This window comes from Mauremys reevesii, linkage group 2 (assembly GCF_016161935.1).
Source record: "Mauremys reevesii isolate NIE-2019 linkage group 2, ASM1616193v1, whole genome shotgun sequence".
Taxonomy (NCBI): Eukaryota; Metazoa; Chordata; order Testudines; family Geoemydidae; genus Mauremys; species Mauremys reevesii.
In genome coordinates this window covers 68,524,855-68,813,212 of record NC_052624.1, presented here as the reverse complement: position 1 = coordinate 68,813,212, position 288,358 = coordinate 68,524,855, and the positions used below count along the sequence as shown (strand labels likewise).

At 43.2% G+C, this 288,358-nt stretch overlaps 1 protein-coding gene, 1 long non-coding RNA gene and 1 pseudogene across 13 annotated transcripts; 1 reads left to right on the top strand and 2 right to left on the bottom strand.

The window, feature by feature from the left end:
- Positions 1–84,707: 84,707 nt before the first annotated feature.
- Positions 84,708–261,046, bottom strand: LOC120396900. Of its 2 annotated transcripts, none has more exons than XR_005593516.1 (7): positions 260,922–261,046; positions 238,054–238,202; positions 237,482–237,587; positions 222,034–222,157; positions 156,680–156,801; positions 156,425–156,582; positions 84,708–85,083 (listed from the first exon to the last, which is right to left on the bottom strand). It is a non-coding gene; the product is annotated as an uncharacterized LOC120396900 (long non-coding RNA). The 2 variants fall into 2 exon arrangements; XR_005593515.1 differs by lacking the exon at positions 84,708–85,083 and adding an exon at positions 155,542–156,331.
- Positions 180,147–180,212, bottom strand: LOC120399718 (annotated as a pseudogene).
- A 59-nt stretch (positions 261,047–261,105) lies between the features above and the next one.
- SGO1 (shugoshin 1) lies at positions 261,106–283,682 on the top strand. Of its 11 annotated transcripts, XM_039522117.1 has the most exons (11): positions 261,298–261,312; positions 263,691–263,794; positions 266,918–267,066; positions 267,150–267,346; positions 269,254–269,358; positions 271,197–271,270; positions 272,358–272,524; positions 275,224–276,084; positions 278,454–278,633; positions 282,524–282,710; positions 282,932–283,682. In XM_039522117.1, exons 3-11 carry the CDS (start codon positions 266,925–266,927, stop codon positions 283,071–283,073), a joined length of 2,055 nt encoding a protein of 684 aa, XP_039378051.1. In that variant the 5' UTR covers positions 261,298–261,312; positions 263,691–263,794; positions 266,918–266,924; the 3' UTR covers positions 283,074–283,682. The 11 variants fall into 11 exon arrangements, with proteins under 11 accessions (XP_039378050.1, XP_039378057.1, XP_039378056.1 ...); XM_039522116.1 differs by lacking the exons at positions 261,298–261,312; positions 263,691–263,794 and adding an exon at positions 261,106–261,237; XM_039522123.1 differs by lacking the exon at positions 263,691–263,794 and having other exon boundaries at positions 261,182–261,312; positions 271,203–271,270.
- Positions 283,683–288,358: the final 4,676 nt, after the last annotated feature.

Here is a 288,358-nt window from a genome sequence, read left to right as displayed (position 1 = left end):
GCAGGGTTGAGCAGCAGTTCAGTTTATAAAGCCCAAGCCCTAGCTCAGGGCGGGGCAGCAACAGATACAGGGCTCAGACCCTCAGGCAGGGCTGAGCAACAGCAACAGTTCAGGGTTCAGGTCCTTGGCAGGAGCTGAGCAACAGCAACAGTTCAGGGCTCAGGTCCTTGGCAGGAGCTGAGCAACAGCAACAGTTCAGGGCTCAGGTCCTTGGCAGGAGCTGAGCAACCAGTTGGTAAGTCCAGACTTCTCCGTCTGAGCGCTGGGATGAGGGGGAGACTGCCACCCGTGAGTGGGGTGGCAGGGGGGGACACAGGCCCACCCACTCCACTGTGTCCCAGCCCGGGGCCCTAACAGCAGCAGTCAGTCTGCTGCTGTGTCGGCGACGGTGGGGTCCTGACCGCAACACACCGACATCGGCTCACAGTCTGCTGTAGCCAGACTGGGGTCAGCTACCCCCGGGCTACTTTCCATTTCCCCCTCCATGGGTACCTGCTCATTATTGGTGTCCGGCGCTGGGTCCCACACCATGGGCTCCTCATCGTGCTGAGAGCTGGCTAGCTCGGGCTGCTCTTCAGGACGCGGGTCAGGGTTACACTCGGGCAGCTCCTCGGGGTACCGGGCTTGGGGAAGGCTCGGCCAGTTCACTTCAGGATACCGGGCTCGGGGAAGGCTCGGCCAGCCTTCTTCAGGGTACCGGGCTCGGGGAAGGCTCGGTCCCGCAGGAGCTCGGTCAGGAGCGTCTGTCCTCTCCGGCCGCCGGGCTGCAACTGAGCGCTGGGCCAGGGCTCTTATACTTCCTGTCCCGCCCCTTGACTTCCGGGGGGCGGGGACAGGTGGCAGTGGCTCCGCCCACTGTGGCGGCTGTTCTGGCTCCTCCCTCGCAGGAGCGGCCGGGAGCCAGGCCGCCTCACTACAGTACCCTAACTGTACATTACCATACCTTGTCATGTTTGAATTTCTTTTACATTTAACCTTAACTATGAATTTGCTGGGTTTATAATGCTTGGTTCTGGGATAAGAGCAATATCCTTGTAATTAATTCACCCTACATTACTGATAAGCGCACTCAGCCTTAACTGCATCTTAGCATAGTTTCTGTCTGGAAATACATATACTGACGGAGAGAGAATGAGCATCTATCTTAAACACTAAACACCATAATTTATACAAATTTAGACCATCCTGTTAGAGAGATAAAGCGTGTGAGGTAATGTCTTTTACTGGATCAACTTCTGTTGGTGAGACAAGCTTTCAAGCTACCCAGAGCTCTTCTAGAGACCTGAAGAAGAGCTCTGTGTAGCTTCAAAGCTTGTCTCTTTCACCAGCAGAAGTTGGTTCATTAAAAGATATTACCTCACCCACCTTGTCTCTCTAATATCCTGGGACCAACATGGCTACAATACTGCAAACAAACTTTACTGTTTTTCTCACTACTGCTCTTCCCCAGGCACCCCGTCAGCATGTAAATTACACCCATTGCTCACAATCACTGAATTCAAATTGGTGCAAGTTTTGCATATACAGCTTTACCGCACTCACCCACAGACATGCATTTTCTGAATAATTCAGATGAACAAAATGAACATGAGTTTTATGTTCTCTCCCACAGGTTTCTCCATGGGTGGGGATGATCTTGCCGTAAGTGAAAACAAGTACATCACTGAAGTCACCACATGGATTGTAAACCTGTCAGTACACCCAGAACTTCTGTGCTTCACTTTTACTGTTTTGTAATAATGTTAGTAAAATATTCAGGCAAAGGCTACAGAAAAAAGTACACAAGAATAAGTAGGTCAGGTTTGTAATGCATTCCAACTGAGGTTCAGGGTTTCATGTACATTTAAGGCTAGATCTTCCAGTCATGTAAATCAGCATAGCTCTATTGGTATTATGATCTAAATTTCTAGAAGTGAATAGTGATTTTGGGTGTCTCAATTTTTGGGGGAGGGGGTCAGAATGAGATCCATTACAAAGGCTTGGTTTTCAGAAAATGCTGACCTCGGAAAATCAGGTCTCTTTAATGTGCCCCAAATTGAGAACCCAAAGATTGAGGAACCCAAAATCATTAGTCTCTTTTGGAAAGTTAGACCAAAATTTAGGTGGGGGAGAAGGGTTGTCTGGTTTTTTTAATACACAGTGCACTGTTTCACTGAATTTTTAGATACGTCGTGTTAAAAATCTATCACATCTTTACTGCTTGAAAGTCAACATTTGTTTGTTTCTCTGAACTGAACCATATGATTATATATGTTCCTACAACAAACTGTTCATTCTCCTTTCCTTTATATTTAACAAAGGGAATATTAAAAATGCTTTTATAGTAAAAATCCTCAAAAGTCTCAGCAACTCCAGCACACTAAAAATAAATATACTCTGAGATGCTATTATACACATGGAGAAAGGCAATATATCATAGTTTTCAATTTTGAAATTCTAATAAAAACATATAGTGTAAAGCAAAATAAATCTAGCTGTGTAAATTATCTCTTAGCAAATGTTATTTTTCAATTTTGCTTTTAAATTATCCAAAACGAATTAGGTCTTCATATTAAATTGTCAAAGTGATATTCCTCTTCCTGAAATATATATTGGATTGTAGATATAAAGAAAACACAAAAAGAGCTGGGCACATAGTTATTTTTACCACCTCCAGAACACTGCATGTCTTCGTCACTTTCACCAATATTTATCCAAGCTGAAGGATCAGTGTATAATCACCAAGGACTCTCTTGCTGGATGATTCTTTCTTTCTGATATTTTAGAGAAGAAAGAAAGAAGCTGTTCTGAAAAGAGTATAGCACACAGATCCAGAATTTGATTCACTTGCTACAACTATACAAAGTCATAATGTCCTTGAAAAACAAGTAAAGTTATAATTCAATGTTATCAACAATGTGCAACTGATTAAAATGAAATTACTGGATTCTATGCGGATTATGTATCATAATGACATCTTCCATAAACCTGTCTTATTTAACTTTAAGATTAAACTAGGAAGGCATCTTCTGATCTTGGATAACTGGGTTGACACCCCAATTAACATGAAGACAAACATACTACTCTTCTATGAGTAAAATAGGTACTAATGCAATCTTAGAGGAACTCCTTTTTATGCAACCAATAAACAAATTAATGATAACAGGACTTAAAAGGGCATATATTGATTTGGAGGCTGGATTCATCTGTAGTAATGTGTACAATATGAATAACAAACTAGGTAAAATACCAAATTCTGTTTTAAATTGTAAAAGGTTCAGATTATACGAATTGGCATTTCAAGTCCTCACAGTTAAAGCTGGATTTGTGAGACAGAGAGTTAAATATAATTTCCATTAACCTCTCTAAAATGTTCTGATCATCTACCAATCCATGGTAGGAGAACACAGTGTGTCAAGTAACTGTTAAGATTGAGAAATGAAGTGCTCACACAAGTCAGAAAATACAGTTAAAGTTGAAAGCTCAGCCTTAACTCTGCCCTCTTGTGCTTAGGCCTTAAAACATAGTCCTTCTAATAGATAATTATGATAATAGTAATATAGTTCTGTATAATGTAATACAAACTGGCATCTCTTTTAAATCTTTACATATAGTTAGTTACATTGAAGTGCATGCAGTCTTGAGACTCAGTTTGATTTTAAACTCCAGTGAGATATAAGAAATCAAGAGTGAAGAAAATCAATTCAGTAGGTCATGGTAAGACAAAGTATAGGTATCTCTCTTTTATGGTTGGGGAAAAGGCAACATAGTCCTGTTAAATAGAGCCGTCTAGAAATTTCAATTGAAATTTTATTTCTATGAAAAAAATGGCAAAAATACTTTGTTAAAATTTTCATTGCCATTTCTTCCTGTTTCTCACCCAGCTGTACTGATGTGTGTTTTCCAACATCATACAAGTTAGCGTCAGAGCAGGGATTAAAAAGTAATGTCTTCTGATGCTAGTCATATCGCTAATCCACTCCACCACGGTGCCTCTTCAGCATATAATTAATACTCTTATCTCAATTTCCCAGTGGAAATCCTATACTCCACAGAATCATAGGACTGGAGGGAACTTTGAGAGGATTTCTACTCCAGTCCCCTGGACTCATGGCAGGACTAAGTATTATCTAGACCATCCTTGACAAGTGTTTGTCTAGCCTGCTCTTAAATATCTCCAGTGATAGAGATTCCACAACTTCCCTAGGCAATTTATTCCAGTGATTAACCATCCTGACAGGAAGTTTTTCCTACTGTACAACCTAAACCGCCCTTGCTGAAATTTTAGCCCTGCTTCTTGTCCTATCCTCAGAAGTTAAGGAGAATAATTTTTCTCCCTCCTCCTTGTAACAACCTTGTATGTACTGGAAAACTGTTATGTCCCCTTTCAGTCTTCTCTTCTCCAGATTAAACAAACCCTTTTTTTTTTCAATCTTCCCTCATAGGTCATGTTTTCTAGACCTTTCATCATTTTTGTTGTTCTTTAGACTTTCTCCAATTTGTCCACATCTTTCCTGAAATGTGGTGCCCAGAACTGGACACGACACTCCAGTTGAAGTCTTATCAGTGCAGAGTAGAGTGGAAGAATTACTCCTTGTGTCTTGCTTACAATACTCCTGCTAATGCATCCCAGAATGATATTTGCTTTTTTTGCAAAAGTATTACATTGTTGACTCATATTTAGTTTGTGATCCACTATAACCCCCAATCCCTTTTTGCAGTACTCCTTCCTAGGCAGTCATTTCCCATTTTGTAAGGTGTGCAATTGATTGTTCCTTCCTAACTGGAGTACTTTGCATTTGTCCTTATTGAATTTCATCCTATTTACTTCAGACCATTTCTCCAGTTTGTCCAGATCATTTTGAATTTTAATCCTATCCTCCAAAGCACTTACCCCTCCTAGCTTGGTATTGTCCACAAACTTTATAAGTGTACTCCCACATTTTCAAAGGTGTTGTCTAATTCTGTATGTCTGAAATTCTGTATGCCTAACATGAGAAACTGAGGGTGTGAGAGTCCATTGGCTTGCTCTTTGTCTAGTCACACTCACCTATGCAATATGGGCGATAAAGGCTACCAAATCAGAATAGTAATTTGTATCATGTCCAATTCTTTCCACTGCAACGAACTCGAGGGGCTTCCTAATCCTGTACTCTGAATTGCCTTCATACTTTCCTCTGTGTCTTTCAGTAAATGAGTAGTTATCGATACAGCAGAGCATACTGCCCAGTTTTTCTCATCAGTGTTAGCAAAATCAGTTTTTAAAGGGAGTTGCTTTTAATCAGCAACTGGCTGCTTAATAAATGTCTAAATTGCAGATATTAGCAAAATCAGCTGCACAGAGCAGGTCTTGGGTCTTCCCAAATGATTTCTTTTCAACACGTGGCATCTTTTTTGAGCACTGTTGCAATATTAATAATAATTATTATGAACATATTGTAGATCTCAACTGTTTGTATTGAATGTTGTCTTCTTATTGTATGTGAAGTTCTTAAGGTATGAGATGGGTGCACTTGAGGCAAAAGGAGTGCATCCCTAGTGGAAGGGCTCTGCTGAATGGTCCTGCGTGTCACTAATTCCCCTCCACTGTTTTTCTGAAGGAGGATGGTCCAGTTTTTAGGGAACTAGTCAGGGACTGGGGAAACCTGGGTTCAAGTTCCTGTTCTGCCACAGATTTCTTGTGTCATCCTGGGTAAGGCACTTAGTCTCCTTGGCTTTAGTTTCCTATCTGTAAAATGGGAGCAATAAGCTTTTCTACTCACAGGGGTGTTGGGTGAGTAAATATATAAAAGTTGTGAGGTGCTCAGCTACTATGATGATGGAAGGGGGCACTTAAGTACCAAAGAAAGAAATTTTAATCCTTCCTTAAACTACACTGCTTGGCAGAGAACAATAATTTTCCACAATGAGACTCACTTTTCCATAGTATCCTCTCCCTACACTCAGCACCAGGCTTCCCTCTAATCTGGATCTAGCTGGGACCCTTCTCCCATTTAGCATTATGGAAAGGATATGGTGGTAGTGACCTTTGACACTGTCCATGAGCCCCAGGTTGAGAACCCCAGTATAAAAAATTCCTCTGGAATGATACTAGAATGGTATGATTGTTCTCCTCTCATCATTAATATTTAACTAGTGAATTATCATGTGCCAAGCATTTTCCATCATGTAATCAGATGATGCTGTGAGGCACTGAGGTATGCTACGACCCCTTCTACACTATGAATACAACTGTAAATCAACTGGAAAAAGGGGTAAATAGCGAGTTGTCAAAATTTGCAAACAATACAAAATTACTCAAAATATTTAAGTCCAAAGCAGACTGCAAAGAGTTACAAAGGGATCTCACAAAACTGGGTGACTGGAAAACAATATGGCAGAGAAATTCAATGTTGATAAATGCAAAGTAATGCACATTGGAAAACATAATCCCAACCATACATACAGAATGATGGGATCTAAATTAGTTGTTACCACTCAAGAAGAGATCTTGACGTCGCTGTGGCTAGTTCTCTGAAAACATCCGCTCAGTGTGCAGCAGAAGTCAAAAAAGCTAACAGAATGTTAGGAACCATTAGGAAAGGTGTAGATAATAAGGCAGAAAATATCACAATGCCACAAATATAAATCCATGGCACACCCACACCTTCAATAGTGTATGTAGTTCTGGGGGCCCCATCTCAAAAAAAGATATATTAGAATTGGAAAAGGTACAGAGAAAGGCAAAAGATGATTAAGGGTATAGAACAGTTTCTATATGAGGAGAGCTTAAAAGAGACTGACCGTTAAGTTTGGGGAAAAGACAACTAAAAGGTGAGATGATAGAGGTCTATAAAATCATGAATGGTGTGGAAAAAGTAAATGTTATTTACTCCTTCACATAACACAAGAACCAGGGATTACCCAATGAAAATAATAGGCAGTGGGTTTAAAACAAACAAAAGAAAGTACTTCTTCATACAACTCACAGTTAACCTGTGGAACTCGTTGCCAGGGTATGTTGTGAAAGCCGAAACTACAATGGTGTTCAAAAAAGAATTAGATACGTTCCTAGAGGATAGGTCCATCAATGGAATTGGCCAACATGGTCAAGGATGCACCAATGAAGCTGGGAATGGACAAAAGAGGTTGGATCACTCAATGATTGCTTATTCTGTCCATTCCTTCTGAAACACCTGGCATTGGTCACTGTCGCTAGACAGGATACTGGGCTAGATTAAATTGGTCTGACCCAGTATTGACGTTCTTATGACCAGATCATGACACCCTTTTCTGATCTGGATACAACAAACTCAGTTGTGTTTCATCCACAAAGTAGCTGCTTTCACAACAGAACTGTTTGTCAGCTGTGTTTCTGCATCCACGCTTACCATTCTGTTTAACTGCTTCTGTATCAGTGCATTCTGGGCAGCCAGTCAGCCGGGGACAATGCCTAGAGGACATTCACACAGAGCAGTATCAGCAGCTCATCAGGCAATGCTGAGATGTCCTAGTAACTCAGGGAGGAAGGACAACCAACCATCACAGTGACATAGGTGCACTTTTGGTAAGACGCGTCTTTGAAGCAACCTGGTAGTAGGCATGAGATCACCATGTAGTAGGCATGAGAGTGACATGTCATTATCTACCACAATTACTAAATATGCGTTAACCATATTGTGCATGGACAAAAGACATTTAAGTAACTGGTTACAAACTAGTAGAGACAGGAGAGAGAGTGTGTGTGTGCATGCGCACACACATGTGTGTTCTTTCCACTAGCTGAGCTACATTTTTGTTGTTGTTTGTGTTTAACTGAAAGGCTTAAACCTTCAATTCTGATCGTGACATTTCCCACTGTTATTTGTATGTGTACTCATGGCACAAATGCTTAACAAATGATTGCTAGATTTTTTTTAAACCAACCCTTCCCATATGTGTTAGGAATGGGCTCCAGTTTGTATTTACGGCTAAAGAGCTAGGATCTAGATGTTTTAATTTTTTGGAAGTACACATTGCTATCAGCAATATTTCCATGACCATTGCCATGGTCCCCAATAGCCTCTTTGTCAACTGTTCACAAAACAAAAGGAAAATGCTGGCATGACAGTCTTTATAATTAAAACAATACAAGCATTTGCTTCACAGAATTTTTCACAGAATTCTTCTTCTTGATACTCGATCACATTTGCTTGCAAAACACTAACCGCTTCAAATGGCATATTGCAGAGTAACAACACTGCTTGAAATGGAAACATTTAGCAACTGGCCATGCTTTGTTCCATGACTGTTTTAGATGTGTTTACTTAAAATTGCAACTATCAAACAGAATATGTCCATTTAAAATGATATAGGCTATTAAGAATCAGAACAAAAATACCTGCTCATAAAAGGTTATTTGTCTCATGCTTCTGAGCTCTGACATACATTATTCTGGAAAACACAAAATACATTCTTTACCTCAAGGAAACATTTAATAAAGCTTTTTATCACTGTTCATGAGTGGCTGCCTCTAAGTTACAGTACAGTGAGGGAGACTAATCTAGTGCTTAGATCATATGATGGCGTGTCAGATTCTAGGTTCCATTCCTAGTTCTGTCACGGACTTACTCTCTGATCTTGGAAAAATCATAGTCCTTCTGTACGTTAGTTTCCCCATCTGTAAAATGAGAAGAATAATGCTTACCTACTTCACAAGAGTATTGATGCATTAATTAACATTTTCAGTGCTTGAGAAGCTCAAGATGAAAAGTGCTATATTAATGCAAATTATTACCATTGTTATGTGGTTGAATGAAACACTTCTAAAGGAGTCTAGCTAGCAAAACAAGTAGGTCTGCAACTACAAGTTGCACATTTAGATCCAGATCATTCCTCCACTGAAGCCAATATCCAAACTCCCATTGTCCTCAACAGAACAGGAGAGAGCCCCAAGTTCCAAAACTTGGACCATGGTTACATTGGAATAAGGAGCATATTAATTTCTTTCTCCCACATAAGTGAGCTCTGCTCAAGTTTGACCAAACATAATCACATTTGGCTCAGCCTAAAATAGGCATGGAACCATTTAGATAGCTGGAGAGGCCATAAGAACTGGTGTCTTCCTTTCCAAAGATTTTGGTTGCCTCACAGCTGACTGATAATTAGATATAAAGCCCCAATGCCACAGTGTAACCAGGGAGGAACTATGCATGTGTCATACTGCCTCCTTGACAACACCTCCAAGGTCTGAAGGAGAGTGGAGTCATGATCAACTGGACACAGTTCAGGGTGCTGTGATAACAAGGGAGTTATGTGATCACTCCCAAGAGGAGAGATGTGTATTGTCATTCCAGAGTCTGCAAACCACCAGCTAAGCTTCATGCCACTGAAGGATCAACCTTTTGGATTTCAAAAAAATCATATTACTAAATTCATGCCATTAGTTGTGCACGCATGTCTGAATTGCGGGTGCAAATTAGAGTGCTACTTCTGTAATTACTGTATTTGCACCTGCAATCAGGCCAATAGATGGGCAAGAACTCTCTCTTGGGTTTGCAATTCATTTTGCAAAGTCAGAAGTAGTGGTTCAGATTGCATTTACTAAAAGGGAGGTCTGGCATCAGCCTATCCGAAAACATATACCTATGGGTCAGCCCAGTTGCATCACCTTAAATTATTGACAGACTAGTGTCAGCACTGCAGAGACAGAGACACAACCGTCTGTCTGACATTATCAGAAACATCCTCCAGTACAGCAGGCAGGATTTCACACAAAGAGGAACTGCTGTGACCAAGTAGCTTTACTCACTGGCTACACTGAGGCAGGATTCCAACATAAGTTGAAGACCAGGATCACCCTTGTTGATTTTTCCTCAGCATATGGCACCATCTGGAAACAGAGCCTCCTCGAGATCTCCCGCATCATTCACTGCAGGTGAACAATCAGTCTCTTGGTGGCAATGACCACAGACCACGGCTTTAAGGTACACCTTAATGGCCAGATCAGTAGACCAAGAACTCTTAATTCAGGCATCCCACAGGACTCCATCCTAGCCCTAATACTTATTAATCTATACACTGCAGATATACCAGCAATGGAGTCGAGGAAATTCGTGTACGCAGATGAGCTGTTCAGCATACAAGTCTCCATACCATCAGCTGCATGCTAACCCAAGATCTTAGCACAATGGCTGATTATTTCTGACATTAGAAACTTAGGCCTAACCCAAAAAAATCCATGGTAGCCACTTTCCATCTGAACAATAAAATGGCTAATACCAAACTCAATGTGCACGTCTGTGACAAGAGCGTCAGCCATAAGGCTAACCCAACGTATCTTGGCATTACTATTGAGTGGAATTTGACCTTTCAACAACACCTCAAGAACACCCATGATAAGGTCAGGTCTCATGTCGTGCTTATCAGAAAATTGACTGGAACATCATGGGGCTCCAGTCCACGGACCTTACAAACTGCAACAATTGCCTTGGCATATTCTGTAGCTGAATACTGTGCCCCAGTGTAGTCTCACAGCAGTCACACTAAACTCCTTGACACTCAACTCAATAACACCATGAGCATGGTGTCAGGGACATCCAAATCGACCCAAGTCAACTGGCTCCCGGTCCTATCGCACATCCAGCCCCCACAGATTAGAAGAGCTGCTCAGACATCTTGCTTTTTCAACCATGTCAAGGCAAATGCGAGGCTCCCACTGCACAATGAGCTGCAGAACCTGCTGTGATAAATGAACGGCGGGGCATTTCCCTTTTATGGACACCCAGCCAGCCAGTAGCTATAAAATCCCTCTTAGTAGCTGTTCTCTAATTCCTCTACCTGTAAAGGCTTAAAAAGTCTCACTGCTATGCATAGGTAAAAGGAACTGAGTGGGCACCTGGCCAAAAGAGCCAATGGGAAAATTGAAGAAAGACTCCCCTTTTGTCTGTCTATTGTTCTCCCAGGGAGAGGCAGATGGGGCAACAGCTATGCTGTAGGAAGCTATGGGCCCGGTATGAAAAATCCTCAGTATCATACCTGGAAACTATTCATTTGAACCCCCAGACATGTAAGTAGATCAGGAGATGTCTAGAAAGATGGATTAGGTTTATCTCTTTTTATTTCTTTATGGCTTGTGGACTCCTCTTTGCTAACCCCAGGTGCTTTTGTTTTGCTTGTAACCTTTAAGCTGGACCTCAAGAAAGCTATTCTTGGGGCTTAATCCTTGTAGGTGCTCTTTTAAAAACTAGCAATAGCCTGAGTTCCAAGATGTATTTTCTTTCCTTTTATTAATAAAAAACATACCTTTTTTGAGAACAGGATTGGATTTTTGTGTATTAAGAGGTTTGTGCACATGTTGTTTAATTAGCTGGTGGTAACAGCTGATTTCCTTTTGTTTTCTTTCTCAGCTGTTCCCCAGAGGGAGGGGTGGGGGTGAAAGGGCTTGAGGGTACCCCACAGGGAGGAATTCCCAAGTGCGCCTTCCTGGGCTCTCAAACGAGTTCTGCACTTGGGTGGTGGCAGCATCTACCAATCCAAGGTCAAAGAGAAGCTGTAACCTTGGGAGTTTAATACAAGCCTGCAGTGGCCAGTATTAATTTTTAGAATCCACACAGGCTCCCGCCTTCTGCACTTGAAGTGCCAGAATGGGGAATCAGCCTTGACACCTGCCAAAGATGAGATTAAAATCCTGCAATCCTTTATGGAACCACATCAAGACCCTTACTCCCAACTTTGACGCTGAGGCTCAATGGAGAGCCACATGGAGCATTTCAACTGCTCAAAACAAACAGCTTATGGTTGGCCCTGCCAAGGAACCACTGGGTTTTGATGTATGTTGGAAAAATTGGTGCAGATTGAATCACATCAGGACATCTCCTGACTGATGTGGACAAACCCTCTTTAAATGGAAAATGAGGCAAACACCTGTATGCGACTATGGTCACCAGGCACAAACTATGGAGCACATCATATCTGAGTGTCCCCTTCATTCTTTCGCCGGGGACATGAAGGACTAGATATACATTTGTAATTGTTGCCACATATCCAAATTATGCACAATAAGTAGTAATGCTGGAAAAGGGTAGGTATTCTTTTCTGCCTTATGAATCATCAGCAAAATTGCCAGTCAAATTCTTCTTTTGGAATCTTTATTGATGATAGTGGCCAGTAAAAATGCATGAAGAGTTTGATCTGATTTTCAGATACCAAGATGAGACATTGCTGGCAATTAGAACAATAATCTCTAGATTGACACTAGAAGGTAGAGTAGAGCCCCGAGAGATGCTAGACAAACTCTCAGCAGGAACTATCACTACTGCAAAATGATAGAAGGAGACAACTTAGAAGAAGCAGCTAAACTATCCCTTATGGAAAAAGCCCTATGGAATGTAAAAGAAATTAACCATCTTTCTATAGATTTGTTGAACCATCCTATAGAATTCTATGACTAGAAAATGCATTCTTTATTATATTCTACATATTTTAGAGTCATTTCTATAGATCCCTATTGGTTTCAGACCTATTAAGTTCTATATGACTTTTCTATTAAAGCAGTCTACAGAGGGACATGCTAACAAATCTCAGTTCAAAGACCCAAGCTGTTTACAAGTTCTGCAAATACAACAATGTAAAATCATGCCATCATAGCTCAATATGACAACACCAGCAATTCCACATTGTATTCTGGTATAGTCTCAACACTTACGCTATGTCCACACTGTGAGCTAGAGGTGTGATTCTCCTTCCCATGTGCACACACTTGTACTAGCTCTCAAAGTAGTGCGAGGATAAATGGCAGTGTAGCTGTGGTGGCATGGATTGTGGCGGTGGAGGATGGCTAAACCATGCTTAATACAAACCTGCCTGAAGCTGGGGGGTACATACTTGGCCTGGCTAAGCCATGCGTCCACTGCTGCTACCTGTGCTACCATGGCTACACTGCTATTTATACTCTTGCTAGCTCGATGAGTGAGAGTACGTGTACACAAGCATGGGAATCACACAGCTAGCTCTTAGTGTAGCTGTATCATTAATGGGCAAGTGAGTCTGGATTTGGATTTTTATTTTCTCCAGAACTTAATCTTGGAAATAATGGGTCCAATACTGACTGTTGCACTGAGCTGGAATTTTTGTTATTGACTCCAGTGAGAGCAGGGCTGGTTCCAATGACTTCTAATATTTGCCAATAACTTATCAGATTTCTGAACGGGAGTCATACTTTCTTTGGGCTACATTCTGACATCTTTCAGAAAGACACTCAGCTTTGATTAAAGGTAAGATCTATCTCAGCTAAAAGCTATGGTTTTGATGCAGGAATATTTGAAATTCTGGGCCTGTGTTCTGCAGGTCAGACTACGTGATCTTAATGGTCTCTCCTGGCCTTAAAATCTATGAATCTGCAGTAAGTAATAGGTTTCAAGGATACTACTTGAGCAGTAAGGCCCAACTCAGCACCAGAATCAGAACATGTTCCTTCTGGAGTCAGAATCTTCATAAAGGAGGGAATGGAGATCCTGACTTTTCCATTCAATGTTTTTAACTGAGGCATTCCTGAGACAAGAATGGAAAGATACACACATGGAAAAGCCAAAATATCCAGAAAGTTGGTAAGTCAGAATACACACGCACCCAATTCTGCAGCAGGAGTCAATTAGGAATTTAGCATAGTCCAATGGTAGCGACATAAACCAGGCACAGTTCAGCAATATCCAGAGGTGTGTCAGAAATGATAGGCAAGCTCACGCCTCAGCTCAGTCCTGTGGTAACCCCTAGCAAACCAGGCCTGGCTCCAAACAAATAGAGAAGAAGAAATTACAACAACACTTTGAAAGAGGTAACAGCAATTTGGAATTTCAGAAATTAACAAAATCAGTATAAAAATGAGTGAGCAAGTAAAAATAACCAAATACGGATGGGATGACTACTAAAATCAGAGCTGAAAACAGTTTAGAGGATTAGTTATCAACTTGATTTTGCACAGCCATTCCCCTTCAACTTTTTGCTGTCTAACAACTTTATTTAAAAAGGCCTAGGTGGTATGTCATTAGGACATCTGTACATGTTTTGGCTTAACAATTGGAAAGTAAGCCTTGTATTTCAGCAAGTAACAATACATCCAGTTCTTGCATAGTATGGGGGCTTTGGGGAAGAGAAAGGGGAATTTTCAATTGCATAAAATTCTCTCTTTCTTTGCTGGTCTTTAAAAGAAACGATGAAGACAGAAGGAAAAAAGAGAATGAATTATTACATCTGAAAGTTCTCTGTTCAATAGCGTTCCATGGGAAGGCAGCTGCTTCCATTCTATTTGTGAGATGCTAGATAAGCTCCCATAGATGGCCACTGGATCAGTTCACCTATCGGCAAATCTGAATGCTTCCACAAACCAGTGTTTGATTTCTGCATACAAATGTGACCTGACATAAACAACATGTTGACATTGGTCAACATCCACTTAAAAGACATTATTTCCTGCAAGCGTGCAGCTCACATGGCAGATTGGGAATAAAAAAAAATCTGCAAAAAAGTTTGAGGGAACTCCCCCCTCCCCCGCCCCAACACACACCATCTTATGTGCTTTTATTTCTTAATGAACAAAAAACAAAGTACACTAACAGTAAAACTGTGTGAACTTTCTCAGACGAAACCCCAAATCAGGTATGTCTATTGCAATTTATTGTAACAGAACCACCCTCCTTGCCTTAGATAGGCATGAGCTTGATCCCTTCAGAGCAGTGGTGCGCAGATACCCTGGTTGGTAGCTGTAATGACCACAACACAAACCCTGACTACAAGTGCTGTAAACTCTCCAGCTATTACAACCATGTGGGCATCTGATAACACTGCTCTACAGCCAAAATGCTTCTGAAATAAATGTAGTCAAACTTTACTAATTCTGGGTCACTGAGAACAAAAATGATGCTTAAAATTGTTGATTGGCTCTAGTTTTTCTGTTTAGCCAAAGTGAGCAGAGATGCCTCGTACTTGTGTGAACAGTGCAGATAACTTCTGCTATGTTTTTGGTGAAGTGACTTTTGCATCACAAAAGCGCAGTATAACCACTATGGTTAAGAAAACCTATCACCTTTATTTTGGCTGCAAAATTGGAGACCAGGACAAGAGGTGGGCCCCACACAAATGCTGCAACACTTGTGCAACAATTTTTCACCAGTGGTTGAACAGGAAAAGGAAATCTATGCCTTTTGCAGTGCCAATGATTTGGAGAGAGCCAACAGATCATACCAACAATTGTTACTTCTGCATGGTGCCTCCAGTTGGGAAAGGTGTGTCAAAGAAGAAAAAGTGGACTGTGCATTATCCAAACATTCCATCAGCTATACGCCCAGTACCCCACGGAGAAGGACTGCCGGTTCCTGATGCACCTGAATCATTCTCACTTGAGTCAGACGAGGAAGAGGAAGAGGATGAAACTTCTGGTCCTGAACCATCAATGTCACAGGACCCACATTTTCTCCCATCTGAACCACACCTCATAACACAAGGTGAACTGAATGACCTTGTCAGGGATTTGGAACTACCCAAGAGTAAGGCAGAGCTGTTGGGCTCCAGACTACAGCAGTGGAATCTCCTGGCAGGTGATGTTAGGGTTTCCATGTTCCGTGACCGTCAAAAGGATCTTGTCCCATTCTTCTTCATGGAAGGTGATCTTGTAGCCTGCAACAACATTGATGGTGTGATGGCAGCCCTCAACATCGTTCACGATCCAGATGAGTGGAGACTGTTAATTGATTCATCGAAGACGAGTCTTAAAGCTGTTTTACTGCATAATGGCAATGTTTTGCCATCAATTCCAGTTGGTCATGCAGTCCATATGAAGGAAACCTATGACAACATGAAACAACTTTTGAGGTGCATAAACTATGACCAACATCAGTGGCAGTTTTGTGGCGATTTGAAGGTTGTTGCTCTCTTGCTTGGTCTGCAGATTGGATACACAAAGTACTGCTGTTTTCTCTGTGAATGGGATAGTCGTGCAAGAGATTCCCACTACATCAAGAAAGATTGGCCACTCCGACAGTCATTGGCGCCTGGGAGGAAAAGTGTTCAGCATCCACCACTTGTTGAATCAAGGAAGATTTTGTTACCACCCTTACACATCAAGCTGGGTCTGATGAAGAACTTTGTCAAGGCCATTAACAAAACACAAGCAGCTTTCACGTACCTCCGTGGAAAATTTCCAAGGTTAAGTGAAGCTAAGATAAAGGAAGGTGTCTTTGTTGGTCCTCAGATTCGTGAACTTCTTCAAGATGATGCATTTGACCATGCACTGCGTGGCAAGGAAAAGACGGCATGGAAAGCCTTCCAGTTAGTGGCAATAAATTTTCTCGGAAACAACAAGGCAGACAACTACAGGTTGTTGGTGGAAAACCTCCTCAAGAAATACAAAAGCCTTGGTTGCAACATGTCACTAAAGATACATTTTTTGCACTCTCATCTACATTTTTTTTCAACGAACTGCGGAGCAGTGAGCGACGAGCACGGCGAGCGATTTCACCAGGACATTGCAACAATGGAGAAACACTATCAGGGCAAATGGAGCCCATCAATGCTTGCAGACTATTGCTGGATAGTGACAAGAGATGCTCCATTCAATGAATACAAGAGACAAGCCAAGAAGCGCCAAGTAGACACTGAATAGGACTAAACTATGTACATAATAGTTTTTTGCCTTTTGTTTCATAATAAATTTTAGTTATATAACCCTTTTGCTGATTTTTAAAGTGTTACATAAACAGGACAGGTGAAATATTATCATGTAAAGCAACCATAAACACATGAAAAGACCTAGGTTTACAATTTATGATTAAAACTCTACTATCTACACAATATACATAGACATAAAATGTAAAAACTTAAACATCTTAGAAACAGTAGCCAGTTGTTTTAATTGTCATATTTGAATTCAGCACATCAAAATACATAATAAATACCACATTTTATCTCTGAAGCAGACGACTTCTCAAAAATTGTAGACCAGTGTAATTGGTGTCTTGACCCAAGAATGAAACCTGACTGGGGCACAAAATAAATGACTCTGAGTTTGGCAGGGATAAGGTGAAAGATATTGTTTAGTGAGAAGGTAGACTGGCTTAATTAAAGGAATTGCACTAAACAAAAGTAAACAATAACTAACAACACACAACACAACCTGGGATGTCCAAGGGCAAAAAACCTTTTGACTGTTCACTTTTATAGGCAAAATTCTAAAAATGTCAGTATTTGTACTCTGTTTTGACCTTTTAGGTGACAGGATGGGTACATTGACTTAATACTGTAATAATAATTTTACCCACAAGCATAAAAATTAATTAGCCATCCTCTGGCTGGGGGTTAGCCAAATACAAATGTCCAATGGGGGTATGTCGATTCTTTTTAAACACAAGGATCTGAAAAACTATCAAAGTATCACTGCCTTTAGTAGAGAATGCCGTGCTAATTCTACAAAGCATACCACAAACTCCAGGTGTCTGATTTTTAGTGCTGTGCAGATTTTCAAAAGTGGCAGTGTACGTTTTTTAGAAAATCAACTTCGTGTTCTTGCTTCACTACAATGACTGTATCGTTGGCAGGGGAAGAAAGTGAATTTGGATTTTTTTTTTTTAATGGAAGAGGATTTTGTGAAGATTAAAGCAACCTGGCTTGGATTTTCAAAAGGCTTAAATCTGAGGTTACCTCATGATTGTTTTAATTCCATTTTAAGCAGCTGCAGAAATCCATAAACCCAAAGCACTCATTACACCTTTACATCCCCAAACCAGGACTGACTGCTAAGCAGAGATATAAGCATAACAGATAACAATGCTGACAGGGAGTGGAGTTGCTGCCATGAAGTGGAAATGGCTTGGAAAGGAAATACAGTTTCTTGCTTGTTGTCTTCTCCATGAAGAACTCAGTAACAAACATAATGAATCAACTCACTCCACCATAACTCAGTCTAAATGTGGCTTCTTTTTTACTGAGACAGCATATGTCTGTGCTACAAAAATATTACTTGGGACAGAGTAGAAAGGATTAAACAAAATCTTCTTAGAATTATTCAAAATAATTGACATTTGCTGCCAAATTTATGGCTGGAAGCCTATCACTCCCATACAAGTGATGAAGTCAGCCATGAGGGAAGGATGTAGAGGAAAGGCTGTTCATCTTCTCTGTAGAAAGACCTTGTACAAAGTCTTCACTGCTAGTAAGAATGAGCATATCACCCAATCTCCTCTAGCACCTCTCCCAGTGGCACAGAGTGGCAAGGTTGAATTACCCTGGGTCCCTGCCAAAGCCTTTTACTTTGCTTTTCCTATAAAAAGAATAAGGGGAGATTTGACAGGAGATGCTGAGAAAACAAAACCTATTGCTCAGCATAAACTAACTGTGACTGTAGAGGTTAATGGCTGTAAGACACCAATGCTGAGGTTTCCACTTGAAAGTTAATGGAAAATAAAAATAATTTCAGTTTTATTAGGAATCACGTGTCAAAGAATTTACATTAATTGTATGCATGCTGAGAAATAATGTCAATAAGTGATCTGAAAGCAAACTGTTAGGTAGATATCATAATAGCAGGGCATTTTCTAAAACTTTGCCATTATTGATTAGATTGATTTTCTCCTAACAAGAAAATCTGCAAAATGAAAGTGGATTTAATTTTTTCTACCTGCAAAATATTGATCCCAGGATATTCACACTGAAACCATACTTCTGACTGGAAAAGAAAAATAATTTTAAAATAGAAGATCTGTTGGGTTGAATGGGGAGCCAATCCAGGATAACAGCTCTCATGTAAACATCTGAAATGTCCAACAAAGTTGGAGGGTTTATTTAAAGAAAACAATGTTCTTTATAAAATCAGTAGAAGCCACACAAATAGGAAAATAATTACTGCCTCTATATCTAAAGGAGCAGTTATGTAGACTGTCTCCATTCTTCTTATACTCCCCCAATGCTGCGTTGAGATGCTATCCTAAAGTTCTCACTCATTCCTTATAAAGGCAAAGTTCACACTAATGTTAGAGGGATTTCATTTGAAAACAACAGACCGCTCTCCATAATATCATTAAAATGCCTGAATTCCCTGGGGCTATATGAGCGTACTACAGAATAGAATTTAGTCCAATATCAGTTCTGAATAAGGACTGAATAACAATTTTATAATTGTGCCCAGTGACTATAGGCTTGTAATAAGCGGGAAAGAATCAACCTGTTTAGGGGAAAGAAATAGAAATGCCAGAAATCTTATAAGAAAGCCTGTTCTTACAAGATAGCTCGGTCTATTTTGCAGACAGGAGGGTTTTGAATAAGTCCCAGATATACATCCAAAGGTTGGGGTGCTTATCCAAACCTGAACTCCAAACTTCTTAAGATTCAACCATCCCTAGTTCAGAATGGCACAAAAATTGATACTTACAGGTTGCTATTTACTGTATGTCATCCATTGGTTCTAAAACTTCCCTGTGCCACAAAAACGGTGGTGGTGATGTGAGGGGTGAGTTCCTATTTTTAATCTCCCCTAGCAATCAGAAGTTCAAAGGCAATTTAAATGTAGGTTTTCAACTAGACTCCCAGCTGGAATCTGAACTTTACTTAATCCAAAATGAGGTCATGTTCAGTGTTATAAAAGCTATAATCTGACATAATTAGCAGTTCTTTGCCACAGTTTGTGTCACCTTAACTGTGATCTTTTAAAACTGGTAAAATTAAGTTTATGAGGGTCCTTCTATATTTCAAACTATTTTCTCCTAATCAAGGAAACCAAGAGGAAATTAAGATAAGGGAAGAATATTAAAGTTGGCTTTGTCATCTTCCACTTGAAAATTGGTTCCTCCCTCCCTTCACTCCCTCCCTCCACACATACTCTGTTTAATGAAGGCAATCCTTGAATGTATTCTGCTTGAACTCTAGAGAAGGAAATTTGGAACACTGAACAATCTAGACCTGAGTGTCAAATCCTGATCCAGCTCCCAAAGAAATGGAGATAGAGAAGAAAAACAATATTAATTTAGTGCCAGGCTCTGCTACGCCTACAGTGAGTGATATTCTACTCCATGTGTAGTCCTATTGACACTGACAGGGCTTCTTATGGAGAAAGGTACCATTCAACATTAACAAGGGGGGAAAGAATCTGGCCGTTAGTGAACAGCAAAAGAGACAGGCAATATTAAGGAGAATCAGAGATAACATTTGCACTGTTAATTCAACACCATTAAAATTAGATGTATTTTCGCATGTGCAAATAATGAAAGACCAGCAAAAAAGACAATAGAGCTTTTTAAAGAAGGCTGGGCTAATGAAGAGGGTATTTCTAAAAAACAATACATATTGCTTGCTCTGGAATTTACAAAGAAGTAACAAGAAAAGATTCCAGAAGCAGACAGATATTAGCTAGGGAATCCGTAAGGATTATTGAGGGGAAATTAAGATTGTGCCAGAACAGAAGTGTCTGAACTCAGATATGAAGTGGTGAATGCAACAAGAAGAACCTGTTTTAAAAGATAGACTCAAAACAACTTTAACAATTAGGGAGATGGCAAGTAACATTGGAAAAGCTGACTGAAAATACAGCAAATGTTAAGGATTAAAGAGGACCACACAGCAAATCAAGACAATCATTTCATTATTAATTTTAATAATGGAGATATCCTATCTCCTAGAGCTGGAAGGGAGGTCATCAAGTCCAGCCCCCTGCCTTCACTAGCAGGACCAAGTACTTATTTTGCCCCAGATCCCTAAGTGGTTCCCCTCAAGGATTAGACTCACAACTCTTGGTTTAGCAGGCCAATCCTCAAACCACTGAGCTATCCCTCCCTCATGTTGAGTTAGCATTACTATTCCCAATTTCCCCACCCCATGTACTATTTTTATTATTTATATCGTGGTAGTACCTAGCAGTCTCAGTGTTAGACCAGAGCCATATTGTGGTAGCCACTGTACAAACACAGAACAGAAAGATGGTCTCTGGCCCAAAGAGTTTACACTCCAATTATAAGATAAAAGAGACTACTGGTGAATGTATGCATCTAACATGGTGTATGCCATATCATGTATAGAGAAAAAAAGTGTACCTTTGGTATTGCCCAATGTACATTACATCCTCTGAGAAGTACCTATATTCCCTGGGGATTAATGCTTACTGCTGCTACCACACACAAACTGCAAAGAGTCCTGTGGCACCTTATAGACTAACAGACGTTTTGGAGCATGATCTTTCGTGGGTGAATACATGCATCCGACGAAGTGGGTATTCACCCACAAAAGCTCATGCTCCAAAACGTCTGTTAGTCTATAAGGTGCCACAGGACTCTTTGCTGCTTTTACAGATCCAGACTAACACGGCTACCCCTCTGATACTTCACACACAAACTGTGACAGTATTCCAAAGCACAGGGCTTGAACACTGTATACCAGTTGTTCCTGTTGCTGCCATCTGGGTTTTCTCTGAGTGAAAAAGAGAGTACAGAGGACCAGTGTAAGGCTGTGGACATTTTCAGAACTGATGTTTATTTGTGGAAAGTATAATGATAATCAGACCACTATTAAAATAGGAGATATATTTCCAAACTGGACCACTGGGGGAGCTGTTCATTGTAACTCCTATCTGGAGATAAGCACAGTAGGTGGGGACAGGAAAGCCAAATCTAGAAGGTTAAAAGATAAATGGGGTTAGATGCAGGAGCTTGTGTTGTAGTGGGGAGATGACTGAGCCTTTCAGCATGAGGGGTGACTGTTAGACAGTCAGGGATGCCCAATCCAAACCATGTTCAGGACGAATCAAGGGTGGGAAGAGCCGTGGGAAACTAAGGAGATATTCCGAGAAGTTACTGTATGTAACTGTACGGTTTCAGTGTGATTGCAAAACGTTTCTGTTCAGCTTCCCAAGCATGAGTTTCTGTGCCTGTACACTCCTCCCACTCCACACAACCATTCATACTGCAACATCAGCCCAAAAGGTCTCTCCACCAACTGTGCATAGGCTGGCAGGGTACTGGGGGATGATTGACATGTAAATCCAACACGCTGTGCAAGTAGCATGGAGGATCTATCTATGGACATTGGTAGTGGGCAGTGCTAGGGCTGTGCTGCATCCTAGAGCCCATGCCAGGGAGTAAGGATGGTGGATTTTGCCTGCATAATAAACCGAGTTATTTGAGCATTATGCAAGTGAAGGGAATTTCACCCTCTGTGAACAAATCCCACATTCCTTTAATACCAAATTAATATGTGAAGCTAGTGTCCCAAGTTCACATATACCTTCCAATAGATATTTATGCCTAAGAGAATATTGTACCCAGCCCTGCTCCTTGAAATCAATGGATGGTTGTTGTTGATTTGAATAAGAGTATGATTGGGCCCTTAGATTCTTTTTTTCTAAACACTGATCTGTCGAATACAATTCAAGTTCACTTTCTTTGACTTTTCATTTTCTGACAGGTAACTTCTAGGAGACAGACATGAAGCGACTATATCTATATAAGCCGCTTCTCTGTCGATATGTGAGTCAGGTGTAGCCGTTTTTAAGCTGGCTGTCTTCCCTGTACACTGTCCCCTGATTTATAGCTCCTGAAAATTAATGTGAACGTCACTGAAATTCTGAAGGCAATGCAGAGGTTTGAACATTAACTTAAGCTAATGGCCAGACTTTGGAGGAATTTTAAATGAATATATCTGCCTCCAGAGACAATATTGCTACAAGAGAAAAAAAAACATCAAAAGAAACAAGGGTAAAAACTACTGAAAACATTTGGGTGGGAGGTATTTAGTCCTTCTGCTAGCTCACAGAGGGCTAAGGAATGAGACTTTCTGGCCTTATGTTTTTCAGTGTTTTAGGAATTAAACTAACATGAAGAGTCTTTTAAATTTGTCACCAAAGAGGTAATTTTCTGTGAGTTTTAGACAACATCATATATTTAAGTCACTAGAAGGGAGGTAAAGGGAAAACTGACAAATGGTTCTTTATGCCATTTGGAATGAATATAAAGTTGTCTTCTGGCATCAATGCAGAGGAGATTTCCAGGTCCCCATATGGCTATTCTCCTGGCTGGAGCCTGCCGAGCAGATGTGCAACACATGGAAAGGAAAGAAAATGATACACAGAAAAAAAAATAAAACTGGAAAATAAAGAAGGGAACTTCAGAAATCACTGAAGTCTGTGCCTCAAAAGATGCCATTTTCACTAACCGTACCACCCCTAAACTCCTGTGTTTTATAACTGTGGTTGTTTTCTGAAGCCAGATATGCTGCCAAAATCCTGCCGCTCTTCGCAAAATTATCCATGGAGAGAGGGCTCAGTGCTGCTTATGCTTTTGTTTTTCTGTGACTCAAAATGGATGAAATACAGATTCTGTTTTCCATACAAAACACATTAAATCTTCATTTATGGATACTATTGAACGGTCATAAGAAGGACAGCTTCTTAGGGAATATCACTCCTTCAGTGCCCCTTGACAATGAGCCTGCATTTGATAAGCGCACTCGATAGCAAAAATAGAGTTTCCAGCTAATAATAAGCTCCAGCAAATACAGCCACTGTGACCTTCCAAAGTTACATCAGCCACATATCGCTTCAGCTATGTTCAGCCCAGACAACATTACTACTCTCTGTGCAGTGAACTAGAGCTCTTTCAAGAAGCATCTGTGGATTTTGAGCAATCCCTAAGCGTTTAGCCTTTAATGGTATATGCTTAACTACTTTTGTTAACTGATGAATTCCAGCTAAGCATAAAAGGATTAGTGGGAAATCTGCAGTGCAATGCAAATCAGTACCCAAAATGGTTAATCAAAGGATGTTTTTTTGGTATCCAGTCTATAAGAGCACCTGATAGGACACCTGGAGGGCAATTTTCTGATAGCAGTTCCTTGTGCTGGAAGGAATCAAATTAGGGATAGACTCTGGACAGCTGCAGTCTACAAAAATATCCAAATTGTGATGGCTTTTAGGAAAAGAGCTTGCAGTGATTCATTTTCTTTAGGATTTGCTGGGATGCAAAAGTCCCATTTCCTCTTACAAAAAAGTCTCTAGAGATGGATGGAAACTTTCAAAAATAGTCCTAATTTGAAAGGCAAATGATCAAGTGCTTAGAAAAACATGGGTTAATGCAATTGCCTGCCCTTCACTTCTGGAGACCTGGATTCAAAGTAGGTTGCAAGTAAAATAACTCTGGTAAGTTCAGTCTAGTCCCTACTGAACATTTGTCTACTTCTCAAAACTACCATCACCTAATTAAACAATGTCTTGCACCACCATCACCTAATTAAGCAGTGACTTGCTGAGGAGAGGCCCAGTTCTGGACTAGATATGATGAACTTGGAAATCATGATGGAGGTGCATTTTGAGGCAATTTGCAGAGCAGAGTTGGCTGCTTTTTCCAACTTTATCCTCCAGGTCCACATCATTTTGTCACAATGTTGAATCATTTGTGCTGTGATATCTTGGTATTTGCTGCAGCACAGAGCGGTGATGCATCACAATTTCACAATGCAAATATCACTATGTTGTAACCCGACATTGCTGTTTGGTAACACTGTGTTATGATGATGATGATGATATTTCATAGAACTGACCAAATGATTGACCAGGAATAATTTATTCAGTGAATTTAGCCCCTTTTTCTGCTTGCAGAACACCCATGGAACTGCCAATTGCAGTTTTCTATAATTTATTCACTCTTCAGTATTATACACCAAATATTATATTTTATGAATTGATCATGAATATTCAAAAGTAAAGATGGGTGTTCATGAATGGTCAGATCAATCCTTTTCTGATCCCTGAATGGACAATCACTTCTGGCCTGAATATTGCCATGTGCAAATTCAGGTTGAGAGTACATATGTGCATATAGGAATTAGTTGGCTCCATCTCCACAATATCTGAGCTCCTCCCACATATTAACAAATATATCCTTACAGTACTCCAGGAAAGGTAGGCAAGTATTATTATCCTTATTTTACAGAGGAGAAACAGAGAGATTCTATCATTTGCCCAAGGCCACACAGGAAGCCTCGGGCAGAACTGAGAACTGAACCCATATCTCCTGCATCCCAGTGCTTTAACGAGAAGACCTTCTCTTGCAGACAACTCTGACATTTGCTTTCTGCAAATATGTGTGCCAGTAAAACTTACTGCTCAACTTTGCAGACTGCAAAACAGAAATAGGGGTCAAGCATGGCCCACTTAATATCTTCTTTAGAAGATCACCACTGTGAAAACAAAACAAAACATCAAAGTTTAGCTTTCATCCCTTTTATACAATGATATTATACAGTGAAGGTGAAAGTATCAGCATGACAAACACTGAAGTATCAACATTTGAATGTCCAATGCTACTGTCTTTTAAATCTTTACTATTTTGAGCTGGGTTCTATTTACAGTGGTAATATTATTTAAGAGTAGCAATGAACCCAAGTGGAAAAGCCCAGATCCACAATCACATCTAAATCCAAACTTCCCCAAAGCATGAGTTGTTCGGATTCTGTATAGCAATTCAGCCCATTACAGAGACAGACCCAAGTCCTGAAGTTCTAATCAGAAATGAATCAAGACATCTCCAAAGTTTGGGCAGGTGTTGGGACAAGTTCGGATGCAGTGCCTGTTGAAGACCTCAAATGAATCCTGTGCAATGGGACCAAAATCTTGACGACATCATTGTGTGGAGTGTTCAATTTAACAAAAAAAATATTATATTTTCAGTTTATTGGGCTAGGAAGGAGAAAAATAATATATATATATTATATCTCAGGGCAAAAATCTGTTCTCTCATGTTTTGTGATTCAGTTCTTTTTTCCATCTTAAACCACATCGTTCCCCTAAAGTCTCCACTACCATATACCATGCCTTAATATTTATTCTATACTTTCAGTCTTGACTCTTGTCCTTCATACAAATCTCCATGCCCCTACTGCAGGTGACCTACCCTTTCTATTGGGAACAACAAAACAGCAAAGAGGAATGGATGTCAGCAAAATTTGGAAGACAAAGATATGTTAAGAAGTGAAAAATAACTCTTTCTGCCAAGCTGCTTTAACCAAATATATTGCACATTTCATTGACTAGCTTTGCTAACACAACAATGATATTCCTTCCTCCATGTCCTGCCTGCCCTCTTGGGGTATGTCTACACAGCAATGTAAGCCTAAGGTTAGTAGGACTCGAGTCAGCTGACCTGTGTCAGGGAACCCTGGGTTCAAGCATCTACATTGCATTTTAACCCTAAGTTAAATATTTTATAACCCGTGCTCAAACCTAGGGCTCTGGCGTCCACATTGCAGTGCACAGACCCAAATCTGTCTACGTGAGCATGTAGAGCAGTGTTTCTCAAACTGGGGTCACCGCTTGTGTAGGGAAAGCCCCTGGCAGGCCGGGCCAGTTTGTTTCCCTGCCCTGTCTGCAGGTCCGGCCGATTGCGGTTCCCACTGGCCGTGGTTCGCCGCTGCAGGCCAATGGGAGCTGCTGGAAGCAGCAGCCAGTATGTCCCTCGGCCCGCACTGCTTCCAGCAGCTCCCACTGGCCTGCAGCAGCGAATCATGGCCAGTGGGAGCCGCGATCGGCCGGACCTGCCAACGGGGCAGGTAAACAAACTGGTCCGGCCTGCCAGGGGCTTTCCCTACACAAGCGGCGACCCCAGTTTGAGAAACACTGGTGTAGAGACAAAAATCAGGAAAGCAAAGGTAAAGAATGAGTTACAGCTGGCAATAATGTTAGAGACAACAGGAAGGGGTTCTACAAATATGTCAGACAAAAAAGAAAGACCAGGGATGATGTGGGTCCTCTGCTCAATGGAGAAGGTGAGCAGGTAATGGAAGATGATAGGAAGGCACAGCTGCTCAATGCCTACTTTGCTTGTCTTCTCACAAAAAATAACAGGTGATTGGGTGACTAGCAATGTTACCATAGACAATAAAGAGGAAGGGATGCAGATCAGGATAAGTAAAGAACACCTCATAGATCTTCTAACTAATTTGAATTAATTCAAGTCAGCAGAGCCTGATGCTATTCACCTCAGGGTGCTGAAGGAATTAGCTGAAGAAATGTCGGCGCCACTAGCAATAATATTCACAAATTCATAGATGACAGGAGAGGTCCCAGAAGACTGGAGAAGAACTAACATAGTGCCCATCTTTAAAAAAGGAGGAGCCAGTGTACTATAGACCTGTCAGCCTGACTTCAATATGTGGGAAGCTACTAGAGCAATGTATAAAACATTCTATTTCTGAATACCTGGAGGACAAAGGGGTAATCACTTGCAGCCAGCATGGATTTACTGAGAACAATTATGCCAAACTAATGTGATTTCCTCCTTTGACAGGGTAAATGGTTTGCTGGATAGAGGGAATGTGGTGGACATAATATACCTGGACTTCAGCAAGGCATTTGACACAATTCCACATGACATTCAAATAAGCTGGAGAAATGTGGGCTCAACAGAACTACCGTTAACTAGATACATAATTAGTTAAACAGCAGCAAACAGCAATTATTAATGGAATGATCTCAAATTGGAAGGCAGTCTCAAGTGGGATTCTACAGGGATCTGTTCTGGATCCAGTGTTATTTAACATCTTTATTAATGTCCTGGATGTAAGTCTAGAAAGCATACTGATCATATCTGCAGATGACATAAAGCTGGGGGTGGGGGTGTGCAAACTCTTTGGAGCACAGAGCTAAAATTCAAAGATTTCTTGATAAATTGGAGAACTGAGCTATAGACAACAAAATGAAATTCAACAAAGACAAATGTAAGGTGCTACACTTAGGGAAGAAAAACCAAATGCACAAATACAGAATGGGGGAAAACTGGTGTGACAACAACATTGCTGAGAAGGATCTGTGAGCTGTGGTGGATCACAACCTCAACATGAGTCAACAGTGCAATGCTATTATTAAAAAAAGCAAATGCAATTTCAGGTTGAATTAACAGAGGCATAGAATGCAAGTCACAGGCGGTGATAGTACCGCTCTATTTGGTGCTGGTTAGGCCTCAGCTGGAGTACTGTGTACAGTTTTGGTCACCAATCTATAGAGCAACTGGAAAGGATCCAGAGGCGAGTGGCAAAGATGATTAAAGGGATGCCATATGAGCCATATGAGCAAAGGCTGAAGAAACTGGTTATGTTTACTTTGGAAAAGAGGAGATTAAGGGGCTATATGATAATGGTCTTCAAATACTTGAAAGGCTGCCATAAAAAAGATAAAGATAATTTGTTCTCTCTTGCCATAGAGAGCAGGACAAGAGGCAATGGTTTCAAACTACAGCATAGCAGACTCAAATTAAACCTCAGGAAAAACTTCCCAACTGTAAGAATAGGAGGAAAATGGAACAGACTGTCTACGGACGGGAAGCCGTAGAAGCTCCTTCACTAGAGGTTTTCAAAAGGAGACTGGATAGCCATTTGTCTTGGTGGTTCTTAACCTTTACTGCAGCCTGTACCCATTTGGTTCTCAAAATATGTTCTCACACCCCTTAAACCTAGATATATTTGTTTGTATATTACAGTAATAGTTAAAAATGTATAATGTTAATGAATACATAGGATTGATGAAACAAAGTAGTTGTACTTATGTGCCTGTGCTTAACTTGTGTTTTCGATGATTTACCTTCTAAAAATATCTGGCATGTCACACACCCCCAAAAAGGGCATCTCACAGCCCCAGGGGGTGCATGCACCCCAGGTTAAGAACCACTGCATTAGACTCAACAAATCCTGCATTTTGGCAGGTGGTTAGACTAGATGCAGTCCCTTGCAGTCCCTTCTAACCCTATGATTCTATGATTCTAAGTCGAAGGAACCCTTTCCCAGAGTGCCTAGGGCCCCTTCCTCCCGGGTGTCGACACTCTAGCCCTATGAATGTGTTGCACTGTGGGGAAAACTCTACTGCCCCCCTCCCCATTTCCTAATTGAGGCAGTGCTATTGATGGGACTCGGGTGCCCATAAGGAGCACATGAGTGCATAATTAGCTCCTTTAGTGGCTGTCTCAGTAGAATGGCTGCAGTTTAAGGATGCTTTATACTGAACTACCATCTAATCTGAGAACAGGGCTCTCCACCACTCGGCTGAGTCACATGGGCAGGAAAACACCCTGTGCACCTGTTCTGAGGATAATTAGCAGGTCAGTCTCCAGGGCTGTCAGACTATTAAAATGAAACTTTGCAATTGTTAACTTTTACCATGGGATGTTCAGTGCAGGAGTTTTTGTTTGGTTGGTGTTTTTATTTATTTGTGTCAGTTTGTGATAAAGTTTGACATAAAATGTAGGGTTCAGAGGAAAAACACACACGCCCCAGCCTGGCTGCTGCTGGCTGTGCAGGGGTGAGGTGCGTCCTAGGGCTTGGGGTGCAGTGTGCTCCAGCCCCCCGCAGGATCCATTACTCCTGCCCCTGCCACAGCCCGGGAGGCTGTGGGGAGGTTTTGGGGCTGGCTCCCACTCACCTCCCTGACAGTGCATGCTGCCAAGGCACCTTTGCATACACAGCTCCAGGGAGGGAACGGGGAGGGCAAGACACCAGAGCAGGGACCAAGTGGCTGCCCCTCAGGGAGCGGGAGTAGCCAGGCTGTTGCGTGGTCATCCCTTCCCCGGCCATGCTGAGCTGGGAGCTCTGTTGTTCCCCCTCCCTGCAAGGCAGCCGTTTAGTCCCCGCCCTGCTCTCTGGCTCTTGCTCCCAGGCGCCCACTTCCCTCCCTGGCACTGCATGCACTGTGAGGGCAGTGAGTGGGAGCCTGCCCCAAAACTTCCCTGCAGCCAGGGGCTCTGGCATCTCCTCACTGTGGGGAAGTTTTGGGGCTGGCTGCAGGAGGGGAAGCGGCAGAGCTCCTAGCTCAGCACAGCCAGGGAAGGGATGACCCCCACCATACCCGTGGCCAGGAGCTGCCTCCCACCTGTCAGCTTGGCTCCCTGCTCCAGGCAAGCTCCATGCAGCAGCAAGGAGGAGCCAGAGCCAGAGGGAGGAGCGTGCTTGATCAGGCAGTAGCGGCACTTCCAGACACTGCGCTGGTTGTCTGCAGCACTTCCCCTCTGCCGCTGGGAACACTGAGATACATCCCGAGGACTTCTGGGACCCAAATCAAGCTGGGGCTGAGTGCACACAGGAAAGCAATAGGGCTTGGACATGGGGTCCCAGCTTAACATGGGCTTGCCCTCCAGCCATGCAGGGTCCTGGGTCCTAAGTCTGAGCCCTAGGTTAGCATAATGGTGTGTGGATATGAGAGGGGTTAGATTTGAGCCCAAGCTCAAGCCCAGGCTTACTTTGCTGTGCAGACATACCCTTGCTTTGTATGTGCAAATTGCACATTTGTTTCCTTTAAAACTCATTCAAGGCCAAATCCTGAAGTCTTTACTAAGGCCAAACTCCCAGTGAAGTCACTGAGTAGGGAATGTGAAAAGACTGACTAAGCATTCAGTCTTCTAGAACATATATTTTAACTTAGTGTGGAAGTGCTGGCGGTCTAATACACTAATATTTGCAGGATTCTTTTTTCTATGCAGCTAATAGCATGGCTTGTGTATTTGTACATTATGTAGGTCAGCATTAGATTACAGACTTTTCTACAAATACAAAATCTACTCTAACATTTGTATAAAGTTCTTGTTAATTATTGTAATGTTCATACAGCAAACTATCATTGAGCAGCCAGAAATTATGGATATTTAATAACAACTTGAGTCCTCGCTTTCTTCGAAACCATAGCCTGGAAGTGTGGGTGTAATAGAAGACAGCTTGATGCAGCTCTGGAGGAAGGGGTGCAAAGATGGCTGCAAATGATCAGAAGGGGACTATTACATGCACCCGGGACATCCTGATCTAGGGCTCAGAGACATCCTTGCTCTGCCCTTTGTTAAGCAGACTTTTAAGGCAACTTTGCACGGTGGAATAGCACAAAGCAGGGGAAATGTTGGCCCTGTCTCTATCCCTGCATGATACTGTGGCTATTGTGGGGCTTCCCTGGTTTAGAGGGGATGGATACAGTGGCAGGGTGTTTTTGGTGAGTATGCCTTTACAGCTCTTTTATAAGAACATAAGAAAGGCCATACAGGGTCAGACCAAAGGTCCATCTAGCCCAGTATCTGTCTACCGACAGTGGCCAATGCCAGGTGCCCCTGAGGGAGTGAACCTAACAGGCAATGATCAAGTGATCTCTCTCCTGCCATCCATCTCCATCCTCTGACGAACAGAGGCTAGGGACACCATTCTTACCCATCCTGGCTAATAGCCATTTATGGACTTAGCCACCATGAATTTATCCAGTCCCCTTTTAAACATTGTTATAGTCCTAGCCTTCACAACCTCCTCAGGTAAGGAGTTCCACAAGTTGACTGTGCGCTGCGTGAAGAAGAACTTCCTTTTATTTGTTTTAAACCTGCTGCCTATTAATTTCATTTGGTGACCCCTAGTTCTTGTATTATGGGAATAAGTAAATAACTTTTCCTTATCCACTTTCTCAACATCACTCATGATTTTATATACCTCTATCATGTCCCCCCTTAGTCTCCTCTTTTCCAAACTGAAGAGTCCTAGCCTCTTTAATCTTTCCTCATATGGGACCCTCTCTAAACCCCTAATCATTTTAGTTGCTCTTTTCTGAACCTTTTCTAGTGCTAGAATATCTTTTTGAGGTGAGGAGACCACATCTGTACACAGTATTCGAGATGTGGGCGTACCATGGATTTATATAAGGGCAATAATATATTCTCAGTCTTATTCTCTATCCCCTTTTAATGATTCCTAACATCCTGTTTGCTTTTTGACCGCCTCTGCACACTGCGTGGACATCTTCAGAGAACTATCCACGATAACTCCAAGATCTTTTTCCTGACTCGTTGTAGCTAAATTAGCCCCCATCATGTTGTATGTATAGTTGGGGTTATTTTTTCCAATGTGCATTACTTTACATTTCTCCACATTAAATTTCATTTGCCATTTTGTTGCCCAATCACTTAGTTTTGTGAGATCTTTTTGAAGTTCTTCACAATCTGCTTTGGTCTTAACTATCTTGAGTAGTTTAGTGTCATCTGCAAACTTTGCCACCTCACTGTTTACCCCTTTCTACAGATCATTTATGAATAAATTGAATAGGATTGGTCCTAGGACTGACCCTTGGGGAACACCACTAGTTACCCCTCTCCATTCTGAGAATTTACCATTAATTCCTACCCTTTGTTCCCTGTCCTTTAACCAGTTCTCAATCCATGAAAGGACCTTCCCTTTTATCCCATGACAGCTTAATTTACGTAAGAGCCTTTGGTGAGGGACCTTGTCAAAGGCTTTCTGGAAATCTAAGTACACTATGTCCACCGGATCCCCCTTGTCCACATGTTTGTTGACCCCTTCAAAGAACTCTTAATAGATTAGTAAGACACGATTTCCCTTTACAGAAACCATGTTGACTATTGCTCAAGAGTTTATGTTTTTCTATGTGTCTGACAATTTTATTCTTTACTATTGTTTCAACTAATTTGCCCGGTACCGACGTTAGACTTACCGGTCTGTAATTGCCAGGATCACCCCTAGAGCCCTTTTTAAATATTGGCGTTACATTAGCTAACTTCCAGTCATTGGGTACCGAAGCCGATTTAAAGGACAGGTTACAAACCTTGGTTAATAGTTCACATTTGAGTTCTTTCAGAACTCTTGGGTGAATGCCATCTGGTCCCGGTGACTTGTTAATGTTGAGTTTATCAATTAATTCCAAAACCTCCTCTAGTGACACTTCAATCTGTGACAGTTCCTCAGATTTGTCACCTACAAAAGCCAGCTCAGGTTTGGGAATCTCCCTAACATCCTCAGCCGTGAAGACTGAAGCAAAGAATCCATTTAGTTTCTCCGCAATGACTTTATCATCTTTAAGCGCTCCTTTTGTATTTCGATCGTCAAGGGACCCCACTGGTTGTTTAGCAGGCTTCCTGCTTCTGATGTACTTAAAAAACATTTTGTTATTACCTTTGGAGTTTTTGGCTAGCCGTTCTTCAAACTCCTCTTTGGCTTTTCTTATTACACTCTTGCACTTAAGTTGGCAGTGTTTGTGCTCCTTTCTATTTGCCTCACTGGGATTTGACTTCCACTTTTTAAAGGAAGTCTTTTTATCTCTCACTGCTTCTTTTACATGGTTGTTAAGCCACGGTGGCTCTTTTTTAGTTCTTTTACTGTTTTTCTTAATTTGGGGTATACATTGAAGTTGGGCCTCTATTATGGTGTCTTTAAAAAGGGCCCACACAACTTGCAGGGATTTCACTTTAGTCACTGTACCTTTTAACTTTTGTCTAACTAACCCCCTCATTTTTGTATAGTTCCCCCTTTTGAAATGCAGGGAAACTGACCAGCATTGTTACATTGGAATATTTTTACCTCGATAGTCACGTTGGTATAACTCCCCTGTGACATTCAATTAAAAATGACTTTATTCTAACATGATTTCTCCACTATAGCTGTGCTAATCAATTTCCCCATGTAGAAAAGTCCTGATTCTACAATGGTTTTTCACTCTGGGTCCAACCAAAGCTAGGTAGGATTGGGGGACCTTCAGGACATGCTGTAAGTTTCATCTATTTTCCCCACCCACACTTTTTGTGTGAGAGTGTCAAGGTGGGGAAAATGGAGGTTACTAAGGGATGTGCAGTGGGTGGATATGGAGCAGTTTGTTTTGGTGGATGGAAAGACTTTTTTAAATGATGTTTGGGATCTAGTAATACTTACTTTAGAATGCTTATAAAATGCCCCAGAACAGTATATGGCACTTTTAGACATTTAAATAAGCAAGACAAGTTCTGTTAGGCCTGGTCTATACTACAGGGGAAAGTTACTCAACTCCAGCTACGTGAATAATATAGCTGGAGTCAATGTACCTTAGGTCAACGTACTGCGGTGTGTACACTATGCTGGGTCAATGGGAAAAACTCTCCCGTCGACTTACCTTACATTTCTAGTTCCAGTGGAGTACCAAAGTGGATGAGAGAGTGATCTGTGGTCGATTTAGCGGGTCTTCACTAGACCCACTAAATCGACCCCCAGTACATCAATCTCCTCAGCATCGATCCCCAGTAAGTGTAGACATGGCCTTAGTTACTTTAATTCTTCAAATAGCTACTAAAATAGCTATCCGAGGCACTTCAACAGGATCCTGATAGATGACCCTCTTGAGGTCAACAGTGATCCATGCATGCTCCCAGCATGAATCCTATGGCAGGACCTCATACTCACTGAAGTAGCAATGTAAGATTTTCACCAGGTGTCTGTTTGAGGAAGCAATGCACAATTTAAAACTATTTTCTTAAAGAAATAAAATAACCCAATGAAGATACAAATCTATCTCCACTCACATGATTATTAAATTGTGCATACAGTGGTATTTGGTTTCGAGTACTTGTGTATTACTCTATCCTTTCCATTGCTAACACTTGTCCCAGCCTGCCCTTGTGTTTGCTCATCTGATCAAAAAAAATTCTTGAATTTGAGCACTGTTTAAAAAAAAAAACAGGGCTAGTCTGGCAGCCTCTCATCTGATGCTTCACTTCCAGCACACCAGCAAGGGCTGGGAACCTTTGTGGATGAACTGCCCTTGAGAGGATGAAGAGCCTTTTGTCTGTCTCAAGAAGCCCCTCTGGGAGACTCAGAGCAACACTGACAGGCCTCAGATTTCTTCCTCGGGCAAGCTGGGAGCTATTGAAAGGTGTGAGTAAAGCAGAAAAAAAATGAGACACTTCTGAAAGACCGCCTTCTCAGAAAATCTACAAGTCACAAGCCAGTGTAATTTTCTTCCTTCCGTCTCCAGGACACATCTCCAGGGGAACAGGGATTCTATTTAACAGATTGGCTAAAAACACACATACAAAACCAAAGCTACCACCAAAAAAAAATTAGAATGAAGCAAGATTAGGATTTTTTTTTTTTTCAGAAAACCATAGTGCGACTTCTCCTCAAGGAAACCCAGCCTGACACTCCAGCTGTTAAGTAATATAACAGGTTATTTCCGATTGCTTTCTCCCTCCAAGCCACCCTAAATATTAGGTAGTGCATGGTCCCTCCTTGATACTCTACTTATGAAACAGGGTCCAGATGAAAGCAGTAACACAGTAAACAAAGAGATGCCTTTTATTCACCTTTGTTAGTGTTTTCACTGTGATGTTTGTCTTCTCATTAATGACCCTGACATGATATCAACGAAGTTAAACAGAAAGATTCCAGAAATGTGGAGACCCTCTAAAATCACAAGTGTAAACCCTTTGGGGTTTAGACAGCATGACTTCTTTTAAAACCTTGTCCTGAGGGCAAGGAAGTGCTGATGGTTGCAGGAAGAGAAAGTGCTGGTTATTGCGGGAGTGTGGAAAGGAGAGTGAATGGATGTATGTCTTTACCTCCAGACAGAAGGGTTACAGCAAGCAGGCCCTCACAGAGTGAAGGAGCCAAGAACCTGCCCAAAGCCTGGGAGGTACAGAGTGGCCAAAAAGGATGCCCAATGACAGGAGCCAGGAGGAGCACTGTGCCAGGGAGAAATTGCCCGAGAACGACAAACCGGAACTGGACCCAGTATCACTGCTGCCCAGAGCTGTATGGGGCTGTGAGTACTGGGACTTGTGACTTTGAATTGGAATAAGGAGGGAGACTGTAGCTAGCTAAGTATGGAGGTTGTCACTCTGTGTGGCTTTGCAGAACGCAGCAGAAGAGGGCACCAGAGGGGTTTGTTGGAGAAAGTTTATTGGTGTCAAAGACAACCAGGATCATACAAGACTCACTGCCAGACTGGAACTTTGCCCCAAACTCCGAAACTCTGAGTGTAGCCGCATTGCTCGGTGTCTGCCCTTTCATATTGTGGTACCACTGGGCCTGTGGGGCCTCGTGGTGGATGTAACCCTGCTGTCTTGCTCACCCTAACTTCCCCCCTGTTTTTTTCTCCATCCATCCCTCTGTAAATAAATATTTCCCTTTCCTATATTCACTGTACTACTCCGGTGTGTGTGTGTTTACTCCAGGGGGTGTGGAACAGCTGCCTCTGGGGTGGAAGGAAATTCTTCTGCTGCACTCCTGCAACCACCTTTTCTTGGCCTGAGCTGCCGGCAGAGCAGACTCCATCTCAGCCATGAGGGCGCTAGAGTTACATGAGTAAGGAAGGGGGCAAGGGGAAGGTATTTTTCTATGACCAGCGAGTCTGACTTAACTAAAACCTAGGAACCTCACTAACAAGCAGTTAGGAGGAACTCTAGAGAAGGCTCCCATTTACTTTTACGTGTTTCCCAGTTATTACTTTGCCTATGTGCAGGAGAGCTGGTTGAAAAATGCCCATTTTTTTAGTTTCTACAATGAGGGACAATCCTGAAAGACTGACAATGAAAAACCAAAACAAGAAAAAAGTTTTGGAAACCCAAAAGTATTCCATGTCAATACACATTTTTGGGTTTTGGTAAAAGTTCTCAGTTTGCCAAAATTGAAAACTAACATTTTTGTTGTTTCCTCAAATCAAAAACTGAAACTTTTCCAGTAAATATTATCAATTTTCGAAAACTAAATCATTTTCAGGTCTCAATTTTTCATTAAAAAAATCACTTGGAAAGCCAGTCTGCTTCATAAATTTTCTATTAAAATTTTCCAACCACATTGAATATGCAGCTATGTCTGGGACAATGCACAGTAATTGCCAAAGAGTTTGAAACACAAATATAGGCTTAGAATCATAAATCAGTCTCCACATTTCTTCTTTAATTCATCTTTATTTTGGGGTACAAAATACAAACCCAATCCAGACACTGCCCATATGAAAGTCCCATTGGTATGAGCAGAAGTTCTGCATGCAATGGTCTTGCAGGATTGGACCCCAACTAAATCAAAGACAGATGCTAAATGTCTCTGATCCTAGAGAAGTTCCTGATTTGACCCAAAGTCTGTGGAGTGGGAACAGCTTTAACTATGTAAGTATTAATTTGCATCCAGACATGAAGATTTTGCATGAGAATAATTATAATAAGCAACTTGAGGAAATGAAGATGGATTTAAATAGATGGCTTGTCCACCTCCTCTTTCTGAAAGGAAGAAGTGGATGATTAAAATGAATGTTTTAAGTCTCCTTTCCTTGTTTCATGATTTACCGCTGTCTGCTATGAAGGATTTTGTTTTAAACTATTGTTTGAATATTTTTATTTAAAGCTTTATGTCAGAAGGTCATTTATCATCCTATCAATATGTCTGAAGGCCCCATGCCAAAGCCTATAAGAACTATTCTTGGTAACATCCACAATATATATTAGTTAGAAGTAATATTAGTTGATGTAAAAATGAAAGGACAGTGTATCCTAGAGCAGTGGTTCTCAACCAGGGGTCCTGGGCCCTCGGTGGGGGGGGGGGCGCAAGCAAGTTTCAGGGGGTCCTTGAAACATGGCCAGCATTAGGCTTGCTGGGGCCCAAGGCAGAAAGCCAAAGCCCCAGTGCATGGGTCTGAAGCCTGGGGCTGAGCCCTGCCACCTGGCCTCAGAAAGAAAAAGGTTGAGAACCTCTGCTATACAGAATAATTTCCACAAAAAAGCCCTGGGCCGAGTAAGCCTCATCCACTCCAAAGCCTACACCTGCAGCACTCACCACTGTCTGCAATTCAATTCCCTGAAGCTACACAGATTATATTTTTAGGAAATATAATTACTTGTTCCCAGAGATGGGCCAACAAGTTATTTGAATAATTTAAATTTAACTCTTTAGGCCACTCACACCAAATCCTGCAGCCATTAAAATGAGTTGAAATTCGGTCATTAATTTCAAGGAGGAGGAGGGTTTGGCCCTGCCTGAATTCTCTGTGATTTGATCAGGTTTGTTCGTTATTCAATAAATAGTTCATGGGGACAAATTTCAGAGCACGAGTTCTTCATGAGATGTTTGCGTGACTCCCACGTTTGATACCCATTATTTATAATTCACTATTTACATTGGGGGGGGGGGGGTTGATCCAAAGGCCATTAAGGTGAATGGGCAGACTCCCACTGACGGCAGTAGGCTCTGGAATAGGCCCTGCTTGACTAGTCAGATGATATTTCAGCTTCTTAATAGGATCACTCACAAACCCACACAGAGATTTCCAGAACGTGGCAAATATTGGTAGAAATATTACCGTGAATACATGGTTGCACAAATATTCTGAAACGCTTCCACTTTCCATCAAAATTCTTCTTCTTATATTATGAGAGCACCTTGGAAGCCCAGTCAGGGCCCTATTATGCTAGGCACTGTGCAGACAAGCATTAAAAAAGACAGTCCCTGCCCCAGAAAGCTTGCAGTCCAGACAAGGTCAGACAGGTGGACAAGACAGAGAAATGGGGACAAAGATAATGATAACGCTGATCTTAGCAGAAAAATAGTCTCAGAACAAGCAGAATTCTTGTGACCAAAAATTTGGTTGTATGTGCAGCAGGTCAAAAGCTAAATGGCAAAATTAATCAAATAATGAAGTCAACTAATAGTATTTGATATGAAAATACTGATAAAATATAACCTAAGGCAATAAAGGGGATTCTGGATACCATCTAGGCATTTTATTTGTGGATTTTATTCATATAACTGTTTACCAACATTAATTTTTTTTGGCAGCACTTGCCCAGATGTACTAATTACTCTTACTCGTATGCAAATTTTTAACATTTACAAGCTGTCAGGAGCCATTACTATCAGAATGAGATCTTAGATTAAACATCACTCATATGGTATTGGGATAACACTACTAAGATTCAAATATCATTCATGGACCCGCATTTGAGTATAAGAATTATCCAATGTATATATGTGCAGGTTCATTTGTTCAGTCTTTCTTAAATTGGGGCTAGACCAGGGGTGGGCAAACTACGGCCCGCGGGCCACATCCGGCCCGCGGGACTGTCCTGCCCAGCCCCCGAGCTCCTGACCCAGGAGGCTCACCCTTGGCCCCTCCCTTGCTATCCGCCATCCCCCGCAGCCTCAGCTCGCTCGCTCCGCCGCTGGCGCAATGCTCTGGGCAACGGGGCTGTGAGCTCCTGGGGCAGCGAGCTGCGGAGCCCGGCCTGACCCAGTCTCTGTGCTGCACGGTGGCGGCGGCTGCGTGGCTGTAGCGCTGCCAGCCAGCGATGCTCCAGACAGTGTGGTAAGGGGGCAGGGGACAGGGGGGGTTGGATAGAGGGCAGAGGAGTTCGGGGTGGTGGTCAGAGGGCGGGGGTGTGGATAGGGCAGAGGTGGGCAAATTACGGACCGCGAGCCACATCTGGCCTGCGGGGCCATCCTGCCCAGCCCCTGAGCTCCCAGCTGGCCCCGGCCCCTCCCCGGCTGTCCTTCCTCCCCCGCAGCCTCAGCTTGCTGTGCTGGCAGCACGGCATCCTGGCTGGCTCCGGGGCTGGGCGGCGCAGTGCAGGGGCAGATTTACAAGTGAACACAGGGTGCCCTGGCAAAGACCCCCCAACAACAGGGGGACCCAGGGCCGGGCACTCGGGCAACTCAACACTGGCTGCACTGAAATCATATGCAGGCGGGCGGTGCAGATGGCGGGAGCGCAGGGAACGCAGGCGGAGGACTCAGGGGGAGCACTGGGAGGCCACGCAGCCGGCCAGAGAGAAGCGGCCCTTTGAAGGGGAAACCGCCGCTTCTCTCTGGCTGTGCGGCTGCCCCTGCTCCTGTTGAGTCCTCCGCCCATGTTTGCGGGCCACATTCCGAAAGGGCTGGGGAAGATGGATAAGGGTAGGGTCCTGGAAGGCGGTCAGGGGCAGGGGTCCTGGAAGGGGTGGTCAGGGGTGGGGGTGGATGGAGGGGGTCGGTTGGGGACAAGGAGCAGAGGGGTTGGATGGGTGTGGAGATTCTTAGGGGGGCAGTCAGGGGGCAGGAAGTGGGAGGGGGTGGATAAGGGGTGGGGGGTAGGCTGTTTGGGAGGGGGCACAGTCTTCCCTACCTGGCCCTCCATACTGTTTTGCAACCCCAATGTGGCCCTTGGGCCAAAAAGTTTGCCCACCCCTGGGCTAGACTGTGACTAAACTTGTGCAAGGGTTGATGTGTAAACTGTATTAATCCAGGAGCAGCACTAGAAAGCATTAAGATCTAGAGACACACTTATGAATCACAGTTCCTCCTCTGCTTTATCCTTGCTCCCAGAAGGTAGCACATCTGCTCCTAGTCTATACCAGCAGCAGGGGCGGCTCTAGGCACCAGCGCGGCCGCGCCCGCTGGCGCGGCCTCCTGGGGGGGCATTTTTTCCCTGGTGAGCTCGCGCCATGCCGCGCGGCAGGGTCACCCGGAGCTGACGACGAGCGGCGAGACCGCATGCTGCCTGCGGCGCCGGTCTTCCCTTCCCTCGGTTGGCTTTCTCCTCCTCCCCGCCCGCTGCCCGAGCTCCTCAGCGCCGGCGCGCGCCGCCCCGCCGCCCTCCCCGGGCCGGTGACCTGCCGCAGCCATGCGGCGCGCGGCTCCACAAACACGCGCCGCCGCCCCAGGATGCTGCGGGGCGGGAGGAGGGGACCGGGCCGACTGGGAAAGGCGGCGCTCGCGCGCGCTGCGGCAGCGGGCAGGGTTGACCAGCAGTAAATCATTAACCATCTCCCAGCTCTGGTTCAGCTACTCAAGCCAGTAAAAAAGGAGGAGGTATACGGTGGTGCCAATGCTTTGTTTATTCCCTTCCCATTCCATGCCCACCTACTCTGGGGTGAGAAATAAGCAGACACCTGGATTCAAAGTCCATTTATCACACATAAGAATGTAAAATGGCCTCGTACTCCCTTTTGTGGGCACATAATAGGAGTCAGAATCTAGCCCTTAGATTGTAACCTCTTCAGGTCAGGGACCATGTCTCCCATTGTACAACACCCAGCACAATGGGGCCTCAGGGTGTTATTAAAACAATAAATAAAATAATACCAATAATAATTCAATCCTTGGATACATAAACAGGGGAATCTCAAGTAAGAGTAGAAAGGTTATTTTACCCCTGCATTTAACATTGGTGTGACCGCTGCTGGAATACTGCGTCCAGTTCTGGTGCCCACTATTCAAAAAGGATGTTGATAAATTGGAGAGGGTTCAGAGATGAGCCTCAAGAATGATTAAAGGATTAGAAAACATGCCTTAGAGTAACAGACTCAAGGCGCTCAATCTATTTAGTTTATCAAAAAGAACGTTAAGGGGTGACTTCTGTACAGTCTATAACTACCTGTGCGGAGAACAAATATTTAATAATGGGCTCTTCAATCTAGCAGAGAAAGATATAACATGACCCAATAGCTGGAAGTTGTAGTTAGCCAAATTCTAACTTGGAAATAAGGTGTAATTATTAACAGTGAGTAATTAACTATTGGAACCAAGTTACCAAGGGTGGTCTGGATTCTCCATCACTGACCGTTTTTAAATCAAAACTGGATGTTTTTCTAAAAGATCTACTCTAGGAATTATTTTGAGGGAGGTTGTATGGCCTGTATCATACACAAGGTCAGACTAGATGATCACAGTTGTCCCTGCACACAAGGGGGAACAAATTAAGGTTGCAAAGGCAACCTTAATTCTGACATTTCCTAACTTTAGACTGCTTGACTTTGCAGCCTTAATAATATTTTAATGTAATTTATTCTGTGCAATACAGTACATATGCCACTCAGTGATTTGTCAGTATGCTTAATTGATTATTCAATGGATAGTTTTTAGTATGCTTGTTATGTTGGTTTTAGTGTAACAAATTGTGCTGAAAATAGAATCAAATATAACAGAAAATCTCATTCACTCATAATATAAACATAAACCTAAGTAAAAGGAATTAAAATATTTCTTCCTTACTTTTGTTGAAGATATAATTTCAAATAAACATTCTTCAAACATATTGAGTAACAATTAAATCTCTTTTCACTTCCTAGAGTCAGATTTGAAGTAGGAGACATTACAGTTTTGGACCTGGGCCCAATCTGCCACGAAGAAGAGGGGAGGGGAGAGAATAGGAATCCTACTCTCAGGAGAGATCAACAAAGTGTAACTCTTAGAGCAGAGATTTAGATAAGAATTTGGACAGAAAGAGGCAGGATTAATCTTCAGCTTTTTTACAACACACAGTTTGTGATGGTGTTTGCCAAGGCTGTAGAACGAAATTCAGACTTTTTCTCCATTGCTGCCACAAGCTCTTCAGTACATTACACAATGTCGTCATGTCACTGAAGCAGCTTCCAAGCTGGCACTAATATTCAGCACGAGCGAGATTGAATCCATATTTTTTTTTATACACAAAAACAGGAAGCAGTTTTTCCACTGCCATTTGAAAAATGGCAGTGTCTGAGAAATCCACTAATGCCTGAATCTGAAGGATAATGTGAGATTCACATTTCTTTGCTATGTGTGTTATGGGAGAGCTGTACATTCTTGGAGTTGGATGAAATGTTTTTTTGAACATAAACCACTGAAGAACCACTTAATGATGTGTTTCCCCTGGAGATACAGATTGTCAGATGTTATCTGAGTGTTTTGGTTGAATCTCCTCCAATCTGAAACATTCCCAGTTTAATTACGTATTTAATATCCATTATTTGTAGCGTTAGTAGAAATGGCTTCAAGTCAAACCTGCTCTAATACACTTAACTGCTGCCTCCGTGACAAAATGACACATGCTGATGAAGGTCTAACACAGCTTAGGTAAGAGCACCTGGTAAGATGGTCTAATGGCTCAGACTTAGACCTGGTCTATGCTACAGAGTTAGGTTGACATAAGGCAGCACATGTCAACCTAACTCTGTAAGCATCTACGTTACAGTGTAGCTCCTACCAGTGTAAGTTTCCCACTCCATAAGAGGCGCAGTGCTTAGGTTGATGTAGTTAGGGCAATTCAATGTCCGTGTAGACACTGCATTACTTACAGCACATGTTGGTTCTCAGGCCTGCCCCGGGGCTCACAGCTGGAGCCCTACCCCACCCCACACCGGGGCTGACACCTTGGGCTGTCGGTCCCTGGCGGTGGGGCTCTGTCAATGCCCCACAGAGTTAAGTCGGTGGAAGTGCTCCAGATGAGGACACACACCTCCAATGGGGTTGGAGTAGGGGCATAGTGTGGATGTGAACCATCACTTTAATTACCGTGGTGGCTGTATGCCGACTTGTCAACTTAATTTTGTAGTGTAGACAAGCCCTTTGAGATCCACCTTTATCTTTACAAGAGCAACATAATCCAGCAAAAGAAGGCTAGAAACAGACAGAGCTGCCTGCTGAGAAAAGCTGTGTGCAATGAAACCCAGACCATTAAGTGGACACAGAGCTCAGACCAGATCATCAAAAATGTTCCTGACATTCACAAATCTTTTGGGTGAAACTTTGTCCAATTTCATGTCAACTTGGGCACATTTTGGTTTCATGCTGAAGTCACTATATCACATTCATAGTTTTAATGTGAAGCCAGTGGGAGAAGCTGGGAATGCTAGAAATGCAGGCCACTTATGAGGCAATACAATCTTGCCCAACAATAATAACACATTTTCAATCATGATCTCTTATATTTCATACAAAATATTGTTTTCATATTAGGTAGGTTACAGCAGGGCCAAGGTCTCAGCGGTTGAACAGAAAATTTGCAATTTGAAATTTCTAAAACACCCTATTTGCAGTTTCAGGCTTATTTTACAGAGGATGGCCATAAATGTAGTCTAAATCCCTAAACCCTAATAAAAAGCCATATATAAACACCAAGGAAAACAATATAAACAAGACAGCTGCCTGTCTTCTAGGCACACAGCCACATAGAAGATTAGGGTTAGAAGAGACCTCAGGAGGTCATCTAGTCCAACCCCCTGCTCAAAGCAGGACCGACATCAACTAAATCATCCCAGCCAGGGCTTTGTCAAGCCGGGCCTTAAAAACCTCTAATGATGGAGATTCCATCACCTCCATAACTAACCCATTCCAGTGCTTCACCACCCTCCTAGTGAAATAGTGTTTCTTAATATCCAGCCTAGACCTCCCCCATTGCAACTTGAGACCATTGCTCCTTGTTTTGTCATCTGCCACTACTGAGAACAGCTGAGCTCCATCCTCTTTGGAACCCCTGTTCAGGTAGTTGAAGGCTGCTATCAAATCCCCCCTCACTCTTCTCTTTTGCAGACAAAAAAATCCCAGTTCCCTCAGCCTCTCCTCGTAAGTCATGCCCCAGCCACCTAATCATTTTCCTTGCCCTGCGCTGGACTCTCTCCAATTTGTCAACATCCTTTCTGTAGTGGGGGGCCCAAAACTGGATGCAATACTCCAGATGTGGTCTCACCAGTGCCGAATAGAGGGGAATAATCACTTCACTGGATCTGCTGGCAACGCTCCTACTAATGCAGCCCAGTATGCCGTTAGCTTTCTTGGCAACAAGGGCACACTGATAATTTATATCCAGCTTCTCATCCACTGTAATCCCCTACCTCCAGTTGTTTCCTCTCTGATAAAAGCCCGGCTTAACTAGACTCAGATGCATCTGATTCACTAAGCTCAGGGAGCCACTCCTAGATGGAAAAACTCTTCTGGAATTTAAACCCAAAAGCCGTGCCACTCTTTGGCTCATCAGGGCTTCTCTGTATTGCCACCACTATAAGGCATTCTGGCTGTGAAACCTATCCAGAGAATGCCAAAAATACATGTAAGATGTTTGTATCGACCACATTACTGCAATATCGGAACAGCTCACTATTTCCAACACATTTATCTTCACAACACCCCAGTGAGGTAGGCAAGCACTATCGTCCCTATTTTACATAGGGAGAGAGAAACTGTGGGCTTGCCTACACAAACACTTAGTTTGCAGCAAGCTGGGGTGTAAATCTACCCCACACTTGCCTGCCTCACACTAGGTGTCATTGTAGACCCTGCTACTGCTTCACACTAACAATTCCTTAATGCACTTTAATCTACTCCCATTTCAAAGCAGTGTAGATTGAAGTGCACTACAGAACTTCTAGCATGCGGCAGCAGGGTCCACACAGATACTTGTGCAGCAGACTAGTGTGGGGTAGATTTACCCCCCACCCCACCCCAGCTCACCATGAACTAAGTGTTCATGAAGTCAAGCCCTAATTGACTTACACAAGGTCACACAGGACATTTGTGGAGGAGCAAGGAATTGAATTCAGGTGTCCCAAGTCCCAGGCTAATGCCCTGAGCACTGCACCATCCTTCCTCTCTAAGGAAGACTTATAATCCCTGTCACAGCTACCAAAAATATCCCAGGGGAAGGTGGAAAGTTCTGCTAGGAGTTACCAGAGTTCCAGTTACCAAGGAAGACTGGGTCCATCAACACAGTCTTTTGAAAATATATTCATATTGTCCTACTATTGAAATGAGTGTGTATGACCTAGACAGTGTTATACTGCCAGCCGGCCAGAAGACAGGGAAACTCACAGGATATACATTCTAGAAATTTTAATGGAGAAGTGAAAAAAAACCAGATCATCCAGCTGTACATTACTGAATATAGTATCATGAGGGAGAGAGGCTAACCATTGAATCTTGTACTCAATATTATGGAGGGACCTAAAGAGAACACCTTAACCTGGTAAATTTAAACACCATGGCCTACATTTTCAAAAGGGATAGTGACGTGGGGAGCCCAGTTTGAGACACCCATCACCCCAAAAAAACAGGCCCCTTTCTGGTGTCTCAAGTTGGCTACCCACAAAGTGTGGCGCCCAAACTCACAAGTCACTGTTGAACATTTTTATGCCTTCAAAGTAAGGACAGTTGGATGACAGCAAAAGCCTCATTTATTTTAGCCTCCACTGAAAAGGTTCAACAAGTTTCATTGTGTAGCTGGCTAATCAGGTGACCCATGTCTCCACTAGGGAATTGTTTGAATAATTACCCACTGGCATGAACACTGGTTCAGCTGAACCTGTGTTAGCACCATTGGGAGCTCTAGTGTGGACAGTCCACTGACTGTCAGCACATTTTTCAGCACCACATAGATTAGACATTTTCCCAGAAGGAATACATACCTGTGTATTGAAAACTGTGTTGGCAGCCAGAGGACTGTCTAATCTAGGTCTCCTTAAGTTGCCAAAACTAGTTCAGCTGAAATGATGTTAGCAGCAGTGGCCTGGCATAGACAAGGGCCTTAGGGATCAAGAGTCATCACACATTAAAATAAATGCACTGTGTGGAAAATAAGATATTATTGGGTTACTAATTCTACTGACAGGAGAAAGTTTATGCAATGAGTATGCACAGATAAATCCCACAGTAAAAACAGCTATATACATAACCTTTCAACAGAGAATAGAGAAGATAACACATTTTCCTCCAAATACTTTCCACTGACCCTGTGTGTTCAAACACCCTGTGCATTATTGCAACACAGACTTGGTGTAGCAGAGTCATCCTTCAAAGCTGAGCTGTTGGATACTCAAATGTTCCATTTCTACTACAGCCTGTTTCTCCATTGTCAATGCAAGGATCCTAAACTGCAAGCGCTGTAGAGAATAAGCATCTTCTGATATATTTCTATACTCTAGACTGCTCATAAGAATGGAATTAACAAACAGAAGTACAATGTCAGGGGTGCAGAAACAATGCGAGGGCTAGGCCATGGGTAGCCTGCATGCATTGGTCAGCTGCTAAGTTGCAGTCAGGTGATGATTAGTGGGGTCAGGTTTGAGCCAGATCAAAACACCAGGAAGACAGGGTCAGGCACCAAGGTGCAGGTGACAGGCAGATAGCAGGGTCATGGTAAAGCTGGGTCAGGAAGTCAAGGTCAGGCACCAGGTTATAGACAGCAATCAAATAGCAAAGTTGAGGACAAACCAGGCTCAGAAGCCAGCATCTAGAGACTACAGCAAGCAGAGGCAGGCAGTCTGCATTGTTGCTCAGACAATGCCCCTTGATGGCTTCCTGGTTTAATTACTAGCTTCAGCCAATCAGTGGGCTGTGGGGGACCACCACTCAGGTTCTGATGGGCGGTACTTCCTGCTGAGCCTAGGTTCACAGGATCCTCTAGCAAAAAGGCAGCCTAAGCTTCCAGTGGCAATGTGGAAGTGTCAGCGGCCCAGCCCCCATGATCCCAGGTTCTTACAGATAACCACAAAAAACTTAAGCTCCTCTAGAGTTGCGACTGTAGAGTTGACCTGGCAAAGCAAATTCAGTTTTACGTAGACTGCGGCTTTCATTTGGTTGAATGGATTTATTTCAAGCAATCAGGGAAGTGAGAATATAATTATGGTATTTTAAAAACTGATTAAAACTTGACATACCAGTTTTGGCAGCCTGCCTTTAAACACATAGCAAGCTATAGAGCTAAGAAGAGCAACACCTACTGGAGAAAACCTCCCATGTTTATTAAATCAAGCCATCACCTAGAAACAACTAAACAAGTAGTAGATATAACTGAAATCTTGTCTTCCCTTGGCTTCCATGACTCTGATCTCTCCTGCCTCTCCTCTTACCTCTGTAGTGGCTCCTTCAGCATGTCCTTCAGAGAATCCTCCTCCAACTTTCTCTTTCCATAGGGCTCTGTCCTTGGTCCCTTTCTCTTTTCCTGATATAATTATCTCTGGGTAGTCTCACCCACAAACACAAACACAAATTCAGATTCACAAATGCTAACTAGTCACAGACCTACTTTTTTGCTCAAGACCTGTCTCCTTCTGTCCAAACTTAATCTTGGCCTGTCTCTCTGACTCTCCTCATAGATATCTAGCCTTCAGCTCAAGCTCAATGTGGCTAAAACAGAGCATTTAATGTTTCCCCTGAGGCTCTTCCTGCCACCTCCTGGCTTGATCACTGTGGACACCATCACCATCCTGCCTGTCACTCAGGCCAGTAACCCGGACATTATCTTCAACTCAAACTTCTTTCTAGGTCCTCATATCTAGGCTATATCTCAATATTGGAGATTCTTTCTGTATATCATCTCTGAGATGCACTCTTTCATATCCATCTATATGACTAAAACTCTCTGCCAGGCTCTGATCAGCTCACATCTCAATTACTGCAATATCATTCTCTCTGACCTTGACCAATGCAATCTTGCCTCTCTCATATCCCTACAAAATACAGCAAAGTTTACTCTTCTAGACCATCACTTTGTTCATACCATCCCTATCTTTGCATCCCTCCACTGGTTTCCCCTTCTGTATTGCATCAAACATAAGATGTTTGCCTTACAAAGCCCTTCGCAGACTATCCCCATTCTACTTGTTATCTCTCATTCACTATCAAAATGGTGACACCCATCTTCAATCAGCCAATGATGACAGCCTCCATCACCCACTTTTTAAATTTCCAAACAAGCACTTTTGTGCTTCCTCCCAAACTGCCCCTTGTGGTTGAGAGGCACTCCCAGAAACATCTACAAAGCTATCTCATTATCCACCTCCCAATCCCTCCTCAAAATTCCTTTGCTGTGATGCCTACAAAAAGTCTGGATGGTTAGGTGAATGGAGTGCTGATGCCACTGCCTATCATGCTGACCAATATTGTCTCACTGTTTCCTTGTACTCCCCCATCTGTCTATTTGTATCCATTTGTTGTCTCTTGTCTAATACTTAAATTGTAAGATCGCTGAGGCAAGGACTGTCTTTTTTGTTCAGTGTTTGTACAGCACCTAGCACAAAGGGGTTGGGGTCAGTTACTGGGATTCCTAGGTGCTATAGTAATACAAATAGTAATAATAAGTATAAAAATTATAATATTTATATTGAACATATCAAGGGAAATACCTCAATTGACAAAACACTGAAGAACAAATACTTCTAAATTAGACAAAATGCTACACAACTCTTTCCTGAGCACATCCTCACAAGAAGAATCTGAACCACTCCCAAATCCATATAATGGACTTGAATGCTACATTTGGATTTCTGATTTGTCTGACAGATGTGAAACAAAAAACCATCACGAAACTACTAAGTCCCTAGTGATGGCACACATGCAGATGCTGAAAAGCACAAGTTATTCCAGCTAGGGTGGCATTCAATTTACTCAGCCTTTTCCCTCCCACCTCATCTTTTGCCAATGGTATAATGTAACTGAGAATTGCATACAACTAATAATTTCACCAACATTTGGTCAGACCTCATTCCAGTTTTGAGGCTCTCCCAAACCCAACAATAATTAATAAACAATGATAACTGTCACAGAGTAGTCGGTAGTATGTAACCTATCACTTAAATCAGGCTCTGTACCAGATGACTGCAGGTAGCTAATGTAATGCCAATTTTTTAAAAAAGGCTCCAGAGGCGATCCTGGCAATTACAGGCCAGTTAGCCTAACTTCAGTGCCAGGAAAATTGATTGAAATATAGTAAAGAACAGAATCATCAGACACACAGATGAACACAATGTGTTGGGGAAGAGTCAATACTGAGCTTGGAAAAGAGGCGACTAAGTGGAGATATGATAGAGTTCTACAAAATTATGACTGGTGTGGAGATAATGAATAAGAAAGTGTTATTTGCCCCTTCACATAAAATACAAACCAGGGTCGTCCAATGAAATTAATAGGAAGCAGGTTTAAAACAAAAACAAGGGAGTACTTCTTCACACAACACACAGTCAACCTTTGGAACTCGTTGCCAGGGGTGCTGTCAAGGCCAAAAGTATAACTAGGTTCAAAAAAGAATTAGATAAATTCATGGAGGATAGGTCTATCAATGGCTATTAGCCAACATGGTCAGGAATGCTCCAGGAGACCCTAAGCCTCTGACTGCCAGATGCTGGGACTGGACAACAGGGGATGGATCACTCGATAATTGCCCTCTTCTGTTCATTCCCTCTGAAGCATCTGGCATTGGCCACTGTCAGAAGACAGGATACTGGGCTAGCTGGATTGTTGATCTGACCCAGCATGGCCATTCTTATGTCCCTGTAAGTCAAACTGGGCTCAGCTCCCTTTTGCCAGAGCAAGTGAGCCCAATCCAGACAGTTAAAGGGGGCTGGGCTACACCTGGGCATATAAAGGGCTGTCAGAGGGCAGGAAATAAGGAGGTGGAAGGGACTAATTGAGACAGGCTGTACCTGGGAAAGGGAAGCCACATGGAATAGAGCTAACTCCTGTGCTGGATCCCTAGAGCAAGGGACCTTGTGCTCAAGGACCCAGCTCTGGGGCTACTGCTCCAGGAAGGAAGCAGAGCTGATCAGAACTGGGAAGCAGGAAGGAACAGGGCAGGTGGCTCTGGTGCCTGAGAGCAAGGAGTGAGTTAAAAGCCCATTTCTGTTTGTTTACATGCCTGTATTAAAGAACAAATCTGCTTAAGGAGACTGGGTGTGGCAGCCCAGTGACAACAATCATAATAATTTGCACTTCTGTCAAATATTTAATTGAAACCCCTACATTTCAAAGCCCTTTACAAATATGAATTAAACCTCACGGGAAGCAGGTGAGATAATGAGGATGACATAAGGACATGGAGATCCAACCTTTTTGAAAAACAACACCAAAATAGCAGAGCTAAAAGGCCACAGTAAGTCCTGTGTGAGAAAAAGAGAGAGAGAGAGAGATTGCCACACTTTGGAATTGCTCGGTGCAGCTCTGAAAATAGGTGATAGAGCGCCGGATTTTCCTCTCTCTTACATTAGTTTTACCAGAGGGCAACTTGACCAATCTCAGGGGATGAGCTACTCCTGATTTACACTTGCACCAGGGCTTTCTCCAAAGCTCACTGACATCAATGGAAGACTTCAGTGGCTTCAGACCAGACCACATTGACTCCATGCTAACAATACAGAGTTGGCTGTACAGAACAGATTCTGTATTCACTGATGTCATTGTAAGCCTACAGAGGCAGCATGCTGTCATTCCTCTGTCTCAAAGTCATTTAGTAATTCCTCTGCATATTTCACAAACGTGGACACATGCTGTGAAAACAAACACAATCTGCTTTCAATTAATGCTCCTCAACATAAAATGTATAATGAGACCTGGGTTCATTTCACATTGAATTTTTTTCCTCCTCCCCTCATCCTCCCTCCTACTGTTTATTACATCCAATGGTGGTCTCTGGTCTTTAGATTAAATGCTCTTTGGCCCAGGGACAAAATCTAACTACGTGTTTGTACAGCACAATGGGGTCTTGATCCTGAGTGAGCACTTTGGACATTACTGCAATCATAATCGTTTGGAATTACACTACTAAATAACAACCACATGATTTACAAAATGTCCCTGATGTTATGTCTAATTAGCCTTACATGCTACGCACAGAAAAAAAAAAAGCCTTATCTTCTAAAGTCATCTTTGGTATCAAAAGTGGGTTCCTTCTTTACTTTGAAACATTGACAATTAGTAGTATATCTGCAAGGTAAGAAGGAAGACTCGGCATAGGTAAGAGATAACATTGTGCTCACTGAAGTCAGTCAATACCATATTCTTTTTCAATATTTTACAGGAAAATGTGCTTCATTTTCAGAAGGGCGTGTGGTTTTCTGGTTAAAATACATGACTGGGAGTCACAAGAGCTGTCTCCGTCTTTCTGGCTTGGCCATTTACTTGCTGTACAACTGTGGAGAAGTCACTTAACCGGATCTATGCCTCAGTTTCCCCCATCTGGAAAACGAGGATACTACAGGTTGAACCTCTCTAGTCCAGCACTCTCTGGTCCAGCAACAGGCACTGGTCAGGTCCCAAGGGTGTCGGACTAGAGAGGTCCAACCAGTACTACTTCACAAGAGTGCACTGTTTTTTAATTCATTACTGAGACAGTAAGTTCTTCGGGGCAGAGACCTAGAGCAATGGCATCATGGTCCATCACTGCGGCTCCTGGGTGCTACAGAAATACAAATAATACCACTGCTGTTTGCAGAGTCCTTTGATATCCTGGAAGGCTCTATGTAAAGTACAATATTACTATATCTACTATAAATATATTAAAGCATAGTATAATATTCTTTTGTGATTTTGGGGGATAATAGACAGGCAATACAAAGCAAGGGAGGGGTCAATTCCTTTTAAACATTCAACATTTAAGCAAGTAGCAGCAGCTTGTCACTTAATAAAAAGCAACTGCAGGGAAAATGTCACTTACTGGAGGTCACGATGCTCTTTGAAAGCTGTGGTGGTCAATTCACCATGATGTACATCAATCCAGTAACCAGATAGCATATCACCTTATTTTAAGGGATATGATCAGACTTTCTGAGATGGCTGGATTTGCTGGTTCAGCAGTCTTACGACTAAAAATAGGGATGAAATACTTTTAGTGCCCGCTTTTAAATTACGGAGCCACAAGGAGGCTGAATCTTGATTAAGTGACAGGCAGGCAGTTGTACCTTGAATGACTAGTCTGATGTGTGATTTCCTATCATCCTGCTCAGTGAACCAGTAAGGTGAATGTAATCAAGAATGGTGTCTTGCATGGTGAGTTTACAGCAGAATAATTGTCTGAAATGAATACAAATTAAAGTCTCTAAAAGATAGATCCACTGCAGGTCACTCTATCCAACATATTGCATGCATATTTTTAAGAACAGGAACATCAAGCACTACATGAAAAAGCAAAGTCTGCTTCTTTCAGATAAAGTAAAGCCATGCATCATAATCCTCACACTGGTTAACTTGGGAGTTGCACTTTTAGGGCTTGATTCAGATCTTACTTACACTGGTTTTACACCTGATTGACTTCATTATAGTCATTCCTCATTTACAGTGGTGTTAACAAGAGCAGAATCAGGCCCTTTAAATCTCTGCTAGTATAAACTGGCACAGCTCCATTGACTTTGATGGAGCTGTGCCAATATATAGCAGTAGAGAATTTAGCTCTACCTTTCTAAAAGGCCTGGATTTTCCTTTATAAGGTGATCTAATTCAAAAGAGGTTTTTTTTCCCCTCCAAGATATTTTAGGAAAACAGCACTGCATCACATGTCTATCAGCTCTCTCTAATTACCACTGTAGTACTATAATTATAATCAAAAATAGGATTTTTTTTTTAGAGTGAAAGATGTAAAAAGTTCTCTTCCCTTCCTGCAGCTTCTGAGGTGGGCATTTTTTTAAATCAAAAAGCTAAATTTAGAAAGCAACCATTCTCCATTTTAGAGTAATTTTCTTATAGAATAAAGATTATCTAGATTATTTTCCAGCAAGACATAAACATGCTTTGTAAAAGACTGAACATGGACTGAGCAACAACATCTACTGTATTTACATTACAGACTGAGAGTCTAAAACAGATCTTCAGTGATGCTCTATTTTAAGAATCCCGGCAAATGGAAATTAGGCCTTAGCAAAACAAAGTGTGCAATCAAGGAAGGAATAAATAAGCACTCTGAAAATATATGATCAGGTGAGAACCAGTGTGAGTGATTAGTATGATGAAGAGATAAGGCAGTGAGAATATTTTAACCAATTTGCGACCAGGCAATCAACATAGTTTTTCTGGTGAGAAAAGTGCATATAATAATACATTACTGACCCTTGGGTGAATTTGTCCAATTGGAAAAACAACCATTTGTTCAGCCAGTTTAGTCTTGTTTGCAAATCATTTTCATTCGAGTCACTGCATGGATAATACAATGCATTATTCATTATTCTCTAATCTGACTTCTTGAAGGATATTATGGACAAAACTTTCAGTTGATGGACTCTAAAGCCTCTCTACATTATGGATCCAACTCTGCAGTACTTATTCACGTTGGTCAGCACATATACATGTGCATAGTCTCATTGATATACTCATGAGCATATGTCTATTGGCTTCAGTGGGACTATTCACACATTGCATGCTCATCCCGTTCCAGGCAGATACACCCCAGCTGCTGGGTGAGTACTGTGCCTCTCTCCACCACTAGGGTGACCAGACAGCAAGTGTGAAAAATCAGGACAGGGTGGGGGGGTAATAGGAGCCTATAGAAGAAAAAGACCCCAAAATCAGGACTGTCCCTATAAAATCAGGACATCTGGTCACTCTATCCACCACACTGACAAGAGGGAGGGCTAACGCTAGCTTTACTTCTCACATGGGAAGGTGGGTCCCTGCTGCTACTGGAAGGGAGAAGGAAAGCTCATGCTGCTAATCATGCCTCTCTGGGAAAGGAGCTGGACCACTGCCACCATCACTCCAAGTGGTAGGTAGGGCCAGAGGGCAGACCCACCAGGGTAGAACTGTGCCCTGGTGTACCTAGGCCCCACGCTGCCTTAATCCAACACTGAATACAAAGTTGGCCTATGACAGCTGCTCAGTAGCTACATGACTGAGTGAACACCAAGTATGCTGGTGACTTACTTATAAGACAAGGGTATTGCACACATGTTGCCAATTTTTCAGATCTTTCCCTAAGAGAAAACAATTAACCAATCTGCGAAGGAGATCTCATGCGCATCCATTTAGCTACAGTGCCAGTTCCAGTTCATGCAGTTACTGTACACTATGTCCCAGTCTGTTGAATCATATAACAGTGACACAATGCCTAACCCTGGAAGATTTTTCCTAATTAGTGTTCCATGACTAATGCAAAAATTAAGAGAGATAATTGTGTTAGTTATACTTTGGGGGCAAAGCTTTCACGAACAAAGCCTGATGAACAGCATGATTCCCAAATGCATGCCTGCATAAAAGGCTTTCACAAAATGGAATCACAGAGAACTTTGAGGGAACTTTTATTTTCATCTTTTGTCCTCAGTCTCTCATTTTTAGATGTCACCTTCCTGAATCTTTAAGAGCCCCCTATACATCTAGACAGATATAGAAAACTTATAACAATTGTACAGTTTTATTTCTGGTTTGGGTTTTCTTGTGATTTTGTCCCAGGCCCAACATTTACTTTAACCCCTAGAGTTAACAAGAAATTAAAAATCTCAGCCCTTAACAATAAGTGTCTTTTTACGTATTCATGAAGGGGGGCTCCCATTAAGTTTGGTACTTAAATAGATATTCAGATAAATAGAATGTACAAGCTGAAGGTCAGCAATAAACTCTTTTACTGTATTGTTTTTACTAAAAGACAGACTTAAAATGGTGTTGTATCAACCAGGCAAGGTACTAACAAACTTCAACAGGACTTTATTTTTAAAGTGGAAACCTCTTTACCAAGCTGCTGCTGCACCCTCTGTAACTCTCACTCTGCCTCCTCAACTCCTCCCTCCTCCTTCCTGTTTCCTGTCCTGTCAGACTCCCAACAGCCAGTGCTCCCAGTTCTAATAATTTCAAGCAACCTCTAAACACCACAAATGGTCATTGCCTTTCTATAGTTTTTAAAGCAGACAATTGAGGCGAACTACTCATTCATGGGGCATTTGTTCAGAAATTCTTCTTCAAGGTGGCCTATGAAGAGGTTGCCATATTGGGGAGCTATCCTAGTACCCGTGGCTGTTCCCATGGTTTGGACATGGAAACAGTCAGAGAGGTGACTGATAGCTAAGTCAATTTGCTTCAGGGCATCTCAGGAGGGTGGCTTTCCCCTTGGAACACTAAACAACTTCCTCATCTAGGAATCCAACGTAAAACCAAGGCAGCTGGGTTTTTAAGGAGTTCAATTAATGCTTAATGGGTTTCAGTTTCAGGTACTCTTACAATGCAGCAATTGATAATTCATTTAATTTAATGTTCCATCATTTACAGCAGTGGCAGGTTCCATTACAGTTTCTTGGCACAGGTGTGCTTGGGAAGGGAGGGGTTAGGCTGCAAGGCACCTCATCTCTCAGTCCAGCACATCCACCCAGACCCTACAGGAGAACATCCAACAACCTGCTTCTGTGGTGGCTATGACAATCCATTCTATGCTGTCAGTTTTTCAGAGAATGAAGGACATGAAAGCCTTACTGCTGAGCCACTATCTGAGAGTCACAGTCACAAGCAAACAGGCTTCAAATAAGTGTTGCTTAATTTGCCAAATGGAAACAGGTATAATGAAGCTCATCCTCAGCTCTGTAGAAAAACTGTTCAGAAAGCAGGTTCCCTTGCCGAGAGGGAACCCAACAGTGGGATTAGAAGTGTTTTGAACATCCAAAAGTGGCACTGGGAAGCATAGTAGGATAAACCATAGGATTCCAGACTTGATGGACCAGTCTCCAGCAAAGGGCAATACCAGTTGCTTTAGAGGAACAAAGGAAGATGTAAACCCCCCATAATTCACCTAACACTGCAATATTGTAAAATGGGGGTAAATTTCTTCCTGTCCCCAATTCCAGACCAGTTTCTTCAATAAAGCATGCTGATGTCTCTTAGCAGGTAGAACTGCAGATGCTATTCATGTTCATACTAATAATCCCATTTTTGAATTTTACTGTGCTATTTGGCTCAATATCATATCTGAATTTGAATCTAATAATAATAGCATTGATTCCATAGCCTTAGTTTAGAAAAGCACTTAATCTTTTTGTTTCAGTCTACCCTTATTCAGGACAGCACCTACTTAATCTTAATCCCGAACAGGGATGCATTCCTGAATCAGGACTATATTAATAAAGTAATACACAACAATTCATCATATTCTGCCTGTATTTCACCTTGAAGGGAGAGCCATTATTGATAAATTTAAGCTAACCTAGGCTGACAGAACAATTCTATAGGATAGCATCAAGTTTCCGCTAAATGCTGTGTCCCAGTGAGCATTCAGCTTGTGTTCCACACACCAGTGTGAGACAGTGTGACAAAGATTCAGTGTAGAGGACAGATGACTTGCCTGTGAAGGAAACTCAAAATGCTGTGGGACCCATTGCTTTAATGGAAATAACTTTAACCTCAATTCTGTGATGTTTTATTTCTGCTGTAAACAACAAGGAGCAACAAATTTGTGGGCAGCATAGGTAATTTGGGGAGTTGGCAGGCACAGATGAGATAGGCAGCTATGTAGAGTGGGATTTTCAAAAGCACTCAATAACAGCCTAAAGCTGCTCCCATTGAAGGAAGGAGGGTGCGGGGGGTTGGGGTACCATGGACTTCAGTAGAGGCAGAATTAGGCCAAAGGTGAGTGTTTTTGAAATTCTAACTACTAACGACCCAGTTAGTACATGTAACTATTGTTTGCACTGTCCCAATTGTGGATGCCAATTTTGAGGCTGAGATGATAAAGCTTGAAAATGTGACTCTTTAGCCCAGGTTTTTGTGAATTACACTTTTCACCAGAAAATGTCACAATTTTATGTGTAAATTACAGTGGTGGCATGCATAAATTAAGCATAAATTTTTGCTAGCACACAGGGCCGGCTCCAGGGTTTTTGCCGCCCCAAGCCGCCGGGGGTGGGGGGGGAGACACGATCAGCGGCACTTCAGCGGCAGCTCTTCTGAGGGACCCGCCACCAAATTGCCACCGAAGAGCTGCTTGGCTGCCCCAAGCACCTGCTGCGGCGCTGGGTGCATGGAGCCAGCCCTGCTAGCACAGCTTCATGCAGAATTCTGCAAGTCAGACTTAAGAGTGCAAGGTCTGAATTCTGCCATCAGATACATGCATATAGCTCCCAATGAAGACTTCAATAGGAGTTTTGGGTGCATATATCAGATTTAGACTTAAACTTTTGTCTATCAGATAAATGTCCTGTTGGGTGGGCTATTGTGATGAAATAGCCAGTTGGAAGCATCCCACTTTTCTATTCCCTATGGAGAGCAATGAGACAGATTTATCAAAGAGCAACAGAGATAAATTATTTTGTTTTTCAAATATTAGCTAGTGAAGGGCAAAATTTGTATCCAAAATTCCACTTAAAATATATTCAGGGATTTTCAGACCCAGGTCGTGGATTCAACCTATTAGAGAGGCAAAATTCAGAATTAGATTTTGAACTGCCACCACCCTGATGGGGAAAAAAGGGGGCTGTTTGGATCGCGGATTTAGATTCAGGACCATCTCTAATTTTAGCGTACAAATAGCATTTATTAGTTAAAATAAAAGGCAGACAAATGAACACTTCTAATGATAAGTACCAAATGTCTGCATTTAAGCAAAATTAGTGCTATGTTAATAGAATCCCAGCACATATGTAGATAATAGCACAATCCAGTATTTATGAAGTGCTGTTTTTCTGTTACACAAGTACCTCTCTCCTTCCTTCCTGCTGAACTCCAGCAGACTGTCTGCTTTGGCTGACTTCCATCTCAGTACTTCAGCAGGTCTGGCAATCAACATTGGGCCAGTTACTGATATCAGGAAAGGCTTGGCTTCCCCTGTGACACAGAGCGTGAGTAAGTGAGTTAAATCCTATTTCCCTCTCTCAGGGGATTTTTTTTTTATTCCCTTAAGGCTCTTTTATGCTTTTAAGGTGCAACTATCCTTCAGTGGGGGCACAATACCTCCCAGTGCTCAATGCCACAATTTTAGAGGGGACAGCATATGTTCTCCTCCTCTGAGCTTGATTACTGACCAACATGGAGAAGAGTTGGAAGCACAAACTTGCCTCCTCCTGCTGTCTCCAGTGGCACTAGCCAGGAACAGTCAATATGCTCAGGAGAATGGGAGGACTGTAATTAGTCCTGACTGCTTCCATTCTGCACAGGGATGCAGGAGGTTAGAGAAGAGGATCCTTGCATCCTTCTCCCCATATATGTGCAGGAACCCTACATTATTACCTGGTTAATGTTCTTTGTTAAAGCTGTTAATAATTAAGACCATATGCGGTTACTTTTGGCAAATCGTAAATAATGTATCAAAAGTGACCAACTTCAGAGCAGAGCTTCCACTGATTTAGATCAGCATAGCTCCACTGACTTCCGCAAAGCTACACTGATTTCCAGCTGAGGATTTCACCCTTTGCACAATATATATACACACACCAGAAAAGAAAGGCAGACCAAGCAGGGATCTGTGAAGGCAACGAGCATGCTGTCTTGTGGGAAGTAAATCCAGAGGCGCACACAGGAACAGGTCCAACACTGTTATGCTGGCAAAGTCCAGCAGTCTGCTTTACACTGACAGATTGTGCTCTAATGACTGATTCTACCAGCAGTTCTGGGGTTCTTAGCTTACAGTCATGTGGTGGCCTTAGAGGGACTCACCATTAAAACAAGCAGCATAATTAAATGTAAATCTGTACCATTCCATTCCAGGGTGCTGAGTTATTAGTTTGCCTATTAAAAAAAGTTAGGGAGCCTAATGAGTAATGTCTTTGTCATCTGTATTTTGGGCCAGAGCCTCACCTGGCACAAATCAGCATAGCTCCACTGACTTGTAATTGAGCTCCCCTGACTTACACCAGCTACGAATCTGGCCCTTTGTGTCCAGTATAAAGCATATTCAACATCTTAAATCTAAGGCTAGATCCGTAGGTCCATTGCAGTTGGCTTTGAAGCCAAAAGAAGCCACACAGAATTCCAATACTGGAGATGCAGCCCTGATTTTATAAAACGTGAATAGTCCCCCAGGAGGAGCAGAGCATGGTGCTGTTGGTCAGGAAGTTGTTGAGAAGGCTACGGACAGGCCTGCTTTGGTAACAAAGCTATCTGAAAAGAGAACTAGACTGTCTGATGTTATTTTTAATAATAACAGGGTTTAGTGATAGTTTGTCAAAACATTTACCTTGTGCGACAGCCAACAGAGTAAAAGAAAATAATACAAGAGATTTTATTTTGTTTGTTTACAACAATTTAGGGCTTGTCTGCATGGGGAAAAAGCCCACAGTAGCTGGTGAGCACTAGCTACTCCACTCTAACTCCCCGTGTGGACACACTTACTGCGCAGAGTGCCATCTGGTGGTTTAGCTTAATACACTTCCAAAGGGCATTAAGCGAATGTACACAAAGGCACTCTTTAGGCTATGTCTACACTTACAACACAGGTAGAGTACATACAAAGCACACCCAGCTAGCACTGGTATAAAGAGCAGTGTAGAGAATGAGGCATTGCTTAGACAAGTAGAGTAGAGACAGACATGCCCAGAAACTTAGGGTATATGCCCTACACGACTCTCCGCACACCCAAGCAATGCCTCCCAGATCTACGCTGTAATATTTAGCAGTGTAGTGTCCCGCTCCCTCCCCCTACCAGAGCCCTTCACTGCCAAGTGTAGCTACACATAGCTATACATTGTGGTGTGGATGCAAGCTGCTTTTCACTGCCGCTTTAAACATAGCCAACACACTGCCCCCAGCGTTGACAAAGCCTGAGTGTGTAGGAAGAGTGTTCACCTGGGGAGTTAGTGTGGAGTAGTTAGTGTACTTTAAATTCACACTCCAGCTTACTGCACACTGTTTCTTTTGGGATTTTTGCAAGGCATGTCTCAAGAGTTTGTGGAATGAGTCCAAAGGATGCACATTTTGTTGTTGCACACGTTTGCTGATATAGTTTCAGCTAGGAAGGGTTGTTTTACGCCCAGCTCATGAGACAGCTCATGGTGTCCGACACCATCAGGTGGTCCAGAGACATTTATACCGAACACATCACCGGACACTGCCAATACCACACTGAGTAATTGAGACAGCCGACCAGGGAAATAACCCACTTCCTTCCCTGAGGGACCAAGGGACACACCCCACCCATGTACCTATCCGCTCCACTGATACTGACTTGGACTCCTTATTCATTCCATGGGTGGCGAACCCGAGCCCACTTATTCACTGACACTTTAAAAACCCTTGCACCCCAATCTGGGTCTATGCCGGTTATGCGATATGTATGTATCTTTTCATCCTTGCAAACGATATCTGTAACCCCCCATAACCCAAGCCTGACCCCAGATGTACAGTACCTTCCCTCTCAACCTGTGTATATTTCATTTTAAACATTTACTTTAATAAAATTTTTATTAAAGTCAAAATTGTCAAACTTGGCAGCCCAAAGTAATGCCCCAAAAATCCATATATAGGTACTTACGTAAGTGGCCTGATTTTCAGAAGCCCTGAGGACCTCCAAGCTCCTATTGAACTCAATGCCCAGCACCTCTGAAAAGCAGGTCACTTATTTTAAGTGCCTAAATATGCAAAAATCCACGTTTGAAAAAGGTTGGCCTTAATTTTTGTGTTGGAAATGATACAATGTGTTGGGGAAGAGCAGCTGTGGAAGACTGTGATCACACCTTTTGGGGATCTTAATTCCTTCTGTAAATCTCTTTCAGAAGTAATACACTCCTAATTAAATGTATCATTGATCCCTTTCATCTAGACTGAATACAATCTGACTAGAGGATTGATAGATAATGCATTGAAAAGACCCTAGTGATTTGACTCACTTTCTTCTCATTGCAACATTGTGTAAATCTCACCCATTGTCTCTGAGTTGATTGTCTAGAGCTAGTGCACAGCTGAAGAACTTGCCTTCAGTTAATTTGTACAATAGCATGTTAATTGCAGTACTGAGATCTGCTTATGGCATATTGATTTCTCAATGACCTTCTGTAGTTCCTGTCTCCCATACTATCAAAACATCCAAGTAAAATCTTTAAAGGTGAACTGAAATGCCTGTAAAAAAAGGCTTAATTTATTGTCAACATAGAAATGTGATCCTAGCTGTTATTGATAGGATCAAAGTTTTATGATACCTGCTGCTTCACCTGCCACTGGCTCCCACTCCTCTGAAATCCTGCACATTGGGTAGACACCTCAGCACCCCTAAACTGACTCCCACTCTCTCCTTGGTTCCAAACACATTTTTAATCAATGGGAGTTAGATGCCTAGCTACCTTTGAGAATATGAACCACATAATTTCTCTATGGGGGCTTGACTTCTGACCAGCTCTCAGTGAGCTACCAGGATATGAGCAAGAAGAATTGCAGCCATTGTAATATAACTGTACTTTATACTTAAGATATATATAGCACTTTTCATCCTTAGATCTCAAAGTCCTTTGGGTAACTGTATTATCCCCATTTTGTAGATGAGGAAACTGAGGCAAGGAGTGGTTAGGTGACAGCCAAGCAGTGGCATAGCACAGGTTTCTTGACTCATACTCCAGTACTTTATCTAATAAACTGGGCTATACTTTCTCCATTCTACTGACCTTCCATGGTGTTATGTACCAATGAAAAGAGCTGCACAGAAGAAGCCAGTTACAGAGCACCAGATGTTTTTTTCACTATATTCCAAGAGAGGGAATTTAATCAGGAACTATGCTATATATTCTAGAGTGCCATCAACAGGCACTTTAGTTATTAACTAGTTCCATATCTATTATCGTTATGTATTTATTATTGGTATTACCATAGATTCTAGGAGATGCAGTCAAGACTCAGAACTCCCATTGTGCTAGGCAGTGTACAAAAACACAGAACAAAGAGAGGTCCCCTGCCCCAAAGTGATTGCAGATATAGAGCACTCCCATAACATAAAGATTACATCACACCCCTCAAAAATACAAAAGACCCAACCTGATGAAGTTCCAAATAATTCCCAGAATGCATATGTAGATTTTTTTTTGAATCACAAATAAAATAGTTGAAAATCTGTTCTTCCTAGAACATGTGCCTGCCAAGACCTACGTTCAGACTTCCATTTTCCCTTTGTAACGTTAGGTGATTAAATTATTAATAGTTGAAGAAGGGAGGGCCTGCAGCTCTGCACTGTTTAGGTATTAATGAGATTACAAGCTACTGAAAGGGAAGTATAGAACCTTGAACTCAGGTCTTGCAAATAAAATCTCACCTGGTTCCTCTTAAGGAAAGTTAGCCCATGCAGCACTTGTTTTTATTAACATCACATGTATGGTGTTATAATCCAAGTTCAAAACCTTTGTTTATTAAGTGTTATTCACTACACAATCCATTTAAAGAATTGGAAATACTACACTGAAGAAATAGCCATATAATTTAGATTGAGCAATGCTCCTAGGCAGCTACCAGTTCAAATAGAGTTTCACCACAGTGGAGTATAAATATGAGCAGACAAATGCATGGCTGCCTTGGGACTGCACAAGATGTAGAGCAGTGATAAATTTGGTCCAGGGGACAGACTTCCGAATTCATGTAGCCCCATTGAGCTCCACGGGGTCACATTGAACTCAGAGAGTTTACATGGGTGTAACTGAGGGAAGAATTTGGCCTATGATATCGTTTCTTCATTGATAGTTACCAAATCTTTCTACTTTTATTGTAAGACTGTTTCAAATTATGATACTTTTATTAAGTTGTAACTTAACTGGCAGTCTCAGCTCATGAAAAGTTCAAGACTGGAAAAAGTAGAGATGTTAGAAGTCAGGACTGAAAGGCATTGACAGAGTAGTGCAGAAGAAGCTTCCATAAAGACCTGCTAAAACCAAACTCGGTTCATATAATTCATGTTTGTTAGGGAGAGAGGGAGGACCAGTTCTTATAAATGTTTGAGGTTCATTTAAAAAAGGCTGGGCTGAGATATAGCCACACAACACTAGAAGAAGAATAGAAGTTGGGGAAAGAAAAGATCTATTTCTCTCATCTGTTGCAGTAGCTTTCATTTACTCTTTGGTTTTCTGACCATTCTGCTACTGCCTGTTCTCTTCTCCTTTGAGATAGTTTCCTCCACTAGCAGCCTTGGGACAGCATCAGTTGCCTGTGGTCATGGTGGTGTGTTTCCCGGATAATTGATCTGGGTATCCAATGATCTTGTATCTGACAGGTCTACATCCCTTGCAGTCACAGCAGGCAGTATCATTTTGGTGTGGGTTGCTGTTATTACTGGGATGTCCCTACTTTAATGTGTAGGTGTTTTTACTGGTAACTGCTACACTCCATGTGGAGTGTGGAAGTAAACAAAAAGTGCAGACATCTTTGTCGTCTAGGAAAAGCAAGAGTCAGGCTAACTCTAACAGCTAATAATGCAAGGCTTCCAGGCAGGGCCTGGGCAAGTAAAAAATAACTGTAAGAGAAGTTGTTTTGACCTTGTGTTCAATAAAAATAAAATGCAGACTACAGCAAAAACTGCTAAGAAAAGTAAAGTATCAGAGGGGTAGCCGTGTTAGTCTGGATCTGTAAAAGCAGCAAAGAGTCTTGTGGCACCTTATAGACTAACAGACGTTTTGGAGCATGAGCTTTCGTGGGTGAATACCCACTTCGTCGGATGCATGTCATCCACATGACATGCATCCGACGAAGTGGGTATTCACCCACGAAAGCTCATGCTCCAAAACGTCTGTTAAGAAAAGTAAAGTATCAAAAAAGGAATATGCATAAACAAAATGCAGTTGTTGATCATTACTGTATGTAACAAATGGTATAAATGCTTGCCTTAACTGTTTATCATTTGGGAAGACCTGCCGTTGTGCACTCTCCCCGTTACAATATTGCTTAATAAACTGCCTCTGACATGTTGCAACCAACCTAAGAGCAAAAACTGTGTTATTCTTCCACAGGAGGTAGCTCATCTAGGACGGTTTTTACTGGTATCAATAAAGAGACATTTACTTTACCTTCTCAACAGAAATTTGTTTTGTTTTCATCTCATATGTAGGGCCCTACCAAATTCATGGTCCATTTTGGTCAATTTCATGGTCATAAGATTTTAAAAATTGTAAATTTCATTATTTCACTATTTAAATGTGAAATTTCAGTGTTGTAATTTTAGGGGTCTTGATCCATAAAGGAGTTGTGCGGGGGTCTCCCAGTTATTGTAGTGGGAGTTGCGGTATTACTACCTTTACTCCTGTGCTGCTGCTGGTGGCGGCGCTGCCTTCAGAGCTGGGCAGCTGGAGAGTGGCGGCTGCAGGCCAGGAGCCCAGCTCTGAAGGCAGAGCTGTTGCCAGCAGCAGTGGAAAAGTGAGGATGATATGGTATTGTCACCCTTACTTCTTGTGACATCATTGACATGAATTGTGACCTATAGATCATTGTTGCAACCAAGGTCCTGTAGTGGCACCAAATCTTGTACGTAGTAGGTCAAATAAGGTGTCTATCACAAGTTTATGATTTGCTGGTTATGATTATGCTATCTGTATGCACATATCATTTTTGTATTTAAAGTTTAAGTACTGGCTCTATATTGTCTGTATTTCAAACTTGTGCTATGCTTCTGGGTGACATCCCAGACAATTTGGCATCAGCACTGCCTAGCCTGCTTGATGGCCCATTAAGGACCATCAGCTATACAATTGACCCACTGAGAGAAGGCAGATACACCTTGTGACTCAGCAAGGCAGGCAGGGACATGCCTATGGAGAGAACGCTGAGGTTTTTCCATGCCCATGTGCTGGGCAGTTTATATTTGGAACAAAGGAAGCACAAGCCACATGGCAAAAGGAGTATAAAAGGCAGCTGCATCATCTCCATTTTGTATTCAGTCCTGCTTCTTACCTCTGGAGGAACTTTGCTACAAACTGAAGCTCTGAACAAAGGACTGAATGACCCATCCAAGCTGTGGATGTACTCCAGAGACGTGATTTGAATATGCAGTTTATTCCATCACTGCTACAAGCCTGAACCAATTACTTTGCCCTTACTGTATGTAATTGATTCTATTTAACCAATTTTAGCTCTCATCTATATTTCTTCCTTTTTATGAATAAACCTTTCAATTTTAGATTCTAAAGGATTGGCAACAACATGATATGTGGGTAAGATATATTGACCTGGTTCTCAGGATTGGTCCTTTGGGATTGGGAGAACTTGTTTTTCTTTTACTGGGGTATTGGTTTTCATAGCCATTCATCCCCATAAGGAGCCGTGCTACTGGTGATACTGGGAAACTAGAGTCCCCAACGTGGTGCCCGGGGACAAGGAAGCACCCCACCACAGAGGAGCGCGGCCGCTGGACAAGCAGCCGCCGAAATTCTGCCAAGAAGCGGCAACATCAAGAAGCGTCGCCGCCGAAATGCTACAGCTTCTCAGCAGCATTTTGGTGGCAACGCTTCTTGGTGTTGCCGCTTCTTGGCGGCTGCTTGTCCAGCAGCTATGCACCTCGGCAGCATTTCGGCGGCTAGTCATCAGGTGCCCACCACACTGAAAGGTTGTGGACCACTGATCTAAGGGAATTGCCTGAATGACTTCTGGTTAGCTAGTGGAGTAAAACTGAAGTCCTCTGTCTGGCTGATTTGGTGTGCAAGGGACCCCCAGCCTTCAGCTGTAACTGCCCTGCTCTAAGCAATTTGTCCTGAATTGATACTCTCAGTAGTGTCCCCCACAAGGCAGCCTCATTACACTTCTGCACTGCTGTCTGTAGAGCTGGGCCCTCAGTCAGCAGTTGCCACTCTCCAGCCTCCCAGCTCTGAAGGCAGCAGCGCCGAAGTAATGGTGGCATGGTATGGCATTGGCACCCTTACTTCTGCACTGCTGCTGGCAGGGCGTCGCCTTCAAAGCTGGGTGCCTGGCTAGCAGCCACTGCTCTCCAGCTGCCCAGATCTGAAGGCAGCGCAGAAGTAAGGGTTGCAATACTGCAACTTCCCTAAAATAACCTTGTGATCCTTCTGCAACTCCCTTTTGGGTCAGGACCCCCAATTTAAGAAACACTGTTCTCCCACATGAAATCTGTATAGTGTAAAAGCATACAAAAGACCAGATTTCACAGTCTGTGACGTGTTTTTCATGGCTGTGAACTTGGTAGGGCCCTATATGATCTTGTAGCAACCCGATGAAGCACCTCAGCCTTATGTCCCCAACAAATTTTAATAGATTCACGAGAGTGTATTTCCCCAGCATGGCTTTATGCCTTACTTCTGCACCCGTTTGTGCGTTTGTTCATGAGCTGCACCCTGTTTCATCTTCAGCTGAGGATGTTTAGTTCATGTCTGACCTAGTAGCAGAAGCTCCTCAGGTGACACGCCACATTCTAAAGGTGCTGGTCTGTAATTCAGCAATGCAACAAGAGAAGGTCTTCCATAGCCTGTATTGTTAACAGTCTCTTAACAATGTTTACACCACATTCAGCAAGCTCATTACTTTGCAGATATCTAGGACTAAAAATAAAACATTCCAATCTATATTCATCTGCAAAAGTATTGAAGTCTCTATTAGCAAACTGGGGTCTATTGTCAGCCCTCACTACTTGTGGGATCCCAAATCTGGGGGTGGGGGAAAGCTTTGAGTTTCAGGATGACCTGGTTTCATGCGGCAATCATCAATATTTCTACCTCTGGGTAGTGCCAGGATTAATCAAATATAGTGAAATAATCTTTGTCCTCTAAGGTAAAAGTATTTACTCTCTCAGTGTCCCAAAACACCAGCTGACAGATCCGTATTTAATAATGATTCTTTGGGTATGGCTGGCCTATAGATTTGGCATGTGGCAAAGGTATTTATCACATCAATGGTGTCATCATTCATGCCTGGCCAATAGAGTGCTTACTGTGCTCTTCTTTTGCACTTCTCTGTACCCAAGTGTCCTTCGTTAATGGCCCTTAGCATGTTTTTCTGAGTTCAAATGGAATCACAATGCACTTTCTTTTGAGAAGTACACCACAACCCAGAGACATCTCATGCCTGTTTAGGCATTAATTGTTTTTTTCTATCCAGAATAGAGCATGAATCACTGACTGCAGCATCTCATCCTTTACTGTAGCATTTTTTAACTGTGCCCACCTGTGAGATGAAACAGGTTCTGAATATTTTGCATCTTGATGTGAATATCTATATCTAGATATCAGTATTTAGACCCTCAGCTCTCTTAAATTCATCCCAGATACTGTATAGGGTAACTACTATGGATTAAATGATTTTCTGGAACAAATTTGATGGTATAGACATATTTTAGAAGCTTCATTAGGAGTCTGAATTCTAGGTGGTGTTTTCCTCAGGTCCCTTTTAAAAATGGTTATCAACAGTTTATGATCGGTGTTAATTACAAAAGATATTCCATGAACTTAGTTGTGAAAAGCATCACAGCCATATGTAGTTCCTAGAGTTTCCTTTTCAATCTGTGAATATTTGTACTCTGTATTTGTGAAATCTCTCAGTGCATATGCTACTGGTCTCCAGGCACAGCCTCTCTTTTGAAGTTGCACTGCATCTAATCCTCCTTTGAAGCATCTGTAAATAACTCTGTATTGTAGCATGGGAGCATTCATGTCCATGCTTCTAGTTCAGTTCTATTCCACACCATTAAGTAATATCTTTGTCGTATATTTTTTAATCACCCATGTTATCTATGAATTTGCCCAGCCAAGTCACCATGCCAATAAACCTTTGTAAGTCTTTTTTTCTGTTTTGGGCTTGCCATCCTAAGAATAGCTTGCACTTTTGCTGGATCTGACTTCACACCACTTTCTGATAGGATTTACCCAAACAGATACATTCTTTTGTCAAGAACTGGCACTTTTCTTTGTTCAACTTCATCCTTTATCCCTGGCAATCTGCAGAACTGTGGCCAGTCCCACATTGTATTCCTGTTCTGTAATGCCCCAGATGAGAATATCATCCATTTACACCTTGACACCTTCAATAAGTGTTGCATAGTTCTGTGGAATACTTCAGGTGCAAAGCAAATTCTGAAAGGTAGACGTTTGAAGCAGTATCTGTTAAGAGCGTTAAGAGTACATAGCTATACGCTCTCTGAAGTCAAAGGGATTTGACAAAACAAATTAGATGAATCTAGAACCATGAAAAATGTGGCACCCGCTGTCTCTCCCAAGATTTTTTTTCTCATCGGTACATGCTAACACTCATTTCTTATGTTAGCATTTAATTCCTTGGGATCGAGACAAAAGCACAACAATCCAGATTTCTTTTGTGCTATCACGAGCTAGTGCACCCAATCTGCATGTTCCTCAACACTTTCTATTACTTCCATGGCTAGGAGATGTTGCAGTTCTTACCAGAGTCCACCTCTCATGGCCTCAGGTACCTTTCTGGCTGCATGTATGACGTGGTGTGCATACTTCAAAGTTATTTTATGCATGACTGGCAGTTTTCCCAAGCCTTTGAACACATTGTATATTCCTCTACTAAATGTCAATGCCTTGTGACAAGTTGTGTTCTATATTAAATCGCTTGTATATCAGTCCCAATTGTTGATTGGATTCCAGGCCCAAAACAGGGGTTCTATCTCTTATAACAACAACAAAGGTGTTTTTAGACTTTTCTTTCTTATGTGTGAGACTGAGTGGACATCTGCCCATCACAGATCTGTAAACTGTCAGGACTTTTGCCTGTTTCTCCAGTACGGGCTTGTATTTTAAAGTTCACCACAGTCGTTCTAGAATTACATTGGTGTCAGGACCCAAATCTACTCTACATGTGATTTGTGAGCCATTAGTATTAAAAGTAACAAACTAGTTCTTGTCTACGGGCAGCTATTGCTGTGTGGCATTAACATACACTGCACATAACATATACTCACTACAGCGATCGCCATATTCCTGTATTGCATTCATGGCATTCTGTTGTCTGCACTGGTTAGCAAAACAGTTGTATTAGTGACAAACATTGTACTTTTGTCCAAATGCTGGGCACTGTCTGCAAGCATGTTTGGTTCAACGCTTCCCACACATTTGTTTGGGCTGGCCCTTCCATACAGTGATATTTTGCCTTTCCTTTGTCCTTGCCAGTGTATTGCTTTTTTGTGCGCATTTCCTTCTTGTCCTGCTGTGTAGTGCAGGGCCGGTGCAACCATTTAGGTGACCTAGGCGGTTGCCTAGGGCACTGGGATTTGGGGGGCGCCATTTTCTTCAGCAGCGACCGCGGCGGCCGGATCTTCAGCCGCCCCTGGCGCCACCGGCATTTAGGCAGAGGGAGCTGGGGTGGGAAGCACGGGGAGGGCCGCTTGCAGCAAGTAAGGGGGGGGCCAGCATGCAGGGGAATTCCCCGCCCCAGCTCACCCCTGCCCTGCCTCCTCCCCGAGCACGCCGTGGCTGCTTCACTTCTCCAACCTCCCAGGCTTGCAGCGCCAATCAGCTTAGGAGCCGCAAGCCTGGGAGGTGGGAGAAGTGAAGCAGCCATGGCGTGCTCGGGGTGCGCGTGGTCATGCGTGGCGCGGCGCAGGGGTGAGCTGGGGCGGGATGGGTGCCTCAGGGCGGAGGGTAGGGGGTGGGGAGTTGCTGCGGGGGCACCTCAGGGTGAGGGGGAGATGTCGCGGGGGGGCGCCTCAGGGCAGGGGTGCGGGGAGGGGGGTGCAAGGTGGAAGTTTTGCCTAGGGCACAAAACATCCTTGCACTGGCCCTGGTGTAGTGACCTCCTGCACAGTGCCCCTGGTATCCTCTTTGCTTAAAACCCTGCATTTCCAGTTTTGCCTGTTCTCCTGCTTTGCAGACGTTTATGGCTTTTTCCAAAATCAAGTCACAATCTCTCAGTAGACGCTCCTGTACCTTTGCATGATTATAGCCTACATCAGCCTAGCTCTAATCAAGGAATCTCATAGGGATCCAAAGTTGCAAGACTGTGTCTTACACTGCAAGTCTGAGGTAATCCTCACTGCCTTCATGTTCCTCTTTCACAAGTTTCAATTTTCTAGGAATGCAAGAAGTCTCAGACCGTGCTAAGACCTTATCAAAATCTTCACAGTCCTCAGGGGAGAGCAGGAAGCTCTTAAAAAGATCTAGAGCTTCCCCACCCGCTATAGTTAGCAGTAAAGTTGCTTTCTGGGCTCCACTCAAGGAACCTGCATCTATTGCCATCATGTGCAGCAAAGAACCCCACTGTTTAAAGTTCTTCCAGGATTCCTCCATAATCCCCAGTAACTTGAGTTCTGGTGGAGGCTTTATACGATCCATCTTTATGCAATCTATCTTGATGCGTCTCTGATCCGCTCTCTGCTGTAATGGCTGCTTGAAACAGTCCCTCTCTCCTTCCCATGCTGCCATTAAGTGTTCTCCAAACAGCGCTCTCCCAGCCAGCCACTCCTGGTGTTATTGTGCCATTTTTATGAGGCTTGTGTTGTTTAATACAGAGGGTTTCTATTTTAATATGTATAACATAACAACTGTTAGTAGTAGCTGTGTTGCTGGTTGTTGCACTGTGTGGGGGAACTGACTTGCTCTCTGTGCCTACAAGATGTCTGACCACTACATCCTGGATCCATGACCCTTCCTATGCATACATATTAGTTCATTAGCATAATCAGGACAATGATGACAACCGTGGGAAACAATGGAAGCTTGTGTTCACCACCCCACTCCCCTGTCTCCATTTTTTAAAACTTTCATTTTCATTCCAGAAAAATTGCAACATGGAAAAATCACATTAATAAGGGAGAATAAAAGTCCCACTTTAATTTTCAAAGTAAAATAAATGTTCTTGGTCTGGAAAATGTAGGTGCTTTTTAAAAATACTGTCACAGTAAGGATTAGACACATGTCACTTTTCCTGGTGTAATTGTTAATGAGGCAGAACGGCACCCATTGTTGCGATGCAATCTATCTGTCTGGTATTGTTAGTATTCAATTGGTTCTGATGACTAGATGTTAGCACTGGGAAAGTTCCTGGCTAAGAAAGTTTCCAAGCTGATTGCACAGATATTTTTCAGTGAAATTAACTTTTTTTCCACTGGTGTGGTTCTTGCTATTTGTAGAGCTCCTAGCATTTCTGCAGAACATTAGAGATTTTCCAAAAACTGCACCATAGGGAATGTTAATAGGTACTCATTTAATAATTCAAATTCTTCCTCCTTAAAGGAGAGGTCACCACGCATACAGAATAAGCTGGGAAACAGATATGTGTATATTCCACTCTCATGCACATAGTTACTCAAGGTTCAGTCACACTGAGTACAAGTTCAGCCATTCACCTACCTTCCTGCTAGTACTTGCCTGACCATCCCCAGACTGGTATATGAATAGCTTCTACTGAGAGGGAATGTAAAATCTCATTCCCCTTGTCCCCAGCTTCCAAATTATATAAGGGAAACCCACTCACCAGCCCCCACCTTAAATCAGGGGAGAGCTACTCCCTCCTCCAGTTCCTTACATCAACTAGGAGAGACCATCAACAGCAGTGAAAGTCCTGTCATTCCTCAACTGACCCCTCTCCCCCCCAGCACCAGCTGTCCACCAGAACTACCACCACTCCACAGACGGAGACTTCAGGGCCACCTTCCTCACCAATTCTGCAGCCAACTGAAGCACCCGGGCACACACCTTCTTGTAATTCTGCTGCTGTGGTGAGGAACAGGTGCCAGACAGAGGTCCCACCTTAGAAGAATCTTTATGAAGTTATGGGGAAGGGGAATCATGGTGGACAGAGAGGTGGAAGTGATCATGGCATTTTTAGCAGAGGGAAATAGTATGGAATCAGTGGATCTGGGAGGAAGAAGTGTTAAGATTTTACTCAGCCATAGCTACATGTATTGGCAATTAAAGCAGAAAATTGAGGAAGGCCCTTGTTAAAATGTTTGGAGCACATCCGTATTTCCCTTTGCTCCTGAAAGTCCTTCCTATATATACACACATTTCCCCCATGGAGAGTTTCCTTGATATCTGAAGATGATCATCCAGTGAGTTATATGTCTTCCTCTATGTACAGTGCTGAGCACACTATTGGTGCTCACTAAACAACAGATATGAATCGTCTCAAGTGATTACAATTGTTCGCAGTTAAATACTGGAGAGGTTTAAATAAGGAAACTCACAGTGTGCAAGTTAAGTATATGCCTAGCTCATTCCATGACTGGAGCCTTATAGGTGTGACATGTTTTTATTATTAGCAAGTAAAATGCTAATGCATCATTGTTGATTATCTTACACACACACACACACACACACTGTAGCGGGCCGGTGTGGCTCCCCTCCTCCCCGGAGAGGGTTGAGCCCCGGACACAGGAAGGGGCGGGGCTACAGCATGGTGAGCCCGCCCCCCCTCAGAGGCAGGCGCGGCGACCGAGGGCTAGCCGCAGCTCCTCAGTCAGCGCAGCGCCAGACCAGAGAGCAGGAGACCTGCCTGAGGGCCTACCGAGAACCACAGTAGCCCCGCGACTGAACCCTGAACTGGAGAGAGGAGCACACCTGCGCTCTCCTGGGCCTCGCCAGCGCGCTCGAGCGCCCACGCCCGGCCGGGGCCGGGTGCTGTCAGCTGTCTGTTTGCCGCCCCCCCCCGACCCCCGACTCCTACCTCCCAGCCACCCCCTACTCCAGCCCGCGCGGGCCAGCCCCATGCAGTGGGGGACCCCGGCAGACGGCGTGGACCAGGGGGGGTGGGGGGGATAGGGGGGGTGGAGCGGGCTGAGGAAGACTGCAGTGCACTGCGGTCAGGACCAGTCAGTGTGCTGCGTCCACTAGGATCATCAGGATCCGGGATCCCGATCCCACTAGGATCCCGCTGCCTGTGGCCCCTGTGGCCCACACACCCCCCCTGTGTGGCCACCCCCCTCCCCACTCCGTCCAGTGCTGAGCCTCTCACACTCAGCCTAGCCTGTGCCCCTAGCTCCTGCTGCCCCTGCTCCTGAGCCCTACCTGACTAGCCTGCTAGCCTGTGCCTACTACAGCAGCCTGTACTGTGTGCCTGAAGAGGCCCACTGTTGCCTGAGCTGGAGCCCTGTACCCCTGCCTGTGGCTCCCTAGCCTACTGCTGGGCTAGCCTGAGCCCTGCTACTGGAGCCCTGTGCCCCTGCTACCTGCTGGAGCCTGTGCCTGTGAGCCAGCTGCCCCCCTGTGCTTTGCTACTGGCTCAGCCCCCCCTGCCCTAGCCTGCCTAGCTGCTACAGAGGCTACCAGCTCCCCCTGCTGAGACTGCCTGAGCAGCCTGCCTGTGAGCTCTGCCTGCTGCACTAGGCTCCTGAGCCCACAACTGCTGCCACCCTGCTCAGCCTGCTGCCAAGAGGCCTGAGCTACTGAGGCCTGAGGCCCTCTGAGCTGCTGCTGTTGTGCCCTGCCCTGCCTGCCCTGTGCTGGCCTGCCCCCACACTGTTGCTACCCTGCCACTGCCCCCCCTAGCCTTTGCTACTGGCAGCCTGCCCCCTGACCCATGCCCTGTGGGCAGCCCAGCCCCAGCAGCTGATCCAGAGGCCCTGGCTGACTCCAGACCCTTTTACCTGCTTGACAGATCACCAGAGACCAGCGGCCCCCTCCTCCCCTCCTCAGAGGTGTCTCGGGCCTCCCCGGACCGGGTGGCCGGAGTGGCACCCCCTGGAGGACCTGGCCTGACCTTGCCCCTCCCCCTGCTGGCGACCCCCCGCTGACCTGTGAGAGATGAGAGGACAGGCGGACAGCCGGCTGTTCCGGGAAGATGGAGAAGGAGAAGGCAACAGCCAGCTCAGCTCCTTAAGCAGCAAGAGCCCAGCTGCAGCAGCAGCCAGCTGCCAGCGGCAGCAGCGGCGGTGAGCAGCAGCAGCAGCAGCAGCAGCAGCGCAGACAGCAGCGCAGCAGCAGCAGCAGCAGCACAGCAGCAGCAGCAGCTCAGCTGCAGCCCAGCCGCAGCAGGAGCAACCCCGCGCAGCACAGCAGCAGCCCGAGGGCCAGGGGGCGAGGCCCCAGCCGCCTGCAGCCCCCCCGCCAGAGGGGTTTATTCCGCAGTTCGCGCCAAATTTGCACCTAACCGAGCTCCTTAAAAAAATAGTCCCCGACAGGCGGCTGGGCGGGACGGCCGGTGGCCTTCCAGAGGACCCTGGACCGGAGACCTTTGCCAGGAACCAGACTCGGACAGCCCCAGACGACACACCGCTTATTCAGACAGGGAGCGTAGCGGCGGGCTTGGGACGGAAGACCTGGAGGGAGACCTGGGAGGAGGATATACGTGATATGAGCTATTCCCGTCGTGGCCGTACTCGAGGCGTGACTAAGAGCGAAGAAAGGTGAAGGCCTGTACACACACACACACACACACACACACACACACACCTTATTGCCCTTGGAAGGCTCTGGCTTGGAGATCATTTTAATTTGCCTTCAGAGAACTGAAAGCACCAAAAAACATTTTATTTTTTGTGGCTTTTAAAATCAATTTGTTCTCTTGAGACCAGTGCTGCAGCATATAAAAGTCTTTTCATAACACAGTGGTTGGCTGAGAACTCTATTTGGTAGTAAAAGACATGATAGTCATGTCTGAAGAGAAATATGTTGAGCACTTATGACATATCCATGACAGATCATGTTTTTATCTACATTAGTGTGAAGAAAAAGTAGACAAAGGAGATAATGCAATGCCTTCTCTTGCACCATCATCTGTCAAGGTCAAACAAGTCCCTTCATGTCTTGTCAGTGAATGCAAAAGCCATACTACAAGGTTTTTTAAAAAAAACAACAACATAGGAGCAGAAAATCCACACAGAGGCACAAACAATGGACTGATTTAATAGGAGCTGATGGGTGCTCAGTACTTATGAAAGTCAGGCAACTTTAGGTACCTAAATGTTGGTTTCCAGTCTAATTTTAGGCTACCATTTCTCCAAATCTCAGCCATATTTTAGTTTTTAGAATAGCACACTTTTGTAATTGGTCATTATAGAACCAATTTCTAGAAATATGTACATGCAACTGCATGTAATTATGTATCTTATTTGTACATAAAATTCCTTTACTTGAACACAGAAATCATGTAACCAGTAGATTCATGACTGATGGAGAGTTAGACACAGTAATTACACAAAGTAGCCGGGTAATTGTGTGTCACACACAGACCAAGAAGAGGAATCTAGTTATCCTGTATGGAAATATAAAATACACAATGAAACCTAATTTATGTAATTACTTAGGAGATAGACAATAAATGGTTACTTAACCAAGATAGTCTTCTAACCAAGATGGAACAGAATTGCATGTATTTAATATATTTAGGAATAACTTGTCTCAGACTCTTAAAATAGTAGGTTGACACCTTCAACTGTACAGGTTGCACAGGATATGAATAGAATTACATTATTTAAAACACAAAGGGTTGAAAAATAGATTGTCCCTGAGATTCGATACCCTCCTGTCAGGGTTCCCTCCCCACTCTGAACTTTAGGGTACAGACGTGGGGACCTGCATGAAGACCCCCTAAGCTTATTTCTACCAGCTTAGGTTAAAAACTCCAAGGCACAAATCCTTTCTTGTACTTTGGATTAGGTAACACTGCCACCACCAAGTGATTTAAACAAACATTTAGGGAGGGCCACTTGGAGCCCCACCTTCCCCAAATATCCCCCCAAGCTCCTACACCCCTTTTCCTGGGCAGGTTTGAGAACAATATCCTCACCAATTGATACAGGTGAACACAGACCCAAACCCTTGGATATTAAAACAATGAAAAATCAAGAAGGTTCTTAAAAGAAGAATTTTAATTAAAGAAAAGGTAAAAGAATTACCTCTGTAAAATCGGGATGGCAAGTACTTTACAGAATAACAAAAGACTCAAGAACACAGAAGATCTCCCCTCTAGGCAAAACGTTAAAGTTACAAAACCAGGTATAAACCTCCCTCTTAGACAAAGGAAGCCAAAATAAAAGTAAGCTAACATTTTTTCACTAGTACTTACTAATACTAATGGAGTTGCATTGCTTGCTTTCTTGATCTGTCTCCAGCAAGCACACAGAACAGACAGACAAAGAAAAAACAAAACAAAGCTTTCCCCCCCGAACTCCACAAATTTGAAAGTATCTTAGTCCTCTTATTGGTCCTTTTGGTCAGGTGCCATCTAGGTTACCTGAGCTTCTTAGCCCTTTACAAGTAAAAGGATTTTGTGCCTCTGGCCAGGAGGGATTTTATAGTACTGTATTCAGGAAGGTTGTTACCCTTCCCTTTATATTTATGACACCTCCATCTATTGTCTACAAGAGATCACTTTTTCAAACAATGAGATACGTTTGCCAATGTGTTACAAATAAGGCTGTCAATTAATCACAGTTAACTCACCCAAGTAACTCAAAAATATTAAAAAAAATAATTCTGATTAATCACACTTTTAAAAATATTTAATACATTTCAATTGGTATTCTATTTTCAAATATATTGATTTCAATTACAACACAGAATACTAAGTGTACAGTGCTCACTTTATATTATTTTACTATAAATATTTGCACTGTAAAAGTGATAAACACAAGAAATATTTTTTCTATTCACCTTACACAAGTACTGTAGTGCAATCTCTTTGCTGTGAAAGTGCAACTTACAAATGTAGAGTTTTTTGTTACATAACTGCACACAAAAACAAAAAATGTAAAACTTTAGAGCCTACAAGTCGATTCAGTCCTACTTCTTGTTCAGCCAATCGCTAAGAGAAACAAGTTTGTTTACATTTACGGAAGATAATGTTCTTATTTACAATGTCACCTGAAAGTGAGAACAGGTGTCTTTGAATAGCACTTTTATAGGTGACATTGCAAGGTATTCATGTGCCAGACAGACTAAACATTTGTATGCCCCTTCATGCTTTGGCCACCTGTCCCGAGGGCATGCTTCCATGCTGATGACGCTCATTTAAAAAAAAAGTGTTAATTAAATTTGTGACTGAACTCCTTGGGGGAGAATTGCATGTCTCCTGCTCTGTTTTACTCACATTCGGCCATATATTTAATGTTATAGCAGTCTCAGATGATGACCCAGCACATGTTCATTTTAAGAACACTTTCACTGCAGATTTGACAAAACACAGAGAAGGTACCAATGTAAGATTTCTAAAGATAGCTACAGCACTTGACCCAAGGTTTAAGAATCTGAAGTGCCATCCAAAATCTGTGAGGGAGGAGGTGTGGAGCATGCTTTCAGAAGAGTTAAAAGAGCAACACTCTGATGCAGAAACTACAGAACCTGAACCACCAAAAAAAGAAAATCAACCTTCTGCTGGTGGCATCTGACTCAGATAATGAAAATGAACGTGCATCGGTCTGCACCGCTTTGGATCATTATTGAGCAGAACCAGTCATCGGGATGGACGCAAGTCCTCTGGAATGGTTGAAGCATGAAGGGACATATGAATATTTAGTGCATCTGGCACGTAAATATCTTGCGACACCAGCTATAACAGTGCCATGCGGATGCCTGCTGTCACTTTCGGGTGACGTAAACAAGAAGCGGGAAGCATTATCGCCTGCAAATGTAAACAAACTTGTTTGAGCAATTGGCTGAACAAGAAGTAGGACTGAGTGGCTTTGTAGGCTCTAAAGTTTTACATTGTTTTATTTTTGAGTACAGTTATTTTTTTGTACATAATTCTACATTTGTAAGTTCAAGTTTCATTATAAAGAGATTGCACTACAGGATTTGTATTAGGTAAATTGAAAAATATTTATTTTGTTTTGTACAGTGCAAGTATTTGTATTAAAAATACAAAGTAAGCACTGTACACTTTGTATTCTATGTTGTAACTGAAATCAATAAATTTGAAAAAATAGAAAATATCCAAAAATATTTAAATAAATGGTATTCTATTATTTAACAGTGTGATTAATTGCACGATTAATTTTTTAATTGCGCAATTAATCACGATTAATTTTTAATCGCTTGACAGCCCTAGTTAAAAATGCTACTCTATTTTATTTGTTGATGTATTTAATTAAATACATTCACATGTTACTCCTGGGGGAATTCTACACTACTGCATGCGCATAATTAATGAGCCATGCATAATTTTAATTTTTTGCGCAGAAAAAAGCTTCTGCTGAAATGTTGCTGCAGTTCCGCCTTTTGTCCACCAGAGGTCGCAGAGAGAAGCTCCCCGCAAGCGAGAGAAGAGAAACAGCCTGCCTTCTTCACAGCTCCTGTCAGGCCAGGTCAGGAGACAATGCTCTGGGGAGACAGACAGCGTGGAGTGCTGGGGGGAGGGGCGGGGTCAGACAGGGGCTCATAAGGGCTAGTGGGGGAGGATAGATTGGGGCACGGGGATGGGGGGGGAGTGGGTGCAGGGCCACATGGGGATGGGGAGAGTGGGTATCTGAGTGGGGGTGGAGGGACACATAGGGGGTGCAAGGACACATGGGGGTGCAGGAACACATGGGGACAGAGCCAGATGTGCCTGACTGAATGGGAGAGGCTAGGGGTCAGGAAGGTTCTCTATGGGGGAAGCTCCCTAACAACTCCTCCCTACATCCCCCGCAAAAAACACCTGTTCCATACTTTTCCCACTCATACCCAACAACCCTCCAAGTTCACACCCAGGCTTCTTCCCAGCAATTTACTTCACTCTCTCTCAGCTCCTCTATTACCCCTGACTCCCCCAAGCCTTTCCACTGCTTCTGTGGGGCGCAGAAAATATGGTTCTGTATTGTAGTTTTAAATTAATTATTACTCTGTTCTGTATTAATATGCCTAGTAAGGAATCTATTTGTCAAAAAACATTTCCTGAATCTTTTTTGTTGTCTGTATTATTAGACATACTTGCTGACAGGTATTTTGAAATAAATGACCAAAAATAATTGAAACTGGTGTGATTAGATTGTGTTATTTTGAGAAATAAAATATGCAGAATTTTAAAATATTGTGCACAGAATTTTTATTTTTTATGCAGAATATTTAATTTTTTGGCACAGAATTCCCCCAGGAGTAATATGTATACATACTGACCAATTTTTGTGATGTGAACTTTTCCAGCATAGGGTGAACTAAGTTCTTCTCCAACATCAACCTCCTTAGGGAAAATCCTGCACAAAAAGATGACATTATACTGTACCCAGAAGGTCAACAAACTCAGGCTTTGGCAGGCAAACAAAGAAAGTACATTTCAGAGTCAAAGGCCCCTGCCCCCGGACCAGAATTCCCTGCACCCAGACCCCAGAATTAAGATATGGAAACTGTTAGCAAAGTGCCACTTACTGATCTCAAATGTTGTGATGGAACATAGAGTTTACTTCTAAGGTTACCTGGGGACAAACAATTAGGGCCAGACTTTCAAGTGAGCTCAGCACCCCACATCACACTGCGCTCTTTTGAGCATCTGGCCAGTAGGCTCTTGTGCCTAAATGGGATCTGAGCTCCTCTGGCCCCATGTGTGAGTGCCGAGTATTTCTCAACTCTGACAAAGTTCTAAGGGCCAATTAAAATCAATACTTGGAACTGCACCCAGAAGGAAACTCCAGCCCCCTTATACACTTCTACCAATATGCTCCCCACACCTAACCATTCAGGGTGAACTGTTATGTTCTGCATTTTCTGAAACTTATGAAGGATCTTCAAAAGTTGCTTGTTATAGAACACATAGTAGTAATGTAATCTACAGATCACAAATGCAGGGATGACTGTGTAGAGGTCTGAATCAAAAGAAGAAAGTTCTCAATATTCCAACCAAACACAGATGGGAAAAAAAGCAAGTCTAACCTCTACCGTTATCTGAAAATCCAGAAACAAACGTGGTCTCAAAATCATTCCCAGTTTGTGAACATCAGTTACACAAGCCCTCAGTAACAAGAGCTCACTCTGCCTACCAGCATCTTGCTTGACCTTCAGCCAAAATACTATCTAGGTCAAGTAATGGACATGACAGATTACCACCACCACCATCCTGGTCTGCTGAAAATGAAACTTACAGATGAATGGCATCAATACAGTATCTTAATGACACAGCAGCCCAAACTCTCACTAGCACCCCTAGTGGCATTCCATGCACATTTGACAAAATGTAGCCCTGGGTTCCTCCAGCCACAGCAGAGGCACATAATGGATTACTTCTTCAACTGTGCTTTGGAGATGCTTCACCTCCTGGATTAAGAATTCTAGTACTAATCATGCATTTGCCAAGCAACCAGTTCAATTACTCGTGCTAACACAAGGATTTAAGCCCTAAACAGGATCAAAATATAAATGTTACTGATTCAATGCCTTTTAACCCTAAATGTGCTGAAACACAGTTTATGGGATACTTTTCTGAATTAAAGTGCGTGACTGTAAAATAATGTCACGCCCAAAAGGCAAAAGTGCAAAAAGTTTCAGCCAATTGCAAATCTAATTGCACTCATCTCAGACAATTGACAGTCCAAAAAACAAACAAACAGATTTATTGCATTCCTGCATTTATACATATGTACAGTTATACAGATAGCTGAATGCAGGAATAGCTTCATACATATCCATACTATATTGTATATACATATACATGCACACAGGCAGTTAAATAATGCATATGGTATTCATCCATATACTGTACTAAGGAATATATAGAGCTACAACAGGCATCTTTCAAACTTGATACTTCTCAATACAGCCATTTAAAAAGGTATTTGCTGTAATTCCCCATCCTGGGCTGATTTAGGTGGGGATTGATCCTGCTTTGAGCAGGGGGTTGGACTAGATGACCTCCTGAGGTCTCTTCCAACCCTAATATTCTATGATTGTATGAAAAGCAGTACACAGTTAAGGATGACAACTATATTACTGTACATATGCATCAGTCAAGGCAGGCCCAGGTTATTTAAAAAGTTCCCAACAAGCAAGTGAAAAAAGCAGTGAAAAGTAGTTATAGAAAAGACTTGGCAATGTGCACACAGTATTTTACTGAGGATTTTTATACACAGGCACTGAAAGTTATCCCCAGCCACAAGTGATCTTAAATATATAGATTTTTTAAACCACGTAGTTAAACTCCTAAGATGGAAAGTTGAGATATAGGCCTCCTCCACTCTTGTGAGACCCAGCTAGAGTCATAGGAAAAATTATGGCTTCCTCTGTTTAGTTCTATTGATTCATTAATTTCTTTTTACAATTTAGCAAAATGAAGCACACCAAAATGGTCCCTGGCATAATTCCACTAAAGGCAATAGAGGCTAGCCTTGGGCCCAGGCCCTGAAATCCATAGCTACCTGAAGTTCTGTAACTACCTACTATGAATGTTGTAATAAGATCCTCCTACTGCAGAACATTTAGTTTTACATTATTGGCTTAATAGTTTGGGGGGAGGGGGTTCAGTTAACCCAGTGCAAACCTGTCCTCAAGTAATAAGGTAATAATTGGAGATATACCAATCTCCTAGAACTGGAAGGGACCTTGAAAGGTCATCAAGTCCAGCCCCCTGCCTTCACTAGCAGGACCAATTTTTTTTCCTAACCTAAGTGGCCTCTCTCAAGGATTGAACCACAACCAACCCTGGGGGCAGCCATGGCTCAAACCACTGAGGTACTCATGTGCCAAAATAAAAGCGAGGCTGCCAAAGCTGTGTCACCTTTACTAGGACACAAAACTGCAAGTTAATAATGGCCCCCAAAACTCCTCGTTTTGTGAGACCCTTCGGAAATTATCATCAGTGTTTTTAAGCTGTTTATTAGTGTCAGTGTCAGACTGCAAATCTGTGAAGGCAGACATATCAATCACATATAGCAATGATGACAGTAGCTGCAAATCAGGGAAAGGTGCATTCACTGCCAAGGCCTCCCACCCATGGAAAAACATTTAACAAAGACAGCTGATTAACTCATTCTCACAGTCATTTACACTGTGCTGCAGAGTGCATTTCAAGAATAATTTCCATTACTATAATAAGTGAGCCATACAACTTGCTAATAGAACAGCTCAAAGTCTCTTTCCAGCATTCCAACATTATCATATTAAGCGCCATAGGTGAGGAAGAAGATATGGCTCTGCAAAATGTTCCAGGTTCCATTTCAAAAATTGATACCAAAATCATTTAAAAAAAAAATCTTTTGGAGGTAAGTGGAAATGTTATAAATACCTCTACTTTCCTACTGCAGAGAAATGCTCAGAGGGGCCAAGCAAAGATATCATCTGAGTCCATATTACATTGCCCAGCTTCTTTTCTCTTCTGCATTAAATCTCTTAGTGATTCACCTGACCAATTTACAGTGTGTAAGGTCTCCCACCTGGTACTACTTCAGCTTGCTTGCCTATTATTCTACCCTCCAGAGGAAAAAAAAACCAAAAAACAACAACCATTTGCTAGGTAGTTATAACTCTGTGCTTATTACTCTCCCTCAGTCTCAGCTCCCTTTCCTATATGAATCTGAAGAATGGGTTTGGTTTCTAAGGGGAAAGTTTACATCTTTTCACTGTTTCATATTCAGTAGTATATATAATATATATTTATATATTGTGCTAGCATCCAAAATGTGCTTGGAGCTGGGAGCAGGGCTGGCGCTTCCATTAGGCGACTCTAGGTGGTCACCTAGGGGGCCAGGATTCGGGGGGCAGCATTTTGTGCGCTCCCCACAGGGCGCACAGGAGCTTCCGGTTCTGCTCCTGTCGCGCCGCTGAAGAAGGACCTTCTGCCGACGTGCTACGGAAAACAGCGGCAGGCAATTGAGCAGCTCAATGACTGCCGCTGTCACCTGCGGCATTTCGGCAGAGGGTCCTTCTTTGGTGGTGCGATGGGAGCGGAACCGGAAGCTCCCGTGCGCCCTGTGGGGAGTGCACAAAATGCCGCCCCCCGAATTCTGCCTAGGGCGCCAGAAACTCTGGTGCCGCTCCTGGCTGGGAGCACTCATAGGAAGCGCTAATTCCTGCTCTGAGCAGCTTACAACCTAGAAGACAAAATAACTCTAGGGCTGTCAATTAATCGCAGTTAACTCAAGCAATTAACTCAAAACAAATTAATGCAATTAAAAAAATTAATGGCGATTAATTGCAGTTTTAATTCCACTGTTAATCAATAATAAAATACCAATTGAAATATTTTTGGATGTTTTTCAACATTTTCAAATATATTGATTTCAATTACAACACAATACAAAGTGTACAGTGCTCACTTTATTTTTTTATTACAACTATCTGCACTGTAAAAAAGATAAAAGTTCTGTAGTGCAATCTCTATCGTGAAAGTGCAACTTACAAATGTAGAATTATTTTGACATAACTACACTCAAAAACAAAAGAGTGTAAAACTTTAGAGTCTACAAGTCCGCGCAGTCCCACTTCTTGTTCAGCCAATCGCTCGGACAAACAAATTTGTTTACATTTATGGGAGATAATGCTGCCCACTTCTTATTTACAATATCACCAGAAAGTGAGAACAGGCATTCGCATGGGACTTTTGTAGCCAGAATTGCAAGGTATTTACGTGCCAGATATGCTAAACATTGATATGCCCCTTCATGCTTCACCTTGTAAATTGCACTATCCAGTATGTCCCTCAGCCCACGCCGCTTCCAGCAGCTCTCATTGGTCCGGAGCAGTGAACCGCGGCCAGTGGGAGCCGCAATCAGCCGGACCTGCAGACGGGGCAGGTAAACAAACCAGCCCAGCCCGCCAGGGGCTTTCCCTACACGAGCGGTGACCCCAGTTTGAGAAGCACTGCTCTATTGTACACTCAATATCGCCAACCATAAATTCTCTGAAGTCCCTCAAGTATTCTAAGCATATTTGTCATGAGCTCTATGGAGAATAGGAATAAGAATAACATTATAGCAGGCAGTATTACTATCTTCTACTTTCAAGAACAAAGAAGGAAATATTTAGTTACTAAGTAACCTAATATTTAGTTAGTAGTTACTAAAGACAACATATAATACTTATGTCCATCTCACAATATGTTCCTTGGAAGCATACTTCAGCAATGCTGATTATACAGTTAGTGTTATGGATGATAACAAAAGAATGTAGCTATGTGAAATGCCCGAAATATGCATGGAAACTATTTTAAAAACACCACAACAGAGGCTCAAAATAAATGTATACCTGAAATTAAAAAAACAAAAACAACAACAAAAAAACAGTAAGACGACGAAAAAAATGCCACCATGGCTTACCAGCAGAGTAAAAGAGGAGGTTAGAGGCAAAAAGGCATTGTAGGGGTGTAGGCTTACATGGCCACCTCTCACTGCCAATCTCTGATGCCTCTTCACTGTCACACACCTGGAACAACAGTCTGTACAGGGGGAAATTAGCTGTCTCTAGGGCTCAAGCCCTCAGGCAGGGTAGAGTAGTGACCAGTTCGCAGGCCCAGGCCCTTAGGCAGGACAGAGCACCAAGCAGTCTAGAACTCCAATCCTCAAGCAGCGTAAAGCAGATAAGGGTCTAGGAGCCCAGCCTTCAGGCAGGGGTGAGCACCCCCAACACAGTCTAGGGGACTCCAGCAAGGGGTGAGCGCCCCAGCAAGCACAGGTGTCCTGACCTAAGGGGTAGGCGGAGTACTGCCACTCCAGGGGAAGGGTGGCAGGGGGCACATGCACCTGCCCAACTCCACTGCATCCCAGCCCAGGGCCCAAACAGCAGCAGAGTGGTCTGCCACTGGGTCAGTGGGGAATCCACTCACAACACACTGACCAAGTCTCCGGTGGTGCCACAGGCAGATGGTAGTCTGGTTCTCCTAGGCTGCTTCCTATCCTTCCAAGGACCAGCTTCTGTCTCCCCAGGGTACACTGCAAGTGGCTGTCGCAGCAACTCTTCAGCGTCCGGCGTATCTGGTTGTACAGGTACCTCGGGGCCCTCCTTGGGACAACAGAAGTCTTCTGCGGGCTCCTGCATCCACAGCAGGGAGAACACATCTGTCTCCCTTGGCATCTGCTTCCCAACTGAACTACAGGGCCCGCCTTTTATACTTCCTGTTCCTGTCCTGCCCTCTGTTTCTGGCATGGAGAGCATGGCCTTCCAGGTTCTGCCCAACAGGGGTTGTCTGGCTGCCTCTCACTGCCAATCTCTGAGAGTGGCCACGCCTCTTCGCTACAGGCATCCTTTAAAAACTGGAAGTCAGACCTGACTGAGGAAAAAGAAAGGAGTATAAACTCAGGTAAATCAAGTGTAAAAGTATATTTAGGCAGGCCAAAAAAGAATTTGAACTAGCAAAAGGCACAAAAACTAACAGCAATTTTTTTGAAGTACACCAGAAGCAAGAAGCCTCCTCCAAATGATTAGTTGGGGTCATTGGGCGATCAAGGTTCTAATGGAGTACTAAAGGAAGACAAGGCCATTGCAGAGAAGCTACATGAATTCTTTGCATTGGTCTTCATTGCAGAGGATATGAGGGAGATTCCCACATCTGAGCCATTCTTTTTATGTGACAAATCTGAGGAAGTTGTCTCAAATTGTGGTGTCAATAGAGGAGGTTTTGGAACAAATTGATAAATTAACAGTAATAAGTCAATAGGACCAGATGGTACTGACCCAAGATTTCTGTAATTTCATATGTGAATTCCTTCAGAACACCATTTTTTTAAAAAGGCTCCAGAGGCAATCTTGGCAATTAGAGGCTGATAAACTCTATGTCAGTACCAGACAGAAAAATTGGTTGAAACTATAATAAAGAACAGAATTGTCAGACACATAGATGAACACAATTTGTTGGAGAAGATCAACACAGCTTTTATAAAGGGAAATTATGCCTCACCAAACAATTAGAGTTCTGTGAGAGTGCCAACAAATATGTTGATACAGTTGATATAGAGTACTTGGACTTTCAGAAAGACTTTCACAAGGTCCTACACAAAAGGCTATTAAGCAAAATAGGTATTCATAGGATAAGAAGGATGGTCCTCTCGTGGATCAGTAACTGGTTAAAAGATAGAAAACAAAGGGTAGGAATAAATGGTCAGTTTTCACAATGGAAAGTGGTAAATACAGTAACTCTTCACTTAACGTCCTCCCGCTTAACATTGTTTCAAAGTTACATCTTATAACGTCGTTTGGCTGCCTGCTCTGTCCTCTGCTTGTAAGATTCTGTGGAAGAGCAGCAATTTTACACGGGAGAATTGCACAAGTTCTTCTTCTCAGCCTCCTCCCCCTCCCTCCCTCCCAGTGCTTCCCCCACTGCCAAACAGCTGTTTGGCAATGCTTAGGATTTTCTGGGAGGGAGGGGGAGGAGCAGAGAAGCGTTGCATCTCCACTCCTCCTCCTCCCTCCCAGAAAATCCTAAGCACCGCTAAACAGCTGTTTGGCAGCACTTAGGACTTTCGGGGGGGAAGGAGCAGGGATGTGGCCTGCTCTGGAGAGGAGGTGGAGAGAGTGGAGGTGGGAAGAGGTGGGCCTGGAGCATTCCCTGCAAAGTTGGCACCTGTTCTTCTCCAGGGAAGCTGCAGCTGCTGCGAAGGTGCTTCCTAGTGTCCTTGCCTGCAGCAGGCTGTGCCTATGTGGGGTAAGCCGGGGCACTTCCCAACCACAGTACAGCACAGTACTGTATAGTATATAATGCCTTTTGTCTGCCCCCCAAAAATTTCCTTGGAATCTAACCCCCTGCATTTACATTAAATCTTATGGGAAAATTGGATTAGTTTAACATCATTTCACTTAAAGTTGCATTTTTCAGGAACATAACTACAACATTAAGTGAGGAGTTACTGTAGCAGGGTCCCCCAAGAATCTGTACTTGGACCAGTGCTCTTCAACATATTCATAAATGATCTGGAAAAGGGGTAAGCAGTGAGGTGACAGTTTGCAGATGATACAAAATTACTCAAAATAGTTAAGGCCAAAGCACACAGTGAAGTGTTATAAAGGGATCTCAGTAAACTGGGTGACAGAGCAACAAAATGGCAGAAGTAGTACAAAGTAATGCATATTGGAAAAAAATTAACCCCAACTGTACTGGGGTGTAAATTAGCTTGGTGACATCATGGATAGTGTCCTGAAAATATCTGCTCAGCATGCAGCAGCATTCAAAAAAAGCTAAACAATGTTAGGAACCATTAGGAAAGGGACAGATAATCAGAAAGAAAATAAATATCATAGTGTCACTATGGTAAATACATGGTATGCCCACACCTTGAATACCGCATGCAGTTCTGGTCACGCCATCTCAAAAAAAGATATATTAGAATTGGAAAAGGTTCAGAGGAGGGCAACAAAAATGATTAAGGATTTGGAACAGCTTCCACATGAGGAGAGAGAAAAAAAAGACTGGGACTGTCCAACTTAAGAGAAACAACTAAGGGGGATATCATAAAATCATGCCTGGTGTGGAGAAAGTGAATAAGGAAGCATTATTTACCCTTTCACATATCACAATAACCAGGGGTCACCTGATGAAATTAAGAGGTAACAGGATTAAAACAAACATAAGGAAGTAGTTCTTCACACAGTGCACAGTTAACCTGTGGGATATGTTGCCTGGGGAAGTTGTGAGGGCCAAATGTATAACTGGGGTCAAAAAAACAATCAGATAAGTTCCTGGAGGATAGGTCCATCAGTGTCTGTTAGCCAAGATGGTTAGCCATGCAGCCCCATGTTCTGGGTGTCCCTAGGTCTGACTGCCAGAAATTGATACTGGATAACAGGGGATGGATCACTTGGTACTTGCCCTGTTCTGTTCATTCCCTCTTAAGCATCTGGTACTGGCCATGGTCAGAAGATAGGATGCTGGGATAGACGGACCATTGGTCTGCCCTCGTGGCCATTCTTATATACTGGTGACAACTAGATTTGCCCTTCTCCCAGCTATTCTGCTTATAAAAAGCTAGTCTAAAAATGCACATACAGTGGGATTACAGCTGTGAGAATAGTATTTATGTACTTTGTGGGAGACAACTCTCAGAACTAGCTCAGTTAGGGAATTTGAAAGGTAATTTTTAGTGTTTAGGTTTAGAGAGTCTTCCTGTATAAAGGAGACTCACTCCAGCTCTCTAAAACAATTAAGGGTTATTGATGGAGATGGATCTAAGGTGAAAAATTCAGATTGAAATTTCAACTCCACCCAAAATTCAAGGTGGTTCAGATATAGGGATTTGGCTGAGGCCCATCTCTATTCATTGATAACAACAAATGCAAGAACCATAGTATACCACACTCAGCATGAGTCAGAAATGTAATTCAATTAAATGCAAAAACAAAAAGGAAAAGGAAAAAACAGGGGAGGAAAGATGGCATTGCCAGGTGAAAGAACACAGTCATTTCTAGAGCTGATAAGCATTTCTAAAAGATAAAAGCTCCTGAAATACAAAAGATATATGAGGACTCGATAGGACATCAGAGATTCAGCCAAATACATGCAATAATACTGAATTTACATCAATCATTTATAAACTGAGCAGAGGCTGGGTTTTTGTTAGCACTTAAGCAGGATATTTTGGGCATTTTTTTTCTTTTAAAGAGACAAAAAAGGTATAAGCCATATATACCTGTCATGTCTGTGTAAACTTGCATTTGTGCAGGCAAAATGTGTAACTGCATGAGCAAAAGGGCATTTCTGCTCACAAAAGACAGAGTATATATCAAACCTTTGAATTTGTGGTCCCTTATGCTTTTAGGCTGTGTGCCCAAATCTCATTGAATGGGATTTGGATGCTTAACTCCCTCAGGCTCCTTTGAAAACCCCAGCCTCAAATCTTGTCATAGCAGACTGCATCCTCCTCAAAGGACAGCTGTGGTAGCCTCTTCTAGGTCACTACAGATTCTATTCACTCTGACCTTGAGAATGGCATTGGGGACAAAAGCTTATTTGGCAGATGTGTTCACATGTAAGGAATGCAGCTGCTTTTCAGTATCTGCTCCTTATAATTCTTGAATTAAAAATACGTAATTACAAATATGTGAAGCCCAGACTACTATATCAGTGTTTTAGACTGTGGACAAATCCTGCACATGATTACACCAATCCAATGGTGACTTCTATTGTGTTACACGGGTATTACTGAGGGAAGAATTTGACCCTTTGTTCTTTAATTCAGTTTTGTGAGGCACTGAGGTTGTCTCATAGCACTCCATTAAAATGAATCTCAGAGACTTTAAGGAAGAAGTGAGCAAACTACGGCCTGCGGGACCGTCCTGCCCAGCCCCCGAGTTCCTGGCCTGGGAGGCTTGCTCCCAGCCCCTCCCCTGCTGTCCCTCCTCCCCCACAGCCTCCGCTCTCTAGCTCCGCCATCGGTGCAATGCTTTGGGCGGCGGGGCAGCGAGCTCCCAGGGCAGCGCAGCTGCAGAGCCAGGCCTGAACCAGTGCTCTGTGCTGTGCGGTGGCGGCATGGTGGCCCGGCCTAGTACCGCCAGCCACTGGTGCTCCAAGCAGCGCGGTAAGGGGTGGGAGCAGGGAAGGTTGGACAGAGGGCGGGGGAGTTTGGGGTGGTGGTTAGGGGGTGGGGGAGGAACAGGGGATTGAATGGGGGTAGGGGTCCCGGAGGGGCAGTCACGAAGAAGGGGGGGTTGGATGGGGCAGCAGAGGGCAGTCAGGGGCAGGGGTTCTGGGGGCAGAGGACAGGGAGAAGGGGTGGTTGGATGGGACAGGGGTCCTGGGGGGGGGCTGTCAGGAATGAGAGGAAGGGTTGAATGGGGTGGTGGGGTCCAGGGGTGGTCTGGGGACAGGGAGCAGGGGGAGATGGGGCAAGGGTCCCAGAGGGGCCATCAGGGAACAGGGGGGTTGGATGGGGCAGGAGTCCCAGGGAGGGCAGATAGGAGGTGGGGGCCAGGCCACGACCCCCTCCCCTAACCGGCCCTCCATAAAATTTACGAAACCCGATGAGGCCCTCAGGCCAAAAAGTTTGCCCACCCCTGCTTTAAGGCCAGAAGAGACCATTGTGGTAGTCTAATCTGACCTCCTGTACATGGCAGGTCACGGAGCCTCACCCACCCTCTCCTATAATAGACCCATTACCTCTGGCTGAGTTACTGAAGTCCTCAAATCATGTCTTAAAGACCGCAAGTTACAGAGAATCCACCATTTATACTAGTTTGAATGTGCAAGTGACTCATGCTGCAGAAGAAAGTGATACTGCCCTCCTCCCCACCCCCACCCCACCCCTGCCCTGGCTGGGTCTCTGCCAATCTGACCTGGAGGGAAATTCCTTCCTGATCCCAAATATGGCAATCAGTTGAACCCTGAGCATGTGGGCAAGACTCACCAACCAGAAACCTGGGAAAGAATTCTCTGTAGTAACTCAGAGCTTCCTCATCTACTGCCCCCTCTCTGGCCATTGAGGATATATTTCTAGAGAACAATATATCCCTTCAGCCTTCATTTGGTTATGCTAATCAAGCCAAGTTCCTTGAGTTTCCTCTTGTATGGTAAGTTTTCAATTACTCTGATCATCCTCACAGCCCTTCTCTGCACCTGTTCCAGTTTGAATTCATCTTTCTTAAACATGGGAGACCAGAATTGCACACAGCATTCCAGATGAGGTCTCATCAATGCCTCGTACAACTTCCCTATCTCCTCTGGAAATACCTCTCTTAATGCATCCTAGGATTGAATTAGCCTTTTTCATGGCTGCATCACATTGGCAGCTCATAGTCATTCTGTGATCAACCTGTGCACCCAGGTCTTTCTACTCCTCTATCACATCCAACTGAGAAGTCCCCATCTTATAGCAAAAATTGATGCTGTTGGTCCCTAAGTACATGACCTTACACGTTGCATTATTAAATTTCATCCCATTGCTATTACTCCAGTTTTCAAGGTCCTTCAGATCTTCTTGTATTCCGGTCCTCCTCTGTATTGGCAATACCTTCCATTTTGTTTCATCCACAAATTTTATTAGTGCACACCCACTTTTTATGCCAAGGCCTTGAATGAAAATGTTAAATAAGATTGGTCCCAAGACCAATCCCTGAGGAACTCCATTAATAACCTCCCTCCTGCCTGACAGTTTACCTTTCAGTATGACTCTTTGTAGTGTCCTCTTTAACCAGTTCCTTACTCACCTTTCAAGTCTCCTATCAATCCCCATCTTCTCCAATTTAACTAATAATTTCCCATGTGGAACTGTATCAAATGCCTTATTGACATCCAGCTAGATTAGATCTACTGCATTTCTTTTGACTAAAAAATCAGTTATCTTCTCAAAGAAAGAGATCGGGTTTGTCTGGCACAATCTACCATTTGTAAAACCGTGTTGTATTTTATGCCAATTACCCTTTACCTCTATGTCCTTAACTACTTCCTCTTTCAAAATTTTCATTCAACTGAGGTAAAACTAACAGACCTGTACTTTCCTGGATCACTTTTTCCCCTTTCTTAAAAATTGGTACTATATTAGCAGTGCTCCTGTCAGAGTATGACCCCCAAGTTTATGAATTCATCTCATATTTTGGCCAGTGCTATTCATTTACCTCATGGAGGGAGATGAGTTGTACTAAATACCCTGCTGAGTTTTGCTACATCTTCTCACCAATATTGACTTAATTTATTGTATCCCTGTGACACACTGTACCTCAGAGTTGCACCCTGTAGCCCCTATATTCATCTTTGCTGGTGTCTTCCTCTGTATAATTCTTGAATGGCTTAGAGAGCATTCATGCAGTTTACCTGGGTGGGTTTCTGCATGTTTGTTCCCTAACTGATCAAAGAATCTGGAATAGTTTGCTGCTTGTGTGACGGTGCTGCACGTGGGAGCCAGCTGAGGTCACTCAATCAGGGTGAACTGCAAACAAAACGGGGCAGACAAACCCCAAATGCTGGTGGTTATTCCAATACTTAGATTTACCAACCAGCACAAAACAGCTTCTCTAGTACCTCACTGGTCACTTAGAAGTCCAAACCACGCAGTTCCCTTAAAATACCCAGCCTCAGGCCTCCGTCCAGACACACCTGTCATATACGATGATGATTCCTGAAAATCTGATCTCATCATATAAAAGAAAAGGTTCTTCCAATCCCAAAGGATCAGTCACATACCCAGGTCCAATTATAACTTAGATCTTACCCAAAATACATGCTATAGTCAATTCTTATTAGCTAAGCTAAAATTTATTTAAAAAGAAAAGAGAGTGAGTGTTGGTTAAAAGATCAATATACATACAGACTTGAATTCAATTCTTGAGGTTCAGATACATAGTAGAGGTGAGCTTGTAGTTGCCAAAAGTCCTTTTAGAAATAGTCCATAGGTTATAGTCCAATTTCCATATTCAGGGTGGCTCCAGTCAATGACTGGGGATCTCAATCCTTGTGGCTTAAGGTTTCCCCCTCTTGAAACCCAAAGCAGATTTGAGATGAAGAAGGATCATAGAATCATAGAATCTCAGGGTTGGAAGGGACTTCAGGAGGTCATCTAGTCCAACCCCCTGCTCAAAGCAGGACCAAACCAAACTAAATCATCCCAGCAAGGGCTTTGTCAAGCCTGACCTTAAAAACCTCTAAGGAAGGAGATTCCACCACCTCCCTAGGTAACCCATTCCAGTTCTTCACCACCCTACTAGTGAAAAAGTTTTTCCTAATGTCCAACCTAAACCTCCCCCTCTGCAACTTGAGACCATTACTCCTTGTTCTGTCATCTTCTACCACTGAGAAGAAGTCTAGATCCATCCTCTTTGGAACCCCCTTTCAGGTAGTTGAAAGCAGCTATCAAATCCCCCCTCATTCTTCTCTTCTGCAGGCTAAACAATCCCAGTTCCCTCAGCCTCTCCTCATAAGTCATGTGCTCCAGCCCCCTAATCATTTTTGTTGCCCTCCGCTGGACTCTCTCTAATTTATCCACATCCTTCTTGTAGTGTGGGGCCCAAAACTGGACACAGTACTCCAAATGAGGCCTCACCAGTGCTGAATACAGGGGAATGATCACATCCCTCGATCTGCTGGAAATGCCCCTACTTATACAACCCAAAATGCCATTAGCCTTCTTGGCAACAAGGGCACACTGTTGACTCATATTCAGCTTTTCGTCCACCGTAACCCCTAGGTCCTTTTCTGCAGAACTGCTGCCCAGCCATTCGGTCCCTAGTCTGTAGCAGTGCATGGGATTCTTCCATCCTAAGTGCAGGACTCTGCACTTGTCCTTGTTGAACCTCATCATATTTCTTTTGGTCCAATCCTCTAATTTGTCTAGGTCCCTCTGTATCCTATCCCTACCCTCCAGCGTATCAAACACTCCTCCCAGTTTAGTGTCATCTGCAAACTTGCTAAGGGTGCAGTCCACACCATCCTCCAGATCGTTAATGAAGATATTGAACAAAACTGGCCCCAGCACCGACCCTTGGGGCACTCCACTTGATACCAGCTGCCAACTAGACATGGAACCATTGATCACTACCCGTTGAGCCCGACCATCTAGCCAGTTTTCTATCCACCTTACCATCCATTCATCCAGCCCAGACTTCTTTAACTTGCTGGCAAGAATAGTGTGGGAGACTGTATCAAAAGCTTTGCTAAAGTCCAGAAATAGCACATCCACTGCTTTCCCCTCATCCACAGAGCCGGTTATCTCATCATAGAAGGCAATTAGGTTAGTCGGGCATGACTTGCCCTTGGTGAATCCATGCTGACTGTTCCTGATCACTTTCCCCTCCTTTAAGTGGTTCAGAATTGATTCCTTGAGGACCTGTTCCATGATTTTTCCAGGGACTGAGGTGAGACTGACTGGCCTGTAGTTCCCTGGATCTTCCTTCTTCCCTTTTTTAAAGATGGGCACTACATTAGCTTTTTTCCAGTCATCCGGGACCCCCTCCCGATCGCCATGATTTTTCAAAGATAATGGCCAATGGCTCTGCAATCTCATCGGCCAACTCCTTTAGCACCCTCGGATGCAGTGCATCCGGCCCCATGGACTTGTACTCTTCCAGCTTTTCTAAATAGTCTCGAACTACTTCTTTCTCCACAGAGAGCTGGTCACCTCCTCCCCATACCGTGCTGCAGAGTGCAGCTGTCTGGGAGCTGACCTTGTCTGTGAAGACAGAGGCAAAAAAAGCACTGAGTACACTAGCTTTCTCCACATCCTCTGTCACTAGGTTCCCTCCCTCATTCTGTAAGGGGCCCACACTTTCCTTGACTTTCTTCTTGTTGCTAACATACCTGAAAAAACCCTTCTTGTTACTCCTAACATCTCCGGCTAGCTGCAACTCCAAGTGTGATTTGGCCTTCCTAATTTCACTCCTGCATGCCTGAACAATACTTTTATACTCCTCCCTGGTTATTTGTCCAATCTTCCACTTCTTGTAAGCTGTTTTTTTGTGTTTAAGACGAGCAAGGATTTCACTGTTAAGCCAAGCTGGTCGCCTGCCATATTTACTTTTCTTCCTACACATCGGGATGGTTTGTTCCTGCAACCTCAATAAGGATTCTTTAAAATACAGCCAGCTTTCCTCGACTCCTTTCCCCGTCATGTTATTCATGTTATTCTCCCATGACCTTGCCCATCAGTTCCCTGAGGGAGTCGAAGTCTGCTTTTCTGAAGTCCAAGGTCTCTGTTCTACTGCTTAACTCCTTCTCCCAAATCTCCTGGCAATTAGCACAGAGTAATTTATCTATTAAACAGTTCAGATACAGGTTACCACAACCTTCAAAGAGACACATAGACAATAATACTATTTGACTTAAGTATCATCATAAATGTTAATATTCCTTTTTTGGCCTTTGAATTAAAACTATAGCAATAGACAAGACTTGTTTGCTTACATCACAAGACCTGAACAAACATCTACCCTTCTACCTCTAACAATGCAGACTTGCATTTTAAAGCTCTATTCATTTACATATCTTCCTAACCAGTTCTTAAGGTTCACCCATGGGTCGGGTCAGTCTGTGAGTTGATTAACTCTTTCTGGCCCTGTCACCTTTTAATGAAATATTATATTACACTCATAATGTCACAGCTTGTCACTAGCATAGCATCATAAGACACAGCCCAGGCCTGAAAGTTAAGGGGGCACAGTGGTCCTACAGTTCCAGGTTGTATCCCAGGGATTCGTCACTATCCCTTGTGTTTTTTTGTTCTTAACACCACATTGTAATTCCCTTTCCACATGTCTCAGCATAATTTTGATGAACAGTTTGGAGCCATCCATCATTGCTAAAAAGTAATGGAAGGCCCACTGTTTCCAGCTCAATGCATTCATCATGTCATTCATTTTCTTGACTATGTTGCAGCCCAGCCTACTTCTACTCTTGGCTTTCTTCTTGTGCTGTCTATATGACTGGAGCAGCTGTCCAAGGTAGCTGTGTTACTTATTTTAGGATCTGCCTCCATGTGCTATAGGGTTGCTTCTCTGTTTATCTGCTGCACACAAACCGTATTTGTGCTCAAATCCATTTTTAACTATCCTTTCTTGTGTTCACGATTGTCAGTTTTGTGAGGTCACACCAGCTTCAGTAACACACTTCACTATCTGCCTTGTTAACTACGTGAAACAACACACACAATGGAAGTCTTTTTTTGGATGAAACACCTTCCACCACCCCACCACCCCCCGCCCATCTTGCAAATATCTTCCCCCATCTCGAACATCTGAAAATCATAGGAATTTTCCTACTGTTTATTTTTCCCCTGCTAGTCTCTCAGGGTCTGATTTTGAAAACTAGCCTCCCATTAATTGCAGACTCAATTAACTGCAGGTGCAACTGATGGAAGATAGACATCTGTCTAGCTGACTGCACTCATAGAAGTCATTTAGTCTGAATGTGGCCTGTAATCACAAAATCAATAACCACCTCCTTCTAACAAGTTCTCCTGTGTGTGGAAGCCCTTCAATAATTTCCTCCATTTCTTGTATTATGTTTATCTGAATAGTCAGAGTTTTTCAAGGGGGGATCTGATTTGAGTGTTAGAACATTTTGCGTGAGCTACACTAACAGACTCTTCATATTACCCTGATTAACAAACATTTTTTATTCCCAAAGGCCCATGAGCTATTTTTAATATGCTGCAGATGAACAATCCGTAAGATGGCTGCTGCCATTTCGAATATCACATAATAGAAATTGTGGATCAGTGTGGGTCATTTGAAAAGAAAATCAGCTGGAAACCACCCCCAAAATGTTCCATTTCTGTGCAATAAGCAATTCAGTTCAACTCCTTTAACAACTCCATCCTTGCCCTTCTCCAATTTTTATTGTGTTTCTTAAATGAAATGGTAATCCAATAATAACAAAATAGGAGTCAGCCTTTTGAATTAACAATGTTTATGTGAATCCAAAGTTAGGCAAGGGGAGTTTGCCCATCCCTACTAAGCACAGGGTGCATAGCAGCAGAAGCAATACTGATCTGAGTTGACAAAGAACATGCAAATTCTAAATTAGATTGGCCTTACAAACATCTTTCCTCCTCTTGACACAATTATGCTTATAAGTGCCTTCTTGTCATTGTTAGACTATCTAGATGCTTTTGTGTGTCTTATCTTCTTTATTATTCTTATGCATGTTTGTGTTTATAGTCATTGTTCAGTTACTGTAATCTTTCAGCTAAACTAAAACTCTGCAATATTGCTGTATTAAGGAAAATTATAATCACCTATCAACTGCAGTTTAGTCAATGATCCATTCATTATTATTGTGTCTTGGAGCTTTTGGCTATCTTGGGGATTAGCTCTCTCAGCCTGCATGCCCTCTCCTGATGGTGCCTCTCCCATCATTGTGTCCCCCTGCAGACCCGCTCAGTCCAAATTCCACAGCATCCCCTTCATGACTTGGCCCTCCGGCCATGCCACCATCCATGTTTTCCCCCTTCCAGGGGGTGGGGAGGAGTATATCCCAGTTCTACAGTCCAGCCACTTCCCCAGTGGCAAGTTGGGAAGAACCAGGCCTGCCCTCTACTCTGGGTCCCAGCTGAGGGACCCTGTGCATTGCAGCCTGCTGCTGCACCTCAAATTCCTCTCACTGCTGCTATATCTTCCTGGCCCACTTCCCCATGGTTCTAGCACCTTCTTCTCCTTTCCTCAGGACCTGCAACTACCCAGCCTCGGCCACCAGCCAGGAGTGCCTCTTGCTCCCCTGGTCTCTGCCAGCAGTTACTCTGTCCAAGGTGCTGCAGGTTTCTCAGCCTGTTAAAGGCAGTCTTCACTCCTTGAGCTCCCAGTAGCTGCTGGCCCTGCTCTGTCCTGTGGCTCTTTTTATCTAGGCCTGCTAGGCTCTGACTGGCTGCTCCTAACCACACCTCTCCTATTGGCTGCTTCTTGTGCAGCCTCCCTAAGGCTCTAACAGCCACTTCCTTGCCAGTGTGGGGCAAATGCCCCATCACAATTATCTCAAAAGTCAATATAAGCATAATTGTGAGAGTGTGATTAAGCCAACCAGTTAAGATAATGAAGAGACCAATCTACATATCCTCACTGATCATGTCTAAACTTCTTAGGGATGATGATTAGTTTGGATTACTTTCCAAATCTAATGCCCACAAAACATCAGCTTGAGTAATAAAGGTATGTGCCCCTCAATGGGAGATGTTGCTGAAAGTTTTGTTTGTTTTTTTAAAAAAGAAGATTTGTCACTCCATATATACACACCTATACAGTACATGATGTAAATGCCCAGTTTCAGTGTCACTGTGGAACATGGCAATGTCTTTTGAAATGCCAATTTTAACATGCTTCTACCAATCCCCACTGAACCCTATCTCAGGTTTCAATCATTGGTATAATACTTTGGAGAAAACTAGAGATTAAGGGCAGAGAACATGAATTCAATGCAGTTTAAAAACAAAAACAAAAAAACCACAATGTAACGGAGTAAAGAAGTAGACTCCAAATCTTCATTTTCTCTGTAAAGCCACATTTGACAACCCCTCCAGAATCAATACACCACATAAACGACTGAGAAGTCAGTTTAGATGAAATCAAACATTCTAGTAGATTCACATGACAGGCTTGTGCCATTTTCATTTAAAGGGTCTCAGATGTGTGAGGATGGGCAGAATCAAAGCCAACTACAAATAACTTTTTATCCTAACTCTAGAAGAACCTCACTCCTAAGTCACAAAGAATTTCTGTACCTCCTGCAGCCATATCACTTCAACTGCACCATCTAGTAAACATTGGGTTTTCATACAAACAATGGGGAAGGAGAAGAAAAAAAATATCTCTCCTGTTGAGGTAAATGGCAAAGCTCTCATACAACAGGATCAGCTCTAGAGCTTTTCAAAAGCAACATGCAAACTGCAGCCCTGTCTTCTCATTTCAAGAAGTCAGAATCCCTTGCCAAAATAACTCTGAAAGTAACATTCATATAATTTTAATGATATTTTCTTTGCAATTGAAAATATTTCTTCTAACCGGTGCACCATTTTAAGAACTACAACTCTACCCCGATATAACGTGACCCGATATACAAGGACGGCTCTAGGCACCAGCAAAGCAAGCACCTGCTTGGGGCAGCCCATTTGCAGGGGCGGCATGGGAGCTGAGAAACAACAGGGGGTTCTGGGAGCTGTAGTTCCTTGGTTAGCTCCCTGCCTATAGAGCCAGCCCTGGAGCAGGGAAAGAACTACATTTCCCAGCATTCCCTTGGCCACTACCAACTGGAAAGGAAGGAGGGGGACCTCATGTGGCAGTGTGCTGGGAGTGCTGTGGATGGTAGGGAGACCATATTTTAACATTCAAAAAACAGGACACTCCAGGGGGAGGGAAGCCCCACCCTGCCACCATCCACTCCCTCCAACTGCCCCCCACAGAAACCCCAACCCATCCAACTCCTCCCCCACTCCCTGATCACCCCCTCCCAGGACCCCTGCCCCTAACTGCCCCCCAGGATCCCACTCCCTACCTGTCCCCTGACACACCCCGGGACTCCCATGCCTATCCAACCACTGCCTGTCCCCTGACTGCTTCCCCGCACCCCTGACCCCTCTAATCCCCCTCTCCCTGCCGCTGACTGCCCCCCCAAACCTCTGCCCCATCCAACCCCCCCTGCTCTCTGTCCCTTGGCTGCCCCCTGGAACTCCCTACCCCTTCTCCAACCCCCAGCCCTCTTACCGTGCCACTCAGACCAGCGTGTCTGGCTCCGCGCAGCTCCAGACACGCTGCTGCATACATCCTGCCATGCTCCCCCACGGAGCCCACAGCCCCACCCCCACCCCAGCACCTGCCTTCCAGATTTGAACACCTCAAAATTCAGGAGTGCTCATGCTCAGTTTGGGCAGCTGTTACTTCATTTCTCCCAAATATACTGATCCACTGTAACTTGCTGTAGAAAAAGTAGGATAAAATTGAGCAAGAAATGCTTCCCAGTGGTTGTCAGGACTGGAATTGCTATTTTCAACAGCCATTGCCTTTTGTTTGTTTGTTTGTTTAAAAGGAAGACAGTGATATTGCATTGGCAAATTCCCCACAGAAAGAAAGAGTGGAACAAAAGAATAATAAAGGCACCTCAACTTTTCCTCATTTATGGAGGACAGTCTTATAATATGCATCCAGATATCCTCCAATCACACAAGCTGAAAATTGTTCCATTTTACCGCAGCTCTGTAACCATATGGGAACCAATCCTGTTTGTGTTTTGTGCACATCCAAAATTCCTGCTGAATGACCCGCCCTGGGAGCGAGTAACCAGTGACCCAGGGCAGTGGCGGAAGGAGGGTGCGGGGGGGGGGGGGGAGAGCCCAGGGCTGGGGCGGCAGTGAGGTGGGGGGAAGGCACTGGTTGGGGGGAAAAGGAGGAAGCCCAGCGCTGGGGCGGCAGGGGGTGTGGGTGGGAGAGCCCAGGGCTGTGGCAGCAGGGGGGTGCGGGGGGGGGAGCCCAAGGCTGGGATGGGGGGCAGCCAAAAATTTTTTTGCTTGGAGCGGCAAAAAACCTAGAGCCGGCCCTGCCTATATAACACGAATTTGGATATAACGCGGTATAGCAGCGCTCGGGGGGGGGGGGCACACTGTGCTTTCCGGCGGATCAAAGCAAGTTCGATATAATGTGGTTTCACCTATAACACGGTAAGGTTTTTTTTGGCTCCCGAGGACAGCGTTATATCAGGGTAGAGGTGTACTCACCTAAATCCAAGTCTTCTCTTTTCATCTAGAACCATGCGGAATTTTTTGGTTTTTGTTTTTTAACCTGGCAGTCATACAATTCAGTAATCTTTAATAACATTGCATTTTCCCCCTATAAAGACTGTTCCAACAACATTTCAAAATACAGTAGAACCCTGTTATGTCGCCGGCCTAGGGGTTTGCCAAAAATAGTCGAGATAACCGATGATCGAGATAAACCCCTATCCACCCCCCCACCCCTGAACTCCCCTGCCCTCTCTCCAACACCCCCTCCCTGCCCCCTTACCGCGGTGCCTGCACGTGGCTGGATCCGGCGAAGCGGGACGGGGAAGCGGGGCCGGGCGGCCGTGGACGGGGACCCGGAGCCGGGCAGCCAAAGAAGCGGGACCGGGTAAGCGGGGCCGGGCGGCAGGCAAAGCGGGACCGGGTAAGCGGGGCCGGGCGGCAGGCAAAGCGGGGACCGGGTAAGCGGGGCCGGGCGGGCGGGCGGCAGGTGAAGCGGGGACCGGGCGGGCGGGCGGCAGGCGAAGCGGGGACCGGGGATGCGGGGCCGGGCGGGCGGGGCCCGGGGAAGCGGGGCCGGGCGGGGCCCGGGAAGCGGGGCCGGGCGGGACCGGGAAGCGGGCCGGGCGGGCGGGCGCGGCGGGACCGCGGCGGGGCCGGGCGGGCAGGCGGTGGCGAGGACCGGGTATGCGGGCCGGGCGGGCGGGCGGGCCGGCGGGACCGGGTATGCGGGCCGGGCGGGCGGGTGGCGGCGAGGACCAGTGAAGCGGGGCCGGGCGGACGGGCGGGCGGCGGCGGGACCGCGAAGCGGGCCGGGCGGACGGGCGGCGCGGCGAGGACCGCGGCGGGGCCGGGCGGACGGGCGGCGGCGGGACCGGGTATGCGGGACGGGCGGGCGGGCGGCGGCAGGGACCGCGGCGGGCCGGGCGGCGGGCGGCGGCGCGGGCGGCGGCGGCGCGGCGAGGGCGGCGGGCGAAGCGGGGCGGGCGGGGGGGCCGGGCGGCGAGGCGGGCGGGCGGGCGGCTGGGGACACGGTGGGTCGGGGACGCGGGGAGCTGGGCGGCTGGGGAACCGCGGGGCTGGGGAGCCGGGGCTAGGGCAGGAATCGCGTGGCCGGGGAGGGATGCGGCAGGAGCCGGGAAGGGTTACAGAGTTACAGAGTTACAGTCGAACCCATTTATCTCGACCTCGGTTAGTGGCAAAAGCTCTTCTGTGCTCGAGATATTAGGGTTCGGCGAGATTAAAGAATCCACATAACCGATGAGAACCCGATAAGACAAAGAGGGAGTTTGGCGGTTCCACTACTAAAACGTCGACTTAATAGGATTGGCAAGTTAACCGAGGTCGAGATAAATGCGTTCAACTGTATTCATCTCCAGATGACCTCTGTTCCATAATAACTTGATTTAGGTTTCCAAACTGCATTTTCCCCCAAGGGAAAATGGCTTGTGTCTTCAATTATTTATATGAAGTTATATAAAAACTGTTTTAAGCATACTCCATTTCAGTTTGAAGTATTTTTAAAGCTAAACAGATATAGTGGAAAGTGTCAAGTTCAGGTATACATCCTTATAACAGCACCACCTACATATCTATCTATCAGAGTTGGGTAAATACAGAAAAATAGTGTATTCCAACACACATTCCAATTTGGAACAGCTGTTTACTTGAACCATGTTTGGGCTCTTTTTTATTTGCTACTCAAAAATGCTTGTGCAAATTATTTGTTGTTCATATGAATGTCTGGAAAAAACAGCCATGCCTCACACACAGACAGGTTTTTGTGCATGCAACAAAATTGCAACTGCTCATGCTTATATTGTAGGCACACTTTATGTTCCCATTTTTTTAAAATTTGGCCATGGGGAATTGAACTGCTTTTATTTCACATCCCTTCGTGCTACCTTTTGTTTTCATGTTTCTGCATTTTTGGTGGCAAATTAATCCCTTCTGAGTGCATTGCCAGGATTTCTCTAAAGGCATTCCTGGGCATATTTAGTATTCTTCTGCAGCCAACCAACCAACTCTGATATTTTGGGCCAAGTGTGTCACCTTCACTTATCCTGTTAATATTTCCACTCTGCCCACAAGACCTTTTTTATTATTATTATTTCTGAACACATCCAATCGAAGCACAGTTAAACTGTGGCTGGGCTGGATTAAGCAGAAGGTCTAATGGGTTTAGCCATTATGACTAGTTGCACTACATTTTTCACTTGATTTTTAATCCTATTTTTCCTCCCTCTTTGGATGTAGTTTAAGTGAATTGAGCATTATGATTTTAGTCAGAATGAAGGCTCTAGAAACTAAACTCCTGCCAGTGTACTTCAATCCAATTGTGCAAAGACCACCGCTAGGTGCAAAAGGTTAGTTCAATCATTATCCCATTCAGTGTTCAGGCTTCCTGCAGACTGCTAACAGATGTGCTAATTCTGATGCAGCTACCTGTCTACTAGGAAGTGGCCTGAAAACACTAACTATATGACACCATTGGCCAGCAATGCCCCTCTGCCCTGTACATTGGCCAAACCAGACAGTCTCTATGCAAAAGAATAAATGGACACAAATCAGATGTCAGGAATTATAACATTCAAAAACCAGTAGGAGAACACTTCAACCTCTCTGGTCACTCGATTACAGACCTCAAAGTCGCAATACTCCAACAACAAAAAAACTTCAAAAACAGACTCCAACAAGAAACTGCAGAATTGGAATTAGTTTGCAAACTTGACACCATTAAATTAGGCTTGAATAAAGACTGGGAGTGGATGGGTATTACACAAAGTAAAACCTATTTCCCCATGCTAATGTTTTCCCCCTACTGTTACTCATAACTTCTTGTCAACTGTTGGAAATGGGTCATCCTGATTATCATTACAAAGGTTTTTTTCTCCTGCTGATAATAGCTCACCTTAACTGATTACCCTCATTATAGTTAGTATGGCAACACTCATTTTTTCATGTCATCTGTGTGTGTGTGTATATATATATCTGCCTACTGTATTTTCCACTGCATGCATCTGATGAAGTGGGTTTTAGCCCATGAAAGCTTATGCTCAAAGAAATTTGTAAGTCTTTTAGGTGCCACAAGTACTCCTCGTTAATTTCACACAGAATGCTGACTAGTAGTAGCTATCAGATAATGATTTCCATTTGCTTAGGCCAGTTTCAAAGCTGTAACCTAGAGATGAAAGGGTCTAAATTCCATTGCACAGGATTGCTATACTAGATCTGATCAGCTGCCTTTCTCATCCAGTATCCTGCCTCTGAGGCCGAGCAGTAGCAGCTGCTTCAGAAAAAGGTGCGAGAAAACATGCAGTCGACAATTACTGAATAACTCTGCTGATAGGGGAAATTTCTACCCAACCCCATTAAGTAATATTTGGATTATGCCCTGAAGCATGAAGGACTATATCCCTATTCTTTTAAAAGGTCCATCTAGCATAACTGTCCATGAGTGTAGTAGGATTCAAAGGATTGGTCTCACTGATACCTTGTGGCAATGAATACCATTGGTTAATTATGCAATGTGGAAAAATCCTTGTATTAGATTTAAATGTGTTGTGTTTCAATTTAGTTGAATCTCTCCTTATTCTTGTATGATAGGGGCAAGTAGGGGGCACTCAATTTACTTTCTGCATACTAGTCATTATTCTGTAATCTCTATCATGTCCCCTCTTGTTGGTCTCATCTCTAATTAAATAGTCCCAGTCTTTTCTGTCTCTTTTTATACAGAAATCTTTCCACACCTCTAATCATTTTCATCCCCTATCTCTAGACTCCTGCTGTTTTCACATCTTTTCTGAGATGAGGTTAACAAGACTTGAACACAGTATTCATGGCATGATAATATTTTCAGTATTATTTTCTATCCCATTCCTTACATAGCCTGTTTGCTTTTTTTTTTTTGGTACTGGTGCCGCACACTAAGTAGAGGCTTTCATTGAACTGCCGGTAGTAGGTTCTTTGTCCAACCTGAGCATTTCTTGGCACCTGTCAGTTTTCCCTTACCTCCAAGTTTAAATAATTCCCCAAACCCTGGCAGTTCTCCATGCCGGTAGTCTTGTCCCACATTATTTAAAATAGAACCTACTCTTTGCTGTCTAGGCAATCCCTTTCCCAAAATATCCTAATACCTAATCTGTTAGAACCCCTCTGCTCTATGCCATCCCTGGATTGAAACCATGGTGTTCCCCTATCAAGTTTCTCCTAGATGTTGAACCCAAGATATTTTAGATTAAGATATACTAAAGAGCTTGGATTTAAATTGTCTTCTTTGTAGTCTAAATTTAGCATCCATGCACCTGTCTTACACTTCCCAATTGGTACTAGTATGTACCACAACCATGGTCTCCTTTTGAATACTCAGCAGAAGTTTGCCTAAAGGTCTCATGAGATCTTGCAATTTTGTAACCAATCACATGTCACTGAATGGTTCTCATTATCACCACATACCCAGCTATTGATATTTTTAATGATCACCACAGCCAGTCGGCATCCCACAATTGTGACTTCATCTCCGGCATTAAACTCCCTAGCACTTGAGAAGAACTCAGTCTCCTTTACCTCTAGTGGAAGTTTGGTCCTATGTAACTGGGTTTCTCTTTCCATTCCATTTTGATTCCTTTCCTCAATGGGTGGATAGAGGAAGTCAGTTCTGAGGTAGTCCCTTAGATACTACAGAGATAGGTGCTACTGAACCTAAGACAGCCAGAACAACCTATTCTATAACATACCTGTACTCTATCTCCATAAACAATTTTGTCTCTCCTTCACTTCATCAATTCTGGCCTCATGAGGCTTTTCTTGGGGTCTCAGGATTCACTCTAGGCAGGGGTGTCTCTAGCTTTTTTGCTGCCCCAAGCCCAGCAGCCAGGCGGCATTCGGCGGCTTGCCTGCGGAAGGTCCCCGGTCCCATGGATTCGGCAGCTTGCCTGCAGGAGGTCCGCCAGTCCCGCAGATTCGGTGTACCCACTGCCGAATTGCTGCCAAATCTGCAGGACTGGCGGACCTCCCACAGGTGTGCCACCGAAGGCAGCCTGACTGCCGCCCTTGCAGGGACCGGCAGGTTGCCCCCCGCAGCTTGCCGCCCCAGGCACACGCTTGGAGCGCTGGTGCCTGGAGCCGCCGCTGACTCTAGGCTTTATCGTATTCCTGCTGAATTCAGTGAGAATCTTTTTACTAACTTCATTGGGAGCTTCATTTTGAAATGATCCAGATGCTTTTTATTTTTATTTTGCCTTTTCCCTCTCTGTACACACTACCTGAATTCCTTTTCCTACCCACCAACCAACCCCTTACACTTTCCTTCTAGTCCACCATGGGAAATGGTGCCTGGAATTTTGTCCCACCTGAGATGCTGTGTCAGCAAACACGTGCTGCCATTTTCTGTTATATAAATGGCACGTGTTACTTATGCCATGCTCATCTCAATGACCCTCTCACACTTTTGATTGTAGAAAATCTATTAATTAGGAGTTCTGTGTGCCAAAAAAAACCCTTTCTAAGAGGGAAAAAACCCTCAGCAGGTTATTTCTTTGATTAATATTATTCTGAAAATAGCTAATGCAGAATATGAAAATTCAATAATTTGATTTGCAGTGGAAATGTTCTTTCTTCTAAGATCTGAAATAAATCACCAAAGGCTTTCAAAGCTGACATTTAATCCATGAATTCAAATCATTTCTAAGATTTATGATCCATTAGAAAGACAGTTTCAATTTCCCTTGCCCTTGCGAGATTTTAATGTATTGCTAGCAGAAAATGCATTTACTCTACATGTTTTTCATAGCAACAATATCACTTATTGATAAGGCTTTTTCAAGTTTTAAAAAAAGATATAGCTGGTTATGTTCTTTTTGATTTGTTTATCTACAAATAAATGCAAAACAGAGGCTGCGCCAACACAGTTATCATGCAAAAACCTATTGGATATTATTTCCGCTGAGCAAGGAAATAGCCACAAACAATAAGGCTCTATCCAATGGAAAATTTGATTTGTACAAGATAGAAGATTATACTGACTGATGTATATACAAGCAAGTTCACGTTGACAAAAAGATTAGCCCAGCTCCCACTGATTCAGCCAGAAAAAAACAACAAAAAATGCTTCTTGTTTGCTCACCTGTTTGGGGACAAAACCTGGTCTTTTAAGTCTCATCTAGGACAATGTGCATGTCAATACACAGGGAAGCCGGACAAGGAATGAAGTGACTCCATTGAGGCTGCAAAATGTTTCTAACAGCCACTAGCAGTGCAACAGGCTGGCCTGGCCTGTAAGAACTGGAGCCTGCCCCATTCAATTAGCTCTGCCCACCACGCCTGGAATGAGGTTTGGGGTTTAATTAGCAGAACCAGCTGAGTAGGCAGCAGCTGATTCCCCTGTAAAGAGCAGCAGGAAGAGGGATGTTCAGGGAAAGAGACAACCCAAGTGAAGAGGAGTGAGAGATTATAGGAACTGCTGAGAATGTGTGCTCCTGTAGAGTACCTTGAGGCTTCAGAGGAAAGGCATCAGGCAAGGAAGGCCTGGTAAACCCGCACTGGGAAAGACTGGGCATAAGGACTTGATGGGGATCTTGAGAATTTTGTTTGGGAATCATTTTGTTATTTTAATAAATCCAGCCCCAAGGAAGGGTGTGGCTGAACCTTGCAAAAATTTGATTTGGTAGTTTGACTCAAGTGGCCTTTTGCTGCAGTAGAGGGAAACTGAGGCTAGGTTGCTGCATAGTAACCTCAGGCCACAAGGGGTGCTTGGGAGGCAGCTGATCCATTCACAAGCAGTTATAACTATTGCAAACCTGAACCTCAATTTATTTTAAGTTATCTTACATTCCCCCTCAATGTCTTGATATACATAGAATCAGAGAAATTAGAGATTGAGAATACTAATTATGCCATCTCAGTCATTTTTGATTGCTCCCTATAGTATACTGTCTGATTAAGTATTTTATCCTTTCTAGTGTTTAAAAAACTCCTACAAAGGGGCTCCTACCACTTCCTTTAAAAGATTATTCCATACTCACTTGGATCTCAGCATAAAGAGAGCTTTCTGATAGGCAGCTCGCTCTTTCTTGTGCTTAATGTGGAATGTTTATATACAAAGGATTGGGAGTTGGTCTAAAGAAATGGGTGTCAGCAATGCAGAGATACAGTGGCTGTGAGCAAAGCAAATAAGAGAACAGGGACCTTACTAGGTCAGAATCTCCTCAAGTCATACCAATGCAACTACACACTCAGCCAGATCCTGTTTTTCCTAGTTAGTCAACTGCACCTCTAGACCTTTAACCCTTGGGAAACACTTGACTAGTGAACAGAGCTCAGTTTCCTAGGGAGAAATCATACTGAGGCTATACTTTCAGGGCTGGTCTACACTGGGAGGGGGTATCGATCTAAGATATGCAACTTCAGCTACGTGAATAGCGTAGCTGAAGTCGAAGTATCTTAGATCAATTTACCTTGGGTCCTCACGGCACGGGATCAACGTCCGCGGCTCCCCGTGTCGACTCCACTACCGCCGTTCGCTCCGGTGGAGTTCCAGAGTCGACGTGAGCGCGTTCGGGGATCGATATATCGCGTCTAGATGAGACGCAATATATCGATCCCTGAAAAATCGATCGCTGCCCACCAATACGGTGGGTAGTCTGGACGTACCCACAGCAAGTCCCTCTGAAGAATAGAACTTTATCTCCAGGTAGTCTACTTTGATATATTTATCCAGGAGGACACATGTAGATCTAAAGTCCTCTTGCCCTTAGTCCTTTCAACGGTTACAGAGATCACTGTAAAATGAAGGTATAGTACATAAAAAAAGAATAAGACTTCCTCTGAGGATCTGATATAAGGAGTCAGGTCTTTCAACCACAAGTGTGACTGATATAGCCAAAGCTTACAGACTTCCAGCATGCCTTCACTAAATAGGACAGTTATTTTCACCACTTGCCTCCGTTCTAAAACAACAAAAAGCTTATGCAGCTTTTCCTAAAATCAAGAGAAAAGAGTTATCCAGATATGTTGTTATATCCTTTGGGATCATCTGGGTAAGAGGCAGAACTGGTGAGAACAAAATCATCTAGAAGAATAAAGGACAGGGATAATGTTTGTCATCTGTCCCTCCTGTTCTTTCTTTGCCTCCAACTTGACAACCTTATCCCTTCATGCCACAGACACAAAAAATCACCCATGAGGAGATGAGAGAGCCTGAGAAGCTCTAAGATACTCAAGAGAAGGGAACAGTGATGTATAGCCATCTACTTGTGATGTCCTTGAAGGCTGTTCCCCCCCGATTTGGTAGAATGAGATAGGATTTGGAACCAATAATCCACCTGGCCTCAAGAGCTATAAAGAAGAAGCATTCCCTGACCTGGCATTTCAGAAGAGCAAGCAGCAATAGAAGGCCAAAGCTACAAAGGCAGCCTTGAACCAGGAGACCAAGTATGAGAAGGAGCAAATCTATAAAGAGAGAAATCTAGGAGAACTGACAAGAGCCTTCTCTTAGTTGAACAGCCTATTGGAAAGAGACCTTCAGTTATATCTTTATTAGTACACAATGCCATTGGATCTGAGGGCTTCATTCCAGAATGGAAAAGGAAGATGGTTAAATTCCCTCCAGGAATAACACCTAGTCAGCTAACAACTGGAACTATTTGAATCCAAAGATGCTTACAAGCCCCAGAATCCAGAATCCCCATTGGTCTGATTAAATTCCTCTTAAATCCTCAAATCACAGTCTATTTGCTAGATCCAAGAAACCAAATGGCAGTGGCACATGTCAGTATCTGGACCTCCCCTTATTTAGAGATGGGACTGCTTCTATCTATCTTACCCAACTGAGTGCTTCTTCACCTCACTCCCACTAAAACATTTGCTGTGCTGCTTCCTTTGAGCACAGAAGATTAAGGAACCAGCTGCTACTGGCATTAAGATCCACACCTAGGCTACATTCATTCTCCCTTAACTTGAGTTATAAAAGCCACACAGACTGAGCAACCAGGAAGAGAGTGCTGCTCATCAGGAATATCAGGCAGGAAATATATTGGTAGAGTATTGATATCTAATGCACAAAGTGCACTTCTTGAACCTCAATCCACTGCTCTGAGGAACTACAATGTATTCTGATGTCCAGAGTCAATAAGCAGTTGACTTTAAACTATTCTATGACCACAACAGCTACTGAAAATAGAGGAACTCAATCAAATTGGCTAAGGAGGCAGGATCATTTATAATTGCATTCTGGAACATTCAGATTCACGAGTGATGAATGTGTGCCTTCTAACACTGGCATTGCTTTCAGTTGATCCAAATTTTCTGAAGCACAACATGCAATCCCCTACAATGGTGATATACTAAGGGGCTATACAGAAACTACCATAAAAATAACAAATATATAATTGATAATTTCTTATTTATTAAAATCTTTATTGAGTAATATATATTTCCAGTGAGACCATTTTAGGGTAGCATGTCCATCTTAGTTTCACTTTTTTGCCATTCCTAGGCAGAACTGTACTGATATCGGAGAACAATTGCTCTTCCTGAAATAATGGGAATTCTAGAGATTTTACTCAGGCCTTGGACACTGCAATTTCATTTCACTATCAAAAAGTGGTAAGTGCTATGTCTCCAGGGGAGACTAATTTGGGATGCTGGATGCAGTACTCTTATTAACGATATAATGGCCCTGGTGATATGCCCTCTGCGTGAAGTTTTCTATTAAGGCATAATGAGATCATTGATCAATCAAAAAGGTTCCAAACAACATACAAGATTTTTAAAAAATTAACTGTGTTTGAGGCATCTATAGAAATTTCACATTTCTGCTGGAAAACTACAGGTCTAGAGAAAAGGCTATTTTTAAGTTAAAAAGCTTTCCATCACTACCTCAAAATAGGTTTCCCACCTTTTATGTGATACCACAGGGTTTTTAAAACAATTTATTCACAAGCCGTCCCAGATGTAGACTCTCTAACGTGCCAAATTGGATGCTTTTCCCTTTTGTTTCAGTTCTTCTTAATAGCTTAATTCTGCTTACATTTTTCCCTAGAATATCCAGTGATTCTTTCAGGGCTAAGGGCTACATGGTGTAGTTGATTAGTGTAGGCATAATTCAAAGAGTATATGTTAGCAGGTCCTCAATTAACTAAACATCTAAGACCTTTCTTCCAACATAACATATATATAATGATTTAGATTCACTTTGATACGTAAATTATAGAACTCCCCCATTGCTGAAATAAACCTTTTCAGAATTCAGGTCAGTGGGCCAGTTCCTGAGGCTCTTAATCAGGTCTGACTTATTTTTACTCAGTCAAACTGGCAGTAAAGTCAGTGGTCATTTTCTTGTGTAAGGAATGAATAAAAACTGAGAACTCAACATATAACACTACATATTACAGTATTTCTCCCAATGTCATTAAAAAGCCAACATATTCATAGGTCTCTTTACTGGACAGCCATCCAGCCTTCCCTATTGCCTGCTTCAGGAAATGGAGGCACTGTGCAGGAAATCTGTCCAGGGGGTAGTCAGGAATGGAAAGACAAGAGGGAAAGTCTGCACATACATGGATGAGCTGGAGAGTATTGTATGAACTAGGCTGGTTGGACGGGGCCACCATAGGTTTGCGGGTTCAAATAAACATTCAGATTTCAGAATAAGTATCATAACCCCTCTACATTTTCCCTAGCACAAATAGATCCTCTGCCTTGTCCCCTACTTCTAATAGAGCTTGATGAGCCCTATAGCGAAGTCTGTCAGGGATTGGTTTTGCATGCTGCTGTTGGCGATTCTCATATGGTCTGGTTCTTTCCTGACTCAAAGGCATTATTCTGAGCTGACCACAAAACAGAACACTTCAGAACATACATGATTTAAGCACTGGCCTAACAGAGAATGTACTAGGCCTGACAGTGACCTCCACAGTACTACATAGCAGTGAAATGCTATGTAGAGTGGGGAGTGGGGAGTGGGGGGAGACTATGTCACCTGCTATGGCTTGTAGTAAGGAGAGGGCCTGTTGATATCCACTGAGGTAGGGTGGTTACAGTGCTTGTTGTAAGACAGGGAAACAGAAGGATGGGGAACATGAAGAATTAGGGACAAAGCCAGAACTTACTGGTGAAGACAAAAGTCCAAGAGCATCTCTGAAAGGGAGGTCAAAAGATAATGGTGCCTGCAGAAATAGAGGAAGGGCTGAGGACTGTACAGACTGAGGACTGAGGGCTGAGGACTGAACTTACAGACATCATCCCCTACATTTTCAAAGTGATTAATGGGGGATATAAGCCATGTGAATCCCAATGATTTCAATGGGAATTGTCTAGATAAAACCATAGCAACATACAAAGACCCACATTGTGCCATGAAGACATGTAGACATACAAGACCCACTTTGTGCCATGAAGAGACTGGCATCTTTACTGGTTGGCTGAGAGCTGATACCACAGTATAACTGTTACAAGGTTGTTAAGAGGAAAATCCAAAAAAGGACTTTGAACATAATTCAGGGGTCAGGTGAAATAAGGTAGGGAGGAAATTCCTTTGAGATTATTTGGTGGAAGCTGTCTGCAGGCCCATAAGAGTCGCATCTTGAATCTGAGTTCATAGGCAAGGACATGTATTAGACAGACACAGTAAGCCTCCCCACAGCATATGGGTGCTTTCTCTAATGCTTAAGAGGCGTAATTCTGTCCAGGGAATTTGTGATTTGCCATAGTGGGACTGGGCCAACATTTTTAAAAAATGGATGCCCTGAGGTTAGGCTCCTAAATCCATATTTAGCACCCATATAAGGAGCCTCATTTTCAAAACTGGCAAGTACCCAGCAACTGCTATCTAAAAAACAACAACAAAAGCTCTTGGAAAATGTTAACCACTATGCAGGGTCCTTTCCTGGGATCCTGATCTCACTTCTACTGCTGTAAATCTGGAATAACTCTTATGATTTGACTAGAGTTACTCCAGTTTTACACCAGTCTCAGTGAAATCAGAATCTGGCCTTTCACTATTATAGATGAAAGAGATGAAGTTTTGAAAAAAAATAAAAAAATACTAAGTACTCTGGATGAGTGGAGAAGATCCATGCATAGCCTTTGACTACTGCAGATGCACAAACAATGATAAACAAACAGAGGTTAAATAGGGGACTCATTTAAATTCTCTTTTGCTCTATTTCATCTCTTCTGCTGTTTTGCATTTAAATATTTGAACTGCAGTATTACAGCAACAGTACAAATAATAAAATAAACAACCCAAACCAGTGTGCTGGAAAGCATTCCCTGTAATGTATTCATTAGATCAGAATATCCACACAGTCAATGTGTCTTTAATTTGTGCATGATTATGAAAGCAGGCGTCTATTTGTGAGCAAAATCCAAGCTTGTTGTCAATGCGTCCTTTGAAAGGGGAAAGCGAATGTCAGTGTGCAGAAACTGTTTTTCCCTCTGAAACTGTGCAGTATCTAAGAATCAATTAATAAAATGTGCAAGCCCTGTCCTGCTTTTGTGTCGAATGGATCTGAAGGAAAGTGGTCAGATTAAAAGAAAGTGCAAACAAACAAAAAAGAAGCAACAAAAGATGAGTCACAGAAAGCCTGGGGTTGTTTTCTTTTCCGTATAACTCAGGAAGAGAGACAGACATTTAATATGGAATACACTGGAGAAGAAGGGTCAGCTTGAGAGTTGGGGTTACTAGACAATCATTTGCTTCTTGAAATTCACAGCCTGTTCCCTTGTTGTACTGCTGCTGGATGCTGGTGAAGGGAATTACAAAGCTTTATATGAGAGATACCTATCAAAGTAACACATGTCCTGGGTTTCTTTAAGGTTTTCCAGCTTGGAGGTATTGGTCTAGATTTGTCTTGTGTTGGTGATTGATGCATTGTTTGTGGAAGCAAGTCAATACATCTTTCTGTATGATCATTACTGACCCAGCCATATTGCTCAGATTGTTTTTAATGCATTGAATTAGAGCAATGCAACCTTTTTCATTGATTAACTAATTATTGTTTATCTTTAAAATATAGTGCAATAAAAAATCCTTTACCTTCCACACCAGGGCAGTTTGAGGTCCTGGTGAGGAAGAATGTTTCCCATAAGTAGGTCTAAAATAACAACAATAAATGATAGAAGAGGAAAGAACTTGATAGCATTTTTTAAACAGCAATATCACTTTCAAGTCAGACTAACAATGTCTGCCCCTTTCCTCTGGCTGCAGCAAAAGAGAATTCCAAAGATTCTCATGGGATGTGATGGCAGGAAGCACAGACAGAAAAAATCCAGAAAGTGAGAGGTGCATTAGATCTGAAATAGCTGCCACCTTCTGGCCAAAATGCTCAAAACAGAAATAAACCATGCTGCTAAGTAAGGTAATAATCTGAGATATACTAATCTGCTAGAACTGGAAGGGACCTTGAAGGGTCATTGAGTCCAGCCCCCTGCCTTCACTAGCAGGACCCATTTTTGCCCCAGATCCCTAAGTGGCCCCCCTCAAGGATTGAACTCACAACCCTGGGTTTAGCAGGCCAATGCTCAAACCACTGAGCTATCCTTCCCCCGATATATATGCTCTTATATATAGTTATATATAGTTTTAGGTGGAGACAAGCCAGTTTAGATACAATATTAATCAGCACCGAATCAATCTTTTTTTGAGGCTCAGATAAAGTACAGTTAATATTTCCCTTTATTTTTCAGGACTTCAGCCAGGCAAGATTAGAAGCAGCAGTACTAAAATACCGCAAGAAAGGCGGCTTTTACAATATTTCCACCCTGACAGAAGCCAATAAATACCCCATCAATTTATGAGAGGGCCTATTCTTGGAAGATTTCCAGCTTAACTTCGCAAATATGTGAAAAGACCTGAAAAGGAATCCAAAGATTTCAGTGTTTATCTATGTAAGTCCCAGCGCTAGAGAGCTTATATAGAGATGGAACTCTCTGTGCCCTCTATAGGGGGAAAGGGAGCTCTAGCCAATCTCATTTAAATTTGCAGTGTTGCATGCTTACCCATAGTTCCCTCTACTGTGTTTTGTTGTTTGTTGGTATTTGCCTGTGTTCTGCTTCTATACATGATAAGTGATTGTTACTGTGACTGTATTCACAGAAGGGCATGATATACCATGGAGTGAGTGGGAGACTCTGAGCTGAGAGATAATGGACATTGATTTGCAAAGATGATTTACACTCAACTGGAGCGCAGAGGAGTCTAACCAGAAACTCATTCCCAGGGACCAGCGACTCTATCCTGTTTTGCTCTGGTTTTCCCATCTGGAAATTCTGAATGTGTATAGTGTGATTTGGTAAGGCCTGACTGGACCAGCAGCGGCAGCACAGAGCTGACTTCACAGTGCCCCATCATGGTGGCACTACATGAGGACTGACCAGACCAGTGGCAGACAGCTGATGTCACAGAACTGGACTAGATAGTTGCACCTCGGAATGGAACCTAGTGGTGTGGAGCAGACAAGCAGAGGAGAGCCACTTCCTCATGTCCCCTGAATCTAAATGGACCTGTCTGGGGCGGGGGATTAGGTGGGTGGCAATGATTTGTTACTAGGACACCTGGACCTCAATAAATGGAACAATTAATACTTAAACTGCAGGGCTGGCCAGACTCCTGACACTGATTAGGATTTGCTTTGTGATTTCATCTCCAAAGGACTCCTAAATGCTTGTGAGTGGGGAAGTAGCGCCTGCAAAGGTGACAGGGAAGTTATATATATTAACTTCCCAGAGTGACAAATAGGGGCATGTCTCTGGGTGGGGTCTTCAAACCATTGTTTTATTGACTTTTTTTGTTAGTAAAGAACCTCTAGACCAGGGGTCGGCAACCTTTCAGAAGTGATGTGCCGAGTCTTCATTTATTCATTCTTATTTAAGGTTTCACATTCCGGCAATACATTTTAATGTTTTTAGACAGTCTCTTTCTCCAAGTCTATAATATATAACTAAACTATTGTTGTAGGTACAGTAAATAAGGTTTTTAAAATGTTTAAGAAGCTTCATTTAAAATTAAATTAAAATGCGGAGCCCCCCAGACCGGTGGCCAGGACCCAGGCAGTGTGAGTGCCACTGAAAATCAGCTTGCGTGCCGCCTTCGGCACACATGCCATAGGTTGCCTACCCCTGCTCTAGACAGACTGAACCTGGCCTTTATTACCGCCATTGGCACCTAATAGAAGTAAGCAAGTGAACCTTTAGATGTTTGGTGGTGTTGCCTTCACTCTTTAATGCCTGGAAATGGGTTCTGGGTCATGTGATATGAGCCCACTATCAGTTCTGATACTGCAGTGTCATACCCTCAGTGAAGGTGATGAGGGGAAAGTATATCTAAAACCTACAGTTCCATCTACAGTACCTCAAGGATCTACAGATCATTGCAAGTGTCTGCTTCACAAAAAGTTTAACAAGTGAAAGCAAACTCTATTGGATATGGGGATTTTTTATGGCATGAGAGCTCTATGACTATGAAAGACAAAACACAACCGCAACTACCCACAGCCCATAGTGGCCCAGTGACAGAAACACCAAAACTAGATTAGTGAGACAGATTCTACTGGGTAAGGAAGAAGCATTCCAAGTAGAAAGGTGTAGGGTCTAATTTTCAGACACCCTTAAAACCAGCCTCCAAGTTATAAATGCAAAATTGTGCATGTAAATTGATGACTGCACACACACACACACAAAAAGCGGAAGGAGCAATCGTGTATGCGACACTGGCACCAAGATGAAAAATGTAGCGCTTAGGTGTATGAAAAGAGACATTCTGATTTGTGAATTAAATACTTAAGTTTATGGAAAGCATATATTATTTAGTTTGATTTACACACAAAAATAGATAAGTGCCCACCCATGGCATTTGAGCTCTTTACAAGGTTTAGAAATACAGAGGAATAATGATACAGCACTCACAACCTAGAAAATTATGGAAGGATCATATAGTCTTCTGCCAAGAATACAAAAAATTAGGTCTCACTCCTGATACAATAAGAGAATTCTGAACTGAAGAGGAAATGTACCTCCTAAAATTGCAATACAATTATAGGAGCAAGAATTTAACTTAAATAAGAATGAAATACAATTCTCATGTGTAGAGATAAATGCATTTTGATTACTTTAACCATTAAAATGTGTGCAGTCACCCCACAATCTTCCCATGAGCACCATAAAAGTTCACTGGTGATAAGAGTTAAGTGTACATTTAGAGCACAGATAATTTCTGTAGACATTTCTGCTTTTTTTTAAAGCCTTGCTCCTTAATTTCCATAGGAATCAATAGCTCACTGCAAAGTTAATAAGCACTAAAAACATTAATGAGCCATGTTAACAGGCAATAATAACACTATCAGTGTCAGTGCTTAACACCCCTATATCTGTGGGTAATCTGGTAACCAGACAGCTGAAAAAGGAATGTGGCATTGATGTGTAAATTAGAGGTGCAGAGGCATTATCTGGGATGATTTCCCAATGTATCTACTTTTAAAACCTCTCTCGTGATTACATATAAACAAAATAGCAATGTATCATGCAAACAGCATAGCTCTTGTAACTATGGACTATCTATTACATGTTCACAGAATTTTGAAAGTCTGTCTGCCCTATCTTTTTTTTAAAGCATTCACAATGATGTAGGCCATCTCTCCATAAGTAAGACTGCAGCTAGCTTTCCATTGTAAGCCTGATTTTAATTCCCCTACTGTCTTCACCAAAACAAAAAAAAAAGTGTCTGAAATTTCCCAGGTTTGATCTTCTGCTAAGGCAGAATTTCCTGGTAAATGTAGGGTTAAAAATAATAATAATAATGAGATGGTTTCACTTCCGTATTTTTCCGTAGCCTTTGTATGTCTCATCATAACTCCCACAGAGCATGGTCTAGATTTCATATTTATTTTAATCTGTTGGTTTTGATGAGAACTGACATCTTTGACTAGTCTGAGGGACTGAGGGTTAGTTGTGAAGTTATTAAAAGCAGTTTATTCATACATTAGGAAATCTGTGGGGATTTTCAGTCTATTGCCTCTCACAGAGCCTAGGCCCTCCTCGCCAACCTGATACAACTGTAACTCTTCTGTCACGTTGGTGATGTTGGCAGTGGCAAGGGCCAGGTTCAATATATCTCATCCCCTCTTGACAAATAAATAAACCAGGAAAACTAAATGCACCTTCCCTAAATTACTTTAACAGACAATGCTTCTGTACTCACAAGCAATGAGACTATATATGAAGTAATGAAACTTTATTAGGGAAAAAGGAACACAGCAACAATATATCTATCTGAATAACAAATAAAACATTTCCCCATACTAACTTTGGCAGTAGTCTGTTAACTCAGTTCCCCACCCACTTGTGTGAATGTCCAGTAAGTGAATGTTCTTTTACCACATCCCTTCCCCATCCCTATTGACAGGATAGCTGGCCTAGTGGATAGAGGGAAGCTGTAGACGTGATCTAGCTTGATTTTAGTAAAGCTTTTGACACAGTCTCAAGTGACATTCTCTTAAGCAAACTAGGGAAAGGTGGGCTAGATGAAATTACTATAAAGTATGTACTCAAATACTAATCATTAATGGTTCACTGTCAAACCTGGGGGACATATCTAGAGGAGTCCCACAGGGGACATATCTAGTAGAATTCAATACTATTCAGTATTTTCATTAATGACTTGGATAATGGAGTGGAGAGTATACTTATAAAAATTTGTTGATGACACCAAGCTGGGAGGAGTTGCAGGTACTTTGGAGGGCATGATTACAATTCAAAACAGTCTGAAATCAATCAGATGAAATTCAGTATAGATAAATTCAAAGTACTGCATTTAGAAAGAAAAAAATCAAATGCACAGCTACAAAATGGGAAAAACTGGGTAGGCAATAGTACTGCTGAAAAAGATTTGGAGATTATAGGGATCACAAATTGAATGAGAGTCAACAATGTGATGCAATTTTGAAAAAAGCTAAAATCATTCTGGGGTGTATTAACAGGAGTGTCATATGTAAAACATGGGAAGTAATTGTCCCACTCTACTCAGCACTGGTGAGGCTTCAGCTGAAGTACTGTGTCAAATTCTGAGTTCCACACTTTAGGAAAGATGTGGCTAAACTGAAGAGTCCACAGTAGAGCAACAAAAATGATTAAAGTTTTTGAAAACCTGACCTATGAGGAAAGGTTAAAAAAGGTAGGACAAGAAGTAATCAGCTTAATCTGCAGCAAGGAAGATATAGGTTAGATATTAGGAAAAAAATTCCAACTATAAGGATAGTTAAGGACTAGAATAGACTTCCAAAGGTGACTGAAGCTTGTTAAGAACAGATTAGACAAACACCAGCAGAGATAGTCTTGATATACTTGGTCCTGCCTCAGCTCAGGGGTATGGTTGATGACCTTTCAAGATCCCTTCCAGACCATATTTCTATGATTCTATGCACTGTGAATAGCCTCATCTACTTCAATGGGACCATTCACAGTGCCTAAAGTTAAGCAAGTGTATAAATCTTTTCAGGATGTGGGACTGAAATAAAGGGATGCAAAATATTTTGTTTCAACTTTAACTTATTTATATTATTGCTATGCAGTTAGGTCCCAGTCCTGCAATACACTCTGTCTCCTGAACCCATGTTTTCCTGTATCGTTCCAAATATTATTTACGTATATAGCACCAGAACTGTGCTAGGGAGATTAGAGGGGACAAAATCTTCAAAAAGACCCAAAGACCTTAAAATTAAGTGAATAATCTAAAGAAATTTTTTACATTCAACAAATATCAGCCTCTTTTCCTTTTTTGTCCACTAGAAGTTTACAATTTTCTTATATTATTTCTTATTCAGAGTTTGACAAATAAATTTTGAACCCTAGATTGTTAATATGAAGCTTGTTGCATGTGTTTGAAATTCAAACTGTGCGGGTTAGCTTTCATTGAATGCACAGGTCACAGGACATTGATTCTAATTAACTATTAGATGAGCAAAATTCTTAGAATTAGGTTTCTAGTGAGTACACTCAAGTGTATACATTCACAAATTAATAGTCATTTAAAATGTATTGTTTCTGAACCTCTCGAAACACTCTCATGTGAGAATATTGATGAGCAGCAAACAAAAGAGACCTAATTACAGCCAATGTGAATTTTAATTCTGATTGGAGTGAATAGCCACAGAAAATGGAGATATTCATCCAGCACCGCCTACAATGTAAGGCCCAGTCCTTCATCGGGATCAAGTAGTACCTATGGCTGGGCAATGGGACTCCACACAGATGGTAGCAGATCCTGATGCAGGACTGGGCCCTAACAGACAATCTATACATGAACGGTGAAGATGGGACTGCGGAGTGATGCTGAGCACATCTTGTTAGTTTGAGTTTCCTTATGGCATGTTTGGAGCTTTCAGTCATCTATCTTTAGGGCTAGTCCTCTCTTCACAGAAACGTTAGCACTTCTTCGAAAGGAAGACTAGCTTTGCTCCTCCCTTTCTACTCACCTCACCATATTATGATTGTCTACAGTCTAACTCACCTTTTGTATTTTATTCCCAAATTTTCTGAAAAGCAACGAGGAGGGAAATGAGCATATTCTTTGTGAGAGTCCATGTAATGCTGGTGGAGTACAGTAGAGAGGAAGAGCCATTGTTATAGTAACCTTTGAAGTTACCTCAGTGTGCCTGGATAATTCACATTTCTTCCAGCAAGGTGAATGCCTTAGTGATTTCTATAGGCTGGGAAATGACTGTGGAGTACAGAACTGAGTGAAAAGTCTCTGAAACTATGAAGCTACGGTGGCTCCAGCCTTTCTGTCGGGACTTGCAAGCATCTCAAGGCATATGGAGATATGGGGAGGGGTAGAAATGTTTCTCGTTTTTGCTTGGAACCTGGCAAAATCTGAAAACAGTCTTAGTTATACCAAGCATGTGTGCGCTCTGATACTCTTCTTCCCCATTGGGGTACAATATAGTATCAAAAATGCCATATCACTTTCTATTACAATGGTTATATTGAAAGACAGAAGACTCATTTTCAGATAAAATACAGATTATGAAAATGTGCAATAAGTACTTTAAAATATGTATAGAACAAATTACTAAAACCATACTCCTCCATTTATTTTTAACTAGCCAGTCTGAGCAGAAATTCATATACAGCATCAACAAAGGGACAGCTGTTTAGAATATTAAAATGTAATAAAAATGCAAACACAAATGAGCCGGTTAGGATTACATTGTGCTGAAGTTCACCAGTATTAATTATTTAGAGCTCTCCAAATGTGTGTAAAATTAAGCCAAGAATTTTTTTTGAGGCCACTGAAAAAATCAGCTTTTTATGAAATTTCCTCAAAATGGCCATTTTCATAATGAAAAGATGCAAAATTTGAAATGTCAGAATTTCAGTATAAATTGATTTTGTCTGAATTTGTATATTTATTTATTGCTAGCCCATAGGAACATTTATGAGTGGAAATAAGTCAACTTTATTTTTAAAAATATAGTGGTATTTTTGAGTGAAAAGCACAAGAGTATGCACATTTTTTGGTAAAGTTTTTGTTTTTCAAAACAATCAAACTGATTTCTGGGATGTTCTAATTTCATTTTGAATTTATTTGCATGCCTCTACATAATAAATAAATACATAGATAATATGTAGATAAATATGAACCCTTGTTTGTTGATCTAAAACTGATAATATGCCTTCATGATACTACACAACCTCCCTAATTCACCCAGATTGGAAAGTCATTCTGCATTAATGAATTTTGCAGATTATCTAATAAGTGAACAAACAGCATAAAAGTACAGACATTTCCTCATTTGGTTTTACAAATATGACGTAATTCACATTATATAAGGTACTAGTAAAATGTACTAGAGCAGATATTGAAGACTTAATCTGATTTCAGTAAAGTGAGTCCTTAATCCCAATTAAATCTTTCGTGAGAAGTGAGGAGAGGTTGCCATTTGGGGGCATTTGTATTAAAAAGCATGCAGATTAACAAATTTCTACCATATGCAAAAATCCACAAATTAAAATGGTTTCACACACTGAAGAGAGGGAAATGAAAATACAGATGAACAGGAAATTAAATCATATAGAATCATAGAATTGTAGTACTAGAAGGGACCTCGAGAGAGCTTCCAGACCAGTACCCTTTACTCAAGGCAGGAGTAAGTATTATCTAGACCATCACTGACAGGTGTTTGTCTAACCTGCTCTTAAAAATCTCCAGTGAGGAGATTCCACAACCTTCCTGGGCAATTTATTCCAGTGCTTAACCACCCTGACAGTTGGGAAGTTCTTCCTAATGTCAAACCTAAACCTCAGTTGCTGCAATTTAAACCCATTGATTCTTGTCCTATCCTCAGAGGCTAAGAACAATTTTCTCCCTCCTCCTTGTAACAACCTTTTACATGCTTGAAAACTGTTATGTCCCCTCTTGGTGTTCTCTTCTCCAGACTAACCAAATCCAATTTTTTTCAATCTTCCCTCGTAGATCATGTTTTTTAGACCTTTAATCATTTTTGTTGCTCTTCTCTGGACTTTGTCCACATCTTTCTTGAAATGTGGTGCTCAGAATTGGACACAATATTCTACCTGAGGCCTAATCAGCACAGAGTAGAGCAGAATTACTTCTCTCAATTATTTGTCTTACAACACTCTTGTTAATGCAGCCCAGAATGATGTTTGTTTGTTTGCACCAGTGTTACACTGTTGACTCATATTTAGCTTGTGATCCACTATGACCCCCAGATTCCTTTCTGCAGTACTCCTTCCTAGGCAGTCATTTCCCATTTTGTATGTGTGCAACTGATTGTTCCTTCCAAAGTGGAGTACTTTGCATTTGTTCTTATTGAATTTCATCCTATTTATTTCAGACTATTTCTCCAGTTTGTCCAGATCATTTTGAATTTTAATCATATCCGCCAAAGCACTTGCAACCCCTCCCAGCTTGGTATCATCCACAAACTTTATAAGTGTACTCTCTATGCCATTATCTAAATCATTGAAGAAGATATTGAACAGAACTGGACCCACAACCAATCCCTGTGGGACCCCACTCGTTATGCCCCGACAGCTTGACTGTGAACCACTGATAACTACTATCTGAGAATGGTTTTCCAACCAGTTATGCACCCACTTTATAGAAGCTCCATGTAGGTTGTATTTCCCTAGTTTGTGTATGAGAAGGTCATGCCAGACAGTATCAAAAGCCTTTCTAAAGTCAAGATATACCACATCTATTGTTTACCCCCATCCACAAAGCTTGTTACCCTGTCAAAGAAAGCTACTAGGCTGTTTTTACACAATTTGTTCTTGACAAATCTATGATGACTGTTATTTATCGCCTTACTATCTTCTATGTGAAGGTAAGATATATACCAGAATGAATGCTCAGCAGTGTTCCTTTCCTTGTGGGTTTCCAAAGGAACTCCATCTATTTTGCAACCTATTTCTCAATAGCTGGAGGGCAGAGCCAGCTCCTCTAGCCCCTTAGATGCTGCCCCATTTGAACTCAATATAGAAAAATGTTGGCATTACGGTTTAAATGTGGCGCTGGGAGCCCATTCTATTCCCTGCTTTGCCAGAGAACTGATGTGTGGCCTTTGGCAAGTCAGAGATGCCATCATTTCAGCAGTGGCATTTGGATAAAAGGGAGACCTGAATCCAAGCCAACCCTTGTTATGGGTTTCATATTTCCAAACAAAAACCGACTAACCAGGCATTGTCACTTGAAAGCAGGCCTGGGTTGATCCTGTCATATTTAAAAGAAAATCTATTCCATGATGGTCAGAAAATACTTAAAACAAGCAAAAAACAGATCCTGCACAATGGAAATAAATAGCAGAATTCCTCTGGTGCAGGACTAAGGAAAAAGGTCAAAACCACCTAAATGTAGACAGCTTCTAGCCTGGCAGAATCTCAGATGTAGGTTCTGAGATTCCCAAGGTTTCCTCTCTTGGTACAAGTAGGATGATATATCATATCCTCCTATATACAGAGGGCTTTAAAGAGCACAATGAACTGTGTCATAATAAAGACTGATATAATATGACAGTTTAAAAATTGGATATTCTAATTGGTTGTGATATTGCTATTCAGGTAATTATGCTGATCACTCTCCATTACTTGATTAGGAGTGTGATATTGATGAGTGTGACATTCCTGCAATTAATATTGTACTAAAATACTTAAGATATTGGCAAAGAACCCCCTCTCATTAACATTATGTGGATAAAAGTCTGCCACATTAATGTTAAAAGATATTCACTAAAAATTATATTATTAGAATCATTGTTGCATCTTTCATCACTTGAGAGAAAGTAAGAAACTCTAAGGCTCTAGTCCTGCAAGATCTTCATAGACAGACCCATGCACCCAAGAGTAGAATCCAGGCATATCAGCTCTCAGGCCACTGCTCTATCCAGTAACACACATTAGACTATGTGTTTTGCAACCATACTCTTATGACAGCCAGGGAGACATTACACACAAATATTTAAGTTCACTACACAAGTAGTTGGCAACTGAATGCACCATTATAAAAATCCTTTTTTAATCTCAGTTCAGGGTTATCAGGAAGGAATATTTACTTAAAGATGGATAATTTTAAGTAGCTAGTGTTTATGTAAAGTGAGCAGAAGGGCTTGATAATCCATTACAACAAGCTAAAGAAAGCCTTAAAGGGCCCAATCTTGCAGTTGTCACTCAGACAAAGCTCCAACTGACTTTTTTATGAACACTGATGTATCAGTGAAATATATTCATTAAGATCAAGAATCATAAGGGGAATACAGATTACAGCACAACCCATCAGGGAAGATTCGATGCACAAGATGTTATGTGTTTGAAGTGAAATACATGATGTTTCACAGTGGGACTTGTAATAAACTCTCTTCCTCCTGCTTTTTCTTCTTTTTCTCTACTCTATTATATGGCATTTCTTTCTCTGCCTGTTACACTAGCCAGCAATATAACACATCTTTTCTCTAGACTCCCTTTCTCTTTATACATCCTGTTATGGTGTTTACTATAAAGGATGATAAACAAGAGTAAAATTCACCTTATGCATAGAGCCATTAAAAGGCCTTTGTACCACTGAAGCCCCATTTACTGTTACAAAACAGAGCTAAGAAGGACATAGACCTTTTGATGCATGAGGGTTAATTCCATCCTAAAAGCATTATTTGTCCTTTCTAAATATGGTCATTTATTTTCATCCTTATTGTGACCCACTCAATTAAATGGGACTCTACTATTCTGAGATGCGTGACCTCAGTCTGACTGTGAAGTGGTTAGATGGAAAAAGCCATCCTTTCAAAACCAAGTTCACAAGGTTAATATCTGCCCCTCAGCTCCAGCTCCCGATGACACTGCCCAGAATTAGCCAGTAGCTGATTCTGCTGCTAGCACACAAAGTGTTTGCAGTCAAAGTAATAAAGGTGACATAAAGGAGACTCCGCTCTCCTACCCCAATGCGAAACACAAGCTACCTTGACCGTTCTCCAGCCCTCAGACTGCTGCTGCCATTTATCTCTTTTGATAGCGGGTACTGCAAATGGGCTTGCTGTGGAGGGTGCCAGGTATCAACTGGCTACATTGGAAAATGAAAAACTGCACATTTGCCTCATCTCTGGATGACTTACTGTCTGAACGATATGGAAACAAACAGGGAGCTGCGCCAGTGCATAGGCTGCAAAATTAGACAAAGGGTCGATAAAATGGAAGACAGAACAGGAAAATAAGATGAAAGTGATATTTTAAGACAACAGGCTTCCTCTAAGCTGGGAGCAAAAGCAGAGCAGCCAGCCATGCTAGGGGCCAAGCCTGCGAGGTGTTGAGCTTCCTCAGTTCCCATTGACTTCAGTGAGCACTCAGCACCTTGCAGAACTAGGGTCCTAGATTGTTTTCACCATGATCTGGAAAATGGCTCTAAATCAAATTAACACCTCTAATCTTATATCCTACTGCTGGCTATTGGGACACCCATCACAAACCTGTTTATGCAGTACTTTGCTAGTCAGCACAGTAAAACACATTCTATTTAGCAGCAGACAACAATAAATTGAAAGCATGTATTGAAAACATTTTCAGCTCTGAAGTTTCAATGTCATTTTCAGGTAGTAGCTAATGAAGAAAGTCTTATCTGTTTCAAAATGGCAAGTTCAGCACAATTTTTTCCAGGGCTGTGAGTGTCTGAAGATTAGGAGATATGTTTAATTAACACAGGTTCAGTGTTGCTTTGGAATAGATTAATTTGCCTGGGTAAAATGTTAAAAATCAACTTTGGTCCCAGCAGAGAAAACGTGCCTGTTCCAAACACTTCAGAAGGTCCAGCATGGGTCAGTGACACATCCACCCACCCACACTCATATATATATATACACACACACACACACACCCCAAAGGAAATGATAAATCATAGCTTACTCCCAGTGTTTTTAGCACAGCTTCCCCCATCTACACATACACAGAGCTGTAAATCTCTTTCTTCACTTATTATGCAGTGTGCTGGAGGGGATTGCAAGCACCCCTCAATGAAATTCTGCCACCAAATTGAAGATTTAAACTGGGTAGATTTCCCTGTCTCTAGTGGAATCACCCACTGCTAATTAATGGTTATCCATGGAGCTTAGACAAGTATTGCTGAAGAGCAATTTTTTCCCTTTAGAATGGGACAGATTTCCCCAAATGGCTAGTATTATGATAGTTATGAGAAAGGAGTTTTGTTCCCATGGGAAAGCAAATGTGTACATTCTGCAGCCCCTCAGTCCTTCCCTCACGGAGCTCAGATCCACCTGGTACACCAGGGTTTATCAGAGGGGATTCAACACCATTTCGAAAAAAGGGTAGGGAAGGTAAATGGTTGAAGAGTATTTTACACCTGAGAAAGAAACACACAGCAGCTCTGTGCAGACAATCCCAAGGAGACTGAGCTTCCAAAACCAAATCAACCAACCATAAAGGGAATCCTCCATCAAAATGTTGGAATCCATCAGCTAATTTAATGCTTATTCAGGAGCTAGTAATATACACTGGATGAAACCAAAATCCCAGCAGGATAAGAGAGAATGAAGCCATCAAGGATCTGGTCAGTGGCTGGGGTGGGGGGATGCAGGGCACTCTCTTTTTGAACTTGTTGAATTATTTTATTTTCATACCACAACGGCCATTCCATCTAACCCTGAATGCGCTTTCCTGGGCTGTAAAGCATCAAATATAATTACAGTGTTTCTTTTTAACACAGAACTCTGCTGAGCTCATGTAAAGGAAGACAGATGAGGCCTGAACCTGGGAGATATTTCAGTGCCTGTATGACATCAGCACTGAAGGAAGGATTTAGTCTCCTGAGACATGACTCAATGTATTGCCTTTGAAACTCACTAGTTATAGATACAAATAATGGTGAATTATGAAGTATTCAACGAGACAAAAACTATACTGTAGTGGTATTAGTGGTCCTGAGACAGCAATGTATTAATGTACACAAACTGACAACAATAGCTCAATGAAAGCTTCAGTGCGTCCCGTCTGTGATAGTAAAGAAACAAATTGCAGAAGCTCAGTTTAATAACCAGAGTGGGTGGCAGCCAGCCAGTTATCGTTGGTATGGAGTCTTCAGAATCACATTTGTTAGACTTGAGTTAGTATTTGCTCAAGACCACATACAGAAATTATGCTAAATAAATTTACTATCATGTTTTTCCTATTGTGCCATGTGCCACAGCAGTTTCACTCAAACATTTCTTTTTAAGGGTATCAATTCTTTGAGCAGGTCAGTGGAGTTAACCTTTCATGCTGACGCTGACCCAGAAAGAACAAACTATTATTTCTTGACTCTTCAGTTCATTTCTTTATTCCTGTACCTTGGGTTGTGATCTTGACAGATTTTACAAGCTAACCAGGGCAAATAGGGCCACTGGTTAAAGGAGAGATCTCACGGAACACCCAGTTGATGCAGAAGTGGGGTTGGTGACATTCTTTCCCGAGTCAGAGTTAAAGATGCCTTGAGGCATAAGGTTTAAATCTGGATCTGAACTTCCAAAAGCTTGGGGGGGAGGAGGTGTTGGGATCAGGGGTCTTGGTCTGGATTCATTACTGGGTGAGGACTAAACCACTGCCCCAGCATGGCGTTTGGGGACAGAATGATGCTGGAGGTGCACTCTGCACAAGATGTAAAGTTGAGGTCCTGATAGTGAACACTTGCATCCATTCAGATTCCCATGAGTCTCTTGGACAAGCAACATTTTCTTCCTCACTTCCTTCCAAAATGGATCTATATGACATTACTGTCTGCTGCACAGCTCTCAAATTGCGTCCCAAAGGTGGCTGCACTTCATTCATTAATGATATGGTAGTAATCTCTGGATCTATATGTATTAGTCTGTAAACTACTCTGGGAGACTTCTGGATGAGAAATTCTAAAGAAATATAAAATATCACTATTCTCTACAAAATCGGGTTCTGGACATTAACTCCATGTCCTTATTAAAAGCAAAATGTTTTGTAGTTTTAAAATACTAATTAAAATATTTTAAAATCCAATGGGTGTACAGCTAAGTGACACCACTGGTTTGAAATCTAGCAGAATGGCCATAAAATAAGATGCAATAACAATTTCAAGGTGGTCCAGAGCACTCTGGATTTAACAATTAATGAGACCTGTCATTCACAATTTACATTGGAGCTTTTCTTTTTTTTTCATGACAAGCAAAAGGTCTTAGACTCTATATTAAAAAATTAAAACAAGCTTCCAACCACAAAGGGAATTTCCAGTGGCTTATTATTTTTGAGATTGTGGCAGGACTTCAAATGATTATTTAATATTCTTGTTATAAAGGTTGTAATGGAAGTTCAGTTACCTGTAGAGTTTGATGAGCCCATTTGGGTAGAATAAGAATCAGCATTAACTCAGATATCCCAAGAACTGAACCTTTGTTTGGAAATGGAAAATCTTTGTTTGAAATAAAGTTTTTAACTGGTTGAAAGGCTATTGAAATGATTTAGGTCTAATAGTGTGAGTGAAAAGGCATAAGTCTGAATTGAATGTAGATATTTCCATCAAAAGCTACAGGCAATAAAAATGTTTTCTGAAAAGAATGAGCTGGGTTCCCTGACCCACCACTATCTATAAGCCTTCCCCTTTTAATGCTATGATGTTCAAAGGGTGAGAAAAATATTTATTTAAAAATAAAAACAACTTGAACCAATCAGAATCTTAAAGGTTCAGATTTAGTAGCTTGGTTCAGACAGACTCCAAATAGAAGGTTTTAGGATGATCTGGATTTCTCACAATTATTCAATGTCTGTACTCCCCAAAGGCTGTAGAAGAATGTTGCATCTTTCAAGATAAACAGTCAGACAACTTTAATCTGCCACAAATTATGCATTTGTCTTTGCTTTAGTTGCATATCACACACAGGCCTAACATTAGAGACAAATATCCATTTGTTCCAATGCACGCATCCAAGCACTCTCAGCGGCTAGGATCACCAATCTAAAATTTAAATTATCCCGATAGCAGCATTTGTGTATCACTATATGCATTTGTGAAGAAGAGCCCAACACTTCTATGGACACTTGCTGATTTATGTGCAGGTTTATGCCATGTGAGGCAGGCTGTTGATTTCCCAAAGAAACCACATTGAGTAAAATGAATGAATGCCTAATACAACGTAGGCAGTCTGAAGGTTAGCATGGAGGTTTATCAGTAATGCTAGTAGTCAAGGAATGCCTAGCTTAAATCATATGTGGAATAGGGTAGCGACTTCAAACAGGGTCTGAAAAAGAAAAATCTACAGTTATTGAAAATACAGTGAAATCATAACACTGGACAACCTAGTCATACAAACTTCTTAAGAAATGCAATTCCAAATATGAGAAGGGTCCAACAGAGAAAATATATCAATTTGTTCCCTTTACCAAACAAGTGAGTTTTGGGAAGTGGGGGATGCAGGGAGACACTAGAGTGGGACGAGCTTCTAGCCAGGATTCTAACCATATTACAACTCATTCCGCTGCACTGTGTCACCATCCAAGACTTATCCAACCGGTACGTGTGGTGCTATTTTAATTGAGGCATGTATTAACCTTTATCTTACCTTTATATTCACCATGTCAAGGATGTACATTAATTAACAAAGTGCAATTGAAGACACCTATTAGTGAAAACAGTTAAAATATATGTCTGGAACAAAACCTGAAGTCTGAACACTCCTGAGCTTTGAAATCTGAGTCTGAATTGAAACCAAATTTTGCAGCTTGGACCCCACTGGTTAAAACCCATGCCCTCAAGCAAATATAGCAAAGATTCTTGGACTTTGGTGAAAGGTGGATAAAAAAAGAGAAGGATGGACCTGGACTCCACCAGCCTCCGCATTCATTTAGTTACAGCTTGCATAAAGGGCCTGCTCCTACACCAGTGAAGTCAATGGGAGTTTTGTTATTGACTTCAAAGGATGCGAGTTCAGGTCCTTCAGGCGCAAATTAATACTGTTGCTGACCTGAAACAGTGTGTTTTATTTGAATGTATTAAGGTTCCAGACTTTGACATCTACAACACCCTGTAGAACAAATGAGTCACTGGAGTGAATTTAAAACAAAAACTTATAGGGGATAAACAAAATATTTTGAAAAACAGAATTTATGCCACTGTTTACTGCCTTACAAATATGTCATCAGTTTCCAGAAAGTAAATAAGTCATTACAGAGTCCTTTTAACTTGATTTAACATTGGGAGAGAGAAAAGCAATGAAAAAATATTTCTGCATTGACTCACTATTGTGTTAGTGAAGAGTGCTAGTACAGAAAAATTATGAATGCAAAGCAGAACTGTGATGAGTTAGTGGAGAAGTGTCATTTAAGGCTGTCTTTTGTAGTTCCAGTGCATCACTGAGAGTGAGCAGAAATAGAAAACAGGGCTTGAAGATAAACAAAATGACTCAAGAGGTTCCTTCCAACCTTAATATCTATGTGAAACCAGGATTTTAAAAATTCCTCCCTCCCTGAATTAGATAATACTTAATATCTTTCATCCAGAAATCTCCAAGCAAGCCCCTGCAAAGACCTGAGCAGGGCTGAAATTGGGGGTGGAGGGATTGTGAACCCTTTACCCCGCCACACACACACACACACACACACACACACGCTGGCATATTGTGTTCCAGAATCTAAGGCCTTGCCCACACCAATTTAAGTAAATCCCTTTAGAAAAAGATTTAGTTAAATCAGTAAAATGTTTTCATGTAGACAAGGCCTAAAATTTCAGTTTCAAAAAGTAAACCTCTAGCTCTTATTGTTGCCAACAAAGGCTCAGAATATGAACAAAGTGTGATGGTACAATGATGTCTGCAGAGAGTCTGAAACAATAACTCTGAATAGAGCCCTGCACGGATACAAAATATGTATCCACATCCAATCCGCGATTCCTAAACATGGTCCGCAGATGCAGAGAGCTGCAGATTTGCAGGGCTCTAATTCAGAGGTGTGACTGCCCCATCCATCTCTATAGCATGTCAACACAAGTGCCCAATTATGATGATTTAAATGTTAACATTGTTAACTACTTTGCTGCCATCAAAGCACATAACAGAGGAAAGAAAGAATCACCAAATCAAAACAAAATGTCTGGTTTCAATTTTCCCAATGGAAAATTCCAACAGAATCAATCTTTATTTGCAGAAAATTTAGATTTAGAAAAAACTCCATCTTCTGATGGGAAAATGCTTAGTTCTAAATTTTTCAACCAGTCCTACTAAATACACATGGCAACAAAGGATGGAAGGGGACACTGAGGCACACAGAGTGAAGTGACTTGCCCAACATCACCCAGCAGTTCAGTGGCAGAGCTTACCACAGAACTCAGGTCTTCTGAGGCCCCTTCTGAGACTCTCGACTGCTCAAAGGCCTACATAAAATGAGCTGGTATCTGAATAGTTCCTTGTGGACAGGTAACCATATCACAGTATCAGAGGGGTAGCCGTATTAGTCTGGATCTGTAAAAGCAGCAGAGAGTCCTGTGGCACCTTATAGACTAACAGACGTATTGGAGCATGAGCTTTTGTGAGTGAATACCCACTTCATCGGATCCTGTTCCAATACATCTGTTAGTCTATAAGGTGCCACAGGACTCTTTGCTGCATATCACAATTAACTCCATTACAGTTAGCACTAATTGTCCCCAAGCAAGGAGAAAAATTTCTTAGGGAAGGGCTGCAGACCCAACTTGATGAACAAGCATCTCAAACAGGTTATTAAGAGAAAACAGAACGTTTACAAGGAATGGAAGAAGGGATGGATCAGCAAGGAAACTACCTTCTGGAGGCCAGAAAGTGTAGGGGAAAAGTGAGAACTGTCAAAATCCAAGCAGAACTGGACCTCTCAAAGGAAATTAAAACCAACAGTAAAAGGTTCCTTAGCTATACATAAAAAGACAACTAGGAAACAAGAAGTGGGACCACTAGGCACTGAGCATGGGAGGTTAAAGAGAATCTAGGTATGGCTCAACACCTCAAGGAATACTCAGTTTTTAATAAGAGTAAAGAGGAGCTTGGGGACAGTGGCAGGGTGGCTAACAGGAACAAGGATATGGAAATAAAAATTACCACATCTGAGGCGGAAGCCAAACGCAAACACCCTAATAGGAGCAAATCAGGGGGCCCAGATAATCTTTATCCCAGAATATTAAAGGAACTGGCGGATGAAATTGCAAGTCAAATAACATGGATTTTTAATGAATCTGTAAATGTGGGGGTCATGCCCTACGATTGGAGAATTGCAAATAGAGCGTCTACATTTAAAAAGAAAAAAAAGCAATCCAGGAAACTACAGGCCCATTAATTTGACCTCAGTTGTATGCAAGGTCTTAGAACAAATTTTGAAAGAGAGAGTAATTAAAGACACAGAGGTAAATGGTAGTTGGGATAAAATACAACATGGTTTTACAAAAGGTAGATTGTGCCAGATCAACCTGATCTCTTTCTTCAAGAAGCTATTTTCTAGACAAAGGAAACGCAGTAGATCTTCTCTGCCTGGATTTCAGTAACGCATTTGACACAGTTCCACATGGGAAATTATTAGATAAACTAGAGAACGCAGGGATTAATGCAAGAATTGAAAGATGGGTAAAGAACTGGTTAAAGGGGAGACTACAAAAGGTCATGCTGAAAAGTCTTGGGACCAATCTCATGTAACATTTTCATTAATGACCTTGGCACAAAAAATGGGAGCGTGCTAATAAAATTTGTGATGACACAAAGTTGGGAGGTATTGCCAGAGGAGGACTGGATACCATACCATACAAGAAGATATGGATGACCTTGAAAATGGGAATAACGGCAATAGGATGAAATTCAATAGTGCAAAGTGCAAGGTCATGCACTTAGGGACTGACAAGAATTTTTGCTATAAGCTGGGGATGTATCAGTTGGAGACAAAAGGGAAAGAGAAAGACCTGGATGTATTTGTCAATCACATGATGACTATGAATCACCAATGTGATATGGCCATGAAAAAGGTTAATGCGATCCTAGGATGCATCAGGGGAGATATTGCCAGTAGAGATAGGGATGTGTTAGTACCATTATACAAGGCAGTGGTGAGACCTTATCTGGAATACTGTGTGCAATTCTGGTTCCCATATTTAAGAAAGGTGAATTCAAACTGGAACAGGTACAGAGAAGGGCTACTATGATGATCAGAGGAATGGAAAACCTGTCTTATGAGAGGAGACTTAAGGAGCTTGGCTTGTTTAGCCTACAAAATATAGGCTAATATAGGGGTACAAAATATATCGGAAGGACAGAACAGGTCATGCAGGGGGAGGAGTGGCACTATATGTGAAAGAAAGTGTAGATTCAAATGAAGTAAAAATCTTAAGCGAATCCACATGTTCCATAGAATCTCTATGGATTGAAATTTCATGCTCTAGTAAAAATATAACATTAGGGATCTATTATCGACCACCTGACCAGGACAGTAATAGTGATGATGAAATGCTAAGGGAAATTAGAGAGGCTATCAAAATTAAGAACCCCATAATAGTGGGGGATTTCAATTATCCCCATATTGACTGGGAACATTTCACTTCAGGACAATATGCAGAGATAAAATTTCTCGATACTTTAAATGACTGCTTCATGGAGCAATTGGTACGGGAACCCACAAGGGGAGAGGCAACTCTAGATTTAATCCTGAGTGGAGCGCAGGAGCTGGTCCAAGAGGTAACTATAGCAGGACCGCTTGGAAATAGTGACCATAATACAATAGCATTCAACATCCCTGTGGTGGGAAGAACATCTCAACTGCCCAACACTGTGGCCTTTAATTTCAAAAGGGGGAACTATACAAAAATGAGGGGGTTAGTTAGACAAAAGTTAAAAGGTACAGTGACTAAAGTGAAATCCCTGCAAGTTGCATGGGCCCTTTTTAAAGACACCATAATAGAGGCCCAACTTCAATGTATACCCCAAATTAAGAAAAACAGTAAAAGAACTAAAAAAGAGCCACCGTGGCTTAACAACCATGTAAAAGAAGCAGTGAGAGATAAAAAGACTTCCTTTAAAAAGTGGAAGTCAAATCCTAGTGAGGCAAATAGAAAGGAGCACAAACACTGCCAACTTAAGTGCAAGAGTGTAATAAGAAAAGCCAAAGAGGAGTTTGAAGAACGGCTAGCCAAAAACTCTAAAGGTAATAACAAAATGTTTTTTAAGTACATCAGAAGCAGGAAGCCTGCTAAACAACCAGTGAGGCCCCTTTACGACCAAAATACAAAAGGAGCGCTTAAAGACGATAAAGTCATTGCAGAGAAACTAAATGGATTCTTTGCTTCAGTCTTCACGGCTGAGGATGTTAGGGAGATTCCCAAACCTGAGCTGGCTTTTGTAGGTGACAAATCTGAGGAACTGTCACAGATTGAAGTGTCACTAGAGGAGGTTTTGGAATTAATTGATAAACTCAACATTAACAAGTCATCGGGACCAGATGGCATTCACCCGAGAGTTCTGAAAGAACTCAAATGTGAAGTTGTGGAACTATTAACTAAGGTTTGTAACCTGTCCTTTAAATCGGCTTCAGTACCCAATGACTGGAAGTTAGCTAATGTAACGCCAATATTTAAAAAGGGCTCTAGGGGTGATCCCGGCAATTACAGACCGGTAAGTCTAACATCGGTACCGGGCAAATTAGTCGAAACAATAGTTAAGAATAAAATAGACACATAGAAAAATAAACTGTTGAGCAATAGTCAACATGGTTTCTGTAAAGGGAAATCATGTCTTACTAATCTATTAGAGTTCTTTGAAGGGGTCAACAAACATGTGGACAAGGGGGATCCAGTGGACATAGTGTACTTAGATTTCCAGAAAGCCTTTGACAAGTTCCCTCACCAAAGGCTCTTACGTAAATTAAGCTGTCATGGGATAAAAGGGAAGGTCCTTTCATGGATTGAGAACTGGTTAAAGGACAGGGAACAAAGGGTAGGAATTAATGGTAAATACTCAGAATGGAGAGGGGTAACTAGTGGTGTTCCCCAAGGGTCAGTCCTAGGACCAATCCTATTCAATTTATTCATAAATGATCTGGAGAAAGGGGTAAACAGTGAGGTGGCAAAGTTTGCAGATGATACTAAACTACTCAAGATAGTTAAGACCAAAGCAGATTGTGAAGAACTTCAAAAAGATCTCACAAAACTAAGTGATTGGGCAACAAAATGGCAAATGAAATTTAATGTGGATAAATGTAAAGTAATGCACATTGGAAAAAATAATCCCAGCTATACATACAACATGATGGGGGCTAATTTAGCTACAACGAGTCAGGAAAAAGATCTTGGAGTCATCGTGGATAGTTCTCTGAAGATGTCAACGCAGTGTGCAGAGGCAGTCAAAAAAGCAAACAGGATGTTAGGAATCATTAAAAAGGGGATAGAGAATAAGACTGAGAATATATTATTGCCCTTATATAAATCCATGGTATGCCCACATCTCGAATATTGTGTACAGATGTGGTCTCCTCACCTCAAAAAAGATATTCTAGCACTAGAAAAGGTTCAGAAAAGGGCAACTAAAATGATTAGGGGTTTAGAGAGGGTCCCATACGAGGAAAGATTAAAGAGGCTAGGACTCTTCAGCTTGGAAAAGAGAAGACTAAGGGGGGATATGATAGAGGTATATAAAATCATGAGTGATGTTGAGAAAGTGGATAAGGAAAAGTTATTTACTTATTCCCATAATATAAGAACTAGGGGTCACCAAATGAAATTAATAGGCAGCAAGTTTAAAACAAATAAAAGGAAGTTCTTCTTCACGCAGCGCACAGTCAACTTGTGCAACTCCTTACCTGAGGAGGTTGTGAAGGCTAGGACTATAACAATGTTTAAAAGGGGACTGGATAAATTCATGGTGGCTAAGTCCATAAATGGCTATTAGCTAGGATGGGTAAGAATGGTGTCCCTAGCCTCTGTTCGTCAGAGGATGGAGATGGATGGCAGGAGAGAGATCACTTGATCATTGCCTGTTAGGTTCACTCCCTCTGGGGCACCTGGCATTGGCCACTGTTGGTAGACAGATACTGGGCTAGATGGACCTTTGGTCTGACCCGGTACGGCCATTCATATGTTCTTATGTATGTTCTTATGTTCTAACCAAATGAAGACTGAGGAGAGATATAGAGTGCCCTCTATGAATACATCAGAGGGATAACACCAGGGAGGGAGAAGAGTTACTTAAGGGCCCACGTTGGCACAAGAACAAATGGATATAAACTGGTCACCGAGTTTAGGCTTAAAATGAAGGTTTCTAACCATCAGAGGAGTGACATTCTGGAACAGCCTTCAAAGGGAAGCAGTGGGGACAGAAAACCTAACTGGCTTCAGTATTAAATGTCATGAAGCAGAGAACTGCCAGCCAAAACAGCAGGGGTTAAAGAGAGCTAGGGGCCCAGCTAGCCTGACCCTGTTATCCTTCAGCCAATGCCAGGCCTGGACAGGAGAGAAAAGAAGAGAGCCTGGCTCAGTTTGGAGCTGACTGGGAAAGAGGTAGGAGCCAGCTGTCCCCTTACCTAAAGCCCTATCCTGCCAGCTAAGGCAGCCAGCAGGGAATAAGCACTGTCTCCCCAGCCAAGGGAGACTGTGAAGGGAACCAAGGTGCTTCCAGCCCCTGAGACAACTGAAGGAGTGAACCCCAGAGACACTGTGGGGAGCCTGGGACCATGGCAAGGTGCCACCCAAGAGGGGATCCTACGGAAGGCAAGCCATCCAGCAAACTTGACTATAGGGGCTATGTCCCAAACTGAACAGACTGGTAGGAAGTAACCCAGGGTAGCGGATTTTGACTCCATGCTGGGAGGGCCCTTCTCCGCTTTCAGAGGGTTGATGTACATAGGGATCTGGGCTGGGATCCAGTGGAGAGGGTGGGCCCGGGTCCCCCTAACCTTCCCTGGTCTTAAAGATTGAGGATCCTCAACTAAGCAGGGGGCTGAGAGCCATGCACTCTAACCACTAGGCTGCCCAGCCCTCCAAGCTGCCTGTTACACTGAGCTTGGTAATTTTATGGAGGGGATGGTGTGATGAGGTTTCCTACAGAGGCATATGGCCCCTCCGTGACTGCAATTAGCAAATATCTCCAATGGCCAGAGATGGGACAGGAGATGGGGAGGGATCTTGGGAAAGAATTCTCTGTAGTAACTCACGTGTCTGACTGGTGGGTCTCACCTTCATGCTCAGGGTCTAACTGATTGCCATATTTAGGGTCAGGAAGGAATTTTCTCCAAGTCTGATTAGCAGAGACCCTGGGGTGATTTTTGCCTTCCACCGCAGCATGGGGCCCAGGTCACTTACTAGCTTGAACTAGAATAAATGGTAGATTCCCCATAACTTAAAGTCTTTAAATCAAGATTTAAGGACTTCAGTAACTCAGCCAGAGGTTAGGGGCCTACTACAAGAATGGGTGGATGATGGTGTATGGCCTGCATTGTGCAGGAGATCAGATGATAGTCTCTTCTGGCCTTAAGGTCTATGAGAGAAACCAAGGACTGGATAAGTATGGAGGACTGAAACAACCCTCTCATCCTCAAAAGTGGTCCCTCCTATTCAGGGTTACAGCACATTTTCTTACCAGTGTAGGGAAACCTACATGCTACACTCATCCTTTCTTAGCACTACATTTAAGAACAAAAACACTTTACTCATCTGCCAAGTTTCAACCAAAAGTGAATTTTTACATCCAAGTTTAAAACCTTGAAAACAGAGGTAAATAATGACAACCGTGACAGGCCCATAACTACAGTGGTGCTAGTGGGCACAGTAGAATAACTGTAGATTATTCCAAAAATACTCCAGATAAATCATGTTTTATGTTCTACAAAAAATAGCCTGAGCTGAAATGTACGATATACAAGACAACCTTCTGAATTTCAGTTCTTTCCTCTGCCTCATCAATCTCGCATATGTGCAGGGCTAGCCTGGGCAATTTGGGGCAAACAATTTTTTGCTGGCTCTGCCAAAACATAACAGATGTCTGACTTGCATTATAAACCACTATGCATGGGGCCAGCCTAATAGTTTCTGGAGGGTTAGAAGAAGAATTCTTTGGAATACACCCTATGCTCACCTGAGTCACTTTACACTAAAAGAATATGTATGGGGTGGGGGAAGAGAATGGAAAGAGATATCAGGATAGCCACGTGGTTTAAGCATTCACCTGGGATGTGGTAGCCTCAGGCAGAGGAGGAATTTGCACCTGGTGGATCTCCAGCATACCAGGTGAGTCTCATAACCAGAAGGCTATTTGTTACTCTGGGCTAACCTGCTATCTCTGGTGATTTTTAAAGAAAAATTTTGAAAGGTCTTGCTTTCATTCCAGTGTGGCACAAAAACAAATTTCAAAATCACAACACTTCTTGTGAGACAGAATTCTTGTTTTCCAGCTGGCCCTAGTATGAAGGTAACTGTTTCACTGATCTGCACTGTCCTCCCGCCAGCCAGGGGTGGCACCAGCTTTGTGCCAGGGTGGGGGTGCTGAGGTGGGCTAAACAGAAAATTGGGGGGCCATGAGGCCCTGCCCCTCTGTGGCCCCACCGCTGCTCCTCCTCACATAAGCGCCAGCCCCACCTCCTCTTCTGCCCTGACCCCCACCCCCACAATGTCCCACCCCCAGGCCAGGCTGAAGACTGGAAGCCAGAGCTGGACAATGCAGCTGCTATGCTGGTTGGTGTCATGGTGTGGGCAACCATGGTGTTCCCCCATCTCCTCCTCCTGCTGGTGCTTGGGCCTTCCCAGGCCCTCCGCCCAGCCAGCAGTCACCGCTTTCTCTGCTCTGCCTTCAGAGCTGGGTGGCTGGAGAGCAGCCGCTGCTACGGGGTGGCTACAGGGGAACTAAGGCAAATTTGGGGTTGGGTATAGCCCCTGTAAACCCACCCTCCCACAGTGCCGTGCCTGCTGGTAACATATGTATAGTTTCTCCCATCCCTACTGCTTGCAGGTGACTTCCTGTTATCTCCCTGTGTGGCTACCACCGCCCCTCTGCCAGCAACAGGTTGCTTCCCTACCCAGATTTCAGCTTTCCATTCCTCCCTGCACAGGCAGCCCCCAGGCAGCTGCCTCCAGCCTCTTGCTCTCACAAAACCTGAGCCTCAGCTAGCCTGAACCTGGCCATCTCTGATCTCTAGCTGTTCCCTCCCTTCCCTTGCCCTGTACTGACTGGGTGTTGAATTGTGTAATTGTGCTTTCCACTGGCTAGCCCCCATTCCTCAGCTCCACCTCAGTAGGAGGGAGGTACTCCCTTGAGCCAGGAGACTCCTTACAATAAATTTCTTCACTGCTTTGGGACTATGTCTTCCAGTTCCTAGTTATCAAATGTACATAATTACACTGCAATGTCTGTCCAGTTTAGGTTGTCAACTCTGTGGGGGCAGGTACTGGATATTCCTCTATCTATTGTACAGGTCAAGCCCACTAACACTCACTCTGTCATCCATACACACACGTTTATATTTACATATGTGTGTGTGTTCATTTTTGCAGCTGGAGCCAGCACTTTACTTTGCAAACTCGAGATTTGACCATGACATCACAAAGCCTGAAGATTGTCTCGTGGACTGAGAAGTAGTTGGATGCTTTCACAGAGTACACTGCCATGCCACTGTTCTATGAAAGAGTGTCTGACTATTTACAGTGTGCACTTGCCCTAATGTTTTTAACAATCTGTTGCCCTCCCCTGCTTGAATGAAATATGACCGGTCACATGCCTGGGGTATGATCTATCAATTTGTGCTTACAACAAAAGAAGACAGTTCTCCTTGCAGCAGTACCTACACCTCCCCTGTATATCCAGAGACAGTGCAGGGAGACAGCTGGTCCAAAGTCCACAGCAGAGGGCTAGGAGGGGAATTTTGGGGAGAGGTGGAGGGGTGCCGAAATGTTTAACCTCTGTTTGGTAATTGCACCATCAGAGATCTTCATTTATCCCATAAATCATAACTGCAGCATAAATAAAAATGGGATGGGGAGAATAAGCCTCTCTGTACTCCGCTGTGAAACTGTCCCATCAGAGGTAGAGCAAAGCTCCTTTCCAAGAAGGGACACCTGAGTCCTGCCATCAACCATTTGTAACAAAAAAGCCAGAGCTTCATCTGTTGTTGCTTCAGAGGCCAGTTATCTCACCTTTTCACAGACACAAATGCCTCAGGAACCCCAGCTGCAACACTGAAGCAGGTTATTTTATTATGTTTCCCCCTAGGAAACATCATTCCATACTGCATAGCACTTGCCCATGTTTCACTTTTTCCATTTACAGTCTCTGTGGCAGGCTAGGCTTTATTACGTCCTGAATCGGGGCTCCTTCCAGTGGGGGAATTGAGCCTAAATGGGGCCCAGATTCACTACAACCCACTCCCAATGAAACAAAAGCCTCCCCTTGCAAAAGTGTTCATGGTGCTCTGGGTGCCCGGCATTGCTAAAGCAACCTTCTCTTCTCAGTCCCCACAGAGTCGACCCTAGTTCTCTGGCAGTGAACACTCCACAGCTTATCCTTAAATCTAAACTCTGTGTGTGTCCATAGGCACCCTCCCAGCCCTAGGCCAGAATCCATAGACCCTGCCTTGATCCACCACAGTTTCTTCTCAGTGGGGCCAACTGTCATGATTTAATCATAAGTCTCCCAGTAGCTGGTGGTTTTCTTAAAGGCCCAGTTCCTGAATTCACGTGATTAGGTAAGAATGTCAGCTTTCATTTTTTTAAAAAGGTTTCTAGCCCTCCTAGTTGCAAAGAAAAGCTTGAAAACCTGCCCCAAGTGTATGCTAAAGACTCCAAATGCCATCAGGCATAGAACCCAAAATTATTTACAAAATCTTGTGACATTTTTAGCCAATCTCATGATTTGGGGGGCCTAACCCATGGTTTTTGAATGCTTCAGGAACTCTACAGAGTTTATTTCACAGACCTCCTGTCTTCTACAGCTGCCATAGCATGACTGAGCCAAGGACCTTAACTTGTAACAGACTTTTCTTAACTTGTCTCTGATTGCAAGGTCTTCAGAAGATTTCGCACCCAACTTTCTTCTGCATTTCAAATGTGGCCAGTTGCAAAAGGAGCTGGCCTGACCTGTAGGAAAAGGAATGCCTCTCTGAACATTCCCTCATCGTGAAAAGGGCATGAATCTTCCAGAACTATCACTTAGCATTTCTTGGCTATGGAGGACAGGGAATAAAACATCCCTCTGGCTGGAATGTCTGTTAACATCATGTTGCTCATGGGCACTTAAAGAAAAAATACTTCTTGTCTGATCTGCAGGCAATATGATTTTTTCCATGTACAATTACCATCTTTCAGTTAAAGAAATTGATGATTCAAATCATAAGGTGGAAGGGAAGAGAGCATATAGTGGATAACACAACTTAACCAATACTCAGAGGAGACTGATCAGTCTAGGGAAATGTATTTTAAGAGAAATATTCATTTTATAAAAAGAGTATTAATTTCACAGAATAAGTTCCTATTTCATGTACTGTATACACAACCTCTGCTACTTCCCATTTTATACTCACCACCTTTGTTATATCAGCAAGTTTTTAAACTTTCCCGTTTTTATTTTCTTCGTGGTCAGAAAAAGATAAATTCTCAGCAGTTAATTATCTTTAATGTTCAGTCCCATGTGCTCTCAAAACCAGCAGCTTTAACTGACACTGAAAACGTTTAAGAAAAAAACTAACTATCCTAAAAACAATTAGCCAGCCTATACCAGATGCACAAATGCATCTTGAAATGAATGTTTATGGATATAGTTCTATCACTCCAAACCCTCTGTATGCACATTTGTAAGTGCTCATGTGGTGTACAAATGTATCCTGTTGGCAATGCACTTGGTAGAAGTGTGGAATACTACCACATTTAAAGCCTTTGTTCTCCCACATGAGTCCTTCTGAGTTTTCCTCTCCACTTTGGCAGACTGTCTGTGCTCTTTCATTATAATTATGTCAACAGACTCTTTAAATCCTGTTTTGCCTTTGTTAAATGTGTTAATCAGAAACAGAAGAATCTATGTAATAATATTTACACTGCTATACCATCCTTTCATCCAAGGACCTCAATGCATTTTATAAGCATTAAGTAAAGAAACCAATGTACAAAGTGTTTAAGAGTCCTGTTGAGAGAATTTGAATCAGTGCCTTTATCTGCCTAGCTTAACAATTTCTCCAGTGAACAAACTCAGGGTGACCCCAGCACAAAGGAGAAATATGACATTATAAGGGGTACAACACACTACATTTTCAAGGAGATCACCACAAAACTGTTTATAACTGAGATACATTAAACCCAGTGAAAGATGATTGCCCTCAAACTCACATTTCCGCTTCTGTTGTGGTGTTCTGATATTAGCATATTGGGCTTTTATAAAAAAGCATATTTGTTTGCATTTTACTTATCTAGGAAAATTCAGTTCAGATGCAGCATCTGGTATTTAGCGATGTCTTGCTTTTCATCCAATTTTCCAGATGAACTGAGAGAACAAGGAGCTTTAACCAGCCGCCTAAGGTTACATGGTGAGCCAGTGGCTCAGCCCAAATGAGAAGTCAGAATGCTTGTTCACCTCCAACTCCCAGTGGGCGTTCTTTTTGCTAACCTATAGACCTCAGAGTCTGCTTACAAAACATCTACAGTGCAGCCCATGCCTTGGGCACAGTTTTCTCTTTACTCTTTGTGCTTTTTTTAATCTACAGCAGCAGCGTTTCTTTGTTTCATCTCTCATATGAAGCAACATATTTTGACACAGAGAACAGTAGTGTTTTTAAGGCCATATAGTAAAAATCTTGCAATCACCCACACTGCAGATACATAGGGGCCAGATTATGCAAGTTCCTGATTGCCAATTAAATCAGCGGGAGCTGCAGGTGCTCAGCATTTCATAGGTTCATCAGACCCTAGTATGTTATATCCATAGCGATGGGCACCCATGTGAACTGGCAGAAATGACAGCATGAGGATCAGTTCTGTTGTATTGATAACATATTCATTCTAAGGTGTACCCAATGTTTGTGCAATATTTATATCCATATACAGACATGTCCAGAGTTTATAATAAATAAATCTATAATATATTCCAAAACCCAAGCATGTAAGTAATGCAATATGGAGGTTGAAAAACCAAAGCGCACAAACCAAGAAATGCACTGATCATAGCTTAAAACATGGTCTGTTTTTATCAAAATCATTTGGAAAGGAATATAACATAAAATGGAATCTATTATGAAAACGTATATTAGTCTTCAGACTTGGCCTGATATTTACTTTTCAGTGAGAGCAGTAGACATATTAATTGTGCACCTATTTAAGTAGTAGTAAGGCTCTCTATCTTCCTATGTGATCTAGGTTTCATCTATTTTCAGTTACCTCCTGTTATGCAGTATGTTGGTGGCACCTGTACATGACTGGATATTGGTAGAGAAGTATCTATCCAGTTCTACAGTATACAGTAGATCTTGAGTAAACTTTTAAATCCCATATGCAGTTATAATGCTGCAAGTTCAAAAACAAACAATGCCAAACAGAATGGACAGACATTTTATATAGCACCTTTCAACCTTCAAGTATCCTTCCATCTCTATGTTTAAAACATTATATCACTCTTTGCAGTGTTGTTGTAGCTGTGTTGGTCCCAGGATATGAGCAAGACAAGGTGAGTGAGGTCTCAAAAGCTTGTCTCTTCCACCAACAGAAGTTGGTCCAATACAAGATATTACTTCGCCCACCTTGTCTCTCTCACATTACTATTTTTCAGGTCTGAGTTCTTTATCTATGCAAATTCTACTCAAAACAACTGCCGGAAAAACAAACAAAAAAAAACAGAGGTAGCAGAGGCAGCAGTAGACACTAAATCCAGAACGTATTTTGGAGAAAGTGATAACTTTTACAAAGGGTAATCACCAGATTCAGTGGAGTTAGACAAGGGCAGTATATCTTCCAAATCCCTGTCCACCTCCCAACCGGGCAATTCTACCTACAAATGATAGACTTCTGCATTAAAAATTGAAATGAATTTTTGATAATACAGTTCAAGGCACCAGGGAAGGGGTCAGACATTGACACATAGATGCTGATTATTCTGCTGATGGTACTGGGTCATGATCACAAGCAGACACAGATAATACTGAGGAGCAGGTGTTGTTACAGCTGAAGAGAAAGGGGCTATACAATGAAGCTATACAATGGTACTATTGAGGGGTAACAGGCTGAATACTTGGAATCAGATTCTTCTCTCTCCTTTACCCCAGTATAACACTCACAACTTCAGTGGAGATACTCCTGAGTTACACCATTGGAAGTATGAGGGGAATCAGCCCCAAACATCTGATCCTCCATTTCTTGCACCCTCTCTAGTCCTTTACACCACTGCAAAGTGCTTATAAAGGGCTACCACTGGTGAAAGTAAGTGGAGAGACCTGCTTTGGTACCATTTTATACCCTCTTTGCATAAACTGTAAATGGTTGAACAAGATGCAAGACAGGAGAGACCCAGGCTGTAGACTTGGTGGGTCTGTTGACCTTCTTCACTTAGAGTCCATTAATTAAGCTGCCATATGGGAATACACGGCAGCCTACTCCCATAGGGAATATCTGAATGGAGGAATAGGCTGAGCTTGCCACTCCTCCCTCCTCTCATCCCACTCTCCTCCAAAGATTGCAAAAAGGTGGAGTGCCCCCAGGAAACCATCAGGAGGGGGAGAAGACAGTTGCAAGCTACCAGGCCCTACCAGAAGACAGACAAAAGTTGTTCATGTGTTCATGATCATTTTATACCTACTACTTAGGAAGAAACATGAACAATTAGATAAGCAATTATACAAGGGTCATTAGTATGCAGGCAGAAGAATTAAGCACTAAAGGCCTGGCAAAGACTCCGGTGTTATTACCTTTTCTACACCCATCCACCTGACTTCTCCTTCTGTGTGGGGTTTTTGCCAGGTCTTTATCAGGCTCCTGTGTAAATTCTAGTTAGAGGGGGCTGTTTTAGGAACTCAAGCTAAACAAAAATGTCTCTTTCTCTCCTCCAATCCCTATTTTCAGTCATACTTATGCCCTTCACCTAAACACTAGTTAGAACAGAAGAAAAAAAAGTCACCCTAAATGTTAGGCTGCTATCTACCTGAAGTGCCATCGACTTGTCCTTGACCTTCACCTTGTCAAAGAAAAGTCTGTGAATAATTCATAAAAGGGTCTGACCAACTTGGTGTTCCCTGTTCTCTCTCTCTCGTTCACACTCTGTCTGGGGGAGGGGACAGAATCCTCTCTAAGATTTCCTCTCACATCGTGTCACTAGCAAGCCTTCCCTGCATTCTGAATAGACTTGACTATAGTAATATTGTTCTGCTGAGACAAGAACTATGATCAGCACAACAGCACTGTTAAAAATGTTATAGGCTTCATAAAAACAATCACATCAGCTATAAAACGGTAGGTGATCATGAGTGCTGCACCACTCTCATCATAACTTAGCTTGACTTGTCTGGATGGAGAAACAAATTATAGATAATTCTCTTTTCTTTCCTCCATTACTGTGCAAAGTGATACAATGTACCTATTCCCTGCAAGACCTCTGCAACTGTAAAGAGAGAACAATGGTTTTTTAAATGATAGGAGATGAGATCTGGGTTTGGAAACTGTCTAGATAGTGTTGCTAGGTCTGTTAAAAGGCAGAACTAAGTAATGCCCAGCATGTTTTCTTAGGTTTATGTTTGCTGGGAATGGTACTCTGGGTAGCCTAGCTGCAGTGCATCAAGCAACTCCATTTGACACCCAAAATCAGCATTTCTTGCACACTCAAGGTTCCCATTAAAGGCAGCAGAAATTTCAGGTGCACAGGGATGCAGGTGGAACATAATATATGTCGTTTAAAAAACTTGCATTGGTGTTGCCAACTCCTTAGTCCTCATATCTACTGTTCAGCCTTTCACACTGAATAAGGTGGTAAGTAACAGTCAGCATGGATTTGTCAAAAACAAATCATGTCAAACCAACCTGATAGCTTTCTTTGACAGAGTAACAAGCCTTGTGGATGGGGGGGAAGTGGTAGAGGTGGAATATCTTGATTTTAGTAAAGCTTTTGATACTATCTGGCATGACCTTCTCATAAACTAGGGAAATGCACCCTAGATGGAGCTGCTATAAAGTGGATGCAAAACTGGTTGGAAAACCATTCCCAGAGAGTAATCAGTGATTCACAGTCATGCTGGAAGGGCATAATGAGTGGGGTCCCGCAGCGATCATTTCTGGGTCGAGTTCTGTTCAATATCTTCATCAATGATTTAGATAATGGCATAGAGAGTACACTTATAAAGTTTGCGGACGATACCAAGCTGGGAGGTATTGTAAGTGCTTTGGAGGACAGGATTAAAATTCAAAATGATTTGGACAAACTGGAGAAATGGTCTGAAGTAAATAGGATGAAATTCAATAAGGACAAATGCAAAGTACTCCATTTAGGAAGGAACAATCAGTTGTACACATACAAAATGGGAAATGACTGCCTAGGAAGGAGTACTGCAGAAAGGGATCTGGGGGTCATAGTGGACCGAAAGCTAAATATGAGCCAACAGTGTAATGCTGTTGCAAAAAAAGCAAACATCGTTCTGGGATGTATTAGAAGGATTGTTGTAAACAAGACACAAGAAGTAATTCTTCCGCTCTACTCCACGCTGATTAGGCCTCAATTGAAGTATTATGTCCATTCTGGGATCCACATTTCAGGAAGGATGTGGACAAATTGGAGAAAGTCCAGAGAAGAGGAACAAAAATTATTAAAGATCTAGAAAACATGACCTGGAAAGATTGAAAAAACTGGATTTGTTTAGTCTGGGAAAGAGAAGACCGAGAGAGGAGATGATAATTTTCAAGTATGTAAAAAGTTGTTACACGTAGCAGGAAGAAAAATTGTTTTTCTCAACCTCTGAGGATAGGACAAGAAGCAATGGGGTTAAATTGCAGCAAGGGAGGTTTAGGTTGGACATTAGGAAAAACTTCCTGTCAGGGGAGTTAAGCACTGGAATAAATTGCTTAGGGAGATCATTGGAGACTTTTAAGAGCAAGTTAGACAAACACCTGCCAGGAATGGTCTAGATCATTAGTCCTGCCACAAGTGCAGGGGACTGGACTAGATGATCTCTTGAGGTCCCGTCTAGTTCTATGGAGTTTCTAAAATTTTGTGAATATACTTTATAAATTCTAAATATTTATCAGCCTCAGAGACTTTACCCAATGATTATTGGGACTCTTTCTAATTAAACACAAAACAACCTCCATTGCTAGGATTTGCCCTGGAAGGCATTGGCATTCAGATACTACAATGATGGGGCAATATGAGCTCTTAGACAAATAGATACGTAGAAAGTAGGGGTGCCAAGTGATTAAAAAAATTAATCATGATTAATTGCACTGTTAAACAATAATAGAATACCATTTATTTAAATATTTTTGGATGTGTTCTACATTTTCAAATATATTAATTTCAGCTACAACACAGAATTCAAAGTGTACAGTGTTCATTTTATATTTATTTTATTACAAATATTTGCACTGTAAAAACAAAAGAAATAGTATATTTAAATTCAACTAATACAAGTACTGTAGTGCATTCTCTTTATCATGAAAGTTGAACTTACAAAAGTAGAATTATGTATAAAAAACTGCATTCAAAAATAAAACAAATGTAAAACTTTAGAACCTACAAGTCCACTCAGTCCTACTTCAGCCAATCACTCAGACAAACAAGTTTGGTTACAATTTGCAGGAGATAATGCTGCCCACATCTTGTTTACAATGTCACCTGAAAGTGAGAACAGGTGTTCGCATGGTACTGTTGTAGCTGGCATCGCAAGATATTTACGTGCCAGATGCGTTAAAGATTCGTATGTCCCTTCATGCCTTCAACCACCATTCCAGAGGACATGCATCCATGCTGATGATGATGGGTTCTGCTCAATAACAATCCAAAGCAGAGCTGACTGACGCATGTTCATTTTAATCATCTGAGTTAGATGCCACCAGCAGACAGTGATTTGGGTTCTATAGTTTCCGCATCGGGCTGTTGCTCTTTTAAGACATCTGAAAGCATTCTCTATATCTCGTCCCTCTCAGATTTTGGAAGGCACTTCAGATTGTTAAACTTTGGGTCAAGTGCTGTATCTATCCTTAGAAATCTCACATTGGTACCTTCTTTGAATTTTGTGAAATGTGCTGTGAAAGTGTTCTTAAAATGAACATGTGCTGGGTCATCATCCGAGACTCCTATAACATGAAATATATGGCAGAATGTGGGTAAAACAGAACAGGAGACATACAATTCTCCCCCAAGGAGTTCAGTCACAAATTTAATTAACACATTATTTTTTTTAATGAGAATCATCGGCATGGAAGCATGTCCTCTGGAATGGTGGCCGAAGCATGAAGGGTCATATGAATGTTTATCATATCTGGCATGTAAATACCTTGGAATACCAGCTACAAAAGTGTCATGCAAATGCCTGTTCTCACTTTCAGATGACATTGTAAATAAGAAGCATTCAGCAGTATCTCCCGTAAATGTAAACAAACTTGTTTGTCTTAGCAATTGGCTGAAAAACAAGTAGGACTGAGTGGACTTGTAGCCTCTGAAGTTTTACATTGTTTTTTTTTTTGAGTGCAGTTATGTAACAAAAAAAATCTACATTTGTAAATTACACTTTCGTGATAAAGAGATTGCACTACAGTACTTGTATGAGGTGAATTGAAAAATACTATTTCTTTTGTTTATCATTTTTACAGTGCAAATATTTGTAATAAAAATAATATAAACAGAGCACTGTACACTTTGTATTCTGTGTTGTAATAGAAATCAATATATTTGAAAGTGTAGAAAAACATCCAAAAATATTTAATAAATTTCAATTGGTATTCTATTGTTTAACAGTGTGATTAATTGTGATTAATTTTTTTTATCAAAATTTTTTTTTTAGTTAATCATGTGAGTTAACTGCAATTAATCTGCAGCCCTAGTAGAAAGCTTGTATTCTTTGTGTGGACAAATGGCCAAAAGATACAGATGCTTGTCTTTTGGGGAGAACACTGCAAGAGAAGAAAATCTTCTCAGATCTTCAACAAAATATAGGACTTGCGGTCTGTTCTATTCAGTTTGTTATGCTGTGCCTGTTACTGTGATAGCTGAACACCTGAATTTGTACCTGGGCCTCCAAAAAAGACTACACATCTTACTTAAGTCACTACTGAACAGTTCCCCCACCTCCCTTTTTTTGTATGTGAATGTTTGGGTTTCTCTTTCCTTTTGAAGCTTATCTGTAACACAGAAGTTCAAAGCTGTTCTCCCACTTCAGAATCTCCATTAATGGTCAAATATTAACTGAAGGCCAGACTGTGGACTGGCCCTTGTTCACCAATATAATAAGCTCTCTTTATTTTGTACTTCCTGTAGACACTAGCTGGTAATGTATTTGGTCTGGTGTCCCAACAGGCAGCCTACTGTAACTTTCTGGGGTAGTTATTGTTTAGAAATCCATTGGCCATGCACACCACTCTAGTATAATTCATCCCAGCTAGTGAAGAGCTAATGAATGAAATATCCTTGAAGTTCCTCTATTTATTTTTTTTAAAAGAGAGGTAAACATATAAACCAGCCACCCAGCTGGCTTCTGCACACAGAACTCAAGAAGAGAAGTATTGACTCTACCATGTTTCCTTTGGGTATTATATAAACAAAAAGTAGTGAGGGAAAAGCAAATATTCACTTAAGCCAGCCTGGTAACTGCCCAGCCCAGACATTCAAATATGTTACTTATAGCGCCATAATATTAATAAATAAATAGTTTCCTGAAGGAGAAAACATAAATGCGTCCATTCGATAAGCAATATACATTTGCTTTGCTATAATAGAGAAGCTGCAAAGCAAAGCCAGCCAGTGTTCTATATCTTCTTGGACTGTTTGTAACGCTGGCAAACCAAGTGCCAGCTCTATCCAAGGCCATAGGTGTTAGCTAATAACTGACAAACTCATAGCTGGAAAGCAAAGCAGCTCACTTGTTTCTTAGTTGGGTTCAAAATAGGTATTAATCTTATAAGCATGTATTTAGTGTTTAGACTCTGAAATGCTTGTAATTCACCTCAAGCATTAATCTCACTTGTAATGTCTGTATTCCATGCTATGAGAAAATATGTACGTTTTGCTTTATAACTTTGAAAATGTTTGCTTTGCACTTGTTAACCCAGGCATGGGAATCATCCCTCCTGCCCATTCAGGACACCTGTCAAGATAGTCTGTTAATAATAAATGGGCCATTAAGGAACATCAGGACACAAAGGATTGGTGAATGGCCCTAACACACCTTGGAAATGCTACTTGCAAGGGAGCTCATTTCATGGACTGGAAGACTAAGGCTGTGGCTACACTTAGCACTTCAAAGCGCTGACGCTGTAGCGCTGCCGCGGCAGCGCTTTGAAGCGCTAAGTGTAGTCAAAGCGCCAGCGCTGGGAGAGAGCTCTCCCAGCGCTGTCTGTACTCCACCTCCCTGTGGGGAATAACGGACAGCGCTGGGAGCCGCGCTCCCAGCGCTGGGGCTTTGACCACACTGGCGCTTTGCAGCGCCGCAATTTGCAGCGCTGGAGAGGGTGTGTTTTCACACCCTGCTGCAGCGCTGCAAATTTGTAAGTGTAGCCAAGCCCTAAATGTAAAAGATAAAACAAGGTCACAAGAGAATTTTTTCATCTCTTTGCTGTTTTAACTCTCACAGGGCCAGAGACTCTACACTGAAGTGTGAGATTCCCCCAGGGTTATCCCTGGTTTGCCCTGAAAGACATTTTAAATTGACAGATCACTACAACTCTATCGCTCTTAGGATTTAGATTGCAACTCATCTGTGTGTATATGTTGCTTGCTTTCACCTATAAATAACTCTCTTATTCCTTTTCCTAGTTAATAAACTTTTAGATAATGTACAGGTGGTGGCTTTGGTGTAAGACAGGGGTGGCAAACTTTTTGGCCCGAGGGCCACATCGGGGAATAGAAATTGTATGGAGGGCCATGAATGCTCACAAAGTAGGGGTTGGGGTGCAGGAAGGGGTGCAGGCTCTGGGGTGGGGCTAGGAATGAGGAGTTTGGGGTGTAGGAGGGTGTTCTGGGCCCACCCCTGGTGTAAGATCTAGGGTACCAACTGATCTGGGTTAAGTGACTAGTCTCATGGGACTGGAAGAAATGTGTGTATTTTGTGATTTTTGGTGTAAGTGACCATTTATCATCACTAAGTCCAGCTTGACTGGGTAGCAAGATAGACTGGAGAGCCTAAAGGAATTGTCTATGACTCTAGACTGATATAGTGATTCAGGAGTTCACATTTGTTACTAGGTTGGTGAAATCTAATTATAAAACATACCACTAGCTTGTGGTGTCTGCCCTGTTTTTGACAGTCTGCCCTGAGGTAGGCATTCATAGATGTGAGCTGCTCCAGACAACATGACAGTGGCATGCAGAAACATTGCTCTTCCCCTACTCCACTCCCTCAAAAAGACTTTTTTAAGAGACTAAATTTAATTATTCACCATGACCCTTACTATTATGAAGGCAGATAGTCACCCAAACCAAATAATTCCATCTTCTGGCTTGTTACAAAAGAATTTCCACTAAAACTAGAGCTGGGTCCAAGCTTAAAAGTTTGAATCTGAATCCAAAGTTAGTGAGCGAGTGTGAGAGAGAGAGAGTTTAGAGCAGAAGTTCTGCCTTATCACTAATTAAAACTCTGTTTACACATAATTTTCTGAAACATTCTCCATACTGAACTCAAATTTTCCATTTTCCATGCTTGGTATGTGAGTAATGCAGCTAACCCAAACCCAGCCAAAAAAAAGCTTTATAACTCCAAACACCATCATGTGATATATGTGTGTGTGTTTATGTGTGTGTACACACACATGCGCGCACATGATGGGATGGTATAAAGATTTCACAGTCATGGGACGGATGGTGATCTTATCCAGGAATGGAAAACCTATAAGTGAATTATGTAGGAGGGTGAATATAGATACCATTCTGCATAAGAAGCATCACTTCCAGAGAGACTACGAACTATTCCTTAAGTGCGCTGTCGGTAAAGCTGGGCACTATTATTGCAGTGAGTTCCAACCATACAGATTTATGAGGAGGAGAAACATATTGTAACTAATACCTTTAGAAAATTCTAAAAGTCACCTACAATAGATTTTCAATACACAAAAATATAGCAGTGTTAAGATTCAATATTTCCTGGCCTACAAGGGGTTGAAACCAAAGCCTTATACTGTTGGGAAGTAGTGAGTCATGGCTTTCTAATGGTATAAATGTCCAATTTCTAGCCCTGATGGTTTACAAGATGGTAAATCTTAAACCTGTCACTGGTCCAGGAGTGAATATTTCTAATCCTGGGCCTTGGGGGAGAAATTAAACATTCTGCTATCATGGTGAAGGGTGCTGCAGAAAAATCTGAATTAAATAGAAATTCCAGTTTTGGGAGCAAGAAGAAAACATTTATGTGGTCAGATGTTTTAAGAGTGATTTATTACGATGCTGACTATTTGAAAGTTGTGCAGAGATTCGGAATGTTAGAAGCATTTCTGGCAGAGATGGATTAGTCGGCAGAGTGCAAATAAGGCAGTTAAAGAAGCAAGATAAAATGGCATATATAATATGAATATTACCACTCCATATGTGATTACCTATATTATACCATATATTGAAGATATATTATGTCATGCTGATAACTTTTAAAACATCAGGACAACTAGCTAATTTTAGGATGTGTGGCAAATTGCCGGCACTATTATGATGGGTCTCGTGCTTTCTCTTCTTTGGGGGGGTTCAGGGCACCATTTCTTGCCCCTGAATTGGAATATTAATTGCCCCACTAGTGTCTTTGAGGAGGGGAGTGGAGAGGGAGAGACCTAGGCCCGCCCTCTACTCCAGGTCCCAGCCCAGGGGCCCTGAGGATAGTGGTGAACCACTTGAACTGGCGGTTCCTTCCCCTGGGCTACTTCCCTCTCCTGCCCTTCAGCTCGTGGGGGGCTTCCTGCCCTCCCTCTGCACAAGCCAGGTGCCCCTTACCTAGGGTCTTGGACTTCTTAGCCCACCACAGCACTCCTCCAACTTTCCTCTGCTTCTCTTCAAACTGTTCTCTGCTCCAATACCAATCCTTTTTGCTCCAACTCCCACACTGTCTGATTGAAGCAGGGGGGGTTTATCATGTGACTGACTGCAGGTACTCTAATTGGCTTCAGGTGCTCTAATTGGCTTCAGGTGCTCTAGTTAATCTATAGCAAACTTTCTTCCCCTTACAGGGAATAAGGCTCCCTTGTAACACTCTCCTGCTGCCCTCTGGCCATGCTGTATCACACATGCCACTATACTAAAATGTACAAAATTAAAACCAAGAAAGTGATCCAAGGACACTTTGAAATACTTTGAAAAATAAGCTAAAGGAATGTCTTTGAAATTCTGTTGACAGACATTTCAGCATCCTGTTCAATATTCCAGATAACCTTTCAATTGAAAAGTAACTGAGCTTGGTGTAAAATGTTGCAGAATGAATTTGAAACATTATCACACTTCCAGGACAAGGGAATGAGATCCTTCTCCACAGAAGACACAGTTTAAATAGAGATTTGTAATAAATAGTTTAACAGTTTGTTGCCATGGCATTGTTCTCCTAAACTCACCATAACTTTAAAGTCTGCTAAACCAATGGTTCTCAACCAGGGGTACATGTATTCCTGGGGGTATGCAGAGGTCTTCCAAGGGGTACATCAACTCACCTAGATATTTGTCTAGTTTTACAACAGACTACATAAAAAGCACTAGCAAAGTCAGTACAAACTAAAATTTCATACAATGACTTATTTATACTGTTCTATATACTATAGACTGAAATGTAAGTAGACCATTTATATTCCAATTCATTTGTTTTATAATTACACCTCTACCCTGATATAACGCTGTCCTTGGGAGCCAAAAAATCTTACCACGTTATAGGTGAAACCGCATTATATTGAACTTGCTTTGATCCACTGGAGTGCGCAGCACCCCCAGCCCCCATACCCACCTCCCCAGAGTGCTGCTTTACAGTGTATCTGTATTAGTATTATATCGGGTCACGTTATATCAGGGTAGAGGTGTATATGGTGAAAGTGAGCAATTTTTCAGTAATACTATGGCTGTGATGCTTTTGTCTTTTTATGTCTGATTTTGTAAGCAAGTTGTTTTTAAGTGAGGTGAAACTTGGGGGTACACAAGACAAATCAGACTCCTGAAAGGGGTACAGTAGTCTGGAAAGGTTGAGAGCCACCGTGCTAAACAACCCACAGTTGTTGTGTCAGATATACATCAAATGCAGGATTTGCAGTTGATACAACGGGATAGGGAAAATGAGATTGAGAAAGACTGAAGCAGTTAAAACCATTTAAAGCTGCTAGTCTTCACTCTCAGCTAGCAAATCACAACCTTGACCTGTGAAATGCGGGCCAGTGTCGGGTGACCATGGGACATGTGTGAGCTGTGGATATAAGCCCAAAGCATCTGCTAGGGGACCTGAGCCCAGAACTGTCTAATCCAGGAGTATCATGTTGCCTTACCAGATAAAATTAAAATAGCCATAAACCGTACAGATGTTTCAAGCTATTCAGGGATAAACATAAAAATTAAGTCCAGTTTCTTTTGAACTCTAAAGCTTTGAACTGTGTAGCTCAGTGGAACTATTTGGTGTTTAGAAAGTCATGCTCCTGCACACCTCCAATCCAGCAGAAGTTTTACTTTAACAGAGAACCTCCTTTAAAAAAAACTAAAAAGCTGAACAAAAATATTAAAAACAATAAAAAATGATGGTATCCAAGACAGGAGGCCAGATCCCAGTAGGTTAAAATGGCATAGCTCCCTTGAAATCATTAAAGTCATTGAAGCGACACCAATTTATAGCAGCTGAGGAGTTGGCCCAAAGAGTACACATTTTAACTCCTGTTTTTCCATTTCCAGTGTAATTCAGGAGTAATTCCATTAAAGCCAATGCAGTTACATGGGACAGGGGGAGATGTCAAATGAGATGAGAATCAGGCCCTTAACTTTAATGACTTATCTGGAAGTCAACTATCATAAAATGAGTCCTTTGAAGAATTTGGATAATTTCAAAAAGAAAAGTTTTTGGTTAGGGATGGTGCAGAAGATTCATATTGGGTTGCTGGGCCTTTTATTTCTAAGTCTCTGGTTCAAATCCAGCCCAGGTTAGTAGTAAGGACAATACTGAAATCAGCGAGATGGTTTCAGTCAGTAACCAGCAGGTAAGTGTCCACATGAAATGGAATCCTACCACAAATAAAACTAAATGTATACCCTGGTTTGGTTTGGTCTGTTGTTACTGAACTATTCCCTCAGCGCAGGATCCACAGACTGGGAAACTAAATTATCCTCTCACAACGATTCATTGCCCTTCCAAGTCAGGGTTAAAGTGCATTGAGAGAGCAGCATGAAAGATCTCACTATACCGCTACCGCCCATGTACCTCCCCTTCTGGGAGAACAAAGAGGAGACTGTCTTGGCAAGCTGCCCCTTTTCACCAACATTAAATTCACACAATTCTCATTACGTTAAGAATGTTTTTTTTTCCCCTCTTGCTGTTTATTGCTCACTACCCCTTCCAACTGAAAGTCACAAAAAATACATCACTGCTTCTTAAGGTTCTACAGCTATCCACGGGCAAGTTATTCACACTGCACCATAGTGTGAATCCCAGTCACTGAGAGTCCAATTGGTCTGTAACTTATTAAGTCTCCATAGAGGCCAGGGCCTCAGTTCTCAGTTCTGTACAGGCATCCAGCCATCTTATTCGGCAAAGGTGTTATTTTCATTCCTTCACTCCTTCAAGATGGTTATGTAATCTAAGGTTTCAGAAGGCCCTCCCCAAATGAGGAGTCAAACTGCCCTTCTGTGACATTTAACTCCTAGAATCTAAAGATTCTGCAAATAAACAATTTTTGCCACCACTTGTGGTTTCTCCTGGCACAGGAGAGCTCTCAGGAGATATTGTGGACAGAAAAGCTATCAGTGCAGCAAGATAGCTGCACCTTTGTTATTTTTCATTTTAATTTAAGGTCCATTTACTACAAGGGAAAATCCTTATCCCACTATACAAACCCACATACAGAGATCCAGTTCAGGTCTGCTGTGCCTATGTTTCCATGTCTGAAATGGAAATTTTATTTTATTACCATCTACAGCAAGACTGCAGTGAATCAGCAACTCAAACAGAAACAATTCAGCAGAGGGGCTATGTTTCCTTTTTCTCAAACATCAGACTAATATCACTATCACCAAGCTGTGTTGAATCAGGAGAGCACTGTACCTGGACACCAGCAGGTCTTGCACTTCAAATGTCCCAATCTGGCTAAGCACCCTTCACTCCCCTTGACTTCATTAGGAATTGAGGGTGCTCAACACTAGTTTGGATGAAACCCTAAAAGTGTTGCTCCAATGAATACAGAAAACAGACTGCAGTCATTTGCAAGGAAATCACTCCTTAGACGTCTTCTCGTGGCATCATAAACTACAAGAGGTTTATGAGGTCTACATGACAATAAAGCAAAATTAATTCCACATAACTCACTGCAGCTCCACTTCTTTGCTTTTGCTTTTGCTTTTAATAGAGTTGAGTCATTTATAGCAAGGTTCTGGTTTTAAAATGGAGAATAGAATGAAGGTCCCGAATTCTTCCAGTCTGTTGCAGTTCTAGTTACCTCCATTTACAAAGAAGTTCTCTCACGAGTGAACAATGAATTCTTTATATGATGGATCCACTGTACTTGGTGTCAATGGGGTTTTAGAGATGTTCAAATGTTCAGAAATAACTAGTCACGCCATTTACTTTTCAAACATCATGTAAACTAGCTGAAAACTAGGGCCAAAAATGATAAAATATTAAAAGCTGTATTAAAATAAATTTTGGACTAATTTTACCCCTTTGTTGGAAAGAGGACAAACAACTTACATGTATGAGGTAATATCATAGTCTTCTGCAATAACAGCATCTGCATTTGATTTCAGTGGATTTGTAGACTACAATTCATGAACTGGAGGCTCAACTTTTAAAAAATCCTTCCCTGAAGATTGTTTTCGTATCTCAAATGAAATAACTAATTGAGCTGCCTATAATGAAGTGAAAAAGAGCTAATATGGCTGCCTGCTGTGCAAGAAGCATGAAAAAAAGAAATGCCATTTTGAATCTTCTTAGTTTTATACTTACTTCACCTATTGAGACTCAGGTTAGATGCAGCATATAGTTTTCATGTATCCATGGTTTTTACTTAGTTTTCTGGTGGGTTAGCTGAGGCACAATACAGTCTGATGACCTTTGTCAAGGTTACTCTGCAAGAAAGTATCTCAAATTAGAAACCAGGATCTCTGTCCTTTATTTGCTCCCAGATGACAGCTTCCATTAACTATCTGACTTGCAATTACAAGACTTCTCAGGGACTCTTGATTCTAACATTATAGAATGAACATTGATTCCAAAGGCCAAAGCTTGCAACCTTAACATACTAATAATTAACACTGCTTCCTACCAATGCATTAGTGCAGTACGAATGTCCTCTGAATCTGAGATGTATACACACACACAAAAAGAACAGGAGTACTTGTGGCAACTTAGAGACTAACAAATTTATTTGAGCATAAGCTTTCGTGGGCTACAGCTCACTTCATCGAATGCATAGAATGGAACATATAGTAAGGAGATATATATACGTATTCAGAGAACATGAAAAGGTGAGTGTTCCCCTACTAACTCTAAGAGGCTAATTAATTAAGATGAGCATGCCATCAGGGGCTCGTTCACCTGAACATTACCAATGTGATATACGCCATCATGTGCCAGCAGTGCGCCTCTGCCATGTGCATTGGCCAAACCAGACAGTCTCTACACAAAAGAATAAATGGACACAAATCTGACATCAGGAATCATAACATTCAAAAACCAGTAGGAAAACACTTCAGCCCCTCTGGTCACTCAGTAACAGACTTAAAGGTGGCAATCTTGCAACAGAAAAGCTTCAAAATCAGATTCCAATGAGAAATTGCTGAACTTAAATTAATATGCAAACTAGATACCATCAATTTGGGCTTGAATAGAGACTGGGAATGGCTGAGCCATTACACACATTAAGTCTATTTCCCCATGTTAAGTATACTCACACCTTCTTGTCATTATCACTACAAAAGTTTTTTTTCTCCTGCTAATTGCTAGTGACTTTTAAACTGTGTCTTCTGTGGAGAAGGATCTCATGGCAGAGGGGCAGTGCTGGCACATGATGGCATATATCACATTGGTAAATGTGCAGGTGAACAAGCCCCTGATGGCATGCTCATCTTAATTAATTAGCCTCTTAGAGTTAGTAGGGGAACATCCACCTTTTCATGTTCTCTGTATGTGTATATTTATCTCCTTACTATATGTTCCATTCTATGCATCCGATGAAGTGGGCTGTAGCCCATGAAAGCTTATGCTCAATTACATTTGTTAGTCTCTAAGGTGCCACAAGTACTCCTGTTCTTTTTGCAGATACAGACTAACATGGCTGCTACTCTGAAACACACACAAAAAATACCTTTGCCAATTACCTATTAAACTGCACTGAATCTAATTAGTCTCTTTCTCTTTAAAAAGCAAGGGAAACTCTCTAATTAATGCCCAGCACTGAATTTCAACAGAATGTATTTAATTTTGGTTTAGAACTGCTAAGGGACATGATGTATTGTGGCTGGACTTTTCAGTGTTGCTTTCGTGAGAACTAAAGAAGTGAGTATAAGTGAAGTATGTGAGGCTGGCAGAAACATTATTCCTTTGAGCATGAGCAAGATCACTCCTCTCCAAGAGACAGTATATGTTAGCACAGTGTGACACCTTCAGAACCACCGGTGACCCCATTCCTGTAACTACAGTGTTCTATCATATTCTAATTGGTGATCAGTACTTATGCATGGTTTACACTGAGGTTGGTATAAAAGATCAAATCTTATTCTCCCATAGGTTTTTTAAGGGATGAGCATGCCCTATTTTGCATTGCTGTGATGTCAGCTGGGCTGTAGTAGCATTACCCTTTTTGTTTAATAGTTCAACTAATAAAACAACTGTGAAAGTTTAATCCACAACCAGGAGGAAATTAGCTAATAGTCTATAGTTAAATAATAACAACCAAGGTCAACGCTTAACTAAATATTCAGTAATCAGCGATTAGATTTTGTCGGTCGGTCTTTTTAAAGTCCCTTACTGAAGATGACCTTTTTCTTTTTGATTAGATATCTGTTCAGGCTGAGTTGTTATTGATCAAGATGCTGACCTTACTGCCATCACAGGCATTCCTACAATGCTAATCTTTTCACATACTGTGTGCATGTAGCTGCTGAAAAACATCAGAATGATAAGATAAAACTGATGATTGCTTAGTTAATCAGCAAGGTCCCATTTTTGGTATTCTGGATTTTGATTCTTTCCCCATTCTTATAAAATGCATTCCTAGCATACAACTACAGAGAAAAAGATTCCCTGGGGTTTTCATTCTTTGGTGCAAATCCTGTGTTGCATCCACCACCCAAGAACAGCCCTGAATACAGAAGGGTGAGGAAGGGCGGGAGGGAAAGTTCAGTAGTTTGAGCATTATCCTGCTAAACCCAAGGTTGTGAGCTCAATCCTTGAGGGGGCCACTTAGGGATCTGGGGCAAAATCAGTACTTGGTCCTGCTAGTGAAGGCAGGGGGCTGGACTTGATGACCCTCAGGATATCTCCATTATTAAAAAAAAAAAACTTGGAGAATCTATGTACAAGTCGCTCTCCACCTCCCTGCAAAGTAGAGTTTGGAAGAACAACTGAAAGGAGCTATTGTATCAGCTATCACCCTCCACAAAGCACAGGCACAGCTGCAGCATGGTTTATTGAAGCCTAGGGGCTTACGTAGCAGCTGCAGAGTCACTCTGTGGACCATAGGAAAACAATACATCTTAACCAAGGATTGTATGGTGGGAAAATGTGACAGAGAAGAAATCTGAACCCCTACCTCACTTATACTATTTGCAAACCCTTAAAATTCTAAACTCCTGAGATTACATCTGCTCCTAAAAATAATAATCCTCCAAGCCCTCCCTCGCCATACCTGTAACTCTAGCTGTTAGAAGGAAATTATAATTCTACACTCATGGGTCCACATTTCCTGGGTGTGGCTTGCTCTTTTCCCCAAAGATTGTATTCTCTTCACGAGGACTTATCTTCACTCATTCACAGCAGCCTCTAGACTGGGGACTTTCCCTTGTTTAAGAAAAGGACCTTTGTTCTCTCAGTGTGAGGTGGGAACTTAAACGTTCCTTCACAGAAACCAGTATGATGAGGTGAATTACATGCATTTTTAAAAATATGCCTAGGCATCTAGCTTTGCTCAACCTCATGAGAGTGACTGCCATGAGAATGTTGAGTTTAAGTCACAAGAGACAATTTAAACCACCTTAGAAGTCTGTTGAATCTAAGAAAATGCAGAGATCATAATGAAACTCTGGAATTGATTTCTCCTCTCATTTGCACTGATGTAAATCAGGAATAACTCTACTGATACCAGTGGAGTGGGAATGGTGTAAAACCAGTATAAGTGAGCCTTTCTGTCCTCTGGGTATCTAGGTTTTCATACTGTACCATGATATCTGAGCATGTCATAGTAAAATCTATGATCTGCTCTAGGCTAGAAGAATTAAACCATATAAAGCACCTAGAATTAAAGCTGAAACTGATTAATATTTGTGGGCGTTCGGTTTTGAATTTTCAGCAAATCAAATGGCCAGGAAATAAAGTGTTTCAGAAAAGGCAGTGACCCCTTACCTCCTATAGCTTGGTTGTTAGGGCACTCACCTAGGCTTTGGGAGACTCAGGTTCAAACTCCCTACTCTAGCACATGGACTTGAATCCAAGTCCCGCCCCCATTCAAGCTATGAGATATTCTGGAACAGAGTTCTCCCAGAGAGAGAGAGCATGAGAATGACTCTGTAAGTTGGGGTTAGGGCACTCAGCTGTTGTGCGTGTGCACATAGAGAGAACCAAAGCAGTGCAACACTGAGGCTTTATTCCTTTGTCTTCTAGCACTTACTGAAAATAAAGTTATCTAAGTTCCTATGCATGACCCTATGAGCTATTTATTGTAACACCACTACTGTTCCACAGTGCACCAGTGGGTTTGTGAAATCTATCAGAAATCACATTGCTTCTGTGAGCTGAGCTGAGAATTTGTGGGACTGATACCAAGTGGCCGTTTCAACTGAAACAGTTTAAGACAGCACTGGTGTGGACATGAGACAAACCTTAAACTGGTTAGTGTGGACACCCTGAACTATTTGTGAAAATTTTCAAGATTTTGACTTTTCATTCCAATTGCGGATAGGACAAAAATTTAAATTTCAAAACATTTGGCAGGATAGGAAAGCCCTTTCCTGCCCAGCTCTAGTTATTATCTTGAACCATAAATTAATGAAAGTTTGTGAAACTGATGGGAAAGTTTTAACAAACCCAGCCTTAATTACTGGGTTGTAGTAAAATCCAAACCCAAGCAAATATAATCTGATTTTTGTGTATCATTATGAAAATTTTGCACAGCTCTACAAATAACAAACAAGTGCTACAAATAACTCCAGTACAGTGAGTTAAGGATGGAGCTGATTTCAGTCTTAACTGTGACTGTCATTTCCAGCTTTGGAGGTCTTAAATCACACCCTGAACGTTACCTGCACACAACTCCATGTAGTTTAATTGCAATGCAAGTGGCTGTTTAGAGACCCATTTTCCCCTCCTGGTTCATTGTCTCCTCTGGCTTCACACTGATTCATTCCATAAAGTATTTATCCTTTATATACCAAGGCATCAAATTGCATTATTATAGCCATAGTATTGTGGTGGTTTACTGTATGCTGTATCCTATGACTGACAGCCATTTTATGGACAAGGTGGAAACAAGTGAGCTTCCAGAAGGAAAAAGTATGTTTTATTCAAATCTCTGACTTAATTAATTCTAGAAGGAAACATACATAATATTTCAGAAAATATTTCTATTCACTTGAGATGGTAGTGTAAGGTTAAGGGTGAAATCCTCACCCTATTGAAGTCAATAGGAGTTTTGCCATTCCCTTTAGTTGGGCCAGGCTTTCACCTTTAGGTTAATTCTGGACCGGAATCAGTAATTAGTCATTATTAGAATGACTAATTAGCAAATTAGGGATGGTTGAATCAGTTTGGATTGACAAGGAACCAACCCAAAACTATGCCCAGAATTCGAACCAAATTATTTATTAGGTTCAGAAATGTTCAGAAGTAGCTGTTTGGAAATACCTTGGGGAAAAGCTGTTGTGGTGTTTCTGGCCCAAGTGGAAGCAAGAGGTACCAGAAATAATGGAAGAAACACTTTCTAATGCCCAGTTTTCCCCGCTCAGGCTGCTCTGGTTTAATGACTATCTACTGAGTTGGGTCCCTATCTTAGGAGCCCAAATTTTAAAATGCTGGCTTTATGCAACATGCACAACATCACACACCCAGGCTGTGGTAGAATCAAGAGCAGAACCCATATCTGCTGACTTGTACTCTCCTGTTATAATCACTCAACAAAGCTGATTGCTATAGTAAGGGGATTTCCACAATGGCACTCTCTTTGCCCTTTTGTTACTCACCGTTAGCCACGGTGATGTCATTGTTAGCCAATGCACATAGGTTACATGTGCCAACAAGCAATCGATAATCCTTATATAGAGTATTTTCTCCTCAGTTTAAGAGAAAAATGGAGACAGATCCCCATGAGGACAGGAGCAATAAATTTAGGCATCCAAGTTAGAAAATGTTGGGTTTAATCTTTCTATGCCTTTGTTTCCACATCTGTAAAATGAGGTTAATACGGTACTTCCTCTTTACAGCAGTAGTGCCCAGAAGCCCCAACTGAGATTGTGCTAGGCACTGCAAAACACAGCAGGGAGTCATTATCTGCCCCAAACAGCTTACGTTCTAAGTAGACAAGATAATGCTGAGAGACAGGAAGCATTATTATCCCACAGCAAGGTCACACAGGAAGTCTGATGCAGAGCCAAGAACTGCTCCCAGATCTCCTGAGTCCCAGTTCAGTGTCTTGGCCACAAGATTCTCTTTTCTCTCACACTTACCTACTTTTGCAAAGAACTTTGAGAGCCTCACGTCCAGACATTATATAAGCGCAAAGCATCATTATCGTATCTGTTAGCAACTGAAGATTCACATTCCAAGATCTCATCTTACAAAAAAGCACAACAAAGCTCAGAATATGACTCATGCATTTACAAAAACTCTGTTTCTCTTCAGGTTCATTTTGCAATTAATTTTTCAGAACTGAAATGATCAATATTTACAGCAACTACATGAAGCTAAAATCAGAAGGAAATTTGCTGATGGAATAACAAACTTTCATGGTGTATAATATTGGGGTCAAAATGACTCAAGAGCAGGCTAGTTTGGTTTGTTTTAAAGAAAAGCTTTTTTCTTGAAATATTGAAATAGCCTGTTTTGATTAAAAATATGCAGCTAGTGCGACTTGATTATACTTTCCAATGTTTTCCAGTGCTTTTGGTGGAATGACACAGGAAAGTATTTCATGGCAATGCTATAATAATACTTTGCGCATATTATAATGTATTGTGTTTATAGCAGCCAACTTTACAAACAAATGTAAAAATGCCCCTGCCTAAAAAGCTGTCAATCTACTTAGACAGCACATTTCATCAGAAGATCTCAAACCATTTTACAGAAGGTAAGTCCAGTCCCCATTTTACAGCTGGGGAAGCTAACAGCTAAGTGACTTGACTTAGCCAATGACAAACTCCTTTTGACTTCAATGAGGCCAGTATTTCACCCCAGAGCTAGTGACTCCCCAGATCTCTGCTACAGCCACTGAACAGCTCTCTGTCCCCATGGTTCAGTTATATATAATGATAATACACATTATACTGCGTTACGTCAATAGGCAATGCCATGCGCAATGGCAATGCTATAAATGCTACTTGCCTTCATGTTTCTTTACCCTTTGATTCAAACAATATCTAAATAACAAGATGTGCTGAATTAAAAGGGAGATGGGATCTCTGAAAGGAAACCAGGACTCTCCGGTCCAAATCGGCAGGCTTTGCAAGCGTATACACACTGTGCTGAGTGCTACATGGAAGTAAATACAGAAGATAAATGATATGGCTATTTTAACAGTCTGTGGAAGGTATGCGCCTGAATTCCATTAGCAGACAACGAGCTGTGTGTACACACCTCCTGGAATATTTACTCTCGCTAAACAAAGAAAAACAGAATTTGTGTGCACAAAAACAAAGTCTTTTAGTCAATAGACTGCTCTGAAAAATCAACCCCTAACTCTGCAGAACCATTTATCAGCAGCTGAGAAAGAAAACAACAGCATGGGAGCACTAAATTCACGTGATCATAACAACTAGTGGCAAGTGAAATACTGTGGGGAAAATAAGTACTAGCCTGTACTTTTATCCATCCATTAAAGCAAACCCAAACTTTCTTTAAGGTTTAAAGAAATTTCAGGAACCCACTTTTGCCTACCATTCCATTTGCCCCAAATGCTGGGTCCTTTTGGATGTTTATATGGAGCAAAGGTATGCAAATTTCCCCCAGGAGCCTCATGGCAAGGGGAGGGAGGAAGGATCCCTTGTTCTGAATTTACAAACATTGTGCAACATGGGGCACAACTGGGGCAAAGTCACAGAATGTAGCTGAATTTTAAAGGGTCAGTGTCTGCAAGGCCCAGTCAAGGAGTTACTACTATAGCAAAGAGACAGAAGAAAGCAAGCCAACAGCTCCTCAAAGAAGAAACCCACCACTGAAGGGAAAGGAGGCAAGTCACCCCAGCTGCCTCAAAAGAGATTCAATAATTGGAAGGCATGACTGTGCCACCTGTTCAGCATCACCTCCAGGGCTGAATCTCTCCATACCTGCATTGAAGAGGTTGCCACCTCAATAGCACCATCCCAACCCCCACCCTACTCCTTCAATGTTTTTTACGGGGCTTGGATTAACAGTACAACAGGATATGAGTGAGGAGGTGGGATGAGCTGGTCAAAGATGCTATTCACTATCCTAACATAAGAAATATTTTTTCCACTCTGTTGGGCACCAATGAGGTTTCAGCTGGATTACTGTGTCCTGTTCTTCAAATATATTATGTGCTGTTACAAAGAGGATGGTGATCAATTGTTCTCCAAGTCCACTTAAGCTAGCACAAGAAGGAATTGGTTTAATCTGCAGCAAGGGAGATTTGGTTATTAGGAAACTATAAGGGTAGTTAAGCTCTGGAATAGACTTCCAAGGGAGGCTGTGGAATCCCCATCAGTGGAGGTTGTTAAGGACAGGTCAAACAAACACCTGTCAGCAACACTCTAGGTTTACTTAGTCCTGAATCAGTGCCAAGGCAGGACTAGATAACTTCTCAGGGTCCCTTCCCGCTCAACATTTCTGTGACTGTTCTGCCATTGTTGTATTGATTGTAATGTATAATGGCTATACTTGTGGTTCAATATTAACAATGTTCAAAGGACCAAATAACCAAGCTCAGCCAAAGTTATTGTCTAAAGGCAAAACAGTACAATACAGGAAAGAAATATCTAATACATCACCAATCCTTCCCAGGAACTGAGCTCTTGCAGTGTGTTCAATTCACCTTACACAGAAGATGTGCTCCCCAGAATATGCCCCTAAAATCACATATATGGTACTTGTTTACAAGTTAGTTAGTGCTTTATATTGCACCCAAGGCTGTATTCCCCAATTACTTTGTTTTTCTGATACTAAGGCGCACCCATCTTATCTCTGCTTTTTCAGACAGAGCATTACAGACTAGTTGGGCCATGAATGCATCACCTGTACCAGGTAGAGCATGTTTCTTATCTCTGACAGGTTTCCTATCCACCTATGCCAAATGCTGAGATTACGCCTGAAGGCATTCTGCACCAAAAAATGAAAAAGTCTGCACCAAAAAATAAAAAATTCTGCACACTATATTTTAAAATTCTGCAAAATTCTGCAAATTTTATTTGTCAAATAAATGTGGAGGCTCCAGCATAGCATTGGGGGGGCACAAGCCACTGGCTGCACAGAGGTGGGAGATCACTATGCAGCTCCATCCTCCCGGGACATAGACTAAGCGGAGAGGCTGCACTCAACCCTGACACAACGCAAGGACCGGACCTGCCCCAGAAACACCCGAGGTCCCTGCCCCCCCGTTTCAGATGCACCAGGTGTGGGTAGGCAGGCTCAGCAAGGAAGGATCCAAGTGTGAAGGGGCTTAGTGTCGGAGGATCCAGGTATGGGTTGAGAGGTTTCTGTGTGGGGCAACCTGGGTGCGAGTAGCTCAGTGAGGGATCTGGGTGCAAGGGGGATCTGGATGCATAGAGGCTTGTTGGGGGGTTCTGGGTGCAACCGTAATGGGAATCAGCAGAGGGGTCCAGGTGAAGGTAGTTGGGGCTCAGTGGGGGGTCTTGGTGTAGCGGGGATAGAGCTTGGCAGGGGAGTCTGGGTGTGGGGAGCTCAGTGTGGGGTCCAGATGCTGGGGAAGTAGGGCTCAGAGGGGTGGGGATCCAGGTTCAGCTGATAGGGGCTTATTGGGGTGGTTCCAGGGGTAGTGGGGCTTGTCAAGGGGGATTTAGGTGGGGGGGTGAGGCTCGATGGGAGGGTCTGGGTATGAGGGGGTCTGGATGCACAGGGTTGGGTGGATAGAGGAGCATCTCCCCATACAGTGATCCCTCCCCCTGCAGCTGAGGAACGATGGGTGCAAGAAAAGTGTGGGAGGGGGGAACTTTGTAGAGCTTCCTACAGCCAGGGGAGAAATCTGGCAGAGGGTCTGACACAGTCCCGGATGCTGTGCAGGGGAAGATGAAGTTCCATTCTCCCCAGCCCAGCCGCGACTAGCAGCTGAGCCCAGTGCAGGGTAGAAGGCACCAGCGGGGTCTTTCCCATTCCTGCCCTCTGCCCCACAGTGATTTACCTCTCTGCTGGCTGCCTTGGGCACCCAAAACATACTGCTGGGGAGGATCATATGACTACTCTTGTGGATTCCCTTTGCTTCCTCATCAGAAAGTCATTTTTCTGTGGGGAAGCAAATAAATCTGCAGATACATAAATTCTGTGCATGCACAGTGGTGCAGAATTCCCTCAGGAGTATAAGATGTACTGCCACCAGATATTGTGGGATACTTAGCATAAATGAGCAAGAGTACGTCTAATACACTTCACCATGATTATCCATTACAAACACACGCACACAATATTAATACCACCTGCACAATACATATTAATGTGGGGGGTATGTATATGTGTGTGAGTGTATGTAACCTATGTGCACTGGCTAACAATGGATCACTGTGGCTAACAGTAAGTAGTCAACGGGCAGAGTGCCATTGTGTCTGCTGCTAGGGCAATGGTAGTAAAAGTAAAGTGAATGTTCAGCATAAAAAGAGAGAGCCAAGACAGTGCAACATTCAGGCTTTATTCCTTCCTCCACACATACTCTCCTCTCTCATGAAGCACTTCCTAAAAGAAGAGTTCTCTACATTCCTAGACATTACCCTCTATATAGGTTTAACATCATGCTCTAATATTCACTAATGGGAAGCTACTGGAACAGTGAGCATTTCAAAAAGTATCTGATCCTAATCGTTGTCTCAATCCTTTTTCATCTCACTGGATGGCTATCTATTTACAGAGTATTCTTGGATTTTACCTCGGACCTGCTCATATCTCCCTAGGGAAATCCTGCAGGAGGATCTAAGGGGGAGCAAATTCCTCCTTCGTTCCGTTGTATGAAGAATTGGGCTGCTCCTACCTCCTGTGGAACGGGACATGAGGGACTGGCCCATGAACTCTGTGAATCTCAGGGAACCTGCAGAAAGAAAGGATCATCCATTCTACCTACACTCTGGGTCTTGACATGCCCCCTTGGCCCACCATTCCATCTCCACTCTCTTCACCCCAAACCCTGTGGCACAGGCTGCTTTTCCTCTAGCAGAAAAACCGTTTCCAACTAGTTACAACTTACTTACCCTTTGGAATATGACAATATGAAAACTTTCCCATGGAAAAAAAATATATCTGTGTACATGACTGAACATTGTCATGTGTTACCGTTTCTGAGACAGAAGTGTATGCAAAATAACAGGAGAGTCTTTTAAAACGTCGGTTCTCAGCCATGAGGCCAATTAAAAGCTTTTCATTAAAAATGGCAAGAAAAATTGTTAAGCAAATGTGGCTCATTTCCTTTTTCTCCTTACTGATGTAAACTTGTACAAAACTTAAGATATATTTCACACTGGTAAATGCTGCTAGATATATATTTTAATTAACAATAAAGAAGGCAGTTTTTTAAAAAAAAATGGTTTAGAAGTGTAGTATTGATTTAATTATTTCATTCCTTTAGGAATATTGCAGATTTATTCTGCAAATTCTACAGTGTAGATCCTCTTAAATGCATTTATTTTTATTCATGCTAACTTTGAACAAAATGTATTTAAAATGGTACCTTTGTGAGAACTACAAAATCTCCAATACAAAAACCAACACTCTATTTTCACCTTCATTCAGAGAAAAGAAGCAATCTTCCTCTTAGCTCAGTACAATAAGCAGAAGGCATTCAATGGTGAATTTTCTCTAAACCCAAAAGCAAAGGTCTACACAAAAAGAGGAGATAAATCAGAGTAGTCTGAAAGGACAGATGCTCATCTGAAAAAATAGCTGTGTGCCAGTTATTCAAACTGTAACCTTCTGAAGCTAACATCCTAACTGGTAGCAGGAATGGGAAAGGAAAGAAATTCAAACAAAACTAAAATGGCTCACAGAATGTTAAGTAAAGCTAATAAACTCAGCTTTATCAACCTTACATGTCCCTGAACAATTAAAAAAGTGTATTCTACACATGAAAGCTTTTTCAACTGGGACCTGGTCTACACTAGAAAATTAAATCAGTTTAATTATGTTGGTCAGGGGTGTGAACAATCCACACCCCGAATGGCATAGTTAAGTCAACCTAACTCCCCATGTAGTACTGCGAGGCTGACAGAAGAATTCTTTCATCAACCTAGCTACCCCCCTCAGGGAGGTGGATTACCTACACTGATGGGGCTTTAGCATAGGTGGAGTCTACCAGGAAGTGCTACCATGGCAAAGCTGTACAGCTGTAGCATTCTCAGTGTAGACAAGCCTTAAGAATTCTATCCATTATATTTTTACTTACAGTCTGTACTATCTGGGCCCAATTCTCTGCTGCTCATAAGCCCCTTTAAACCATTCCAGCCATGTGAAGTGGCTTTAGCAATGGCTTTTTCCCTCACTACCCTAGACCACCTCTAGGAATCTAAGCTTCCTAGATGGTGCAGAATTGATGCAATGGTGCTACTCTGATTCCCTACACAGCCCCTAAAAGATGAGAGGTGCTTGGCTGAGGATAGGAAAGTGACTAGAGTTAATTGCGCTCTTGTCAGCTGCCAATGGGCTGCAAGCAGCCCAAGTAATAAGTCAGAGCAGCCCTGTGGACTAGAATACTGGGAAGCTCAAAGTTGGCTTAAGTCCACCTTCCTGTACTGAACGCAGGAATGAAGTCTCAGAGAATCAGGCCTCCTAAATCCTGGGGAATTTACACAATTTGGATACATTGTTCTAATGCAGCAAGCTTTTATATATAAATATATATTTACAGTTACCCTCCTTCAAATTTCTTACAAATTGTGATCACTCCATACCCACACCCACACCCAACATGGAATCAACTTGAGATATTTACTGCTGACAGCCAGTTAAGGAATTTGACAAGGGTTTTTATAAATATCTATTGATACCTCACAACATTCAGAATTCCTATATCAATGAGGCATTGGGAAGCAACAAGACCAGACCCCCGGTTAATTTTTCATAAGCCCTTGTAAAACAGGCTCTTGCCAAAAATGTGTGCTAAAAACAGGAAGGAAGGAGGAAAAGTATGTTTGGATGACTAATAGATTGATTTTCTCTTTAGATTGAAAATTCATCATGGTTTACTGTGAAAGGCGTTTTTTCAATCACATTATCTGGTGTCTTCCCAGAGAGTGACAGTAGCTTAAAGGCTGCTCTTAGTTCAGTTGCCATCAAAAGGAGGCTGCTGACTGGGGTTCCGATAGCTTTATTGCCTTACATTTTATTTGGGCTTCCCTTTTAACTCTGGAGGAAATAATGGCTTTATTTCCTTATGACTGAAAGACAATGTTTAGGTCTCTTTTCTTTATAAAATCTGTTCAAAATATGAAACTAAAGCAAATTTTAAACAAAGGACATGCAGGGCCAAACGTCATTTTCCTGAACTGAGTAGTACATGTTTTACTGACAATGAATATTGCTGAAAGACAGACCTGGGAGAACAAACTGGGGATCAAGTTTAACTAGGTTGAAAAATAAGAAGAGCATGAATTGTGAAGGGGAGGAGTATTAGTAAGGAATGCAAAAACTAAAACAAAAGGTAACGGGTAGAAAAGATTGGCGTAGTATCAAGAATCTGGAGAGCTGTTAGAGAGATGATGCAGATACATTCTAAGAAAAGAGACTAAAAATAACTAGTGCCCTTCTGTGTTAATGAACAGAATGCAAGAGGCCAAATGAGTAGGAACAAGAGACTGCAAGCAGAAGGCTTAGAACAGCATTACAGCTGAACAAGCACAAGGCTCATGACCCACTGGCTCAGCTGCTGCAGCCTGATAGTTTCCTTGGTTCCGGTCGTTCTTTCATTCCTTGTTTTGTTTTTGTGAAGTTACAGCCACCTGCTGGCAGTATGCTCTCATTGCTACCCTGACAGCTTGGTAAACCTCTTCAAATGAAGAAACGGCATCACCAAAAACTCCCATGACCCTGAATATTTCCAGACTATGTACCAATCTATAGATTTGGTTAGTTTACTGATTTCCAGTGTGACTAGCCAGATAGCAGCAGCCCTATCTTAAGGCTGATCCACCTACTAAAATTAGAGCCCCCCTGTACCACTGCTTTTGTGAAACTTCCCTGCTGGAGCGGAGGGGCTGGTGTGTGTATATAAAGTCCTTGACAAATTTGGAATCCACTGGAGCAATAAGAAAGCTAAAGTCAAATTAATCAAAATAGATTCCCTAGATGAGAGACAGTCATTGCAGCTGAACAAACCTTTAGGGAGTAAGGTTGCCCTTGAAAAATATTTGATGAAGCTGCTGTGCTAAAAAAGGAAAAAAGCAATGAATAAAATAGCCAGCCGAATGTAAAGGGCCCCACTGGCTCAGTTTGTTAAGCAGGCTGGAAAGAAGACCTTGCTAGGGAGACTTTTGTTTTAAATAGATTATAAACAACCAAAAAAGACAGCTCTAGCGGCCTCTCCTACTGAGCAGCAATAATAATGGAAAAGCTGTGTCCGGTAATAGCCTTTATAGTTATGGATGCTAACTTAGGTGTAGTCAAAGCACATGCTTCAGGATATACACTGATCACTGCAAGGCGCAGGAAGGATTTCTTCCCCAGACTTCCACCCAAAATATGTATGTTGTAGGGCTTTTGCAGTTACAAGGTGAAGGTAGTGATGGCCTGAATTTTAGGACTCATCTCAAGCTGTAAATGCCCCTTATACTTTGGGAATTCCTCTTGCTCCCAGACATTGAAGGACTAAACAGTGCTATTGTACATCCTCCCTTGAAGTTCACATTCAATCCTCCTGAAGGCAGCATCATTCTGATGTGACTAGCCCTGGGCAATAAAAGCCATGAATTCACTTTGATAGTGTTCCTGACCCTTTTCATGCATTCTCTATGAAGCATACAAGTAAGGGATTTAAAAAAAAATCAGTAATTTGCATAAAGATACAGTCTTGTGATGTCATGCAAATGTGCTCCGGCAAAGGATTACACTAGTCCCACCCACTTGAAATCTGATCTACCTCCTCCCATTCCTACATTTCAGCCATCCAATCAGGCAGCAGCAGTATTGCCATGTAACTTAGCAGACCAATCACACACCTCAAATAGCAAATAGTTGAAGACAGGATGTAAACCAATAGCTTTCCAGCAATGAATTATGTTTCCATAAAATGTTTGTTCAATGACTTCAGTGAACAAAAGAACTAAATACTTAATCTACTTAAAATAGTTTGACCAGCTGTAGAAGAGACACACCAAATGATAGAGAAAACAACCTAGCGGATGATTGGGGGGGAAAGGTTGGAATAACCTGTCATTTAAACAGTCAGTGTGTTCTCAGACAGTCATTACAACATTTCTCACATAAAGAGTAAAAATAATAGGCTTATTGGGGTATTTATCAGCCGACCTGGCATGTAAAACAAATGTATATCCTCAGAGGAATATTATTTTTATATCATTAAGAGTATAATTCCATTTTCTGCAAGATCAGTCTTTAAAATTGGATCCCACTTCTCCATGTTACTTAGCACACTGTTCTTCACAAAGGTGTTGGGGTGCCTCTTTTATCCGTGTGACCGGGAAAGAATGGCAAAGCTATCAGTGGTGATTCTCTACAGTTTTGCTCTTGTGTGGTTCTGAGCACCAATAACTACCACTGAAGTCAGTTACACACTTATACACACAATGGGGGATGCAGTAGTCAGGACTGCTCAGAATCAGATTAGGATGTTCACAGAGGTGCTGAGCACCAGTCACTCCCAATCTGGAGCTGGGTATAGCTGGCATCACTGGCAAGTGCTGCGGCTTGGCCTGTCTCTGGATCAAGCCCTTTATCAAAATACGGTCTTTGCCATAACAAAAGTTAGGAGCACACTATCTAAAAAGAAAACATCTAAAGAAATATCTGGCAGCCTTCGCACATCTTCTAACTCAATGGAAAATTAGAGCAAGACACACTAACTTCATACTCACCCCAAGAAACAGTCTGTATTTGAAAGAAAAAAATCACAAGTGTTTGCAAGGGCTGTTAATTTTGTTGAGAAATTTTTAAATACTCTTTTTGTGCAGCATTAACATAAAAAATGGCTAACACAAAATGGATGCAACTGACCTAAAATTTGCTAGGATGAGAATTTGGAGTTGCATGGAACATTTTTAAGGTAGCTGAACATTATGAATTTAGTTATGATTCTGATGTGTGGATTTGTATGTGATTGCATGTCTATGTTATCCAAACTTTCCGCCCAGTTTCAAATCTTCTGGCAAAGAGGTGGGGCATTGTGCTGTGTGTGTTATTTTAATAACTGTAGCAATCGGTTTCTCAAACAGGCAAAAAGTTATAAATAACACATCCTTTTTTGTCATGGCTGTACTCCTCATAATGCAATTATACTGCCTCACACTGTTATACTGTCAGAACTCCCAATAAGCAGAGCCAGGCCTATAGGATGCTTGGATAGGAATCCTCCAACAAAAATATACAATGCTGCAGGATGGGTTGCTAGCAATTAAGTAAGTGACACTCTTTCCTCTGAGCCAGTACAACTAATACCCCAGACAAATGTTAGGATATATTGTTCTGTTGGACGTGTCATCCTGGAGACAAAGTATAAAACTGAAGTCCAGACTACTAGTAGTCATGAAAATTCCCATTCCCATGAGTCAGATCAAATACAATCTGAATAATTACATTCTGCTTGCCTTACCTGCCCCTGCAGTTTCATTTGGATATGTAGTTTTCTTTGCTGCCTGCTCTATATGCTGTGCAGGAGTCCTGCACATTGTTAAATAATGGCTGCACTCTTCCCCACAGACTGAGATCTTTCAGTGGGGATTTTAGCTGCATTTCACTGGCGGAGTTATTCTCACACATATTTTATAGAGCACTCTGAGATCCTAAGGGATGAAAGGTGCTATATAAATGTAAATTGTTGCTGTTGTTATGCATGAACTATAGCCAGGTTTTAAACTAGACTGACTATGAAAGATAACATCCCTTCTGACCTTTACTGATGAGAACCACTAAGATTAGAAAATCTCTAAACTGTTTGGACATGAAGACAAACTCCAGCTCTCAGCCTCTGGTGGGTAATAGCTTTACTCAAGGTGAGAGAATTTCCTAAGACAACAAAGAACAGAGCTCGAGACAGCATGGTCAAGAAGTTGGGATCGTGGCCCCCCAAATCCAGAGACCCGCGTTCTGCTCTGCCACTAGCTTCCTCTATGACCGTGGTCAAGTCATTTGACCTCTTTTTTCCCTCCCACCCATTGTTGGGCTTGTCTATCTACATTTTAAACTCTCTCACACATTATGCGTGTACAGTGCTTGCTACAATGGCACCTTTATCTCAGGTGGGGGCACTAGACTCTACCACAATAAAAACAATAAACAAGAATAATTACCAAGCAAGAATCAAATGTGCCATAACATCTGCTTTAATCTATAGCCTGGGAAGATTCTTCTCTTCATTCAGTCAGCCTCAAAAATTCTGTACCTTTAGCAAGTGTTAGAGAGGACTACAACTAGATCTGACTACTATCAGCTAAAAGAGGAATATGGCTATCAAGAGACACACAATCAAACTAATTTGCTAACTATTTCTTATCTCTCACTTTAATAAATCCTGACATTCTTACAGAAATCATTGCTTAGTGAATGTGTGATTAGTGATGATGAAAATTTACAAATGCATGTAATTATATTAGTTAGTAAGCACTGAATCTTAGTGAATAGTCAGATTATCCAACTGGCAAGAATCCCAAGAGTTCTGACACAAAGCTTCTGAATTATTTTATATGAAATTTTACTACCAAAGGTGTATTCCTATTTTTTCAGCAGACAAGAGCCTAAAGAAAATGCTTTTTCATTAGTGTTTTTATTTGAAAGGTAAAATAAAAGAATGACTAATTAATCAGTTCACAGGTGGCATCCTGGCTGTTTGCCAGAATACATAGGGGTGTTATACAAGCTACAGTACTTCAGCACACCTATTGAACTAAATTCACTCCTGGGGTAACTCCATAGAAATGTAATATGATGGCACTATGCATCACGCTGGTAGTCAATGGGGTTATACTATGGATGGAATTGACCCATTTTGCTATTAGCCAAGATGGTCAGGGATGCAACCCCATGCTCTGGGTATCCCTAAACCTCTAACTGCCAGAAGCTGGGAGTGGACAACAGGGGATGGATCACTTGAATTTCCCCTGTTCTGTTCATTCCTTCTGAAGCATCTGGCATTGGCCACTGCCAGAAACAGGATACTGGGTTAGACAGACCTTTAATCTGACCTAGTATGGCTATTCTTATAGCTGCCAGTAAGTTACCTGTTCCTGCTGTGCTGAGTCAATCTCTTCTGAAACACTCTTCCTCTCATGTGGTTATTCTAAAATATTATGAAGTATGAATTTAATGCTTGCAAAGATGCAGAAACTAGCATGTCTGAACTGAACTGCATATGGCTTCCCCACCCATAGAGCTCTGCTAATACTCCTCACTTTTGACACAAAATGCCTCTGCTGTTCTATTCTTGCATAGAGATTATCAGTCAAGCACTGGATTTTTTTTTATATGTGCAGATGTCCCTTAGGAAGAGACCAAATATATCATGACTTTATGACTCATGACCTAGGACAGGATTTAAGTCTATTCTAGAGACGGCAAAGACCAGTGCATTGATACTTAGCTCTCTCAATGTGATTCTGAACAGCAGCTTACTCATGATGGATTCATCGTTACAGAAATCACCCTATGTCATTTACTATACACAGCCACAATGGCAGCTTCAGGCATAGGCTGAGTACACAGTTACCTGAGAGGTCACATTCCAACTGATGTCAAAATGTCTCTGAAGTTGAACACAACCTGTCCGGTTCTACAGTATCATGCCAGTGTCAGCCAGTATTTTGAGCTTTATCCTCCTACACTCCTCACAAGTGTTGTACAAATATAGTCCAGGAAACGAGGCTCAATCTTTCCTCCCTCCACTCTGTGCACATGCCTCATTTTTGTATAATATAGCAGGTCTGGACAGAGAGGTAGAGGGGCCCCTGACGATCCCCATATTTAGCAGGCACACCACCTCAGAAGTGTAGTACTACTGTGGGGGCAGGATGAGAAAGGAAAGGAAGAGAAACAGGAGAGAAGGTGCAAGCATGAGAGAGAAGATGTACTGATGCATGAGAGAAAGGGGTGGGCCCTGTGTGGGTAAAGCGAGAGATAAAATAATGGAAAGATAAAGAGAGGAAGGGTGAAAGAAAACTGGAAAAGAACAACTGAATGGAGGAAAGGAATGAAAGTAGGACAGAGCAGAAGAAAAGGCAAAATAAAATCATTAGTATTTTAACATATTTTATTACAATCAATTAAAAGTGTCCAATTTTTGTTAAGGATAAGTATAGTTGACTTTTTTATATTTGACTTGGATGGAAGTAGGGGATGAAGAACAAATTCTATGTAGGGCATTAATATGTCTAAGGCTGGCACTGCATAATTCTATGCAAAGGTCAGGTGTCTAGTCTGATTCTTTATATCTGCCAGCAGTCTTTGATATTGCAGATAAGCTATTACTCCTCACTCCTTGCCAGGGGTAGATGGAGTCACAGTTAAGCAGTTCTGTTGTTTTCTCTCAAACAGGCCCCAGAAGGCGATATTTAGTTATTGCTCATCTGCCCCAAAGACTCTTATGTGCCATAGGGTTTTTTCTTGTCATTCTTCCCATTTAACATGTCTGAGAAGCCAAAGGGGAAGCTAGTGAGACAACTTGGGCTACTATGCCATCAATGTGCAAATGACATTCCACCTTGTGTTTCTTTTGCATAGGACTGTAATGATGCAGTAGTTTTCCTTTCTCAGTTCTAAGCTAAAATAGGGGCTTAAGATAAAAGTGAATTGTCTGAAGCTCAAGGCAAGTAACATGCAAGTGATGCTGGTAGGTTGGGGAAAACATTCATAAGCTTTGTCAGAGACACTTACCTTCTCTATTGAGGGGTTAAGCTCATCTTTTACTAACTACATTTGCAGTCTGGAGGTCTTTCCAGATTCCCATAGAGCAGCCAAAGGAATCTATTTTTCTATTTGCTAAAAGGTCATATCCTTTCCTCTGGGGTGAAGGTATCACCAGTTACCCTTGCCGGAACAGATTATTGCCATGGCTCTATATGTGACTATCCTTGAAGACTATTCAGAAATTTCAACTAGCACAGAATTGAGTTGCCTGCTTACATGGTGGGGCTTCTCATGTGAAATATATTACACCCAGATAGACCACACTCACTGCCAGTTTGTTTCTGTACCCAGCAATAGATTGTGCCCTATAAATCCATGTATATGTTGGGCCTTGGCTTTTCTTAGAGTCCACCTTTCTCCTGGCGCACTGTGCTAACAATTGAGATAATCTGAAATGCTCTAATAGTCCCCACATTTGAACTCAAGGAGGCTGAAGACAGAGGGTTCTCAATGGAGAGCCTTTGGCTTGCGCATTCATTTCTGTCAAGGTCCAACAAAGTGCAGGCTTTCTAGGTTTCAGAATATATTGCAAGTCTCATCTTTTTAATGAGGCCCTTGTTTGAGGATGGTGGTTTAGGGGGGGAGGGCTGAGTTTTATTTGTGAAAGGAGATAGCAGGTGTGGGATTAGTTGAACTTTGGACAATATTGGTATTTAATGACTGAATATGCCTTAGAGGCTGCACTGGCACGTTTTGAATGAATTGGGGGAAAAACCTACATCATATTTAATTTTCCTCATCCCCATCAAACGTACTCATTCAAGATCAAATAAGATTTATCTCCTCTTAGCCTGCCCTGACAGGTTGAGATTTTCAAAGCAGTGTAAGGGGTTTAGACACATCTTCTATTCATTTTAATGGATGCTGTGTGTCTAAATTCTTGACACAGCCCTGAATAATCTAAACCAGAGCTGTTATTTGATTTTGCGATCAAAATCATTGGCCTTTATGTCTAACTTTATAATTGTTTGAATGTGGTAATTCAGAATGGTGGCTAGTTCCATCACATAATAGTATTATGCTGTATTACCCTGTAAGTGGTTTCAAAGCAGACCTGATGCAATCTGATATCCGCTTAAAAAATTAACATGATTTGGTAAGAAATCAACTCCACTTCTGGGTAAAACACTGAAAAGCTCTGAAAGTGAATTAACTAACTATTTGACATCCAAAAATCTCTCAAGAAAGTTTCCCCTGGATTAAATATCCCGTGTTTTCTGAATGGAAATGAGCAATATCGAGAGAAAGTTGAAGGAAATGCAGCTTTCGTACTAAATCAATTTGCTGCCTGAATCAGCTATACAGGAACTCAAGAATTTCCCTTAAGAGATTTCATAATCCCACAGTTAAGGGGCCTGGATACATCCCAGCTAACCTGTTAACAACTGTTTGGGAAAGTGCTGAACTTACTCTCTCAATTGTCTTGTCAAATATTGTCTGTTGGATTGTGTGCACTTCATCAGCAGTATATACCACTGATCAGGGGATTACACTCAAGCAGAGTGAACTCTGCAAAATATCTTGCCAGAAGCTTATTTCTGTTCATCTGCTGAGGAATTTTAAGAGTATCATAAGACAGGATGGGCCATCACATTTAGATGTGCATACGACACTGGTGAGTTTAAGGTCACTACCTCCAGAACCTAAGAACTGGTACATAGGGTATATCTCACTAGATCACACATCCCACACTATGTTAAGTTAACTCGCTCTTTTAAAAGGTTTTTATGTACCTGGAACTGTATGAATAAGTAAAACAGAACATCCTGCACAGACAATCCAGGAAGTTTTTGGAAAGTGTAGGGGACAAGGGACCGGTTTTGTTCAATATCTTCATTAATGATCTGGAGGATGGCGTGGACTGCACCCTCAGCAAGTTTGCAGATGACACGAAACTGGGAGGAGTGGTAGATACGCTGGAGTGTAGGGATAGCATACAGAGGAACCTAGACAAATTGGAGGATTGGGCCAAAAAAAATCTGATGAGGTTCAATAAGGACAAGTGCGGAGTCCTGCACTTAGGACAGAAGAATCCCATGACCTGCTACAGACTAGGGACCGAATGGCTAGGCAGTAGTTCTGCAGAAAAGGACCTAGGGGTTACAGTGGATGAGAAGCTGAATATGAGTCAACAGTGTGCCCTTGTTGCCAAGAAGGCTAACGATATTTTGAGCTGTATAAGTAAGAGCATCGCCAGCAGATCAAGGGATGTGATCATTCCCCTCTATTCGACATTGGTGAGGCATCATCTGGAGTACTGTGTCCAGTTTTGGGCCCCACACTATAAGGAGGATGTGGAAAAATTGGAAAGAGTCCAGCAGAGGGCAACAAAAATGATTAGGGGGCTGGAGCATGTGATTTATGAGGAGAGGCTGAGAGAACTGGGATTATTTAGTCTGCAGAAGAGAAGAGAAGAGGGGGGATTTGATAGCTGCTTTCAACTACCTGAAAGGGGGTTCCAAAGAGGATGGCTCTAGAATGTTCTCAGTGGTACCAGATGACAGAACAAGGAGTAATGGTCTCAAGCTGCAGTGGGGAAGGTTTAGGTTGGATATTAGGAAAAACTTTTTCACTAGGAGGGTTGTGAAGCACTGGAATGGGTTACCTGGGGAGGTGGTGGAATCTCCTTCCTTAGAGGTTTTTAAGGTCAGGCTTGACAAAGCCTTGGGTAGGATGATTTAGTTGGGGATTTGAGCAGGGGGTTGGATTAGATTACCTCCTGAGATCCCTTCCAACCCTGGTATTCTATGATTCTATGAACATTAATCCCAACAACAGTATTGATATGGTCCAGAAAAAAATGATCTGTGAAATGTTTGAAAATTAGAAAAGTAACATTTTTCTACAGATTCTCTTTCCTTTTCTCTCTTCTTTCCCCTCCAACCCCCCCCCCATAAGAACACAAAAACAGCTATTCTGGGACAGACCAATAGTCCATCTAGCCCACTATCCTGTCTTTTGACAATGGCCAATGCCAGGTGCTTCAGAGGGAATGAACAGAACAGGCAATCATTGAGTAATCCATACCCTGTCATCCACTCCCAGCTTCTGGCAGTTAAGGGCTAGGGACAACTAGAGCATGGGGTTGCATCCCTGACCATGTTGGCTAATAGTCATTGATGGGCCTAAACTCTATGAACTTATCTAATTCTTTTTTTACCCCAGCTATAGTTTTGGTCTTGACCGCATTCCTTGGCTACCAGTTCCACAGGCTGACTGTACATTGTGTGAAGAAATATTTCTTTTTGTTTGTTTTAAACCTGCTGCCTATTCATTCCACTCTTTTCCAGACATCTGAACATGGATCCTGCCTTGTCTCACCTAATCATCATGCATTCATTATGGGGAAAGACTGTTTGTCCTATCCCTAATCCTGTACCCTTTTTCTTTAGTACACGATTAGCACCCCCACACATCTTTCATTTATTTATACCCCAATGTGTCCAATGTTGTATCCCTATCAACAACAGTGCCTTTTGGATTTCCTGGAAGCCTTTCTTCACAATCTTAATTTTTCTGACCAGGAAAGAATTAACAATTTAGAGCTAACATGAAGTATTCTGCATCCCTCTCCCTTTGCCTATGATGACGATGCCTGTATTGTTTGCTTTCATTACACCCACATTTCATATCAATAAATCAACTGCCCTGGTCAATTAAGATATTTTGTTTTCAAGTGTGGTAGCATAAAGGATCAGTTAGTGGCTGGGATTTTTGCTTGAGTGGTCTGGTCTCCCTTAAAAATATCACCTAAGATGTCACGCAGTTCACAAATTTGCATGTCATCCTTGCGCAGGGGCCATGCTAATCTTCTCTCCCAGGACAAGACAGAACAACAAAGAACAGAAGTGTAATCATTAATAGAAAATGGTGGGGGAAGATATGGGCCCCTTGCAAGCATAAGAAAAGGGTGAATAAATGCTCTTGATTCACTTTGGGAGTCTCTTTTCTTTCTTCACTTACCCTTTACACATGCACCTTCACCAACCTCTGCAGAAACCTGTAACCAGGAGAACTGGTGTCTCAGCACCACAAAGTCCTGATTATTCCAAAGTAGATAGGAACTGAAGTTCTCTACCTCAGTTGTGGTAAAGAACCATTCTACATTTCTGAGACCTCCATGTACAGTATAAAGGAAGGTTAACATTTAACATCTTCCTATGAAGGTTTTATGTAGGTATTTGAATGGGTGGATCCGAGGATATATGGAGATACAGTAACTCCTCACTTAAAGTCATCCCGGTTAACGTTGTTTCATTGTTACGTTGCTGATCAGTTAGGGAACATGCTTGTTTAAGGTTGCACGATGCTCCCTTATAACGTTGTTTGGCAGCCGCCTGCTTTGTCCACTGCTTGCAGAAAGAGCAGCCTGTTGCAGCTAGCTGGTGGGGGCTTGGAACCAGGGTGGACTGGCAGCCCCCCATCAGCTCCCCGCTTCCCTAAGTTCCCTGTGCTGTAGCCGCCCAGCAGGCTATCCATCGGCAGTTCAGCTGTCCCTCCCCCCACTGCCATGTGCTACTCCTGTCCTCTGCCTTGGAGCTGCTCCCAGACACTCCTGCTTGCTGTGCAAGGGGGTGGGGGTGCTAATGTCAGGGTGTCCCCCTCCCCCCTGCTCCTGCACCCCGCTTACCTCTTCTCCATATAGAGCAGGGAGGGGACATGGAGAGCTTGGGGCAGTAGCTGCTGTCTCAACTTCCTGATCCACTTAAAAAGACAATGCACTTAAGAGTGGGTCAGCTTACTTAAAGGGGCAGTGTGACTCTCTCGCTCACTACCACACACAAGGTGCGTGTCTGTCTCTGTCTGCTATGCTGTCTCCCCTCCCTCATGTTCGTGCTGCCTTGTGTGAGAGGCTACATTAACAACAATGTGTTAACCACTGAGGTCTCAGCCGGGTGCTAGTTCATCATTTAGCAGGAAGGCATTCCCTGGGAAATATCCCTCCCTCTTCCACCTTCTAACTTCACCACCTCAACCAAGCTTCACAATCATCATAGCTGTGAACAGTATTAAATTGTTTGTTTAAAATGTATACTGTGTGTATATCTATATAATATATAGGTTTTTTGTCTGGTGAAAAAAATTTCCCTGGAACCTAACCCCCACATTTACATTAATTCTTATGGGGAAATTGGATTTGTTTAACATCGTTTTGCTTAAAGTTGCATTTTTCAGGAACATAACTATAATGTTAAGCAAGGAGTTACTGTATACAGTAGGCAAAGCAACAAGTTTCTCCCTTTTCAGGTTCAGCACTGTAAACCATCACCTAGGTACTGGCTCAGTGAATAATGCATTATTCTTCCCAGCCAGAAGTGCTGAAGTCACAGACTAGTGCAAGTCATTCCCTATGTTTATTCCATTTTGCTTTTCACCTCAAGGACTGACAGGAATTGTTTTTGCTCCAAGGGATGTGCGGGACAGGACAAGAGTGGACATAAAGTCTTATTCATTCACCACACTAATCTACATTACTTGTCTACATTACCCGCTGGATCGACAGGCAGCAATCGATCCAGCAGGGGTCGATTTATGGCATCTAGTCTAGATGCGATAAATCGACCGCCAAGTGCTCTCCCATCGACTCTGGTACTCCACTGGAGCGAGAGGCACAGGAAGAGTCGATGGGAGAGTGTCAGCCATCGACTTACCACAGTGAAGACACCACAGTAAGTAGATCTAAGTACGTCGATTTCAGCTACATTATTCACGTAGCTGAAGTTGCGTAACTGAGGCCTGGTCTACACTAGGGTGGGGGGTCGAACTAAGGTGCGCGACTTCAGCTACGCGAATAGCGTAGCTGAAGTCGAACTACCTTAGTTCGAACTTCTTACCTGTCCAGACGCCGCGGGATCGAAGTCCGCGGCTCCCCCGTCGACTCCGCCACCGCCGTTCGCGGTGGTGAGTTCCAGAGTCGACGGGAGCGCGTTCGGAGTTCGAACTATCATGTCTAGATTAGACGCGATAGTTCGAACTCCGAGAAGTCGAACGCTACCCGTCGACCCGGCCGTAAGTATGGACGTACCCTTAGATCAATTCCTTCCCGCCCCCATGTAGTCTTTACTACAACTTTATCCTTCCCCATTTATGATGAGCAGGGGCTTTTATCGTGCAAACAGCATAGCTTTCTGCAGTACTTAACCCAGGCCCAGCTGATCCCCTACATGTTACATACAACCCCAACAAAATATGTAAGGCCAGTGCTTAGATCATGCAACTGAATAGCTGCAATCAATCTTTACTGTGTTGGGATATATCAGCCATCAGAGCTTTATATTCCATGGTAACAGGAAGCATATTACAGCTAAGATTACATTTAGAAAATAATAAAAACTAGAAATACCTACATTATTTTCAGACTACTTGCCACAAATGCATAAATTCTAGAAACAGCAGCATAGCATTTACACAACCTGACCAATGGAGTGGTTCATAAAGTGTCATATTTTAGGAGGAGGAAAGAGTGTTTTCATCTTTACCCTCAGTGCCCATTAACAGATAAAGTTGCTATCAGGGAGAATTATCAAATGATGAGTAAACTTCCCATGGATCAACAACAACAAAACAAAACAAAACCAGTGTCCTGTATTGTTCTGAGCACTCTCAGTGCTCATTGAAGATATTTCTTCAGTAAGAGTGGAGGGTGCTAGAACTTCATGAGAGGAGGGAGCAAACATGCGGGATTGGGACCAAAATCTTGAATTCCTTTGACTCTTTGAGGAATCCTCCTAATCCTTTTTTACAGCATCTTCTCTTGTACAAAACCATTCTGATCACTTAAAAAAAAGTGTACTGAGGATTTTACCCCTTCATAGTACTATGCTATAAGAGATTTCTGTTCTATTTAGGTCCTTTATTCTATGCCCATTACCATTATGTCTGATCACTGTGTAATACTGGTATGTAGTACTGTGTAAAATCAGAATGATATTCCTTCATGAGTTGTTATTAATAAGCCAATTGTGAAAAAAATCAAGTAATTCAAATTTCAGTGAAAATAAATCCCCTTTTAAACCTTTTGTGCAACAAGTACCTGTTTGTCAAGTATTGCACAATCCTAGGCCCTAAATAGCATGCATACAATCAGACTCACTGATGATGCTCACAATGACCTAGAAACACAAAATAAAGGGAAAAAAAGGAAAGTTGAAAAAAAAATCCATTCCCAAACCCTGTGTCCACCTCGGAGGCCCTAGAGCAATACACTTGATTAATTTACTATATCACACGGTTCTGAGGCATTAACTCAGGGCTCATATGTTCCTATGTTCTTTATGGCATCGAGGGAAGATCGTCACTGGCAAGCTGACAGAAAGTTCCACGCAGGCTCCTCAAACAGGAAGTGACATCACAACAGTTTGAAATGCAGGTAGTTCTGCTCTAAACAGTGACTATGCAAAAATAGCCCTGTCTCACTAAATGAAACTGCTCCTGAGGCCTGGTCTACACCGGGGTGTGTGTGTGTGGGGGGGGGGATCAATCTAAGTTATGCAACTTCAGCTACGTGAAGCAAAGTAGCTGAAGCTGACGTACTTAGATCTATTTACTGCGGAGTAAGAGTACCAGAGTCAATGGGAGAGCGCTCGGCTGTCAATTTATCATGTCTTCACTAGACACAATAAATCAACCCCTGATGGATCGATGACTCTGTAGGTAAGTGTAGACATGCCCTGAATTGGTTCAGTCTGATCTGCTTACTTTAGTGACAACAATTAGTTTTTGCTACTTTTCACCCCTACTGGCTCTGTAGATTCAGCAAAGCCAGTAGTCTTTCTCACACATCAACAGAACTGTTAACTAAGTTCTGCTTTACACTGGAAAGTTGTACTGGTATAACTATTTCTGGTAGGGGGGTGATTTTTTACAAAAATTATTATGGCAATAAAAGCCCTGATTCGGACATAAGAACATAAGAACGGCCAACCTTGGTCAGACCAAGGACCATCTAGCCCACTTTCCTGTCTTTCAACAGTGGCCAATGATAGGTGCCCCAGAGGGAATGAACAGAACAGGTAATCGTCGAGTGATCTATCCACCATCACCCATTCCTAGTTTCTGGCAAACAGAGGCTAGGGACACCATCACTGCCCATCCTGGCTAATAGCCATTGACGGACCTATCCTCCATGAACTTATCTAGTTCTTTTTTGAATCCTGCCCTTTTGTTGCCCAGTCACCCAGTTTTGTGAGATCCCTTTGTAACTCTTCACAGTCTGCTTTGGACTTAACTATCTTGAAAATTTTTATATCAGCAAATGTTTCCACCTCACTGTTTACCCCTTTTTCCAGATCATTTATGAATATGTTGAACAACACTGGTCCCAGTACAGACCCCAGACTCTTCCCCATATTAGAACAGCTATACCAGTATACAACATATCAATATAACTGTATCCACACTGCAGGGAGGGTTGTATCACTTTAATTATACCAATATCTTTAAAGTGGTACAACTTCTAGTACAGATAAGGTCTAAGTTCCAAGTGTAAGGCCACATTTTGCCTTCAGTTATATCTGCCAGCTTCTTTGAGCCCCATGATATTTCCCCTTTGTCATGGAGAGATATCCTGTATTATGCCAGTAGTAAATTTCTAGGAAGGCAGCATCTCTCTGTTTTCACCCCCGTCCCATGCAGCCACATCACTTAAGGCCAAGATTTTGCCTAGATACTAAAAAAAGTTTTCCTTTCTAAACTATAATTTCATTCCCTCAAAATTGTCAGTATTTTCTCCTTGGGTTTAAATTTCTCACTGCTAGTCTCCAGCCAGAGGGAGATTTTGTTGTTGCAGTGAGTTCCAACTAAATTAGTCAAGCTGAGTTTGAGTCAAAAGCATTGGAAAAGATGGTTTATTTTTAAAAAAATAATAAAATGAAAAGAAGTTGGCACATTTTGCACTCAGCTAGGAAATGTTTTTCCAACATTCAGGGACTAGTCACCATTGAGGACAAGTGCCTCCCATGTTTGAAGAAATTACTTTGCAAATTAAAGTTATAAACCAAGTGAAAAAAATATTTACCAGCCAAACACAGTACTCCATTTCTATTACTGTTCTGGGAACTTAATGAGAGCTGTTCTCCAGGGAAGCCTGCAGGAGAATATGAAAGTCTCTAGAGATATGCATTTGGGGTAAAATCCACTGTAATGACAAAATTCTGACAGAGTTCAATGGAGCCAGGATTTCAACCTGGTGCATGGCCAGTACATCACTTCCAGCTGTTGATAACTTATGTGTTAATCAGTTCCCCACTCCTGATCCCCCTCCCTTTCAGGATATTGTAATCAAGCGTTTAATTTTTTGAATAATTTTTTTTCCAACTGAACTAATTCTACACCCAGTTTTGCTGCCACTGGACCCTTTGAAGGACAGGGCTCTACATTTTGAAACAATGTCTACAATACTTTTTAGGGCCCAGTCTTACAAGGTGCTGAGTGCCCTTAACTCCCTGCAAAGCTCCCATTGATTGCAATGGAGTCACCACTCTCTTGAAGGATCAAGTCCTTAGAATCTTACAGGATTTTTTTAACAAGAAGTCTTCCAAGGTCACCTTTCAAAAAACCCACTTACACAATTCTCACACCACAGCTTCTTTGGCTACATTTAAAGAGAAAATGTTACAATTTTTGTCAAGTGTTTCATTTGACATTTTATATCATTCATGTCAGTCACATCGTATTGCCTAATGTGAAGTGACATAACCAGCACAGTCACTTGCCAGACTGCAATGCGTCCGCAGAAAGATTTTCTAAGGACTGGAATTTTCTTAAATGCAGAGATTAAAATCAACGGTGGCTTTATGAGAACCCTGTGGTGGACTTTTCTTACCTCCCTGGGAAGCAGATGCTTCATCTGAGCTGAACTTTTCCTGGGTAAATAAATTATTCTCATGAGTAGTTACTGCCAGTGTGTCACTGAAACATTTTCTCCCCCTATTTTTATATAGCAGCTTTTTATAGGTATTGTGCTCTTTTTATTGACCCACTATTTATTGATTTAGATTTATAAAAATGCTTTAAAAAAGCACCTACTTATATGCTCTAGGCATCCTTAAAAATACACCCTAAGTTTGCTCATTTAAGATAACTCTGAACTTAAGGCTGTAAGTTCTTTGAGGCAGGGTCTGTCATTTACTTTAGATTTGTGCAATGCCTAGTACACTGGGGCTCTGCTCTGATGCCTACTGGCTATTTTTTGCAAGATAAATATGAAATAGTAGCAACCAGCCACCACACTCAACTACTGCTTATGTCAAATTAACATCCTGAACATCAACACTGCAACTTCAAAACAACATAGTTCATTAATTTATTGTTAGAAGTGTATCCACAAAAAAAATCTACTATAGCAAGGAAAACAGTAAGAGATATCACCTGGTTAACTAATTTGACCTTGTTTGATTCCTTATGATATCCTCAATGACAGCTGACCAACTGCCCTAATGTTCTTTATTTAGTTGTAGAGTCTTAGCTGACAAGGCAATAAATACCATTCTAATGACAAAGAGCCCTGCAATCATTTTAGATTGTGGATTTAGAATTTTTTAGGATTTTCTAGGAAGACAGCCTTATAATAGAGCAAGAATATTCTACGGACAGTGCCACCAGGAACCCAAAATTCTATAAAGTTCTTTGACAGTTCAGCATCACATCTTTAGAATATAAACGATACACAAGGGGGACTGGATCATTCAGGAGGCTGGAGACTTTTACCTCTTGGTAAACAGTTCAAATCCTGCACATTTTAGTACTGATGGGACTGCTGTGAAATGCACTGATTGTGGTTTCAGTCCGGTTCCTAGTAGGCAGATTTCCAAAATTACTATCACGATTGGCATTAACAAGCCCCCTGATTTGCGTGAGGGGCTAAAGAGGCATGGAAAATTAATTATACTTTCTCCCCTGCAGGTGCAAGTCCCACCTGGTTGCATTGAAATCAGAGGTTTGAAAACCATTTTTAATGAAACCCCAGATCAGACAAAAATGTTTACCTGGTTTCAGGTTTCATTATGAAAGTGAAACTCTAAGGTTTGCTAAAAGGTTAGGCAAAGTTTAGAAAAACCTAAGGGAATGCTTGCTTGCCCATGTGTCCCTGTGCCCCAGACTAAAGTAAAGACCAGTGCAATCCCAGGCAGGAGGGAAGAGGAGACTTTCTGGGAGGGCGGAGGAGATTCAATAAGAAAGGATCCAGGCAAGTTCTCTGTTTCAACAAAACTCAGTGTGGGTTTACAAAAGGTTGTGAGGTGTTTTAGATTTGGTTCCCCTCTCCCCTTTACTAATGAAAAAAGCAGAAAAGGGAGAAAAGTGGGGGAGAGGGACAAAAACAGTTTTTTATTTCCTATTTCCCCACACAACTCTTTCCCCTCTTTTTGCCAAATGAAAAGAAAAAGTAAAGAAGGGAGAAAAATTGGGCAGGGACAAAATCCCCAAACTAGGAAAATTTTCATTTTCTATTTCATAAAAAAACTGAACAATTCTGCAAATATCTTCAAATGAGACAAAAGTTGTAATTTTTATCTGATGTTTTTTCAAAGATCTGCTGACACAACCCTTCAAGTATTAGGCAAAACATATCAGTGCAGCTCTAGAACAGTTAGCATAAGTTTTGCTACTCATTCACATTTTAGGTACATCAGGAAGTATATACCTCTAAGGCTGTCCCAGGTAAATTTACACACAGCAGTCCCATGCTGAAGTGTTTGCAGGATGAGGGCCTAAGTTCCATTATGATTTCAATGAATTGTCAGGACACCAAAGATCCTCTGTCATATACCACTAGAGTGCAGCAGATGGATGGAGGATCAGCAATGGAGCTGTGGTGTATATAGCAATGTAAATGGAAAGAGATGTTCTGCATGCTGCATCTGCAGATGTTTGAAGTACCCCTGTCTGTCTGGTGAAGAGTTTGGGGGAATGCTTTGAGTCCATTGTAAATGGCTGTAACCCAAGCAGTAACAGACTGTAGGCCTGATTTTCCACTGTCCCTTGAAGCTTGCAAAGCCATGTATTAAATATGTGAAGTAGATGTAAAATACTACCAGTCTGACTTAGTAGCAGTTTGCACTCACTTTACCCTACTGTAAATGATGATGCAAGGTGTAAGACACGGGAGACTCAGCACTCCCTCTGCCTTTTTCTCACTTGTCCACACTAAGGGTACGTCTACACTACAAGACTATTTCGAATTAACTTAATTCGAATTTGTGGAATCGACCTTATGAAGTCGAATTTGTGTATCCACACTAAGGACACTAATTCGACTTTGTGAGTCCACAGTAACGGGGCCAGCGTCGACTTTGGAAGCGTTGCACTGTGGGAAGCTATCCCACAGTTCCCGCAGTCCCCGCTGCCCATTGGAATGCTGGGTAGAGTCCCCAATGCCTGCTGGGGAAAAAATGTGTCGAGGGTGGTTTTGGGTAACTGTCGTCACTGAACCGTCAATCACGCCCTCCCTCCCTGAAAGCGCCAGCGGGAAATCTGTTCGCGCCCTTCTCTGGTCCGTTACAGCGCAGACACCACAGCACTGCGAGCATGGAGCCCGCTGCGATCATCGCTGCACTTATGGCCGTTGTCAACTCCTCGCACCTTATCGTCCACCTCTTCCACAGTCAGCTGCTGAGAAATCGGGCGAGGAGGCTCCGGCAGCGCGGTGAGGAGAGTGGCGCAGACCTCTCACAAAGCAGGGTACGCCGCGCAGTGGAGATCATGGTGGCAATGGGTCAAGTTCATGGTGTGGAATGGCGATTCTGGGCCCGGGAAACAAGCACGGACTGGTGGGACCGCATAGTGCTGCAGGTCTGGGATGAATCACAGTGGCTGCGAAACTTCAGGATGCGTAAGGGCACTTTCCTTGAACTCTGTGACTTGCTGGCCCCTGCCCTGAAGCAACAGGACACCCGGATGCGAGCAGCCCTGACTGTGCAGAAGCGAGTGGCCACAGCCCTCTGGAAACTTGCAACGCCAGACAGCTACCGGTCAGTAGCGAACCACTTTGGCGTCGGCAAATCTACTGTAGGGCTTGCTGTGATTCAAGTAGCCCATGCAATCGTTGAGCAACTGCTCTCAAAGGTAGTGACTCTAGAAAACGTCGAGGTCATCAGAGATGGCTTCGCCGCGATGGGATTCCCAAACTACGGTGGGGCTATAGATGGGACTCACATCCCTATCCTGGGACCAGCCCACCAGGCCAGCCACTACATTAACCGAAAGGGCTACTTTTCTATGGTGCTGCAAGCACTGGTGGACCATAGGGGACGTTTTACCAACATCTACGTCGGGTGGCAGGGCAAGGTTCATGACGCGCGTGTGTTCAGGAACTCTGGTCTGTTTAGACGCCTCCAGGCAGGTAGTTTCTTCCCGGACCACAAAATAACGGTTGGGGATGTGCAGATGCCTACAGTGATCCTCGGGGACCCAGCGTACCCGCTAATGCCCTGGCTCATGAAGCCCTATACAGGCGCCTTGGACAGTGAGAAGGAACTCTTCAACTACCGGCTGAGCAAGTGCAGAATGGTGGTGGAGTGTGCTTTCGGACGTCTCAAGGGGAGATGGCGGAGCTTACTCACTCGCTCGGACATCAGCAAAAAAAATATCCCCGTTGTTATTGCAGCTTGCTGTGTGCTCCACAATCTCTGTGAGAGCAAGGGGGAGACCTTTATGGCGGGATGGGAGGTTGAGGCAAATCGCCTGGCTGCTGATTACGCTCAGCCAGACAGCCGTGCCGATAGAAGATCCCAGCGGGAAGCGCTGTGCATCCGGGAGGCTTTGAAAGCTAGGTTCCTCGGAGAGCAGGGTAACCTATGACTGTCCACTTGACTTACAGAGAAGCTGAACCTGAGCCTGTTTTAGTGACTGTTGACTTCGATCTGCGGTTACATACCCTGTTCTCCAGGTTTCCCCCCTTCTAACACAAGTTTTAAAATAAAGTTAATTGAACACTGATTATTAACAAAGTTTTCTTTAATTATGAATTCCTGTTCTAGGGTTGAAACATGGACGCAGACTGTGGTGGGTACGGTGTGCACTGATGTACAGACCGCTTCTACACTAGAGGAATGACAGGCTCCTGCTCCTACAGCGGTCTCTGCGGGGAGGACGGTTGCGGGTGGGTGTGCAGGAAGGGGTGGGTTTGCAGGAAGGGGTGAGGGGTGCCGTCTTTGGGACGGAGTTTGGATGCAGGCTCTGGGCTGGGGGTTGGGGCGTAGTAAGGGGTGAGGGGTGTGTGTGGGAAGGGTGAGTATGTGTCCGTGGATGAGGGCTCTTGCTGGGGCTCAGGGCATCGGAGAGGCTCGTGGCTAGGGTGGAAGGGCATGGTAAGGGCAGCCTGCCTTGCCATTTGTGGATGGCAGGCGCTAGGACCCTGGGGCAGCATACACCTCACAGACTGACCCGGGGCAGCATACACCTCCCAGACTGACCCTGGTGCCTAGTGACTGCAGTCTGTGTGTGTCCTGCTGTTGATCCTGCCCCCAAGTCTGTACCCTGGTAATGGAGGCTGTCCTGTGCGATTAAAAAACCCCTCCCCCCCTTCACACAAAGTCTTCTGACAAGAAAAACGGGACGGAAACAGTGAATAACAACAAACCACTTTTTAATAGTCAACTACACAGTGGGGGGATGAAACTTGGATTTGGGACTGGGTGATGCAGGAAGGGAAGCACTTCTCAAAGTTTATGGCATCAGAGCGGTGTGGTACATGAGCGCTCTGCTGGGGTGCTGTGCCAGTTTTCACGGCCCCTAGCGCCCCTCCTTCTTGTTATTTTGGGTGAGGGGGGGACAGGACTTTGTGGCGGGGGATTGCGGTTGCAGATACAGTGCAGGGGGGCTCTCTCCTCCTGCCTGCGGTCCTGCAGAACATCTACAAGGCGCCGGAGCGTGTCCGTTTGCTCCCTCATTAGCCCAAGCAGCGTTTGAGTTGCCTGCTGGTCTTCCTGCCGCCACCTGTCCTCCCGTTCGATGTGTGAGCGCTGGTGGTGACATAGGGTCTCCCTCCACCGTCTCTGCTCGGCCGCCTCGGCTCTGGAGCAGGCCATCAGTTCCGAGAACATGTCGTCCCTAGTCTTTTTCTTTCGCCGCCTAATCTGCGCCAGCCTCTGTGAGGGGGATGGCGGGGCAGTTCGTGAAAGAGCCGCAGCTGTGTGATGGGAAAAAGGAAGTGATTTCCTTGAAAAGATACATGTTTGCGAACACTGAACACAGTCTACTCAGTTTCTGTGAACAAGACCATACAGGGCACCTAGTCTCACGAGCTCTCAGGACAAGTTCGAGATTTCGGAATACGCTTTCAGTGGCTGCGGTCTTGCACCGGAGATCGGACAAGCGGGGCGGTACAGCTGAATCCGTTTATCTACCAGGCCTGGTAAGCCCTAGACTATAGGCTGCTTAACAGTTAATGGATAGCTGTGTCCTCCCGCAGAAGGCAATCAGGAAAGCAGAAAGTCTGACCCCATTCCAGCCCCTCGCGGCTGTGCCCGGGAAAGATCACTGTATGCTTTTCCTGTGCAGCCTCCAGCACGTGGCTGTTAAACGAAGGTCTTTGCTATGCAAAGTAAAACTCAAGCATTCACAGTAGTAACAGTACACTAATTGCCCTACTTAGATGCAGCAGTCGCCAAATGACATTACCCTGAGGCAGGTCACTCGGGCAGAGAGAGAGAGGATGCTGAGAGACTCCCTGCACAGACCAGGACCGTATGCAGCCATGCTGGTCGAGGCAATGATTCCTTTCTACTTGAGGATGGCCTGGCACGGAAGAGTGTGCTTCAACGGAGCACCACATAAGGCACCTCTCCCCAGGAACCTCCTGCGGAGGCTTTTCGAGTACCTGTACGATAGCTTCGTGGAACTGTCCCAAGAGGATTTCTGTTCAATCCCTATATGTGTGGACCTTCTTTTTATATAGTTTTATATGGGCAACTTTTTAGCTAGTTTTTATATAGTATATATTCCTGTTGTTTAATAAAGAAATGTTTCCATGTTTATAACACTTACCGACTGATCCTTCCCCTGATTCTGAGTCCGTGTTAACGGCCGGGGAGGGTTGGTAGGGGATCTCTGTGAGGGTGATGAAGAGATCTGGCTGTCGGGGAAAGCGGTATTGTAAGCGCTGTCGCCTGCGCCGTCCTCCACAAACCCTTCCTCACCTTCCCCATCGGCGAACAACGCCGAGGAACTGCCCGTCGACACTATGCCATCCTCAGAGTCCACTGTCACTGGTGGGGCAGTGGTGGCAGACCCACCTAGAATGGCATGCAGTGCCTCGTAGAAGCGGCATGTCTGGGGCTGGGCTCCGGAGCGTCCGTTTGCCGCTCTGACTTTTTGGTAGCCTTGTCTCAGGTCCTTGATTTTCACGCGGCACTGCGTTGTATCCTGGCTGTATCCTCTGAGTGCCATGGCTTTGGAGACCTTCTCGTAGGTCTTTGCATTCCGTTTGTTGGAGCGCAGCTCCGAAAGCACAGACTCATCGCCCCACACAGCGATCAGATCCAGGACTTCCCGGTCTGTCCATGCTGGGGACCTCTTTCTACTCTGGGATTGCATGGACTCCTCTGCTGGAGAGCTCTGCATCGTTGCAGGTGCTGCTGAGCTCGCCCTGATGTCCAACCAGGAATTGAGATTCAAACTGGCCAGACAGGAAAAGGAATTCAAATTTTCCCGGGTTGTTTCCTGTGTGGCTGGTCAGAGAATCCAAGCTTGGACTGCTGTCCAGAGCGTCAACAGAGTGGTGCAGTGTGGGATAGCTCCCGGAGCTACTAAGTTCGATTTGCATCCACACCTAGCCTAATTCGACATAGCCATGTCGAATTTAGCGCTACTCCCCTCGTCGGGGTGGAGTACTGAATTCGAACTAAAGAGCCCTCTAGGTCGAATTAAATGGCTTCCTGGTGTGGACGGGTGCACGGTTAATTCGAATTAACGCTGCTAAATTCGAATTAAAGTCCTAGTGTAGACCAGGCCTAAGAGTATATCTACACTGGAGTTTTTAACTCGAGTTAATTGATTGCCACTTAAACTGAGCTAGCACATTTATATATAGTAATCTGGATAATCCAAGAATATTTCTTCCAGAACACAAATATCTGAGATCTACCTTAGAGCCCAGGTTGTTTGTGGAGTTCCTGGACTAGCATGTATAAATGTGTTAGCTACTTCAAGTTAGATGGCAATCAATTAACTTGAGTGAAAGCTCCACTGAAGACATACCTGAAGGGTTCACCTCTACCAGCTGACATGTTAAAGTACACGTCTATGCTAAAGTACGACTAAACTTACGGTAGTGCATAGAGTACAGACACTACACACGCAAACAGCACGGGTATAAATAGCAATGTAGACAGTGAGGCACAGCTTAGGTAACTAGAGTAGAGTAGAGGCCCTACATGCCTGAATCCTAGGGTATATAGCCTATATGGCTCTCTACATGCAAGCAGTACCTCCCTCATCTACACTCCTATTTTTAGCAGTGTACTGTCCCACTTCCTCCCCACTCCAGGAGCCTTTCCCTGATGCAGTAAAAGGCTCCAGCAGTGGGGAACCTTTCCTCACTGCCTCAGCCTTTCACTGCCGTATGTAGCTACACATCATAGTGAGTGTAAACGTAGCCTGCCTTTCACTGCAGCATGTAGCTACATGTATCCTACATGCCACCACAAGTGAAGGCAAGGTCTAAGGTTTTAAAACATATTTGTTAAAACATTAGTGAGACAAGGTGGGTGAGGTAATATCTTGTATTGGACCAACTTCTGTTGGTGAGAGAGACAAGCTTTTGAGCTTATGCAGAGCTCTTCTTAACCTGAAGTGATCTAAAGAGCTACCTCACTTACCTTGTTTCTCTAATATCCTGGGACCAACATGACTACAATAATACTGTATATAGCAATTAGTTAAAATGTATTAGCCTGGGGTGAACAAGCCTTTAAATTTACATATGTCCTCTCTTTTTTTCCCCTACATTTGAAATGAAAGATATTTTGCTTCAAGTATAGGAAACATAATACAAGCAGTTAAGAGCATGATGCTAAGCTTCATTTGTGAACAGTTTGAGAAATCCAGAATCTGTACATCCTGTTAGTGGAATGAAAATTATATAGGCAAAATTCAAGCACCATTCAATAACTGAATCCAGACTTGTTCATAATAGTAACCTTCAGGGAACTATCATGCAGATCCATGACACCAACAGCTTTAATAGTGACAAAAATGTGAATTTGACAAATATTATGAGAATTTTTTAACCCTAAAGTACAATTTGCTTACTACAGTATGTAAAAGGCTATACACTTTATATATTCTTATAAAGGAGAGAGAATGGTTTTAGTTTATGCTACATATCAATTGGAGAAAATATGATGTGTGCATTGACAGTATATGTGTACTTATGTGCACCAGTTTAGAGTTGAAAAATTTTCAGTGAATATCTCCTAGTTCAGGTTTTGAAATTACAATGACTGTCTATGAATGCTTGAAAGTGCATCCTTTGGTTTTCAGCCCATGTCTCTATTTCTGCCCAAGCCTTCCTTCACTTTTTGCTGAACCCATCCCCTAAAATCTCTGCTCTACCAGTTATACTAGCTTGATGTCCCTTTTGTCTCCTTACCTTCTTCTATGCTTTTATGCTTAGAACATCCTTCCAAAATCTATATCAGCCCTCAATTCTCATTTCATTCAAATTACTTCTAAAAATTCATTTTTGCAGCACCATCTACCAAAAGTGAGCATTAAAAATACTCAGAACTAACTAGACTTAAGTATGCCTAAGCTCAGTAACTGCACAACTTACATCCTCTGAAACTTATCTCCTCCCTTTCCTGGGATGAAATCCTGATCCCTTTGAAGTCAACAATCAAAATCCCATAAACTTCCACGGGGCCAGGATTTCACCCTTCCTGCCTTATACCCTCACTTGTCTGTCTAGTCCACCATTAAGACTGAAAGCTCTTTGAGGTGAAGACCACTCTTAAGTTTTTTGTTTAACACTAAGCATGCTTGTGAACATGAAAAAATAATGCTCCTGCATCTGAAAATGTAATCTCAGAGTTATACATTAGCTTGGCATTATTCACAGAGGTATGACATCCCAAAATGAGAAACCTTCCTTTCTTTTCAATGGTTTTAAACCATTACATAATTCAATTTAATGGTATAGCAGTCAAAAGGCAAATGGTTCCCATCCGTTAGAGTTTTATCCTATTTACACACTCATCTCCCGTGTGGGAAATGCCATCTCAAAATTAAAATTAAATTTCATCTCCAAATTAGGTAAATCCTGTGACTCAGCTGAGGAGAGAATGTTAAACATGCATAATTCTAAAGGCAGTGGGGGTAGTTTGCTTTATTAGAATCTATTAGAGACTGAGTCATAGCCATGACTCTGAATTCACTTATGATAATAACCTTCAGTTGAAGACAAGTAAAACAGCAAACCCATGCCCTGTGCAATAACAAGTGAGGCAGCCTCCTACCTTTAGTAACTGTGATCATTCTTTGAAGTTCCTGCCTGTTACAATTTAGGCTGTCTCCTCTCATTTCACATAGGAGAACTTTACCACTTACGATGCCTCCAGAAAATGTCACATGAAATTGGTATTTGGATGCCCTAGAGTGTTTAGTCTGTATAACGTCGTTATGAAGGCACTCAGAATTAATTCCCAAGCTAGATAAGGAGTAAAATTAGAACAGTAATAAGTAAAAAAGTAATGTGAATAAATGGAAACTGGAGCAATTTGCATTGTACATAGAAAGTAAAGACGAACAGTAATTTAGTCAAATTAAAGGTTAAATGCCAGTAAAAGATCCAAGACTAAAGTTTAATGTTGGTGCAATGTTAGGAAAAGAGTTTATTTAATGCATGACTTTTGCTCTGTTAATTTGATTGTTGCTTGTTAACTGAAATTTAAAAGTAAAAAACACATGGTACTTTCAGCTCTTCTATTTACATCTTTGATCAATTATTTTTGATACCATAAGTACTTGGGTGTGGGGGCATTGTTTTACCACTTATTCCCTCAAATGGATTGAAATCAAGGATATATATACACTTTGAGCTGGGGGTGTGATTCCCAGCTGGTATAAGCCTACTCGCGTTAGTTCTGGTAGTATGGGCAGCAGCAAGCAGAAGCATGGGCTAGCCATTCCGAGTACATTCCCACAGGGTTCAGGCAGGTTTGTACTCAGGTCGGCTACCCTCTGCCACCACTCACCACTGCCTGTGTTGCCATTGCTACCCTACTAGGTGAATGAAAGCTAGTGTTAGTATGTCTACACAAGCTGGGAATCCCACCCCTTGCTCATAGAGTAGACACAGCCACAGAGGGAAGCCTCTTAAGGCTTTCCACTGGTTAAAGAACTACTTCCTGTGGTATTAGGCTCTGATACTACATTGAGAACAGTGCAGGCGCACCCTGTTGTCTGTACAGAGCCCAAATGAAGTCTATGGTGATCCATGCAGGAGCAGGGGTATTCATGCACAGTTCTCAGTGCAGGATCAGGCCTAAATGCGTAGTTCTGAAGCCAGCTATTTCAGTTTGCTCTGATGGTAAAACATAGGCTTTATCTATACTACAACCACTTTGCCCATATGCTATACCAGCTGTGACCGCAGTGTCTGAAGGGGCCACACTGAGAATGCTTACTCAGGGCAAACTGCAAGGAATAGGGCAAACAATCCCCATAACTGGTGTTTTATTCTATAATCAGATTCACCAAGCCAGTAACAAAACAGCTTCAGTAATACCTCACTGGTTACCAAGAAACCAAGATACAGTCCCCTTCAAGCAATCCAGCCTTTGGCTTCCACCCAGACAACCAAGTCTAATATAGTGAGAGGCTACTAAAAACCTTATTCACCATATATAAAGTTCTACCAATCCCAAGAGATCAGACACATTACCCACCAGGTCAATTAATATTTCAGATCTCACATAAATACATGCTTACAGCCAATCCTTATTAACTAAATCTAAGATTTATTAATAAAAAGAAAAAAGAAAGAGTTGCTATGGTCAAGAGATCAATATACATACAGATATAAGTAAAGTTCAGAAGTCAGTTTCATAGCAGAGATGATGAGGCTGCTGATTTGTAAAAGTCATTCTGGAATCAATGTAAAAGGTTATAGTCCAATAGGCAGTCCATGTGCAGAGTTTGTTCAAATTTTTCCATGTGAATTTCAGGATGGATCCAGAGTAACCTGGAGACCTCAGTCTTATGAGTTTAGACTTTCCCTGTCAAAGTTTAAGCAGATCTGAGATTAAAAAAAGACCAGGCCCAGGACTTCCTTTATAGCTAAAGTCAGCCATCATCTCAGCAGGCCTTCCTTGGCTGAAGAATAGGTTATGCACATTGTTGCTTTGAAGCCAATCTCTGTTTCCTAGGCATACATCGGAAATTATTTGTATTAATTTGGATAAGGTAATTAACCATTCAAACAGTTCACAGGTAGTTTACTATGTGGAATTTACAAGTTTCAAAGAGAAAGGAGGACAAAAATATTATTACACCATAAGTCCCATCTAAATGATAATATTCACTTTTGATCTCTGAATCAATAGAATATAATAATGAATCACTATAGACAGGAACAGAAGTTTAGCATCTACAAACTAATTGGATCATACTGTTAAACTTTTAACCAGATATAGTTAAACACAGACAAATACAATTAGTATCTACTCTTGATTCTCTAACAATATAGGCCAACATAACAAGGATTTAAGCACACGCGGACATAATCAATAGGTTTAGAAAATCCCAGATATTTACCTACAATCTGGAACTATATTGCGTAATTAACAGCAGGTACACACTGGCCAGTTGCTCGCCCCCTTGAGAAAAAAGATGTCAGGAAAAATGTCTCTCAAGATGGCTTCAGAGGACTGCTCCAAAGTACACTATATTAGCTAGTCTTTTATAACTAACTTCTACAAAACACGTAGGTCATAATGACCCCTACTAAATCACCACTTTTCCTAACTTTCAATAAACTTCTAGTATCAGAAGCGTCTAGACTCAAGGTTTCCATCCTCTTATCTTCTCTCAGTCTATTTACTTTTCTCTCCCCTCCTCCCGTTCTGATTAGCAGAAATTTCCAGCTAAAAGCCTGCTTTCTAATTAACCCTTAACTATTTGGTGTTCTATTTTATTAATTCATGGTGGCTGAATGCACATCATATGGTTGCAATTAGCTTGATCACATTCTGGGGTATAAATACCCCTCAAATCCAGGGTAACACATAGACCTGCCCATAGTGTACATGACACCCACCAAAAGTTTTAATCAGCTTTCAGTAGTTGCTAGGGAATCTACCCAGAGGATAGATGTGATCAATGTGAGTGTTTTGATGACACAATGCTTCTATCTTGTGTTTTAGTGGTTACCCATGTGGTTGCTCAATATATTGTAAGAGTGGAGTTCTTAGATTAACAAGAGCAGTGGCTCTCAAACTTTTGTACTTGTGACCCCTTTCACACAGCAAGCCTCTGAGTGCGACCCCCTTAAAAATTAAAAACACTTTAAAATATATTTAACACCATTATAAATGCTGGAGGCAAAGTGGGGTTTGGGGTGAATGTTGGCAGCTCGTGACCCACCATGTAATAACCTCATGACCCCCTGAGGGTTCCCGACCCCTAGTTTGAGAACCCCTGAACAAGAAGATTTTAGCTCCTAGGCTTATGTAGTTGAATTTAATCCTTAATGAAAGTAAGCTTTTTTCTAATTCAGCTTGAAGCTCACATAAACAATATTGCCTCTGTAACTTTGGGCAAAACAAACAAAAATCCTCCAAGAATGCTGAAAACTTGCTAAACACCTTAGACTAACTAAGGCCTGGTCTACACTACGCGTATAAACCGAATTTAGCAGCGTTATACCAATTTAACCCTGCACCCATCCACACAATGAGGCCTTTTATATCGATATAAAGGGCTCTTTAAACCGGTTTCTCCGACAAGAGGAGTAGCGCTGAAATCAGTATTGCCATGTCGGATTAGGGTTAGTGTGGCCGCAAATCAACGGTATTGGCCTCCGGGAGCTATCCCACAGTACACCATTGTGACCACTCTGGAAAGCCATCTGAACTCGGATGCACTGGCCAGGTAGACAGGAAAAGCCCCGTGAACTTTTGAATTTCATTTCCTGTTTGCCCAGCGTGGAGCTCTGATCAGCACGGGTGGTGATGCAGTCCCAAATCCAAAAAGAGCTCCAGCATGGACCGTACGGGAGATACTGGATCTGATCACTGTATGGGGAGACAAATCTGTTCTATCAGAGCTCCGTTACAGAAGATGAAATGACAAAGCATTTGAAAAAATCTCCAGGCTATGATAGACAGAGGCCACAACAGGGACGCAGCACAGTGCTGTGTGAGAAGTGTAACGGAAAGCCAAAGAATCAAATGGACGCTCATGGAGGGAGGGAGGGGGTACTGAAGACTCCAGCTATCCCACAGTCCCCACAGTCTCCGAAAATCATTTGCATTCTTGGCTGGGCTCCAAGTGCCTGAAGGGTCAAAAACATTTTCCCAGGTGTTTCAGGGTGTATGTCGTCAATTTACACCCTTCACCCCCCCACCCAAAAGAAAAGGGAAAAAATCGTTTCTCGCCTTTTTTCAATGTTACCCTATGTCTACTGCATGCTGCTGGTAGACGGGGTGCTGGAGAGCTAAACAGCAGCATCCTGTCCCCTCCCCGGTGGCAGACGGTACAGTACAGAAGGACTGGTATCCGTTCTCGTCATCAGCCCGTGAGTGCTCCTGGCTGGCCTCGGTGAGGTCGGCTGGGGGCGCCTGGGTAAAAAAGACGGTTACTCACCTGTAGTAACTGATGTTCTTCGAGATGTATTGCTCCTATCCATTCCAATGTGGTGTGCGCGCTGCGCGTGCACGGCTCTCCAGAACATTTTTACCCTAGCAACTCCGGCGGGCCGGCTGGCGCCCCCTGGAGTGGCGCCTCCATGGCGCCTGTTATATACCCCAGCCGGCCCGTCCGCTCCTCAGTTCCTTCTTGCCGGCTACTCCGACAGTGAGGAAGGAGGGCGGGTCTCGAAGAACATCAGTTACTACAGGTGAGTAACCGTCTTTTCTTCTTCGAGTGATTGCTCCTATGCATTCCAATGTAGGAGATTCCCAAGCCTTACCTAGGCGGTGGGGTCGGAGTGAGACGTGGCCGAGTGTAGGACCGCTGAGCCAAAGGCTGCATCGTCTCGAGACTGCTGCACCAACGCGTAGTGGGCAGCGAAGGTGTGTACCGAAGACCAGGTGGCCGCCCGACAGATGTCCTGGATGGGGACATGGGCCAGGAAGGCGGCCGAAGAAGCGTGCGCTCTGGTCGAATGAGCGGTGAGGCGGCAAGGGGGGACGCGAGCAAGCTCGTAGCACGTCCGTATACATGATGTCACCCAGGATGAAATCCGCTGCGAGGATACCGGCTCGCCTTTCATGCGGTCGGCGATGCTGGTAGACGGGGTGCTGGAGAGCTAAACAGCAGCATCCTGTCCCCTCCCCGGTGGCAGACGGTACAGTACAGAAGGACTGGTATCCGTTCTCGTCATCAGCCCGTGAGTGCTCCTGGCTGGCCTCGGTGAGGTCGGCTGGGGGCGCCTGGGTAAAAAAGACGGTTACTCACCTGTAGTAACTGATGTTCTTCGAGATGTATTGCTCCTATCCATTCCAATGTGGTGTGCGCGCCGCGCGTGCACGGCTCTCCAGAACATTTTTACCCTAGCAACTCCGGCGGGCCGGCTGGCGCCCCCTGGAGTGGCGCCTCCATGGCGCCTGTTATATACCCCAGCCGGCCCGTCCGCTCCTCAGTTCCTTCTTGCCGGCTACTCCGACAGTGAGGAAGGAGGGCGGGTCTCGAAGAACATCAGTTACTACAGGTGAGTAACCGTCTTTTCTTCTTCGAGTGATTGCTCCTATGCATTCCAATGTAGGAGATTCCCAAGCCTTACCTAGGCGGTGGGGTCGGAGTGAGACGTGGCCGAGTGTAGGACCGCTGAGCCAAAGGCTGCATCGTCTCGAGACTGCTGCACCAACGCGTAGTGGGCAGCGAAGGTGTGTACCGAAGACCAGGTGGCCGCCCGACAGATGTCCTGGATGGGGACATGGGCCAGGAAGGCGGCCGAAGAAGCGTGCGCTCTGGTCGAATGAGCGGTGAGGCGGCAAGGGGGGACGCGAGCAAGCTCGTAGCACGTCCGTATACATGATGTCACCCAGGATGAAATCCGCTGCGAGGATACCGGCTCGCCTTTCATGCGGTCGGCGATCGCCACAAACAGCTGGGTCGAACGCCGGAAGGCCTTCGTCCGGTCGATGTAGAAAGCGAGGGCCCTGCGGACATCCAGGGTGTGGAGCTGCTGCTCACGAGGTGAGGCGTGCGGCTTCGGGAAGAAGACCGGGAGAAAGATCTCCTGGTTGAGGTGGAAGGCCGACACCACCTTGGGGAGGAAGGCCGGGTGCAGTCGAAGCTGTACCTTATCCGCATGGAAGACGGTATACAGGGGCCCGGCCGTCAGGGCGCGGAGTTCCGAGACTCGCCTGGCGGATGTAATTGCCACGAGGAAGGCCATCTTCCAGGTGAGATAAAGCAGAGAGCACGTGGCCAGGGGCTCGAAGGGCGGTCCCATCATCTGGGCCAGAACTAGGTTCAAATCCCAGGTCGGGGCAGGAGGACGTACCGGCGGGTACAGACGGTTTAGACCTTTAAGGAAGCGGGCAACCATCGGGTGAGAGAAGACAGACCGACCTTCGATGGCAGGCCGAAAGGCCGACAGAGCCGCCAGGTGCACCTTCAGGGAAGAGATCACAAGACCTTGACCTTTCAGGTACCAGAGGTAGTCGAGGATGGTCGAGATGGGAACCAAGAATGGGTTAAGACCTCGTTGGTCGCACCAGAGTGCGAAGCGTTTCCACTTCGCGAGGTAGGTAGAGCGCGTCGAAGGCTTTCTACTTTCGAGCAGGACTTGTTGCACCGCCGACGAACAACCCCTCTCTGCGTCGGTCAACCACTCAGGAACCAAGCTGTAAGATGCAGCGACTGCAGGTTCGGGTGACAAAGCCTGCCGAGGTCTGAGTGATGAGGTCCGGCCATAACGGAAGGGGAATGGGATCCCGAACAGACAGCTCGAGCAGGAGGGTGTACCAGTGCTGTCTCGGCCAGGCCGGAGCGACGAGTATTACGCGGGCCCTGTCCCTCCGGCTTGAGTAACACTCGGTGCACGAGTGGAAAGCGGGGAAAGCAGCGTGAGGAGGGGACCCGTCCACGTCAGGAGGAACGTGTCCGAAAGGGAGCCCGGAGCTCGACCTTGGTACGCGCAGAACTTGGTGCACTTCCTGTTGACCCTGGAGGCGAACAGGTCTATCTGGGGAAACCCCCACCTCTGGAAGAGTGAATAAGCCACATCCGGGCGAAGGGACCACTCGTGGGAGGCGAACGACCTGCTGAGGTGGTCTGCCAGCGTGTTCTGCACCCCCGGCAGAAAAAACGCTTCGAGGCGAATCGAGTGGGTCACGCAAAGGTCCCAGAGGAGCATCGCTTCCCTGCAGAGCGGGGAGGATCGGGCTCCGCCCTGCTTGTTTACGTAAAACATTGCTGTAGTGTTGTCCGTGTACACCGCTACAGAGCGGTTCTGCAGGTGGGCCCGAAAGGTGAGACACGCCAAGCGGATCGCTCTCAACTCTCGGACGTTGATGTGGAGGGAGAGCTCCTGAGCCGACTAGAGACCCTGGGTGTGCAGGTCGCCTATGTGAGCACCCCAGCCGAGTGCCGAGGCGTCTGTGGTCAGAGTGACCGACGGGCGAGGAGGGCGGAACGGGACCCCTGCGCAGACAACCTCCGGATCCAGCCACCAGGTGAGCGACTGGAGAGTGGGCTTCGTAAGCGTAACCACCATGTCTATGCTGTCGTGGTGGGGTCGGTACACTGATGCCAGCCACATTTGGAACGGGCGAAGTCGCAGCCTTGCGTGCGTGGTCACAAACGTGCACGCTGCCATGTGACCCAGTAGGCGCAGGCAGGATCGCACCGTCGTTGTAGGGAAGGCCTGCAGTGCCCGTATGAGCGAGACCATCGTCTCGTGCCGAGGACGAGGGAGGCAGGCTCTGGCTAAATTGGAGTCGAGCACCGCTCCTATGAACTCCACCCTTTGTGCTGGAATTAAGCTGGACTTCTCAGCATTGATGAGCAGGCCTAGTGAACGGAAGAGATACAGTATTTCGGTCACCTGAGCTGCCACCAGTTCTTGGGACCGACCGCGAATCAGCCAGTCATCGAGATACGGGTATACATGTATCCGACGATGGCGGAGGGCTGCGGCCACGACCACCATACACTTGGTGAACACTCTCGGTGCGGTGGAGAGGCCGAAGGGTAGTACCGCAAACTGGTAGTGAGCTTCGTTGACCACGAAGCGCAGGTAGCGTCTGTGGGGGGGGGGGTAAATTGCCACATGAAAGTATGCATCCTTCATGTCGAGGGCGGCAAACCAGTCTCCCGGATCCAAGGAAGGAATGATGGTCCCCAGGGTCACCATATGAAATCTGAGCTTGCACAGATGTCTGTTGAGCTCTCGGGGGTCCAAGATGGGACGAAGACCTCCTTTCACCTTGGGGATGAGAAAGTATCTGGAATAGAATCCCCTGCCCCGCCTGCTGCGAGGCACCTCCTCTATAGCACCCACGCTCAACAGAGTCTGGACCTCTTGTAGGAGGACTTGCTCGTGAGAGGGGTCCCTGAAGAGGGACGGGGAAGGTGGGTGGGAGGGAGGGGGCGAAAAAAACTGCAGGCGGTAGCCGTGCTGGATGGTGTTGAGAACCCAGCTGTCGGAGGTTATAGAGCACCACGCCTGGAGGAAGCGGGAAAGGCGATTCGAAAATAATAGGGATGGATCCTGGGGGGAGTGTGGCGGGCCGTCCTCAGGCGTCCCGTCAAAAGGCCGGTTTCGGGCCCTGAGGGGCCTTGGAGGGGCCCTGAGTCTGGTTACGCCTACCCCCCGACGGCCTGCGGCGGTAGGGGGCCATCCGGTGATTATTAAATGGCCTAGACCTGGCCTGGGTGAAGGGCCGGTAGGGCTGCTGCCGGAAAGGCCGTCTCTGGGTGGCCGGCGTGTGCATACCGAGAGTCCGGATAGCAATCCTCCCGTCCTTCAGGGTCTGAATTCTCAAGTCCGTTTTTTCTGAGAATAGACCCTGTGCATCGAACGGGAGGTCCTGGAGGGTATATTGTACCTCCGGCGGCAAGGTGGAGGATTGCAGCCAGGCAATGCGCCGCATGGTTATTCCAGACGCCATAGTCCTGGCTCCTGAGTCAGCGGAGTCCAAGGCTGCCCGAATTAGGGTCCTGGAGGCCGTCCTGCCCTCATCCAGGAGCACCGAGAATTCCCGGCGGGAGTCTTGCGGGGTCAGCTCCGAAAATTTTCCGAGGCACCCTAAGATGTTGTAAGTGTACCTAGACAGGAGCGCCATCTGGTTCGCTATGCGAAGCTGAAGGCCACCCGCTGAATAAATTTTTCGCCCCAGTAGGTCCATGCGCCGCGACTCCTTTGACTTTGGCGCCGCGGCTGGCTGTCCATGTCTCTCCCGGTCATTTACCGATTGGACCACTAGAGAGTCCGGGGTGGGGTGTACATAAAAGTACTCGTAGCCCTTAGGCGGGACAGAGTATTTTCTCTCCACCCCTCGGGCCGTGGGGGGGACTGAGGAGGGTGACTGCCAGATTGTGGTATTGTTCCGCTGAATAGTGCGGATAAAGGGTAATGCCACTCGCACTGGAGCGTCCGAACCCACAACATCCGTTATAGGGTCATCGTCCTCCGTGACCTCCTCAACGGACAGGTTCATGGCCTTTGCCACCCGGCGGAGAAGGTCCTGATGCGCCTTCAGGTCAATAGGCGGGGGTTCAGATGTTGATGCCCCCGCCACCGCCTCGTCAGGTGAGGAGGACGAGGAGTGGCCCGGCAGCACCTCCTCGGATGTCTGGTCCGCCCCTGGGCAGTCAGGCGCCACGGACTCCGGCCCCGGTGCCGGGCCTGGTGGCGAGACAGCCTGTTCCTGTGGGGACGGAGGGGGCCTGCTAACCGTGGCCTCCGGTACTGAGCGCCCCGTAGGCGCTTGTCTCGTCAGCAGGGGAGGCCCTTGCTCGTGATGGGCCCAGGGAACCCAATATCCCCAGTGTTGGGGTCCAAAGTCCCGTCCCTGAGACGCTGCCCTGAAATCCACTGCGCTGCCCTCAGGGGAAGCGATGGAGGGTTCACGCGAGGGCCAGGGAGGAGCTAAGGCGGTTTCCGAATGTCCAGCCGAAACCTGCGTCAGGTGTCTAGCAGGCGTTGAAGGTCGGCGGCAGTCATCACGTGACCTAACCGGAGAGCGGGATCTGCGATCAGCGCGGTACCGGGAGCCGGATCGACGGTGCCGGGAGCTCGACCGACGGTGCCGGGAGCTGGATCGACGGTGCCGGGAGCTGGATCGATGGCGCCGGGGGCTGGATTGGCGGTGCCGAGAGCTCGACCGGCGGTGCCGGGAGCTCGACCTCGATGGCGATCGGCGGCGTCGGGAGCGGCTCCGAGAGTCTCGGTGCCGAACACGGTCACTGGAGCCGGACCTCTTGCAGTGCCGGTGACTCGGCGACCGGGACCGTTGCCGGGAGTACGACCGGTGCCGCGAATGCGAGCGGTGCCGGGACTGCGACCGGTGCCGAGACGGGGAGCGGCGTCGCGATGTAGATCGACCTCTGGATTGGGACCGCCTCCGAGAGTAGGACCGGGATCGAGACCGAATCCTAGAGCGTCCATCTCGCTTGGCAGGGGAAGGAGGCCGCATCATCATCGGTTTTCCCGCTGACTTGAGTGCCCGCACCGGCGGTGCCGGGGGCCGGGGGCTTGGAGCTTCCGCGAGCTCGATTAGCTCCCTCGCCGTCGCAAACGCCTCCGGCGTGGACGGGATCCGCAGCTCTACCTCGGTGGGTACCGGGGAGCTGGGTGGTACCGGACTTGACGGCACCGTGCACTGCCTGTGCACTGCCTCAGCCTGTACCGCTTGTGTCGGAGGCGGCTGGGCTAGCGGTCTCTGCGGATGTTTGGAAGAGACCGCCTTCGGCACCTTGTGCTTCCTTCCTGGGGAGAGGGAGCGGTGCCGGGACTTCGGTGCCGGGTTTCGAGGAGCCTCGGCACCGGAGCGGCTCGGTGCTGCCGGTGCGCTGCTCGCCGAGGAGGGCTTCGGCACCGGTGGAGTTGGCGCTGGAGGCTGGAGCGAAGCCTCCATCAGCAACTGTTTAAGGCGCGAGTCCCGCTCCTTTCTCGTCCGGGGTTTGAAGGCCACGCAGATCGGGCACTTGTCCATTCTATGAGCCTCCCCAAGGCAGCGAAGGCACGAGTCGTGCAGGTCACTCACCGGCATGTGCCGCTGGCAAGCCGCGCAGGGCTTGAATCCCGGTGCCCCGGGCATAAGCCCGTACCGGGCGCGGAAGAAGAGGGGCTAACACCTCTAATTCCCTATTTACACTATTTAACTATAAAAACTATAAAAACTATACAACTATCAAACTAACTAACGAACTATATACAATAATAAATGGAGAAACGCTAGGGCTGTGGAGGTAAGGGAGCACTCCACTGTTCCAACTGGCCGTCACGAGCGGTAAGAAGGAACTGAGGAGCGGACAGGCCGGCTGGGGTATATAACAGGCGCCATGGAGGCGCCACTCCAGGGGGCGCCAGCCGGCCCGCCGGAGTTGCTAGGGTAAAAATGTTCCGGAGAGCCATGCACGCGCAGCGCGCACACCATATTGGAATGCATAGGAGCAATCACTCGAAGAAGAAACAGGAATGACTCCTGGTCATTCCCAGCAGGTGGTACAGAACGGCTGGTAACCGTCCTCATCATAGCAACCCCCCCCTCACGCCCGTAATGTCTAAAGAAAAGATTCTGTACTGCCTGGACTATCATAGCAGCGGAAGGCTGGTCTCCTCTCCCCCACTACCCTTTAATGTCCTGCCTGGACTATCATAGCAGCTGAAGGCTTCTTCCCCCTCATTTTATCTCACTAAAAAGTCAGTCTTTCTTATTCCTGCATTCTTTATTACTTCATCACACAAATGGGGGGACACTGCCCCGGTAGCCCAGGAGGGTTGGGGGAGGAGGGAAGCAATGGGTGGGGTTGTTGCAGGGGCACCCCCTAGAATGGCATGCAGCTCATAATTTCTGCGGGATCTCTGGGGCTCTCACACGGAGCGGCTATGCTCTCTGGTTCTCTAGTACACTTGCCCCATATTCTAGGTAGGACTGACTCTATTTTTAGACAAAACATAGGAAGGGAATGACCCAGCGGGTCATTCCCATTTTTGCCTATGCGCCCCTGGCCGACCTCAGCGAGGCCAGCCAGGAGCACCCATGATAGCAGCAGACGGTACAGAACGACTGATAACCGTCATCTCATCGCCAATTTACAATGGCATGGTAGACGGTACAATATGACTGGTAACCATCTCTGCTATCTTGCAAAGGCAAATGAATGCTGCTGTGTAGCAGTGCAGTACCGCGTCTGTCAGCAGCATCCAGTACACATACGGTGACAGTGACAAAAGGCAAAACGGGCTCCATGATTGCCATGCTATGGCGTCTGCCAGGGCAATCCAGGGAAAAAGGGTGCGAAATGATTGTCTGCCGTTGCTTTCACGGAGGAAGGATTGAGTGACGACATTTACCCAGAATCACCCGCGACACTGTTTTTGCATTGGGATCTCAACCCAGAATTCCAATGGGCAGGGGAGACTGCGGGAACTATGGGATAGCTACGGGATAGCTACCCACAGTGCAACGCTCCGGAAATCGACGCTAGCCTCGGTACATGGACGCACACCGCCGAATTAATGTGCTTAGTGTGGCCGTGTGCACTCGACTTTATACAATCTGTTTTACAAAACCGGTTTATGTAAAATCGGAATAATCCCGTAGTGTAGACATACCCTAAGAGAGCAGTTTTAAAATTTTAATTTTTGATTTTCTAAAGCAAGTTTTGGGCTTGGGAGAGTGAGAATTATGTGAGAGAGGGTATTTCTTCTTACTGCTTCGTCTGTTTCAGGTAGCACAGGGAGGAGAGAGACTCTTTAACAGAGGAGCAAAGGAACACAAATTTTATTTTTAAAAGAACAGCTCTATGCCCAGATTTGTTTTGGTCTAAGAATTCTGGGCTTGGTGGATCTTTCTGGGTCTCAGCTAATATTGCTTTTATAATAGCAATGAATTCATTGCACTGGCTATATCCTCTGTTCCCAATCCTAAAGTTGACATTTTTCCCGGGTATGGATGGCAAGCTTGGACCCTCTTTGTGTGCAAGAAGCAGAAATTTTCATTTAAAACATCATTTACAAACTGCAGTGCTTCAGAAATGGCATCTCGTCTTCCTATAGAGCAACAGATCTAACCAGGCTAAATCCTGAGAAAGCCTTTGTTACTAACTGCTAATACTCACAACAGGGAAAGGAGGAAATCCCTAGGTCATGAAACACAGGTACGGCTGGTGCTGTTTGGAAGCAGTCCTACAAGTAGTTTTGTCATATGACAACTTGTAACACTGATTTAGTTAAATAAGTGCAAACACTGTGTGGTGATACCTTAGAGGTTGGGTTAGTTGGAGGATCAAACAGTGAAAGAGAGTCCACAGGTCAATTTGCCTTATACACAGGTTTCCTCTTATCTCTTCTTCTTCTTCTTGACTTTCTGTGGAGGGCTTTCCCTCCTCCATGCTATCATAAGGTCTGATCCTGCTGTTCCGACTCTGACAACTTTATCAGTCAAGGGCATGACTTCAGTGGGGGATTTGCCTCTGGACTCCTGGACTCAGTCCATAGCAGGGCAGATACTGAAGATTAATGAAATTACCTCTGTTTCAAACTGTGGCAATCATTAAGAAGTAGCAAACATTTGCCCACATACTTTGCTTGACCTGGGATTGAGTTGCATGTGGTATTTACATACACCAAGGGAGTATAGGCATCTGAATTAAATTTCATCGCTAATAAACACGATGAACAACTAATATTGAGGCTTCTCAGTTAATTTTGACATACAGTAGCCTTCTGTTTTTCACAGTGGCTATTGTGTTCCAACTCAGTTGGGACACTCCCTAAATTTATCATCTAATAGCTTGCTTAATTTTATTTTTGGATTCCACAGTCCTTGATAACAGCAAACCAATTTCCATAACTCTGTTTGATGAAAATGTGCTGATGGTGCTCATATTTCACTTCATTGACTATAATGAGCTATTTCATCAAACTGTCCATATGACACCATTATAGAGAAAATGATAAATTCACTAATTTATTCACTTGAAATTCCATTTGAAATTAAAAAAGGAAAAGAAAGGAGCTATGAAGTGAGGTACATTAGACTTCTACCAAATGATATGTCTGGGTCTACATGAAACAATAGCACTGACTACTGCTACAGTTAATGGAGTGTAAACATTAAGTATGTGTTGATTCATTATTAGCTTTGCTGAAACTCAGCCGAACAAATGCATGCTCTGTAATGCAGTTTCCTCTTGTAAATATTTTTAAGCTTTGCTTATTCATAACATGTGGCAACACTACAATTCTTACTCATTTTTCAATTTGTTCACTTATTTTCCTTTACCAGGCCTCTTCTTCATAGACTCATTGATTTGGACAAGGTTAGTGGATGGCACCTAAGGTTTTCATTTTGCCCAGCCTTCCTAATCAGGTTTAATGATGTGGCCAAGTGCCCTCCCTATTAATGGTTAAGAAAACCTAAACAACTTTTAAATGGCTGATCTAAAGGACTTATTCCAAATATTTCTGTACCCATCACCTTTTTAAGGAGGTATCTGCTAATATATTGCAATAATACAATGTGTTTAGGGATCAATACAGATCAAGTAATTTGATCATATGTCTAGTGTGAATATCAGTCCTGAAAATACACTCATTGTTTCACATTATCCACATGATTGATTTCATATAGCTATCCTCCACTTAATTTTATGAGTTCTGATTCCATGTCCTTGAGAGATCAGAAACTGACCATTTTGAAACCCAAAGATTCACTTTTTGAGAAAATTCCAATTAAGCTTGCTTTCTTCTTCTTCACTTTAAAAAGAACAAACAAATAAAAACTATTCAGGTGTTTTCTTCACCTATGCTTATTAAGCCTTCCTCCTTTCATTCATTTCCCAAAACTGACTTTGCGGGGGGGAAGATTTTGGGAGATGTTGGGTAGGAGTCAAGTGAATTGTCAGTGATGTCCAAAGAAATCAATACCCTAAAAGTAGCATCAATAAGCCTGAAAAAACAAGAAATTAAAATAGGTCCATAAAAAAGAAAGGTAAAATGCTTTTCACAAAGAAGAAAAGAGGCAACTAATTTATTTGGGGTGGAGTTTTGAAAAACACGTAAGTGAGTTAGGTGCCTAACTCACATTGGTGCTTTGGAAAATTTCCATGCATTGTCCAGTGGACTGGTCTCCATGAAAGAGACACCATAGTTTTTGTTCTTTGGGCAGCTGTAGAACTTAGAAGTCTCTCAAGCAACCTTTTTCAAGGTATAACTTGTATACAGTCAATGATGTTCAGTTTAGGTGCAACTGGAAAACTGCCAGTAATGGCATGAAAGAGGGCTTTTTTTCCATATTAAGATTAGGGATGGATGAACCTCAAAAGTTTGGTAATTAAACCTTATTTGTACCAGCTCAAATGTTTGTTCAAAGATTCTCTGAACCTTAAAGTATTTTAAATCAGGTTGAAGTCTTCTAGTAACAGACTTTCCCATTAAATTTCTGGCACATTGAGTTCCAACATTGTGGAAAGTGTTATGAGAACAGTCTAATATGATATTTTGGCACTTATCCCATCTAGAATCTGAACACCAATATCTCACTTTGTAATTGTTATAATTACTATTTATTTGTATTGCAACAGTATCTAGGGCCCTCAATCAAGGCCCCATTATGCAAGGCACACATAAAAAGATTGAGAGCCCTTAGGACAGGGACTATCTAGTCTATGGGCTCATTTGCACACATTGAGGGAGTTAATCTACAGCTTTTTGCTGAGCATCAGGTAATGCACAGTACACAAGCTATAGTAATAGCACATAGAGGAAAGTGTGCCCTCTGTCAATGCACATCACTGTGTACATACAACAGGAACCTGCTGCAAACTAAAGGCCTGGTGTTGTCAGAAGGCATCCCACACTCCTTTGCTTTACTGCTGAGCAGTGTACACTCTGAGATTTTTATTTTATTTTATTTTGGTGCTGTGAGCAGTGGGATGTATAGCAGAAACCAGCCTAGTTCACTTTTTTTTTTAAATCCCATGACCCATCTGTGTCCAGCCCATACTTCCTTTACAGGTGGGCTACCACCATTTCTGAATTGTTGTCAGCTGCACTGTTCTGTGCTACCATAGCGGTAACCTCTAATACAGCCCAAGCAGCCTCTAAGTACTTCATCACTCAAAGTGGGATGAATTTGACTTGGCGCTTTGCTTGCTGCACCACCAAGATGTGACAGCAGCAGCTCTTCCAGCAGCTATACAATAGGACACAGATGAGGAAGACACTAAACAATTGATGATATAGAACTGGTTCCTGGAGCAGCTTCACAGAGTGCAGGGCTGTTTCAGGGCTCCAGGAACCCGCACAGATTGGTGTGAAAGAATTGGTCTGCAGAGCCAGGATGATCAGCAATAGCAAGAGAATTTCAGGATAGGGAAAGCAGACTTTTTGGAGATGTGGGCTGAACTAATCCCAAAGCTACAGTGGCAGCATACCAATGTGTGGTGCCCCATACATGGGCAAGCAGGTCACAACTGCCATTTGGAAGATGGCCACCCCAGAATGTTTCCAGTCCATCTCCCCATGCCAAATTGGCTTGTTATCAACCATTGTCATGGAGATGTGTGATGCCATGGAAAAAGATATGGCTGTACTGGGTTATAAAGCTTGGCAATGCTCCAGTGGTTATTGATGGCTTTGCACGATAGGGCTCCCAAACTGTATTGGACAACTGATGGGACCCCTGTGCCTATACTTTGTCCCTCCACCATCAAGACTCAGTTTATAAATGGAAAAAAGTCACCACTCCAGAGCTTGCAGACCACCATGGCAGATTTAAGGGCAGAGGAAGTTAGGTGTTGTGGGGATTGCCTATGTGTGTTTGTAAAACCTTATGAATTAGTGCAAGCAATTATTTTCTGTGTAATATGAACTGTCAACGCCTAATGAATGACATTTTAAAGTTTAACAATTATGTAACAAACAAATGAACCTTCAACAGAAAAAATGAAACACTGGCTTTTAATATATATTGTTACATAAGTCTACTACAAAGAGCTCGTTCATTAAAGCATCAGTAAAACAAGACAGCACCATGCAACATGGAGCACAATGCCAGGGGCTTAAAGTCACAGATGACTAAACATCTTGGCCTTGGGAGCAGTACTGCAAGGGTAAAGCAAGGAGGAATTGTTCTCAGTAGCCCATATTGTCCAGGGCTGCATAACATGGCTGGGTGTTGGTTTGTTGTACTGCATTGTCTGCTGCTCTAACTACCACCACCACAAGCTGCAACAGGGCATTTGGATTTTGTATTGCCTCCAGGAGTTGCCTCTTCAGCTCCCTGTCTTTTTCTATACAGTCTTTGGCCATGGCAATGTTTTCCCTGGCAACTGTCTCCCTGGAATGCTTTTAAGACATTGGCTGATGCTAACCTGCTTAAGTAAAACAGTTTCTTTGGGCCACAGGCTCCTTTTTGGATTCTCTTTCAGCCTTCAGATACAGGCTCCACCTCTCTGCATTTTGTGGTTAGACTAATGACATCCGCAAGACATTCCTTCTTGGAGTTTTCCACATTTTCTCCCCATCAGGTTTTCCAGCCACTTATCTAGTGATAAAGGTCCTGTCCTTGAGGGTCTGGCTGGTATAGGTGCTGTAGCTGTGGCGGTATTAAAAAAGTGACAAGCAGTTACTGTTTATAGTCTAGGGAGGCTGAGATAGTATTTTTACATGCATTTCTGACTATCTTCCTGAAATCATTCCTAGTCTGGGTAGAACCTTGGAAATGGTAAGTGATGAGGGTATTGGGATTTTTGTCCATGCATACGTGGTGTTTGGCTTTGCAGTTGTGCCTTGGCGACTCAGGGAGGGGGGCCAAGAGGTTTGGAAATACATTCCAGGCTGGGGATGGGAATTATGTTGCTGGACTGGCTTTGCAGTTTTGCTGTGCTTCTATGATGTCAGAGGGGTTAGCAGGATGAATATTGGGGCAAGCTGTATAGTAATCTCCTGTAGGCTGCCCTGACTGGGTGACTATCCTAGGGTGAGCCTCTCCACCAGGCCCCTTGTGGCCCTTCATAAGCATTGTCTGAAAGGACCCAAGGGGCACTGAATGCAGTTACCCAGATCAGGCCAGTTCAATCTCCCCCATTTCCTTCCCAATCCCCTGCTTTATGGGGCCTACTTATTCATTTTATTTAGCCGCTCAAGTTCATGTCCACTCTGGATCCATGTAAATGTCCATATCAGTTCCTTTCCCCTGTTTAGGAGGCCTCAGCCCTTCTCTCAGAGCTGGTTTGTACTTTGGATAGTCTTCTGACCCCTCTCCCCTAGCGCTCCTTGTTGGAGCTGGAGTTGTACCTTAAGCCAGCTGTAGAGCCTCCAGCAGTTTCTCTTCCAGCTAGCCCTTTCCTCCCAACTCCCATCAGTCCTTTCACACTCAGGCTGAGAGACTCAGCAGGTAGACCCTCCCCTACTGTCACCCTCTCCCTACTAAATCAGGGCACTGAAGGAACATTTTTACACTCTCCGGTGTCTGCAGGCATCTTGCCTGCTATGAGGGAGCAGATAGCATTTATGCTGGTCTGCTTCTCGCAGCTCATTGCCAGTTGGTTTGTGGGAGACGGGAGCCTTGCCTCACCTTCTTTACATGGCTCAGGCCCTTAGAGATACAGTGACAGTATTTTCTCCCCAATGTCACTCATTCCCAGGACCTCTCTCTCTCCCCACATTGCCCTTAGGTCCATATATTACACCTTTCACATGCTTAATGGGCCATGCCACATAGGAGAATGGGCTGGCCAGTAGGGCCTACTATCTTTAGGGGCCAACTACCCCATCAGAACATTACATTGAGGCAGGTGACTAGGAGGCAGAGAAGTCACCTAGAAGACAAGCTGCCAGCATGCCTGTCTTACGAAAAAGAGGATCACAGTGAGGGTGGCTGTTTTATACTGGGAGAGACTTTGGGTGATCTAACCTTTATGAGGCAGGACCTTGTCCTGTTAGGGGCCCAAGCTCCAAAAGGCATGGTATGTGTTTACTGAGTTACCGATACTTCTACCTACATGCTATCATTTGAATCTATTCTTTGTTCAATAAACGTACATGTCTTTTCACTATAAAGAAATTCAAGTGCCGTGGGAGGAGTACAGCGATGATGGTGAGGTAAAACCAGTAAGCTGGGGTGACATGCTCCTTTGGGAATGGTGGACATGTGAGCAACCTGTGGCACAGCAGCTGGATGCTCCAGGAGAATGCTTGGACGACTCAGTAGATGGAGCATGCCTAGTGCTAACTTCAAGGACAGCAGAGCCTGTGTAAGCTGAGAGGTCTGCACCTGCACAAACTCTCCCAAGATGTCCTCATGCTAAATACAAATGATAGCCGGGTGCATCACAGACCCGGGTACCCCCTGAGGCTGCACCATGCCACTAATGGTGAGGTGTTGAATAGGGTTGGGGGACTTTGCCAGGTAGGACAGCTGAGGGAATGGAAAGAAAAATATGGGCAGGGGCCTTCTGCAGCATGGGCCAGAGAACAGTCAGTAATCAACGCTTTGGACTCTGTCTCATGCTCATTGCCCAGCTGGAGAAGCTGCCATTTTGGAAAAGTGTATGAGGGAGGGCAGCAGGGAGTGAACAGAGAGCATCCTCACATCCATCAACAATGGTGGTAGGGCACTTGCAACAGAAGCTAACACAGCAGGATAGCACAACAAAATTAAAATTTAGATTTTTATTAAACAAATTCTAAGATGACTTACCTTCTGAGGTTCCTTCCAGAGGAGCCACCTTCTCAGTCCTAGTCTAGGTTGCTGCTTAGGAATTGGGTTGGTTGGATCCTTCTACCTGGCCAGTATCAGGGTCCTGAGCCTTGAACACATGTTGGCTTTTTGGGGCCATGACTCCACTTAACTCCTCAGGTTTGTCCTCCTAGGAGTCTTGCTGGTCAGCCTTGAATAGTAACTTGGTAGCTGCGCCGAGACCCTGGATCTCATCACCATTCAGGGAGAAGAGATGAGATTCAGGACACTTATGGCTGGGGGCAAGGGAGGAGAGACAGCAGGCCACATTGTGACTCTGGCCAGAGCTGCCACTTGGTCTGCCAATGTCAAGGTGTCAGCTGAGAACTGAAACTCAGGTGGAAGCCAGGTGAATTCACTTGTGTATTGTATAGATCAAAGTGAACATATAAATGTCATGAAAACCAGTGCAATGCTGCATGCATTGTTTTCCACTTATCTGTATCCTGTTGGAAATGTATATCCTGTTAGAATGTAATAACAAACATTTACATCAAATATACACCCCTGCAACTAAATAACGAGAAAGCCTTGTATCATGCAAGTGAAAGACTTCCGTGTTAAAGTGCTAATTCTTGTGCATTTGAAGGCAAGTGGTCATTGTGTGAAGACAGCTCAAATGCTCTCCTCTCTCTGCCCTCACGGAAAGAGCCCACGTGGGAAGTGAACTTGGCTTGATTTCTGTGAGAAGCAGCTATAAGTTTGGACAGTGAAGAATTCATCTTTGGACTGCCTTGATTCTTATAGAGCAGAATAACTGAGCAAGACACAGATCCCTAGAGCTACTTGGGGTAGCCCTGAGATTTTGGGGACACTGGCAGATTACTACATCTCTGCTACCAGTCTCTAATTCCCCAATGACTCACATGTACATACACATTTTACCTGCTTTTACCTCTCAATAACTAATTTATTTTTCCTAGCTAATAAACCTTTAGTTTACTATAGAATTTTATCTTAGATCTTCCACTGGTAGCCAAATCTGGGTGAGTGACTGGGCTCTTAGGACTGAGTGTAACCTGAAATATTTGTGATTTTTGGTGTGACCAACCATTTATCACAGACTGGAATGTCCAAGGGGATTTCCTGTGACTCTATTATAAGACTATTGCAATGTTTCAGGAGTTCACATTTGTTACTGGCTTGGTGAAATCTAATTATGGAACATTCCACCAGTTTGGGGTGTCTGCCCTGAGGTAGTGGCTCACAGCCATGGAGTACCTGCAGACAGCGTCGGTATTTAAAATCCCATCAAGCTCCTCAAAATATGGGCAGGTTGCGGGATTTTTTTCCTGGCAACCAGAGTTTGAACACAAGTCCTCCTGAGCTGCTTGCTCATTATCCAGCACTGTTCAGCATCCTGGTCATGGCCCCTTCTGGCACCAGCAAGGGGACATCTGGTCAGTGTGATGCCAGAGGAGGAGAGGGCACATAAGTCAGTAATAGTCACTCACAAAGCCACATGGGATAGCTGCTGGAAGAGTGCCATAGCAGCATTGCATACACAGACAGACCTCCGTAACTCGATTTGCAGCAAAGTTAGTTCAGTTTGAAAGAGGGCTCCAGAGTTTACAATAAATGGGGAGTGAGTGAGCTACAATTAATTGCATCATGGGTACACAGGAGTTTTCAGATTAGCGCTGTATGAGAACACAAGCAGTACACTGACAGAGGTACAGAACCCTCCCCACCAGAAGAGTAACCTTAATAAATGAGCATACCCAAAATAACAGGAAAAGCTGGTACTCTCCCAGATGCAAGGGTATTATCTCCCAGTTCCCAGCCTGGCAAAGCAAATGTGCCTCTTCCTTGGAGTCAGGATATATGATCCTGGGAGCTAATAGAACCATATTAGCCTTTTACTATTCTTCCTATCAGAAGCATTTTAGTGATCTGAAAAAAAAATCCTGTAAAGAGTAGAAAGATGGACAAACTGCTAAGGAAAAAACACAAAATAGTGCAAACGTTGGGGGGAGTAGGAGGGGAAAGAGAGAAATCAGAAAGGCTAAGACCTAGCAAGGGACATAAAAGGGCAAGAAGAAGAGATTCTTTAAATACATTAGAAGCAAAAGATAGAAGAAAAAAGTTGTAGGTGCTCTGCTTAGCAGGGAAGGAGAGCTAATTGCTGACCAAGAAGACAGGTGTTTAATGCCTATTTTGCTTCAGTCTCCACTAAAAATGTAAATGTGACCAGATCCCCCTTGTTAATATTAATTGTGTTGGGTAAGAAATACAAATCAACATATGGAAAGAACAGATTAAAGAACATTTAGATAAGATAGATGTATTCAAGTCAGCAAGGCCTGATGAAATTTATTGTAGGGTACTTAAGGAACTAGATGAAGCAAGCTCTGAACCATTAGCAATTACCTTTGAGAACTTACAGAGGACAGATTAAGTCCCAAGAGCTGCAGAAGGGCAAATATAGTACCTATCCTTAAAAAAAAAGGGGGGGGAGAAGAGGACCTGGGGGAATTCTAGAACAGTTACCTAACTTTGGTACTGGAAAAGATACTGGAACAACTTGTTAAACAATTTGTAGGCACCAGCAGCAGCTCCAGGTACCAGCGCTCCAAACGCGTGCCTGGGGCGGCAAGCCGCAGGGAGCGCCCTGCTGGTCCCTGCGAAGGCAGCAGTCAGGCAGCCTTCAGCGGCTTGCCTGTGGGAGGTCTGCCAGTCCTGCGGATTCGGCGGCAATTCAGTGGCGGGTACTCCAAAGCCGTGGGACTGGCGGACCTCCCACAGGCAAGCCGCTGAAGGCTGCAAAAAGCTAGAGCCGCCCCTGGTAAGCACCTAGAGGATAACAGGGTTATGATAAATCCATGCTGGCTATTCCTCAGGAACAAGTCATGCCAAACTAACCTAATAGACTTCTTTGACAGGGTTACCACCCTAGTGAATGGGGGTGGGGAGAGCAGTAGTTATGATAAAAACCTTACTTAAAAATCTAGACCCATAAGACATTCTCATAAGCAAACTAGGGAAATACGGGCTAGGTAAAATTACTATAAGAAGGGTGCACAAATGGTTGTGAGACCCTACTCAAAGAGTACTTATGGTTTGCTGTCAGACTGGGGAGCTGTATCTAGTGGGGTCTCACAAGAGTCTGTCCTGGGTTTCATACCAGACAATGGTTTCATTAGTGACTTGGATAATGAAGTTGAAAGTATGCTTATAAAAATGTGTGGATGACACCAAGCTGGGAGAGGGTACAAGTAATTTGGAGGACAGGATTAGAAGTCAAAAGGACCTTGACAAAATAGGATAATTGGTTTGGGGGTGTGGGGAGAGGGGTGAAGAGAGAAAAGAGAAAAAAATAAAGACGAGGGCAAAGGACTTCACTTAGGAGGGAGGAAAACAAAAAAATGCCAGCTACGAGATGGAGAGGGGGGTTGTCACTGGCTATATGGTAATACTGCTGAGAAAGATCTGGGGGAATACAGTGGATCACAAATTGAATGAGCCAATGTGATGCAGCTGCAAAAAACCCACAAATACTCTGGAGTTTGTTAACAGGAGTGTTAAGGTAAGACACAGAAGGTACTTGTCTTGAGAAAAAGATGACTGAGGAGAGACGTGATAATTGCTCACATATCTCTTTATAACAGCCCTTAACGGATGTGAAGACTTTTCTATATCTGCTTAAGGTAGGACAAATAGTAGTGGGCTTCATCTGCATCTTTCATATTCTTTACTGGGTATTATATCTAAATGGAAATACGCAGATACGTGAATGGTAAATAACTTAAAATAGCAGCTCTTTCAGTGGTATAATATTGGTCTAATTTGTGAAAATTTTCACAGCTACAGTGCTTTGCTGTTAGCCATGTGGGTATTTGTGTGTAGAAAAGAAGGACTTTTTATGGCCCTGGTGATTTTCCAAAGTTTCAGAAAGGGGTCATTTGTGATTCCATTGTTTTTCACAACTTAGAGAAGTCTGAAACTCTTGTGAAGTTGTTCCAGGAGGAGCCTGATAAGTTTATGAATATGGTGATGACCTATACATGGACACCTGCACTGATAAGAATATTGCATCTGCATCAAGAGAGATTTAGGTTACATATTAGGGAAATCTTTAACTACAAGGATGGTTAAGTTCTGGAATAGCCTTCCATCAGAGGTCTTTAAGAACAGGTTGGACAAATACCTGTCAGGGAGAACCATTCCAGCTCTACATTTCTATGGATGGGAGGCAACTGCCTCCCAAGTGTTTGTTCAGGGATTGCTTATCTGGATCCACTTGTGCTGCTTTCCCATTTGTTTTTCCCTCCTCATAGTCCCCTATTTCCTGCATGAATGCATTCTGGCAGAAATCTTTTAAACCAATATACAATAACTTCACCTCATTGACTAAGTCACATACAATGTTCATTTAATCTAGCTTGAGATATTTGCAACTTTCAATGTTTCTTTAAAAAACCTCCATGTTAGTAGATTTAAAATGTACAGTATAGTAGTTCACAAACCTTTTATGTAGTATGTTCAATAGTACCAGTTGATATTTATAGTGTATTTCTCCCATAATTAGAAGAGAAAAGGAATTTGAAATAGACAGGGTGGTTTATATAATTTGGACACATTGAAATGCTGCATTACTGATCAATAAAAGGCAACAAGTCATTCACAGCATGCACATTTTGAACTACAGGGTTCTCCTAATATAGTTGCAATAGCCACTTCTAATGCCATAAGGCATAGCTTATGGGTCCTACGAATACAGAAATAATGTACAGTGAATTAAGAAAAAGAGAAGAAATCAGACAGCCAATAAGGGATTACTTGTAAGAAAATCTAGAGTACTGTCCCCTCAAAACAATTTCATTGTACTTCAGAATCTCATGTCATACCAATTACAATGTAATTTACACCCTACAGAAAATTTTAAGATTGAGACATAAGATGTTTTGATACCATTTCTGAGACGATTAACTATGAGGACCAGGATTTGTCCATTTTTTACGCTTAGGACTACTCCTGAGCCTCAGGTTTTAAGTCCAGTTTCCAAAATGGTGCCAAGCACTGTTTGTCTCAACCTACACAGCACTGCTTCAGTTGCAGCCTCTGTGGCTTGTTCATTTTGGTAAGGTATGACAAAGCTTCAAAACGGGTATTACAGTAAGCTCCCCCAGCTCAGTGAAACAAACCTTAGACAGGGGTAGGCAACGTATGACATGCGTGCCGAAGGTGGCACGCAAGCTGATTTTCAGCGGCGCTCACGTTGCCCGGGTCCTGGACACCGGTCTGGGGGATCTGCATTTTAAATGAAGCTTGTTAAATGTTTTAAAAACCTTATTTACTTTACATACAACAATAATTTAGTTATATATTATAGACGTACAGAAAGAGACCTTCTAAAAACATTAAAATGTATGACTGGCACGCAAAACCTTGAATTAGAGTGATTAAATGAAGACTCAGCACATGACTTCTGAAAGGGTGCCAACACCTGCCCTAGACCATTATAACAGTTTGGTCTTGTTTGCATGGATGAGTGGCAAACACAAGTGCTATGGTTTCCAAACACATGGTTCCATCTTATCTGTACAGGGAAGGTCAAATATTCCAGTTTTAGAGTACTTGGGAAAGTTACATTATGGTCTCATTGAGATTACAGTGGGAAATCCTTAAGTAATATTTTAAATAATGACTCATCTAGTTTGAGTCATTACGCCATTTTTAATCAATTTCCATGACTCACAAGGAACCAGGATTGATAGTGTTAATGCAGCTCAGCTTCTTCAGAAACATTGTTAATTTATACCGTCTCATGATGACCCTTACCAGCAGATGAGTTTTTAACTACAGTCAGGTGACACTTCAGTGGTACAGAAGGCAATTTCTTGCACTGTCAGTACTTGACAATAGACACTTTACAGCCTGACTAATCTAAAGTCTATTAATGAGGCACTAAAACGCTAATGAATAAAAGGGATGTTAAAGTTCCTTCGATGCATTTTATTCATTTTAAAGTTGCAGCTTTCACAGGTAGGCATGTAGCATGTTTTATTACACACATTTTATGCATTATTCATTTTTAAAATGCATTTGCTACTTATTCATTTGTTAATTTAAGTAGGCTTCACTGTACTCAAAATGAAAACTAGTAGTTTCACATAGCTCTGCATTCCACAGATTTTACTCATTGTGGTAGAGAGGGGAAAGCAGGAATAGAAAAAGAAAATCCACAGCATCATCCACAAACATGCCTCCTGTCTCATGTCTATTATTCTTCATTCCAAAACATGATGTGCTCCTGAAGGCCCAGTCCTGCAAGCCCCTGCATATAGAACTTCCATTAAAGTAAATGAGAGTTCTACTCTGAGACGTATTTCAGAACTGGGCCATAACTGTTGTATTGAGGAGATGTATTTGGTTCACATCTTAACAGACAGTTTCAGTAATTAATTCATAAATGAAAACTCCAATAGCTTTTTGTAGGCAGAGCCAACAAGAAACAGCACACTTATGTCCTCATGAATATGCAAGTACATGGTGTGAAAATGTGGAATTTCCTCCGGAATAAGACAGGGAAACATAACCAGGAGTAAGACTACTTACCAAGTGGAAGAGAGAGAGATGCAGGAAAGAACAGCTAGTGACAAAGTTGCTACTTAGGGCTGCAGCTGTTTGCGTCCATCACATTAAAGGACCATTCCCAGAAAGGCTTTCTGGGAGGAAGTTCCTGTAAGAGAGCAAACAGATTATTACTCTGAATTTCCAAATTCTTATAAGGCATTATAAAGATCTTATTTACAGTGAAAAAACCTCTGTCAAGGTGTAGCTAAATGTCTTTCCCTCACATAGTCTTCTGCTTCTGAAGATCTTTAATAAACTTATTCTGATGCAGTTGCTTTCCTCCATTTTAACCCTTCCTTTGATTTTCAGTGACTGTACCATGGAGATATCAAGCCACGTATAGCCCCCTCTTTTTCTAGTATTATATTCATTCACACAGAACTGGCTTGTGACATCTCAGAGCATTGGAGCTATTGCTTTGGATTTACTGACCTGTCAAAACCAAAACAAGCCTTCAGAACTTAGTTCATTCTATTGTACATAATAATCGTTGGAAGAGGTCATGTGAGCAACATTAAAAAAAAGCCTGCCATTGGCTCATTGTACTACAGCAAGCTGAATAATCACTTTGGGGGCAAACATTCTCATATCAGAGACTCAGGAAGGGGTAAAAGGGCCCAGATAACAGTGTAGCAGAATTTGGAGAGCTTCAAAGAAATAGTCACTTTACTAGGGAAGATTTTGGAACTTTACAAAGATAGCTGGGGATGAGGCATTGAAACCCTGGAGAGCCAATGGGTCAATTCAGGATCGGACCGTATGTAAACTTGTGCACCCATAAGGAGATATGTAACAGGTACACTCACCATTGGGGCACCTCCTTGTGCCTGTGGACTAGCTCTCACCCAGTCTGACACCCCTTTCCATCAGTTGCCCACACCACAGTGCCTCTCTCTCTGTCTATGAGTCATGGTGCTCCGCCCTCTAGACAAGTCACTGTTTAATCCTCCTCTTTAGGGCTGTCAAAGTCCTACCAGACAAGCAATCCATATACCATGTCAGGTGGCCTGCCAGTTCAAATCCAGGCCCTGTGCCACCTAGTGGCTGACAGAGTAGTAGGCAAGTCCAGGTTCCTATAAATTCCAACTCAGGGACTCTATGCCAAGCAACCATGATGTACTCAATCTCGGTCCCTACCACTGTTTCCTTGGGCTTCTTTATAGTTAATTTCTGTAACTCCTAGCCAACATCTAAGTTTCCTCTGCTCCCAATGGCTACTCCCCACTGCTTCTTGCCAGACTCTGTAGTCTCCTCCTTCAATACCACCTTACCCATAATCAACATAATTGATCTCTAGGAGATAACTGGAAAGCTCTGCCTTACAGCCCCCTCTTATATTCAGCTTCCTGGGTTTATACAGGCCCAGACTACTCTTGCCAAGCTGCACTTCATCTCCAGTTAGGCTTTAGCCAGCCCTGCCCTCCTCCAGGTGCAGGCTATAAAGTTAAATCAGCCCTTTTTAACTTGCTCAGGCCTTGTGTGAAGTAAACACTCTATCACAAGATCCAACCCCCACCCCCCTCATCATTATGGGGTTCTTTGCATCTACTTTCTGTGGCAGCACAACTCCTTCAGGAGAGGTGCCAGCAGTGGCTTTTCCTGCCAAGCATACACCTTCTGAGTAGACTAAAGCAGACACTGCATTCTATAAAGCCAGGGCCGCCCAGAGGATTCAGGGGGCCTGGGGCAAAGTGGGGGAGCTGCGGCGCTTGTACTCACCCGGCGGCGGTCTGGGTCTTCAGCAGCATTTCAGCGGCGGGGGGCCCTTCAGTCGCTCCACATCTTCGGCAGCACTGAAGGGCCCCCCGCCACCGAAATGCCGCTGAAGACCCGGACCGCCACCGGGCCAGGGCTCGCGGGGCCCTTGTGGGGTCCAGAGCCTGAGGCAAATTGCCCCACTTGCCCCCCCTCTGGGTGGCCCTGTATAAAGCATGCATAACATGCAATTGAACCTGTATAAGTCCATAAGAAAGGTCACTAAACCAGTGCTTAGCCCCATCTGATGCCATATTAAGGGTAGAAAGTAAGAGATTTAAAACTCTTATATACCTCTCACTTTGTGGCAAGAAAGAAACTGGAGCATGGTTTTTTTGTTGTTTTTTTTTATTGTGCTATTTCAAGGTACAATTGCATGACTGAATTCTGTCCAGAAACCAGTCTCATAGCATTACATCACTTGACTGTAATCTGTCATTTGCAGTTTGCTAGAATGGTATTGACTTTAACTGCTTTGTTATACTCAATGTTTTCAGATGAGAGTGTGTGTGTAGGGAGTCTTTTGTTTGTTTGTTTTTTAGTTTTGAGAAGATAGCTGAATAACCATCCAAATAACCATGGTATAAATCTTTGTTAGGCTATATGTTACTGTTAGCATTTGGCCTTCCTCTGCAATTACAGTTCATCATCCATAAATAGTACTTGACAGTCTATTAATTTTCTACTAGAATCCTCCATTATTGTTCACTTGAGCATGTAGTTCAAACTGCTTTGGGATCCAGCCGGTAGTGACTGCTATCGTTAAGGAGGAATTCCAACTTTCATACAACCCTCTCCTTTTTCACTTACTCATAACGCTCAGACAAATTCCATCAGGCTGAAAATTTCCATGCTTGTTCTAAGCCCAAAGTTGAATTATTTTGGAAAGCATGAGTAAACTTAGTTCAACCATTTGAGTTAAGCTAGCATGAAAAATACAGCACACTTTCCCCATATTTCCTAACTGAAATTTTGAAGCCTGCAAATCTCAGAAAAAGGCTAATACTACACCCTCCAAACCAGGTTGTTTCATAGATCATCAATGAGGAAGTAAAATTATTCATGTCTAATGAAAATTGGTTCAGTAATTGTAAACCTATGAACATTCAGAGTCACATATTTGTTTAAAGATTCCCTAAAATAAAGAGAGCCCTGTTAATGCCTCCTGAGTTTAGGACTAATCTATTAATGGCTCCTCGGTGAAATCCACTTCAATTTAGGATTATTTAGGTAGATTATAAGGTTGCACTACAATTTAGCAGTATCTTTTCCTAAGAAAACCCGGAAAATTAAACACAATAGCTAACATTAATGCGATATTCAAGGTAAGAAAGCAAGCGCTCAGAAATCAGGATATTCCAAAAGTTATGATTTTTCCTCCACTTTCAGCTCTGCCACTTTCAACACAAAGAGTCATTTTTATTCCTGTTTTCTTCATTAAGTGTAAATATTAATGCATTATAGTTTGTGTTGTTTAGTCTATCCTGTAGCATAAGATGTACTGGGTGTGCCATGTGGCCAGACTAATATTATGATTGTTATTTATTGACAATTTATCCTGCGCTACTGCCCAAAGACCCCAGTCAGGACTGGAGGTCCCATTTGTGATGAGTCCTGTGAAAATACATATGACAAGACAATCCCCACCACAAAGACACAGAAACAAACAAGGGGAAGGGGAACAGCTATATTATACACATGAATCAAACTATCTTGTTAGTTACATTGTATTTAATGGCAACAGACGAGGTCCATGGGAAATGGCAGGCGAGGAAGAAGTAACATGATCAAGGGAGTAGAAAAAAGGAAGGAAGGTGAAGAGGAACACTTAAAGGAAGGGTGTGAAAGGCAGGTATGGAGAGGAAGGAGTAGATAGGGTAAGAAGGATGAAGAGAAGCATGGAGGGCAAGGTAAATGAGGGAGGCAGATGAAAGACTGTAAGGGGAAGAGAGGTAAATGACGACGTAAGGTGCAGGTCAGTGGGGAATCTTATTATTTCTCTTTGTATTCACAGAGATTATTAATCTAAGGCCAGATCCTGATTTCTAGGGTCAAAATAGATTATTTAATCTAGGTCCAAAATGAGTAAAGACTGCATAAAAATGAAGTAAGGACCTCAGGCTTTGCCCTCTCAATTTATATTATCTAGCCTACTTTCAACATCCTCCTCAGCTTCCTATTACAAAAGTAAAGTATTACATATTCCTCTGTGTGTTGGGAGTCAATAATGTTCTCATTAAAACTCACTAAGGTTCTTACGGTGGTTTGGAACACTTCATTTGTCTTAAGAGCTGGGTTAAAGATTTGTAGAAGTAAATTAATTATAGCAGTGTTTGTCTGAGTTGAAAATATTCACATTTACCCACTTTTTTATTTGGTATACTATTGTTCCCAGATTTCCCTTCACATAAGATTCTTCAAGCCAAATATAACAAAAAAATAAAGAAGAGGTAGTTCATGGTTTGATATTTCTTATGTCATTTAAAAAAATATATCAGATGTGGGAAAACAAATAGTATTTCCTTTCAAACATCAGCAAATAGAAATACCATATTTTAATTAAGCAGAAAATCCTCTCTCCCCCCAGGACCCTCCTACAGATGTAGAAGTCCACAGGCATAGCAAAATTGGTGTGATCCTGTTGCATGGGGAAACAAAGGGAAAGACGGGTTTTAGGGAACTGTGGCAGAGTTTCACACTCTCTGTGTACCATTCTGCTGTGGAAGCTCTCTGAATGCTATGGGAATAGGATATGGACCGGGTGTGGGTCTGGTCACTTCACTACTACATGGATCCACCAACCATTGCTGTTTGTGGAGCAGGACTGGCAAGGCATATGTGACACAGCCCTGGAGCTGGAGTAGCAGTGATGAGATGGCTTTATTAATGCTTTGTGACCTTAGTATGGGGTTGGGATTCTTTTCTCCCAATACCTAATGAACTTCCCAGCTGCTCAGGTTGTGTGCTCAAGGCAGGGGTGAAAATACCTTAAAGGACTTACTGGTACTCCAGAGTCCTTAGGAGTGGAGGGGCCTCAACTGCAAGAGGTGTGGCCTCTACCAGAAGAGACGGGGCCTTAAGGGCCCAGGGCTTCAGCTGCTGCTACAGCAGCAGAGCCCCGGGCACTTTAAAATCACCATTGGAGGGGGCCCCGGCCTCTAGCGGAGTTTTAAAAAGCCTGGGGCTCCGCTGCAGTAGCGGCAGCCAGGAGCCCCTGCCCCTTTAAATCACTACCAGAGCCCTGCTGCCACTACCCCAGGGCTCCAGCAGCAGGGCTCGGGTGGCAATTTAAAGGACCCTGGAGGGTAGCGTCAGTGGGACCCCTGAGCCCTTTAAATCGCCACCCGAGCCGTGGTGCTGGAGCCCTGGGGTAGCAGCGGCACCCGGGGTCTCAGGTGGTGATTTAAAGGGCCCGGGGCTCCAGCTGCTGCTACCACCCCAGTCCCTTTAAATCAGCCCTAGAGCCCTGCAGCCAGAGCCCTGGGGTAGTGGTGGCAGGGCTCCGGCAGCAAGTTAAAAGCCTTGGGGTGGTAGCGGCGGCCGAGCCCTGGCCCTTTAAATCACCACCTGAGCCCCACGCCGCTACCCCAGGGCTCCGGCAGGCTCCAGGGATGATTTAAAGGGCCCAGGGTTGTAGTGGCTACCGGAGCCCTGGACCCTTTAAATCGTCCCCAGAGCCCTGCTGCCAGAGCCCTGGGGAGGCAGCAGCAGGTCTCTGGCAGCTATTTTAAGGGCTGGGGCAGTAGCGGCTGCCGCAGCCCCGGATCCTTTAAATAGCCGATGGAGCCCCGCCGCCACTACCCCAGGGCTCCAGGGACAATTTATAGGGCCCGGGGCAGTAGCTGTGGCAGGCGCCCTGGGCCCTTTAAATCACCGCCTGGGCCCCGCTGCCACTTCTCTAGAGCTCCGGCAGCAGGGCTCTGGTGGCAATTTAAAGGGCCCGGGGTGCCAGCTGCTGCTGAAAGCCCCGGGCCCTGTAAATTGCCACCAGGGGAAGCCGATCCACCCCAGTACGGCACACCGGCTCTTGCCAGTACGCCGTACCGGGGCATACCAGCTTACTTTCACCTCCGGCTCAATGATAGAATTTTGGACTAGTTTGTTCAGTGGTTTAGCTGAAATGCAATGAGTGGATCTGCACTTAGATTTTAAAGTCCTGGACTAATAAGGAAAAAACACCTCATGCTACATTCTAACAATCCCCTGTGGTGGATGCATGGAGGTGACGCTCTTGGGATGCCGTCCCATAGTTTCATCCAGTTTACTGGCAGAACTGATCATTAGAGCACCTTGTCTGATTTCTTGTATATCATAGGCTACTACATTTCACCCCCAGATTTTAGGTAGACCAAAGCATATCAGCCCTCAGGAGACTAAACTTTTGTGTGCACTGGTGGAGAACAGGAGAGACTGAAGTACCATCAATGCCTGAGGCCCCTGCCATGGGAAGTGTACCAGTTATCTTTCTGGTGGATCTAGCCATGCTGTGCCATGACTGCACATTGCCCCACAATCTCTAAATACTAAAGCATTGCTAGAATCACACTAATATATATGTATAATACATTATATACTGTGGGCTTAAGTAGTTTACATTTAGTGAGGAAATTGTATTTAAGTGAAGTTTACATTAAGTCTCCAGAGGCAGAGGGAGGGATAGCTCAGTGGCTTCAGCATTAGCCCACTAAACCCAGTGTTGTGAGTTCACTCCTTGAGGGGCCCATTTAGGGATCTGGGGCAAAAAATTGGTCCTGCTAGTAAAGGCAGGGGACTGGACTCAATGACCTTTCAAGGTCCCTTCCAGCTCTATGAGATAGGTATATATGTATATATTGTGCTGCTGGTACAGTAGCTTAGCCATGAATGCAATGTAAGGTATTTTTATCTTGTGCAAGAATATGCTTCCATGAGCAATTATAATCTAATTAAAGTCATTAATGTTTATACCCTGGGGAAATATTCAGTTATTCATAGGCATCTGAGCTTTTCCTGTCTCCCCATCTTCACTATAATTTATGCTTTGTTGAACACTTCTGAGAATATTCAGAAGTTATTTCCCTGACACCCTGAAGCAGGGAAGTAGCCTATGGCAATGTTTTCAATGCCTCTATTTAGAGTTACTTTTAAGACACATATTAGTCATTTTTATTCAATGTATCAGAGCTGGAGTCAACTTTTGTGGCCAGATTTTATTTTGTATTCCTCTTACACTATAGGATGATAAAGCTTTTCATATAATAAATCATAAATTAACAAGCCTGTAGCTTTTTATTACTCTAAAATTCAAGTGTATAAACAGGAGTGTCTGAGAATAGTAATGTATTGGTGACTTCACAATCTTAATACCAGCATCTGTGATGTTGTAATGCTTCTATAAACAAGTTCTCCTTTGTAGTTAAGAAGAAAAGTATAGAGCAAGTGAAACAGTGAGTTTTAAAATAGAAGAGAACTGAACGGTTGAAAATTTTATTATATAGCAACTTTTTTATCCACTGAATGGCAAAGGATTGAGTGTCAAAACACTAAGGCATGGCCTTCAAATCCTTCCCTACTAAGGCCTGATTCAAAACCCATTGAAGTAAATACAAAGTTTCCCACTAGACTTTGCATCAAGCATCTCTATTTCTCACAGTGCCTATTATATACTCACAGAATCTGTTTTAACTAGGAAAATGACCCATCACTGACAACAAGCATCAGCAATGGCTTCGCACTCCTGGCCTCCCTCAAATGGAGCAAGCAATTACCAACATCCTAGACAGACCACATTTCATTTCAGCAATGGCCTAACACAGTGGCTCACAATATTATTTGATCATGCCCCCGCCCTTTTCTTGTATCTGTAGTAGTTTATGCCCTCCCCTGTCCCGCCACATAAATACTTATACCGATATATGCAGCGGTGATGCTTCACTTGTATCAGTTTCGGCTTCTTTGCTTTTCACTTCAATTGTGTGGGGTTTTTTTCTGTTGCACGAATGAGCCAACGATGCATTGTAATAAGAGCAAAAGAAACTGTGATTGTGGTCCAGGCTTACAATCAAATGTGCACACCACATCATAGCAATCGTATTAACGTACAGCTAGCAATGTATAATGCTATGCAGGCTTAACAGAAATTTATTAAAATGTGCAGTGCCCTCGAAAGTCAAATACACAGCGCCATCTGATGACCTGATATGTCTGGAGGAATCAGCTTTGCTAGTTATTCATTGCTGTGGGTAAAATGTGCTTAGTATGATATTTTTTCCCCTGAAGCCTCTCACACTCCCCCACAAAATACAGTCTGCATCCCCTCTGGGGGGGCCTGCCCCCCACAGTTTGAGAGCCTCTGACCTAATGTGATTTGCCCAAAGGGTGTTGTGAAGGGCCTGGTGATGTCTACATTAGCAGCCTGACTATTTTCAAGTGTAGAGAGAACGCATCACTGACACTGTCACACACGGGTCATTTTCCATATGTAGGCTGTGCTAATCTTTTTTCTAAGATATTCCCAACCACTGCTAAGAACAGCATCTCAAGCAGTGGTAGCAATGCTTTGAGCATACATGAAGTATGTCTACACTGTGTTTTAAAACCCACAGAAGTGAGTCTCAGAGCCCAGGCTCGAGCCACAGAGGAGCTGTGTAGACATTTGGGCTTGGGCTGGAGCACAGGCTCTGAAGCCCATGGAGGGGGTTGAACAGTGCTTAGTTTATGTCAGGGCTCGCTAGTGCTGAGCCCCAGCACCTCTACACTTGGCAGATCATAGCTCTGGCACCTCTGGCTTTCTGCATCAGTTATGAATGTAAAAAACTGCTTGAGCCCGGGCTCCTCTTTCTTTCATTACAAAGTAAGCACTGGCATTGGGTTTCAGAGCCCAAGTTCCAGCCCGAGCCACATATCTACATTGCTGTTTTTAGTCCCCTAACACGAACCCAAATCTGCAGTCCCGGGCTCTGAGACTCTCTGCCATGGCTTTTAAAATGCAGCATAGATGTACCACTGGAGACAGGGCTCCAGCTAGATGCCAGCATTTTAAGCAGAGTCTTGTCTAAAACCTGCTCAGAGCAGGTTTTACAACACTATGGTAAAAATGACAGCAATCGCTAGCACGCTACCTATACTAGTGCTGTTGCTTTTATTGTTGTTATCATTTAGAACTGCTCAGGGTCTTTTCAATTTCATAATGTCTAAATTAAAGATTAGAAAAAAACTGATGAAAGTCTCCCCCACTTTTTGAAAGCCAACTTTAGAGCTGGTTGAAGATCTTCAAAATTTCAAGTTTGAGGTAAAATTTTTGAAAAAAGTTGTGATTTCTTCCCCCACCAACCAGCATTATAAGGCTAGTGTGGAATCATTCAAGGGGTGGGAGGGAAACTAGTGTAGACAAGACTATAGAGGTGGTAAGAGTGGAATTATTCAGAGATGGATGCAGAGGACCACACACCTCTTCACTCAACCTCTTTATCAGTAACTCCCATTGAACTTGCTTAAATTCACTCCTACAGTAACACAGTCTGATCTCAGTTATTCTGGTCACTCCAGACTTTGGCCCCATACAACTGTATCAAACTCAGAGGTGAGGATTTTTCCATTTTGTCTACAGAACTTTCCTCCCCAGAGTTAGAGCCTGAGTGAAGCCTATCACAATATTATGCGCTCCACCATCCCTTCCACTGTGAGAGTCCTGCAGGATTTAGAAGGGATTGAGGCCCTGAGGACAGCACTTACACTGCTTAACTGCTTTCCCAAAGTGAAACCTAAATCAATACGGTTCTGAAAACCTATATATTTAAACAGAGGATAAACACTGTAGGCTTTTTAAACCAGTCAAGAGCACGGATATAATTTTCTTAAGTGGTTTTAAAGCTGATTTTTAAAAACCTATCAAACAGGCAAACACTCTAGGGTTTTCCACAAGGGCCCCCCTCCCTGGCTGCTGCTTCCACTTTCATTTCTGGAGGATGGGAGAAGTTAAAACATGAAACTTTAAAAACATGCATTGACTTTTTCAAAATATGTACACATGGCACCCAATTATGTATGCCTAGTTTGGGGCTTTGCTCAGCTCAGGCTGCCCAAATCAGTGTTCAGCCACCAAAACACCTGTATTAGATTCCTAAGTAGATGCTAATTAGAGCATCTAATTTGAAGATAGGCACCCTAATTTAGGCATCTAAAGCCTGGTCTACACTAGAAAATTAGGTCTGTTTAATTACAGCGGTCACAGGTATGACAAATCCATACCTCAAAACAGCGCTGTTAAGCCAACCCAAGTCCCATGTAGCGAGCACTAGGTCGATGGAAGGATTTCTTCCATCAACCTAGCTACTGCCTCTTGGGCAGGTGGATTACCTACGCCCACAGGAGACTCCCTCTCATCGGCATAGGTAGCATCTACACTGAAATGCTACACTAGCAGGGCTGTGCTGCTGTAGCATTTTAAGTATAGACAAACGCTTAGTTTCAAAATTATGTTCTGACTATTATCACTTCAACCTATCAGTGCCACTGCAGAGAACCACCATTCTCTTCACGTGCTCTACTGATTTAAATTCTGGGAATACTTTTAGTCACTGGAAAATGGATTTGTTTGATTAATTTGTGCATATGTGTGTGTGTTCTCCTGCGAACTATTCAAGTGTTGAGTTTAATTGAGCTACAGCTGGTGCTAACTGCATATGCAGAGAGTAGGGATTTACTGACTGATTGACTGTCTCTACCTTTTAACCTGGATGAAGACATGTGAAGTAAGAGGTGACATTTGTTGATGATACAAAACCATGGGGAGGGCAGTATGAAGGAGGAAGGTAATAAATTGAATAGATTTAAAAGCATGAGAAATCAGGGGGCTTACGTAGAATAAAGAAAGCTAGGCACACTAGTTAGATTATATTAAATCAAAGATTTTATCCATAAATCTCCAATTCAAGTTGAACAGAGTGAAAGAGACAGAACAAACAAGCATTAATATTCCAATGACAATGCAAGCCTTCTTTGGAGAGCAGAATAAATTAAAGCCTCTCACTTTTAAGGCCCTCCAGCTGACAAGAACTTAGTTCCATTGTCACCATACCCAGTCACAGCTGTTCAAGTGACAGCAGACAGGGAGGGGTGGGAGCAAATGGAAATGGGAAATGTTTATAAAAAAATAAAAGTGTTAAAAACCAGAGTACAGAAGGAAGCAGGAAAATGGTTTTGATCTTTCAAAAAAATTGGAAAGGATTAAAAAGTGTTCTGTTGGATCCCTTTCCTCCGGCTTACCCTCATGCCCCCACCCTATCTGAAGAAGTTGTCAATACTGGCATGGAGCAATGGTCTGCTGCCCAGACACTGGGTCAAATTCTTCTCCCCTTACTCATGCTGAGCAGTTATTGCCTGTGTGAACATTCAGGAAATAAAGCATTGCTTAACATGAGCAAGGAGGACAGGATCAAGCCCACAATGTGGCAGTCTCAATTCAGGGGAGAAAGAGCAAAAGAAAGTAGAAGGCTCTTCAATTTAGCAGACAAAGGAATAACAAAGTCCAGTGGCTGGAAGCTGAAGCAAGAGAAATCCATACTAGAAATAAGGTCTCATTTTTAACAGTGAGAATAGTTAACCATTGGAATCATTACCTATAAATATGGTGGATTCTCCATCATTGGATGTCTTTAAATGAAGATTGGATACCTTTTTAAGAGAGATGCTCAAACAGAAGTTACACTGCATCAAGCTTAGTTACTTGGTGAAAACTCAATGGCCTTTGTTATGCAAGAGGTCAGATTATTAGATGATTATAATGGTCCCTTTTGGCCTTAAAATACATGAATCTATAAAGCAGGGAGTTTCTGTGGTCCTTCTTGCTTCCTTATGGGATGCACAGGACCAGTGGCAGTCAGGCCCTAAATTAGGAGTGCTCAAAGTCTACTAAAAACCATGCACACCCACATGTGCACGCGCGCACACACACACACAATAAAGTGGAAGACATCTACTCATGCCCACTCACTTCTGCTCCAGAGCCTCCCCTTCTGGCCTTTCCCCCTGGCTTGGAGAAAGGTTAGGTAAGAGACCAGAGATTAAAAGTTATCAGGGAGTATACATACTCAATGGGCATATCCTACCATACACCAAGAATGGAGGATCAAGGTGGTAGTGGGAGATAAAATTTCCCCTTCATCACAGTGAATACAGTATGTAGGATAAACAACCAAAGACAGCAATAGGACTGTGGCTGCTCCACCTCCATCTGCTTGCCCCCTAGCATCCAAGAAAGGTGCCATGAGCGAGCCCTGCCTTAATTTTCCCTCAGCCAGGTATAGACCAATCCACACAGATCTTCTGTGCATCCAAGAATGCCCCACTTCAGAGCCTCATTTATTAACAAAAATTAAAGCAAACATAAGCAAGACCTTACTCGGGTAACTCCCAGGGCATCTGCAGTCCAGGGTCAATAAAACAAGCTTTATAGAATTACCTCTGGCTTTTTCCTTCAGAACTCTGGTTCCCTTCCCCTGGATCTTCTCTCAGAATAGTTTTCTTCTCCCAAAAACAGTCACAGACCCCTTCCCTTGAGGGTACTCCTGCTCCCTCCACTTGAGGAACAGTGTCTGTGTCTCTCCCTCAATTCCTTCCCTTGGTCTACTTCTGTTTGCTCCCAGGGTACTCTCTCCCTCTCAAGTTGCCTTCTCCTCACAAGCCTCTTCATCTCAAAGGCACCTTCCTTCTGACAGCACTCTCTGTGACTGAGCCTCAGCAGCCTTTGAATAGGGTGCTGGTGCTCCTCTACTAATTGACCATTACCAGCCACTTGGCACAACCAGTTACTCCTAGGTGAGCCTTCAGAAAGCTGTTATAAGTTTGGCTCTCCTTAAAGGGCCAATTGACCTCTGACAATGCCCTAGTAGTGGTATTAATTTTTAAAGGAAATATGAACGAGTATTTAGAGAGAGAAACATATTTGTCAGGGCATAATTCATAGAATAGAATCGTAGAAGATTAGGGTTGGAAGAGACCTCAAGAGGTCATCTAGTCCAACCCCCTGCTCAAAGCAGGACCAACACCAACTAAATCATCCCAGCCAGGGTTTTGTCAAGCTGGGCTTTAAAAACCTCTAAGGAAGGAGATTCCATCACCTCCCTAGGTAACCCATTCCAGTGCTTCACCACCCTCCCAGTGAAATAGTATTTCCTAATATCCAACCTAGACCTCCCCCACTGCAACTTGAGACCACTGCTTCTTGTTCTGTCATCTGCCACCATTGAACACAGCCTAGCTCCATCCTCTTTGGAATCCCCCCGCTCACACTTCTGTTTTGCCAATGAAATAACCCCAGTTCCCTCAGCCTCTCCTCCTAAGTACTGTGCCCCAGCCTCCTAATCATTTTTGTTGCCCTCCGCTGGACTCTCTCCAATTTGTCCACATCCCTTCTGTAGTGGGGGGACCAAAACTGGACGCAATACTCCAGGTGTGGCCTCACCAGTGCTGAATAGAGGGGAATAATCACTTCCCTTGATCTGCTGGCAATGGTCCTACTAATACAACGGCATGTTGGCCTTCTTGGCAACAAGGGCACATTGCTGACTCATATCCAGCTTCTTGTCCACTGCAATCCCCAGGTCCTTTTCTGCAGAACTGCTGCTTAGCCAGTCAGTCCCCAGCCTGTAGCGGTTCATGGGATTCTTCCTTCCTAAGTGCAGAACTCTGCACTTGTCCTTGTTGAATCTCATCCGATTTCTTTTGGCCCAATCCTCCAATTTGTCTTGGTCACTCTGGACCCTATCCCTACCTATCCCAATTGCTAACTCCAGAAGGGTACAGAGGAGTTGTCAGTAGGATGCTCTGTGTTCCTAAACTGGAAGTAAACAGAGGGACTTCCTTGATTTTGTGAAGAATATTTAGAGAAGTGGATTCAGAAGGATGGTAAAAAAACCTCCATAAACAAGGCATTTCAGCAATAGATTTCCACATGCAAAACATTTTTTTTAAATCACGTACAATATGTTTTAGTAACTACTGAATTTTAAAAATCAGGACTTAATTCAATTTTATTTCTGGAAAAAATGTGACGTGTAAAATTTGTTCTATACAATTTTGCACCCAAGTTGCTGAAATCTCAGTTCTCTCAGCTAGCAGAAGATAACCTTTGCCCTCAACAGACAAGGCTTTTACTTCTACTGTGGTATAGTAATTAAAACCAGGGCTATAAAAACTCTGATTCCCCAAAGGATTTGCTAAAATCCCCTAATTCCTTGTATTTTTCCCCCATGTACTATTTATAAACTCTCCTTTGAGGCCTTTTAAGCAAGCATCTCTTAAAGTGCATTCGATTTGTAGAGTAATCTAGCTCCACCAAGTGACAATTTCTTGCAGTTGCCATTCTGTAAGTGAACTTGAAATAACATGAACGTGTACTGCACGCTAAACCAGTCCAATAAAATTATTTTCTTTGTTGTGCAGGCTCTGAGTCAAACAGGTCATGCCAGTAAAACGGCTTCTTTTCATTCTGATATCGTCATGAAACACTAAATAGTTGGAATGAAACTCTTATTTTCCCAGTCATTACTGGTTAATGCTAAATATTTGTTTCACAAATGTGTTCAAAGAATTAGCAGCAATTTACAGTAATATCTTTTGAACTAATATGCAGGGGAGACAGATTAATTGACTGAGTTCTGCTGGCTTCCAGATGCAGAAGCTAGACTGTAGGCCCACAGCTATGGAAGGCATGACTGTGGGCTCTGAGATACAAACCACCTACAATCTCTACCTACAGGGGCATGAAAGACCAGGTAGTGGGAAGGCTCAAAGCAAAGTGGAGGTGCTTGCTGACAGACTGTCCCAGCATGGGTAACATAATATCTACCTATCGTATTTTGCATAACATTTGTGAAAGCAAGAGTAAGGAGTTTAAAATGCCAAGGAGCGAGGAGGCTGCAGGCCTTGCAGCAAGCTATGCTCAACCAAACAGGCAAGCTGTACCACTAGACTCTATGACTGTTGTGAACACTTCCTGGGCCAGGCCTGTGAACCAATTCAGAGACTCTTTAGCCTGGATCCGCAAAGGTATTTAGGATTTCAGTGGGAGTTAGGCACCTAAATACCTTTGAGGATCTGGGCCTTTATGCTCATACTTTACAGATACAGAGGGCCATGTGGGGATGGATCTTGCTGAAGCCTAAAACTAGCACAATCAAACGTTAGCATTTGATGTCCTTGAATATAATTGTTTTCCTAGTTGGTTGTGGGGTTTACGTCATATACTTTTCTTTTTATCCTAATATCTTTTATCTTATTATAATATTATTTTTATCATTATTTGCATTTATAGCATTTTGGATTAGGACAGTTATGGAATTGTTAAGCAAGCATTGTCTTACTTTAACTTAGAGTACTTTTCATGAGCAATTAGAGAGAGAAATGCTGCTAATCAACTTTGTTTACCAACGAATATGCAGGTCAGCCGCAATATCTAGGACAACCCCCCTACTCCCACACAATATGGTTTCTGGACTATGCAGAGATAAAATGAATGTCCTGGGGATTCCAGTTTTCTCTGTCATGTTCACTAGAAAGGGTGGAGTGCCCTGGGAATGCATGGGAGGGAGAACATGAGTATGGGCAGTTCTTTAAGAGCTGCTGCTGTCCTGTATAATGGCATTATACTGAGGAACATACTGAGGCCCATGAGTAGGATAACAGTGCAAGTCACCTTTGGTCCTGTATGTACTCCCTCATATGTTCATAGTAGAACACTTTCTCTTGCAGCTGCATTTCTGTTTGGCTTCTTTGTCCTCTTATCTAAATCTGTCTTGTTTCTGAAAAAAAAAAAAGAAGAAAAAGATTGTGTTTTTCCTCCTTTGACTTAAAATTTTTGTCCCCATGGAGACAAAAAACAGATTTTCTCTTGTTTTCTGGTTTCTCCTGCTGAATTTAGTCCAGAACTCTGCTCTCTGTGTTCCCAACTATCTGCTCACTCTCAGTTATGGCTATATGGCAGAAATGGTCTCTATATTGGGAAATAAGGAAAAGAGTTATTTATGGCAGATAACCCTTGGAATGCAATAAAAGTGACAACTGTTCACTTTCATATTCTAAAACCTTATAAAAAGGCACTCTGTCCTAGGATTAAAAATCCTAATTCTCCCCAATTTTAAACAAACTATTGGGGAGGGCAAGATGAGTTAATGGAGGAAGGAGAGCAATGTGCATGGAGGGACAAGGAGGGGCAGGTAGAATACAAAGCAACTATACAAGTATTACTTGTTGGATGCTAATAGATACCATGAAAGAATCGGGGCTGGAGGGTACGTCAACGGACAGGAATGGCTCATTCAAGCAAGTTGGAGCAAAGCTGATAAATCTGCATTCAAATTATTCTAATGATGGACAACAGAAAATGTACTTCAGGACTCGGGCAGCAAAGTAAATTTCTGTGGGGACACGAAGAAATTAAATATTAAACCAGTAATGTGATTGCCACACTAGAGCACTAAAGATTCTTTAAGGTTACTCAGAGATTATGGCTTGAATCTAGTAACTGCCCATGACTCAGCCACAGCTGTGCACAAGTTATTTTGTATTTCCACACTCATTTGGAACAATAGCCAGTGTGGAGGGGTCATAGGGGGAGGAAATCCTGAAAGGGGCTGCCAGATCTGGAGGTGTCCAGCAGAGCTAAACTAGAAGGGAAAGGGTTAGGCAGCTGCTGCTTATTAGCACCGCATCAGAACTGGAAGGCAGGTGAACTTCAGTTCTCATGTGTGTCTGCATCTGCCCTTTTCTAAAACACTAATAACAGCAACGAAGAAGGGTAGGACAGTGGCAGTAGGCAGAGCTGGCATGAGGAAAGGAACAACAACTTGGTTCTAAGTATTATGCCCATCTAATAAATAAAAGAAGAGAAACAATGCTGGGTAACCTTTGGAATGAGTCCGATCAAAACCAACTGTCTCTCAAATTTTGACTACTGAATATTCAGAATTAACAGCCCACAAACTCTCCAAAAGCCAAGAATTATTCATATAAATTATTTGGCAGGCAATTTCAAATAAATAAATTTGAGAAAATCCCAAGCTGCTTATGGACAGTTCACAAAGAGAAAAAGAGGCAATATTTGCTCAATAAATTGATAATAAATTGCTCAGCTCTACTAGAAATCCCCCTGTCCTGCAGAAACTACCATCTACATATAACACCACTATGCCCAACTGTTTCTCCTCACTCTACTGCACTTATTTGTGCCTTTAGAATACAAACTTCTTAGAGCAGGAGCTCATGTTCTTTGGTTAATATATTTTGCACATTCTAAAGCACAATTTGCTGCTATGCTGCTGTGTAAATAATGTATCTAATAAGCCAAATCCAGAGAGACACTTCAGGCCTCTCCCCTGGTTGGCCAATGGGTGCCAGAGAATTCCAGGTGGAGGAACTACCTATTGTTGCTTGGCGGTGTCTCCCTTTCTTGCTACTGGGACTGAATCAAATTCCCATACCTGTTGGTGTGTGTATATATGTCATATGTTTCACTAAGGTCAAAACAAGATATTTCAGAATATTTTGTTTCACAAAAATCTCCAAGATTTCTTCTTTACGTTCCAATTCAGGACAAAACAAAATTTCAAAATCTTGGAATTTCCCATGGGATAGAAATTCCATTTTCCTACCAGCTCTATTCTGACTCTCCTCCTTAATCTGACGTTTTTGATCTCTAGCACATACTCCATAGTGTCTACAATATCTTCATGTCATAATGTCATTTTATTCAATGTTTATATCTTATCATCCAAATCATGACTTTTGTCATAAACCTTTGATTCGGAATGAGGGAGAGTATTTCGAAGCAACAGCTAGAATGGTTGATGATTTTGCAGGGGAAAATGAGTTGGTACAACTTGGACAATATAATATGGTTGGAAGCTAAGATAACAGAATGATAAAAGGTAGAATTTTTTTTAAAGATTATGAAAAGAGACTATGGAGAGAGAAAAGTACAAAAATAACATGGGGATGGCAGAATTCTGCCACTATTGAGTTTTTCTGTCAATCAAAAATATTGTTATGTTTGAACTTGACACCAGCTACAGTTCAGTTACGGCTTTCATTATCTCTTTACCAGCTGCCACACTGCTTAGAACTTTCAGTATTGATGGATTTGCTTCAAATGTTCAAATATAAATCATAATGTTGGCAGTGGGTTACACTAAAAATATCTCCAACAACCCACTTGGAACATGGAAATGACATCTTGGCCTTATAGTTTTCATTTGTGCTCCCTCTCATTTGAGAATGCTTTCAAACCTTTATTTCCAACTCAAGAAATTAGGCCCCTAATATGAGTTCAGGTATATTGTCAAGTAGAAAGCTCTCAATGAGGGCTCCATTACATGAGTGGGAGCACACTTGGACTATTAGTGGATTTCAGCCTCTGCTCTCAGTCTGACAATACTCACAAACATATATTGTACACTTGGAAGAGGTTTGAATGGACTTCTGTTGGGTGGTGATTGCTTTTCTTTTTTTCCTTTGTACATCCTTAATTATAAATAAGGCTAAGATTTAGTCACAGAATCCGTAACTTCCAGCAAAAAACGGTTACTCACCTTTCTGTAACTGTTGTTCTTCGAGATGTGTTGCTCATATCTATTCCAGTTAGGTGTGTGTGCACACCACGTGCACGGATGTTGGAAACTTTTTCCCTAGCAGTTACCTGTCGGGCCGGCTGGGGAGCCCCCTGGATTGGCACTGATATGGTGCTCTATATAAGACCCTACCGGCCCGACCCCCCTTCAGTTCCTTCTTGCCAGCTACTCCGACAGAGGGGAGGGTGGGGGGTATGGAATATATATGGCAACACATCTCGAAGAACAACAGTTACAAAAACGGTGAGTAACCGTTCTTTCTTCTTCGAGTGCTTGCTCATATCAATTCCAGTTAGGTGACTCCCAAGCCTTACCTTGGAGATGGGGTCGGAGTCAAGGAACTGCAGACTGAAGAATCGCTCTGCCGCATCATCACGAGAGTGCTGGACGATAGCGTAGTGGGATGTGAAGGTATGCACCGAGGCCCATGTGGCAGCCCTGCAGATTTCCTGGAGGGGAACGTCTGCTATAAAGGCTGCTGACAATGCCTGAGCTCTCGTGGAGTGAGCCTTGACAGCACAGATGTTTGCTAAGTTGTAGCAGGTACAGATACACGCGGTGATCCACGAAGATATCCGCTGGGAGGAGACCGGTGCGCCTTTCATCAGCTCCGTGATGGCGATGAACAACTGGGTTGTCTTACGGAATGGCTTTGTTCGGTCTATATAGAAGGCGAGTGCCCTCCTAACGTCCAGCAAATTGAGGTGTTGTTCCCGAAGGTCGGCATCTGGTTTTGGGTAAAAAAAACGGCAGGAAAATGTTCTGACTTACCTGGAAATGGGACACCACTTTTGGCAGGAAAGTTGGGTGAAGTCACAGCTGAACTTTATCTTTATGAAAAATGATATAAGGCGGTTCACATGTGAGAGCCCATAGCTCGGACACCCGACATGCTGAAGTGATGGCCACTAGGAAGGCGGCCTTCCAGGAAAGATAGAGGAGTGAGCAGGAGGCCAGCAGCTCGAAAGGAGGGACCATACGGCCGGAAAGAACCAAGTTAAGGTCCCATGCAGGCACAGGCAGCTTCGTTGGAGGATGGACTTTTTCCAAGCCTTTGAGGAAACGCCGCACGACCGAGTGTGCAAAGACCGAGCGCCCGGCCACTCCTGGGTGGAACGCAGAAATGGCTGTGAGGTGAACCTTAAGGGATCCAAAAGCTAGGTGCTGGTCTTTCAAAAACATCAGGTAGTCCAGGATGCACAAGATTGAAGCCTGGAGCGGGGACCCAGGCTGAGTGCACCTGGAGCCTGGAGCCGCTGAGTGCACCAGCTGGAAAACCGTTTCCATTTAGCTTCGTAAGTCTAGTCGAAGGCTTGTGACTTTCTAGGAGCACCCGCCTTACCAAGTGCGAACAGGCACGCTCAGCCTGGTTCAACCACGGATCATCCAGGCTGTGAGGTGGAGCGACTGGAAGTCCGGGTGTAGGAGACGACTGTGGTTCTGTGAGATGAGGTCGGGGCTGAGAGGTTGGTGTAAGGGAGCCTGAATTGACAGGTCCAGCAGGATAGTTTACCAACACTGGCGCGGCCAGGCAGGGGTCACCAGTATGACGTTTGCCTTGTCCTGGCGGACCTTGAGGAGCATCTTGTGGACCAGCGGAAACGGTGGGAAGGCGTAAAGCAGTTGGTCCAACCACGTGATCATGAAGGCGTCTGCGATCGAGCCCAGGCTGTGACGCCGCAAGGAGCAGAAGGTTGGCCACTTCCTGTTGATCTGCGAAGCAAACAAGTCGATTTGGGGAACCCCCAGATGTGGAAAACAAAGTGAATGACGTCCAGGCGAATCAATCATTCATGCGTGAGAAAACACCTGCTCAAGTTGTCTGCCAGTATGTTCTGGACACCCGGCAGGTAAGAGGCTTGAAGGCTGATGGAGTGGACTAAACAGAATTCCCACAGAAGAAGGGCTTCTTCACAGAGCGGCGATGACCGGACTCCACCGTGTTTGTTCAGATAGAACATGGCCATGGTGTTGTCTGTTAGGAATACTATACAATAGTCTTGTAAGCGGGGAAGGAACACTTGGCACGCAAGGTGAATCGCCCTGAGCTCCTTAATACTGATGTGCAGGGATAGCTCATTTTCATGACATAAACCCTGCATTGTCAGGCTCCCGAGGTGCACCCCCCCATCCCAGGGCAGATGCATCTGTAACCAGGGTCAGAGTGGGTTGAGAGGGATAGAACGGGACCCCAGCACCCACCATACGGGGATCCAGCCACCAATGTAGGGAGTCGAGTGTGTGTATTCAGACCGTAAGCACCATATCTAGATTGTCACGGCCTGGTCGATATACTGACGCTAGCCACGTCTGGAGAGGCCTGAGTCTTAGTCTGGCATCCTGCACCATAAGCAACTGAGACACTACCTCGCTGTAGCGGTGGGAAACCTGCAGAGGCTGGTGATTATGTTTGCTACAGCCAGGCACCGGGCCTCCGGGAGGAAAGCCCGCACTTGGTTTGCGTCCAGGACTGCCTCGATGAACTCTATTGTCTGGGTAGTGGAGAGGACATATTTGCTGATGTTCAGCATGATGCCCAAGCGACTGAACATGTCCATGACCAGTTGCACTTGAGACCGGATTTGTTGGTGAGATCGGCCCCATATAAGCCAGTCGTCGAGGTATGGGAAGACGTGCACGTGGTGTCGGCGAAGAAAAGCTGCCATGACCGCCATGCACTTGGTGAAGACGCGAGGGGCTGTGCACAAGCTGAATGGGAAGGCTGTGAACTGATAGTGCATCTTGTTCACCACAAAACAGAGAAAACATCTGTGGGGCAGGGTAATTGAAATGTGAAAGTATGCGTCTTTCATATCGAGGGCGGCATACCAGTCTCCTGGATCCAGTGAGGGAATAATTGTGGCCTAGAGAACCATGCAGAACTTCAGGTTGACGATGTGCTTGTTGAGCTCCCTGAGGTCCATGATGGGCCTTAGGCCTCCTTTTGCCTTGGGGACGAGAAAGTAGCGGGAGTAGAAGCCCTTGCCCCTGAGCTCTCGAGGCACTTCCTCCACTGTCCCTAGGGCAAGGAGGGCTTGTACCTCCTGGATGAGGAGTTGCTCGTGAGAAGGGTCCCTGAAGAGGGGAAAGGGGGTGGGAGGGCAGGGTGAAATAGAAATGGATAGAATATCCTGCTTCTACCATGCGGAGGACTCAACGGTCTGATGTAATAAGGGACCAGGCATGGTAGAAATGGGATAGACGGTTCAGAAAGGGATAATTGTCTGGGATGTGAGCTTGTAGTCCGTCCTCGAGCATACCTTCAAAATGGAAGCTTAGGGCCTGGAAGTGGCGTGGATTGCCCTTGACCCTGCCCGGAGGGGGGGCGTGATGGTCTACGTCGAGGGTACCTGCTTCTCCAACGGGAGAAGTCCTGCCTGGGTCTAGGTGGGAAGGGGCATTGTTGGGTGATCTGGGGCTGAAAGGGCTTCCTTTGAGTAGCCGGGGTATGCATGCCCAAGGATTTAATAGTATTTCTTGTATCCTTCAAGGTATGCAGGCGGGAATCGGTTTGCTCTGCAAACAGGCCCTGGCCATCAAAGGGGAGATCTTGTCTGGTGTGTTGCACCTCAGGCGGAAGACCCGATGACTGGAGCCAGGCGTTTCGACGCATGGCGATGCCGGACACCAGAGTGTGTGCAGCCGCGTCCGCAGCATCAAGGGAACCCAGAAGGGCGGTTCGAGCTACCAACTTGCCCTCCTAGGCAATGGCCCCCAGTTCCGTACGAGCCTCTGCTGGAAGAAAGTCTTGGAACTTAAGGACTGCAGACCACGAGTTGAAATTGTATCTACTGAGGATTGCAAACTAGTTTGCGATCCATAGCGAAAGGCCACCAGTACAATAAACTTTTCTTCCAAAAAGGTCCAGCCACTTGGCATCCTTTGATTTGGGGGCGGGCCCTTGTTGGCCCTGTCTCTCTTTTGTGTTCACCACGTCTACCACAAGCGAACATGGGGCGGGGTGAGTAAAAAGGCATCTACTAAAATAAGAAAAAGCTAGGGATTAGTGAAACACTTGATAAACAAGAGACCACTGTTCCAACAACTGTCATGGGCAGTAAGAAGGAACTGAAGGGGGGGTCGGGCCAGCAGGGTCTTATATAGAGCGCCATGTTGGCGCCACTCCAGGGAGCTCCCCAGACGGCCCGCCGGGTAGCTGCTAGGAAAAAAGTTTCCAACATCCATACACGTGGCGCGCACACACACCTAACTGGAATTGATATGAGCAAGCACTTGAAGAAGAACCTCCGTGACTTCAGCTTCCATGGTCCCCTGCTGTCCACAGGGGCAGAGAGTTGCGGGGTACCCTCACCACCTCTGGCAGCCCCCGGAGCTTCAAGCTTTCAATAAGGCATTTGATATGGTTCCATATGGGGAATTATTAGCTAAATTGGAAAAGATGGGGATCAATATGAAAATTTAAAGATGGATAAGGAACTGGTTAAAGGGGAGACTACAACAGGTCATACTGAAAGGTGAACAATCAGGCTGAAGGGAGGTTACTAGTGGAGTTACTCAGGGATTGGTTTTGGGACCAATCTTATTTAATCTTTTTATTACTGACCTTGGCACAAAAAGTGGGAGTGTGCTAATAAAGTTTGTGGATGACACAAAGCTGGGAGGTATTGCCAATACAGAGAAGGACCGGGATATCATACAGGAAGATCTGGATGACCTTGTAAACTGAAGTAATAGTAATAGGATGCAATTTAATAGTGAAAAGTGCAAAGTCATGCATTTAGGGATTAATAACAAGAATAATGCATCAGTTGGAAGTAACAGAGGAGGAGAAGGACCTTGGAGTATTGGTTGATCACAGTATGACTATGAGCCGCAAATGTGATATGGCTGTGAAAAAAGCTAATGCAGTCTTGGGATGCATCAGGCAAGGTATTTCCAGTAGCGATAAGGAGGTGTTAGTACCATTATACAAGGCATTGGTGAGACCTCATCTGGAATACTGTGTGCAGTTCTGGTCTCCCACGTTTAAGAAGGATGAATTCAGACTGGAACAGGTACAGAGAAGGGCTACTAGGATGAGCCAAGAAATGGAAAACCTGTCTTATGAAAGGAGACTCAAAGAGCTTGGCTTGTTTAGTCTAATCAAAAGAAGGCTGAGGGGAGATATGATTGCTCTCTATAAATATATCAGAGGGATAAATACCAGGGAGGGAGAGGAATTATTTAAGCTCAGTATCAATGTGGACACAAGAAAAAATGGATATAAACTGGGCACCAGGAAGTTTAGACTTGAAATTAGATGAAGATTCCTAATCATCAGAGGAGTGAAGTTCTGGAACAGCCTTCCGAGGGGAGCAGTGGGGGCAAAAGACATATCTGGCTTCAAGACTGAGCTTGATAAGTTTATGGAGAGGATGGTATGATGGGATAGCCTAATTTTGGCAATTAATTGATCTTTGACTATTAGTAGTAAATATGCCCAGTGCCCTGTGATGGGATGTTAGATGGGGTGGGATCTGAGTTTGTTCAGAGAATTCATTCCTGGGTGTCTGGCTGGTGAGTCTTGCCCACATGCTCAGGGTTTAGCTGATCGCCATATTAGAGGTCAGGAAGGAATTTTCCTCCAGGGCAGATTGGCAGAGGCCCTGGGGGTTTTTCGCCTTCCTCTGCAGCATAGGGCATGGGTCACTTGCTGGAGAATTCTCTGCACCTTGAAGTCTTTAAACCATGATTTGAGGATTTCAATAACTCAGACATAGGTTAGGGGTTTAAACCAGGAGTGGGTGGGTGAGATTCTGTGGCCTGCATTGTGCAGGAGGTCAGACTAGACAATCATAATGGTCTCTTCTGACCTTAAAGTCTATGATTCTATGTGGTGGGATACCCCACAGCTCCCAGCGACTGCAGGCTGTGGAGGCCCCTGGAGCTGCCAGTGGCAGAGGAACCCCGCAGCTCCTGGCCATTGTGGGTGATGGAAAACCCCCAGAGCTTCCAGCTGCCATGGGCAGCAGGGGAACTGCACAGCTCCCAGCTGCTGCAGGCAGCTTTTAGCCCTTGCGCAGCTGCCCCACTTCACTTGGGTCACAGCTTCCGTTAATTTTTCTTTTTTGCCCAGGAGCTACCCGTGACTTTTACTAAAAATATCTGTGACAAAATCTTAGCCTTAATTATAAATTATTCCTTATGCCTTCTCTCTACTTTTCTCCTTGTTGGATGGAAGTCATTAAAAAGTGTTTGCAATGAACCCCTATTGTGAACAAAGAAAGTGTCAGTCCCTGTCAATTTCTTCAGACTTTGAATAGTGATTATTGAGAACAGCTATTTGAATGTCAATCTTCTGTGCTCCAGACTGTCTGGTGCTGAGTACAGCAATACAGCCACAGCATGAAAGAAAACTGCCATTCCTCACTACATTAAAATTTGATTGATCCAAACATTCTGGGCTAGCAGCGAATTTGAATAGCCTAGCCTTTTTTTTCCCCACCTGATATCTATATACACAATAGATGGCTATTACTAATTCTTATTCTTTTTCCTTCTTTATTTATTACAGGCCTTGAAGCCCTGACCGAGACTGGGGCCCCACTATGCTATGTACTCTAAACACATAATAGACAATGTAGCCTGTGATACAGTATATACGTATGACGTATCCATGTTTGGAGAGCAAAATAAAATTAAAGAATTCAGTTCTGCTCCTGGCTTCATCTGTGTAAATCTGGAGTAATTCCAGTGATGCCAAAATGTATGTACAGGAGATACATGAGAGCAGAAAACTGTTGGGATGTGTTTTTCTGATTCAAGATTTCCTTGCGTGTATTATGTTCAATATTCTGCTCACAGATCCTAATGACAGATCTTGACTATGATATTCTGCTCTCTGTACAAAAGAGCTTGTTTTTATCAAGTAAAATATCATAGTCAAGATCTTCCATGCAGATCTGAGAATAGCCTTTTGCCCTTAGGTACCATTATTCTACTAGATTCTTTGGGCTATTTGTTAATCAGAAAAAAATGGGAGAGAATTAGAGCATAGCCAGGTATCTAAGAGCCAACAACATTGGTATTTTTGTAATCAAATATACTGTGCAATAGTTATTACAGAAACTAATATTAATAACACCTCAGATATTCCCTTGCTGCAAGCTGTTTTAGAAACTGAGACCAGTGAGAATTTGTTTCAAAAGTGTAGGGTTTTTGTTTCTGGCTTCATGCTTAACTGCTGGGGTCTAGTCAATTAACAGATGGTTTCATGAAGTTGAAGATATATACTCAATGGAAAAATTAACAAGATTAAGGTGAAGCACTGATATACATTTTATTGATTTATGGTTCCCCCTTCACTCATTTTATCTGTACAATATCGAGATTACAGAATAACAGTTGAATTATTTTAGTGCCATGGGATTAAGACAGTCTTCTGGGATTCTAAATCTTGTGTGTGATTAAACTAAATGATTTTTATAGTAGATTAGTCCAATATATGTTAAAGCGTTAATAACAAATTGTACCTGTGGTAAAAGGGATAGCAGTATTTGACCCATATGATCATTGCATGTTTTCTTATCTGGAATTTTTCCCTTATGTATCTGGATACTTATTAATCCTTTATCTACTTAGTCATAATAAATTAACAAATAATTGAAAATATATCAAAGATTATATATACACATACAAAAAAAATACTGACACAAATACTGTAGCTCTGATGATTTATTGCATATTAATTAAGGCTGTCAAGTGATTAAAATAATTAATCACAATTAATCGTGCTATTAAAAATAACAGAATACCATTTATTTAAATATTTTTGGATGTTTTCTACATTTTCAGATATATTGATTTCAATTACAACACAGAATACAAAGTGTACAGTGCTCACTTGATTGATTACAAATATTTGCACTGTAAAAAATGAAATATTTTTCAATTCACCTAGTAATAGTAATAATTGGAGATATACCAATCGCCTAGAACTGGAAGGGACCTTGAAAGGTCATTGAGTCCAGCCCCCTGCCTACACTAGCAGGACCAATTTTTTCAGAACTCCACGGCTCATCATCTCAAAGAGGGGAAGTTATGATATAAATGAATAAAATATGCCAGTTTTGGCCCAGTCTCTCTCTGCACCCAAAGGAAGTTTGGATTGTACACAGGAGCCTTTCTTGGTTATAGACTGGAAGAAGAGTCAGAGAATGCTTTGCTACATAAATTATATTTTCTATTGTGCAAAATAGCCACATACTCCCTCCAAAAAATCAACATTTTGGTGAGTTTTTCCTGCTGTATACTGAATTTGGAAGGCATACAGCTGGAGGGATAGATACCTTTCTAAAGACTATGCAAAACCGGATGGTGCCATCTGGCTTTAAGACCAGTACAACAGGACTTTGCCAGCTGCTGCTGAACTCTTCAATGACCCCTAATTCCAACATCACATGGGCTTCTTGCTTCAGGGTCTCTCGCATGATTTTGGGGCATAGCTGTAAATTCTCCTGGACGAGTTGACCAGGTTCTGTTTGGATACAGTGTTGCAAGAAGTGAGTCCACCCCAGATGAGACACAAACACCATCCAGAAGGCTTTTATTAGCTTCTCACCTGGGCCCTCTGTTCCAGGCAAAGATGTTCTTCCATCTATGTAGGGTTTGGGTCTGGTGAGATGGGCACTTGGGGTCCCAGCCCTGGCTCAGGGAGAGAAGGAGCAATAAATAAGCTCTCCCACTCCTTCCATAGCTTCAGAAGGTTAATATGATAGACCTGTGTTAGCCTCCTCTTGTTGGGCTGTCTAATTTCATACTTTTCTGGCTTAACTTGGCGGACTACTTTGTACGGTCCTTGCCATTTAGTGAGTCGCTTAGAAGTACCCAATTGCCTGGTTTGAATATGTGCCCCTTTGTTATAGGCTCACTCCTGGGTCTGCTGAGCACTGGCAAAGGACTCTAGGGTTTAGAGCCTCTCCTGGAGCTTCAGTGCGTACACCCAATAATAGTCTTCATCTTAGAAGTCTGTTATTCCCACATCTCATGGATGAGGTCAAGAATTCCCTGGGGTTGTCTCTCATATAACAGTTCAAATGGGGAGAATCCAGTAGTTGACTAGAGAACATCTCAAAACAGCAAATAACAGGAGAGCCATCATCTCATCTCAATGATGGGCGTCCTCAGAAATACATTTTTTAACATCCTTTTCAGGGTCTGGTTGAATCATTCAACCAGACCATCCATTTGCAGATGACAGACACACATACAGAGTTTTTATTTTTATCAAATCACACACCTCCTTCACTAACTGACATAAAGTTGGTGACTTGATCAGTGAGGATCTCCTTAGTTACCCTTTATCCAGCAAAGACTTTTAGAAGTACTGCTGCAACAGTCTTTGCATTGGTGGTGTGCGGTGGGATTGCCTCAGGATAATAGAGGGCATAATCAACTATCACTAATATGTGTTTATATCCAGCTACACTTTTTTCTAAGTGCCCAATGAGGTCCATCCCGATTCTTTCAAACAATATGCCTACTACAGGGAATGGAGCAGAGGAGCTTTTTGTCACTCCTTTAGGTCCTACTGTTAGCCTGAAAATGGGCTAACCACAAGTCCATTCCCCCATCATCTGCATCTGTTCAACGGTGTTTAAATTAGTGATATAAAACTTAACAAATGGATAGGGTGCAAACAAACAGGATTTATTGGACAGACAGGTAAGCAAATAATATACTAAGCAAGGATCCCAACCAAAATGTGAACAACAATGAAACCACAAAACAGCTCAGTTCTTAACATATATAATGTGGGCATAAAGCCCAGAGCCCCCAAAACCTTTTACATACATTAGGGAAAATGACCAGAACAATAAAGGATTATTACAATACCATATCTCGTAGGATGAGAAGACACACTGACGCCGAAGGGAACGAGGAGTAGAACCACAGGACACGGTATCAGGAACACAGGACACTAGAACACAGTGTAAGTGGCCAGATCTTCTTTCTTTGATACTTGACACGCTGTCCTGAGTGTAATATATGGGCTGATGGAATTATTGATGTGTGCAAGTAGACGCAGGTAGGGAACCAGATGGAATAAGATGGCATACCACGAGTCCGGGTCTGCTCTGGGGCTAGCAGCTGTGCATGTGGGCAACTGACTGCAACTGTGACGGACAGCACTGAGGGATGGGTGAACGCCCCTTAAGTAATCTTCTGTTGCCAGGCAGATTACTGGTCACCTAATCTTCTCCTTTCTTGTTTTGGGGGAAAAGGTGCAAAACGCTCCATGAAGGAGGGTACTCAGTATGGAGGCCAACAACAACCTAGTGAAAACAAAATGGCCAAAGAGGAAATAACATGGTAAAATAAAAATCTCCCTAACACTACGAGTTGGCATTCAGGGCAGGAGCTGATGAAGTCTTTAACTTCTTGGTGAAACCCAGGCCATAAAAAGCAATCCAGATTCCTGGCCAAGCTCTTCTGGTGACTGAAGTGACCTGCAGACGAGATAATCTGAGCCAGTCACATAACCTCGCATCTGTGAGGCTGAGAAACAAGGAGTTCTGACCGAACTTCACCCATCAGTCGATCTCTCTAGCTGCCACAGTCTCTCTGCCTGAAGCTCAAAATGGCAGTACTACTCGTTTGGGGGTCAATCACCTCCCCATTAACCACCGACAGTTAGTCATAAGCTCAGCTCAAAGTCTGTCTTCCCTCTGATCCTTGATGAAGTCAGTCCCTCTAGTTATAATGTCCCTCTCCTGTAGGAGGCCACCATTGCTTCATTGTTAGGTGGCTCTTCTGGGGAAGCTGCCCCTTGGCCGAATCCTCCTTTCTCAAGGGACTAGCTCCTCATCTACACCTGCTAACATGACAGGTTTCAAAATCCCATCTTCCAGGGCCCCTCAGTTACTCCTTCTGGTGCTGGTTTAAATACTTAGAACGTCAGAGAAATGCTCCCAATCCCAACCCATGATAATGGGATAGGCTAGTGTCGAGGCTAGCCCCAGTACAAGAGACTTCATGTTTTCCCCTACAGTCAACTGCACGCATACACTAGAATAATATTCAATGTCTCTCTGAATACACTGTAGAAACACAGTCTCCTCAGTGGCCTCAGGGTTTGGGACCAAGTTGTTCTGGACCAGGGTCTGCCCACATCTGGAATGCACCAGGCCATCACCTCTGTCTGTTTATCTGACCAAGGACTGTCACTTTAGCTGGGTTCGCTTATGGGTGTGGCTGTCTATCATTCATACCTGTCCATAACCACACTCCATATAGGGGCACTCCTGATACTGATGACCTGGACACCCACATGAAAAGAAACCCCTCACTGCTGGCTGAGTGGGCATCAGCCCTGAGCCTAATGTTTTAGGTAGCCCTTTCCTCTGTGGCTCGTTAGCTTTCCCCCTCTCCCCCCCGGCTTTCCTGTGGAGGAGCCTGCAGGAGTCCCAGGGGCTTTTGTCTGAGATGGTGAGGTTTCTCAACAAGGGCCAGTCCAGGTCCCGCAGCCTGCTGGACCCCTTAGAGGACTTGTGCTTCTGAGACCACACTGTCTGACTGCCATTTCCCCAAGTTTGGTTCTTCCTTGGAATCTAGGAGCCTCCTTGGCCTCCAGCAGTTGCTCATGTGATGCTGCCACTGTCATTTCAGCAACTCCTTTTCCATCAGCCAGACAGCATCAGCTAGGGATTCTGACTGGTGTTTATGCACCCAGTCCATATCCCCAGCAGAAGTATGTGGGCAAACTGCTCTGCCATGATGAGCTCAGCCACCTTGACTCCAGTCCAAATCTCCAACTCCAGCAGAGGTCTCTTAATTTCTGGTTGACCATGTGGTGCTGGGCTCCCTGGGGATATTTCTCCCAATGGAGAATTTATTGCAAGGCCTCCTCTGTGATGTCAAAGTAGTTGAGCATAGCAGCTTTCACTTGGGCATAGTCTTGAGTAGACTCTACACCTCAGTATACAGCCTGTGTTGGCCCTGTCAGGTAAGAAGTCAACAGGATGGCCCAGTGGTCAGGTGCCATTGCCACTCAGTCAAACATTACCAGGAAAGCCTCTGGGTCATCCTCAGGTCCCATCTTTTGAGTTTCACTGGCACAGGCTGGACCACCAGGCCAGGTCTACGGTCCCTGGAAAGGAAACCCTGGGGAGACCCTGAGACCATCAGAGTCTTTACTGCTGTTCTTGTTGTTGTGCCCTAAATCCCAAACTAGTAGTTGCTGCTGGACAGCTGTTTTCCTTGTGAATTGCTGCTGCTGGGCTGCCTATTGCTGGTGGTCCTTAGTAATCTACTTAAGAAGATGCTCTTGACTGTTCTACCAGCCCATGCCTTTAGGGTCAGTCAGTCCTCTGCCTTCTCCAGGGTTGGGAAAGATGCCTGCATTCTCCACCAGTTGTGAAGGGGTTGACTCACTACTGGCGCCTCCTTGTGGCTGGGCATCACACAGTAGCTCTCTCCCCTTTTAAGCTCCTCCTCCAGCCTGTGTATGACTTGTAGTTGTGGCAGGGAAGAGCTGCCTGAGCCAAGAGCAGCCCCTTACCTCCGTGTTGTCCACTGTGGGGTTTATATACCCCATCATGCTCTACTCAAAAACACTTATGAGATCAGAAGGAAAATTTTAAAATTCGATCTGACTTCTAAAATTTAATCACATCACAGAGTCATAGACTTTAAGGTCAGAAGGGACCATTATGATCGTCTAGTCTGACCTCCTGCACAATGCAGACCACAGAAACTCACCTACCCACTCCTGTAATAAACCCCTATGTCTGAGCTATTGGAGGCCTCAAATCATGGTTTAAAGACTTCAAGGTGCAGAGAATCCTCCAGCAAGTGACCCGTGCCCTATGCTGCAGAGGAAGGTGAAAAACCCCCAGGGCCTCTGCCAATCTGCCCTGGAGGAAAAATCCTTCCTGACCTCTAATATGGCAATCATCTAAACCCTGAGCATGTGGGTAAGACTCACCAGCCAGACACCCAGGAATGAATTCGCTGAATGAACTCAGATCCCACTCCATCTAACATCCCATCACAGGGCACTGGAGATATTTACCGCTAATAGTCAAAGATCAATTAATTGCCAAAATTAGGCTATCCCATTATACCATCCCCTCCATAAACTTATCAAGCTCAGTCTTGAAGCCAGATATGTCTTTTGCCCCCACTGCTCCCCTCAGAAGGCTGTTCCAGAACTTCACTCCTCTGATGATTAGGAACCTTCATCTAATTTCAAGTCTAAACTTCCTGGTGCCCAGTTTATATCCATTTGGTCTTGTGTCCACATTGATATGAGCTTAAATAATTCCTCTCCTTCCCTGGTATTTATCCCTCTGATATAGTTATAGAGAGCAATCATATCTCCCCTCAGCCTTCTTTTGGTTAGGCTAAACAAGCCAAGCTCTTTGAGTCTCCTTTCATAAGACAGGTTTTCCATTTCTTGGCTCATCCTAGTAGCCCTTCTCTGTACCTATTCCAGTTTGAATTCATCCTTCTTAAACGTGGGAGACCAGAACTGCACACAGTATTCCAGATGAGGTTTCACCAGTGCCTTGTATAATGGTACTAACACCTCTTTATGTCTACTGGAAATACCTTGCCTGATGCATCCCAAGACCGCATTAGCTTCTTTCACAGCCATATCACATTTGTGGCTCATAGTCATCCTGTGATCAACCAATACTCTGAGGTCCTTCTCCTCCTCTGTTACTTCCAACTGATGAGTCCCAGTTTATAAAAAAATTATTGTTATTAATCCCTAAATGCATGACTTTGCACTTTTTACTATTAAATTGCATCCTATTACTATTACTTCAGTTCATAAGGGCATCCAGATCTTCCTGTATGATATCCCGGTCCTTCTCTGTATTGGCAATACCTCCCAGCTTTGTATCATCCACAAACTTTATTAGCACACTCCCACTTTTTGTGCTAAGGTCAGTAATAAAAAGATTAAATCAGATTGGTCTCAAAACCGATCCTTGCAGAACTCCACTAGTAACCTCCCTCCAGCCTGACAGTTCACCTTTCAGTATGACCTGTTGTAGTCTCCCCTTTAACCAGTTCCTTATCCACCTTTCAATTTTCATACTGATCCAACTGTTTTCCAATTTAACTAATAATTCCGCATGTGGAACCATATCAAATGCCTTACTGAAACTGAGGTAAATTAGATCCACTGCGTTTCCTTTGTCTAAAAAATCTGTTACCTTCTCAAAGAAGGAGATCAGGTTTGTTTGGCATGATGTACCTTTTGTAAAACCATGTTGTATTTTGTCCCAATTACCATTGACCTCATTGACTTTCTCCTTCAAAAATTTTTCTAAGACCTTGCATAATACAGATGTCAAACTAACAGACTTGTAGTTAGCCGGATCACTTTTTTCCCCCCTTTCTTAAAAACAGGAACTATATTAGCAATTCTCCAGTCATATGGTACAACCCCTGAGTTTACAGATTCATTAAAAATTCTTGCTAATGGGCTTGCAATTTCATATGCCAGTTCCTTTAATATTCTTGGATGAAGATTATCTGGACCCTCCGATTTAGTCCCATTAAACTGTTCGAGTTTGGCTTCTACCTTGGATGTGGTAATATCTACCTCCATTTCCTCATTCCCATTTGTCAGCCCGCCATTATCCCTAAGCTCCTCATTAGCCTCATTAAAGACTGAGGCAAAGTATTTGTTTAGCTATTGAGCCATGCCTAGATGATCCTTAACCTCCACTCCATCCTCAGTGTTTAGCGTCCCACTTCTTTGTTTTCTTCTTAATTATATGGCTATAGAACTTTTTACTATTGGTTTTAATTCCCTTTGCAAGGTCCAACTCTACATGGACTTTTGCCTTTCTCACTTTATCCCCACATGTTCTGACCTCAGAAAGGTAGCTTTCCTTGCTGATCCCTCCCATCTTCCACTCCTTGTAGGCTTTCTGCTTTTTTCCTAATAACCTCTGTGAGATGCTTGGTCTACAACTCCTGCCTATGCATTTTTTCCCCCTTCTTGGGACGCAGGATTCTGATAGTTTCTGCAACTATGACTTGAAGTAATTCCAGGCCTCCTCTGCCTTTAGATCCACAAGTTCTTAAGTTCAATCCACTTCCCATCTTTAGAAAGGAAAAATAATAAATGTGTTGACTACTAAGTACTTTACTTGGACTAGGCTTAGAATTTGTCTTGGCAATAACACTATACTAAGCTTAAATTGGAATTCCACTGAGAAGTATTTAGAACATTTACAGGCTCATGATTACGGTTACTGGTATTATCTTTTCTCATCTTTTTTTCTTTTCATTTATGTAATGGTTTTGGATGTCTCTGGTATTGATTTTTAAGTTAGTGAAAAATGAAACTATTAATATAATTGTGCTGTATGATACACTGTGCGCTATCATGCCTCTTTAAAATCTAATAAAAAGACTTTTAAAAATGCAAACAACCAGAAAATGTGCTCTGAGGAAGGCTTGATATTGCAAAAACTCTCCTCATTATTTTCCAAAAACCTATTAGAAGAGAATATCTAACTGGTCATAGAGGTATCACTTTTTAAACTCCAAGGTGAAGCTCATTAAATTTTTTTAAAAGGCTATTCTTTTACGAATCATTTAGGCCTAATCCAACTCTCATTAAAATCAGTCTTTCTATGTTTTTTAAGTGGGATCAAGCCCAGGTAGTGGTGTACATCTATTAGTGTCCTACCAACTCTGATCATTTTAACAACTGTTTTGTCATGTTAGTGCATGTAGTAGCAAAAAACTAATCCAGGTCACTCCAGACACAGAAGATAGCACCAGTCTCCATAGAGAAAAATATAAAATTGCTTACAGCAAAGAGAGTTATTTGAGCTAGAAGGATTCACTGCTTACGGAGCAAATGTTATAAATAGCACAAAATAATATAGCAGATGTAGCCTACAACAATCTAATCATGTAGTAACAAAAAGATAAAAATGTCTCAAGAGGATGAGTGATGAAGAAATGTGCACAACTTAGTCATTGTTAAAAGGAATAAAAGATTATCAGAACACAGAATTTAGATGTTTAAAAACAAAGTGAGATCTAGAATAACTCCTCAAACTCTATACAGTTATGTCAGAAATGATTTGGTGGATACCATCAAAAGCAGAGCAAGTAGATAGAGACAAGAAATTATTATGCCTTTGCAATATTCTCTGAAAAAACTATAAGTCACTGGTAGTGAAGCAGTTTGTTAGGAATGAGAAAAGACTTCCTTTTCAATTGAAGCACAACTTCAATGCCAGACTATGTTCTTCTATGCCAGACTGGTAATAGACAGAACTCAGGGATACAAGAACCCTCTGTGACGGGTCCCTCCCAGGGTGCCACCTGGAACTGAGGTACAGCTGAGCCCTCTGTCTCACCAATCTGGGTTCCTCTTGCACTGTGATGTTGTGACAAGCTGCAAATCCTTCCAAGCAAGCACCCATCACACCAACATTCACAGGCAGGGACCACATCCATCTGTGTTCATGAATGCTCTGGCCAGCCACTCATGAACACACAATAGAGAAGCTACAGCCAAAGTACTCCCAGCTTCCCATTCTAACACCCCAGAGCAGTACCGTCCTCTCCTGGTCAAAATCCGACTAGTATGAATATATTACCCAGTCTGCTTCTTCTACAAAGGAAAGTGAACGTGCACCAACTCTGGTTCATGAGCTGAGATTTCTCTCCTTAGTACTTCCAACAACACACAGTGTTTTAGGTAAAATGTAAAATAGATTTATTAACAACAGAAAGATACCTTTTAAGTGATTATAAGTGGTAGCAAACAAATCAAAGTACATTACCTAGTAAATAAACAAAACTGCAAACTAAGCCTAAGATACTAGAAAGACTGGATATGAATTAGCAATTTCTCACCTTGGCTGATGATACAAGCAGTCCACCAAGTTTCCATACATAGGCTAGAAATCAGTTTGGCCTGGGACTAGCACTCTCCCCGACGCCCCTGCTCACCCAGTTAAGTATTTTTCCTCCGGTACTTTCAGGTGTGTTGTTGTAGAGAGAGGCATAGTCATGATGTCATTTCTGCCTTTTATATCTTCTTCCAACTTGCTGGAAAGCTCTTTTGCTGTGATCTGGGTCAAACAGCATTCTTTGGTGCTATCTCTGAGAGGTTTCTATTGTACACAGTTCCTGGGATAATCCTTGTGCTTGTGTGAATTCCCTCAATAAGCCATTAACATTGTTTGACCTTTTTATTGTTGTACCTGAAAGGCTGCTTGTGGGTGTTCTCAACCTCACAATATGTTTTAGTAGCACATACATAGCCAAACTTCATAACTTCATATACAATGATAGCACATACAGTTCAATGAGATATTAAAGTCTAGCAGATCAATAATTTTAGAATGATACCTCACAAGGCATACTCTATACAAAACATATCATAATTATATGACAGTGGTGAATATAGGGTTACCAGGGTGTCACAACCCCATTACCTTCATTGCTGGAAACTATGAACTGCTTGATTGGCCAAAAGCAAAATATTTGTGTCAGCCCTAAGTGGCAGAGTTCTAAAGATTCTAATCTTTAAAGGCAGAATACTTGTGGTACCATTAGAAAAGACAAAATACATGCATTTGGGACACTGGGAGTAGAAAATTGTAAGCATAGGGCCAGAGTTCTGCTGTTTTGGCCTTGTGTGAATTCACAAATTGAAAAAGCAGCACTAACTAGTGTGTCTACTAGTATTGCATGTCAAACTCTAAAAAGCTCATGATCCTTCATAATATGCCATTTCACCTCTGAGGTCATTTTCATAATAGATCATAAATACTATATGCTCAAAGTGAGCTAGTCTATTTTCTACTGAAATCAGTGGTGTTACAATAGTGACAATCTGTGTAAGCAATAGCACAATCAGGCCCAGTATTATGAAATGGAGAGACTAAGAAACATAAAAACGTCCATGTAATAGGTAAGCAATGATGGGTAATTCAACATGGAATATATGAGAAGCTGATATCCAACAATACACAAAAATTCCACCAGTTTGAATATAGTGGTGATTTTCTGTCACACAATTTATAGTTCCTGTATCTACAATCAAATGGGCAAACAGAAAAACACAGTCATTGTTCATCTGACGAAGTGGGTATTCACCCACGAAAGCTTATGCTCCAATATGTCTGTTAATCTATAAGGTGCCACCGGACTCTTTGTCGCTTTTTAGTCATTGTAAAACACCTTCTAGAAAAAAATCAAGTGGAGCAGACTCGGACTTCTCTTTGGTTGAGTGCAACAATACACTTATTACCAGGATGGGATCACCTGCTCCATTACTAATGTGTTATCATTCATTTGTATTTCATTTTGCATTTCATAGGTCAGAAGTTACCAGTCCTCCATAGCTCAAGAAACAGCTTAAAGCTAAACAGGTCAGCTAGTCCAGATCTCACAAAAGGATGTAATCAAAGACATTATCTCATTTTGCAGGAATGGACTGTGGGAGTGTGATGAAAGTTAAATAACAATGATTATTTGTTCCATTAGTCTACGTAACTGAAAGTCTACCTGTCAGCAGGGGCTGACCCACAAAATTTTTATTCTTCAGAGATACTCACTGAGAACTGCCTCTTTCAAAATTGGTACTATCTCCCATTTTTTCTCAAAGACACTAAGCTTATAGGCCAGAGCTGGGCAAACTTTTTGGCCCGAGGGCCACATAGAGGTTGCAAAATGGCGTGGAGGGACGGGTAGGAAAGACTGTGCCTCCCCAAACAGCCTGGCCCCCACTCCCTATCAGCCTCCTCCAACTTCCCCCTCCCGACTGCCCTCCTCCGAGCCCTCAACCCATCCAACCTCCCCTGCTCCTTGTCCCCTGACCGCCTCCTCCTGGGACTGCCCCCTGGGACTCCCACGCCTATCCAACCCCTCCGTTCCCTGTCCCGACACCCCCCCCAGAACCTCCACCGCATCCAACTGCCCCTGCTCCCTGTCCCCTGACTGCCCCCCAGGACCCCTTATCCAACCCCACCGCTCTCCACCCCCTTACCATGCTGTTCAGAGCGGCAGGACTGGATTATTGGAAAGCCTGGGAGGTGGGCGGGCGCAAGCCATGCAGCCCAGCAGGAGAAGCATGCCAGTGTTCTCTGTGCGGTAGCGTGGCTGTGGGGAAGGGGGGACAGCGGGGAAGGGGCTGGGGGCTAGCCTCCCCAGCTCGGAGCTCAAGGGCCAGGCAGGACGGTCCCACGGGCCGGATGTGGCTCACAGGCCGTAGTTTGCCCACCTCTGTTATAGGCTATTCTTAGAAAATATGGCCACTTCCTCTTACTGTTCCCAGTAGGCTGCCCTGAGAGAAGTAGGTGGCCTCCTATGCTGCAAGGAGCAGAGGGGTACCGTGACAAGCAGTATATATGTATAAGTATATATAGAGGGGTGGTAGATGATTCCTGCACAGGTGTGCACAGGGTCAGGGGGAAGCTGGAGGTTGTTGGTGTGTGTATAGTGTACAGCCACAGGATTGGGAACATGGGGGGGAAGGGTGCAGGTCAAAGGAGAAAGATAGCAGTGTGGGTTAAAAGGTAAAAGGCAAGGGTATGTGTGCAGGGCAGAGGGGAACTGGAGGGGGTTTGAATGGGCAGGACAGGGATGCATACTGGTGTCTGTGCAGGGCAAGGTTGAATTGGAGCGGATGTGTGAATGTGCAGACAGGGCAGGAAGGATCTGGAGGGTACCTGTGTTCAGAGTAGGGTGGGGAGATCTGGAGCAGGGGTGTGTGTGTAAGACAGGTGCTGGTATGTGTGAGCATTCAGAGCAGGGAGGGACAGTAGTGTCTGAATGCATGGGGCAGGGCGGATCTGCTGGGGGTGTGTAGGGCGTGGCTAGGTACTGGTGTTGGTCAGTGGGAGTGAGGGTGCAGTGCAGGGAGGACATGGAGGGGTATAGGGCAGGGCTGGAGGCAGGGCAGGGAAGGTCTGGAGGGGTGCAGGGTAGGACTGGGGACAGGGCAGAGAGGGTCTGCAGGGACACAGGGCAGGACTGGGTACTGAGGGTGCAGGACAGGGCTTGGTACTGTGGGGGAAGGGAGGATTTGGACGGGTGTGGGGAGGACAGGGAGGGTCTGGAGAGGTGCAGACCAGGGCTGGGTCCTGTGGGGGCAGGGCAGGGAGGATATGGAGAGAGCATAGGGAGGGTCTGGAGGGGGGAAGGGCAGACCAGGGCTGGGTACTGAGGGTGCAGGGCAGGAAGGATATGGAGAGAGCGTAGGGAGGATCTGGACGGGAGCAGACCAGGGCTGGGTACTGTGGGGGCAGGGTGAGGGCAGGAAGGATATGGAGAGAGCATAGGGAGGGTCTGGACGGGAGCAGACCAGGGCTGGGTCCTGTGGGGGCAGGGTGAGGGCAGAGAGGATTTGGAGAGCGCGTAGGGAGGACAGGGAGGGTGGCAGGGCAGACCAGGGCTGGGTACCGTGGGGGCAGGGCAGGGCTAGGTACTGAGGGGACACAGCAGGCGGTACAGTGAGCCCAGTGGCGCTAGGCTCTGCAAGTAGCTGCGGGTCCAGGGCCGTGACGCAGGGGCAGCCACCTTGAACCGCCGACCACACCCGTGTCGGGATGCCAACGTATCACGAACGTAGCTGTGGCCGCGGAGCTCTTGGGAGCGCCGAGGAGGCCGCACTCAACAGCGGGGAGGGACACCACAAGGCGACGGCCGCGGAGCAGAAGAACCCGGATGATAACAGCAACATTGGCACGTTCGCCGCCCTTGGTTGCGCGGTGACGTCACGCATAGCTTGTCGCGGGACGTCCAGCCAATGGGCGGAGGAAGCGGAGAATTTCGAACTAAGAAGATTCCGGAAGCGAGGAAGGAGCCAACGGTCTAAGCGCCGGAGTCCGTTAAGGTCAGGTTCGGAGATAAACGAGAGCGCGCGAGCGAGCAAGAAGCGGCGGCCGCTTGCACACGGCTGCGGGCCGGGGTCAGTGGCCGAGCTGCCCAGTATGCGGGAGAAAGGCCGGTGGATGGGGCCCGATGGGGGAGGGGACTCACTTCCTGTAACCCCACGGGCAGGCCGAAGCTCTAGTCTCTGCCCGGGCCGCGTAGGGCCCGTGGGGGAGGCGGGTTGGCGGGCGGGTTAAACTCGGCCCGGGCGCGGGGACAGGCCGTGATGGGCGCTTGCGGCGTGCGCCAGTTGTCTCGGGTTTGGTCTCTTCCAGAGCTGCCCCGAGAAGGGAGGGGTCACACGCTCCGAGCTGCTCTTAGATCAGGGGTCTCAAACTCAAATGACCACCAGTACATTGACCTGAGGGCTGCATTACTGACACCTCCCCCCGTCCTGCCCTGTCGGCCCCGCCCCCACTCCATCCCCTTCCATGAGGCCCCTGCCCCCCCTCTTCCCTGCCCCCATTCCAACCCCTTCCCTGAAATCCCCACCCCAACTCTGTCCCCCAGGGGGGGTGCAGGAGGGGTGTGGCAGGGGCTCAGGGCAGGGAGTTGCGGTGTGGAGTGCAGGAGGGATGAGGGGTGCAGCAGAGGGCTCAGGGCAGTGGGTTGGGGTGCAGGAGAGGTGTAGCAGGTGGTCAGGGTGCAGCAGAGGGCTCAGGGCAGGGGGTTGGGGTGCAGCAGATGGCTCAGGGCAGGGGGTTTGGCTGCAGGAAGGGTTTGGGGGGCGGGCTCTGGCCCAGCGCGCACCGGGGGCAGGGCAGGCTCCCTGCCTGCCTCCCCCGCACCGCTCTGGGAAGTGGCTTGAATGTGGGGGAGCTGAGGCACAGGTGTGTGTGGCTGTTGCTTCAGGCTCCACCTCCAGCATCTCCCATTGGCTGGGAACGGGGAATCATGGCCAATGGGAGCTGCTTGGGGGTGGTGCCTAAAGTAACATCAACATACACCCCTGTGCCTCTCCTCTCCCGGGTTCTGTCTGCTTCCTGGAGTGGCGTGGGGGTAGGGCAGGCAGGTAGGGAGCCTGCCGTGCCCCTGGTGAGCGTCGGGCTGGAGCCGCTGTAGGTAAACGCTGGGGGAGCTGCGAGGAGCTCGCGGGCCGCAGAAAATACAGCCCGCGTGTTTGAGACCCCTGTCTCAGATACATGGGGGCTGCTTCACGGGGACTCCAGGCTCCTCTTTCGCTTTGGGGGTGGATATCCGGGGCGCTGCGCACTGAGCCCGGCTCTGACTAGCCCAAGCCCCCTCTTATCACGCACTTGAACTAGTTTGCCCTCATTTTTTAAATAAGAAAGTAAAGGTTTTTCTTCTGTCTCCCAAGACCACCACAAAATATGCTCAGTTTCACTGATCATAAGCACACGCCTCCTTTCAGTGCACAGAGCCATGTGCTGCTTTTTCAGTTTTACCTTATCACTCTCTTTTAAGGGTACATCTACACTGGAAGAAAAAGACAAAACCTTGCCACAGCAGTGAGTCTAGAGCCCAGGTCAACAGGCTTGGGTTTGCACTCTGGTGCTAAAAATAGCAATGTTCCAGCTTTGGCCTCAGACCCATTCACTTTGCTGGGTTTTGGAGGCCAAGCAGGAACATCTACACTGCTATTTTTAGTGCCAAAGTCTGTAGACCCAGTCTCTGAAGCTGACAGCCAGTGGGATTTTTTCAATATAAACATACCCCTAGGGTACCCTTGAGGGGGGAGGGTCTCAGTCCTGAACATTTACACTGCAATTAAACAACCCCTTAGCACAATGGTCTCCAAACTTTTTACATTGTGCTTTGCCCTTACCTGTAATGTGATCTGTCTGCGTCCCCCACCCCCAGGAGCTTCAGTCAGGAGCCAGGGCTCACAGCAGGTCTGCCTCCTGAGGCTGGGGCCGGGACTCACGGCTGGAGGCTGAGGTTGGGGCTGTGGTTGGGAGCAGGGCCGCAGTCAGGTACAGAGCCTAAGCCCAGAGCCAGAGGCTGGGAGTGGAACCATGGCCAGGAGCTGGAGGCAGAGCAGGGCTGGGAGATGCCCCCTCCCCGCCTCCTGTGAGGGGTGGCCTGGGTCCCCAGGGCCCCTCCCTATCTCCCCCGAATGTTCCTCTGTGCTCCTACAGTTTGGGGACCACTGCCTTAGCCTGAGCCCCATGAACCTGAATTTAGCTGACCTGGACCAGCTGCAGGTGTTTAATTGCAGCATAGACATACCTTTAGAGTCTGGGGAAGAACACTCATGAGTAGAGAGGGGCAAAGCTTTTGAAACAAATAATTTATTTGATTAAAAGTGCTGTTTCAGTTGCCCCAGTGCTATCCATGACTTTGATACTAATAGTTTGGACACCCCCACCCCAATTTTTTTATTGATTGAGGGGTGGTTAGAATCAGAGGAGGAGTCTGGCCAGAGGAGGAAATGCTGTCTCCTATCACTTTTAGCTCCATGATTAGGGAAACTCATCCAGTATGTGGGAGACCAAGATTTGTTTCCCTCTCTCCCTGATGTGAAGTAGGAACATGAACATGGGCCTCACAACTTTCAGGTGAATGTTCTAACCACCAGACTATCCTCATACTCTAATTCAATGGCTATTCAAGTCATCACTACTGCCTCCTCCTCTATTGTGAATCTAGCCCTTTAAAAATGCACAGAAATAAAATGTTTCAGGTTGAATAAAATGCTTAGTTCAATCAGGAATTACTTTGTCAATTTACCAAAAATTTTGGAATTTTTCAGTTTTGGTTCAACCCAAACTGATTTTTTTTTCAACTTTTCTGACCTGTCAGTTAACTGAAAAATCATTTATTTGAAGAGCTGTACTCTTGAGCTCCCCCAGAGCAGTTCATGAAAAATGTAATGGACCATCAACAAAACAGCAAAGTTGACTGTACACAACTGAGAAAGTAAATAAGGAAGTGTTATTTACTCCTTTTCGTAACACAAGAACTAGGGGACACCAAATGAAATTAATAGGCAGCAGGTTTAAAACAAACAAAAGGAAGTATTTTTTCACACAACATACAGTCAACGTGTGGAGCTCCTTGCCAGAGGATGTTGTGAAGGCCAAGACTATAACAGAGTTCCAAAAAAAAGAACTAGATACAGTAACTCCTCACTTAACGTTGTAGTTATGTTCCTGAAAAATGCAACTTTAAGCGAAATGAAGTTAAGCAAATCCAATTTTCCCATAAGAATTAATGTAAATGGGGGGGGTGTCATAAACAGATAGTTAAGGGTTAATATCTCTTTTACCTGTAAAGGGTTAACAAGCTCAGTGAACCTGGCTGACACCTGACCAAAGGACCAATCAGGGGACAAGATACTTTCAAATCTCGGTGGAGAGAAGCCTTTGTTTGTGGTTTTTGTATTGTTGTCCGTTCTCTCTTGGATCTAAGAGGGGCCAGACGTGCAAGCAGGTTTCTCCAATCTTTCTGAAACAGTTTCTCATGTGCCAGATAGTAAGTACTAGCTAGAAGGTGGATTAGTCTTTTGTTTGTTTTCTTTATTGCAAATGTGTATTTTGCTGGAAGGATATTTTACCTCTGTTTGCTGTAACTTATATTTTGGCCAGGGGGAAGGGAGTCCCTTTAGTTTATATATAAGCTGAACCCTATAAACATTTTTCCATCCTGATTTTACAGAGATAAATTTTACTTTTTCTTTCTTTAATTAAAATCTTTTCTTTTTAAGAACCTGACTGATTTTTTCCCTTGTTTGAGACCCGAGGGGATTAGTCTGACTCACCAGGGATAGGTGGGGGAAAAAGAGGAGGGAGAAGGTGAATTCCTCTTTGTTTTAGATCCAAGGAGTCTGAATCAGTGTAATCTCTCCAGACGACCAAGGGAGGGGGAATGGTTAGTTTCTCCTTGTGTTAAGATCCAAGGAGTTTGGATCTGTGTTCCCCAGGGAAAGTTTTGGGGAAACAGGGAGTGTGCCAGACACTGGAATTTCTGGCTGGTGGCAGCGCTATCAGATCTAAGCTCGGATTTAAGCATAGAAGGGTACATGCAGGTCCCCACTTTTGGACGCTAAAGTTCAAAGTGGGGAATAAACCTATGGCAGGGGGTCAGGTTCCAGGGAAATTTTTTTCACCAGACAAAAGACTATATTATATATACATACACACACAGTATAAGTTTTAAACAAACAATTTAATACTGTCAAGTATCAGAGGGGTAGCCGTGTTAGTCTGGATCTGTAAAAGCAATAAAGAATCCTGTGGCACCTTATAGACTAACAGACGTTCTGCAGCATGAGCTTTCGTGGGTGAATACTGGTACACAGTGATGATGATTGTGAAGCTTGGTTGAGGTGGAGGAGTCAGGGAGGGATATTTCCCAGTGAATGCCTTACTGCTAAATGATGAACTAGCAATTTGCTGAGCCCTCGAAGGTTAACTCTCACACTCTACAAGGCAGCAGGAATGGAGGGAGGGGAGACAGCATCACAGACAGGGACATGCACCATGTGTGTGTGAGAGAGAGATGCGCGTTTTCCCTTTAAGTACGCTGACCCTACTCCTAAGAACACTGCCTTATTAATTAGATCAGCTTGCTGAGACTGCAGCTGCTGCCAGCAAGCTCCCTCTGTCCTGAGCCCTGTTGTCCTGAGCCCTGTCGTGTGTCCCCCCTGCTCTATGGAAGATGGTGTAAATGGGGTGCAGGAGCAGAGGGGAGGGGGACACCCTGACATTAGCCCCACTCGTTCTCCCCCCTCTGCACAGCAAGCAGGAGTCTCGGGGAGCAGCTCCAAGGCAGAGGGCGGGACCAGCACATGGCAGTGGCGGGAGGGACAGCTGAACTGCCGGCAATTGATAGCCTGCTGGGCAGCTGCTGCACAGGGAACTTAGGGGGGTGGGGGCTGCCAGTTCACCCTGTTTCCAAGCCCCCACCAGCTAGCTGCAACGGGCTGCTCTTCCTGCAAGCAGTGGACAAAGCAGGCGGCTGCCAAACGATGTTAGAAGGGAGCATCACACAACTTTAAACGAGCATGTTCCCTAATTAATCAGCAATGAAACAATGTTAACCAGGATGACTTTAAGTGAGGAGTTACTGTATATTCATGGAGGATAGGTCCATCAATGGCTATTGGCCAGGATGGTGTCCCTAGCCTCTGTTTGCCAGAAGCTGGGAATGGATGACAGAAGATGGATCACTTGATGATTACCTGTTCTGTTTGTTCCCTCTGGGGCACCTGGCATTGGCCACTGTTGGAAAACAGGATACTGGGCTACATGGACCTTGGGTCTGACCCAGTATGTCCGTTCTTATTGCTGTCAAATGCGAAAAGTGTAAAAAACAAACCAACAACAAGCACCAAAAAACCTCTATTACTCTCAGGCATTATTTGTAGCAATAGTAGGCACAACGTTTTCAGATGGAAAGTTCTAGTTCAATCAAGCAACTGATAGTGAAGCTAAAAGTCACTGTTTTTCAAGAATCTCCTAACATCTGCTAACTATATTTAGATCTTAATAACAGTGCTAAATCTCACATCTTCTAAATATAGCTATGTCTGTGGTGAGGAATCTATTATCTGAACTCATTTGTAAAACTGGTTCAGCTAGAATGGATTTTTTCGTAGTGCAGGAGGTCATATAAACCGCTGCTTGCAAGTACATATTCTGAACTATTTTAATCAGCTCTTTGTATTTACCTTTCCTTAGGTAGAACATGGGTGGAGAAAAATGCTTGAAAAGGTCCTTTAAGGACAGTCTGGATGATATAAAAGAACGAATGAAAGAGAAAAGAAATCAAAAATGGGCAAAGTTGGGTAAAACAAACCAGGTCTTGCCTATAAAATGCAAAATAGCAAGTAAGATACTTTACTATTTTGTTTCACATTTTTTCCATAAGCTTGGTTTTTATCATTTCTAAGTATTGTTTATTTTCTTACAGCCAACAGTTCGGTGCAACTGAAAAGCTTGCAAGCAAACAATCGAGCACTAGCTCTAGCTTTGCAAGAGGAAAAAGCCAAAATGAAAGAAGCCCAAGATATCATTCTGCATTTAAAGAAAGAGTATCAGTCTCTGAAGTTTCAGATATTTGTTTTACAAAGAAAACTTAGCTCACAGCAAGCGAAAGAACCTGTTGAGGTATTTTCATTGCAATGACATCTTTCTATTCTAGTAAGAAATAGGTTGAACTTTGAAAGGCTGAATTGTGCCCACTGTGAAGGACTCTAGTTAAAATCAGTTGGAACCACATTTATTTATTAGATAGAATCTGGCTCCAAAGTGTGTACATCTGTGAAAGGATTTCAAAAACTAAGGTCAGGATTTTCAAAAACAGGTGCCTGAAATTAGGCTCATAAATCCTTATTTAGGCACCTATATAAATGGCCTGACTTTTTCAGAAGTGGTTAGCACCCTGCAACTCCAATTAAAGGTAACCCATCCTTTTGATATTTCTCTCTCCTCTCTTTCCACACTTTGATACGTTGTTTATCACCACCCGTTTATGGTTACTTGGCTAACTTTCAATCCATGAGCTGGTTTTATACATCTAACTCAATTTGAATGAGTTATCAAAAACTATTGTTAAGGTTAAGATTTTGTCTCAGTTATTTTTAGTAAAAGTCATGGACAAGTTGTGGGCAATAAACAAAAATTCATGGATGCCTGTGACCTTCCATGACTTTTACTAAAAATAACCCATGGGGGCTGACAGCTCCAGCCACAGCAGCTGGTGGCCATAGCAGGGGCTGAAATGGAAGAAGTCACGGAGGTGAATCTGTGACCTCTATGACTAAATTGTATCCTTAGCCATTGTTATTAGAAAACTTGTGACAAAACAGTTCCATTGGAAAACACTGATTCCTTGAACACAAAAGGTTTGCAAATATGGTACAGTATCAGTGAACTTTCATCAAATCACAGGCAGAGTTCCAATGGAACCCAGCTTAGCGGGATGTGGTCTGTGGCAGTCCTGTCATGTGGACTGCCCCTGGGTTTCTAGAGGATCCACAGCTCCAGTTCAGCCTTGCCATGCAGACTATCCAAGGGTCATGGACCTAAAGACTTCCAGGATCTGTGGCTCCAACGGAACCCCACCAATGTGGGCTGCCCCACGGTTGGGGACCTCAAGTTTCCAGGGTACAAAGCTCTAGGGCAGCATGCCATGCCAGGATTTCAAGGCTACCTGTGATGGAGCTTGGAAGTCCTGGGACTGGCTTCCATGGTCCACAGCTCTGGGACTGCTGTGGCATGTGGACTGCTCTGGCCAGGCAACCCCACCACTTCCAAATTCTCTAGCTGGCCCAGGAATCTGGAAACCCTGGACTTCATGGTAGAGCAGCAGACTCTGGGAGATGTTGACTGAAAACTGTTCTTGGTAGTTTTACTAGCAAGGTGAAAACAATAAGAATCGTGTCAATTTCAGGCAGCAGACCCTGGGTTCCAGGAACATACTCTGTTTCAGAACCACCATATGTATTGGTGTTTCTAAAATGAAATATTTTCTTAAATTTCTAGTTTGTGGATATTTCAAAAAAGAAAATTTTGTTCCAAAGAAAACCAGAAAAAAACAATTAAAAATTTCTACATTTCTCCCAAACCAGAAATTCACTTTCAGCCAGTTTTAATTGGTATAATGGTTTCAGGTATTTCCTAGCTGTCTAAATATCTTTACTTTTCTGTTTTCCCCCTACCCTTTTAATACTATTCAACTTCATACATATTTATAAAAGTCTTTTTTACTTAACTTAGCACCGGCATTAATAGAGCAAGTCAGGACATGTTTTCCCCCTGTGAAAAATTTTTGATTTTGGGTTTTTAGTGAAAATACTGTGAAACTAATTTTTTTCCATGAAAAATTTTTACTCTTCTTCTGCAAGCTGTAACTAATTCTCTGCTGTTTGGTTATTTTCTCTTTTCTTTGTATAGCATAGTACGCGCAGTACACTTAAAAAAGAGGGAAGTAACCTAATAGTACAAGAGAGAGTGCTACATTGCTTATTTTGAACGAATTAGAGTGAAATTGTTTGCTCTTCTCCTTCCATTAGACCAGATTGTCGATCTTGAGCAAGATTGTTTCTAAAGTTGCTCAAAACCTACTCGATACAGCTGATCTTCTTGGTCCAGCTCAGGATTTGTGTTCCACTGATCTTGTAAGTCTGGCCTGTATTTTTCTTAGATTTGCATGTCTTTTTGTGCATTGTAGTTTTATGGTTCTTGGATAGGTTTTTTAAAAGTGACTTTGCATAAGTCCCATTAACTTTCAAGGGGACCTGTGTTCCTAAGTCACTTTTGGTGCTTACAAAAATCCCACCCTTTATTATTAATTCAACACCCACAGGATATTAGGTGTTTTTTAGACAGATAAGCTAGACAGTCGTTGCCCTGCGGCGCTTACAGTGTAATTGTAGATATGAGGCAGAACTTATCATCTACAAACAAAATAATAATTCTTAACCCTTTATCAGCCCTTTTCACTTGTAGATCTTAAAATCCTTTGCAAAGAGAAACAGTGCAGAGGATAAGGTGATATGGAAGTACAGTAAATAAAGATATGTAATTACTTAAGACTGATGTATGCATATTTTAATACATATTCAGTGTGTTTTTCTCCCTTTAGCCCATTTTAAGATAGATTTTGCCAAATACTTAAATCCTATTATCCAAGAGGATACGAACAGCTATTAAAAATGGATGGCAAGGTGTTATGACTATTTTTTACAAGTTTATAGAACTACAAACTATTACAATAACATAGCAGTCAAGATCTTACTCCCACATTTTCAGTTTGACATTTCTAAAATTGGTATGTGGAGGGATACTGCACATCTCTTCGGATTCTAGGTTTTTCTAAATCTTCATTCTCAGAAAATTTTCTCTTGTTAGGTAAATTTTAAACTTTCAGCTAAATTTTCCAAGTGAGATGCAGCATGTATGCTACAAATCCTTGGTTTTATATGTGCATGCATAGATATTAATCTGATTTCCAGTTTCAGAAAAAGTATATAGGCACAGACTATATGCACACTATTTTTTTTCCCCTCACGGGTGCCTGTCTCCAACTTTGAAAACTTGCCCATCTGAATTTGCATTTTTTAACAGTTTAGTTTCTTTTTTATGACAAATTCTTCATCACTTTCCCTCCACAAACATCCTAAAGGCATGATCTGTTTAAAAAATCTAGTGCCACATTTGGCCCATCATGTTTGTAGCTTTCCTGTTGTCAAAAATCTGGAAGGAAAAGCATTGAAATCAGTCATCATTTGTTCTAATTACATCTCTACCCCGATATAACACGGATTCGGATATAATGCGGTAAAGCAGCGCTCTGGGGGAGCGGGGCTGCGCACTCCAGCGGATCAAAGCAAGTTCGATATAATGCGGTTTCACCTATAACGCGGTAAGATTTTTTTGGCTCCTGAGGATAGCGTTATATCAGGGTAGAGGTATACTTGATTATTAAAATACCATTTAACATTAAACTGTTTGTTGTTTAAAAATATACACTTCTAGGGTGACAGCTTAGATAACAAGCTTTAACAAAGGCGGTTTGTAAAAGATGGCACAATATTAAACCAAATTTATAATCAAAAAGAAAATTCTGTCTTAAAAGAACACAAACATAATTTTTTCAGAATTAATTTTGATATTCTAGTGTCTTTTAAATCATGTATCCTAATTTTTTTAAAAGTTCTTATAAAAAAAATTAAAGGCTTCTCTGTTTTAAGTCTTGAGTTTTTTTCAACAAGAGAAAAACAGTGAAACTAGTCATCCACAAGAAGCTGTCAAATGTGCAAAGCAAGGAAACTGAAAATTCTATGCTCACGTCTATCAATTATAGTAATGTGTGTTACATGTAACTATATGTACAACATTTTCAGGCAGAAATGTGATTTTTTTCAAGGTCGAGGTGTCCCTTTAACTCATAGGTTTGCTAGAGTTTTGTAACAATCTATATATTACCACTTCATCACAGTATGATTTGTTCTAGCTACAGAACAAGAGGATGTGTCCCTCAATTCTTGAAGACGATGACTCCAGTATTTTAAGACAAGCTGGTTCTCTGTAAGTGCTTTTTTTAAATGCATTAATTTTTATCTTTGTAAAGCCTACTATAGTAACTACTTAATCAGCATCCTTCTGTTTGCTCATGAAATAATGATGAGGGATAAGCAGTGATGTTTGACAGAATGTATCTGTACATTGCCATTGTCTGTTTTGAAGCAAAATCTTGGTTTTTGGAGTCCTGTTTATATGTTTGGCCAATGAAAATGTCACTTTTTTGTGGGGGTGGAGAGCCTTTCCAGGATGCGCAGTGGATTTTCTCTTCAAAAACCATCTGCCCCAAATTTTCCCATTCCCACCCCCAAAAATCCAGATCTGAGGAAAACTACTCCTGGAACATCTAGAAGCATTTGCTCTACTCAACACTTAGCTCTTGGGAGAAGGTCTTCTGCTTCTAAATGTACTCAATATCTGTTGTCCCGGGGCATGACATGAGCTCAGAAACTCTACCTGAATCCCTGCATAGCAACATAATGTACTACTAGTAGACCAGTTCATAATTACATCTTTATTACATTTCAGCACAGCTCCTTTCTCCTTCATCCACAAAAAATAGTTTCAATTTAAAAAATTGTTCAGTAGACATAGTAGTGTGCAAAGATGCAGCTGTCAGGTTTTCAAGAGCAATCTGAAATGTTTACAAATAGACTTTAGAATGAAGTTACCCACAATCCTGTACATATCACCAAGTTAGCACTCGAACTCCAGTCACCACTCTTCCAGAAACATTTTCTAGAGATAAAGATACATTTTGCTAGTGTTAGTCATTGTAAAAAACTAATCACTTTTATAAGTAGATAAATTCTCGTATTGGTAGTAGAATACAATGGTAGAAATGGGCTTAAAACTTTCAAGTTAAAGAATGTGCAAGAGTTTAATTTTAAATTTAAAGACATACCTCCTTGATGTAATTCTCAAATGAGAGGGCTGGTGTTTCATACAGAATTGCGGTGGGAAATACTTTTCCAGATTATTACAAAATATTTTTGTAGCAGGAATTAAGGGGAGGAAGCTGCTAAAATAATCAAATAAAATTAATTATCTTAAAATGTATGATTAATACATAAACTCCAACTCTTGTTCCTAGGGGACTTCCTACACATGTTCTTGTTGCAGATGCTAGCCTAGAAGGCGAAATGCTTGGAAATGAAATAGAGAATAATACTGATACAAACAATGCATCTTATTCTATGTCAGATGCCTGGCAGACCTTTAAAAATACCACTTCAGTTAAGAAAATGGCAACAAACACAGGTAACTAAACCTAGGTTTAAACTAGCGATGGTTCTTCCTCCTAAAATTGAAGTAGCAGATGAAAGTCACTTCAAAAAAGTAAGGATTTTGAAAGTGATTCCTTAAACCATCATCTTTCTTTTCCTGCCTCTGATTTTCTCTTGCAAAATTCTGACCCTGATTGGGTACAGTTAAACTGGTATGCTGCTCAGGTCATATACAGTAACTCCTTGCTTAACATTGTAGTTATGTTCCTGAAAAATGCTACTTTAAGGAAAACGATGTTAAGTGAATCCAATTTCCCCATAGGAATTAATGTAAATGGGGGGGAGGGGGTTCGGTTCCAAGGAAACTTTTTTCACCAGACAAAAGGCATTATATACATAGAGAGTATAAGTTTTAAACAGTTTTGAACAAACAATACTGTACACAGCAGTGATGATTGTGAAGCATGGTTGAGGTGGTGGAGTAATAGGGTGGGATATTTCCCAGGGAATGCCTTCCTGCTAAATGATGAACTAGCACTTGGCTGAGCCCTCAAGGGTTAACACATTCTTGTTAATGTAGCCTCATACTCTACAAGGCAGGAGGTGAGAGGAAACATAATAGATGCACAGCAGTGGCTGCAAACACTTCCCTGCAGAAACTGAATGTGGTGATGAACCCACATTATCCCACTTGAACGCACCACTCCCTGTTCCGGATGGTGCATGCACAGCTGCACAGGCACTGACCTTCCAAAGTGGTGTGTGTGTGTGTGTGTGTGTGTGTGTGTGTGTGTGTGACAGAGACGCGTGTTGCCCCTTTAAGTTCGCTGCCCTTTAAAGTAGATCAGCAAGTTCAGACACAGCAGCAGCTTCCAGCAAGCTCCCTCCATCCTGAGCCCTGTCATGTATCTCTCCCTGCCCCCACTTCCCCCTCCTTCTGGCGCTCTGTGGACATGGGGTACAAGAGCGGGAGGAGGTGGACACCCTGACATCAGCACCCCTCTCCCCCCCACACTCTGCACAGCAAGCAGGAGGCTTCCTTGAGCAGCTCCAAAGCAGAGGGCAGGAGCAGCACACAGCAGTGGTGGGAGGGACGCCTGAACTGTGGCAATTGATAGCTTGCTGGGCGGGAGTCCAGCCGCACACCTAATTACAGGGAATTTAGGGGAGCTGATGGGGCGGGGGGCTGCCGGCCCACCCTGGTTCTAAGCTCCCATGAGGACAGGCTGCTCTTCAGGAGAATCCTGCAAGCCATGGACAAAGCAGGTGGCTGAATGACTTATAAGGAAGCATTGCACAACTTTGAACAAGTCTGTTCTCTAATAGATCAGCAATGTAACAATGAAACAACATTATCCAGGATGACGTTAAGTGAGGAGATGCTGTGTATGGCAAGTTGGCAATTTTAAATAAAGTAAGATAATTAGTTTTCAGTGTCAACAACATTTTAAAATTCCTGCAACTAGACAGTAAAAAGCAGCAAATCACCAAAGGATTTTCCAAATTACCTTTTAAAAAATTCTTTCTGAGGTGGTGACCATCCCAATTTACAGCGTGTGCCTCCGTGGGAGGGCCTCACCACACATGTTGAAGCAAGGGTTATAACTCTTCTGTATGCACTCTTAACTAGAGCTTTCTCTCTTCCTCCATCACAAAAGCATATGTTAGATATACACAAATGCAGCATGCTTTCTGAAGGTAAGATGGGAAGTAACTACTTAAATACCTTCAATGTAGGATTCTGACTTCTAAAAATTTTGCAGAACTCCCCAACCCTAAAGGTTTTTTTCTGCTCGTACGAGCAGTGATAGCATTTTGGAGTACGAGCCAACCTAGCCAGCAGTAGTGGTTATGTGTCCTTGGACTTCTAACTATGAACCATTGAATGTTCCAGTCAGTCCATCGTTGGCTTAACCCTGCCCAATCATCAAACATTTGACTGAAAAATATTATACTCAAAGGGAGTACCAAGAAACTTAACATGCAGATATAGTACCACCGGAAAAATGAAAGGCCACCAAACTCAGAGGTTCTGTGATAATCTTACAAGATGTTCTGAGAGAAGCAGAATAGCAGGTTAAGTATTTTCCCTTCTTTCAAGATCCCATATGTACAAAATTCTCATTCCTGGAGCGTGTAGAATCAGGGATGTCCTAATGTAAAAACCTAGTGATAACTGGTGAAAAGGACCTCAAAATGAAGGTAAATGCTAGGAAAGGACAATTCTTTTAAACAAAAGGGGAGGGATCAGAAGGCAGCATCTCTTAAACAACTGGGGTGTTCTGAGACACTAACTTTCACTACCTACTGAATGATTTGAAAGAATAAACTAACTAGGCATACAGGCTAAGGGTTTTTTCGTTAGCATATAAACATAATTGTTAAAATGCAAACATTAAAAAAACAACCCTGACCTGACAAACAGGCATAAGCTGCTCCAAAAGCCCTCAGGAGGCAAAGTACTGAGTGTAAGCTATTTGTATCTTCCAAGACAAAACTAATTTTTCCTCACATGCTTGGAAAAAACCTCAGTAAGTCCAAGTCCAGCTATAAATTACATTTTTTGAGGCTGTGTTCAAGGGATTACTTTGATTGTCCTTATGTCATGGGTCATACTTGCCTGTAGAAAATTCTAGATTGTTCATCTTTGTTAAAAGCCTAAAATTGCCAACAAATTAAACACCTCCAGGTCCAACAACATTTAATTTGACATGTATTATCTTCTTTATTCAGAAGGACAAATATCTGATTTTCATCTGGACAACCTAGAGGCCAATCTGGAAGATACTCTTTTAGATGAAGAGGATAGGCAAGTTGGTAATATCTTACCAAAAACTGTATCTACTGGGCGTCGCTGTTCAAACAGGAAAATTCATGTGCATAATCTAGACCATTCAGAAAGGGCTTATTTGACCAGAGAATTTTGTAAACAGGATGAAACTAGACTTGAGGGAAGTCTAGAGAAAGGTAATATAGAAAATATAGAGCCAAATCTTTCTCAATTGAATGAAAACAAGATAAACATGAAGCCAATGTTGGATCAGGCAGATACATTGACTGAATTGAACTGCTCAGTTGCAGAACCTAAACTTAAACAAATTCAGCCTAAAAACAGAGAAGACTCTCAAACAAGAAGAGAGAAAGTACAAAAAGGAAAATTGGAAGGAAGTAAAAAGACTTCCAGAACAAGATCAAAAAGAGACAGAAGCCAGGAGGAACAAACTTCCAAAGTGAAACTGGATTTATCAGTTGGCTCCAATAACGCTTATGATTTTCAGTTTGAGGAGAATGTCCATATCACACCTTTCCGACAAAACAAGATGAATGATTGTGACCGTGACGTGGATGAAAGAAAGGATACATCTGAATCCGAAACACACAGCAGTGAAGGAAGTGATTCAGAAGAGAATTCTGATGACAGCCTATATGTGCCTTACAGGAGTCAATCAAAATACAGGAAGAGTTCAAATTGCAAAAATGATGGAAGTCCAGTCCATACAAGACCACGCTCTAAAAGACCTGTGGTGTACCAGCAACAGAAAACCAGTAATGAAAAAGAGACTAAGCATACTACATCAAATGAAAAATCTCTCAGTAAGTGATCTTTTTGGAAAGCATCTTCCAATTTTTTTCTATTTAATAGTGATTTATTGTTGTTTTAGTCAATTAAACAAGCTAAATTTTTTAAAGCATTTAAAACTATTAAGTTACTGAAATAAATTTCATATGATGTATTTTTGTAAATGTCAACATTTTTCCCATGGGATAAGTTCTAGTTTTAATGTGCATTTCTTAATTTCCTTTTAAACTGAGTTAATGCATTTCTCGATGGCACTTAATTTTCCCCAAATGAAATGTATTTGAAGGCGTTTTGGGGATGAGGAAGATCAGGAGGCAATATTTTTTTTATAGAAAATTAAGACCATAACAGGATGCCATCAGCTTCTAAAAAATCACACTACTTTCTTTACCTACTGTTGTTACTATAATAGAGTAATTACAGTATCTTTCAATTAAGGAGAGCAGTAGCTCTGGTTTCACTTAAATGTGCATGTTGTTTTCTGTTTAAAAGAGGACTTGACTAAGTGCTAAAATCCACTTGCTTACTTGGATTCTCTTGAAATTTACTCTGCCTCATGTGGGTGCAGGGTAGGGTTGGTGGTCCAAATTTGAAGTCATTTGAGCAAGGGGTTCCTGAGATACAGGACCCTCTCCCCCTTTTTAAAGCATTTTTTAAAATCACCCTGGTTCTAATATTTTTTGCACACACATAGGGCTCCTCAAACTATGGCTCTAATCATCCCCAATCTGAGTTTAGCCACTCAGGATTTATCTCAGTTATTGCATGACACGCACTGTCCTTTGGATGCATTATTCTGAAGTTATTTAAAGTTAAGCTAGGAATTCTGAATTGGAGCGTGATTAGTGCGAAACAAAGGGCTGGTCCACACTAAGAAGCGGGGTCGAACTAGGGTACGCAAATTCAGCTACGTGAATAGCGTAGCTGAATTCGAAGTACCCTAGTTCGAACTACTCACCCGTCCAGACGCCGCAGAATCGAAGTCCGCGGCTCCAAGGTCGACTCCGCCACCGCCTTTTGCAGTGGTGGAGTACCGGAGTTCAAACTATCGCTTCCGGAGTTCGAACTATCGCATCCAGATTAGACGCGATAGTTTGAACTCCGAGAAGTTGAACTCACCGCGTCGACCCGGCTCGTAAGTGTAGACTAGCCCAAAGAGAATGAAACATGCATGTGCAGGCAGACTAAACCTTTACCGCCAATCAAAAAATTTCCAGGCAAATTATTGTCACAGTAATTGGGTGGCTCAAGAAGACATGCTGTGATCATTGAACCACAGCTATACCCAAGCACTGAGAGCCCTACCCATGGCAGCCTTTAGAGAATGTGGGTTGTGTATGTTCCTTGCTCACTGCCTCATTCTGCAGGGGCTCGTTTGGGAAACTTTTCCATGAGACCAAAATTTCTGGTTTGAGTGATATTTTAAAGTGCCACGTGTGGACTGTGATTTTACTTTAGAAGTATTGTCAAGGAAATTAGCATTAATTAAATTGAGGTAATATGAAAGATTACAATAAGCAGTTAGCATAATGTAATCATCCTGGCCAATGGACCTGAGTGTGATCAAAGGAAAGCAGCTGCAGGATTGCTTGGTAAAGAGGGTCCTGATACACAGCTCCTCTAATATGAACAGCTCATAACATTTCCAGATTCTCTTAAGATTTTTGGTGCAGATCTAGGGAATATGGGGGGTTCTGGAGAAAGTAAGAACATGTTGAAGGGGAAATGGAGCGAGTGTAGGGAGGGAAGGTGGATCAGGAGGAGCGGGGCTGTGGCGTTAAGGGAAGATGGGATAAGTGGGGATGGATGGTAGGGAAGGGGATTAAGAGGTTGGTCTTGGGCTGGAGGGGGAACAATGGGGATACAAAGGATTATGTTATTGGCATGTTGGGGCATCTCTCAGGGACAGCGGAGTTAGGGTTATGTTTCAGGGGTGGTATTTACTTTAACTTTGTATTTCCTTGCTTTCAGAATGTAGATGACTTGAGGTTTGGGACAGGCACAAGGCGCTACTAAGCAATCTTGAGTCTGCATTAAGGAAATTTTGGGGCACTTATTTTTTTTGTTTGTTTGTTTACTTTGTTTGACAGTATTGTCAAACTCAAATTGACAGGGAGATTCCAGAGTAGGGTATAGTAGCTGAAATTCCTTTTTTAAAATTGACTACACTAAATTTAGTGTCCCCTTTTACTCATTGCAGCTCCCCTTATAACAGTTAATCTAAATGCATGAAAAATTTTATTCTAATTTTATACATAAACAATATGTAATCTTTTACATACTTTACTGATGTAGGGGGATATGTGTACTGTCAAATTTTCCATATAAAAATGATAAAGTGCACAACCCAGTGGTGGTTCTAAAAATCTGTTTAAAACTGCAGGCACTGTTGAAAATACTCCAGTGGATAGTACCTCCATGATCAGGAAAATTAACATTCAGTCAAACACTGTGATGAAAGTAGATGAAGTAAAATCATATACTCTTCTATGTGCTATGGATACAGTACCAAAAGTAGATAAGAATTCTTCCTCTGGAAATATATATTGCGATTTTGCTAAAGGTACTTTTGTTTGTTTGGGTTTTATTTGTTTGTTGCTTGCTGCTTGCCATCTTTGACTAGTTTATGTCACAGTAGCACTCTGGTCACTGACTCCATTGAGTTAGGTGCTGTACAATCACAAAACAAAAATCTCTGGAGTTCCATTATTCTTTTTTAAAGGCAATGCTCTGGAACACCCCCACATCAGTTAGTAGTTGGTTCTGTGAGATCAAACTGAAGTTCTAAAACCCCTGATGTTGATTTTTAACAAATCGTTGCTTACTGTGGAAGTTCCAGAAGACTGGAAACAGGCAAACGTGTCAATATTTAAAAAGAATTAAAGGGATGACCTGGGTAGGTTAACCTGACATTGATCCTGGGCAAAGTCATGGAAAGGCTAATATGGAATGCAATTAGTAAAGAATGGTAGCATAAATAATGCCAAGCAATATTGTGAGACAGGGCTTGTTTTCCATTTTCAATGAGTTTACAAGCTTGTTGATAAAGGTATCTTTGATATAATATACTTAAGACTTCTGAAAGCCATTTTATATAGTCCTGTGTGACATTCTGATTAAAAATTAGTACTATATACAAAATCAGGTAATCTATATTAACTGCTAGGTCTCAAAATGTAATTGTAACTGGCGAATCATCATCCAAAGGGAGCATTGCTAATAGTTTTCCGTGGCAATCTGTTATTGGCCCACTATTGTTCAATGTCTGTATGGATGATCTGAAAGAAGAATAAGACCATTGGTGGTAAAATTTGCAGATGACACACAAGTTGGTGGAGTGGTAAATAATGAGGGGGGCGGGTCAATTATGCAGCGTGATCTCGATTGCTTGGTAAGGTGGGCTCATTTGAACATGTGTTAATACCACCAAATGCAAGGTTATCCATTTAGGAAAAGAGACTAGGTCACACTTATGATGGGAAACTATATCCTAGAATGCAGTGACTCTGATAAGCATTTAGGGGTCATGTGATAGCCAAAAAAACATGAGCTTCCAGTGCAATGCTGTAGTTAAGAAGGCTACTGTGATCTTTAGTTGTTCAAGCAGGGACATATCAAGTAGAATGAGAGAAAGGTGGTATTATTTCTGAATATGGAATTAATGAGACCAACACTGGAATCCTGGGTTCAATTTTGGTGTCCACACTTCCAAAATGATGTTTAAAAACTGGAAAGGATTGAGAAAAGAGTTAAAAATTATTAGAGGTCTGGAAAACATGACTTACACTGAAAGACTTTAAGCTTTATCTGTTTAATATATCCAACAGAAGGTTGAAGTGACCTGTTCACTGTCTACAAGTACCTACTGCGGGGAAGAAGTTTCAGATAGATGGTTCTTTAATCTATCAGAAGAAGGCATAACAAGAGCCTACGGTTGGAAGCTGCAGCTAGACAAATTCAAATTAGAAATAAGGGGTGAAGTTTTAATAGGATAACTGAATTGGAACAGGCCCTTCCAAATTAGGGCCCTTCCAAATTCATGGCCATGAAAAAACATGTCACAGATCATGAAATCAAGCTATTAGAGGGGAGCCAGCCAGGAGCGCCTACTGTTCACTGGGCTTCAGCTGCTAGTCCACCAGGCTGGGGAGGGACAGGACAACTTCTTCCCCTGCACAGCTGCTCTCTGGGGGGAGAGATCAAACCCACCTCTAGGTATCTCCCCCCAGCTGCAAGAAGCTCCCTGGCTGCTGCCAGCTATGAAGGTTCCCAGCAGCACGGGGGAGATCAGACCCACCTACACCTTCAGAAATCTCCCCAGCTGCAGGAAGCTCCGTGGCTGCTGCCTTCAGAGCTGGACTCTGAAAGTAGCACAGCCCCAAAACTTGTGCAGCCAGGGGAGGTACCCAAAGGTGGGTCTGATCTTTCCCCACTCACCCCCCGAGAGTAGCTGTGCAGGGGAAGAGGAAGTCCTGTCTCTCCCCAGCTCAGCTGGGACTAGCGGCTAGGAGCCACCAGCAGGGGTGCTCCCAGCAGCACAGGGGAGATCAGACTTATCCCACCTCCGAGAAATTCCCCCGGCTGCAGGAAACTCCACGGCTGCTGCCTTCAGAGCCCAACAGCGCAGAAGTGAGGGTGGTAATACCACGACCCTCTACATCAGTTTTGTGACCCCCTTTTGGGTTGGGAATCCCACAGTTACAACACTGTGAAATTTCAAATATAAACATCCAAAAATGTGAAATTGGCCAATTTTAAAACCCGCAGACCATGAAGTGGATCAAATTGGACTGTGAATTTGGTAGAGCCCTAGTGATAATGGTGGATGCTTTATACTTATGAGTTTTAAAGCACGACTGGATACATTTTTTAAAGATATGGCATACCTCTTTATAAAGCAAAATTTCTAGTTTAACAAATATAAAGGTAACAAAGTGGGGTTTTAAAAATAAATGGCTATAAAGCTTGCATCATCAGTGAGGACCATGTACCTGCATATATTTGCACAGGGTTGGAGAAGCCTGTGGCGCTTGTAAACTCCAGACACATCTTAATTTTTGGTTGCTTTTTTTATAAGAATCTTTTCTGTGGAATTCTTTAGCTTTTCATAATTTGCCAAAGGCAGTATTCTGTGACAAGAATACACATAGCTGCTATACATAAATCACTCCTAGCTTTAGACCAATGCCTGGCAATATCAATCACAGAACACTGGAGCCTTTACTTTTCTAGGACAGTGATTAAAATGCAGCTCAGGTCAGTTGTGACCAAAAGTCATAGCTTTAGATGACTCTTGGAAGCTGGTGACACAAGTGGGTGTTGTCAGTTGAGTTTAGTGCAGCGTTTCTCAAACTGGGGTCTGTGGACCCCTGGGGGTCCCTGGGCCCTGCTGATCATCTTCTCCCCCTCCCTCCCAGCTCCTCCTGCACATTAAAAGTCCAGCAGCGTAGTGAGGCTAAGGCATGCTTCCTACCTGCCCTGGCTCCCTGCTGCTCCCAGAAGGGGCCAGCATGTCCTTGCAGCCCTGGGGGGTGGGAGGCGGTTCCTGCTTGCTGCCCCTGCCCCAAGCGCTGACTCCACAGTTCCCATTGGCCGGAAACTTTGGCCAATGGGAACTGCGGGAGCAGTGCCTGCAGGCAGGGGCAGCACGCAGAGACCCTCTGACCCCCCCACTGCCTAGGAGCCACTGCCAGAGGGATGGGCCGGTCGCTTTCAGGAGCCTCCTGAGGTAAACGCCCAGCCGGAGCCTGCACCCCAACCCCCTGCCCCAGCCCAGAGCCTGAACCTAAACTCCCTCCCAGAGCCCTCACCCATCCTGTACCCAGACTCCCTCTCAGAGCCCACATCCCCTCCCATACCCAAACTCCTTCCCAGAGCCTGAACCCCAACCCCTGCCCGGTGAAAGTGAGTGAGGGTGGGGGAGAATGAGTGATGGAAGGAGAGGGGATGGAGTGGGGCCTCAGGGAAGAGGGCGGGGAAGGTGAGAGTGAGGAGGCTTGGGGGTCCCTGAACATTTTTAAATCAAAATGGGGGTCCTGAAGTTCTAAAGTTTGAGAATCACTAGTTTAATTGATAGATGTCCCCAGAACTAACATGGTTTACTAGCAGTTAAGGCTAAGGTTTGAATGGGCATGGAAATGAAATTGCTCTCGGTTTTCCTTTAAAAGGTAGTTCATCCTGGACAAGGTTTGAAGCACTTTGTGATGTTGGCAAGTTGGAACTTTGCTTTGCTGCTCTCAAAGCAGAAGTTTTTCTTGAGAACAGATTAATTTGGTCTGCCCCACACGCATTCTGATTTACGGAATAAATCCCTTTATTAGACAAAACTACATTGATTTTTTTCTCCCCCGAGAAAACTTTTGATCCTTGTCTCAATAAGTACTGTGTTAATTAGTTTAAAACAAATAACAGGTAGCATAGCAATGCAAAAAAGTATCCTTTCAATTCTTTCAGCAGGGAAACCTGAGGCTTCTCAAACATCTCGTCTTCATCTCTGTGATGTCACCAACATCTCTTCATCATCTGGTACAAAAAGTAGAATCTCTCATCCATTTTTAAGTATTGATGAAAAACCAGGAATGCCCAGCCACAAACGCAGGTGTACTATTAATGTGAATTACAAGGAACCAAGTATCAGCAGGTTAGTATCTTATTTTATTGTCCCAGTTTAATGTACTAAAATTTTTGTACAAGAAGGTAGATTTAGGATTTAATTTGATTGGAAATAAAGGCTTTGGTGAGAACTTTAGTAATTTGAATTGCTCAGGTAAGATTGTTAAATGTAACTTTTTAAGCTGAAAACTACATTGTGTTACAGCTAAAGCTGTGCAAGAATAACTTTTTTCTAAATTAATTTGACAGGAAGCTCAGAAGAGGAGATCCGTTTACGGATATGTGTTTTCTGAACTCTCCAATTTTCAAGCAGAAAAAAGATCCTAAACACAGTTCTGTTAAAAAGGAATCTCTGTCCAAATACAATGAGGCATTTGTTGGATGTCGTTGAGAAGCCCTTTTGCACCCCCTTGTGGAGTTCTGAGGCAAAGAACATTTGGTAAACAAATTTGCTATGTAACTTGACACTTATCAAAATGTCACATTACAGTTATGCCATAAGAATGTCTTGCTCAGTCTCTGTCCTGGGTACCAGGGAAATCTAACTGTATATTTGGGTAAGCAGTGATAACTATAGACTATTTTAAATTTAGATTCCATGGGAATTTCAATAGGGCTCAGATGAATACTTTAAGATCATGAATTTAATAGAGTAAGGAGTAACTGTTACTGTGCTTGTTTGTTATAAAAGCAGTCTTGCTACCCAGCAAGTGTTTCTATTTAAACTCTTTGATTCCTGAACTCCACTGTGAAGTCCATTATCTGAAGGCATGTTGAGAATCTCTGGTGTAAAAAGATAAGCACTGTGTGAATTATTTGACTGATTACTAGATTTGTCAGTCCCTTCTTATTGTAACCCCTCACTTGATATAGCTGAATTATAGTAAATTTTGGGATTAGATTACAATTTTAAGTGAGCAAGTTTGTACAGCTATCTTGTTACTTACACAAACCTGTAGTCTACTAATGTTGAAATGTATAATAAAACTTTTAGATTTTATAAAGTCTTGTAGAGAACTTACATTCTAACTGCAATGGTTTCAGTCTAAGGGCAGGTCTACACTATGGGGAAAAGTCAAATTAAGCTATGCAATTTGAGTTACGTTAGTAGCGTAGCTCAAGCTATCGTAGCTTAGATCTACTTACTGCAGGGTCGACGAGAGAAACTCATTCTGGAGGAGTACTAGAGTCAATGGGAGAGTGATCAGCGGTCAATTTAGCAGGTCTTCACTAGACCCACTAAATCAACCCCTGGTGGATTGATCACCGCAGCGTCGATCCCACTGGTAGTGGAGACAAACCCTAAGTAAGGTTATGTCCGCACTACAGTTTATGTCAGCATAATTTACGTGCTCAGGGGGGTGAATAAATACCTCCCGGAACAACATAACTTACACTGACATAGCGCTGTTTACAATGTCAGAGAGAGAGAGAGCTTCTCCCGCCGACGTAGCTTCTGCTGCTCGTGGGGGCTGGAGAAGTTAAGCTGATGGGACAGCTTTCTCCTGGTGGCTTACAGCAGCTATATTAGAGAGCTTACAGAGGCACAGCTGCATCATGGCAGCTGGCACCACTGTAAATTCTCTACTGTAGCTGTGCCCTGGCTTAGAGGTGGTAAAGAAAATGTTAAAGCTTCTTGCTCTGACTCCAGCTGTTGGCATTTTAAGTTCCATGTGAAAGAAGTAGAGTTAGTATATAGCTAAACTGTGCAAGTCAAACCAAAAATACCAGATAAGCTATATGAGTAACAATGTATCCTGAAGCAGTCTTCAGATGCAATTTTTTTTCCAATATTAAGCTCTATTTACATAGTCTAAAGAATAGTAAGACAATAGATATGAAAGTTGTTAGGTAACACATGATTTTTAACCAAGCTGTAACACAGTTCAGCACAATTTACACAGATGAGAGTAAACTGTAGTAGTCCATTTTGGCAGCTGCCATTGGTGGGAGCTAAAAGGAGGTTCCTTGCTTAGGAGGATTTTTTTTTTTTTTTAAATCGAGATGTAGACTGTGCAAAGCTTTTCTCATTATGCAACTCCTGGGTTACCTATTGTTGGTTTTTTTTTCTCCTGCAAAAGTTGCTGTTTTCCTTTTAACAGGGTTTTACAGAAAAATCTAGCCGAACAGAAACGTACTTTCCTACCTGCTCATTTCACTTTACTAAAAATTTGCAGCTGTCACTTTCTCCCAATACAGCTGTAGTTGGAAAGCTGCCACTAGCCAGGCAGAGGGATGGTCTTCCTCATCATGGAATTCTGATACCATAGGGGTGGGGTATTCACTTTTAAAAAGTTTGTCTGCCAAATCCACCAAGGAGGATGGGGCTAGCAGAACTTGAGATGTCTCACATTAAGTGGGCAAAGTATATACCAAGTATTAATTTTTAATGTGGAACTATGTGTACGTGAAAGCAATAGCTACTGAATTAAAACATCTATTCTAAGATATCTTTTGAATATAGGACCAGCTCTTGTAAATTTCCATTACTGGAGTAAGAAGCCCAGTTCTGCCCACACCCAGGATTGCCACTGTTTCTCGATAGGATTGTAGGGAGTTAAGCAGAATATGCTCATAGCCCCTACAGATGGATTTTTTATTTGTAAAAGGGATGCCTTTAGTTGGAGAAGATACAGTAAATGTAGACTTAGTAACTAAATAGCCAGCTTTTGGAGAGGCTTCTGGGTTCAATAGACATTACAATTTGTAATCTAGCATCTTAGTGAGAAGCGGACCAAATAATGAAAAACTGTCACCCAGCATCTCCAACAATTCTTGACATAGCCACAGGACTTCCCATTTCTTAGAGGAATAGTTCTGATTGTCCACAGACAAGTCAGTCAGGGAAACAGTGAGCCAGGGATGCTTCCTCAAGCTGCCATCTCCATCCTATCTTTTTCATCAAATCATCCAGTTCCAATAACCCCATAAAACAATCTGATACAAACAGAAATCTCTCATCTTCTGGATAGGGGAGTGATAACATTGTCAGAAGAAAGGTTTTCAAGACTTTCCTCCATCTTCATTGTACAGAAGTGCATGGGGGTTGGGAATATCAGAGCCATTTTTGACCCCCCCAAGTCTCAATAAGTGGATGAAGAATATGAAAGCTGGAGCCCCTGACCTTTACCATGCCATCCCCTGTACTAGACCTTCTCGACCTCAGTGGATGCATATTCTCAGCTGACAGTACCACCTTAGACTTATGACAATCACCTACAGCAGGAAACTATCACTACTGAACATTCCCATTTAGCCGGTCCTTGGCCCCTAGGATTTTTACAGAGGTGATGGTGGTAGTAATAGCAAGACTCAGGTTCCAGGGAATTACCAGTAACCTGAACCCCTTCCTGGTTGACATCTTGATCAGAGCTCAATCGCAGTCAATGGCACACAGGGCCACATATCAGATGTTCAATCTCCTCCAGGTTCAGCTTCATCATGAGTGCAAAGAAAAGTTCTCTGGTTCCATCCATTAATTTATTTTCTTTCTCCAGAACTGTAGGAACCATACCATAGTCCTATGTCTACAACTGCTAGGACTCCTGGTGTCATGCACTGGGATCATTCGTGAGCATAATCACACATCAGAAGTCTTCAAGGCTTCACACCAAAGGTGTGGGACCACTCCCCAGAACACATGAAAGATCAAGTACGGGTTCCAACACAGATGTTCAACTCTTTACAATGGCAGTCAGCTACGACAAAGACATGTCCATCTGCTGTCAAGATTCTATAGTCCAATTTCTCGCAAAGAACATCAGCCTGGAGGGCAGCACAGAACCAAACAGCCCAGGGCCTCAGGAACAAGGAAGAAAGCGTTCACAGCATAAACCTCCCAGAGCTGAGAGAGTTCAAAGTAGGCCTGCAAAGGTTCCAGCCCACCTTAAGGAGAACCACATGCTGGTTCAAGCAGACAAGATGACTGCAGTCACATTTACTGAGTCAAGGGGAACAAGAAGTCCCACATCACACGCAGAAACAATGGCAATAATGAGGTGGGCAGAACAGTTCCTCTTTTCCCCACTGAGCAATCCATGTTATAGCAGAACTGAACCAAAAGCAGACTGGCTCAGCAGACACAGGGTCTGCAACTCAGAGTGGTGCCTGAAGGAGGAGGTTTTCAAGCTCATTGTTCAGACATTCAGTCTCCCTTCAACCGATCTAACTGGGAATCGTATGAACACTAAGAGGCCAAAATACTTCACAAGGGCAGCAGATTCCAGCTGCATGATGACAGATGCCATATTGCACAGTTGGCTGCAGAGCCTACTTCACAAGTTTCCACCCTTTCCCGTACTGAGGAAGGTGGTTGAGAAAACAAAATGAGAATGGGTGATAGTGATACTGATAACTACCCATTGGTCGAGGAGACTGGCTCTCGGAATGGATAGAGCTGATATTGGAGCCCCACTGGAAACAGGACATCCTCTCTCAAGGTCCTTTTCATCTGGACCCAAAGCGGCTTCAGCTAAGCCTGAATATTGAGAGGGAACCACTAGTGACTAGAAGGTCTTAGTCTGTCCTTCATAGTCATTAAGATATTTCTTTTGTCTAGGAGAATATAGATACTAAAAGTGTATTCCTCTGTCTGGTCCAGATTCAACAACTGGTGCCAAGAGCACAGTGCAAATTCCAGAAATCCATAATTCCAACCATTCTGGGTTTTCTCCAAGAAGGCTTAGACAAATGCCTTCAGCCCAGTACCATTATTTGTCAGGTGTCTGTTAGTAGTGTGCAATTGCAGGATTCTCTGTCTTGCTGGCAATCCACATCTAGCCAGATTCCTTCAAGCAGTCCAATTCTAGATCATCAATCAGATCACTCTTCCCAAAATGGGACCTTCCACTAGTTTTAAAGGTTCTGACAAGTCATCTCTTGGAGCCTCTGACTTCAGTGTTGGCCTATTTATCCATTAAGATTTGTTTCTTCATAGCTGTCATGTCCACCAAGCAAGTGGCAGCCTTATCTAGACAGGAGCCTTACTGCGTGATCCATGAGGACAAAGGTGGTGCTCAGGACACCAGAATCCTTTCTTCCTAAAACATATACTTCCTTCGTTCTATCCAAAACCATAACATCCAATTGAAAAGGAGTGGCATATCTTAGAGGTCAGAAGAGTGTTGAACTCTCTCTCTGTTGTACAGAATCCACAAGATCAGGCTCCCTGGTTGTATCCTTTCACCTGAAATGCCAGGGAATCAGAACTTCCAAGTTCTCTGTTGCTAGGTGGACTATCTTTTGTGAAAGCCTACAGATCATTAGAGGCTCCTGTCCCAGAAGGGATCAAGGCATGCTCCAAGACATTCTGAGCAACCTCATAGTTGGAACAAGCAAGTGTGTCACCATTGGAAATTTGCAAAGTGGCCACTTGGTCTACAGCTAACACCTTCTTTAAGCACAAGATTGATCTTCTGTCTTCAGCAGAGGACCTGCAGGAAGGTGCTGCAGTTGCTGGCCCAGAGATAAGCGAGCTCACAAAGAGTTTTTTTTTCTTTTCTGACAAACTTTTGTTTCATAACCCTCCCTACATTTGTTCACTCACTTGTACCAGATACCCAGAATTGGGGGAGATGCTGGGCTGCAGCATGGAAAATTTCTTTTCTGCTAGCAGTCTCTCCCACAATTCTATCCTCCCTGGATGGCTCATGAGTCAGGTATTAAGTGGAGTAGTTA

Excerpts from the sequence above, each read along its gene's own strand:
- SGO1 (XM_039522116.1), top strand. The coding sequence starts at position 266,925 with ATGGGTGGAGAAAAATGCTTGAAAAGGTCCTTTAAGGACAGTCTGGAT. Across the intron at positions 267,347-269,253 it reads AAGCGAAAGAACCTGTTGAG|ACCAGATTGTCGATCTTGAG; the intron begins GTATTTTCATTG and ends TCCTTCCATTAG. Across the intron at positions 276,085-278,453 it reads ATCAAATGAAAAATCTCTCA|GCACTGTTGAAAATACTCCA; the intron begins GTAAGTGATCTT and ends TTAAAACTGCAG.